The sequence below is a fragment of the Fundulus heteroclitus genome, chromosome 18 (genome assembly GCF_011125445.2).
Source record: "Fundulus heteroclitus isolate FHET01 chromosome 18, MU-UCD_Fhet_4.1, whole genome shotgun sequence".
NCBI lineage: Eukaryota > Metazoa > Chordata > Actinopteri > Cyprinodontiformes > Fundulidae > Fundulus > Fundulus heteroclitus.
This window is the reverse complement of record NC_046378.1, coordinates 8,713,196-8,999,940: the sequence shown is the minus strand read 5'-3', so window position 1 is coordinate 8,999,940 and position 286,745 is coordinate 8,713,196. Positions and strand designations below refer to the sequence as shown.

The following is a 286,745-nucleotide window of genomic DNA, read 5'->3' as shown; positions in this document are numbered from 1 at the left end:
AGAATTTCAGGTAAACTCAGCCTTATAAGCACTGCCTTTGCATATGGGCTCAACAAATTTAACTGTGCCAATCAACACTGGTTGTTCACATGCAAAGTGGGACCATCAGGCTACCAGCCGATCGTTACTGCTCTGATGGCCGCTTATTGTTCCCCAAGGGCTGAGTCATGCTCGCAATAAGAGCATTATAAGAGGGGAACAATATAACATGCAGGCTTCTGTCCTTGTTTAATGACGGGCGGTTTCTCTTCACAAAAAATGGCTTCCTTTCAGAATCAGAATCAGAAATACTTTAATAATCCCAGAGGGAAATTGCTGTTTCAGTACAACCGCCATAACATAACAAACAAACATCACAAACATTTCAGGGGGGGGGGACGAATGACAAAGTCGAAAGACACACCGTTTTCCATCCAAGAATATAGGGTCTATCCCACAAAATGAGTCAAATCAGGACCGGACGGGTCCCCCTTTGGTTGCGTACCCGTCGAAAAAAATGTATCAGTAGCATTGAGAGACCAGCTTACCAGATCCATGTTTTACAGAGTTCGGTTGATATGAAGAGAGTGCTCAGAAAGACAAGACATAGCAATAGAAGCAGGAGAGGGAGGGGGGGGGGGGGGAAAGCTGGAGAAGAGAGAAAAACACGACCAACCTCGAAGAGAGACAGAACAAAAACAACGTAACATTGCAAACATACCATATGAGGTTAGGATTAAAAGATATAATCCTTGACTGCTACTGTGAACCCTTAAAATTTTGTTTGGCTACTTTTCTTCTTCAGCAGCTGAATAAAGTCCCTACACAGTACATTTGTCTGAGTACAATTTAGGCAAATTGAAGACAATTTACTCAGGAACAGATAACATTTGGTCCCTCTCAAAAACTATTTCTTAAATTTGAGTAAATTATACTCAGACAAATTTCCTGTCTACTGAGTTCAAATAACAGATGATGTGTTGGTCTTTTGAAATATTTGTTAATTAGAAATGACTTGGCCCACAATTTTAATCATGTGCACTAGAAATGTTCTGAAAAAAATTGTTTTTTTGCATTTATTGTGGCATGTGAAGAGTGTCGGGAACAAATTCACAGGCACCCACACATTTCCAGACACTTCCAAAGCAAAACAGACAAGCTGTGACCTATAATTTTTCAACTTGTATTTTGGATCCACAAATGATCTGCTCAGAGCAGTGCTTTTTATGCAAGAAAAAAAAGTGGCTTTTACTTCACGTAGAATAACATGCTAATGCTGAAATAACAGACCCTGGAGAAGTTTAGTGGCTCGTGAACATGTCTACTTTAATATGTTATCCTGATCCTGACTAAGTTGCTGTTCATATGTAATAATTTTGTTAATCTATCGAGTCAGACAGATGCTGGGAGAACTGGTCAATTTATAACTTTGAGCAGATTCTAACATTTTGCATGTGTTTGAAAGGGTAGAGCCTATTCTCTAATAATGAGGAAAGGGATTCAGTGGTCACAACACAACTCTGTGCACGACAAAGATTATGTTATGTTTTGAGAGAAAGAAAAACAAGAATTTAAGCTAAGGTATAAGAAATAGATGGTGCACTCTGAAACACATTTAATTTTGTTGAAGTGGATTCAGAGAATGAAAAAATTTTGACAGCCTGATATACGTATTTAAAAAGTTTGTAATAGCTCCAAAGAATTGTGATGTCTTCACTTTTCTCTCGGCTTGCCGGCACGTGCGTCCAAGTTTGCAACTGTGTTCATCTGAGCCATGACTTACAACTGGTTTATAGCATTTTGTCCTAAAAGAAGCAATAACATCTTAGATATCCATACAAACAGTTGAAATCCTCCATTAGCTGCTCAACATTTGCAAGCTGTTGGAACTTCAGTGAGGTGAGCTTAGAGTGTGTGAATCAGGTGACAGGAGCACACAGAGGCAAGTGACCCATGGCAGATAATCAGTGATTGTAAAGCTCCTTAACATCCTCTTGTAAATCAGCAGTTAAAACCTAGGTGTGTGCATTTTCATGGGTTAAAGCACTGGTTAACTGATTCAGGTAAAAAAAAAAGTTGATCAAATTTAAAAAATTTCTCATTAGGTCTAATATACACATGGATGGTAGAATTTTCAACAATCAACATCCGATCACAGCCTGAAATAATTGCTGACAATACGTCCATGAAGAAAGTCCTTATTAAATCTGTGCAGCCGGTGAAGCAGCTGGGATTCAAATTTTATCGCCACAAGCTGAACCTCAAAGCTGGTAAAACAGCCGACACTAAAAACAGATCGGAACACAACAGCAAATTCTCCACCTTTACCCGCAGCTCGACAACAGTGCTGAAGAATCCACAATCAGGAAAGAGGGATGTGCCAGCTTGCAGCCACATCTCCATCAGAAACATAAAATCCAACTCCAGCAATAAGGTTATTCAAAATAAACAGCAAACCCGCTTGAATCAGAGTTGACCGGCTTTTCACTCAGTTTTTATTTCAAAATAAACATTTTGTTTGTTTGGAATCTAGCATTAACACGAGTCGAGTGGACAATCGCCCTATCCACGGCTGCGGACGAGCAGACTCAGCAGAAAAAGATTGATTAGCTTCACACAGTGTTTGAGCTGCTGAGGCAGACGGAAATGACGGGCTGCCACCGGCAGTTGAGCCTGGTCCACCGCTGCTCCAGAAACAAGGCAAGTTTATTTGTTTAGTACAGTTCAGTAACAAGACAATTCAAAGGGCTGTGCATGAAAAGACAATAAGAAAAGAAAACATACAGAGGAAAGTGCATTGCAGTGGAATAATAGCAGCAAGTCAAGATAAATTGGACTACTAACTTGGTATAATGAAGTTTCAGTGAACTATTACAATTTGAATTGAACAATAACATTCAAAGACAACTCTAAACAAATAGATTTTTAACTCTGATTTCAATTAACTTAGAGTTTCAGCATATTTATAGTCTTCTGGGAGTTTGTTCCAGATAAGTGGAGCATACCAACTAAATGCTGCTTCTCCGTGTTTGGTTCTGGTTCTAGGTATGCAGAGTAGGCTGGAGCCAGAAGACCTGAGTGGTCTGGAGGGTTTATACGTTGATAACAAGTCTGTTATGTATTTATGTGCTAAGCCATTTAGGGATTTATAGACTAACAGAAGGATTTTAAAGTATATTCTCTGAGATACAGGGAGCCAGTGTAAGGACTTTAGAACTGGGGTGATGTGCTCTACTTTCTTAGTCTTAGTGAGGACGCGGGCGGCAGCGTTCTGGATCAGCTGCAGCTGTCTGACCCACTTTTTAGGCAGGCCTGTGAAAACACCGCTGCAGTAATCAATTTGACTGAAAATAAACACACAAATTAGTTTTTTTAAGATCCTACGGGGACATTAGTCCTTTAATCCTGGAAATGTTCTTCAGGTGATAGAAGGTCGACCTTGTAATTGTGTTTAGATGCTTTTGGAGGTTCAGGTCTGAGTCCATCACCACACCCAAATTTTGGGCCTGACCAGTGGTTACTAATTGAAGCAGCTCGAACTGCGTGCTAACTCTTGATCGATCCTCCACTGGTACAAAAATTGTTACTTCAGTTTTGTTTTTATTGAACTTAAGGAAAAGTTCGGCACATCCATGTTTAGATTTTTTGTATCCATTTACCCAGTGCTTGAATGGGTTCATAGTCTCCTTGTGACATCATGATGTAGAGCTGTATCGTTATGACAACGTATGTTGTTGTATTTTTATGATCTGAGCTAGAGGTATAATGGAGATATTAAATAGGAGGGGCCCCAGGATGGACCCTTGGGGTACCCCGCATGTGATTTTTGTGGTCTCTTAGGTTACCTATTGACAGCAGGATTTAAAACAGTCCAGTGCTGTACCAGAACGGCCGACCCAGTCCGGCTGCAGGGGGTATTGTTCTCTTCTTTCTTTCTTTTTTTTTTTTTTTTGGTTTACTGTTCAGTCATGACACTAGTGTGGATTACTTACGCTTCACTGTTACCACTCTCTCTAGGCTGCCTCCACCTCCACTGGCAGCTTTGTTTTCTTTTTTTTTTTTTTGCACACCCAGATGTAATGTTAGCATACTCAGTCAATGGAGTATGAAAGGTGTAGAAAGAGCAAGGGTAACGCAGCGGAGAAAGCTAGAATTAAAGAGGAAAGCTCTGAAAACGGCTGCTGCAAAATGTGCAAAAACCGGCAACTTTATCAATAAAATGAGCTTGTCCAAGGTGTACCCCATCTCTCGCCCATTGACAGCTGGACATAGGTACCAGCACCCATGGATGGATGGATGGATGGATGGATGGATGGATGGATGGATGGATGGATGGAGCTTGCGGTTTGAAACCCATAATGTAATGTTATATATCATTTAAATATTAGTATGATGTAACGCCACATAATTGGGGAATTTTTGTCTCGTAGCCCATCACAGTCAGAAGATAAAGCACCAAGTACCAGCCATGAGCCCACAAGTCCTGAGTGGGCAGGTAGGATTAATAATTAAGTCCATCCATCCATCCATCCATCCATCCATTTTCTTCCACTTATCTGGGGTTGGGTCGCGGGGGTAGCAGCTTCAGTGTGGACAAGATGTAACACAGTCAGTGTATGAGACATCATAAAGTGTGGTCTAAGATGATAGCGCTATCCCAGAGGAGACGTCTGGTTCCAGAGAGACAAAACAGGTAGTAGCGAACCAAACAGATATTATAGCAGTGTATAAAGTTGAGAAATTGCAGTAGTGATCTACAGGGTGTCTCCAAGCAACAGCAGGTGGCACACGAGAAAATTGACAAATATGAATATGTCAAATAGGAAAAAGAAATTGTTGTGGAAGGTCAAGAGCACAGTGGTGCCAGCGGTTATCAGAGCTCTCAGTGCTGGAAAATGGCCTTGGTAGATTCTAGAAACAACCCCTGACAGCTCTAAGTAGAAGAGGATAGTCCTAAGATCCCAGGGCCACTTGTAGAAGACCCAAGCTCAAACCGGAAATGATATAGTAGATCACCTGAGTGTGAAGTTTTTTTTAACTAAATATATATTCTACAATTAAAATTCTACAATGAGATGAAGCTGTTGGAATACTAGTGATTGTTTTATGGTGTCGGTAACAGGTGTATGATAACCGTCACAAATGAAATTACATTCGTCTTTTTTAAATCAAATCAGTGAGTGATCACATCCTCTACATATTTAGACAGACACTTTGTGCACGCAGTAAAAAGTGGTTTCTGACCAAAAAACAGGCTCAATCTCTTGACCTGACCCCGCTTAAAAACAGATAGGGGCGTCTACAAGAGCTGTCAGCTATCTACATCTCCAAAAATCTGCAGAGATACCCAGGAGAGATGAGCAAACACATACGTCAGTGTCAACAAGAGAGTTTGCCGGCGACAAAAGGATTTCGCAAATGTCCTGCTTCCAAACTCATTACAGTGACAAATAAGCCTATCAACACATTACACTCAATGTCCCTGAACTAATTTTATCACGGACAAGCCCAGGGACCGGCTGATGATGAGATTACGTGTATGGCAGCATCTCCTGCACCTGCAAGGATGCTCTGTTTGTCACCACGCTGTTTAGTTATCAAGAATTGCAGTTTGTTTTGACTTAATCACCTAAAGTGTCGCGCTGCCTGCTTGTCTGATCAGATTTTAATGGTCTCTGTGAGGACAGCCGCTGAGTGTGGCTGCAGCACTATCCAGTAAATCAAAACGGCAAGTTGCAGTGTCGGATTTGGAAATATGAACACGTTTGTTTCTTTGTTTTACTTCGTGATAAACATGTTGAACAGTTAGAGAACAAATTCTATTCAGAGTACAACACCTGCAAACTGTGCTCTGACAGACATTTTTTTTTTTCATCTGAACCTCCTGTCAAAGGTTGAATTTCCCGTAGCTGTGGTCATGCAACACTATCGCATCTGTGCATTTGCAGATTCATCTTTAGTTTTTGTCTCTACACTTTATGAACTATTGCACATAGCTTAAGAAATTGTGCCGTACGATGTAGAGGGAAGAGTCGGGCTTTTTTCCTTCACTGTCAGTTTCACAAAGATGGGCTCATTTGTCAAAAAGACGGTGATCTGTGGGCTCGGCCCTTACGCCGTTTGTCTTGTATCGATCGCTCCTTTGTCACGCCTGCCATTCTTGAAGGTGAAAGCCATTCTCCTTTCTTTGATGTTTAACAAATTCACTTTTTAGGAGCAACACGAGGGCACAACAATGGCGTTTTATGGTTACTAATCACAGTTTGGTTGACATGTAATTATCTCGCTCCAACTCACGTTCAAAAGAAGTTTGATTAACAATTAAGCTCAACATTTTCAAAAATATGTCTTTTGCCACGGCGGTGGAGCAGGCGTGTTCATTCCTCGTCTGTGGGTTTTCACCAAGTGCTTATGGTATGGGTTGGGCTAATTAGGCACCGTGGATTTTCACTTGGTGTGAATGTGTGCTTGTTTCTTTCTTCGCTCGACCATCACATCAATGTCGTTAAATTGTCACCTCATCACAAGATGCAACAGCCCCCCCCCCCCCCCCCCCCCCCCCCCAATCTGTGTGTAACAAAGGTAGTTTCTGTAAAATTGCATCTTATTTTAGGAAGTTGTTGGTGTGATTTTTTACATTTCAGCTGTAATCCAGTTATGTAAATCTATGTAAATTGTTGACTGTTAACCAGGCAGTACAGCAAAAAAAAACTATTTACATAGCTGAACAGCCTACTCCAGCAGAGGCACTTTGATCTGCAGTGTACTAACACTTGTGAAAAAATAAGCTCTGAGAAAAAAATAAGACAGTTTCAAGTAACAGAAAAGAAAACACGTACCACTAACGAACATCGTGGAAACACTCAACACAAGTGCCACAAAGCTGAAAGTTGGTCTTTTTCTATCTTTTTTGTTGTTTACTATATCATTTATGCAGGTTCTCTACCTATTGAGACATTTTGTTGAAATGTATTAAAGCATTCAGGTTGTTATTATAATAATGATTACATATTCCACACTCGACACAAGGCAATATATGTAATATCAAGATTGGATGAGACAAGATTTAGCAGTATTTTGAGGAAAAAGAAAATAACTTTTGTTTAATAAGTAAAATAATGTCTTAAGGAATCTCAAACTGTATACAATCCCTTAAGCCTCCTTACTTAGTATAGAATAGTGCAATAGTAGTAAATATGTCTGTTTTAAAGGACATCTGTACAGAGTAGAATTATCCAGAGTAAAAATGAGGTCTAAGTAATTAAAGTTTAAGCTACAGAGCTATAGCTATAGTCAAATATAGCTCAGGCTTTTAAAAAAAAACAATGTCCTGTAGCCCCAATAGTAAGCTCCAAAGTACTTAGAAACCATATCGCTGTTAACAGCCAACATTAAGCCAGTCGCTGCACTCTCATGTTTACGAATCATTCATAACTCCTGTGTTGTGCCTTTTTTTCCTGAGTTCCCATTCCAAAACTCAGCCACAAAAAAACAATTTACTGCTTATTTAACATTGTTGTCAGCCAGCCAAAATAAAGGTCTTTATACTCCACACTGTCAAGGAAACAGAGTAACAACACAGGAGCTACTTCCTTCTTTACTTTAACCTGAGTGTGTCAAATATAGATACAAGGTGTCAAGCTTAAAGTACTCTCAATATCCTTGGTCCGTCATACAAGCTTGCACTTACATCACCAGGTGAAGTCACACGCTGACAAAAGCTGGAAACTGAGAGTAATATTTCTGAGTTTCAGCCTCGCTCTCTATCACACACTACAAGATACCATAACTCTCCTAATACTCTGTGACAGTGAAAAACCTGAAGCTCAAAGGCATCAATACAGAATGGAGTACCTCTTTGTTAAATTTTGGTGGGCTTTCTCTGCAACTTTTAGCTGTAATGTGAATGTTCTCTCTGTTTGCGGCTGTCTTGAGTGAGTTAATTGTAGATCTGTAATGTTCATGTTCATGCGAGCATATTTAAGTTCTTTATGTTTTAAAACTCCTGGCTTGTGGCCGTGTGATTTTACCTTTATCTGAGTTCTGTGTTTGAGCTTTGTGTCTTTGGTCTTGTACTTAGAGTTATTTTTGTGTTTTCTATATTTAGCTCTCTTTACTTTGGTGATCATTTTTCTTCTTGTTATTCCAAGTTTCTGCGATGTCATTAGTCTTACCCCTCATTCACACATAATTCATCTGTGTGTACTCCGTTACGTCACAAATAAAGGGCATTCTAGTCTATAGGGTATTTCCAGCCGGCTCTGTGACGCTACACAACGACAGAGAACGCTCCTCTATTGTGCATCAGAAATGCAGAATCAGTCTACTTGTGGCAGATGATTGAGCGAAGCGCGTCAATTTCTAAAAAAACAGATGATCCAGACAGGAAGTCAGACTCAGGAAGTGTAAAGCGGATCCGGTATTATTTCAAAATAAAGGGAGGGGTACAGGGCTGTCAGGCTCCCTAAATTATTAGTCAGTGTGTAGCCAGCCTAAGTCTCTGTTCCTTAGCCTTACTCCCAAATCAGCTGCCATTCATTCTGGTGATTATTCTCTCCTTCCATGCCACAGTCACATCTCCACAGTATTTAAGCTCCCAGGTTTCTTTCCCTCACTGATAGGTTGTGCAGTTGCTGCCACTCCGGCTGCTGTGTGTTCTCCTAGTGTGTTGTAAGTTTTCCCATTATTTATTTTGTTCGTTCCGCGATCTATATAACATCTTTTGATGCGCCATTGCAATTCAGGTCCTCAGCAGCTGTCTTACATCACATTGACGGGTCGTTCAGGTCACTGTATGTTTGTATTTCCGGTACCCTTCCATAAGCTTCCTAAGGTACATCTGAAAGGACAGGATGTTGAGTTACTGAACCCTTTAAATCCTATATTAACATCTCTAACGATCAATGGTATCAGTGTTCAATTCAGAACAAGTGTTCAGTGCCACTGGAAACATATGTGCTTTTTATTTGCACTGGCTTCACCTGTTATAGTGATACTTGTCCCCCTATAGGTATTTCATACAGTCTTTCATTTTTTTACTTCCACTGCCTCTCAGTACCTTCAACTGCAACATAGGACATCAAGGCCCTGCAGATGATAGTGAGGGGAGCTAAAAGACAAACACCGGAACGTCCCTACCCTCTGTCCTGGATTGGCTTTAAAGGCGCTGCAGGATGAGGGCACTGTGAATTGTCCGAGACCCCTGATTCCCTCTCAGATAACTTTTTGAACAGCTGCCGTCCGGGAAACGGTACCACGACATAAACGGCAGAAGCTTCTGCATCACATGCTTAGTGCTGGTGCATGTGTTGGCTCTCCCACGTAAAATCCACAGACGCACCAAGGCAAAGGCCATTAAAGGTTTATCAGAGGTTTGCAATGGCTTGGCGTTAGCTATTCCCAATCAGATGGCCGTGCTTTATTTCTTTCTTTTTTTTTTTTAGTTACATTATCAGCACCTACATAAATGTTTTAATAGTCACTTGGCTTTCTTCCAGCATGATGGGAGGCAAATGTGGTCTTTAAAGGCAGCTGATAGAAAGCTAAAGAGGCAGGCTTTCCCACCGGTGTTAGCATCAAGATGGCATCACCATGGTGACCCTGCATCACCGCAGACTCCAGATAAGCCCCGGTCAGTAAGAATAAGGTGAGGACACGACCCCCATTAAACTCTTGCAACACATACATACGGGGAAGCGCTGTTCCTGTGTGCCTGTGGTGGTGCAGCCTCTCCCCTCGCTCAGCTCCCGCTGAAGAGGGCTCGGTTTGCACATGGCAGCACCAGCAGCTAAATCCCTCCAAATGTGCTGACATGACCCACACAGAAGGGTTTAATAGATGTTAAATGTAAAAAGGCCAACAGGCAAGGACCCAGACAACTGTAAAGGCCGACAAGCAGACCTCGCATCACATCAGATCTGAAAGGCAAATGGAAATCCCTCGCATTTGATTAATCCTGCCATTACTGGAGAGATCAAAAATGTGGCGGTCAAACATAAGAAATAAGACACATTTATGGTACAGTTATATGATAATTAATAATTTTGTCAAAAAGAAATGTGTTCCCACAGCTCTCTGTAACAAAGTAGGGGCCCAGTTTCTATAATTAAAAATGTATGTTTCTAATGTAGGGTAAAAATTTAAGCGATTCGATATTTCTCAAAATGTGGAAAAAAAAAATGTAGATTAATTCTGTTTTAATCTGGAGTTGAAAGAGATGGCTTTCAAATTAGATCTGCGTGTCAAAGTAACACTCCGCACACATTTGTCTTTCCAGGCTTTTAACGGCCAGTCTGTTTCACAGTGTGTTGTGCATTGGTATCGGTTGCCTGATATGAATTAGATGTATGATGCGGATGTCATGACCTGGTTTTGTGAGAGGGTTTGTGTGACTGTGGTTTCTGCACACTTGATCCTGCATGTGGGCCAGCCGGCCGCTGCAGGCTTCACACCTGATGGCAATTGACTTAATTACGGCTGGGGATTGAAGGAGCTGCAGGGCGACTACTCCTCGCCTGGTGCTCAGCCTTGGGTGGTAGAGTCAAGCCATGTGTCAGCCGACTTGCTATCCCTGACTCTTTGTGGAAATATTCATGGACAATTTCTTTGGCTCCGCTTATCTCTTGTGCTCTCTCTGTTTTTCAGGTTAAATCCACTCAGCTCCATCTCCAGTCACCACCTGCTGGCACGCTCTCCATCCCTCTGCTCTGACGAACCCACCTCTGGATTTCAAGTCGACTCCCTCTGAAACTCCCCCATCAACATTTTAAACTTCCTCCGCCAACGCTTTCCACTTACGCCTAACCAGTAAGCCCGCCTGCTTCCGATTCATCTATGTAAACTTTCCCCTCGTCATTATTCCCTCACCGGATCTAACTGCGCCTCTCCTCTTTGTGTCATTGATCCAGAAAGTCCTCTCAGTCTGGAGGACTCTTCTTGTAAATATTGTCAAAAATCCTTGGATTCCATACCCTGCATCCTGAGGTTGATTATGCATGTGGATCAGGAAGAAAATGTCAAAATCTGAGTAGGGGTTCTGCTTTAAAGCTAGAGCCTGTGATTATTTTATTTATTTATTTTTTTTCCCCGGAAGTCCCTTTTTGAGTAACTGTGCAAGACCGTCTTACCCGCTCTTTCGCTCCTCAGGGGGAACACGTGGAAAAAAAAAAAAAACTCCCTAATCCACTCTGCTCTTATTTCTTTCTACTGAGGCCTTCCTCTTCTTCTCACTAAAGTGTACATGGTTTGCTTCTTGCAACTCTTGTCAATGTTTAAAAGTATACGTTGAGAGCAGCGGAGCTACAATGAACAGCTAATACCAAAGCTAAGCTAACCGGGTACATGAACACTAGAAGTGGAAACTAACTAGCTGTTAAAGGCAGCAACTACTTTTTCAATATCAGATGAGTATGTTCCACAGAGGAAATTATATTAATAGACCAGTTTGATTTTTAGAGGAAAGATTAGATCTAAGATGACCCAAGGCTTTTCGCTGTACCAGTACAGGACACACCAAATTGATGTAATTTATACAGCACTTTTCTACTCATACTAATAACTCAAATACTATACTAAACCCACGTTCACCCAATTGCATACATATTTGTGCATCAATACAAAGATAAGTGGTTAACTTGGGGTTGAGTGCCTTGCCCAGGGGCGCATCTGTATGTGACAGGGGAAAGCTGGAGTCAAACCCACAACCTTCCAGTTATAAGCTAACTACCCACCCATTGAGCTGCAGTCAGCCCACTAAACCATCAGGATGAGTGATTAAAATTATACAAAGATGAAACCAAATCATTTATGCATATGTAACCCACCTAAAACTAATAGGTCTAGTCAGAAAATGTGTTTTATAGTGTAAGCATCCTGTTCCATCAATGTGGGATTACCTTTTCCACTGACTTTTTTTACATCTGTTCTGCTTATAGATATAATTTATTGATTAACCTGATTAATAATTACACCAAGGGCTCTTGGTCTACGTCAGTGTGAAAGTTGTACATCACTGTTCCACTTTTAGAGTACTCATCCATTCTTCCGTCGTCCAAGATTGTCCATATCACCAAATTTGAGAAAACAATAAAGGTAACATTAGAGAATGGAGTGAAAACTTGTCAGCTATCTTGAGCCTTTTTTTTTCTCCAGAGTATCTTTTAAAAACTGGTGAGACACGGCACTTTAGTTGAGGCAGAATGACATTCAATCACTGCACAGATGGCCTTTCCTGTCATTGAAAATAAAGATTTTTAGGCTCCCTTTATTGCCTTGCCTGCAATATAAGATGGATTTTTTCCTTTTCTTCATAGTGCACATTTGATGTCTGGGACACTCTCAAAGCAGGGACAGATTCCCAAAAGTGGGACATTTTCTGTTGTTGCTTTTTACATCCATTTTAGTTTTTACCACACCAGCAGCTGTTGGTGGAGGTGTCCTGTGTTTCATCTAAAAATCCAACCCAACAGTGAACTGCCACATAACTGCAACTTTGAAGTCCTGGGGAGGCGGCCGACTACCTGAGGGCTCTGCCTGGAGGGTGCTGAACATCAGAGAATCTGGCAGGTTTTCACAGCAAAGACGGGGATGCAATTAGAAATTTGTCTTGTACAAAAGTCACATCAAATTTTCAGGACTGTTCAAATCTGACGGAGGATAAAATGCATCAAATACAGCTTTTAATCACGTACGAATGCTGTTTTACATATGAACTTAAGGTTTTATGGATATAAAATCTATTTTAGACAACCTAAACTGTTTGTTTGAGCATTGAAGGGTAAAAAAAAACATTTGGATTAACTTTCCAATGAGAACATTTGTGTGCAGGATTCTGCATCAAACACAATGCAGTACAAAAGTACTTTTAATGTCCAAAGCAGAGTAAAGAGTTTGAAAAGCCAAATGGGGAGCAATGGCAGCTTCAGTTGCAGATAAAAGAGCTTGGTGAAGGTGTACATGCATCACAGATTTACTTGGTTTAGGATCATCCTTCAAGGGAACATTATTCTATGTTGCACTATTATTAAAGGAAATATAAATACTGGACTTCCTCCAGCCTCGGGGATATAGTGTACCTTGGTTGTGATAAAAGGCTTCTGTACCCTCAAGATAATTGTGTGTCAAATGTTTCTTGAAATAGATCCAAAAAAGTTTTTGCAATGCACTGTTGTACCCTGACTGGTCAAACACACACTTTAGTATTCTCTCCATTAGCAATGCATTTCTGTAGATGACAAGCCTCCAGCAACTATTTAATCATAACAGCAACAACCTGAACACTGGATTGTAAGCTTATGATGACTAAAGGAAATTGGAAGGGGTATATTTATGAAAATTATTCTGTGAAAAGCTGGAATGGTATTATAACAAATACATTTCAAAAATGCATCAAACTCTGCAAATTGCATGTTTAACAAATCCATACATTTTATTATTTATTTGAAATGTGACAGTGCATATTAATTAACATGGGTTCATAAAATCCACATGTAAATATGCCAGAGATGCTAATTTGTATCTGTAGTCCCAGGGCAGGTTGACGTTTACAAAATGGAAGGCCACACAGAAGAGAAAAGGAAAAAAATAAAATAACAGTATGTGTGTGTATATATATATATATATATATATATATATATATATATATATATATATATATATATATATATATAATCTGTATATCAGCAGACAAAAAAAGACAATTTGTGCAGACAGTAACACAGACAGTTCACATATGAAATATTATTTAAAAAATATCCAGGAGCCAAAGTTTCACTGATCTACAGGAGGCTTTAAGTGTCGTAATGTTCTGGTTAAATACTGTTCTAAGTATGAACACTGAAAAACTAATTTGACCAACAGTAGTTGTTTTTTAACAGCACAGTCCTCTCTGCCACATGCTGCTGCAGTTTTTGAAGAAACTTAACTTGGTTCATTGAATTGTCACAGCTATTTATCCGCATTTCCAACTTTGCCAGCATCACTTGATGCCGGCTGATCAGTCACTCCTTCTACAGTGAAGACTCCGGAAGTCACACGCCACACAAGTGTCCGAGTGTTAGGATCAAAGCTGACACTTCTCGAGCGACAGCAGAAAGACTCACACACTCACACAATCCTTTCAGGCTTCGCAAGCCATCTCTCCATTTTACCAAGCAGTGAAATACTAACTCAGATCCGACAACGTTTGGGCGGCGAAAACATGACACGGCAAGCAGAAGTTGTACTTGAAAGTTACAGGCTTGCAGTTGGTCAAAATAACAAGATTTGTCTTCTGAATGGTGCTTTTAAACAGCCTTGAACTAAATATTCTGTTGGTTATAAAAGCTTTGAAATGATACATCCTTAATTTATAGCAACACAGCTACACTAGACTGTTATTTAAATTATAGCTATACAATAGTAATTTGTATCCATCCAAACTGTTGCTATTTTGTTTTAGTTGTTAGAACTGAGGGATGATTTGTAGTAATTAGATAAAGCAACCCTTTTTTTATCAATATTTCTAGAGCTTTTTGACTGTAATGTACTGTAATATCCATACTGGAATAGTTTAGAATTTCATTTTACTTGTACCTAATTCTTCAGCATCTGTTCAATATTAACTTAGCACACTTACTTTGGCATTCACTTGCACTATCTTGGTGTGTTTAAAGGAGCAGCGTAAGTTCCAGGATTTACTGGGGCACCTCCCGCTCCCCTGGCAATAAGTTGATATGACACCAGTGTTGTGCATGTGGATGGGAGAAGAGGACAAGCATCTGCTGCTGCGACGGCCCAGGTCTTGTTTAGAGGCGTAAATTCTTCTGGGGAAAGAAAGCTATAAATACCGAATTTAGCCCGTCTTCTATTGCTAAAGTCTTTGCCGTGAACGAGAACGCACAGCGCGTCACACCCATGCGCTCACCCAGAGGATTCGGCCCGAATCCCTCTCTCTCGTGAACTGACGAATCCAGCCTCTGGAGGTAAATGTGGTAAATAGAGGATAACTCATTTTACACGTCAGGCAAGAGCGTGTATGGCAAAGAAAAGGAATAATAAAACTTACTCTATGCACCTTTAAGCTTGCATCTATCTCATCACATTTTGCCTGCAAGAAAAGAGCCTAAATACCTCAGCTTGGTGTATATTTGTGCACATTTCTTATCATATTACAGACTAAGGTGCACACACTATGCAAATGTTTGACCACTGTAACGACAAAAACTCAAAAAATAAACACATCAACCCTTCAGTGATGCTCTGTATTTCGTGAGGCAATTAGTCTGTCTGAATTGATGAGTGATTCATAAAACATGGTTTAAATTGGAGACTTGCCCCGAGACATTAGACCGAGGACGTGAGTGGTGTTGTTTAATGCCAGGTGGGTATAAGTACAAGGCTGGATATCCATTCTACCTAATAGATGTCATGAATATTCACTTCAGCGTTTTGGGCTCGCATTATTCCACAGTTGTGAAATCAGGTATGCTAATTATAAGCGGAGGATGGAAAAGTCCTCAAGGCTTCTTATTGATACTTATCCTCAGTTTATATGATGCTGTAATTCACAGTATGTAGCACAATTAAGAGTTATTAGGTTAAAGGGCCACTGCATCTGGCACTCCACACTCGGTTTCACACTCATTAGCCGCTCATTAGAAGAGCGCTGATGGTTCATCATCTGAGCATGTGGAAATATTATGAAAATACGGCACAAATGAGGCATCTAAGCTGAACTCCTGCATCCAAGTTTCACTTGTTATCAAGTTACGTGTTGAAAGAAAGGCCTAACTGTAACAGTAGGTTGACACGAGTTCTGACTCTGTAGCAGGCTGATCTCAGCCTGAATGTGTTCAGCTGAATCAGGAATAAATAAGGGAGACACTGATGTGTGAAATGCATACGAATGGGATTAAATAAATTCAAATTTTCATCACTGCGTCTGGACATAACACCTCATGCTGTTCAAGTTTTACAATGAATCCAAGAGCACCAGGATTCAAGCTGAACCTAAGTGGCAAAAACAATGACTTTAGATTTGAAATAGACTCATGTTCTAAAGAATTAAGACTTGACTCAAACTTGTGGTCAGGGACTCTAGTTTTTACCATCCGAATCTCATGTAATTCGAACTGAAAGTTAATCATTATCTAACCTACATACCACAGACTTGGAGTTGCTTCTCGAAGATTCCACTTGGAGTTACTGCTCAAAGAATTGGGACTTGACTTCAACTTGTCAAGTTTTGAGATTTGAGGAGTTTTTGACTGCATCTTGCAAAATGGCTGTTAAAATGTTAGACAACAGTTGACATTTAAGTTGTTGATTTATTGCGTAAGAAGTAATGAAATAATAAACAGCACGCATGTAGCAGGAACAATGACAAAGACATGCAAGGCATTCCAAATAAACCGCACATCTTTACTAGATGTTTCCCCCACTATTGTTGACAGGATGTATTTTGAAAATAGAGGGTCGGAACGCAAAGTTAAAACCCCTAACCTTGGACTGCTGGAGTTCTCCCTGGAGCGCACCACTAGATTTCATGTTCGACTGAAAGTGTATCTGAGTGAGTCAGCGTAGTTGGCCTGCTGCGTTCACCGCATCTCTCTATTACCATAATGATGACTCAGTCCTGTTCTCCACCACTGTCTATGCGTTTCGTTTTCACGCTCTCTTCTCTCCTCTGCTGCCTCTCCTTCCACTGTCCCGTCCTTCATCACTTTGTCCTGCCATCTTCTATTCTTGGACTGCTCTGTCATCGCGGGCAACCTATCCTGTCCCCACATTTATTCACTTTCTCAGTCTGCCGACACAGCTTTGCACCGCTAGCTGTAATATTTTTTTTTCTCTCTCTCTCTCTCTCTTTACAGTCATATCAGGGAATTCTAATAGCAATGTTGTGCAGAGGAAGCACAACGTCATCTGTCCTTATTAGGTGGCAAAGGCTTGTTAAACTGAGTTGATGGATGCTGACCAAGTGTGAAACCAAGCTGTTCTATGTTCAGCCAGCTTTTTGTCTCCTCACCCCTCCCAGCCATCTCCGTTTATGTGTAGAAGCCTAAAATAGAATCAGCTGCATCATCCTTTTAGACCTCTAGGTAACATATAACAATAAAGTGTAAGATATATCTCTCTAGCTCCTAGGTAAGACTGTGCCAACCCATCTTTCCATGAAAAATATATCTGCCTGTGTTTGATATTAGATTTCATACAGGCCATTTTTAGATCACAGTGAAATAAACCCTATCAAAAATGCAGATTATAACATTAACACATTTTGATAATTTGATGAAAACATGATTCTGATAGTAAGCATTTTGATATGTGAAAATGAAAATTGTAGCTTATTATGTCCTGCTAATTTCCCTTTATTATCCTGCCACTATTTGTATATTGACCTATTGTATATTGAGACTCTGAGGCCGCCAAAATGAAATGACAATGGATAAACAAATGTAAATAAATGTGCACCTACAGTGAACCGTTCGCATTACCTCTAAAACAATGATCTGCTAATAAATGACACCATGCAATGGGTCTAAATTGTACAATATATGTTTTTGGTGAGTAATTGTAACATCAACCTTTTGAATCGTTATCTATCTGATAAACTTTTACAGACATTATGTAGTGGGTTTTAAATTATTTTCTCTCAACTAAGAAAGTGGTTTCAGATAAGAAATATCGCAAAATATCCAAAAATAATGCAATAAATGTAATAACAGACTTTTACTTACGTTTTGATTTCAAAAAATGACATTACCTTCCTAATAATCAATAAAAATATTAACTGCACTGAAACATTCAAAGCATTCTTAAAATGCTGACCAGGTCCATGCATATTTGTGCTGCAATTTTGCGGATTTAGCTTCGGTGATGAGCTCCTGGTCATTCAGGTTGGAAGGACTCCCTGCCATCATCCTAATCTTTAGGTCGCTCAATAGATGGTGTATCAGGCTTAAATTGGGGCCATTGCAGGGCCACTCCAAAATATCTCTTGCAGTCAGAAGACACATGTTGGCAACATTAAAGATGGTCTTAAACATAAATCTACCAGAGGAATTAATTAATCGGGGCTTAACTGTATCACACTTTATGTTTTTTTTAGCATATTAAAGGAGCAATAAATGATTTTTTCACCACTAGGTGGAGTTTGAGCACTCTCTGTAGACCAAAACAATATGCGCATCAAGCCACGCCTCTCTATACCTCACTTCAGCACTCAGCTCCCATTTCCCTATCTCACCCATAGGCTCATATGCACATATTTGCAAAGAATAAAAACACAGCAAAACAGCATAATCTTTCAGAGGAACATTTCTAGTGAAGAAGTAAGTAACTCATAACTTTAAAATGCTGTTAGCAAGAGAATGTTGAGCCAGTGGCCATGCTCTCAGTCATTTCGTGCCTGGTGGTAGCATTTTATGGGCAGGGAGGGGCTGACCCCTGAGGGCAGCTGTTCATGTGCACGTACGTGCATGCGCTGCCGGCCAAGCTAAGTAAACAAGACTGGAGAACAACACAGAGAGATGGTGTGTGATGTTTCACCATAGTCCATCTAAAAATATACCTTTTAGTTTTTCACAAAACTATTTTTTAGTTCTATCTAAAATCATGAAATTTTGCTTATTGTTACTTTAAGATATGCATCCAGATAAACATCAATTTTTTATGCATCTGATACTAAAGTATATGTGATGCGATTGCAGAACAAGCTAGGGTACAACATATTTTTTGTTTGTTGAAAAACGTTGGGCTAGTAATAATTGCATTTCAGAGACAGAGGCGGACACAGTTATACTAATATGAAAACGGGGAGTTGACTTTTTTTACTACATTATCATTTACAGGCCCTGCGACAGACTGGCAACCTGTCCAGGGTGTACCCTGCCTCTCGCCCAGTGAACGCTGGAGATAGGCACCAGCAACCCCCGCGACCCCATGAGGGATAAAGCGGTTCGGAAAATGGATGGATGGATATCATTTACAGCCAATTAGCGTTCATTTTATTGGGTTTTGATAACTGTAAGTATAATAACTTTTACAACAAGACATCCATCAGCTATTTACATCACTGCCCTGGCTCTCAATACTTCAACATATTTTTATTCAAGTAAAAGTAAAAAGTATCTAACCAAGAAAACACTCAAGAGTAAAAAAAAAAAAAAATCAGTAAGAAGGCTACTCAAGTACTGAATATAAAAATGATGTAATCGGGCAGACAAAAAAATTAAGTTCTGTACAAATTCTGGTATTTTATAGACAATAAATAAATAAATGAAATAATTACAAACTCTTTTTTTTCAACATAAAACCTATGAAACCAATACTAACAGCAGTTAACATATACAGTATCTCCAAAAAGTGCACAGTTATCTGCTTTTACATGTACATTAACTTTGATTACATAATTTTAAAAAAATCTCCTAAATTGCCCATATATATATATATATATATATATATATATATATATATATATATATATATAGCACTTTTCTAGAACAAGTGCTGTACAGAAGAAAATAAAAAATAACATTAATTACTGTCTTCAAACAAAAGAGGACCGAGTTGTAGAGTCTCAAGGCTACTGCTGAGAAGACCCTGTCAACTTTATTTTTAGTCCTGTCAGCGGCAAAACCAGCAGACCTTGGGCATGTGTCCTTAGCAACCTGTGAGGAACACACAGATGTAAAAGGTTTTTTGTTTTTTGCCTGTGCTTGGCCATTCAAAGGCCTCTAAGTGAGAACCAAGATCTTGAATTGTTTTCTAAAGTGCAGTGGGGAGGGCTGGGGGAACTACAGTGATTTGGTCACAAGTCTTGCTGCAGCATTCTGTACAACCTGCAAACAGTTCATTTATCCTTTCTTTAGCTGGGTGAATATTGAGTTGCAGGAGTAGGACCACCAAATGCAGACAGGCAAGCAGAATGGTGGGTAAAGAAAGTTTAAGCAAAAGTCAAGACGAAAAACTTAGAAGGCAGACATGAGGAGGAGAAGACATGAATCATGCCCAAACTAGGCATGACTTGGACAGACATGGCATGAACCAAAATGGCAAACAATCCAGCAAGGAGACAAAGACAAACAGGAGTTTAAGGCCCCAACCAGATGAAGACAAGCATGGCAAAATTAAAAAATTAAGAAAAGGTGTGTCCACATGAGATAATGCAGTCACACTGAAAACGCTCTAGTAGGTGACACTGTGACACTGGCACAGAAAGATACAACGTAAGCTCGACTGACAATTTATGTTAATAAATGTATGTTTATGTTAATAACAGGAAGGCATTACTCAGGACAAAACATGTGTACACACTTCATTCCAATGTATATACATGGAGTATGGGTGCATCATAAATGATGACATATTTTTATACATCACCGAAGTTGATATGTCAAAGAATGTACTAACTAAAAAATTATTTTTAGACATGTCAACAAACATGGCAAGATTAGAAAAAGTGTGACAGCGGCTTAATGCACAGGACCCCGTGTTTTTAGGCCAATGCATATAGTGCAAAAACACATAAATGTGTTGTTTTACTCGAGTTGGCAAAAACAAGAAAAGAATGACTTCTGGCAAGGAAATTTCCTACTTCACAAGAACTTAGGTATAGACCTTCTGGGAAGCCCTCATTGGCGCCTCCTACAGTACTATTTAGATTTACCACTTGTTGGACACAATGCACAAGAAAAAGTTCTACCCAGATGAACTGTCAAGAAGAAGCTGCAAGAACTCCCAAACAAGAGCTGCAAGAATATAATGATGTTGTTTTGTTTATGCAGTCCTGGGAGAGAATAGACATTTCTCCCTTCTTGTGGCGTACGCATTGGCCTTTAGGCACACTGGCCAGGTTTGGTACCTGAGAAACCACTATTGCATCACTCTTGCAAAGTGGCCTCTTTTTCTGCAATGAATCAACCCGAGTTTGAGTATGTGACAGCAGTTACAACACGGTTTTTGCATGCCGATCTTTCATCTCACGCTCCCAAGGAATCGCCATTAAATCAAAAGAAATCCACTCGCAATCCCAAATTCATTTAGCCAGCAACCATCTGTCACTTTGAAAACACACAGCCACATGGTTGGCGCTACGCATGTTGCTTAGCTCATATCCCCCTCCCGCTGTGAGACTCCAAGTTTCATTTGCTCGCAGGTCTGGCCCGCGCTATTCTCTCCTGATCAAAGCTTTCGAGCGTTAGCCTTCATCTGGGCTTCATCCTTTTCAGGGCGGTTCAAGAGATCTGTGTAGATATATATCAGCTGTGTCTCAGAAGAGGTACACTGGGTTATCGACTCAATGGAAAGCTGCTGTTTTGATCTCCTGTCCCCTTCGGTCCCCGCATCAGAGTGCAGCTAAGAAATGTGTTTGTTAATGAGTGTGGTAGAAAAGGCTTGCACTGTACGGCTGCATCCTTACAGTTGAAACCTGATATTTGTGTACACAATAAAGAAGTCTCACATTTCAACAGAATATAAGTTTCCAGGTTAGTTGGTTGTCTACATTTCCTTAGTATTTACTAGAATTGTAGGAACAGTATGGCTGTGGTCAAGTATTTTTGGTACCTTTCCACTACCTCGTTCCTCCATGCAGAGCTTTTGCTACTCAGTCAGATTTTTACTGTAGGCTCTCCTTGTTATTTTTCAGCTCTGCTTACAAGTTATCTTTAGGACTGAGGTCAAGGCTTGGTGATAGGCACTCTAAAACAATGATTGTATTGTTCTTAAGCCCCTTTGTAACTAATTTGGCTTTGTGTTTTTGGATTAATGGCTTCTTCCTTGCTAATTGACCTTGGCTGTGTATTTTCTATATATTCTAAATAGAGGCCCGACATGAACTGCATTTGTTGTACGGTTATGGAAAATGCAGCTTAACTCACATTTCACATTTCTCAGCCTTATTATCTCTTGCTTCCTTCAGTTTTGTTCTCTGCTTGTACCTAACTGCGCGCCCCAGAAGTGATTTCGTGACCTTTTCTTGTCGTTTTCAAGTCATATGAGACGTTAGACAATAATCTCTCTGCTGAGGCGTGCATGACTGTGCCATTGTGGCCTAGTGACTGCATCTTCACTAATGCAGATGCTGGCATATTGTGTTTGTCATTCTCTGTGTCACGGGAGCAGCTGCTTGCGCAATCCTTTAGGCATTGTCTTTCAGTCAACCGAATCTGGTTATCAGTGCAAAAGAGTACAACATTTTAGGCTTCAACACACTCCATTTGAAGCCTCGGTGCTCTGAAGCCTGTGGAGATACAGCCGAAGGGCAAGTTGAATTTCTTTCTTTCATTTAGGGCTCATCGCAGACAAACGTGTTCTTTTGGGGGGGGTTTTTTGGGGAGAATGCTTGTCTTTTTCAGAATAAATACTATGTGTCTCAGTTTTTTTTATTATGTTAGAGCGCCTTCCACTTTTTTTTCAAATAACGTGCACAGACTTTGCAAATATGCTACAAAAAGGGGGAGGTCCACATATGAAAAACCTAGTTGCACTCTTTCTATATGCCACAAAGGTTTAATTACACACAATTAGCACTGTTTAATACATAAGTGGCCCTAAGATATTGGTAAATTACAATTTTTATATACATTTTTGGGGATTAGCTATAAAACTGTGACATTATCTCTCACCTATTACTGTTTTCTCTGAATATTGCATAATGTGAAGATATCAGTTTCAAAACAAAGATGACAGGAGCATATAACTGTTTCTTCAGCTCTTTTCACTTCATCTGCAAGCAAGTCATCGTTTTGACATTTACTTTCAAAGTAATTAAATGAGCCACGCATGTTTCCTCCTGCATGCTTCTGCTTCTTTAAACTTTCAACATCTTAGACAGCGGCATACGCCAGGCTGCCAGAATGTCAAATATAACCTTTGAAGGGAATATACAAATTAGACTGGCTGTCAGAGATTACAGACGACCCCAGTGTGTCATCATGAGTTATTAGTTTGAAGTCTGACTGCGTCACGGGTTTTAATTCAAGATAAAGGGAAACCAAACAAATCGTAGCGGCAAAGCAAATCAGGGTTTATACCGCTAGCCGTATTGGAAACTTTGGATTTTCATCAAACTGTAGTGGCAGCAGAATGCATTAGAGGTGCTAAATATGAAGTAGTGAGATATTATTCTGCAAAAACATCCTCAGATAACCTTTTTTTCTCAGGGCAGCATAAAACTCCACAAAGGCTGGCAGATAAGGGGATCGTTATCTCTGTTACCTCTGATGTTTACATGGGGTAATCCCTGAGGCCATGAGTTAATATTTTGTTTCAGGGTTAGGTTAGGTACAGAAACCTCTAATAATACAGGAAATGTATTTAATTGGATTTATCATTTTTGCCAACAAATAAAAGATTTAAGCATGGTGAACGTTTTCTATAGGGAAGCTCTCTTTTTCCTATTCTCATGAAAACGGATGTTGGTAAAGCTGAAAACAAACTAACAAATTCATGAATTCTGTCTTGTTTTTACTGTTTCACATTTTTAACACAATGAAAAAAAAACAAATCCACTTTCACAAGTATTTCTTTTGCAATTTCTATCCATCTGTCCTGCCAGATAAAAGTCACCTTCCTAAAACTGTAGCTTTACACCTAAAGTTTGAATAAAAAGCTTTTTCCCCCTCAATATTGAGTCAATTCATTTAAAAATAGCCATTTATCACAGGAAAGAAGCACTAAATTTCATCATTATTACCAGATTTCCATAGTGTTGAGATTGTGTCCCACCGATCGATGCTGTTCTGGAGGTTTCAGTTTCTGTTTTGTTTTGTTTTTCCGTCCCTAATAACTCTTTTGTATATGACAGCTTTTTGCTCCTAACGATATATCCGACTCAACCAATAAAGCTACTTTTGAATCAACTCATATCTTTCTCCTCCTGGTGACATTTTCATGTTGAGCAGTTTTGGTGCATTTTGAAAACATGCTAACTTTAGCTTGGCAAGTTGGTTCTCTGTTTGCGTGCAACTCTCTGATACTTTGAGTTAATCATGCACAGAATCAGATGAACTTAAAGGAAATGTTGTCCAGTCTCTGGTTCATCAACGTTCCTGCCACAGTTACAATGTGAAGACAAAAGAGCACTGTGAAGAATCAGAAATGATCACTGACAAACATGTCTGCTTTGGTGGTCTCACTGCCCAATCTTGCCTGCTCACTCAGTTAGTGAGTACAATCAGATCTGGGCTACGGTGGCCCTGAAGTGCAAACCACGTCAACAAATGAGATAAAAGGAAAACCCTAACCCTAAATTAAAAAAAACTATATGGCATATTCAAAACAACAACAACATCTTAAAAACACAACATCTTGGAAACACAACAACATAATAATAACACAATTACATATTTAAAAATCAGGACAACCAATTAAAAACACAACAACATTTAAAGAAATTTCGACAACATTTTCAAACCCACTACAGAATCTTAAAAAAACACAATTAAACTATTAGAAGATGGTAACTTCTTATTGCTGATCATACTCACTAACTGAGTCCGGCCACCAAATCAGCTACAATCACTCTGAAAGAGTTAAAAGTTACTGTGGCTCAGATGGGAGAGACTGTTTGTACAACAACTGCTGTCTGGGTTCTTCACTGGTTGACGCTGTAGCAAAGAGAGCTCACATGAAACCAGAAGAACGTGTGGGAGACTCAAAGAAAAATGAACTTCGGTCTGTTGAGCGAGAAGCTGAGGTTTTTGGTCACTAGATTAAATGGTATGTTCAGTGAACTCCAAACACAGGACACCGAGGAACATGGAGGGGGCAGCACCAGGCTCTAGGGGGGCTTCTAAGCAGCATACCCTGGTCGGTTTGTAAAGCAGTCAGCGTCAGGGGCGGTTCTAGACAGGGGCCAACAGGGGCCTGTGCCCCTGTAGAACTGTTCCTGGCCCCTGTTATGGCCCCTGTACTAAAGACATGATATTAAATTTCTTAGGATGATAAATGCTGACAAAGATACCCTGACTGACTGGTCATTTGGATCAGTTGTATTTTTTACTTTTATGGTTTTACCCAATAATAAAATAACAAAATAATAAAAAAATAAATATAAAAAATAACAATAATAAAAAAAAATTTGCCGTTTCATAATAAGCTCCCGTCGTATTGAGAAAAGACCAGGGGTCTGCAACCTGCAGTTCAAGAGCCACAATTGGCTCTTTGGCTTACTTAATATATTAAACGATGAAATGTTGACCTGTTTAGGATTTTTTTTCCAATCTTTTGTTCTGTGCCCCTGTGAAAAAAACACTGGCCCCACCCTGGCCCCCCTGCTAAATTTGGTCTAGAACCACCACTGGACTCAGCGTGGAGGACGGGGTCATCCTGGAGGATACTCCTGGACGATCGGATTCAGCTTCAGGCTGAATCAGATCGAAGAACAATTGCATTTTCAGTTTGGCTTTGATGTGAAGCAATTAAAAATGCAGCTACAGAAAAAGCAAATCCCTTTTTATGTCATGCAGCAATTTATGTCAGTGACATAAAAAAAACAAAATATAAACGTGTTCCACATTCTATGTGTTTGTAACAGTACATAGGCTCTGGTAGTTTAACAAATACTGTTCCCATTAACATGCTACTCATGGGTATGGCTTGCTTTCAATGTGTCTGATTTACAATAGCTGTTTACTGTCGCATTGTTACATGATGCAGGAATGTCTTACCGGCCAGATTCCTGTTTTCTCTGGGAACGTCAGAAGATGCCAAAGTAAACACAAACAAACTAACTAAAAGTTTTTGATGGTGCTTTTTGTAACCCTCCGTCTGTTTCAGTAGAATCTATGGCCGTCACCGTAGGAATCAGAACGACTAATGAAGCAAGTGTTGAAACAGACGTACCCAAAACGGATAATTCATCACCTTACCTGTCAGGTGACAGGTTCACATCTCCCTGACATGCGATCAACTTAGGAAAATATTAAAGATCCACCAAAATGATAAAACACAAATTTGATCCGTCCATTGTAATTCTCATGTGTGGCCAGATAGGCAAAGAATGGTTTCTCTCTTGACTGTCGGAAAATGATCAAGCAGGGCTTAGTCATCACCCATTCTCATTTACACAGACTGCCACAGTTATCGCCTCATTTGCTCTTTTACTGCCCTCTTCTAAATGTGCCCAAATCTGCAAATTGATTTGGAATCTTTTGGTTTGTCGGCGCTTTTCATTATCGTGCTCGCCGGTTCGCACAGCTATGAGACGCCGGCGCATTATCTAAGCAAGCACTCGTTCTTTCAGTCCCCACCGCCACCGCCACCCCTCGGATAATCTACTTATCAGCCACTGATAGCGCGAGCTGGAATTGGCTCCGCTAATGGAAGCTACTCCAATAATGGTCCTTTCTGAACAATAACACTCAACAGCAGGTTCCTCTGATTGGAATGTGTGCAGTGCATGGATTAGTTTTGTGGATTTAAAAAAAAAAAAAAATACGTTATAGAAAAGGTCCATCGTTTCTTACAGGTTCTTTCACCTTCAGGTTGTGCGGTTTTTCTATCTGTAATTAGTTCTGTGAACTTGTCAAAGGTGATGTAATGGATTACAAAAGTGAGTTTATGTTGTTCCAAATACATCACATCATGTTGCATTTAGGACTTATCTCCCCTTAAAGGATGAAAACTTTTAGCATGAAACTGTACACAATAGTTACTTGATAGTTGGTAATTTAATTTGTTCACATTTATCAAATGTAAATTGTAATATTTGCTATATTTTGAACCTTGTTGCCATTTCAGCATTGGTTCAAAATGTCAAAACTTGGACTTTATTGCCAATGAAGAGCTTTTAGGCAATAATTATTCATGAGTGAGCAAAAACTTAACTTCCTCTGTTTCTTAAGGCAAAACAACAACAACAGAACCCATGCATTGAAGCAGGCAGGCTGGAATCCAACAGATTTAAAATCTTTATTTTCAGATCCCACTGAGAGACCCGTGTGTATTTTTCATAGTCATGTAGCCTGAGATGTGATTGAGCTAGATACAGCATCACTGATTAGTGTAGACGCTGTAATCAGTTTATCATTTTATGTCATTTAAATATCATTTCAATAAAATAAATATAACATTTTGAATTCAGTAAATTCAGACCTGATTATCTCTTCTGATTATCTGACATTTCAGGTCCACATCCTCAGTGGTATTCAAAGGCAGAAATAAATTTATTGAGAAATAAAGTAATGGAAAACTTTGTTTTTTGTTATCGTTTTATCTGTTGACAACAACACAGTGTGATACAAGCTTATTTGCTGTAAATAATTAACTGATATCCACCTTTAGGATCTGCACAGATTTTAATGAAAATATTTTAAATGTCCACTCACGCACAATGCTCAAAGTACAGAGAACATTACCTCTCTACTACTATATCGATCTTATTAATTAATCATCAATTCTTCAGTTAAGTTGAGGAGAGTATTATTTATCTGTTTTTAACATTGTCTGTCTTCATTACACTGACATTAGTACTGACTTTTAGCTGAAAAATATAGATATTAGCCATTAAAAGCTGGTAAATCTACCTCAAACTGTAAATAAATAATCTGAATCCAGATAAATATTTATCCGTTTTAGTTTTGACGTGGAAACAATATGTCTGGATCTGGCCTGTCTGCTGTCTTCGTCCCCAGACTTCTGTTTGTAATTAAGTTTCTCTACTACTCTGCAATCAGGTTAATCTCCTTCAGCTTTTATAAGCACGACTGCTGCAGATTATTGAAGCTCCTAGCAAATAGATGTCCAGTGTTTCATGGAATATTATCATCCCGTCGACCCTGTTCATGTTATTTGGATCTCCCTGTCTTGCCAAGCCCATGATGGACATCTACACTGTTGCCTGTTTTCTGGACCACAAACCTTGCCAAGCCCCATCGGATCTGTCTGCTTCAGATTTTTTTTTTCTTCCCCTACTCCTGACCTTGCGTTGAACTAAGTACATTTTGTGGAACTTGTTTCTTTTTTATTATTTATGAAAGGACGTTTATGGCATTTTGAATGAACCGATTCAACCAAACAGAACTTGTTAATTTATTGCTGGACCATTTTCTACTAAACTTATCCGAATGTTTTGGAATTAAAGAGTAGAGCGTGTGGCTGAATGGCTGATTTTGTTTGATTATATTAAATGCAGCCGGTGTTGGAGAAGGATGGCATTTGCTGTAGTGGTCCATGCCGATGAAGATGCTTATTGTCGTACCTCATAGCCAATTCAGTACTAAACAGTGATTGGACAATGTGCACACGTCAAACTGACGTTGTAGCAAAGTTTATAAGATTCAGGATGGAGTTGTCATAGAAGATTGCTAAAATCGCAGCATATAAGAAGACCATTAATGTGTATGACCCATACCTATTTCTAGGACCCTCACCTAGCCTCAGCCATCCCGCTCTTCATCTTCTGCAGTGAGCAGCCTGTCCTCAACATCACCAGGCTCCAGCTTGCTCCCATAGAGGCTGCCTGCCAGCACCAGGTTTCTGGGTTTCATCAATAAACCTTTTAGAGTGCCCTCAGGGACAGGGACAGGGCCCCTGAGGGCACAGGACTTATTATCTGTTTTGACCGATGGAGGCATGGTGTACAACTAATGTACTCTGCTTTCACTACGCCACATGATGCATTTATGTTGCACTATATAGAGGATAAAAATGCAATTAACATAAACATTGTCAGTAGTAGAGGATTCAACCAGAGCTACAGAAATATAAAAACCACCATGATAGATTTTAATGTGATGAAAAATTATAATAATATGTAAAACCTTTTATTCTTCATTACCAACATTTTTAGAATACACATAATCACTAAGTCTGTAATTAGACTGGGCCATTCCAATCTGATGGTCTGGTATTAATTCTAAGCTTTTGCACAGAGGGCACTAAAATTATTTATTTTACTTGTGCTGCTCAGTGTGAACAGAATGTTTTCTCTGTGCATCAGTGGCACGTAGTGGATACCACCATTACATATTTGTAATTACCACTGGTCATACTTGTACTATTTCAATTATGACTGCTACTGTAGTTTACAGCTACTTGTTTGTCTCTTTAATCAGGGGAAATGGACACTTTCTGTGTCTTGCTTAGAAATAATCTTTCCTATTGTATTATCTGCCCAAGTGTTAATGTTGTCAGGGTTTTTTATTCATCCGTGGATATCCAGGATGCTGACCTGGTGTACCAGCTGCACCTTTTCGTAGCATCTTTGTTGTAGCTCGTTGATTTCAAAAGGTAAATAAAAGGTTCCATTTTATTGGCCACCGTAACACTGGGTTGAAAGTGTTCTTGTTAGTTGAAATGCTGTGTTTGAATTTTTATCCAAATGTACCACATTCACACAGTATGATTTGACTAAAGAAGTCTGTACTTATCTTGCAGTGAAATGTCAGTTTAAGATGTCAAAATAAAATGCCTAAAAGGCTAGACAGACCTAAACCCAAAAGGGATAGTTTGGGATTTTTGAAGTGAAGTTATGTCAAAAACTTTTTAATAGTTAACATCTTACCTGCAGCGGTTAAGTATCTTAACAGACCAGTTATGTGGATTTTTACCATATGATGACGCCAAGAGAGTTAGTTACTACAGATAAGGAAGGGAAACCATTAAACTACTTTGCCTATTATCACAAGATTTTCTTTCAATGGAACAAATAGATATTAATGCAAAAGATAAAGCAGCCGTTATATTTAAGTTGCAATGCAAATCTACTCTTCTCTCCAATCTTCATTTAAAACAAGACCACAAAACCAAAGTTGCCAAGAAAAACAAAACTACATAAATGTGGTTTATTTTGAGCCGCAGATTAAGTTCAGAGATAACGTTATCTGTTTAGCTTTGTGGTCTCAATTCATCTCATCTCAGCAGGAACAGGGTCTGCATGGATGAAGTGATTTTTATTTTTATGTTTTTACTTTGTAAGTAAAGGAGAAAGGCTTTCAGTGTACTGCCTTGCTTTGTTTTTTTAATGGGGCTTATTGTCTGTCTGGTTCAACTGAATGTGAGGTTAACATTACAAAAAAAAAAATGTTTACAAATGGACTCCATGTTCACAGACTTCATTCACCCCCAAACCATTTTAAAGCAAAGTAAGTCAGGGAGTTCTTTCTGTTTTTGGAAAACTGTTAACACCTTTTAGATCTCTGAGCTGAATATGAAGGAAATCACCAACTTGTCAAGAGCCAAGGAGACTGCAATGGGGTCACGAGTCTTTCTGACCCCAAGTCTTAACAAAGGAAGTTTAGATCCAAAGTAAAATTGGAAATACTCTTAATCCCATCAGGTGCATGACCTCTGCCATACCTGCAGCTTTATTGCCTTTAACTCGTCAATGGTTTGAGCTGGAGGTAATTACTCCTGCTGATCCTGGCTCTTTGCTGGCATTCAGGTGCAAGACAGGAACTGGAGGTAAGTTTTCTCTGCAAACTCAGCTCACCTGAAAGGCTCCGACAGGAACATCTGAAGGTGTCATACTTTTTCTTCTGCACTTGTATTCCTTAGGTAAATTTATTTGTGAAATGGGTTTTCTTGATAGTTACTTTGACAAAGCCTTAACTTCTGACACATGAGATGCTGGTGAGACCACTCAGTCTTTTCTGGTGTTTTTTGTTGGTTTGTTAGCTGGTTTGTTTTTTGTTTTGATTCGTTTTTGGGTGTGGGTAAAGAAAAAATGGCAACTATAATATTGCCATAAATATCTTCCTAATGACTCTCATGAAATTGTTTGAGTAAACACTTTCATTTTTACATATTATGTCGAAGGGAACAAGACTGAAAACCAAACCTGCAGATTCTTTATGATTTCCCATTAATTACTCCCTTTAAACAGTTTCTAGTCCAAAAATCAGATGGAAATAAAAACTAGTCATGGAAATCTCACAAAAATGAGTCCTACTCTGACTGAACAGAAAAGTGAAACTATTAAATGTGGTTTGTTGAACATAAGAGCTCTCACTTCAAAGATATTGTTTAAGTTAATGATTCGATTTGTGATAATCAGATTTATTTTTATTATGTTCATATAAATGGGTCAACTCCTAATTATTTAACTTTTCAAATTCCACAAAATAGTCTAACTCGTTCTTCTTCTTTTCATTTTGTAGTGGAGGGCAGTCAACCTAACGGCACATGAGTGTCGTCCAGCATTAGAATGTGGACCAGAACCTTCCCCAGTAGAGGAAGTAAAGACATGGATACGTGTATAACTCCTGTATCTAAATAAAAATGTGTTGAAAATAAAGTAATCATATTTCTCCAATTTTAGCTTCCCTTTATTGGCTTCCTGTTAAATCAAGAATAGAATTCAAAATTCTTCTTCTAACGTATAAAGCCCTTAATAATCAAGCTCCATCATATATCAGAGCTCTGATTACCCCGTATGTTCCTAACAGAGCACTTTGCTCTCAGACTGCAGGTCTGCTGGTGGTTCCTAGAGTCTCTAAAAGTAGAATGGGAGGCAGATCCTTTAGCTATCAGGCTCCTCTCCTGTGGAACCAACTCCCAGTTTTGGTCCGTGAGGCAGACACCCTGTCTACTTTTAAGATGAGACTTAAAAATGTTCTTTTTGACAAAGCTTATAGTTAGAGTGGCTTATGTTATTTATGTTTGCTTTTTGTGTATCTCTGCTCTGTCTTCTCTAACCCCTAGTCGGTCGATACAGATGACCGTTCACACTGAGCCTGGTTCTGCTGGAGGTTTCTTACTGTTAACGGGGAGTTTTCCTCTCCACTGTCACTAAATGCATGCTCAGTATGAGGGATTGCTGCAAAGTCAATGCCATGGTGCATTATGCTGGGTTTCCATAGATGGAAAGCCTCTTTACCCAATTTGAAGAATAAACTGAACTTGACTTTGTTATTTGATAACTAGGATTAATTTGGAATGTATGAAATTGACTTGCTATCTGTCTGCATGATGGGATTGAATACATTTTTTTCTTTTGTGAAGTGTCTCGAGACCAATTTCTTTTGTATACTGACACTATAGAAATTAACTGAATTGAGATGTAAAATCAAAGAAATTAAAACACACTTTCTGTAAAGAGCTGACCATGCTACCGTGAGCTGCACATGCTCCCATGTTTGCTAGTCACCAGCTAATTGTAGGTGGTCTCTGCCACAAATAGCTCTCTACCAACCTATTTCCCTTTTCCCTTTAGGAAAAGGGTGAATCAAATGACTGAAACACCTCATCAGTATGTAAAAGTTGCAGGGTAGTAGCTCTCGAGGAATGTCAACCAATGTTTGACAATGTTCTTTACATATTGCTGTTCTTTGTTGTGTGTAGTATCTATTAGAAGTAAGCCAGTGTGTTGGAAGAACCCCTGTTTTTGGCTTTTTCTACCAATCACCTTTACATAAGTGTTTATTAACTTGTAAATGAGAGTCAAATGTCTTCTTATTCACACCAAATGTCACCCCAGATTGAAGCCATAGCTCGTCTAGAGAAAGGATATATATATATATATATATATATATATATATATATATATATATATATATATATATATATATATATATATATATATATATATATATATATATATATATAAAGGGAGAGAGAGATAAACACCAGGCAACTTTAATAACATACTTATTATAAAAATAGAATCTAAAAAGTGTAGAGATTAAAGTAAACTGTAGGGGTTGGAACATATTTATCTAAGCTCCTGCTGCTATATCTGACAATCGAAGTGAAAAGATTTCTCATAGCCAGGCCTGGGATGTTATCCAAGCATTTAAAAAAAAAAAAAAAAGAAAAAAAAAACAGCGTTTACATCCCTGAGCTCTTAAACACAACATTCGACTATCAAATAACACTCACGTGCCATTTGTCTGTAAAATGAGGAGAGCAAAAATCCCCCTTGTGCTGCTCAGTTGTAACTTATCTTTGAAACCCAATTTTCATAATCCCAATGACTGAAGCTGTCCTCACTGAAAGGCTTACGGATAAACTAAAAGGCGAACACATCACAGCACTCTTCCTCCACCTAAACTCTCATCCGGCTGCATCACATGGAGGCAGAGCAGGTCCCTTTCACTGTTGTCAGAGTGCCACCTGCTGATCTGAGACGTGTTTGGCATCCGTCTCATGTCTCTGCTTTAATAGCTCCCATAAGTCAAAGTGAAAAAGATCGCAAACTGTTACGGGTAAGCAGCAGCTTCAGCTGGTTTTACAGCCATTTATCATTGTAATGCCCTACGTGTGCCGGCTGTTTGCAAGAGTCTGTTTGTCATCCTGAAGGAGGGGAGTTATGATGTCAAAGGTAAAAAAAAAAAAAACAAAGGACAGCTAAATTTGCAGAGTCTGAACTGGCGTAGTCTTTACTGCAAGGTAGACATCTTTGTGAATGAATATCAGATGAGCAGCAGCCATGATTAAAGGGAGTGACGGACACAGGGATGTCAAATCAGTCGTTCTCTCAAAAAGTTAAGCTATGAAAATAATCCAGAGAATAGCGTATGTATGTATTAACAAAGTGAGTACAGAATTTTATTTATGTAGCACTTTTCACAGATTAAATCATAAAGTCCTTTACACTAAAATACAGCACTCAAAACCTAAAACGGGTGATTTTTACATTAAAGGATAAAGACCACCTAAACCGGGATCAACCATAAACAAGTTTTTAAAAGTGCGTTTTTAGTTTGGGCATTTCATCTGTCTGCGGATGAAAGGCTGATGGGGAGACTGTTCCAGAGCTTCTTAGATCTGAGTAAAGTGGTATGGAGAACAGAGGCATAGAAAATGCAGGAGAATTATTCCTGAATCCTGCTGCTGGTAAAATACAGAAAGGAAATGAGAATCAGAACGTAAATCAAGTGAAAAAAGGGTTCCCTTAAAGTTCAACTTTTATTTGCAATTTGTCTCTAATCTCCTATACAGTCCTTTATATAAACTTTATATAAATAAAGATTCTCCTGTTGTTAAACGCAGAGTATAAAACAGCTGAATTTAGAGGTAGTTAAATAATTAATGCTTTTATCTAATCCTAATTCCTAAACTGACTTTTTTTTTCTGAGGCTAGAGGAAGGCTGGTTGCTAGGCAATAAACCATGCGTCAACAGAATCAACAATTCACAATAAACCTTTAGGACATTACTTCATCTCAGTTTTTTTTATTATATTCATTTTGATATAATACAGCATGTCCATCCATCTTAATCTCAATTTGTTCTTGCTGGGTCGCAGATGAGCTGCTGCTTATCTCCCACAGTCATTGGGTGAGAAGCAGGTCAACTATAACAAACATAACTAAGGGACAGTTGGATTACCCAGAGGACACCTATGCATGCACAGGGAGAACATGCAGAAAGACCCAAGGCTGGGATTCGAACCCAGGACCTTTGCACTGCGAGGCAACAGTGCTACCAACTACCATGTAGCCACTAGCCATAATAAAATGTGAGTTTGTGCTATGGGAGATGTAATAAGATCTAATGAAACTATTTTTTTTTCAGCATTCAGAACTATACAGACAGAGCATTCAATGAGAAAAGGCTACTAAAGGGCAGTCTTCAACTCTACTTGAAAGAAAAGCTTTGCTGCCTTGAACTATTTTGCTTTACAGGGGGAAAAAAAATAAGAAAAGCTGATGAGGCAGATCCATTCATTTATTAAACTGACATTCAGTGTGGATTGTTTCTCCAGGGCTTGTAGCAATGTTTGCTTTGCTTCATGATCAAATGGCTTGTCACTGGAACAGAAAAGCTCATCAATAATATTCTAGTATTTGCATCTTTCTTTGCCTCCATTTGCATACTGTCCTTCATGCTAGTTATAGTAGGAGGAGTGCAAATGCTCCTGTTTTTCTGCACAGATTTTTATTTTATTTTTTTTAGTTCAGAGCAGGACCTCACCTCACGCTGACCAGGTATTACATGATGAGCAACTAATAGAGTGAAAAGCAGTGATTATCCCTCTATTACGACATCTGTTGGTGGGTGGGGTTCAGGCAGGAAGTGAACATTGTGTCATCGCAGGGGAAATTTGGGCCAGTGTATGGATTTCAACATAGGCTGACACTGTGATTTCCAGATGCCTTGGTTTAAGCGTCTCTGAAATCCAGTACTTGTTGGGACTCTGGTTTGGAGTAGTTAGTGTCAAAAGAGGTCCAACAAAGGAACAGTGGTGAACCAGCAGCAGGGCCATGTGTAGGCAAGGCTCAGGGTGGTGGGCATAGATTTAATAGAGATGCTGATGGAGCCCACCGTGCCCTGAGTTCACCCTCCGGTTTGAGTTGTATCCTTTTTCATAACTGTGACTTAAGACTTTTGCGTGTCTTTTTACATTGATTCCATCCTCGCAGTATTTTCTAATGAATAAAATCCCAGTTAAGAACCCCATGTTTTACTTACCCAGGTTATCTTTGTCTCAGCAAAATCACTATAAATCTGTAAGAGGGCAACTACACTTTTACCGCACTTAAAACAAATGATGTCATAAATTAAGAAAAATTAGTTATCGTGCTACATCCGTTCATTTTATGTTTTGCCGTTGTGTGATAGTTTTAGCTTTTTAAGAGGTTTTATGCAGTGGCAAGAGGGTTTTATGGCTCTTTGGCAAAATGTAAAGTTGCCAAATGCCTAAAATGTTCAAATACATCTACCGCAGGAGTTTTGGGTTTCTCCAGAGAACTTAAAAATTAAGCTTAGTTGGGGGAAAAAAAAGTATCTTTTGTGATTTAGTCGGATTTAAAATAGCCTGAAGATCTGCAAGTTATTTTGGCATAAATAGGCAAAGGCAGTTTCATGTATAAACTGATTTAGGTGTCAGTGGGTGTGAAAGTGTGAAAGCACGATGCCGCGTGGGCCGCAGATTTGTCGCTCGGCCTCCTCTCATGCAAGTAATGGCTGCTGAGTGACTTAAAGGGAAGCAATTATCTGAGAGACTCATCAAACGACGGAGATGGTTTCTTAAGAGACCTATGAGGGGCTCGGTTGCAAACTTTGGCTTGTGCATGAAACCACCAAAATATTTGTGGAGCTGAATTTTTATTTAGTTTATTGCTAATATGTTTCATCTAAAATCTAACATATTTTCCCATGTTCAGTGTATAAAAATAAGATATATTACCAAAAGTTGTTAATCCACCATCTAAATTAAGTGCAGGTGCTCCAGCTTCCATGGCAGCAGGTGTATAAAATCACACGCCTAGACATGCAGGCTGTTTCTACAACCATTTGTAAAGGACTGGGTCGCTGTCAGGAGCTCAGTGAATTCCATCGTGGTACCAACATAAGATGCCACCTGTGCAATTAGTCGAGTTGTGAGTTTCCCCTGCTACTCAGTATTCCACAGTCAGCGGTGAGTGGTATTTTTAGCATACTGGAAATGATTAGGAGTGGCAACAGCTCAGCCACAAGTGGTAGACCATTAAAGATGTACGTAGAGGTTGCCAACTTCCTCACCTCCGAGCTATCAGCATTCCTGGTGACGCTTCACGCCGCCACCGCAGCCTCCGCACCTCTGGGAGAAGGTACCGGTACCCAGAGTCTTCTCCTCACGGCTCTTAAACAGCTTGATCCCTTTTCCATTTCAATTATTTACATTTCCAGAGACAGAAACAATATTTTTGATTTGTCTGTATGTCCTGCTTATATGGCGGGCTGACAATAAAGATAAAGATTGAACTTTGTGTGACCTTCAGATTAGTTTGAGAAGACTGACCAGATAGCTAAATGGACTTCCAGGAAAACACAGTTGCATCCAGGCCTTACACCACCAATTGGCATGCTAAGCGACAAAAGCAGCAGCTTTAAGATCACCTCCACTGGACTCCGGAGCAGTGCAGATGTTTCCTCTGGAGTGATGAAGCATGGCTCTCTGTCTGGCCATCCAATCAATGCTTCTGTTAGGTAGTGTCTAGGTGAATTTCACTTACCTGACTAGATTGTTTTAATTGTTACATTTAATCCGTCAGTGCTAATCCGAAATTAGAGCAGAAGATTGTGATTTTATCCAACATCACTCTCTAACCTCACAAACGTACCAGAAGAGTTGAAGCTGATAAAGATGTAAAAGGTGATCAGACTTCATGTTAAACACCAAAGGGTAAGAAGGGATGTCACTCAGCTTCAAATGTGTGTGAAGGCAGAGGAATAAATACTTTTGTTAATATATATTATTTTGTTAAGTTATTATCATGCATTTACCAATCCATCCATCCATCCATCCATCCATCCATCCATCCATCATCTTCCAATAAATAAAAAATTGGTCCAGGAGTGTTACTGCAGACCCCCCTCTCTGCTTTGACAGCTTATTCAGCTATATCTTACTCTCTAATAATACTACATTATATACTAGTGTAATATAATATCAACTGAAAATTCAAATTGATTAGCACAATCCATGCTAAATAATACAACCTTAATTTTTTGTCTATGTTGATTTTATGACCCACTGGTTATTCAAATGTTGAACATAGCTGACCCTGACTTGTGCTGACCAGTAAAGTGCATAACTACCGTTATAGCTAACTTAATCCATCAACACAACCCACTGACTTTACACAATAGCATCCGGGATAATTTTATTTTTTCTTATTTTATTCGGTGGAAAAGGTTCAGTTAAGTCGGATTATACCAGAGACAGAGTCATCACATCCATATACTTAGTCACTGTGCAACATGCACGCCCCCTATTGGGCTAAAGTGGGCGCCACTTTTTGAATAGGAGTCAGTGCAACTTCTGGGATTTTAAGCATAATCAAGGCATAAAATTAAAAAAAAAAAGTGTTTTGAGAGCTTCAGGAACGCAGAAAACCATTTAAGTAGGAGGACACAAAGTCAACTTAGCCTGGATGGATTTCCAGGTGATGTCTTATTGCTTTCTTAATGTATTCATTTATTTATTCAAATTACACATCAGAATTAGAATAATGAAAAAATTAATCTATAGCACTGTGAAAACTCTTTTACTGCAGCTATTAAGGATGGCAAAGAAAGCCATTTATTAGGGAAAATCTGTTCAAGAATGCTTACTCTCTGTAAATACCTTTTCATTGTAACTGGCGGATGTTTTTTTTTTTTTTTTTCACTGTTTTACTCTTAATATGCTGCTCGGTTTTTAAGGTGTCCTTTGAATGCACTGAGAGGTGCTTTTTGAGAAGCTGGAGTACCCAGGGAGAACTACTGCAAACAAGTGGAGAACATGGATGGAATCTCCATGTAAAGAGAGCCCAGACCAGGATTGGAAAAGTACCACTTTAGCACCATGCAGCTCTATAACCATAGAAATATTTTATTTTATTTTGCTTAATAATGAAAACTTTAGTGTGTTTTCATTCTGTACTGCAAAATGTTACCTATAATCAATAGATGTCTTTTTCAAAATTTTCATGTCTGTCAATTTTTTTTCCTTTGCCTCTGTCATTTATTTTTCACATTCATGTTTTTTTTTTTTCAGTCGGCACTTTCTTCGGATCGTGTATAAAGCAACATATGTTCAATTTCCTCAACATCATAAGGTGCTTTTAAAAGCATCTGTATTAACATGACAAATATGACAATTAGCAGTCTGCCAGAAGGCTAATGAGATGGTGAAAAGTACATTTTAGGAAACACATACCAAGTGTTCTGTTTTATATTGCATTTATTTTCAGATGGATGCTTTTGTTGATGATTTCTAACTTCAGTTTCTAGCAAATTTCTCAATTGCTAACCGAATCCCGTTTCATCGCTATGAACTCCAAGCAGCAAGTTTTCCAGTTTCAAGACCATATCTGCCTCTTGATTTTCGAGTTTATGTTCTCAAATATATTTTTTTTAAATAACATGTCAGCTGAACTCCATGTGTTCATTTGTCTTTACCCCAGGCCAACGTCTAAGACCCTGTGGTAAATAAACACCTGGCTGCCAAATTGTCGGGTAATTAATGTTACATCTGCTGTCATTTTTCATGCTGGTGCATTAGCCTTTGGATGGCAATTACTTTGGCCTTCGTAAGGATTCACTGCACACGCAGCAGCGGGATAGATTTGAGAAATTACCCAATTATTGTGCTTATACTCTTGTTTATTTGATTATAAACTAACCTTGTAATAATTAATGGAATGGCAGAGTGATATATGAGTAGAGAAGCCCTTCAAGAAAAGTTTGAAGCCCAACTTTAGGAGTTTGTTTTATGCGATGGCTACTTTTCAGTTTTTGCTTCAGCAAAACTATTTAGAAAGCTTTTTTGATAATCAAGCTCACAATAAAATACTATTTAAGTTATACAGCGTTTGTGAAGTTGTAGGATCATTTTTGTTGTTTGTTTGAATTTGTGTAAAAATTCTAAATATTCATTAAAGAAAAAATTTATTCTGACGTAATTTCTTAAAGGAGCCTCCTTTTTGTTCTGCCATCCAGGTAATGATGTTGTTATGATTTCACAAGATGCAATTCTATGACCGTTTTAAATCCGTTTAGTCCACAACTTCATCAATGTGAGGAATATTTGTGCAGGATGATGTATTTTGGGTCAGAATCTCGAGTAATCTTGTACCCGTGCCATTCAAAAGCCAAAGTCAGGCAGGTATTTTTGACAGGAAGGTTAACAGCGTGAATTTAAGAAAAGAAATACAGAGCTGTATTTGTCAATGGAGAGGAAAAACCTGCTATTGCCATGCTTACCTAAATCAATCGAGATGAAGCCACGCAACTTTTACAGGATATTAAGGCTTCAAGAAAAGGTTTGTGGAACTAGATAGGAATCACCAAACAAAAGGACAAAATACACAAAGACCAAGACTGAGTTTTTGCAACTTTAATACAATACTTAGGCTGCATTATATAGGCTAAAGAGGGTGCTGGGCACCAATTCGCTTATGCTTTTGGAGTTTATTTTTTCGTAACCAACTTTTCGGAGTATGAAAATGAGCTGCTTTCCATGGGATGTCTCGTACCAACCATGTGTCAGTTCCGTCCCTCCTGGGAAAAGTTTCATTCATGTTAAATGTGATAGTACACATTTAACGTGTATTATCTAGAAGGAGGTGGTCACCCTGAATGATTTTGATTTGAGTCATAATCTTACCATATTTAATATTGCCCCAGCTGCAATCAGAACCATAACCATTTAAATAACAAATAAACGTAACTACTAGCAGAAGTGAACTGATAAGCAGAGGTCAAAAATATGGATGTTAAAGAGACGTTGACTGGACAGTGTGTGCGTAGAACATAGCAGTAGAAATTAGCAAAGGCGTGAACTGAGAAATTTTTTTTAAATAGCCCATGTAAATCATTACGTAATCAATGAAGCTTTTAAAATGCATAGTTTGTATCACGATCAATGAGCATCATGCTGTAAATTTTAAATGACCAATTAAATGATGATATATTTCTCTGAAAAATAAGTGGTACACAAAGCTATTTTGTTCTTCTAATGGGGACTTGTACTTGATAGCCTTTAACATTTGGTGGTTTACTACACTACACCTTAAAAGAGACTGGAGGTTCCTCCTGCATAATATGTTGTTTTTATAATACTTAAGTTTATGCATCTGTGATGCCAGACACTTTTTAAAAGTAAATTTACTTTATTTTATTTTGCTTTATAATGAAAACTTGAGTGTGTTCTCGTGAATGTGCAGACTACCGCAATTTGTAACTGGATTCAATAGATGTCTTTACAACATTTTCACATCTGTTAATTTTTCCCTTGCCTCCGTCATTAATTTTTCAAACGCAATTTTTTTTTTTTGGGGGGGGGGGGGGTTCCTCAATCAGTGGCTGCTTTCTTCGGATTGTGTATAAAACAACATACGTTCAAATTGCTCAATATCAGGTGCTTTTAATAGCATCTGTATATTAACAAATACAGAAGACTGATGAGAAACTGAACAACAACAACAACAAAAAAGAATCAAACAGAAACCTTTCACCCAATCAAATCGAATTTAAAATCCCCTTGATTTATTTGGTTGCACTGTTAAAGTAAAAAAAAAAAGTTCTTGCTTTTATTTTGAAAGTGACGGTAGACTCTGAGCCACGTGACGCTGAGTTAGTTTGAGCGATCACCTGATAGAAAGTGGTGAAGTTTAAAGACTTGTGGCGTGCCGTGTGCCGCTGAGCATGGGAACCAGGACGTAGAGCTCCTCTCGGCGTCTTGTTAGTCTCCAGTCTCCCGGTCATGGCTCTAATCTCCGTAATTCTCCTGCTTCTGGCTGCGCTGCACCACAGCGGTGAGTATAGCGTCTCCGCTGCAGTTAATCAGGCTCGCATTGGAGCGCACTGGGTTAAAAAAAAAACAAAAAAAAAAAAACACAACCTGCAAACACATGCCCTTCCTTCCCTCTGCGCTGAAGTCTTGTTTCCTGCTAAATGTTTGATTTAAAATGTTGGCTGTCAACAGAACTGTCTGTGTGCGTAGAGGGTATGGGTTGACAAGAGGCCACAGTATGCGTGAATAAACGCATTTATAGATTTTAATGAACTGAAAAAAAGATTGTGAAAATCAGTGTGTTTTATTTAAATGGCCGTCATGCTTATTTACTTCTGGTGTTATAATATTGGGCCATAAGTTGTTCTTAGTCATGAGTTTCAGCCATGAAGAAGTAGTGAAACAATTTAGTTTTTTGTTTTGTTTTTGTTTTTGTCATTGGAAGTATATAGAGATTTTTTTTATCAACAACATGCTTAAAACTATATTTAATCAAGTATCTATGTTTTCCTTTTTAATAATTTAATGTAACATTTTAGCAGTGATTTTATTTGTCACTTTTCTTTGTCCTGGGTTAGATGGGGCCTTGCACTTTGCTTCTTATTATGGAGACCACATGGTGCTGCAGAAGGCCCCACACAGAGCTGTCCTGTGGGGGTACGGCCCTGAGGGGGAGCAGGTCACGGTCTACCTGTTGGGGCCAGTTCTCCAGAAAGTCTCGTCGGCCCCTGTGACTGAAGGTAAACCCGGCACGTGTCTTTTTTTGTCAGCAGGGAGAGTCTTATTTTCAACGTGCGTTGGCGTACTAGCTGAAAACTGAGGTCCGCCGTTGATTACACCAATTACGTCAATTATCATCAGGCATCAGGGAGGGGTTTTCACCGTTCCCCTAATCAGAGTTAAATGAAGTGATAAAACGATTTTGAGAACAACACAGCCAGCAGCCAACTTGAGCTGATGATTATTAATTAGTGGGGACTGACAATGTTTTCGTGCAAATTTCTTCATTGAAGTGGCACTTTTAAAAAAAAAAAATACACCACGGCGCCCCTTCTTCCGGAGATATCAGAACTAATCAAGCTTAATTATTGTAGACACATTTGGGTATGTGATGGCATACTAACACTTTAAATTAATATAATCATCCAGACCGCAAACCCAAAGCCTACGGTTACGGACTATGAAATATCATTTTCTGCTCTGGAGCTGGGTCATCTTTATGTCGTGACTGCAGGCCTTTACAGATCAATAGGTTTGGAGCTTAGGTCCTATTTTGTGGAGATTGGTGTTGATTTATGTGATCTGTCTCTATTCACTACTTCCATCTGTCCTTTTTTATTTCGTCTATAATTTTATATGGAAATAAGAACAAGGCAAAGATCCATCCAAGTGGGAACAAAAATAAAAATCTTACAGGGAAAAGACATTTAATCCACCCTGAAAACTGAACAACCAGCAGAATCAGATGATGGCTACATTCGTTTACTTCCCCCTTCAGAGGAAAACTTGTGTGCTTGTCGGAAAGGCAAACCCTTTGGAGGAGAAGGAAAAAAGGTAAAAAAAAAACTCTGTCCCTCATTTAAAAAATAATAATTAAAAGGATTAGCTGCCAGAAAGCTGAGATTTATTGGTGTTCCGGGTGAAAGATACAGTTACTATTAACCAGATGAATAACTTGCATAAAGTCTGTTAACAACAACAACAACAAAATCTAACCCACCTCAGAGGAAGAGTCTGCACTTGTTTAATCCAAGTTTAATTATTTGCCTACAGTTGGTGCACAAAACATGAAATGCATTTTTTTTTCTCTATAAAAGACTAGATTTGTTGTTGCAGCAGTGTGCTTCTGACACAAAAAAAAATATGACTTCAAAAGGCAAATTAGGATGTTTTTTTTTTTGTTTTTGTTTTTTTTAGTTTATTAAAATTCTGTTTCAATTGGAAGGATTAAAAAATGGCTGAAACTGAGGAGAAATTCCTGAGCAGGTGTGGGTGTACAGCGTATGGTCCAGTATTTCCACACGTTTTCAAGTTTATTACAAGGTGTCTGTTTAGTGTCCATATAGTTAAATAAAGATGAGTTGATTTCATGCATCAAACCTTGGTAGGACATTAAGTGGTTATTGTACTTGGAGATTGATATATTCCTCACCCCCTTTTTTACTTTTTATTTGATGAGGCGGTCAGCAATGGCTTGTATTTAAAAAATTGCGATACTGCTGTACATTCTTGCATTTTATAGATAGATGTAACTATTTTTGATTCTGTCATAAGAAGGGATAACAAAAAACAAGTAGCCACTACCTCTTCCTCGATTGTTTATGGAAGGGGATCTTAACATGACATTCACAGCGTGGGTTGTATTACTGTGTTTTTTGCACTATAAGGTGCACTTACAATTTCTCAAAATGTATGGTCCGCCTTATAATCCGGTGCACTTTATACATGATTACCATTGTGCTTAATGACCGATTTTTATGTGGTACAATGCACTCAAAAACAGCAACGATGCCGCTCTGCTGACTGGAGATTCGGGGAATTGCGGTACACTGTGTCACTACCGGATTGGCCCCTTAACTGGAAGTGCATTGATGTAAGGCAGCCCGCACCTGGAGTACGTGCTAGCAACAATAACCCTACTAAGTTAATTTAGTATAAAAGTGCTGTTTATTTTGGCCTTATGTTAGAAACAGGCCAATGCCGTCCAACTACTCTGTCCTCGAGACAGAGACGGACAGCTCTCCCTCTCAGGAGAAAGCTGTGTAAGTTGATCAGACTTGATTTCTAATGAAAACCGGGGATGTCTCTGATTTTGGGCAGTGTGTGCAAAGAACATAGGAGTAGAAATTAGCAAAGGCGTGCCGTGAATTGAGGAAAAAAAAAATTAAACCCGGTCATGTAAAACATTACGTAATCAATGAAGTATTACCTTTTGGGCTTTTAAAATGCATTATTCGTATTGCATCATACTGTAAATTTTAAATGACCAATTAAATGATATATTTATCTGAAAAATAAGTGGTACACAAAGCTATTTTGTTCTTCTAATGGGAATGAATACTTGATAGCCTTTAACTTTTAGTGGTTTACTACACCTTAAGAGAGAGTGGAGGTTCCTCCTGCATAATGTTGTTTATGCATCTGTGATGCCAAAAATATTTTTTGCAACTTTTTAAAAGTAAATTTTGTTATATAATGAAAACTTGAGTGTGTTCTCATGAATATGCAGACTACCGCGATTTATACTAGAAATCAATAGATGTCTTTACAAAATTCTCACGTCTGTTAATTGTTCCCTTGCCTCTGTCATTTATTTTTCAAATGCATGTTTTTCCCCACTCAGTGGCTGCTTTCTTCGCATTGTGTAAAAAATGACATATGTTCAATTTGCTCAACATCAGTTCCTTTTTAAAAGCATCTGTATATAAACATTAACAACCGAAAAAGAGAGCGTGTGAAACAAAAACCTTTCACTCAATCAAATTGAATTTAAAATCCCCTTGATTTAATTGGCTGCACTATTAAAGTAAAAAAAAAAAAAAAAAAAGTTTTGTAAGTTCTTGCTTTTATTTTGAAAGTGGCAGTGGACTCTGTGCCACGTGACTCTGAGTTAGTTCGAACGATCACCTGATAGAAACTGGGGAAGTTTAAAGACTTGTGGCCTGTGCCGCTGAGCATGGGAACCAGGACGTCTCTGATTTTGTTAAGCACAGAATCTCTGCCTGAGGGTTGGTTTGTTTCGTCTGAAACTGCACCTAACCCTACTCCATCATGATAGACTGAAATAGGGAACCTTTCCGGGGACAGCTTTTGCTAGAGACGGGTCATCAAAACCGGGGACTGTTCCCGGAAATCGGGGACGTCCAGTCACCGATGGAGTGATATTACACACTTGGGAAGAATACGTAATTTGCCTTATAATCCGAAAAATACGGTACATTGCTTTATTTCAGACACACGTGGCTAGGGCTGTGCGATTTTTGTCCAAAATCAAAATTGTGATTTATTTTTACTTTTCTCTGCATTGACTAGAAGAAACACAAATGCTCTGTTGATAAAGATGCTCGTAAACAAGCACTATTTAAAACAAGAAATTTTACTGTTTTTTTTTTTATCAATCAGAATATTCTTATTCAAGAGAATAGCTTGTTGAGTTGGACATCAATCCTTGGTGAACGTAAAGTGCAACCAACAAACAAGTCTATGTATTAAACAGTGTGACCGTTAATAAAATTAGATTAGCTCACTGCTGTAACTCTCTTCCATGTGGAGGCAAACCACTTTAAACATATTACCAACACCTAAAGGATGTCCCTTATCCATTATGTTACATAGCCACAAATTGCAGACCTCTGGGATATGGAAATTGTGTTTTTTTTTAAATTGAGATTATACTTCAAATGCGATTAATTGTCCAGTCCTACACGTGTCCTATAAAATAAAACAAACACAAAAAACAGACAATGGGGATTAACCAAAAAAGGCATTTCATTTAAATATAAATGTTCAGAAGGAATGCTGCCAGTACAATAAATATTTACTTTATTCATAATTAAGAATAACATTTCAATTCAATTGTATTTATATAGCGCCAATTCATGATGCTGGTGAAGATTCTCAGTCATCCAGGTCATGATCATTCCAAAAAAAAGTTAAAAAACGAAGTTTGAAGACATTTCACTTCCCAATTTGAGAAAGCTTTCTGGATGGGAAGCAAAACGTCTTTTAAACTTCGGAAAAAAGTCCAGTTGTTTTTTAACTTTTTTTGGAATGGCCAATTCATGATGTCGTCTCAGGGCACTTTCCAAAGTCAAATTCAATCAAATCCTACAGACTGGTCAAAAAGTTTCCTATCTAAGGAAACCCAGCAGATTGCATCAAGTCTTGACAAGCAGCATTTACTCCTCCTGAAAGAGCGTAGAGCCACAGTGTAGAGTCGTCTGCATTGTTGATGGCTTTGCAGCAATCTCTCATACTGAACAAGCATGAAGCGACAGTGGAGAGGAAAACTCCCCATTAACGGGAAGGAAAACCTCCAGCAGAACCAGGGTCAGAGTGAACGGTCATCTGACTCGACCGACTGGGGGTTAGAGAAGACAGAGCAGAGACACATTTCTCATTAAAGGATGAAAGGTGGGAAAATGCAATTGACCTGTAGCTACCTATCCATCTTGGAAACTTACAGAGCAGATGTTTTGTTCCCACAGAGGACGTTGAAAACGTAGAGACCGTGGTTGAACATGTATTTACTTGAACATTATTGAAACAAAAGGCCCTCTCCAAAACTGTAGGAGGTGTGGCATTAACTGTGTTGTGCTCTCGTCACTCTGCTTGGGTTGTTTCTTCCTATAAATCACACTTTCCAGTTGTTTCGCAGTCCTGGTGCAAAAGAATGTTTTAGAACCAGAGAGACTGCTTTTGATGGCTGAAGAGAAATCACCGCTTTTAACCTTTTCACTGTCGTGAGTCTTTTATGCACAAGGGATCTTTGGAGACCATGAGAGTGCACACCTTGTTTCAACAAGTGGCCAAATATCCATTTGACATATTCTTGTTAAAAAAATATAATTTTTGTCCAAATAATCCATTTTCTGATTGCAGTATGTTAGCAGATATGACTACACAGCAGTTAGACCCGTTGCTCAGCAGTTTTCTTTTGAAAGGAATAAATGCATCATGCTGCACTTGCACTCAACTGAGAGAGAGGAGGGGGGCGTGTCGCGACTCACCTGCACTGCCTTTTTATTCACCATAATGTGTGACAGCATGGCCCATTGGCTCTCAATTAACAAGTCACTTCCCTTTACTGACCTGTGGAAATAAAAGCACAATTCAGAGCATAAATCTTAACACAGTAGAATGTACATACTGCGTTTCCAGATGGCATGTATGTAGAAGTTCATTTTGTTCTGTACTTGTTTTTTTTTATTTTATGAAATGAAAAGGGAGAAACTGAAAGGGAGAAAAAAAATGTATTGAATTTGGTATAATAAAATATGAGGTGCTATTTTAAAGCCATATCACCCAAACCTTGAAGGATGTTTGAATCTTGGTTGTATTTATATCTAGTGGTTGAGAGGAGGCATTAGCCACATGCTCAGACCTTCAGAATCTCACAAAAACACTGGATTTCCATAGTGCTTGCTCCTTCTTATTGACCATCTTCTTCTACAAGCTTTATAAGGCCCAGTAGAACAGTTTACACAACCCGGTACGTTACTGCTGAGTCAGGGAGAACACAGTATATCTCCGTCTCAGAGTCCATGTGTCCGTCTGTAAGCAAGCTTGTCTCCCAACAGAGATTAGAGGCGCATACTTATAACATCACTAAACATTAACCCCTTAACTGGTGCCCCAAACTAACAAAAATGCCTAAAAAGAATATACCCAAAATGGGTGTGATGCTGCTCTTGAACCCTTTGGGGTAGAGGCTAAAGCTTGGTGTTTCTGTAAAGGGAACACTTTACCAGAACACCATACTGGACTTCTTAGTTTAAAAATGTAACCAGTTATTGAATTGACACACAGTAATTTTATTTATTTTTTGCTCTCGTCTGGAAATGTAGGTCTAAAACCAAAAGCTGACTTTTATGCACAAAGATGCACCGAGAGCGCAGTGTTAAGTGTCCTGCCCCATAAGCGATAGGCCTACATCCACGTGACGGTAATTTCACTGCTGACAAGCTCCACGTGTCCCAATGAGCGTCTAAACCAGCGGTGTCCAAACATTTCAGCAATTGGACCAAAATTGTTAAATCAAGGGCCAAAAAATTTATAAAAATAAATAACATAACCAAAGATATTGTGACTTTCTTTTAACCTACCCAACAAAATATCATAATTTTAAGAAAACATATTAAACTGTATTTAGCCAATTTTTTTTAATAAAATAATTCCAATCAGAATTTAAAGTCTACATTTGAGTAAAAATCGCCCTATTTACTATGGAATAAAAGTGAATGTTAAAAAAAAAGAAAAAAAAGTGTGCTTATGTATTAATCCCACAAATGTTTTTTTGTGTTGTACCGAACATTCAATTAAACATTCAATTGTAAGATTTTCACATGTGTCTATAATAAATTTACAGTAATTAAAAATAAAGTTTCCATCTACAAAAAGCCCCCAATGCTGGTCAGCCAAATCTTTCTTGAAATGCAGTCGGAGGGCCCCACAAAACCAGCACAAGGGCCACAAATGGGCCCCGGGGCCACACAATGGACACCCCTGGTCTAAACTGACTGGTCTGAGTAACTTACCTTGTCACGTGTCTTAGCCTGGCGGGGGTGGTGAGAAAAACCCAACTGGCTTATAATACGGTGGGGGAAACCCAGCGTTGCATAGCCTCAAATTCCAAGAATACCAGCAGGGGATCGTTTGACTTTTTTCACAACCTGCATCTAGTGGGGGGAAAAAATAGTACTCCTACCATCATTGCAAATAGTCCAAACTCTAAAAGATTGTCAGATTGTTTGTGTTGACTGTCTGTTTGTTTTTTTTCTTCAACAGGCGTTTGGCAAGTCACCCTTGACCCGGTTGATGCCGGCGGTCCCTACGATGTATATGCTGTCTCTGAGAGCAGCATGTGTCACTTGGGGGATGTGCTGTTTGGAGACATTTGGCTGTGTGGAGGCCAGAGCAACATGTATTTCAAAACATCCCAGGTACAGTGGGCGTGGTGAACACCCGTCGGACTGGAACCGCTGGGCTGAGTGTCTATAATAGCTCCAACGGGGCCCTTTTTCAACCAACCGGTTCCAGTTCTTAACGGATGCACCCAGACAACATCCTGGCTTTACCCACACAATAAACCTGAGCTATCCCAACCAGAAGAGAGAACTGCTTCTAGGAGCTAGGGCCAGGCTTGTTGTTTAACAGCATCCAATCAACGCTTTGTGTGCCATGTTTAAAACTCTAGTTGTCATCTATAATTAGTCAAATTCAAAATCCAAAAGCAGTGAAAACATGACACCAATGGGAGTAAACCATATAGTCAATATTAGCGTCAGGGTAAAGTGTCTTATATCTCCTTGCAGTTAGCTGCTCCTAAGACTGGATTTAATTCTGGTTTTCCAGCTGCTGATGCGGGTGAAAGTAGAGCCGATCTGGATTGTGTTGGTTCACAAGCACCTCTGCTTGTTTCAAACAGCTGTAGTAAAACTTAAGTATGGATATTATAGCATCCATTTGCATGGACACTGGGATGAAATCGTATAATATTATGACTGTGGTCAAATTGTCCCCGTGTACTACACTAAGAGCTGGAACCTCTTTGGTGGAGAAGCCCTAATAGTTATCAAAGTGAAGAACAAGATCTGGCCTACAATGAAACTGTGATGTGCATTCATCCATATTTTCCTGTTGTTTTTTTGTTTTTTTTTGCTCTCCAATAGATTTTCAATGCATCTGAGGAATTGGCCCTTGCCTCTAAATATCCACATGTAAGGCCTTTTATGGCGGCTTTGAAAGCGAGTAAAACTGAGCTGATCGATCTAATCCAAGTGGAAATACCCTGGTCTGTGCCCACCACCAGTAAGTATTTCTGATTAGCTTAATGAGCCTTCATTAAATGGTTTGAATCAGTTCATGTTTTTTTTTTGTTTGTTTTTTTGTTTTTTGGCACTTAGCTGTAAGTGATGTGGTTTCAAACTTAGCTTAGTAAAACATGCATTTTAATATAATCTATATGCATATTGTTAGATCGTAACTACTTTCCTTATGCTGCAGAGTAGTGTGTTTTTCTTTTTTTATTATTTGTAGTTCTTGTCAGAAGTTTATCCAGGACTTGGGCTTCTAAAGAAGCATCTAAATATTTCTTTCTTTGGGGGAATGATTGCACAAAATACAGCTGCTATGTTTTATTAGTTAATAACTGGAAGTACATTTATTGTGGATTTTCTCTGAGCCAAACAAGGTCAGAAATATGCATACACCCCCACTATTAGCTAAACTTTCCTTAGGAACTTCCACATCACAATTTTCGCTGGCTATTTAATCTCTCTTCTTGGAAGCGTACGGCATACATTTTCAGTGGGATTGAGGTCAAAACCATTCCTAGAAGCCTACTTATAAAGCCTGCTCTACCCACTCCAAAACCAGTGTCTGTGTGAATCCTTGTCCTGTTGGAAAAATCATCCATTTGTGTCCAGGTTAGAACATTCGGACCAAAACTGTCTCACACATAAAATGAAAATATATTAGGAAGTTCAGAAACAACCTATTTACCACAGAGGCTCAAGCCTTTTATAAGCATTTATAAGCATCAGTGTGACAGTCAGACGAGGATTGAATTGACTGGCCACAATGTCAAGAAGTATGTTTGGAAGAGTCACGGTGATGTTTCCCAGCCTGAGAACAATGGGCCATGCTCTCTGCCAGTGGTACTGATGCATTGCAAGAAGTGGATGGTGGAATGAAGCAGGGATATCTGTAAATTGTTCAGCTTCGCCTTGGATCAATAGCTAGATGCTGGAAACGTTGATAGTTTGGTGATCCAACAAGACAAGATCTGACAAATACATTAAAAGTGTGTTTTGGATGAATGAATCAGGCTTATTCCTTTTGTGTGATAACACTGGCCTCAACCCTGTTGAACATTGAAGGAAAATGCTTAAGAGTTAACTTAAGTCTGATTAAAAAGTGATCAAACATCTAGCCAGATTACTGCTAGCACCTTGTTGTTGGAGACAAAAAGTGTTTTAGCCAAACATCAGTAGGGGTGTATGTGTACATTTGACCATTGTAGGGAATAAAGGAGGGGAAAATAATCTAATCATGTATCTAATTCTTGTTTTTTATGATTAATGAAGTTTTATGATAATTTCATGCTGGGGAAAAAAAGCAGATTAATTTGTCCCCAAATGAATCTAATATTCATTTCCATGATGGCTGCATTAAAAACGTCCCACCTGAGGTTCTGCTGCTCTTGCAGGTGTCGTGGCAGAGTTCTCCGCGGTGTGCTGGCTCTTCGGCCGTTACATGTACGAGAAGCTGAAGTACCCCATAGGACTGGTGGAGTCGTGTTGGGGAGGCACTCCAGTGGAAGCCTGGTCGTCCCCAAGAGCCCTGAAGCAGTGTGGACTGCTGCACAACGAGGACAAGTAGGGACGCCAAGCAAACCTAACCCAGCTAGTTGGAAAGTCCAGCTCCGTGCCGTTTAATGATCTCTGCTCTCTACTTCTTACGACGCCTCAGCTCTATGTTGAACAAAACTATTCTGTGGAATGCCATGATCCACCCATTCCTCAATATGACCATCTATGGAGCCATCTGGTACCAGGGTGACAAAACCTTTCCACGCAGTACGTGTTCTGAAAATGTGGATACTTGATGTACATCTGTAAGATTTTTCACTTTTTCAGGTGAGGCGAACGCGGAGTTCAACAGAGACAAGTACAACTGTTCATTCCCTGCTATGATTAATGACTGGAGGATGGCATTTCACCAAGGCTCGGGGGGGCAGACCACTCCTGACTTCCCATTTGGATTTGTCCAAGTATGCTGTGCAGGAGGCTCTTTAAATCCCAAAAAACTGACACCTTTTTCTCATACTTGGAGCCAAAAGCAGCAGCGAGGAACCTTTTTATATGTCTGATGAATTATTCATTTGCCTGTGCAGCTGTCCACCAACAGAAACGTGAGCACAGACGACGGCTTCCCAGACATCCGCTGGCACCAAACGGCAGACGTGGGCTACGTCCCAAACAGCAGGATGGAGAACACCTTTATGGCGGTGGCTTTGGATTTACCAGATAAAGCTTCGCCGTACGGCACGTAAGGATCCGGTTTCTGAAGCGGCCGCGCATTTGGAATCTGTTCAAAAGTCTGAGACGTCTCTTCAGTGCACTTGTTTTGGACAGCATTCCCCTGCCGTGGCAGAAACTCATGCAACTGTGATCTTGATGGGTTTAAATAAGCCAAGTGTGGTCATAATAGAATAAAGGTTTGCTAACTATACAGTAAAACAGCATGACTGTGTTCCAAGTGTTGCAAGGATTAGGAGAAACATTAATGGAGAATTTAGTTTTTGACTTTGTTTTGGCTGTCAGGCTCCTTTTGCTCTAGTATTGTAACATTAATGGAGCATATTTTTCCCCTTTCAGAATCCATCCCAGAGACAAACAGGACGTTGCCCTTCGACTAACACTGGGTGCCAGAGCCGTGGCCTATGGAGAAAAGGACGTCTCCTTCCAGGGACCTTTCCCCAAACTAATCCTGCCTCTAAAAACGTCAATCAACATCACCTACGACCAGACCGTCTCTGTGAAGGCATCTAAAAATATGTTTGAGGTGAGGCTAGCGGCGGGGTACAGGTGCATCTCTATGAATTAGAACATCTTTGAAAAGTTATTTTACTAATTTGGTTAAAAAAAAGTTTAACTCTTATCGGATTCTGGAGGACGGGGCGGGCAAACAGTCAGAGTTAAGTTTTGGGGAGTCGTGTCATCTGTTGGCTGTGTTTTAGCTGAGCTTTGTAGAGATGCTGATTTCAGGACTTGGCACCTGCCCAAAATGACCAATACCTGCTTTAAATCACTGCTTGACTGGTCACCAAACATTCCTGTCCTGAACGGTTGGGAATTTATGGAGCGTTGTCATGAAAAAGGCAAGAGACACCAGACCCCCAACAGTGCAGATGGGCTGAAGGCCGCTATCAGAACTGGGCCTCCATTACACCTCAGCTGAACCACAGGCTGGTTGCCTCTGTGCCACCCAGCATTGATGCAGTAATTCATGCAATAAATAGCTGCACCAGTATACAATATGTCACCACACATAATTTAAAACAATACTGTGCTCACTTTAAATGTTAATAGTTAAACTAAGCGAAATGACAAATCCATTTCATGATTTAAGCTTCTTTTTTCTTTTTCTTTCAAGGTCTGTTGCCCAGAGAAGAACGTGTCCTGTGAGTCCAAGTCCATTTGGTTTCCGGCTGCCATCTTGGCTTGGAATCAAACCAGCATCCAGCTGTTTTCTGCCAGTTGTCCTCCATCTAAAGTCGCTGCCCTTAGATACGCATGGGCAGACTGGCCCTGTGAATTTAAAGCATGTCCCGTTTATGACGCCAGTGGGAATCTGCTGGCGCCTCCTTTTATCACCAATCGATACGCAGGCAATCAGAATATTTGGAGAAGCACCTGAACAAGAAGCTGTGAAAAGAAATAAAGGGATCTTGTATTTTTTTTGTTTTTTTTATTCTGTAAACTCTGGTTTACAGAATCTAATTCTATTTTCATGAGTAATGAAAGGACTAGTAAAAGCATGTGTACCTGCAAAGGCGTCTGAATACTGATGTTATGCAGACTCTCCTGATTCATGAAAAATGGAAATCTTAATTACTGTGGTTGCATGGGTTCAGTGTTCTCCAGTGGTTGAATTAAGCATTGTGCATAGATGTGTTTACACTGTAAAATGTGTTGTTTGTAGAAAACCAGTGTTTGATATTTTATCCATTTGGAAGAAAAAAAATTTTCAGGCTCAAATTAAAATTTTTCTTTGAGGAGAATTTTTAAAGTATAAAGAAAGTGTTCATTTATGGCATATTTCTACAGAAGTCAAGGTTGAAATATGGAACTAAGAAAAACCAGGCCAGAATGGATAAACAAGAAAACAAACAGATGGATAGTGGAGAATGAACTGATGGACTAACAGAAGCATAATAAAACTAACTTGGTGAACTGTGATTAAATTTTAAATACTGCATGGAGACATTTTTTTTAAACTTCTTCCCATATTTTAATTTCATTCCAGGCTTTTCCATAACGACTGGGAACCTTGAAGTGTGTTCATCTTCTAAAGTGCTTTTAGACCTGCTGTGAATTGGCATCATATAAATTTGATTTACCTACAGAACTATGATTTTATTTTATTATTGGGCTGTTTTGAAAGTTGAAAAATTAGCAAATGTTCATCTCAAACTGGAATGTAAGAAATGGATTAAAATATATGGAAAAACTTGGATCGGAGGAGAGGTGCAAAGTTACAGTCTTATTTTGATTGAAGTATTTACCATGCCTGGAGAACTATGGAGTAAAAAAACTATTCAGAATATTTAATGGCCCATTGTTTTTTTTTTTTCTCTTTAGTCATAAATCATTTGATCGATGCGTCTGTTTATCCATGCAGCCGTGTTAGTCAATATCAGCAGTTAATTTGTTTGTCTATTTTTAAAATGAACAGAAAACTCTAATTTATACATGGAACATGATGTGTGGAGACCTTGAACTATCATTTAGCTGTAATTCAGTGTAAAACAAAAACGCATATAAAATAACTCAGTCTTAAGAAAAAACGTTTAAATAGTATATATCCACAACACTTACTGTGATCACAGACAGCTATGTAACATTTGTTTCTGTAATACAGGATAATAGACAAGACTGGACCAAATATGAAGCAGATAATTTATACAACCAGATATCAACATTCATACTGATGAGCAAAAACCATTTTTGCACATAACTGCTCAGCTGTGTTTAGAGCATACACACCCTCAGAATTATCATCTGAGGAATGCTAAAAGATGACAAACTAAACATGTTTGCGTTAAAGCTTAAATTTCTGAAATGTTAATCTGAAGTATTGTTTTGAACGAGGTCCAGAGAAGGATCTCAGGAGCCAAAATAAGAAGCGGGGGGCTTCATGGTAGGGGAGGTCTGGTGAGAGGAACCAGGAGATGGAGGCGATTGTCCTGAGGAGAGAAAGAAAAGGATCATGTTAGAGGGTGCAATCCCTAACAGTCAGCTGGCAGATCACCTGAGCAAAGTGACATACAGAAGATCACGCATTTCAATCACCGCTTTTATTCTCATACATAAACCAAAACAAGAAAATAAGCATCCACAAATCTTAGTGCTTATAGAGCAGAATTGTACACCTTTTTTGTTGTTTTTGCTCCTTATAGAAAAAGACGAGTGTAATAATATGAGTAGCTGGTTAATTAGTAAGGCTCTACTACTACTGCTGGTGTCTGTTTTTCTAAAATGGAGATCTTTCACAAACGGCCGATTCTGTCTTTCTTGTCAGAGCTGAAAACTTGTATTAGCTGACAGTAGTTGCGCCGCAACAGGTGGGGGTGGGGCAGCATGGTGGTCCTCCATGCTGCATACAGCTGCATAAGGGAGATCCACTCACTTGGGCCGATTCTTTATGACAAACTTTAACCTGTTTCACTGATTTGAAGGAAGATTTTTTAGCACTTCTGAACCTCTAACTTACCGTATTTTTCAGACTATAAGGCACACTTAAAATCCCTAAATTTTCTCAGAAATTGATGGTGCGCCTTATATATATGATTACTGTTGTGCTTACTGACCGCTTGTATGTGGTACAATGTGCTTAAAAATCTGTTAAATGTGTAAGTACAACTGTGGTAAGCAACAAAGGCGCTCCGCTCAATGGATATTCAGAGCATTACGGTACACTGTGTCACTACCTGATCGGACCCCTGAGCTGTCTACAAGACTGCCTGACTGTAATGTCGAAACTAGAAGAGCATTCATGTAAGGGAGTATGCGCTAGCAACTATAAACCAAGTATGTTAATTTAATATAAAAGTTTATTTTAGCCTTATGTTAGAAACAGGACAGTGTAGTCTAACTACTCTGTCCTCCCTATATAGACGGATAGCTCTCCCTCTCAGGAGAGAGCTGTGTACGCAGAGAGGCACACTGCAAAAAGGGAACTAAAAGTAAACACAATTTTCTTGAAATTTAGTGTATTTTTCCTTGATTTGAGCAGTTAAATAAGACTATTTGCCAATGGAATGAATATTTTTACCCCTAAAATTAGATAATTGGATATCAACTTGAAATAAGACGGAGAGGAATTGTTCTTATTTTAAGTGCAAAAATCTTATTCCATTGGGAAATAGTCTTATTTAGCTGCTCAAATCAAACCATTTCAAGAAAATGTTACTTTTAGTTCCCTTTTTGCAGTGCAGAGTGATATTACACACTTGGGAAGAATATTTACTGCGACTTATAATCTGGTGCGCGTTATGGTCCGAAAAATACGGTATTAAAACGCTGGTGGACTTTAACCGATCTGTGCCTGTACTGGTGCAAAAAGTTGAAGACCTTCCAGGGCTTCTCCAACCTGAAAGCACCGCTGCCCAGTGTTACACATGCTGCCACACCTGTGATGTGCTCCATCTCGATGTTCACGTCTAGGCCTTGGTGTCTCAGGTAGGCCTCGAAGCTGATGGCGGCGTCGTCTTCTGATAGGCCGTGAGGCAGCTGGCCATCGCCGGGGCGACACACCTCGAAACGAATCCACCTGTAGCTAAAGGAAGAAGCAAAACCACACAATAAGAAATCCATTTATTGTATATTAACACAGCTGATGACTTTATAGCAGAAATGTATTTCATTTGGTAATGTACATCCAATACCACCTTCCAGGCTGGATATCAGTGTGAGCAAAACAGTAACCACAAAGGACCACTTGGAGGCAATATTTAGTCGGCCGTACTATTTAATATTCCACGTGTTAATCTGTATGCACATAGGATGGACTTTTACTGCCCTTGATCCTCAAGCCTGATATAGAACGTTGATGGATTTAACAAAGACGGGTGAAGTCATTATCATGATGGAGGAACAAAAATGAAACAATGAAAAATGTCATGGGAATCTCCGACAATTCCCGATTGCATCTTTTTCCAACATCATACAGTCGACACAATTGATGTCTGTTATAAAAGCAACTTTCAAAGACATGTTGAGTCTTTCAGTGGAAAAGACGGTTTGTGATGAATGAGGAAATAAGAGGAATTATTAAAACCAATGTTAAAAACACAGTAGACGAACTTTCAGATTGGAAGTTTTCGTCTGACTGATCTAAATATTTTTAGTATTTATCTTTTTCAAAAAATGTTTACCACTGATTTGGATTTTATCCTAAATGACGTGTGAATGAATGCTTTTTTTGGTTAAATTATTGTTGGATGCTTTTGAACTGTCCAAAATGAACATTTTCAGAATGTTTGTAATATTATACTCTTCTAGTTATTATTATTTTATGTCTTAGGTTTTCTTTGTGTTACATTCAGTTAAAATGAAAAACACAAACACAATACGACTGTAACATAACGAACGAACTGTGTAAAGCAGACTGCAGCACGTACTCGGCGCAAAGTGAACTCACTTGCTACATTTGCGAGCTCCAGGGCAGCTCTGGATGAGATTCTGAATAGTCGGATGCGAGAAGCCGAAGAAGTCCGCCCCGGAGGGAATTACTGGTGCCACGGAGCCGGAGCTAAAAGAGAGCGGGGTGAGGATAGTCAAAGAAAAACTACAAAATACAAATCAGCCTTTTATGATGACTGCATGTTTAGACTGAGACCTCAGTTTTCCAAGCCTTTAACTTTTTATTTTTTTACTAGTTTAAAACATTTCAGAAATAACCAGAAATGTTTGCGGTTGAATGTTTTCACCTGTTAGATGCGATAGCCTTCAGCAGATTGGAGTGGCACGTCAGAGCAGAGGAGGCCACGATGGCGTTCTGGGGATCTTCTTCAGGAACAATTTCAAACTAGGGATTGAATGTGGAATAAAGTTTAACCCACACTGAATAGAAAGCTTACGTATATGTCACTATAGGGAAATTCATTTACCTTGACTGATAAACAACACAAAATAAATACAAAAAAAGCATTTATGTGTGGATCTCAGGCTAAGACATCATATACGTGGTTCAAACATTTGTGATGCACTTACAGGTTTATGTATCAGACATGGACGCGTCCTGAAACCGCTGCAGCTGGGTGTTTGTGTGTTCTCACCTGCGGACCGGTCCCCCCATCCTTGATTTGGCAGGTGTAGAGGCACTGCTGCTCCGGGCTCTTCATGCTGGCGTAGACGCGCGTGCTGCAGAAGCCCACCGGGTAGATGGCACACTCGTCGTGGAACAACATCCTGTCCGTGATGATCTGAAGAGTGCCCAGAGGTTTCAGAGCCAATGAGCACCGGCTGCTCTCAGCTTTGCAGCTCCATTCGTCCAGACTTATCAACTCAATCCCATAACCTCACGGTTGTTATGATCTAAAGAATCAGATGCTAACCTCTCCTAGGCTGTAGACCGTTAAGCCTCCAAGTACGATAGGGAAGACGGGACGGCCCGACGAGTCCAGCGGGATGGGCTGCACCAGTCTCCGGGACCCATCTGCCAGCTTCCTCTTCTTGGACATCTTCTTTGGGACTGAAGACACGTTTTTGTGGCGTTTAGTTGTCCGCCCAGGTCAGAGATGCCCTTAATGCATCTGCCTTCATACTCACACTCTTCCTTTCCGTTCTCCTTTCCCCGTTCTTTCCTTTCCTTCTTGGGTTTCTTAAGCAGACCGTCCTCTCCCATCAACGCCACTGATGTGGGGTTATGTGCCAAAGACGTGCCTGAAGGCCCCGCAGCTGGAGCTGAGGTCAGGGCTGCAGGGGGGACGGGAGGAAGGGCGCTGGAGCTGGGTGTGGGCAGCAGCTCCCCCTCTGACAGAGTCTGGTACTGCAACAAAGTCTTTAATAGGAACCTAGACGGACGGACAACAACGCAATGTGCAGTGAGTCTTCGGAGACGTGCTTGAAAACAGATCGGAATATATCTATATGTATATACTAACTTGCGCTCCTCTTTCGCTCTTAAAAACTTCTCTTCGGTGTGAGCAATTTCATCACAGAGAGCTGCATTTTCCTGAAGAACGAAGAGCGGTACAGTCAGGCTAGGTGCTAAAAATCCTCACATCTTCCACAGTCACAGTAAAAGAAACGTGCAGTTCTAGGGTTTCACTAATCAGCCTATAGTAAAGATCATTTAGTCTGTCCAGGCTCTAAATGCTTCACGTCGAACCTTAATTGCACGCGATGATTATTGATTAAACAAAAACAAACCTACAATTTTAAAGAAAGCTGTGCCCGATAAACTAAGTAAGCCCTTTGATTGTCCCACAGGTGGTCACTTAAATGACCATCAGTACGAGTTTGTTCTCTATTCTAAAGCTTTTAGGCTTGATTTTACATGTTGCCAGTGTAGGAAAAGCACCCGCTATGACCTCAGAGAAGCAACTTTCCCTGTCCAACAATCTAGGAAGAGCTTCCAAGCTCACTTCCAAAACTAACAAAGTCTGTGATGCACAAGAGGAAAGCATTTCTCAAGAGGCAGAGGACCCAGCGAGTTCACCCTAACGGCAAAACAAAAACCCAAAGAACTTCATCTCAGACGCCGTCAGCTCCAGTAGGCAAATGAATGTTAAAGTACACAAGAGCAAAAGTAGACTTGATTGAAGAGGTTGCCAAAGGAAAACCTCTTTATGGGAAACAGCAAAATATAAATAAAACTAAAAACAGAAGAAGACGTCTTAAACAACGTCCTCCAGGCAGCTGAGACCGAAGCGGAGATGTCTGGCCACCATGCACAGCGCCGTGATTAAGGAAAACCAAAAACAGCAAATCAGAGCCGACGCTTTTTTTTTTCTGATTGGGGCTTGCTGTGCAGCCACAGGACCGAGGCCCATCGCAGCGACTGGGTTGAGCGTGAACAAGCACGCAATGAAGCACCCGGTACAGAGCAGAACTGGCCAAAATATCTCCGCCCATGTAAGAGGGTTATAAAATTATCCTATAAAATGATCCTGAAAAAAAACACTGCCTGCGTTTAGACATGGAGTCAGTGCTTAGCATTTACCAAAGCTTTTCCTCCATTTTGACTTTGTGTTTATTTTAGAAATACTGACGGTGTAGAATTTTGTTTTCTGTGCTTCCGTACACTTGAGGTTAGATTTAAATCATTTTAAAATGTGCTGAGGATCAGATCATTTTTATTGCAGCATAAAATGCTCTTTCATTTGTCCCTCAGTGAGGAAGTGCAGCGCTTGGGCACCAAAGCAATACTGCACATGACACACAGCATATATAAGTCAGAACCAATAGAGGGCGTGCTTTCTTTCTATCGTGACTGCATGCATGTAGTCAACACTGCAAAAACGGAACTTAAAATAAGTAAAATGTTCTTAAAATTTGTGTATTTTCCCTTGATTTGAGCAGGTAAATAAGATTATTTGCCAATGAAATAAGAATTTTGCACTTAAAATAGGAACAACTCATCTCCATCACCTTATTTCAAGTGCAGGATGTCTAATTATCTTATTTTGGGGGTCAAAATACTCATTCCATTGGCAAATCATCGTATTTACCTGCTCAAATCAAGGACAAATACACTAACTTTAAGAACATTTTACTTATTTTTAGACCCGTTTTTGCAGTGAATACGTGGCATTGCATTTAGTGCTGAATCCATCATTGTTCTAAATACGGATGCCGCTCTGCGACGCTTCCTTACAAATATCATGGCGCGAGCGGCTTTGCGCAGCCTCAGGTACTTCAATCTGTACTTCTCGTTCTGTTTCTTCCGCTGGCCCCTCTTGAACTTTGGCTTCTGCTCAGAGGAGCTTGGGGGAGACGGGAAAGCAGGCGCCGAGGCGCCGGAGCCGGAGCTGGAGGCTCCACTGTGTGGCGCTGAGCTGAGGAACGCCTGGGCTGTGAGGGCCTGCTGCCGCTCCTCATCAGTCTGCAAGAAGGTAGGGAGAGAGGGGGGGTGGGGGGGGGGGGGGTCAGAAGATGCTTGTGTGTCCCTCAGCTTACTTAAACGTACACAAGCAATGCAGGATCCCACATGAAACGCTACAATGACAAACTCATAACAAAATGTTCACAGACTGTTGAAACGTTAAGGAAACGTGAGACGGATTCCTAAAAAGGCTACAGCGTTTATCAAAGGCAATAAGTGCCACAATTCAATACGTCAATAAGTTGTTAAATGCATATTTATATACCTAATCATTTCTATAAAATTTAAAATACATTACATAAACACATTTCCTGACAATTATTAACATAAAAATAGTGTATTAAATATAGCAGACAATCGTTTTTAAAATTTGCCTTAAAAGCATCTAATATAATTTAAGTATCTATTTATTGTTTTATAGTCCATATCAATGTAATCTGTTATCTTTATGCGGTAGAGCCAGTGGGCGGGGCTAACACGGCTCAACGAACGGTGATTGGTCTGTAATTCTGGTGTTGTTCAGGTGGGGGTTCATCAACAAGGACCTCAGAGAAGTAACTCCTGCATTTCTCCACTGAGGGACAATAAAAGATATTTCTATTCTATTCTACTCTGTTCTATTCTATTCTATTCTATTCTACTCTGTTCTATTCTATATGATTAGCCACAGTGGCAGTTTAGATTATGTAATAATGGATTACAGCACAACTGATGTGAAATAATAAAAGAAATAATTATGTATGGTTTTAACATAATGAAATCAATTAATTAATGACTGACATTTAGTTGCTTCTCAATGAAGCTAATAAACTGACTCTCATCCATTTCCTCGCACAGAACTGGGAAAAAGGGGGGTTCTGTTTACTCGGCTGCATCTACGTGGAAAATACTGGAAATTACCTGAATTTATTTAATTGAGTACTTTTATAAGAGAATTATACTTCATGGCATTTTAACTGTGAAATTGCTGCATAACTTTTGCTGCCTCTTGGCCAGGACTCCCTTGAAAAAGAATTTCCTAATCTCAGTGGGACTTTCCTGGTTATATAAAGGCTAAATAAATAAACTCACACATTTAAATATTAATGATACTTTAAATGTCTAATATATTTTATTTAAATGATTACATATATAAATATATATATATATATCTAACAAATCATTTATTGGATTGTGGCACGCATATGTAACAAAAAAAGATATAGATTTTATTTTTAACAAATAACTGTTTACATAGCAATCACTCATATTGTACTTATAGTATATCTATGGAGAAATGTAAAACTAAGATAAACTTCTAAACATAGATCTGTAAACAAAATGGCCTCAGTGACAAACAGTACATCAGAAAATGTCTTAGTAAACTAAATGTTTTTTTGTTGTTTTTTTACATTTTGTGTAAAAGTAAAAACGTCAGTTTCCCAGAAAACTCACCAGTAACGCAAAGACTCCATTTCTGTTTTCAATCCTCTTGAATCGCCTGCTGCCTTTTTGTGTCTGAAACATAATGCGAGACTGAGGCCGAATGCATCGGGGGCAGGAAAATCTATTTTGCCAAAACCTACTGGGGGTCAGGTTTAGAAAAATGTGCATCCTTATCATATAAATCTGGTTTAAGGATTGTGCATGTCGGCACAGAGCGACTCTCTAGCATTATTACACCTCTGTAATGTTTGTAAAATGATGGAGTAAGGTTAACAAAGCGGAATGGGAAAACATGAGGAAATTAAAAGACAGTCACATAAACACGAGGGAGAGCTTTAATCCTTAAATAACTAAAAAAAAAGTAATAATAAATCCTTACCTCACGGTACATGACAGCTTCCAGGCTCGATTTTGCACTGTTAAGAAAACATCATTGAAAATCTAATTCCCCGATAAGAGTGCGGCAGAGTTTCACATAAATCTTTAAATGTTCTGTCAAACAGTGATTCTAACACATGCAAACGTCACTAATCATTAAAAGAGAAACTTTAGCAGCAATATTCATCAAATGAGAATGATTCCTGTACTTGGATTGAACAAGGCCCCGGTCAATGATTCTTTGCTTGATCTCCTTTATGTGCATGGGACGCCCAGCTTCCTCCAGGACAATCTACACAAGAGAGGGGAAGAGCAAAATTGCTGTCTAGAAAATCCAAATAAACGCCTAAAAGTAGAAGATTTTGACAGAATAAAGTGTAATGAACTTCTGGGTAATACCTGAGCAGCATCAAGCCACGTGAGGTTCGGCTTCTCTGTAATTTCATTGGGTGGTTCGCTGCAAACGGAGCAACAGACATTTGTTTTTTTTACTTTAAACAATCATGAAACACGTGAACTACTGTTCCTTAGGCATGGTGTGGCGTCGCCTCTGCTCCTAATATAAGTTTGAGACGGATCATCACGGTAAGGCTGCTCCTGGCTCCTATTTGAGGACAACAAACTGGGGAAATGGACCAAAGTGAGGAAGGCTGCAGGCCCAGATGGCATCAGCTCCAGAGGTGCTGCGGATGAGCATCATGGGGCACATCTTCAACATCTGTCTGAAGCTGGGCAGAGTAGCACAGCTGTGGGAAACCTCCTATGTGGCACCGGTGCTTAAGGCCGCACACCCCCAAAGACCCCAACAGCTACAGGGTTTGTTTTTCCGCTACCTGGAGGCGCGTAAACATTAAGTTATCCCCCTACCATCTATTTTACCTTTTACCATAATAAAGCCGCCATCCATAACCTAAGTTTCAGTCAGAAACTCAAAATGAACTGAATTTGGTATCATGGTAGCCACTGCCCTTTTGCGGCCAGATTTAGAGGATGACTAATGAGTATTTTCTAAAACCCATCTTATCTAACTTATCAAACAGGCTTTTGCTCAATTTAAAAAAAACAAAAAAAAAAAAAAAAAAAAAAAAAAAACGTTTCCGACACCTATCCAGGAGTCTTGGTCCGTTCTGGCGGCTCGCACTTGAGCTCACAGATGCCTTGATTTGCGAAGATTAAATGAAAATCAAAACCAATGTCCAGCTGACTGGATGTTAACAAAGCTAGGGGTGGGGGAAACATTAGCATAACAAAATGATGAGAGTGATATTACGTTCACAAGTTACTACTACTCAGAGAGACACGATTTTAAAATAATAATAATAATAACGTTAAGTAACGAGTTGAACAAACCTCTCCAGAGTCTCTGCTGCTCCAGACAGGCTCGCTATACTGTCCAGAGCAGGGAAAAGGGAATAGTGGGTCTGCCCATCAGGCTCCATCTCAGATTCAAACGAGTTGAGGGACTCCATTGACCGCAAGGCAAATAATCTGCTGGCGAAAACAGACTGTATAAACCTACGTCTGCTGTGGCATTAATACAGGAATCACAACTAGCTTGCTTTCCAGACAAGCGAATACCTGCAGCAAAGCCCTCTGTGCTCCTTTCTAATGGTCCCCCCCTCACAAGCGGAACCTTTGTGTTGTTTACGTAGAGAGCCCGAGCGCTGAAGCTAACTAGCCAATCAGCTGCGGTGCGTGACGGTGGCGCTCTGTGTCTTTCTCAAGAATTTAATGCTGTAGAAAAATTTGTTTTTTTAAAGACATATTTAAACGATTTTCCATTCAAAACTGTAAAAGGGGTTAATAAAGATCACTAAAAGCTTTTACTATGCCGAGCATTTCAGGCATGAGCACCGTCACAGGATATCCGGGTTTAGCCTTTGCGTTATGTTTTTTTGCCTACAAAACTTTATTTGTCTTCTTTTATCCTTTATTTCCAACCGATTAAGAGAACACGGCACATTTCAAGCTGAAACAAAATCATAAAGCCCCACCAAAACAATAATATTAAAAATAAACCCAATACTATGGATAACATCATAAAACAGCTTGAGTATACCATAACTCAACTTAACATTCAAATCAAATACATTAGTTTTACAGGAATAAATTCAACTTTTTAAAGACACGATTTAAAGAGATTTTTAATGCTTTCCCATGTCCACAATGCTTTTCTAAGTTAAAAAATATGAAGAGTTCTGTTCACCTTTTTCTAGCCATTGCTTTCTTGACCTGATGAACACTCACTCAGCTCTCTGTTAATAAATATTGTCTACCCTTTCTTGTAAGTTAATGAATTCCTTTTGGACTTTGTCCGAAAATCTTTCAGGATAAAGTTGTGAGTATGAAGAAATGCATGTGACAATGTCTAGTTACTCCATTTTCCTTATTTTTTAGCCAGGTCACTACTTCATTTTCTTAAGTACTTTGCTGACTCATACTTAAATAATTCCCAGTTCACAGAAAAAGATTTTTCTGCTCGAGCTTTGTTGGAAAAATAAAACGAGAAATTAGTAGAGAAATCTCCTTTTTGACTGTTTCATATTTTGGTAAGGGATTGTTTAGCCTCCAGTAATGTGGCCTTGGCCTTGGAATTGCATGCTCAGGAGATAAAGATATTAAGATGTAAGCGGCCTGATGATCACTCAGCGAACAAGGAAGACTTCTTAAAATAACATGCTGTTCATTAATGCTTTTAGAAACTAGCCAATAGTCTAGTCTAGATAGTCTAGTTGTCTTTATTACTGCAGGTGAAGGAAAATGAATCTGGCAATTTGACTACTAGTTCAACTCTTTCAATTAACCCTTTAAGGAATGTATTTTTACTTTTACTAGTAGGTGGCTATTAATCAATTAAAGGGTTGATAATGATCATTGAGATCTCCCCCAATAAGAATGCTTGATTTTTGGAATTATGTTAGCCAGCACTTAAGTTTGATTTTCTCCATTTCTAGGTGTCTTTTATCTCATTACAAGCAAAGTCTGCTGTTTTTTTTTTCCAGACCATCTATTTTCAGAGAGTTCTCGTCAATTTTCTAAGAGTTCTCACTCACCATTTTCCCGAGGGTGTCAGAACGGTCGTTTATGAGTTTGGAGAGGGTGGCGATTACAACATTATCCTGCGGCGAGGAATTCCTTTCTGTCTCATAATGAGCTTTTTTTTTGCAGTGGGAGACTTAGAAGGGGTGACTGGTAGCAGGGGGAACTCCATATCCGACCAGGGAACAGTGACTGGAGTGAGAGTGCTAGCACAATCATGGCATGAGGATATCAGAGGGTTGCTAGATGAGGCTTCAACTACGCTCACTTTGGCTTTCTGCATTTTTTTTCCTGTCACGGTTCAACATTTATGTCTCTTATGAATTACCTGTAGCAAAACTGCAGACATGTTATGCAAATTTCAGATGTGCTGCATTCTTTTAGCCGGTTAGAAGTTTATTTTCCTAGAGCTCAGTTGAGTTAAACCTACTCGGCAGCCATCTTGGACTCCGTTCATTCTGTCTTTTCTTATCTTACAGACACTATCAGAAAACAGTATGATGTCAGCCGAGAAAAGGCACATTAAAATAACTAAGGCATAATGTGATTTATTTCCTTCAGAGACCATAACCTAAAAGGTTTCACCAAGAAACCATAGAAGTTTGAGCAGGACCAAGAGAACCATGCGTTATGTAGTGTATGTGAACATTTCCTAATAGAGGCTTTGGATTAAATGTAAAGCCTTAGGCCTGGCCTGATTTTGATGATGTGTTTAATTTTTCAAAGAAAAGTCTCCATGTCCCTGTGTTTCAACACAGAAGAGAGAAGACAATCAGAAAATACATTTATTACACTGGCTCAACTCAACAAAAAGTGCATTTTTCATCTAAATCTTTGAACACTGAAATTGTTTTGGTGCAGGGTTGCATATGTTAAGTTTGCTGTTTTGATTTCAAATGTAGTATTGAAAATGGCAAAGCTATGCCTTCTTTTAATTTATATAAAAAACCTGTGTTCATGAATACTTTCCTTTGGCTTCAAAGTTCAGACAATATCACATTTGAACTTTGCAGCAATTTTCTTATCTGCACATTCAAATATTTTCTATCCATTATGGCAGTCCCTCAAAATTTTAGAGAAGTTATCCAAAGACTGAGTTTTTGATGCTTAAAAAGCACTTTTAACCCAACTTGGGAGTGGCTTTCACAATTGAAGCTCTTTATGTTTCACTGGAAAGCAGATGGTTTTCAGGAAGTTCCCATAGTTACAAAGGTTGCCTTTTTATCAAAATAACTGGAACGAAGATTATACCTCTTTCTATACTAGTTCTTTTTATAGAAGCTTCTGTTTTTGGTAGTAATATTACCATTGTTCCATAATATTTCTTTATGGGGAGAAACATTGCAGATATGACAGTTTCCACCTGACCAAAGGAACCATCAACGGTTACCAGTTTTACTGGTAATCTAGGAACAATGAAGTTACAGTTTAGCAAAAATTTTAACCCCCCTATAATTTTAAATATGTTGTGAGAAAGGAAATTCCACAATGACTCTAGCAGCTCCAAACATTTGATTAATCAAATTGACTTTAATACTGGAATTTAAATAATAATAAAAAAGATAATTAAGATTTATTTACATGGTACATCATTAACGTAAAGCAGGCATGTCCAACTCCAGTCCTTGAGGGCTAGTCTCCTGCAGGTTTTAGATCTGTCCTTTCCCCAATACATCTGATTCAAATTAATGATTTACCTTCTCAGTCTACTGAGGCATACAAGCTAAGCCCTCATTAGGTTCAGGAGAACACTTAAGCCATGCAGGACAACGGCCTTTGCAGACTCACTTTGGACACCACTGAATTAGACACTGGTTCATGGTTGTTGCCATTTCTTGTTTACTTTTCCAATCCTTAAACACTAGTTAAGAGATGATTGTTGATTAGTTCTCAAAAACAAGGCCCACTGCTCCCTAAGGGATAAGTTAAACATAGAAGACAAATTTCGCTGGAATGTACAATTGCAATGACAAATGAAGATTTCTTCTCTTTCTTAATTTTCACTTCATCTCTGTCGGGATCTATTTTTTTTTATCACTCTTTGGTGTGTGCTCCCACCAGCATTCATGGAACACCAACTTAAGATTTCATGATTGAACAGCAATGACGGCAATATGTATTTTTCCGGATCTGCCAGAAGTGGCTAAACCAGCTTTGTAATACCAACTCTTAAGACTGCGACATCCGAGCAATAGAAGATGAACATTTCACAACGTAGATGGTTCAACATCAACCAATGGTTTCAATTGTTTGCTGTGTTACTCAAGCCTCTGCTTGTGCTAACAAGTTTTATTGTTTGTTTGTAATGCAGGAATGTGTTCTCAGAACTTTAATCCATAATTGGGAAACATGGCATTACTGAAAGTGGTAAAGATCACAAGCGCTCCAGACAGAACATATTGGCTTAAATCAAAGATGGTCAAAAAGGAAAATCCTCCATGTTTCTGCTTCCATGTCATTATACGCACACATTAAACCTTTTTTTAAATTTTATTTCACATGTCTTGAGCTTAGCTGATTTGTATTAATCTTTATATTTGATTAATTTTTACAATTACACTTGTACCCTTGTAAGAGTATGGAGGTATGTAGAGCTAAATATAAACAGCAAGAGTAAAATGACGTTAATACAAGACATCACCTAAACAGAAACTGTCTGACAACAAAAAGTAGACTGAAACATCTCAAAAAGCAAGACGTCTTTCGTTGATCTAAAAAAAAAAAAAATCTTCAGCAGATGAGAAACAAGCCTGACATCTATCAGTCTGGAATGGTTATAAAAATGGCTAAGGAATCCACAATAAGAGCTCAAGTGGAGAAAAACAATATAGTGGTGAAACTTCCCAGGAGTGGCTGGCCTACCAAGAGCATATTTCTGAGTTTCTGCATCCATGCGGACTGAATATAACCCAGAAAAAAAAAACATTTCCAACACTACAGGCCTCATTTTCATGTTACAATCAAACGTGGTGGTTTTAGTGTGATGGTCTGCTTTGCTAAACCTTGAGAAAATTCTCCAAAATTGTCGGACTTAGAAGGAGTATGATTTGTCAGTATTTCTGTGGCTCATGGAGCTATGGAGTTTGTTCTGTAACTGACGGGTTGCCAGTTTGAACCCTGGCACCAACTGTCTCAGTCGTTGTTTCCTTGGGCAAGACACTTCCCCCGCATTGCCTGCTGGCAGTGGTCAGAGGGCCTGGTGGAGCCGATATATGGCAGCCCAACTTCTGTCAGTCTGCCCCAGGGCAGCTGTGACTACAAACAGTTCACCGTTGTCAGTGTGTGAGTGTATGACTGAATGTTGTCAAAGGCAATTTAGGGTCCACTGGACTGAATAAAGTGCTGGACAAGCCATTTACCATCATGATTGGCTGAGGAACCACAAAGTAAACATCGTTTACACTCTGAACCAAAGTAGCTCTGGACCGTGCCTCTAGGTTTGAAAGGAGAAAAACTTGACTAAGACATTGTTGATGAAGAGGACAGATTTATAAGGAATGTTACTTCCATCCAGGTTGACAAATTAGAATGATTTAGGTTTATTTTACAGTAAGTATCTTACTTATAGCTCATTTAAGCTCCACAATGTTCATTATGAATACGTGTCCTGTTTTACACAAATGTCAGACATTTATTCAGGTAGTAAGTGGATTTTAATTGGAACTCAATGGCTAAATTAGGATAAAATGTAACCCTAAAACCAACCCATAAAACAAAACATACTAAACATGTCTTTCAAATTGCACAATAAATCCTAAAAGCTGTATATCCTTTGTACAGAAGTTGGCTTAGACAGAAGCTCAGTCATGCAACAGTATACTCTCTGTTTAACAACTACATATTAGGTTTATTTTTTAGCTACATAAAGTGTGGGTTTTCAGTCAAGTCAGCATCCCAGCCAAGAATTTCCTGCAATTATGTTCACCACCCGCTTCTGTCTGAAGTCATACTGGTAGGACTTTGTCCCGCTGAGGAAGATGCTGCCTGCAGAAGCAAAGTGATACAAGAACTCTTGTTTAAAACTTAATGCATCCCGAAACAAAGCAATTATTACGCAGTTGAGCAGTGTCAATTTTTCTAACTTGACCCTAACATGGTGAAATAAAAGAAAATTTCAGCCTCTATTTCAGTGTTTTGTTTGTGTTCTCCTCCTGCCCAAAATAAATTCATGCATTCGCATATGGAGTTTCTCTCAAATTACCATGCCACTTAAACGCAGCGTCGACCCTTCTCGGGATTCCAGGCCAATCTGTTTGGATAAATCTGGGGAAGCCAGGGTCCATCTGACTCTTGTGTTCATCATACCTGTAGTGGAAAAAAAAAGACATCAGAAGATTTTTTACTCCAGATTTCTGGCCACAGTGCAATGGCAAGCAGCAACATAAATATATATATATATATATATATATATATATATATATATATATATATATATATATATATATATATATATATATATACTGTGAAAAAAATTCAGGGCAGCAAGGTACAATGTAACAAGTGGTAGGGATAAACACAAGAAGACTGAATAATGAAGGGGAATCATAAGGTGTCTTAACATAATATTTTAGGGTGTGTGCAGATTTATGCAATCGGAATATTGCATCTTTTTCTTTTGAACAGATTTTTCATATGTTCAGTTGAATTGCACAGGATCCATATAACATTAAATAGGGAGGGACTTAACATATTTTCATTTTTTGCATTCCAAAGACCTGTAATGTGGGTGTTTTATACAACAGTCCACCGTATATTTGTGAGTTTTAGAAATATATTGAGAATTAACACAGAATAAATATCTATCTGCCAAAACACACATTATATGTATATATATAAATATATATATATATATATATATATATATATATATATATATATATATATATATATATATATATATATATATATATATATATAGCTATAATACAACTGAGAAGAGCTGCCTTAAAGAAACTCAATAGTGGCAGACTTCAGACTTTCCTAACTGAATTTTGTAGCTTGCAGTTTGCATGTTGTGCCTCCAAGTGAAGCATGTTTTGAAACCTTCAAAATTTTTTTAGTTACCTGTAATAAAACTGGCCTGTAAAAAATATGGTTTTCCCATGTTCTGCGACATGCACTGCAGCATCCACCTGCCTAACATTGGACGGGAAACCGAACTCTGAGATGTTGCCAGTTGTACTTCTTGTCTTTAATTGTTGCACCACCCAGTACTTATGACCTGAAAAAAATATAAATAAAAACAACACAGCTTTTTGAGACGCAATGAAAACACCAGCATACCACAGGCGATGCCAAAATATGCGAGCCTCTTGCAATAACTGCAACACTTAAGCTGCGAAAGGCTGTAATTTGGGCGTAACACTGCCTTCACCACGGGAAATCCAGCCTTGTCATGATGACACGGCCTGAGGATAGCTTTGCAGGGTGCCCATTATTTTACCAGCGAATAGGTATGCCACGCCTTTGGATGCAATGTCATAAGCAGCATCAACAGGAGAACTGATATCAGGTAAATATGTGCTGATGTGGCCTTCCCTCAGACGATTCCAATAAGTCTGCCTTGTTGTTCTCGTCCACATGAATCTGCATTGGGGGGGAAAAAACAGCTGCATTTAAAATATATTAAGCAAACTTTTCCATAATGTGATTCACAATGTACCTGTTCTTAAAGAAAACAATCTCATTTTGGATCACTGCAGCTGCGTCAAATGAAAACGCGGGGTCACATTTCTCCGGGACTGTAAACCGAGTTTCAGCTACTTTCTTGGGCTTCCCTGAGTAGAAGTGAAAGAAACCATATTCCAGTTTTTATTTGACCATCTGTCATACCTTCATTTGTTTTTGTCTGTTTGTTTCAGAAAAAAAAATACTTCAGAAATGAAATATGTTCCTCACCATACAGCGTTTGGATCCCCAGGACATCGTCTGTAGACAGAGTGTTCTGTTTGCTGCTGCGATGCCTGTAATTGGGGAACATGACAGCGGAGGGGTCTCTGGAGTGAGTCAAACCCAGAGAGTGACCAAGTTCATGAGCGGCAACGGCAAACAGGCTGTAACCTGGAATAAAACAGCAATACAGCTCGGTGTTGGCTCATTCTGGATGGTCTGCTGGTGGTAAAAGCTGCTGTTTGTGGGTTTTAAAACTTCTGTTGCACTGTCACATCTTTGAGAGTCCATAAAACCATTACTGCAATGGCCACTTTACTGTATTCTGGTTCAACTGCTTGTTAACACAAACAGCCGAGACAATCACATTTTTTATACACAGGCATTTTTCGCATTTTTAACTAATCATACAAAACGGAGAAAAAAATAGTTGTATGGACAAAAACACACAACACGCCAAACTTTGAAGCAGAAAGGCTACAGCAGTAGAAGATCACACCAGGTGCTAATCCTGCCAGCTAAGAAAAGAACAAGTCCCGTTTGAGCAGGGTTACCAAAACTGGACGATAACAAACTGGAAAAATGTCCCCTGTTCAAATTACTCTTTGGCACACTTTAGGAACCATGGACTTTGTCCCCAAGCTCAGATCCTCTCATATTGGTTTACTGAACAAGTCTTTATAGTCACCAGGGGCCTCATTTGAAGCTTGCAGACGCACAAAACGGAGACTAAATCTTGCAAAGGTTGTGGTCTTTAAAGAAAAACTAGACGTCAGACACGTGAGGTCCCGCATGCAATCTCTCGCCCCTCCGTACGCTTGCATTGGAGACGGGGGAAACTGGCGACCCAAATGGTGAAGTGGTGAAGTGCGGCATCACTACATCATGATTCCTCTCAGACTTTCAATTTCACTCCATATCAGACTTTAATTATTGCTAGTTTATCATAAACTTTCAAAACCACAGTGTTATTTATGCTTGACACATAACTATACACATAAGAACCTTTCAAATGAATAAAGTGTCTCCAAGCCGATGCTAAATCAAAGTTTTCATAAGGGTTTTCTACCATCGCATTCGTCTCCCTGATGATCTCTGGGGTGATGTGCACCACCGAGTAACACATAGATTGTCACAAGGTGTGAGACAATCACACTGAATTCTGTAAACATTTAAATACCACGGTGACATTCATGTGTAATTCCATTGGTAACCATGAAATATCATAGCTGATACATTGCCATTCAGGACCTAAGGTTGAGTGTGGGTGTGTAGAGGGAAGAACATGAGGTGGACCCTGGTATGCAAATGTTCAGGTGCGTGCAGCTGTGATTTCCAAAGGGAGATTGTTTTGTTTGCAAAATACCACAAACCTTGCCTCCCTGTTGTCCAAGTTTCATCTTCATCAAAGTGCACATCTCCACCCACCCCTTCTCCAGGCGCAAATGCATGAGCCAGCACACCTCCAGGTCCATCAAAGGGAGAGAAGTCTCCATGGGCTACAACAGCGCATAGAAATACTTCTGAATGAATGTCCGATGAATCAGATCACATTTACACTTTAAGCCATGATGTTTTCGGATCTACCTCTGCGTGCAAAGGAGAGGACAATATCGGCTTTTCCATGGTTGACTTTATTGAAGCTCAGAGGAGCTGCATCGCTCCACATCTTCAGGGCTAAACGGAAGGACTTTTCCACATCCTCTCTACTCATGTCTGGAGAATACTTTGCAATCCTGCATACGGCATCAGAGATAACAAGTTGTGCATGTACACCACACAGAAAATGAACAATTTAACAATAATATTACTAGGTGACGTAAAGCAGTCTCACGTGTAAGAGATGGTATGGTTCTTCCATTTGGGTCGATGAGGGTAAAAGCTGTAGTTGTCTACATCAGGAACACCACACCTGGGCTTCTTCATCACATCCAGGGTGTTGGAGTCCAGGATTCCAGTTTCGCTCAGGCCAAAGAAGTTCTGCATTTGTCTGACCTTCTCCTCCATGGGTGACGCAGACCTGACCCTACGTGTTGGACCTCTGTGGTCTCTGCCTCCGAGGCTCAGACTGTAGAACCTCCTTAGATAGCTCTGTTGAAAGGTGCAGTAAAAGTATTTATATCCTGCCAACTTTACCACATTTCTTCATGTGGTAAAAAATTTCATGCAATAGGCATGAAGTAGTGCATAACTGTGAAGTGGAAGAGAAGTAGTGGTGTTAAGAAAAAACTGTGGCATGCATTTGTATTTTCAACCTTTGACTGATAATGTACATTATCAGTCAAAGGTTTTGACTCACCTTTGTTTTTCAATGTTTTTTCCTTATTTTAAGGACTTTCTACATTGCAGATACATAGTGAAGACAACAAAACTATGACAGAAAACTATAGAATTATGTATCAAACACAAAATTGTGAAATAACACAAATCATCTAGTATATTCTAGCTTTTTCCAAAACCCCCGTTTTGATTGCTGCTTTGGTCACTCTTGGTTTTCTCTCAATGAGCTTCATGAGGTTTTCAACTGTGTATTTCCTTTATATTTGCATTATATTTGCATTTTGTGTGAAAATTTTGAATTTTGGGAGAAAAATTATGAACAGATTATACATTAACACAACAGAAAACCACAAAAGTTGTGAAGAACTGCAATTTTATTTAGAAAATTTTTTATTAGGGCTAAATAAAACAGATTTACCACAAAATTGATGATGATATGATAACTTTTACTATTTCAAATTTAAATGTATGGTTAAAACGTATAACTCTTTTGTTTTTGTTTTTCGTTTTTGCAAATTGATGAAGCGAATGTCTTCAAAGGAAAAGACTAAGCAAAAAAAAAAAAAGAATACAAAAACAACACATAACTACTCATATTGTTGTCTATATTGTTATTTAAATATAATTTTAAATATAAGTTGAAACTTAATTTAGACCAGGTGTGTCCAAAGTGCGGCTCTGCTTTTATTTGTTTATTAGAATTGATAGACTACAGCAAGTGTTTTCAAAGAAAGACCGACCCAAATCCTGTTCTTATTGCTGAGAATACGCCAAAATAGAATTTTTTGTTATTTTTGTTTCGTATATATACCTTATTTTATATACTATAAGTTGCTCCGGAATATAAGTCGCACCAGTCAAAAAATACATCATAAAGAGGAAAAAATATATTAGTCTTACCAGTCGCAGGATCGGCCAAACTATGAAAAAAGTGCAACTTATAGTCCGAAAAAATACGGTATATAAATTTTGTGGCCCTTCTGTAATTTTGACTTTACTATTTTGGCCCACATGAAGGAAAGTTTGGACTCCCCTGATTTAAACCCTCTGGTACCTTATATGACTTGAAATTGAATATATGATTTAAGTTGAAATAAAGGTATTTCATTGTTACATCATAGAAATGCATTTTATCAACTGAAATGTGCATACCTGACTTACCAGAATTAATTGTTCATTAAAGTCAGACATAAAAGACAAATATCCACACTTAAAAGAATTGCCAATAAAATATAATATCAGTCTGCAGAACAGGCATTTGCCCACAAACCTTAGCAAACTTAACATCATCGGGCATCAGGTGCTGATCCTCATCAATGGGTCGAGTCCAAGAGATTTGCACCAATGTCAAAGAGCCCAAAACTATTGTCCACGTCCACAACAGCTCCATTTCTTAATGATTGTCTCACCAGGTTGATTTTTCTTATATGGGTGCATTCATGAGTAATCACGTGGTCCAAAGGTGCTCAAACATGATCGCTACAGTGGGACCAACCCGGAGGTATAACCTAAACGCCTACAAATTTCTGGAATTCTGTGTTTTTCATAGTATAGAAATGAATGTAGGAAACATTTCTTCTAAGTCAAGCTTAGACCTGCAGCCATATGGGAAGAAAACCTAAATTGGTTCCTGCTCGTCTCTATGTCAGTCTACAGCACATTGAGACGGTAAAAAAGATTTATGACCCACCCTAAGAGCACGCCAAGAACTGTAGAGAACATCATGCTGACACACATTCAAACAGCAAACGCATTGAGATGCTTCACTCTTTATTTTTTTTAAAAAGACACAAAATGACATTCCACCCTAAAATAAAATTTGTGTTTGCAGGTCGTTTCCCTGCTGCCTGCATTTCAACGAGTTCTCTTTCAACAGCCGAGCCAAGAATTAGCTGTTTCAATTCCGACGACCACTCTGTGGCTGTAGTCGAATTTGTAGACCTGTGGTCCCACAAAGAAGTAGATGAAATCTAAAATGAACACAGAAAACAGACAAAAGCAGACCTTCAGAAGACGGTGTGCAGACAGTGTAATGCTCCACCCTTTCAAATCGTGTCGTCTAGACTCAAGCAAGCCTTGTCCTGATGATGGTTACAACGATGAACGTCTTTTGAACTTAAATATCTACCTTTGCTCGCAGCTAAAATTACTATACACTATATCGCATGGAGGAATTTAAATGTCAGATTATACAGAGAAAATCATGCACTGTATATACAAGTGCTATAAAAGCCGTGCGGCAGATGTTGGATGTGAATTAACATTCCTGTTCTTGCTATAAAAATAAAAATAAAAATCTATCTAAAAAAAACCCCGAGGCTACAGACACTTCTGTATGGGTACATACTGTTTGTGGGATCATATTTCCAAGTGCATGAGTGCATCGGTTAGTATGTACTCACCACCTTTATAGAAAGCTGCATTGATTGTGGCGTTGACTCCGGGAAAGTCCTCACTGATAGTTCTTGGGTAGCCAAAATCCATCACCTTTCGGTTTTCGTTGTAACTGAAAACGTCACAGGACACATTTTAAAGCCACGATCAAATGGGTCTTAGGGTTCGAATTTTGGAAAATGTGCAATTTGTGCACCGGTCGTCAAGTAATCATCACAGACATTGTAGGCAAACAGGTGCTTGTTGATTTAAAATATATCTCTTGGGTTTATACACCGTCAAATTAATGTATTATGTCTCTGTTTCTCCGTGCTAATGGCTGTCTGGGTAAAAGTATTATATCCTGTGGAAAAACCTTTGCTCAACATCTTAAAGCCATGTGCATTAATGTGTGAATATGTTGGCAAAACGTTTAAAAGTTCCTTCAACAGCTGGAGTCATAGTGATCCCTCACCTCCAGTAAATGTCGTGCATAAAGAAGAGGGTACGTCCTGTTTTAACAATGTGCACCGTTGCATCAACGTCTTGGACCCACGCTGGAAACCCAAAGAAAGAAAGTGATCTTGGCTTTCCCCTCACAACGGAGCCTTTTACTGTCCAGAACGTGGATTCTGTCAACAGGAAAAGATTTTGAATACGTTATTTTTGTTTGTTTGCTGCATGAAACTCAAGAAACCAAAATAGTGTTGTTGCTTTTTTTTTTTTTTTTAAAGGATTTCCGTTGTAAGATCAGGGTTGGGACAGAGCTGCTTTTAGCTGGTTTTATTTTTTCCAGAGCAGAGTGGTGGCAGTGCTGTTAGTAATAAAAAATCACTGCTACCAATCTGACCTCACTTCACACCTATTCTCTAACTCGGCCCTGTGAACACCATGGTGCCTCATATAAATCACACTGAGAGAGGAAGAAGGCCTCTCAGACGCAACCTGTCAAAAATTACAGTTCAAAGAATTTATCCAAACAAATTACCAAATTTACCACGTGGGTTCAGCAAAAAAAGAACCAGAATATAAAACAATACTTATCAATGATGCCGAAAATAGGAACTACACGCCGTTTCAAGCTGGACTTATTAATATCAGCCTGGTGTAGTAAAGGACCTTACATTTTTTTATAACTGGAGTCACAAGCAGCACCATTTATAAAATTAACGGAAAACAGTAGTGCTATTGAGCAACATTTAGCACTGGACTAGTGTTATTCAAACAAAGTGCAGGAATCTGAGAGAGGCAGCAATAATTCAGGTTATTCAGGTTTCAGCCCAACATTTAACTAACGTTGAAGCTCTGTGGTTGTGTTCAATTGTCTTTAACTGCGCAGACTATAAGCAGAGCTAACATGTTAAATAATTGTTTTATTTGTTACTTATCTCCATGAGCCAACCTCCTGGTCCTAATAAATAGTTGTTATTTTTTCTGCGGCCCACCGAAGAGTTGGTGCCAATACAGGACCAGCCTTTCACCGCTAGAGTTATTGTGAAAATGTGCTGAGCGTGCACTGTTCAACAGACCTGGTTCCCTTGTATCTCTTGTATTTGAAACACGACAAAAAAGTAACGTTTTTCTGAAATCTCACAGCATTAAAGCGGTTACGTTGGAAGCAACGGTACATAGTCACCATGGATGAGGTAGGCCGTGGACCTGCGAGGTATCCAGAAGGCTGCATCGATGCGAGTTTCTATTGTGGGCATGAAGTTAGTGATGGGGCCTTCCTTTATGTCAGACTGCACATTATGTTTAATCCAGAGGTATCTAGTGGAGTGAATACCACCAAGCGAAACACAGACGGAAATTGTTGGTGAACATAACTTTCAAATAAGATGTGCTGAGGATTTGTTTATGGACATATTAATGTAGATAGCAAGTGTGAACATGCCTGTCTCTGAAAAAAAAAGTAGCATCCCCGACAGTTGTCACAGCATCAAAGGTGAGGTCCTGTGCACATTTTTCCTGCATAAGTCTGGGTAACAGTGGTCTGAGCAGCCAGTTTCTAGGACCCCTGAAAGGACCTAACGCATCAGGAGAAGTTAGTGAGTTATTTAAGGGTATATAATGCATTTGTAAGTTAGATATGCAGCTTACTGTAAAGTGCCTTGATATTGGTTACATCTTCGCTGGACAGCAGGTTTGTGGGACGAATGGCTCTGTAGGTCGGATACATCAGTGATTCTGGATTTCTGGAGTGTTTGAGCCCTAAAGCATGGCCAAATTCATGAGCTGCTACCAACAACAGATTAAAACCTGCAACAGAACAGAAAACATGCCCGGTGAATCTTACTGTCTGCGGTGCTGTTCTGCTCCGCGTCCGTTTGCGTGATTCTGTTCGACACCTGTTCTTCCGGCTGTCCAGCGCTCATCGTCATCAAAGTGCGTGTCGCCTCCAGCACCCGTCCCTGGACCAAAGGCATGAGCCAGCGTGCCTCTGGGGCCGTCAAACGGATAAAAGTCACCATGCGCTTCAGAATTCAGTCCAGGCCAAACATGAAACAGAAACCACAGAGAAACCCGTTTTTCCAAATTACAGGCCTCTGTTTACCTCTGAATGAGTGTATGCATGGAGTCCAGCAGGGTGTCCATGATGACGCTGCCTCTGTTATCTGTAAAATTACTAGTATGGTTTCCCATGTCGATACTCACTATGTCTATATCGTGCTCTGTTGATTTTCTACCATCTACTGTCACCTTTAATTCGAGGCCAATTATGAACCTACCATAGGTTACAAACTCCACCATGATGTCAGCATTGCGGGTTTGTGTCCTGATAAACGTCAGACCACTGGCTCTGGCCCAAACACCGAAAGCTGACTCTATCAGCGAATCTACAGTGCTGCGTCGCAAATCTCTGGTGTATCTGCCGATTCTGTGAGAAACAAACAAAAAAAAAAACACAGGAAGGGTTGTTGCTTATTTATACCCAAGCCAAATCTGAATAAAGCCACTAATAACACTTTTTCCCCCTTTCAGCCCACAGACAAGAGCTGTACTAAACAAGTAGACCTGAGACTTTCGAATGAGATTAACAATTTCAAAATGTTTCAAAATTGCTAATGATGTGTATAATACTCATCATAATGCCCCATCATACTATTGAATATATAGCTTTTGTTTGTATGAGGTAGAAAGATCTGATGTCATGGGAACATAATACTCTTACATCATCTTTCAAAGCATTTAACAAAACAATAACCCAATTATGACATTACACAATCTCACACTCCATCTACATGATTCACTCACCTCTGTATGCTGGGTGCTTGCAAATCAAAGCGAAACCCATGGCTTCACTTGTTGTCCGACTTATGCAGTTAAAGCTGCAGTAGGTAACTTTTGTAAAAATGTATTTCTTACATATTTGTTAAAACTGTCACTATATCTTGACAGTAAAATATGAGACAGAAAAGCTGTAAAAAAATAAAAAAAATAAAATAAAAAGAACAAGCCTCATCAGGCTCCACCCAGTGGTCCTACATGCCATTTGCAGAAACACACCGCTCCCGGTCCTAGACAACCAATCAGGGCCAGGAATGTCTTCGCAGTGTCAGCCATGGTCATGTACGCACTCCGCACACCACATCCCTGCACAGCACGCACCATTGTTAAAGCTCAATATTGCCAGCATGCTGCAGCTGTGCTACTAGTGGAGAAACAATCTATGTTTTGTGAAAACGTTAGAGGGAGGAAGGGACCTGTGCTTGTTCACATTTTCAGACTAAGTCCACAGTTTTCTCAGAACTCCCCTCTGCAGGTTTAGTGTTTATCTGACTACTTTGGGACCTTCATTGAGCACTGAATTTTCCTTCTCAGATGGAGAGCTGATTCTTTATCTTGACAAACCATTTCAACAAAACGCTGAAATCACTGAAAGGTAACATCGGCTGCCACGACTCAGCCGAACACTATGAATTCCACAAAACTGACCCCAGTAAATGTTTTTCAGAACGTGAGCTAGCCTCAAGTCCCAGACTTGATTTGCCAGATATTCCCCTTCATTTCCTGTAATACGTGTTTTTCAATAACAAACCAAACAGGAAGCTCTACATAACCCAGCTAGTTATCAGCTGACATCCCTAAGTTACACTGGTGTTTCTCCATAAATAGCAGAATGGCAGAAATATATAGCATTATCCTCCATTACTTCAAGTTAATTATTTGGTGTACTTATAAACATAAAAATAAAGTAATTAACAGATTGTTATGCATGTACCATATATCATGTTTACACAAATCCTTGTGTATGAAAACAATGAGAAATTCTGGTTCACTAAGGTGTGAACACAGTGTGCCATGCCTACGCTTGTGGGATTACTCAAACGTGAATGAATAGTTGATAAATAAAATATGGAAAACACAGTGTTGCACTGCACTCTTCCTAATTAAAGGTTTATGTTGGGTGTAATTTACTGGGCCTCTGTGAAACAGCTTGGATCAGAACAGAAAGTGTTACATAAGTTCAAGTAAAACCGGTCACGATGGCAGTCCAACAAGCCCACAAGAAATCTCAGAGTCATGAATCCGCAGCTAAAAAGCTGTGTAGCAGCGATGATTTGTGACAACAGCTTATGCCTCTTTCTGCCAAACGTTTTATTGCCCGTCGGCCTCAAAGTATGTCTGTGGATTTGGTTTGGCTGAGCTATTTGGAGCAACCAGACGGATTTATTTTTTGACATGAATGACTTGACATAAGCAGAATCCCCCTGAGCCGAGCTCGGCACCTGTATGTGATGACGTTCTTATTCCAGCGTGTGCTCTGGATGTGGCTGTACTCCTCCACATCTGGAACGCCGCACCGGGGGCTCTGCATCACCTCCAGGGTCTCGGAGTCTAACTCTCCAGTTGAATTGAGCCCAAAAAACATCTGCATTTCTTTCACCTTGGAGATGAGGGCGGGCTCGCTTCTCTTTACGCGCACCAGCAGATCATGTTGCAGGTCGTAGTACTGATGAAGGTAGTCCTGTAAGCAGATTCAACAGACACCATTTATAAAGCAGTGGAGATACAGAAATAAGTCAGTTGGTTTCAGCTCAGTGAAAGCAAAAACGTATAGCTCAGGATACTCCGGGGTTTAAGAAGTTCCATAAAACTTTCAATGATTCCTCTCCTGGCATCACTTGTAATTTGAAAAACATGATGTTTTGCGAGAAATGGCCTAATTTACAGCCAGTACATATTAGATATCAAGGCGCTTTAACTTAATTACAACCATGTCGGCAGAAAATAAACATTATCACACACGCAAAACAACTGCTAAGCCTATACATACATCCACAGCATAAGAGAAGAGACTAGAAGAAGACTAGATTTTTCATAGTCTGCCATTTTGACCTATCCAACTCTTCACAGGTTGGTAAAATAATGCAGAATGATATGATTAATGTCAGCGGGTTGTGTGGCTGACTTTATACTAGAAAAGGAGTTTCTTTACCTAAGGTAACTTTGACTTTTTTCCTGGCATGTAGTCAGTGCAAGCTAAGCTCTAGCTTGGCTTGTACTATGATCTGCCGTCACACTCTGACAAGCTGTAGTTATTTTCATGCAGTTTTATTGAAATTGTGGTTCAACATGATTCTTTTCTGTTTAGCTCCATTCATTTAGCAATTACTTTCATTTTAGAGAGTTGGCAAAAGATGAGAACAAAAACATGATGAATTTTATTAAACTAAATTCAAACAGAACAAAACATTTCATCAATTCCAAAGACAAATTAAAATAATGCAGTGGTATGCGCCTAACCGGGAGTTAGAGCACCACTCTGAGAATGACTCCACACCCGAGTTGATTATTATAGTTGCAGGTTGAGGGATTTGGTAATTATTGTGGCGCTAATTACCATTAGTAAGACACGGTAATAACAATTAGTTCACAAACAGAGGATGTAAAGCACCATGTGTGCTATTGGTTTATTGAGATACAGTAAAGCCCAAAAACTATTCAGACTTTTTTCAATAAACTATGTCGATTTTTAGTTTGTATTATAACAATATAACCCTTCTTACAATTGCCGACCAGCTTTTTTGTCTGTTTCCCTGGATGATTTGTGTCTTTGTTGATGAGCTCCAAGTATTTGAGGTTGGAAGGCCACTTTTTCCTCCCCCTAATTTGTACCTGTGAGTATGGCTCAGTCACTCCAAAACGGTGACATTACTTCTGTTTAGAGGAAAAATGCGGGTAAAATTGAAAGACTGCCTTAAATCTCCAACTGTCTGGGGGCAGAAATAATTCGGAGCATAGCTGTATCATCTGTGTAGTTACTGTATCTGCAACTTTCACAGCGCTTAACATATTTGGTGGTCAAAAATAAGAGCAGAGACCTTTAAAGGGAATTCCTGTTGTATTTCCTACTAGCTCCAACTTCAAATGCAATGCACCATAGAAGGAATTTTCTTAACCAGATTAAACTGTTTTGTACGGTGGCGTAAACAAAAGTGCCATTAAACATGATCACCTTGTGGTCTATATGTATAAACTTGGCATTTTTAGAACAGAAATAGAGTTTTAAAATAAATATATAAATTTTAACCTAAATATTACTTCTTTACCTCCAGGTTAAGGGTTACTCTTTTCCTCCCACTTCACATTGCATCATTATACACCAGTAACTACTTAATAAAATAACTTATTTTGGGGGTTTGAAAACTTAGTCCAGTCTTCTGAATTAACCTGATATATCTTTGAATCAGAGCTCTGGCTAGAAAGAAAAGCCACATGCATTTTGTTTAGTTTAGTTGGTCTGTTTTTTCTAAATCAGCATGTTTTAGAATAAATTAAACTGAGCAAAAGAGAAGCTGTCAATAATATAAAAATAATATTAATAATCTGCTGAACTATGCACAACTGCTGCAACATAGACTCCAGTACCAGAGCAGTTACTCTCCCCCGTCTCCCAATCACACCAAACCTTTTGTAATAACAAACACATTTTAAACACAAGTTCTATCAAGCACAGGGGACAGTTTTGGCACAAATGTCTGCTCTAAAGCCCGCGCTCCGCTCTCACACACCTCTGAAACGCAATCAAGGCAGTGGGGCACTTACTGTGGCCAGCTTCAAGTCAAACTGTGCTTCTGGTGACGGAGTGCTCCTCTCCTCTGGGATAAATGTAGGTGCTGTGACACCTGGATCAGTCGCCAACAGGACCAGGACACAGCAGGAGAGCAGCATGACAATCATTTCACAGAGCCGGCACCGCACGTACAACGGAGCCCCAGGACGGAGATAGAAGTTCTGGTTAATGAGAACGCCTTTTTAAATACTTATCGTGACTCATGTCGCTTGCAAATCCTAGGAAAGCCTCATTTAGTGCCATGGAATTAGGGTGGGGTTTGCAGAGAGCAAGTGCAAGGGACAGCAAAAGAAAAAAAAAAGTCATTTAAATGTTTGTTTGTTTTGTTTTCATGTGGCACACTGGTGATTATGATTTACATGAACGCAACTTTTTCTGCAAATTCTGTGAGTTCTGTGTCTCGGGTAAATTTAGGAAGTCCTCTGCAGAATCCAAGGCAAGGCAAGGGAAATGTATTTATATAGCACAATTCAGTACAAAGACAATGCAAAGTGCTTTACATGATAAAAATATAGCAAAATAAAACAGAATAAAAGCAAGTAGGAATAAAATGTAGATAGAAAAAAAAAGAACAAAAAAGTGGTGATTCAGTTAACTAGAACAGTTGAAGGCAATCTTACAAACAAATGTGTTTTTATTCCAGGTCAAGGAGTCTAAGAGTATCTTTACTGGTGATGAAATTACAAACAGAAAGAACATATAACAAAATGTTATGGGCAAAAAAAAAATTTCATGTTTCAACAAACGGACAAAAAGAGGGTGTCATTTTTTATTTAGAATCTCCTCAGCAAAGCCTGTGTGGAGGAAACTCAGCTACATATTTTACACCGACGACACGGTGACTTTTGCGACACTTCTCAGTCCCACGCATTCTGCAAGCTCTCCCGACGTGCCACTATAAAAAACCTATTCTTGTACCACTTTATGTGCATGTACCAACCTTTCAATGAGAGAGCTTGCGAAAAGGCAGCTGAAATTGCAGGGGCGGATTTAGGGCCTCCTTTGCAGAACAAGATGTCGCCCAGACTGAAGAAGGGTGGTGCCGCGGCGGATTCGCGCTACAATTACAGTTGATTGGTCATTGTGGAGTTTTTATGGGTCTGAGAGCGTTCCTCTGCAAAAAAAAAAAAAAAAAAAGCTGACATTTCGAAGACTTCCTACATGAAGGTTGCCAGGGGTTGATGGCTGGAGCGCAGTTATGAAGTGGTTTTAAGTAGGGCTGTTGGCTGAGAGGCCGGCATGGAGCTGCCGGGTTAAAACAGGGCCGAGACTTTTCAGAACCTGTGGGTAATTACGCCCTCAGAATACAACGATGCCGTCGAACACGGAGTGGATAGCAGCTCGGGGTAAAGTTTTTCTGTTGCTGAAAAAAATATCTCCATAGATCAGTAAACTAGGGAATTCCATTCATACAGTTTTATATTGGACACTTGATGGTAAACGAATGCTGTAAAATCACACTGCTTAAAGTATTTCAATTTGATCTTGAACTCACCGTGTTGTCCTTCCGCACCAAAGCTGACCTTCCACAAAACTGTTTCTTTTAAATGTTTTCATGCATTATCTTTTTATTTTATTTATTTATTTCTTTTAATGGATGTGTTTTAGCTTGTAGCAATGTACAGCCCTTTGTTTCAGCTGTTGGTTGTTTTTAAGCACTTTATAAATAAAGATTGCATGGTATGTCAGCAGCGGATTTATCATTTCAACGATTTATTCTGTAAAAAAAAAAAAAAAGTTTAAACAGTTCAACAACAGAGATGTGATCTACAGTGCGTATGTGTGTGTGTGCTTGAGTGTGTGGAAGCATGTGTGTGAGCGTGCGTGCGTATTTCATCCCCCATTCTTTCTTGTGAAACTGTTTTGTTAAAAAAAATAAAAATCAAAAGAGAAAAAAAACATCAAAGAAAAACTCCATTGATTGACACATCACAGATTAACATACTTCAGACTGGGTGGAGAAACCTCTGTTGGCAAGTATAGCGGTAAGACTGGTAGCTGGTCACACATCTCAGTGGATTTTGGCCTGCTCCATTTTACCGGGACTCTTAATCTGTTATATTTTCTTGGGGCTAATTCATCTCCCCTCACAGATTTTCCATTTGATCGAAATATGGAGTCTAGCACTCATGCTAGGACCCATTTTTGGTGTTCTAGCTAAAGTTCTTGTGTTAAAGTTCCTGGTGGTAAAATCGCCCTGAGCCTAACTCAATGTCTGCACCTCAGTGTTTGACGGAGGTGGATACATGGTGATGTTTAGATTATACTCAGTGCTTGGTTTTGGATTCATCTGACCACAGCTCAGCATTTAAGCAAAGCACAGCCCTGTAAATCTACAGCAGGGCGCTTTATGATTACGATCCATTTTTGCATGTGTTGTCTGATGCTTGTCCCCACCTGCCTGCAGATCTTAACTGGGATCCAGCGATCTGGTTTTGGATTGATCCCCCAACTTTCATATAATCATCCTGACATGAGCAAAACGTTGTACAGCCCTGGCTCCAGATCAGGGATGACTGATGGTCATTTAATTAAGTCTGTAGGAGGTCAGCAGAGTCTGTGATGATCTGAGCGCCAGCTTTGCCCTGTGGAAACTGACAACTTGTGAAAATTGAACAGAAACAGAAAACCACCCATAAACTTTGTTTGCATAAAAAAAGTCTTGAACAAACTTCTGATACAGTGAAAAGAAATGTGTCACATAACAGAGGACTATGATAAACAGGATATTGGCAAAATCTAGCAATTTAATTCATAGATCAGAGTAAGTAATCATAGCACACATCCTCATCTTCCCACCACCGTTATCAGCAATCAGCTAAAAACTATAACTCTGTATTTTCTCTTTGAAACCAATCTCTGGCTTCCCCCAGTGGCCATATAAGGTACTGCAATGCGAAGATTTGTATTACAGCACCACAAAAAGTTGACTAAAATAAAAAAAATCACACAGATTATGTTTGTCAGAAAGCCTTCAAAATGGTCAAAACCTTTATGACTATATTTTTAATGTATAGCTACTCAAATCCCTTTTCAGTATGTAAAAGGATTTGACAATCAAGCTCAGTTGGCTTCCATATTAATGCTGAACACGTGGGCCGAATCACATATGATCTTCACAGTACAAGTTCATAATTAGCATTAGGGTTTGTGTTGATTATATGTACTTAGGATTACCAGCGCATTAAAACTATGGAAAAACTTATTTTTCACATAATGTTCTTCATTTGGTGACGGAGCAGTGATAGGAAGGTGTGTGTGTGTGTCATCTATGGAGCCAGTTCATGCATGAAAAATCCAAAAGGAGTGCTTGAAATCTGAAAATGGCATACTGAATAAATTATGGCTTTTACTGATAAATGCAATTCTGTGTTGTTCTTCTGTTATTAGACTTGTTGGTCTGGGAACGCCACAGAACTCTACAGCACCTAAGTCCAACAGTAACATCCCTGAAAGGGCCGCATACATAGGTGCCTCTGAAAGATGTTCTGCATAATCTGTCATATATAAAGCTGCCGTTGGCATAAAACCAAAATGCAGCACAAAGAGCTTATTCAAAACTGATAAATCATTGACTGTGGCAACAAAAAAAACTTTAGCGCTCAATAATACATTAATTTGGAAATGATAAGACATTTAATCGTGGTCTGATCACCCTCTCCTGACAGAGCGTTCTATGGAGTATTCGCACTACAGTATCTACAGGCTCCTTGAGAAAAGGACACGCCTTTCCTGACAATTTCCTTGTGCAGATCTCAGCTAAAACATTAGTTCAATAAACCCTGCCAATAAGTAGAGTTAGTTCACACAGTATGTTGCAGTGGTAACTTGACTCAGGGTAATAGCTTCCTGGATTTCCACAACTTACTCTGGGTTTCCACTAACCCTGCTCTCTGAAGCAGGGCCCACGTCTTACAGCTGTGTTTTCTGACGTCTCCTCAGAGTTGACCAGATGTTTTTACCCTTCAGAAGATTATCCTACCACTGCACTGATGGAGTCACATTCAGTACAAATTTACAGCCTTTCTCAACATCAGCACGCTAAACAGATTACATCGCAGTCTCGTGGTGGTCGTCCATCCCACCACATAGTTTGGTTTGACCAGAACGAGCTGATTTGTCCTGTGAAAAGGAAAAGTAGGTGTTAAAACCATTAGCGACCATGTGAAGTCATGCTGCCACACCATTTCATGTCCATGTTGGGTCACAGAAAGAATTATTTAAAGCACATGCTTGTTTATTTTAATCTTTTATCCATTTTCCATTTGCAAACCGTTGCCATATTTAGAATGCGGCGTAGGGGAAGGCCCAAAACCTGTGTCAGTAAGATGCAGTTCAGTTGCAACATTAAAGTCCAGCAGTGACTCATTTAACTTTTAGGGATCCAGCTGTTTAGCACATCTGATGCCAATTCAGGAAAGACGCTGACTTGATTTAGTCATAGCTCCTTGAAAGAAAACACATGTATCCCCTGTCTCCGGCCTGTTTCCACTTATGTACTTATCAAAGTGCACATGTGTTTATTCTGTAAACTTCAAAGTTATAATTATGATACGCTGATTATATTAACTTGAATACAATTTACTCCGCCCTCAAGGAATAAATGGACAATATTTTTTGTAACTTGTGGTTCTTTTATAATAAGTCTTAGAACAGATTCACAGTTTGTGTTATTTTTACACATTGTCTTGCAAGTCACATACAGTGCGTTGAAATGTCATTCAATTCCTTGATTTTTTTATTTTGTTATAATACGACACTAGATTTATTTATTTATTATTATTATTATTGGCTTTTAGGTGGCAGAAAAACAAAAATAAATATCTAATATAAGTGAAAGGATAAAAATAGATTTTCTCTGAGTTCAATGGACCTCAGAGCAATGGCTGAAGGAGTGCATTAATGTGTTGTGGGAAAACCGACATCTAGTGGCAGGATGATGTTACTACACAGTTTTTAAAAAATATTTGCTACACGAGGCACAGTTTTAGCCACTTAATACAATTTAAAAGGATATATGTCTTTACTTTATGACATGATGTGCATTTTTTGGCTCTTGAGGGCAGAATAAATTGCCTTAACGGGCCAGATTCGGCCCACGGGCCTTGAGTTTGACATGTGTGGTCTAGCGTCTTAGAATCTAGTCGGTGCATACAACGTGCATGCGTGCTTGTATTTCAGCTCTTTTACTTCTCATGGTTGATCCCCCAGGTGTGGGGTTTCTCACACCTGAATGAGGTGTGGCAAACCCCAAATGGGACTTCTCGTGGCTTTTATTTGAACAATGCCTTTCTTCTTCCCACTCTTTCTTGGTCTTCATGATGCTGTTTGTTCAGTAATGTTCTCTAACAAACCACTGAGGCTTTCATTGCCGTTGCATTTATATTTACTTGCAGATGGATTCTTTTTACTTGCTAGGAGAGTCACTTTTCTACCCCTGTAACTCTCGAATGTTCCTGTTGTGGGACAATAAAGGTATTTTTTATCTTATCTTATCTTATCTTATCTTATCTTATCTTACCAAGTTATGCTCTCACTAAAATACAGGTTTGTTTTAATTTGAGAACTTGTGGAAAATTTCTAGGGCTGTGAATAAAGTTGCTGAATGTGTGTGTGTGTGTGTGTGTGTGTGTGTGTGTGTGTGTGTGTGTGTGTGTGTGTGTGTGTGTGTGTGTGTGTGTGTGTGTGTGTTTGTTCTGGACACTTTTAGATAACAGGAAAAATTCCCCCCCGAGTCTAACTTCCCCTGGCATGAATCAGACACACTCTGTCAACCACCACCTAAACACTGATGTTGCTCCAAAAATATTTGTCTGCACAGGACGTTGCAACATGTGGTCACATTGTCATGAATGCATTACTATTAGAAGGTACGTTTGCGAGACCTTTTGAATTTCTGGAGTTGGTTTTCCATCTCTACAAGTTTAAATGTGATTTATCTTTAAAGATGCACATTTTATCTTACCAAAAGGCATTGTTCTCTGACAGGTTTTTGATGCGGTTATTAATTACTCTAGTTTTTAAGCACTCTGACAACCTTCTCTCAATGAAAATAAAAGAAGAAATGTTGGATCGACATAAAGATACATGTATTTATTCCTATTTTTATCTTTATCTTCTCCAAAGTTTATATTCTTATGCATAAAGTCTGTACACTGTGACTGTGTGCAATCAAAGTCAAATTATTCTTTTGTGAAGAGAATCTTGGCCATTGAAGCTAATTCTACAATCTTAGTATTACTCTTTTTGTGCAGAGGACAGACTGAATGATGGCCTTTTAAAAGAAGACACCATGCTTGTTGTCTTACTTATCCAAAGTAAGACAACAAGAAAATGAGTAAATATCTTACTTTTTTTTTAAGTTCTCCCTGCAAAGTTTTCCTGTCTAACATCCCCTCAAGTACTGGTGTCCTTTCAATGTATACTTCTGCAAGGCACTGTAAACACTAAAAACATCCTTTAAAACACAATATCTGTCTCATAGTGCCATAATTTTATTTATTTTTTTAAGTATTTTTCTTACATTTTTTAACAATAATTTTTTTTTAAATAAAATTACAGTTTACACACATTAACTTACTGAGTATATTAGGGTATTCCAGTACACAAATTGTTAAGTGTTGACATGGTGTACCTGCTGTATATCCATGTTTGACAAGCATTTTAAATCATTAGAGTCGATTTCAGAATTTACCAAACTGGTGAATAAGAGGACACAATGATTCCGATGTGAGCTTTAGTGTTGTGTTTGCAGCCTGAAACAGCTATGATGTTATGGCAGTCCTTTAGGAGTTCACTCGGTGGGTGGATGTTGGACAGTATCTCCTCTGTGCTGCAAAGCCAAGGAGGGCATCTGCCAAAAAATGATCCATAAACGGGTTGCTAAAATCTAAGTGGGGACAAATATTTATTTAGGCAAGCTGAGTTTATTTACATACTGGAAGCATCCATCCTTCTCAAGGTGCTTCACACAACAACGTTTTCAGTCCTGATTTAAAGGAGCCAACAGTTTCCACACACTTTGAATTCCTGGTAGTTTGTTCCAGAGCAGAAACTAAATGTTACCTTATCTTGGATGTGATCCAATCCCTGACTGTTTGTATTTTGTACCCTTTGGGTACCACAAAAAAGTACATATTCCCTGTATTTATCACCGCAAACAGACTTGAACAACTTGTGTGATCGCTCTGTTGCTGTCTGTTAATAATACTAATTTAACTCTGGGCTCCTTAAAACAAGATTTATCACTGAGCTGTTATAAAATTGTAAAACTTCACAAAATACACTCCTGTATTATATGGGAATGTTTTCATGTTCAGGTAAAAAAAAAAAAAAAGGAAAAGAGCCTAGCTCTAATTCATACCCGGAGTAAGTGAGTAAGTGAGTTCTTTGTGCAATTCTGGTAATTCTACGTGAAAACACATGAATCCCCTACTTCAGGAATGATGTTTTTAACTATTTCCAAATAAATCTAATTTGCATAGTCATCATGTGAAAAACAGATTCAACAGGATGCCAAACACTGACGGAGACCAATTAAAGAGAAATATGGGTCTGGAAGATTTCATAGATTTTAATCTAAAAAAAAAAAAACTTCATCATAAGACCCACAGCAGTGTGGAGTTAATCCCCTTTTTTTCAATATAAACAGGAAATTATCACAACTACCGATGAGGCATTTTTACTAAAGAAAACATCTGCTCCCAATTGACCTAAATCGAGGCAATCTGAGAAGTGGGTCATGTTTAACCAAAGCATGTCTGTGTTAGGTTGAACAGTTTACTTAATCCATCGTCACAGTGCATTTCCAGATGCATGCGCATTTTTGTACGACCAAACAAAACGGAAGTGGCAAGGTACTTTTACATGAATCACATGAGGAGGAAAAGCTGACCGAAACACTTTAAATACCCCTCGGAGCTCCGTGGGGCCAGTGGCTTGTTTGGGAAACTCAGAGTCAACCACGATGTTCGCTTGGCTGCTGCTGGCCGTGCTGGCCCCTTACTCCTCTGCTCTGCCGCTGACCGGGAAGACGGACGACCATCTTCTAGCCGAGGTAAGATCCTCATCGAGCTTTTCCCTCTGCGAGCTTGCATCAGTGCCTTCTCGTAACTTGTCGCAACACTTCGTGTGTCTTTCTGACAGAAATACCTTCGTCGCTTCTACGGTCTGCCAACTGGTCTCCGAGGAAGACAGGCGTCCTCCAGTGATTTTCAGAACAAGATCCAGCAAATGCAAAGATTCTTCAAGCTTCAGGTAAGAAACAGTCAGTTTTGGCAATTCTTTTCGTTTCCCGTCGGTTTTATTCCCCAAGAGTTAATTGCCCAAGCAATACTGTGCATGAAAATCTAAAATACAGCAGAAGTTCTAATCCTTTCAATGTCTTTAGAACAAGTGAAGTTTTGATGCAGATTAATGATCCTGGATGTCCTTTTGCACTTTGAGACAAAGTCCCACTTTTTGTTGTTGTTTTTTTTTTGCTTGCGAAGATAACGGGGAACCTTGATGACAACACTCTAGAGGTGATGAAGCAGCCCAGATGTGGAGTACCAGATGTTGGGGAGTACAACCACTTCCCTAGACACCTCAAATGGGAAAACAACAATCTCACATTCAGGTAACCATTAAATCGACTCTTGAGAAGAGAGTTTAAATCAAGAGACCTCGCTGCGTTTCTGTTAACTGCAACGTTTTGAGTAAAGGTTTAGTTAAATCTACCCCCCAAAAATGTTTCAGGATACTGAATTACACCCCAGACCTGAAGAAGACTGACGTAGACCGAGCCATCCGCAGTGCGCTGAACGCTTGGGCAGATGTCACCCCTCTGACCTTCAAGAAGCTGCACGAAGGCATCGCAGACATTATGATCAGCTTTGGATCCAGAGGTGATCAAGCATTGTGCCTGTTCCTTTTTGTCTTTTTCCTCACAACACGGCGTTTATAAAGCAGACATTTTGTCAACAAATAATGCTTTGCTTCTTATTCTGAAGAGCACGGCGACTACAATCCATTCGACGGACCTGACGGACTGCTGGCTCACGCCTACCCTCCGGGCCAGGGCATCGGAGGAGACACTCACTTTGATGAAGATGAGCACTGGACCAAAGACGCATCAGGTGGCAGCTGTTTGGATATTTCACCAGTCGCCAGACCGAATCCGACAACAAAACAATTGTGGTTTTAATGCTACGTCTTTTCCCTGCAGCTTACAACCTGTTTATGGTAGCGGCCCATGAGCTGGGTCACGCCCTCGGCATGGCCCATTCATCAGACGCGGGTGCCCTGATGTACCCGATCTACTCCTTCAGCACTGGCTACCCACTGGCTGAAGATGACATTGAAGGCATCCAAGCTCTCTATGGTGGGGGAAACACAAACTTTTGTTGGGGATGGCGATGCACAATTAGCAACGCTGTCTGTTAATGCTAAGCGTCAATTGCAGGTCCCAACCCCAACCCGAAAAAAAGGAAGCCAAGACCCGACGCACCTAACAAGTGTGACCCCAAGTTGAGTTTTGATGCTGTAACGGAGCTACGAGGGGAAACCATCATCTTTAAAGACAGGTAAAGTAATGGCTGGCATCCTCTCTACAGCTCATTTAGAAACCAAACACGTAGGATGAGCTGGCTCTTTCACAAAACACCTGACGGCAGGGCTTCAGCATCTCTTTGTGTTTATTGGAAGAACATTGGAGGCCCCTCATACACCTCTGAGACACAAAGCAAGGTACTGTAGTCACAGGGAAGCCAGCTTTGCAGCCAGGAAGTACAAGATAGCAAATACAGATTGTCTGTATAATTAGCTGGTTGGCAGAAAAAGCAAGACTGCGACCGGGCTGGGGCCGATCAGCACGTCTCACACGCATCATTTCTTGACATTGAGGCAAACTGGGTGAGATTATCTGAAATACTCCAGATCATTGGGCCTCTGGTAGTAGTTTCTTCTTTAGGCGTGAGACTGGAAAATAAAAAGAAAGTGAGAAGCTTTAACTCTTTGGACACAGTTTTAAAAAAAAATCACATATAAGGTTTTATTGCAACACTTGCAGAGTTTTAGTTCAGGCCTCCTTTGGTTCCACTATGCCCCCCACAGAGTTTTTAAGGCTCATAAGTGTGGGGAGAAATCGCCAACTTCTTTTGATCAACGGTCAGAGGCAGCTTACAGACGGCCTCGTCTTTGCCGATTTCTCACTGAGCCATTATAAAAAAGGCCAATGTGCCTGGACAAAAGTCCCGTTGTTACCTTAACCAGCTTGACTAATCCCCCACCTGTAACATTTTAGCGAATAATTGATCAATTTATCTTCATTACTGCTCCTTTTTTTTGCAGGTTCTACTGGCGTCTCCATCCCCAGATGACAGAGCCCGAGCTGACGCTGATTAAGTTCACATGGCCCTCCCTCCCAAACAAAGTGGACGCAGCTTATGAGTATCCAGAGAAGGACTTAGTCTACATCTTTAGTGGTGGGTTAAATCTAAAGTTATGGTCACCTAACAAACACCACGTCCACCACATGCAACGGCAGAACTCTGTTGTGTGTTTAAACAGGAATCCGTGTGTGGGCCTTGAATGGATATACACTTGTGGATGGCTATCCAAAGTACATACACAAGCTTGGTCTTCCCAAAACTATCAGAGAGGTAGACGCGGCCGTGCACATTAAAGACACGGGGAAGACTCTGCTTTTCACCGATGAAGAATACTGGAGGTGAGGAGGCGTTCGTGTTACACAGAAAGATACGTCAAAAAGGTCTTTAGATGGGCAAACATCAACTTGTGCTCTCTGTGGCTCTTTTTTTCATTCCCTGTATTTCGGTGCATCTGTTTCTTGTAACCCACAGTTATGATGAAGCAACAGGCACCATGGATGCTGGTTTTCCCCGATCTATTGAGGATGACTTTCCAGGAATGCATGATGAGTTTGATGCAGTCACTTTTCAGAATGGTAAAAAAAAATGTTTTTATTATTGTAAAATAGCCCTTTACCTTATAGATTAATCTCTTCCTTCATGTTTTGTGCATATATATATATATTATATATTTTATTATATAAGCAAATTGTCAGATGTGATCAGGTTCATTCTTATGCGACAAGGTCAGCTAATGGTGGTCAGATGATGTTACCATGTCCAAAATCAAATGCCTTAAAGAGAACAGTTATTTATCGTGCCATCAGCTTTTGGAATAATTGCCCACTGAATATATGTGTACTGAATAATAAATTATCTTTTAATTATTACTTGAGAATGCACTATTTAAATTTGTGAGTGGTGAATTAAGATATTTACTGTATGGAAATGAGAAATATGTAATAGATATGAATGTAATAACTTATTTTGGAGGATTTTTTTTGATGATATTTACAATAATGTCTACAATGTTTGATTAAGTGATTTTTGTTTTGTCTTGTGGACCCCAGGAAGACTAGCTCGTCCCACTTTTGGCGACAGCTAATGGGGATCTTTTTAACAATAAACAACATATATATATATATATATATATATAGATAGAGATAGAGACTTATAGATAGAGATATATAGATATGCTTTTTTTTTTTTTACCTGTTGCAGAGTACTACATCCCACTTCTTTAAAACAGCCAGGGTGATTATTTCTACTTTCCCCGCTGTGTCGTTCACTAACATCGTCCTTCTTCGTTGTCCCGCAGGCCGCTTGTACTTCTTCCATGAAGATTTGCAGTATGAGTACAGTTACAACTACAGGAAGGTCATCCGCATCATGAGGACCAACTCCTTTCTCTACTGCTGATGAGGCGGAGGGCAGCCGTCGTTGGGTCAGCAGTTATGTGCCGATGTAGCTGGCTATACGTGAACAGATGATAAACTGTTTAGACCAATAAGGAGGAGACAACACGTGGTCCGGCGCGGACACAGGAAGACGAACGTACGTTAGGCGTGAAGTAAAGAAAAGTAAACGGCTGTCAGTGCTGGACACAGGACCCTGTATGATTCTTTGGAACTTATAATTGACCTATTTATTTTCAACGTGTTGCTTATTTATAATTATTCATTATAATGTCTGTGGGGAAATCATAATTCTCATTTGACTGGATTCCAAAGCTTACATGGATTCACACCAGTTCCAAATAAAATCAGATTTTTCATCCTCATTACTGTGGCTGACTCTGACTTTTCCAATATCTCCTTTATAACAAATGTGGGCGTTTTTGTGTGTAACGCACCCGATGCGCTGCCTCTGTGTTCACACTCTTGCCATGCTTAATAAAACACACTAGAATAATAATAAAAAAAGAAACTTGGGAAAGAGTTTAGGGCCAGTTCTCTTTTAATTGGAACATTAATAATATTACTGGAGGCATTGAGGAACGTATTAGGAACCAATGCTCTGCAGGGTGCTACAGAAGGTGCCTAAACCTTTTCACATTGTGCCACATTACAGCCACAAACTTTTAATGTGTTTTACATTGGTTTTTGTGTGATAGACCAAACCAAAGTAGCACATATCTGTGAAGTGGGATGCAAATTATGCATGACTTTCTTTCTTTTGTTCAAAGAACCTCTGAAGAGCCTGGCATGCACATGTATTATGCCATTTCTGCTTTGTAGAACCATCTTATTCTGCCATTACAGTTCTTACAAGTTGTTTGGGTTATCTTTCTACCACCTTTGCACATGTTAGGACTGTTAGAATGCGCTCACTCTTCTTTAAGAAATAATTCAACATCCGTCAGATTAGATGGAGCAACTACGAACAGCAATTTTCAAACTTTGTCACAGATAATCAATTGGATTTTGGTCTGGACTTTGACTGGGCCATTCCATTCCAGAACTGTGGTTTGATCCAAACAGATCTAGCTGTATGTTTAGAATCGCTGTCTGCTGGAAGATATTAAGTATTTTTTACAGCATCTGACAGGTTTTCTTCAGCTATTTAGCACCATACCATGTTTTCGTCGACTCTGATCAGGTTCCATATCCCTGGAAGGAAAGGCCTCTCGTCAGCATGAGGCCTCCAGCTCCAAGCTTCACATTGGGGATAGCATCCCCAGGGCAATGTGTATAGGCAGATCCTAGCATACATAGATTTTAATATATAGAGTAAAAGGTTTACTCTTTGGTTCGTCTAACCAGAGTGGTTGACTTTCTTCCACTTGTTGGCTAAGTACCTGATCCGCCTGGTGGCGCACTTGAAAAGGGACTTAATGTGGATTCTCTAGTCATTCTTCCACATAGGCCGGGTTTATGGAGAGCAAGAGTTACAGTGGACCATATTCTCCCACCTGAGCTGTGGATCTTTGCATTTTAGGTGCCTTTGCCTGCCGGTCGGTTTAGGTGCGCAGACATGTCGAGGCAGATTTGCAGTTAAGTCATACTCTTTCTTTTCCTGAACTAAACAGTGCTCCATGAGATGTTCAAAGCTTGGGGTATTGTTTTAAAACCTAACGCTGCTTCAAACCTTTCCACAACTTCATGCCTAAATCATCTGCTGCGTTCCTGTGGTCTTCGTGATGGTTTTTGTTCACTGCTGCTCTCTAACAAACCACCGAGGCCCTCACAGAACAGCTAGTTTGATACCGAGAGTCAGGTGCACACAAATGAGCTTTGCTTACTAATTAGGGGACTTTGAAGGCAATTGGTTGCACTAGGTTGGGTTTAAGGGTATTAGAATGGGGGTCTTCATACAAAATTACACTTTTCCCGTGTGGCATTGCACTGAAAAAAAAGGGAACCCAAAGTATATAAAACTTTCTTGAAATTTGTGTATTTTTCCTTGATTTGAGCAGGTAAATAAGACTATTTGCCAATGGAATAGGATTTTTGCACTGAAAATAAGAACAATTCATCTCCATCATCTTATTTCAAGTGCAGGATATCTAATTATCTTATTTTAGGGGTAAAAATACTCATTCCATTGGCAAATGGTCTTATTTAGGTGTTCAAATCAAGGAAAAATATACTGATTTCAAGAAAATTGTACTTACTTTGAGTTCCCTTTTTGCACTGTGTAGAAAGATAGTAGGCTAAAGACCATTTATGATTATGTCCACAGCTGAGCATGTGTGAATCTGTCACGCAAAAGAAAATCTCAAATTAATAAATTCAAGTTTGGGGTTGCAACCTGGCAAACTGTGAGAACCTTCAAGGGGTATGAAGGTTTTTGCAAAGGAACTATAAACAATACCAGCATCTTTACAACAAGGAAGACTATTTTTAACTTTATGAGGTTTTACCATCCAACAGAATCCCTGCAAAAATATAAGGCTTGGTAAATGTTACATATTCTTTCAGACATTTAGTTTGACATCTGATATAGTTGAAAAGCTGAAGAGAGCTCGGTACAAACAAATTAGAAAAGCACTTTGCAGCAGTGGTCTAAACTGTAGATTTTCGATCAATTTTTTTGCATGATGCTGCCGCTAGATGGCGCTCCAATCAACACTTTGGGAGTAGCCTCCTTCCTCTGGAAACAAAGTGCTGACGCCGTCAGAATCCCTAAAGGAAATTTTAGGTGAGCTTAATTGACAGTAATATATAATCATAAAGTGCTGCATCATGCCAAGGATTTCTCACTCTGCCCTCTAAACTGCAAAGCATCTCCAGCCAAACAAAAATTCAATTTAAGCACTTTTCAGTAGAAAAATGCTGAGAAATGTATTTTTTTTCCTTTTTTTTTTTTGCAGTCATTATTTTTGGAAATTCAGTATGTATTACCTTACCTAAGCACTAACTACCTCAATAAATAGCCTCTATGTGGCGTGATCGAGAACACTAAACATAACACGGAGAAGGAAATACGTGAGATGAATGATGGATTGTTGAATTGGTGTCCACTTAGAAAAAGTTGCCCAAAAAGATCTTGTTAAAGTCTAGGAAACCGTGTTTCCTGGACCAAGAAGCCTAATCCACAGGCTCAATCATGTGGATGTAATTAGAGTGCGGTGAAGCAATCACATTATTTCTCCCTTTTTTTCTTTTTTTTTTTCAAGGCTTTGGAGGTTCACGCTGTGTCAGCAATTCACCAGTACTGTTTGTTCATCACTGTGCTGACAGAAACATACACAATGTATCTGAAATGTCGACCTTGGTAGATATGGTGCACTTTTAGTGCTGCACTTTGAGATCTGTGTTTTAAACCACAACGAATAGCCTGCACAACACCTGAGAAATGTTTCCGGCTTGATAAAGATCAACTCCAGATAAATAGGCCGACAGTTCACTTGGCCTATATTAACTGAAATCATAAAATATCTGTTCTTGTTTTTCCAGGTTTATTGGCCTGCTCTAACCACACATGCTCTAACATGTGTGGTTTGTACGAACCGATTAGGTGCTGGCTTGACAATCAAAGAGTTGCCTGGCAGGAAAACCTAAAAAAAATAAATAAACGACATCACTTTCAGCCTTTCGGCTTGATTAGAGTTAAGGTAAACTCACTATCGGTGTCTCTTTAGAGCCCCTGTTGGACTCCTCTCCCTGCTCTGTGCACCAGTCAGAGGACATTACTGTAAGCTGCTCAAGCAGAAAGAAAGGGCAAAAATGAGAAGATTGTAAACTCTGACTTTTAAAGTCTTGCTGTTTTGGAGGCTCTTGTACCACCAGCTCCATGAGTGAAAGTTTTAAATCTTGCTCAAAGTGGAGCCAAGATGACTATGGTTGCAATGATTTGGTTTTTAACCCTCAGATGAGCATCCAAACCCCCCCCCCCCCCCAAAAAAAAGCATTATGTTCCACACACATCTTTAATTTCAGTATCTTTTGTTATCATTTCTTTCACGGTGTTCTACTTTCATTTTATTGGTTGATCTACCCCAGCCGAGTTTTTTTTTTTTTTTATGTTCGGTAAAAAAACAACATTGGGGGGAAAAAAACAAATTGTACCAAGATTGTTCAGAGAAAAATGGAAGTGGGAGAGAATAAAGCGAGAGTCCTTGCGGAGCAGCAAGTCCTGATGGAAACCAGATGGAGGAGAACAACAGGGAGGGCAGCGAGCTCAGGATATAAGCCGTTTCCTCTGGGAACCTCCATTCCCAGACCACCACCAGGAAAAAGGTTACGCAAGACCCCTGCTCTACCTTCACTGAGCTGATTGTTCTCACTGTAAGCACACTGTGCGGCGTGGAGAGACGTGCTTTTCTTTTTGGGAGCTGACAAGTACGTACGCTCCTCACGGCAGCAAAATTGGGAGCACGGGCTGTTTTAACTGTGTTAATGACTGGTGCCTGTGCGGGTACGTTTTGAAGTTTGCAAAGAAAGGAGCAAAAGTGGGTGTTTGCGGTTTGATCTGCTTATTTCCTTCCTTAAAGCTCAGAGTTTATTTACTGGCAGGGTTTTTGTTTTTTTTTCTTCTTCTCACCACTCATGTTTCTGTGCTTGCTTCTTGAACGAGGCAATGCCTCACTGACTGAAACAGTGCAACCTCTGTGCACACGACCTCTTGAAACGGCAAAAGCTGATTCTGCAGGCATTGATTGGTGTACAGTCGTGTACGAAATCCCCGATAAATGTCAGCACAGATACATTTCAGGAGCCTGTGAGAGTGTTGTCTTATCAAAGGCTAAGATAACGTTATCAGCTAGTTCTTTTACGTTAATTACATCAAACTATGCATCACCAGTTAAGTATCAATGCTAAAATAGTAGTTCATAGATATAAGTTAAAGACAAAATAAAATAATAAACAATAATATTTGGATAAGACAGTCATAACAATAATAGCGTTATCGTGGAAACCAGCAGTAATGGAAAGTGATGATGATAGTCGCAGCTAGCTAGACTGCTGCTTCCAGGTCCTTTGGATGCAGGACTTCTAATGGCAGATTTTCTTTAAGCTAATTCAGGTAGAAATCTCTGCTAACTCGTCTGCACATGACCTCAGGACTTTACTGGGCAGCCCATCCGACCCAGCAGCCTTCCTCGGGTTCTCCAGCCTAGATTCAGGCCTCGGCCGCAGTGGATGGCACAGTGCGGGCAGACAATCAGAGAACCCCGATATTCAGCCGGACACGGCGTCGCATTTTAAAAGGTTTATTTGAAATGATGAATCAAGCCATGGTGCAGACAGGCAAAACCTCTGCAGGGTTCAGAAGCTTGAAGCAGGTCTGCAAGGCAGGCTGGATGGCTTACAGGCAGGCAAAATGTGAAGGCCGCGGTAAGGTTAGTGGTTATGAAACAGTCCAGACTGATGTGCAGAAAAAGCGAAAGCCAAAGAGGAGTTTGACAAGAGCAAGGCGAAACGAGGAAATCCAGAAACCTCAAGCTTAAAAGAGGCACGGCAGGCAAGGACCATTCAGCTTCTACTCAGGCAAGGCTTTCAATAAACTGCCAACAGGAGACTGTGGAGGTCCGGTAAATAAAGGCTGAGGAACAGGTTAACCGAGTGAGCCGGTCCCCCCATTCACACAGACTCCGTCATCCGTTTTTCTCTCCGTGGCAAATAGCAGCCATTCTAGTCAATGAATAATTCCCACCGGCTCAGTGGCGCTGCCGCACGATGGACAGCCCTCCTCCGTCAGCCTTTCAGAAATACGCACCAAGTCTATTTGTGACAGATGATGAGGCAAAAGGCGTAAATTTCTAAAAAAAAAAAAAAAAAAAAAAAAAACAGACACTAAATCAGAATCAAGTTTAATCGTCAAGTAGGTTTGCACTTACAAGGAATTTGAGTGCAAACCTACTGGAAGAGCAAAGTGGATCCGGAACATTTAAAAAAACAAAAAAGGGAGGTTGTCTGGATGCATGAACGGATCCTGCATGTTTCCAGCGTGGATTGCTGCAAAGCACATTTAGTAGTCAGCGTTACGCCTGCAGACAGCCGGGCCAGAGCGGGACAGATGGAGGGTACGCAGCAGTCTGGAGGAGGTAAAGATGGCTTACAAAGAAGCTGTTTAGCTCCTCTGCCAGTGAGCAGAACGTTTGCCTCTGATGTTAGTGATGTTGTTGACTCCCTTCCCAATCTGGCGAGGGTTTTTTGTCGGAGAGGTGGTCTTCTAATTTCTTTATGTGTGGATGTTTGGCTGCTTTGATACCCTTTTTTAGGTTAGCTACAGCGATACCGTACGGGGCTCTATCACCTGATCTGTTCACCCAGAGTTTCTGATTTGGGAAAATCCTGACAGGTTTTTGGACAGAGACATTCTCAGCAGAGGAGCGGATGGAGGAGAGAACGGTTTGAAGGGTAGCTGCGAGTAAGACTGCAGTGCAGCAACAGTGTTGCAATTACCTGTTTTCCTGTTCTCGTTGAGCCTTAAGATTAAGCCATTGTAATAGACAGCCTCTCTAAATACACATGAAAAAAGCTTGCTTTAAAAATAAATAAAATATATTTCTTCGTTTTTATGATGAAGAGGAGGAAAAGATCAGCTGGATAAACAAGTCTTTTTGCTGAGCCAAAATAAAATGCAGTCTGAAGAGGCCGCCTTTCCAGACTCCTACAGAAATGTGTGTTGGAAGTGTTAGGGTTAGAAAAAAAAAAACAGCATTCTGCAGCTTATGAGCCAATTTGTTATCAACCTTCATTTGCTACATTAAAATGTTTTGGGATTTGCTGGCACGTCAATTAATCGCAGCTTGTTTGGTATCTAGGTGGATTTTTTTTATGTGTGGTCTGTGGGTAAGATAAGCATGGAGAGAGTTTTGGGAACTGAACTCACGGTTGACTCACTAGTCCTGCGTCGGGAATCAAGTCAAATTTATTGGGCTTCAAATCATCATGGAAACCAATAGGAGGGTCTTTTTAGTGTAATGAAAAATAGGGAATCATGACTGAGCACCACGTTTCTCAGCTTTTATTTTATGGCCTGTTTTTCAAACACCCATAGAGACACACTCAAGGAAAGCTATTTTATTGTTAGTGAAATTAAGGAAAACAAAATTTCAGAAGTTTAAGTAGTTTATAATTTGGACCTTTATTTGAAAATTTATTTGCATATGTATTGTAACTTAATGCAGTGGGACATTTCTCCACACCAATCTTCAAGATGGGAAAGGCAAGAAAACACACGATTTAAGTAACCATGATGTGTGTTGATCTTTATAAGCCGGGGGACCGTTGCTAATCCAATGTCACCAGATTTGACATTTGGAGGAATAATCTAAACACTTAAAATAACAGAAACTGTGATGGACACTGCTGGAAGACTACCCACGTTTAGCTTCTCCCCACAGATAATGAGGAGGATCAACAAAATCTAGGTCCGCAGTTAGAGAACTTCAGCAAATAGTGGCGGGTCACCATGTCTACGCAACAACATAGAGCATTTGTGCCTATCTTAACGAGTGGTGCCAATAATCGCAGAGATCTTAATAAATGTGTACAACCAAAACTATTTTCCTTTCTTTGCTTTTTCCAAAGAAGGTATTGTCGCCCCAGGAGTTTCTGGCAGTATCCGTTTTCACTGACACAATGCTGGATGTCCGTAGTTAGCGATAAAAACGTTTCTGCTTTGCAAAGTAAAGAACAGACAAAAAGAAAACATTGCTGATCGTCCTGCCACCACATCAATTCTGCGCCCAGGCTGCTGTAAAAATGACGAGCAGACTAAAAAGAAAGCTCTGCTAAAGCAACTTTCTCTTCAGTGTTCTGAGAAAAGGCGATCTTTGAAGACAACAGCGGCTCGGAGAAAACAACCGAATCCTTGTGGCCCGCGACAATCTGAGCGGACCCCATTGTTTGTCCGACACACAAAACCTCTGTGCCGCCCTGCAGTTGGCCGACACCCGGCCTGAGCTCCTATACCGTCACTGCAGCAGAGCAGATGAGAGGGCATTCAGAGCATTAAACCAAAACTGGCACTTTTTTTTTTTCCTTCCTTCATTCTGTTTGATTTGGCAGCAAAGCTAAAGTGTCCGTGGCAGTGGGGGCTCAGCGTTGAAGGGAAATGTATTAGCTGCTTGAGTGGCTTGTTTCTCCGGAGGATCTTTTCAGGGAGTCACGTTACATTTGTCTGATATTTGCTCAAGCAGGAACGGAATGCCTGATAAAGACACCCTGGTTCTGCTTGTCTGGACAAATTAGGCACAGTTCAAAGCTTCCCCCCCCAACTTTGAATTACTTACATCTCACTACCAGGGTCGCCACAGCGAGGGAACCCATTACCTTTAAAAAGTTCTGTGCTAGCATTTTCTGCGCTGCAGGAAATGAATGCTTAAACGCAGCACGGCATGCATTTTTATCTAACCCGCCAGAGTCAAAATGTTGTCAGAAAACACATTTTATTGTGATTACAGCTGGCTACCAAGTCTGGCACAATCCTCGAATCTTGTAATGGTTTCTCTTTTGGATTTGGTTTAGGACATTCTGCCACATGAATATGATTTAATTTAAGTTACTGCTTTGTAGATCTGGCTCTATGTTTACGGTCATTTTCTTAATGGAAGGTGAACCTCCACTCCAGTCTCAAATCTTTTCAAGCCTCTAACAGATTTTCGTCCAGGATGCTCCTGATCTAACACCCCCCTGTTTGGGTGTGTCTCTTCACCCCTGTGGAAAAATCAGCCTCCACCTCTCCAGTGTAAGCAGTCTGGCAAACAAAGTCTAATTAAACCCCTCCCCCATACCATTTTTAGCGACGTCGGAGGTAAACAGATGCCAGTGCTTATGTCGGAGTCTATAAGGAACATTTTGCTTTCTCTTCCTGGCCTCACAAGTGTGGTGTACATTTTTAGGATGGCCTCAGGTTTTAGCAAAACATCCTCAGACTTCAGATTAAACCGGCATCTAGTGGCAGCAAACTTTCAGCAAGAGCCTCTTTAAAAATACTGTAAGTGTGCTTAATAATTGCTGAATGTATCGTGTTTGAGTGCATTTAGTAATGATATGACGCCCTCTGAAAATGTCAAGTATGTATTCTGAAAAAAAATAAAATCCTGGAATAGTCAATACAATAAAAAGTGACATTTATTTCCCACAGCAGCCGCTTTTGGCTTTGATTACAGCTCTGCAACATCTTACCTTCATGACCATGAACTTTTTTTTGTGCTGTCGATTTGCAGGTTGAAGATAATTTCAGAGCCACTGGCTAATTTTGCCGGGTTTGAACTTTTCAGTCGACAGGGAGGCTTGTCCTGCGTGATGGGGGTGACATTTGCTGATAGCATCCAATGCCTTCAGTGTTTGTAGATTATTATTCTCCACAGCACAGAGGTGTGCTTGGAGTCTTGGGGTGCTTTGTTGTTGGGAAAATGTAGGACCAATTCAATGAGTTCCTGAAATAACAGCATCAAACTTCAGCAAATACCCAAAAAAACAAAAAAAAAAACATCACAAAATTTTCTCTGAGCTTCACAGTCGGTCTCGCTTACTGGATGACTGATGCATTCATCCATTGCAATGAATATAAAATGAATAATTATGTTAAACAATTCTTTAACTTTTACATGTGTATCACTAGCACTCAACCTCTACCGCAGCATTGCCATACTGTCTTCAAAAGGAGTGAGATAATGTCTGTATTTGCAGACATGAGTCTCTTTTCCACAAACTACATAAAAAGCCAGTGCCTTACAGCAGAGGGTTTTTTTTTTTCCTGTTTTTTTTTTTTTAACTTGCATGGATTGTATTTCAAATGCAGGACTAACTGGGTCATCTGAAACAGGTTAGAGCCACATAACTGCGGATGTGATGCAAAATCCAAGCAACACGCTCTGTTTTAGCTCTTAGAGTAGCCAGTTGTTGAGTTCAATTTTATTTATATAGCACCATTTCCTAACACGTGGCATCGTCAAGGCACTTTACGTCAATTCAATCAGATCATACAGACAGATTGGTCAAAAAGGCTTTTTTTATCTAAGGAAACCCAGTAGGTTGCATTGAGTCTTGACAAGCAGCATTACCTCCTCCTGAAAGAGTGTAGAGTCACAGTGGACAGTTGTCTACATTGTCCACGGCTTTGCAGCAATCTCCTCACATTGAGCATGCATGAAGTGACAGTGGAGAGGAAAACTCTCCTATAACAGGAAGAAAAAACCTCTGGAATAACCAGGCTCGGTATCTGGCCAGTCGCACAGCTGTTTTGAAGATATATCCAGCTCATTTAGGACATAATAAAAGATATCATTAAAACATTGCTCCATTGTGGCCGCCATCTTGACTGTTATGGTTACAGAAAAGCTCTGCTACATTACGGGTAAAGAGTGACACATCATAAACTCCTAGCTCCTGTGTTGTGATTGGTCCGGTAAGTTTTGACCGGAGTTTAAGCCTGCCCATACCGACAAGCTGTGTATTGAACACACATGGCGTCAGTCTGGCTGGCCAGGCTGATGCTTTCCAGTACAGTAATGAAGAGGTCTTCATTACTGGGACTGTTTTTATAAGAGTAACTAGTATTGCACTTTAAGAATACTTTTGCACTGTAAACTTGCCCCTTAATTAGCACTTTATTTAGCACAGCACTTTGAGCATGATTTTGCACAACAATAACCATTTGCACACAGGAAGTTTTAAATATTTATTGATTTACTGGATGTTTTAATAATTAGCATGTAGCCTTTTGTTTCAGGCTCTGCACAGCTGCTCCTCATTAGGAAGTGGGGTGTATGTCTGTGGAAAGAAGAATTGTTATTTGGAGCAAAGGTCTACTGTCCAGAAACTTAAGCGAATGGTGGTGTAGAATCTGTGAGAAGTGTGAGAATAAAAAAAAGCGTTAGGATTTGGTGACTTACCTGTTTTTCTATGTCCTCTCCAGTGTGTTTGGACAAATGCTTCCCCAGGCCTCCAGACACCGTTTATAGGTTCCGGGAGAGACCATGGAAAAGCAGGGGGACTTTTGCACATTTGTTTTAGGGTGTTTTTAGGTGTGGGTTTAAAAGATAAAATATAAAAAAAAAAAATATGTGGGAATGTGTATTTGTATTATGTAAATATTGTATTTTTATAGGTAAAATCAGCAGTAAATTCTCTGGTGCAGAATGGTTTAGCCATTCATCAGCTGAGGGTATTTAAGGCAGTGATTGTGTCTTTGAACCAGGTTGGTTGTTGGTTAGAAGATTGAATGCTGCTACCAACAAATGAATGTGTTACTGCTGAAACTCCAGCCTCGAAAGGCCACTAACCGACAAGTACCTTCATATATTGTATGTTATAAACAAATGATGTGCTACACTCAATCAGGAGGAGTGAATGCTGTAACTCAGTGACCTGATGCAATCTGCTGGGGTTTCGTTCGATAGAAATTGTTAAACCCATTTGAATGATAAATTGACTGCATCGCTTGTTAACTAGAAACAATTTAGAGCACGTGTCAAACTCAAGGCCCGCGGGCCAAATCCGGCCCATCAAGGCAATTTATTTGGCCCCAAGGAGCCAAAAAAAAGCATATCATGTCAGAAAGTAGAGGCATATATCCTTTTAAATTGTAGAAAGTAGCTAAAACCATGCCTCCTGTAGTGAAAGTTGACATTTTTAACTGTGTAGTAACAGCATCCTGTCACTAGATGTCAGTTTTTCCACAACACATTAAAACAACTCAAAAATGTCCAAAAAGAGAAAAAGTGATGCAGAATGATGAGTTGTATGAAGTGTAACTCACCCCGTATATCAACTTTTTTTTTTTTGCAGATAAACTGTTTAAGTGTGCTCATTTTATGTAACTGTGATTTATTTATTTTTTAGAATTTTATGTGAACAGGAATGAAGTTATGAAATCAAAACTGTCATCTATAAAGGTGTAACTAGCCCTCTTAATGAGTTTGACACCAGTATATATGGAGTATATATATATATATATATATACTATATATATATATATATATATATATATATATATATATATATATATATATTTGACTTGGAATCAGTCTGTATGATTGGATTAAATTTAGTTTTGTTGTAAGTGCCTTAAGGTGACTTGTTACAAAATGGCACTAAAATTAACTGAAATGAACTGGCCGGTGGCCGTCTAGGAAGTTGTATGGCAGTTTTCTTGTAATAGTGACCACTCAAAGTGATTCACATCATACCCACATTCACTTAGTTGCTCTTACTAACACACACTCATTCATACAACAATACACAGACCGGTAGGCAACTTGGGGTTAAGTGCCTTGCCCAGGGGCACATTGAAATGTGACAGGAGGAAACCCACAACCTTCTGATTGACAGACAACTACTGTGGATTTTCTGGATTTCTGTCGCCTACACTGACCCATGCAGATGTAAGGTGTAAACAGAGGAAACTGAAGAAATAGAAAAAGGAACTGAGCAAAAACAAGGAAGTGAAGATTTCATGATAAACACGACAAGTGTTGATGTGCATTCAGAGGTGAGGATGTTGCAACTGTGATAAAGTATTTGCATATTGTAGCAGTCAGAAATGTCAGAACAGGCCTCCCCTGCAGCCTGCGTGTTGGGATTCTATTATTTGATGTGTGATGAAGGGTTTTTCAGCATGGGTAGACTTTATATTTGTTTATATTTGCTCAGATTGTTTAAAACCATAAAATTGGCTATATATATATATATATATATATATATATATATATATATATATATATAGATAGATAGATAGATAGATAGATAGATAGATAGATAGATAGATAGATAGATAGATAGATAGATAGATAGAGAGAGAGAGAGAGAGAGAGAGAGAGAGAGATACAATTAAAGTAACTGGCATGTACTAGCTGGTATTATAGAAGGAAAATAATGTTAGATGCACAATGTCACTGTTTGCAAAAAACATCTCAACAAAACATCTTAAACTTTCTGTAGTTGACACCACTAATTCAGCTTCGATGCTACTTTCTGACCAAATCTGCAATGCATCACTGTTTGCGGTAGCTGCCGGGTGACACGCTTAACAGTAAGTGTAATCTATCGCTTGCGGGTCGCGGCGGGAACACCAGTTTGTAAAAGGTTAGACACCTCTGCACCCTGCCTGGTCTTTTTACCTTGGAGAAGTGATCACATATTAAATAACTTCTTTTGAAGGAAATGACTCTCGAAATAGAAACTATACTTTTACAAGGTTTTACTCACAAGCCAGATAAATTGTTAGAGATCAGCGTGGAGGCTGCTCTCTTGACAGTTATCACCACGGCAAAAAAGGAATAAGGAAGATCAAGCCCTGAATGATGGTTGCCTGAGTCTTCATAGAAAATAAGCTCCTCCTCCACGCTCCTCCCATTGTTGTCAGTAGAAAACGTGTCACCACTCGGGTAGTATCTGCCAGACTGTGCAACAGCATGGAGTCCAAAACTGTCCAAGTGTACATGCTACCCGAGATACCCCTTTATCAATCCCTTTGTCCATATCTATGTATGTCGCATCTGTGACGTACACAATGTCTATCAATCATCTGTTCTTTTCACGATAACTGCTCTCAACAGCTCCAACAACCTGTAGCTTTATGTAAAATCTAACAAAACCAAAATCATGGCCTCTTACAGTCGTGGACCAGCTCTGAAAGCAAAAGCTTACAGAAATGTTGCAATACAGATTCAGAAAATCTGATGGCTTTTGGTCATAAACTGGGTTGTTACGGTGGATGACAGGGGCAAATGCGCAGCGAATGGCCGATTGCAGACGGCGAAACATGCTGCAGACACATGAATGATGCAAACTCCAAATCACACAAATACAAAATGCTGTAAAAGAAAAATGCTACAAACACAGAAAATAGAGACAAAATTTAAAAAACAATGCAAGTCCCAGAGACAACAGCAAGTTAAAAATACACAGAATGACTTTATGATGAATTTATGGGAAACTCCAGCTGAGTGAAAGAGGGCGTTACGGTGCACATTTGTGTGCTTTTACCCGGGGCTTAACTTCTCTCTCGCTCCCCCTTTTACAAGCCTCTGACTGAAGACAAGTTGTTGCATAATAGTCTGATTGAGAGGATGCTCTTTGCACAGTTGTCTCCAGAGGTCCTAGAAGGGTCCCCAGAACAGAAATTACTTTCTTATGGTCAATTGCTCTGTTGTTGCTGCCCCAACAGGTGATGGCAGAGAATTTCACAGTCTCCACAACACAACACATGGGAGGGCTCGTTGTGGTTGTCTCAGCCTGGCCTTCAAGACAAATGTTGGTAAGAGGAGCACAGATCAGGGCTTGGTTAAAACGTTATGTTACAGCGTGGAACCTTGGATATGTTATTTGGGTTGTCGTACCGAGAAGGTTTGAGCCCTCAACGGTGTCTGTGCGACCTTTGACCTCCGAAAGGCAGGAGAGAAAGGTGCAAAATGGCCAACTTTGACATCTAATAACTGCCGAAGTGCAAAGTTGATCTGGATGAAGCTTGGCAGGTAAAATCCTTTTGTAAATCCTCTCTAGGACCTTCCTAGGGCGACATCCAGTTTGCAACAACAGAAATGTAAGAGCAGTAAATGATAGTAACAATAGTATTGTTCGATTTAACCATGTAGGCCACTTTTTCAACGGACATTTAAAAGTAAGGTTTGAACCGATAATTATCTCAAGATACTTAAATTCAAGCCGTAATTCCAGCTCTTTAACAATCAGGAAAATATTTGAATGTCTCAGGTTTTGACAATTTTTTTTGTAAACATCTTGCAAACACTAAAATTATTATCCAACAAAATACATGATTTAGATAACATCTGCTAAAGCGGAAAAAGGAATGTGAGGAATTTAGCTGGTGAAAAAAAATCAGATGTGCAGATATGCAGATGACACTGTTGCTGTGCCATCAGACCATGGGCAAAAGATCAGATTGAATGGGGAACAACATGTAACCTGAGCACAAATCAAAATGGGTTGTAAGCAAAGGAATTTCACACATCCACGCAGAGACAGCCCCTATCAGCAGGGTGCCTGCTATGAAGCCAGACTTCACTGCTGGGGGGAGCAGCCAGCCATGCGGGCCTCAAAAAGGCTGAGTAAATGTGCTTTCTGTGAAACTAATTTTGCCGTTGCTCCAATGGAGTGACATAGGGGGGATTTCTCTTCATCGGAGGACCTGACGGCTGTATGAAAGTTAAGTCTACAGTCTCACTTCTGTGCAACAATAAAGTGAAAGAATGCCGAAACAGCCTTAGAACCAAGTCATTGCTGATGTAATTCGAGTGTGTTTTTATGGTTATAACAAACGTTATCTCTACAAGGGTTTTATACACTGATGGGATATTGATGTTTGTGTTATCTGGTCCACTCATTACGACTAAAATAAAGCTGAAGCTTTTTAAAGTTAGCGATGACTGTCCGATAGCATAAAGGCTATTACCTTCCGGTAACTGCCGTCTTCCCGGATGCACGATTACGATTTGTTTCAAATGTAAGGTTTGTTTCGCTTCGCTCCACCATCGTTCAATAGTGCTATGAGTGTTATTGCCGCATTAATATGGAATATTAATGTTGATTTAAAGGTGTTTTGAATAACTTTAGATTAGCCGATTTTAGCGACCGAGCGCTACACCGACCCCTAGCCTCCCGGAGGTATAATTGCATTAATAAAATCAAGCGTAGAAGTTACTGATGTCCACTGAGAAGATCCTTCTTTAAAATGTTATTTCACCAAATAATGTTTTGGATTTGCGTTGTGAATGGGTTGAAACACATACCAAATATTGTACTAAATTAGTTAAGCTAATTTAACTCCATTCCATGTTCTTTAAGTTGAACTTTGGTTCTTTAACATAGATCTGCAGTGAACCAGGATTCACTGAATTATTCTAATGATGATCAACCGCTTTATTTCGTCTTTTGTTTCTTGTGTGTGTTCATAGTTCCTTAGCTTCTTCTTATCTTCATTTAGCTCAGTGGTTTATTTTAGTTTCACTAGCCTAATAGAGAGGATTTGTTGACTGAAATATAGTGTTAATTCAGATAAACAGCATTCTGTAGTGGTGTTCTCTGGATGTTCATTTATTTCAGTTAATAAATTCTTGAACTTGAAGAAAAGTTGTCACTTATTTATTCTATATGTGTGCAGAGTTTGCTGTTAAAAGAACGCCAGTGCTCGGATCATCCCTTTCAACCATTCTCCTGATATCAGCTCTTTGGCTGATTTTCACCGGACAATACCCAACAGACAGACAAACATTAAATAACTTTAAAACAGTGTGTAATTGCACAACACTGTAAAAGGTCAAATGTTGTCTCTGGGTAAAAATAATGTAAATATTGTTTAATACAAACATTGTCGTTTGTATTAGTGGTACTAAAAGGTACAAGTTTAATTTTAGAGAGGCTGCTACAGCCTCTATTTTCTTTGTTGTCTGCTGAGCTGCTAATTTTGGACAGGACATTCCATACATTCGTCAGCTATCTTCTGAGCCCATACACCTTTTCTTCCCAATCTTGGTAGTATATGACTCCACTCAATCTCTCACAGTGATAACTAGTTAACGCAACGTTGATATTCAATTGTCCCAAAACATTATTGACTTCTAATTCAGAAAAGGACTTTACATTATTTTATTATAATGTTGTATGTTCCCTTCTGGTTTGCACTGTGGACTGGCTGTTTGAACTTATACCAGTTGTTGTCCTTTGTCACCTTTTTATGCAATTTTTTTCCTAATTCCCAATTACTTATACCAGACTTTGTTTCCTGAATATATTTATTCACACTGAAAAATTATATCCATGCAATATTTTGTTTAAATGTTTAGTTATTACTGCGATGGACTGGCGACCTGTCCAGGATGTACCCCGCCTCTCGCCCATTGACAGCTGGAGATAGACACCAGCACCCCTCATGACCCAAACAGGGTTAAGCGTGTCGGAAGATGGATGGACGGATGTTTAGTCATTAGTTTTTCAGTTTTATTCTTATTTGTTCCTATAATCAACATGAATCTTTAGTTTATGAGTTTTCTTTGTATAGCCTACTAGCCAAAGCGTTAATAAAAAATATTTTTTTTTAGAGAGAAGTTGTTTTATGTAAAGGGCTTGCAGTTTTTGAAGACGGTGTGCCAATTCACCCTTTCGTGTATTTTTCAAGCTTTGGACTACTGCATCTTTAAAAGATAGATTTGATATGCATGTTATGGGTTAAAGCAAATAGTCCTTATTTTCTTGAATAAAACAAGAGCTTAAACCAGGCATCCTTGGCCTTAGAGCTTGTTGTAGCGCTGACAAATTTAGCTGACTGTCATGATCTTGAAAACTGGTTGGGTGAGATCAACTGGATTGCTAAAGTACTCAGGAGAGGGAAAAGAACTGATCTTTGTCATGGTTGAACAAGATGTTTAAACTATAAACCAGAATATTGGAATCCTTGACCCATGTTATTTACAGAACGTTTTGTCAGGCCAATTTTTCTATTACAATGAACATTTTTTTAAAATTTGTGAGAAGATATCTCCTTTCACCTTTTGTAGTATCTGAATACTTTCAATTCTGCTTGCTGTGAATTATGACTTATCTTTAGCCAATGTCACTGTGGAGAGTTAACCTTTTTCCGATGTCCCCCTATATTGATAGAATTATCTATAGAGGTGATCAAATCATTGTCAAGGTTCTTTCAAGACAGTAATTTGGCCCGGGGCTGGAATAAGGACCGGGTAGGTCGGGGTTTGACGGTGGTCCCCCACCTCCCACCCCATCCTCATTATGGGGTTCACCTCCTGGGTCAGGGGCCTGGATACTCCTCTGGTGTGCCGGTACCTGGACCTGAGAGTATAGGATGTGTGTGATGAGTGTGAGTGTTTGTATTGCATCCCTTTTTTTTTGGGGGGGGGGGGGGGGGGGGGGGGGGGGTTAGAGTGTATGCATGTGGGGGCAACAGGGTGGGAAAGTGTGAATGTGACTGTGTACCTGGTTTTCTGTTTGTCTTTGTGTCAGGTAGGGTTTGGACTACCTCCTCTCCTGTGACATCTCAGGTCTCCACTAGGTGGGGAGCCCATCCCACCTGTCCTGCACCTGCTGGTGCACTGGTGGTCCTCGGTTTCCAGGGCTGGGTGCAGTGGTGTGTGCCGGCTCACTCCTGGCAGCTGCTTTGCAGGACCTGGGCCCCGTGGCTCTGTCCGGGTCCTGCCAGGGGGCGGAGTGCCCATTGTCCTTGGGTCTCTGGGCCCATGGCTAGATCCACTTCGGGGTAGCTGGCTGCTGGCAGAGCCCCCGGGCTCGTCTCCACAGGTCCCAGGTGCTTTAGCACTGTAGCTGTTGGGTGGTTTCCTGGGGCCTCTCTCTCCTCTTCCCTGGGATGGGGGAGGCAGCTATCCCTGTGTTTGTCCCTCTTAGGCACCTTTGCTCTGGGGGCTCTTTCGGGCGCCTGGGGTTCCCCGGAGTCTGTATCCCGACTCTGTGGGAAGGGGGGTCTTTGGCTACTCATAACCGCTTTTGAGCATTTTTCTTATGGATAAACCTGACAAACACAAGCGCACTGTGGCAAACACCTACAGGTGCTTACAGACTCACTTTTATACAAAAAAAAAAAACTATTATTAGCATAGCTGTCACTTTATACATCTTGTATTAAATAATACTGTGTATTTTTCAGTGATGTTATCAGTGTGTTGGTTGTTTGTACCTGTAATACTTTATTGGTTTGTTTTGCTTCTTTTTATGTCTCTCTTTGCAGGTGTAGAAGCAGACTCAGAGGATATTATCTTGTTCTCTGCTTTTCCGATCCTCTATTTTTTTTCACCTTTTCTCCCTTTTAGCATATCATGTCATCTTTTTCTCTTCATTTTTTCTTGTCTACCTTTCCGTTTTTGTGTCCATCGAACATGAAATAGTCGCAGAATAAAATCTAATAAAGCTTTATGCATATATAAATCAAGTGGAGCACTACAGCGAAAACAGTAATGCTCCACTTGTCAAAGTAAAATCTATTGGGCTCTCTTTGGCATTAAGACAGTAATTCTTTATGCTACACTGCCAGACAGGACATGTGAAGACAAATTAAGTCCATTCACACGCTGTCTAAATCAGACAGTGGGTGACGGCAATGCTTTGCTGTTGTCATAATGTTAGCCAAGCATATAAAGTTAAACCTTTGGGACCATATGGTTTCCACCATAAGAGGGTTTTTAAAGGAATACACCTTCCTTGTGTGTAAAGCTGATTGCCATCTTGATCTAGCTGCTCTAGATAAATTAAATAAGCAGTAAAGTGGAAAACGAACAACAACAAAAAACATTAAAAAGTTTGTGTCAGACGGGGCTGAAGCTCAAACAAGAAATGTTGGAATAAAAATGAAGAGAAGTTATCCAATAATAAGTCATTTATCCAAAATTATTTAGAAAAATTTAAACAAAGTTATTTTTACGCTTTTTCCTTTCAGTATTATGAGAAACTCAGCCAGCACTGAATGCAGCTGGGACAGTTTGTGTTGGATTTCTCTTTTCTTGGCTTTAAACATGCCATTGTTTTACAAGACAGACATAAAAAAATAAAAAAAAATCCCACAAACATATGGAAGTGTTTTGTACAGAGGGATCAGTATTCTGAAGGCGTTCTGACAGCCCCACACTTACAAGAGAAATGCAGTCACACTCTGACAAACATACAGCAATGATTCAAGCTTCGTCAACATGTAAAAAAAAAAAAAAAAATAATCATCCCCATTTGTAAACTAAGTTCGAGCTGCAACAAGTACACCTACATTCTGATGCAATAGCTGAACCCCCCCCCCCTTGGATCAGTCTGCCATTTTGGCAGATAATGGGGGTTTAAAAGGAAAAAAGGACAGATTGGGAAGGTTTCCTCAACCTTACAAAGCAAACACTGTACTCATTGCCAAGGACACACAGGATGACTGTTAGCTGCGGTGTCTGACATCCACTTTCCTCCAGTTTTCCCTTCTCTCTCTGCTAGTCTTTTCTTCCCTGTCACCTCTGGCAGGATGCCAAACTCAGTCCAAGAAGATAACCAGCGTAACTTTAGGTCTCAGTCCACTTCACAGTTCTGCTTTGAAGGCAACTTGAATCAACCCTGCTGAGGTCTAAACTTCTTGTCACGTTCCTGAGAAAGCCACACCCTGGTGATTCAAAGCCTCTTCAGACAAATCAGCGTGCTGGAACTCCAGGAAACTGTTAACCTCAGTGCAGACAGTTGCGTATTTTCCAAAATGAGGCTTTCCTTTTAATTTGCGCTTATTTTCTTTGCTGAACCACCTAGTGATTGTCGCCTGGTTTCGCGTCAAACAGGATATGAATCAGACGAGTCGGTGAGGTCACAGTGTAAGGGGTCAATTTATTACACATTTATGTACAGTATAGTTACATTCATACAAATATAGGTCTTTAAACAAAATATGTAATTTTTTCATTAACACAATGAACTGTTTGAAGGCCGACTTAAGTCTCCACAACCTTTCTGGCGGCTGATTGTTTGAGGCTCTAAATACAAAAAAGGCATAGAAAGGTCAGCGTACACGTGTGCACATTTACAGAGCAAAATAAAGTTTATACAGAACATGGAATAAACCGTTAGTGGTCGTTGTTCAGGGAAACTAGACTCCGGTCAACCTGCTCTCACCTCGTTTTACCCGCTGCTGCGTAATGTTGGTGGCAAAAAAAAATTACGATCGATAAGAACAGTGGCAAAAGCCTTCAAAGTGATGAAATGGTCAGAGAAAATGAAGATTCAAATAAAGCAGAAAAAAAAAAAAAAGGTTTGGACATTGAAACGTGGAGTTTAAATTTGTTCTTGGGGAAAAACAACTAACAGGCTCGGTGTAGCTTATCATTAAACAAATGGTGCGCAGAACAGGCAAGAGCTGTTTAAAGATTTACAGCTTTAAAAAAAACAAAAAAAAAAAACGCTAAAATGTGAAATATTCTTGGTGTGTCCTGCAGCTTAAAGTACTTTGGAGGCAATGCCAGAAAAAAGTGCCAGAGTTTAAGATTTCAGAAATTCCGTTTTTGAGTTTTGAGCACGTAGCCTTTTCAATAACGTTTGATTGAATTCTGGTCAAAGTTAAAAACAAAAAACATTCTAAACAATTATAGTAAAAAGCTTAGGGGTAAAAGGCTGTAATCATTTGATTTGATGAATCTGAGGATGCAATGCAGGCATGGGCCGGTTACCGGTCTCAATATTATGGTTTTAAAAGCCTCCTCGTGGTTTAAAGTTACCAGTTTATTAAGATGCCAGAGAAATCGCTAAAGTGACCGGCATTCACATTGGCTGTAGAGTAATACAGTGTTGCCCCTCCCCCATCTGTTGCTGACTTGCTGCTTTTTGTACTTCAAGCAACTAAAAGGGATCCTGTTCTGCACAACCAGCGGGAATATTTATTTGATTAAATAAAGGCAGTAAGGTGTATTTTTGTTTAGATTCTTTACATAAATACTGTCATTCAGTCTGAGAAACCCATCCAGACCCATGCCTAGTGCAGAGTGTAGTCTTGAAAAAGCAGACAAACTTTTCTATTACATTCAATAAATTACATTCATTTAGAGAAAGTTTTTTTTTTTTAACCAAAGTGACTTACACTGCTGCGTTTAGCATCTTAAAAGTTCAGCAGGTAAACTGGGAAGAAAAAAAAAAAAAAAAAAAACTTCTACCTTTTCCTGCAGATTGGATATCTGCCAACAGATACCCTTAAATACTGCGCACTGCTTTAAGACACGACAAGGTGAGGATGCCCATGACCAATTTTCTTTCCAAGTTTGTAAAACAAATTTGCCATAAGTAATGGATAAAAACAGATTTACACAGGAGAAAAAAAAAATGTGTACAACCTTTAAAACATTACTTATTATAGAATAAACCAACCAACGAAAACCAAAATAACTGTTCTCTCTTTGGTCCGTCTGCTAAGCTAAACCAAGGTAAACCAATCACGCTCCAGCTGTAACTTCAACGTAACGGTGCATTCGATTGGTGCTCGACATGTAACCCCCCCCCCCCTCTCTCAGGGTTTCTGTTCTTACTAGAGGGGTTCCTACCCCAAGCTCAGATCCAACATGGCCGCCAGAGACAGAAAATGCAGTGAAAGAAGAAGGCAATGTTTGTTTGCACTCAACGACCAATGACCTATTTCTGTTTGTGAGTGGGTTGCTTTGCTTTTTAAATCCACATAACGGAGAGAAATATGTTTGCATGTCTTCTATTGCTTATCGTAGACGTCGTCCAAAGATTTAAATCTGAGATGAATCGAATGCAGCATAAAGGCCAACGAACTGTTGTGAGAAAAACTGTCCGAACCAGTTCCAAATCCTCCCTTAGCCTTCCCCTCCCTTCACCACAGACATTCATAGTCTAATGAAAACTCTTAGTGGTTAAATGGTAACAATGTACAATCTGACTGGTATATGTACATTATTAAAGAATAAATTCAAGTAGTCCTGAAGATAATCCTGTGAAACTAAACATGTGAATCAACATGTTATGGGGGCAAAAACTGATCTAATCATGGTAGATTTATCCATTTGTTTAAAAGTATAAAAACATTAATACACCGGATAAGTTGGTCTGTGCAGTTAAGAAAGTACAGCATGCAGGATAAAGTGTCCAGAATTGTTTTTTTTTTTGTTAAAAAAAAAAAAAGCTACATTTTAAATGATTAGATACGATCCACTGTATCAGCCAGGATCAGATTTACCTGAGCGAGCCGCTCAGAGTGCTTTGCATACCAAAGCAGACGAGCCTCAGGCGCACGGTCACGGGCCGGCTGAAAGGGAGTGGTTCATACCCTCAGGCCCGGTCTCACAAAACGATGCCCTCCACGTCACAGTGCAGCTCCTCGTCGTGCCGGACCTGCCCCGTCTGCCGATGGTACTGACCCTGCTTCTGCGTCCTCCAGCAGTGGATGCTCTGTCCGAGAGTGATGCTTTTAACGCTGGGGAGGTGGCTCAGCATGTTAGTCGGCAGCGTCGTCACGCCGGAGGCGGACAGGTTGAGCTCCTGCAGGGAGTCTAGGCCGCAGAAGACCGCGGGGCTCAGGCGCTTAAGCTCCGAGTTATTGGAGAGGTCCAGGACTTGCAGGTTCTGGAGATCTTTGAAGCTGTGCGGCTCGATTTCGCGTAGTTCGCCGAGGCCGCTGAGGGACAAATAAACCAAATCCTTCAGCTGAGCAAAGGCTCCCTTCTTGATCTTTGCGATGGGGTTGGCGTCCAGGTTGAGGTACCTGAGCGTCAGCCCCGCCATGCTCGGCACGTTGACCAGCTGGTTTACGGACAAATTGACACTCTGAATGTTTAGAGCTCTTCCGTGCAAGGTGGCGGAGACCGACGCCAGCCTGTTGTGGGACAGGTCCACGCTGACGGGCTCGCCGTTCACTTTGGCCGCGAACACGGCCATGTCGAACTCCTGGAAAGCGTTGTGGCTCAGGTCCACCTCGGCCAGAGGGAGCCCTGAGAAACAGCTGGGAGGCAGACTCTCCAGGGCGTTGTAGCTCAGGTCCAGACTCTCCAGGTAACGCAGCTTGGACAACGCACTGGGGCTAATCTGAGAAGGAGACAAGAGGACACATTTAAATATGGCAGAAAGAGGAGGAAAAAAAAACATCTAGATAAGTTTAGAATTTCCCAGTGTTTTAAATAAATATGTAAATTGCTATCTAGAGTTTAAATTAAAGTTTTTTTTTTAATCGATTAATAATCGCCGTCTCCATGAAAAGAAGGTGAAAAAGACGGATATGGGTCGCGTTTTCCTGGCCTAAGGTCGGTGTGTTTTCTACGCTTCACACAACCGGCACAACTATAGGGGCTAATGAGTCCCAGCAATATTTACAGATAAAATTAGAAACGTTCATAGTTTGTTGAAAAAATGATGATCTTAAACACCATCTTGAATCCAGCGTTAAACACGGCTGTCTGCTCCATTAAAATGAAAAGCCGGCGCAGTGAAAAACAACGGCTTTGCTACGCCGCTTTGAATTACTGCGAGAAGAAGTAAAAAAAAAAAAAAACAGCAGAGAATCAGGCAGACTCCGCATTACAAGCTCAGATTTATTTTAGTATCTGTTCCCTTTCTGGAGCCGAGGCTGCAGCTTGTGCTTCGGTGGTCAAAAAAAAAAAAAAAACATTTGTAAGAAAAAAAAAAAAAAAAAAAGCATACAAAACAAAACGTAAATTTAGAACCGGACTCTGAAGCTGCACTGGAACTTCTTGGGTCTGCTGTGCACACAATTGACTTTGACTTTGACTTTTAATTCAGTTTTTCAATGTAATTTGTTTGGATAGCATCAATCTGATAAAATGCCGAACTGAAGGCCCTTCCTGAGGCAAATGGATCAGAATTATATCCAGTTATATAGGAGACAAATTAGTCCGAATTCAGATCAAATCAGTCCAACTCCTATTACAATCCCATAATATTGTCAGATCCAATCACAGATAGTCTGATGCCATCCTAATTCTAGTACATTAACAACAAAATCATTTAATCATATACTGCCAATCCCTTTTTACAGGAAGAAAAGCTGCCACAGAACCAGGCTCTGGAGGCCGGGATGACAGAAAGCAGACAGAGAACGAAACAAAGAAGCACAGAGGATGATGCTAATTTATTATCCTTTATGCAACTACGTGAAAGACTAAAAAATCTGCATCTAAGTGTCAAGAAGGTTTTAATATTATAGTATTATCTAAAGTTCTATCATTATTTTGGGATGTCCCGATCGAGATTTGTTTGCTAAGGCGTTAGCATGCTGCAGTCGCTACCATCGGTTTTCCTCGACAGCAGCAGATGCAACATTTTGTCCTCGGGGAACTCCTTCAGGGCAGCCTTAATATTCGCCTTCGACACTGCATTAGGCGACGTGTTGACAGAACATCAGAGTAGTTTAACAAACAGCTTTGTCCTTTTCGTTCGGCAGATCTAGCCGACTCCACGCATTCAGTGACAGTCTCCTGAAAGAGGATGCCGGCTCGTTAGCTGAATTCCTAATCTAAGACTAGCACGTTTGCTCTTTGCATTGACCCAACTTCCTGATAATGTTCCCGGGTGCAGCGCGGGTCAACAGTGTGCAGACAAAAGCTGCAGAAAAGGGTCTCCTCCTGCTTTAGAAGAGTGCCTTTTTGCTATAAAAGTCATGAAATGCAATGGCTGCTGTTTGAGCTGCTTTCTGCACAGCTCCCCCCAAAGGACAGCCGTCCGAGCGCAGCACCCGGAGCAGCTCACGTGACACAGACAGGGAGCTGCAACAGCCAATACAGTCTCTCTTCTAAAGTCAGCGTCATTGGGCAACGCTTGGGTCGAGCGACAAAGATGACCGATACGAATCACATAAAAATGTGTGACAATTTTTGAACGAGTACAATAATGTATAGACAATGTATAGAAAAAAAGCATATCGATAAAATATAAATCATTTTGATCGATAATTAGCGAACAAATTCAAAACATTTTAAGTGCAGCCCTGGGCATTGTATGCTGTTGCTTAATGTTCTATGTTTAGATACAAAACACACATTGAATTCAAAATAAACTCTTTATTGAACCAACGTTTTACCAAGACTGCAAATGTTTAAAAAAAAGAAAAGAAGAAGTGCCATGTTGAGATGACATGTTGTGAATTTGCGCAATAAAATTTTATTAAAATGAACGTGTGATCCCTTTGAAGGGGGCGGAGCTTAGTGACAGAGCGTTTCCACGGTCTGCGTCTGTGATTGGTTGGGAGGATGTGACGACGGCTGCATCAATCTACATGGTAGACTAGGATGCAACGGGAAGGAAAACTCTTCTAACTTTTTATTGACCCTTTTTTTTCCTATCGCACCACGTCTATCGATCAATATATACGACTATTGAATTATCATCCAGCCCTATTCCTTATTTCTATAGTCTATAAAAATATTTAGCAAATAAAAACTTTACTGCTAGGTCTTTTGGTTGTCATTCTGGATGCGCTATAACGATCTAACATGCATTGACTTCTAAAACATGGTGGCAACACTAAAACCATTTTCAGGACCATAACTCCAAGGTTCTCGGACAACCAACCTTGGTAATTTTGTTGCTGCTGAGGTCCAAACTAATCAGCGTGGTGTAGCCCGGACCGGCTAACGCGGCGTCGCTGAGCTGGCCCATGTCGTTGGAGGACAGGTCCAGGTGGGCGGTGTCCAGAGGGATGGCGACGGGCATGGAGACGCCGGGGCCCACGCCTCGGCAGTCCACCCTGGTCAGGCTGAAGCTGTCGAAGAGCCCAAAGTTCTCCACCTCGCAGTGACAGCTCGGGTGGCAGTTTCTGACGGCACCGCACCGGACGGCCAGCAGCAGCAGCAGCAGCAGCGGAAGGCCGACCCGCCGGAGAAGCGCCATTATGCCCTGCAGAGGAAGACGGAGAATAGATTACATGCCGCAGCTTTCTTGACAACGTTTATCAGCCGCAGCACAGCTTTGATTAGATCAGAACGGCCTGTCCGAACGCAGCACAGCTGTTCAGTAACTCTGGACTTGTAGGAGCTCTATAAATGCCACTTGCAAGGCTTGGGTAAAGCTTTAAAAAAAGAAAAAAAGAAAGACTCGCAGCTTTTATTTGTGTAACTGGAGGAGCCCCCACTTTTCCTCCTTATTGGCCTCCCAACGGGTGCGACCTAAATTTCTCTGATCAATGACTTTGTAAGTCTGCGCAGCACCAGGAGCACAGAAGCGCACGTCCAGCAGTTTCATGCATTTTTTTCCCCTTAATTCTGAAACCAGATTGAAAACCTTCATGTTCCCCGAGAGGATAAACGGGTTCTTGGTGAAGTAAAACAAAACTTCAGGAAAAAAAAAAAAAGGAGAGGATGTGAAAAAGGAAACAAAAAGCTGCACACACAAAAAAATAATAATTAACTTTACACAGAGAGAAATGTTAAAAAAGGAGGAAAATCACTTTAAAAAAATAAAAATAAAAAGATCATACCCTTCCCCTGCTCTTGCTGTGTCCGTCTGAAAAAAGCGCACTCATGCAGCTCATCTTAAGCAACCTTTACACACACACACACACACACACACACACACACACACACACACACACACACACACACACACACACACACACACACACACACACACATTTACTCGCTGGAAAAGTGAACAGAGGTTGCGCGTTGTGCAACATATAAACATGCACGCTCACTTTGGGGTCAACCGGGCCGTGACACAGCAGACAGCACGTTACAGGACACGCACCGCCGTTTTACTGCATCACAGCTGGGTTGGAGTGGTGGGGGGGAGTAAAAAAAAAGAAATTACAGCTTTTGCCCGAGTCGAGCCGGTTAGCAGACAGCAATTACCACTCCGTCTGCAGCCTGGCTCCGTCTCAGAGACAGAACTGCCGGCTCTTGTCCTGGAAAGCCTTAACGGAGCGTCCCCCGCTTCCAGAGGCGCCCCTCCAACTACCTCAGGATGGGTTGTCTTTAAAGCGGTTCTGTTTGGTATTTTAAAAACTGACAAAGAACGCAGCTCGGGTTACAATTGTTATCAGAGCAATGTGGCAGGGTGAGGTTTGTTTGCCGCCGGCTTATGTAAGGCGCGCGTCGCACCGCTGCGACACAGGCCGGTTCCAGGGCTCAAAGTGCCTTTAATCCCAGACGTTCACCTTTGTGCCGCCTCGCTCCTGACCCGCTATTATTCTCAATGCCGAACATATGCATGCTTGCATATGAGAGAGAGGTGTGTCTGCGTCACGATGGCTGCAGCTTTTTACACAGGAGAGAGGGTTTGGCTTTAGAAGAGTGAAAAAAAAAAAAAAAAACTTTCACTGACTGAACAAGACGTAGCAGGTTGTTTTTAATCCGACAGCGATACATTTATTTGCTTTTAACCACTATAATTTAGCTCAAACCGAGCATTCCTCAGTCCTCCCGGTGCCTTTTTTTTTTGTTTTATTGTTGCTTTTGTATTTTTTTATTTATTTTTTGGCCACATTTAAATGTTTCAGATCAAACAAATTTAACGTCAGCCAAATAAATTCAAAACTGCCAACATACAGCCCTGGGAAAAGGGGAGAGGCATTCAAAACACATTTCATCAAGAAATTTAGGGCCTGTTAAGACTTGTAGAGAGCCTAAAAAGTCTATCAGTCCCTTTTCTGATTGACATGCCTTGCTGAAATGATTGAAGTGTGACAAACAGAAAACTAAAAATCACGTCAGGACGTGAATGCTTTGTCTCTACAAGAACACCGGCCTTGGAGGCTGAACGGACCCTCGGCGCCAGATCTCACGCTACGACAAAGTGGAGGAACAGAGCCAACGGGTGCAGTTAGCCCTGAGCAACAACAGGATGAGACGGCGCCTCTGCAACCCCCCCCACCCCCCCAAACCCTCTGGCCCCCCCGAATGGGAAATTAGCAAAGGAGCGCGAACGCACTCCCAGACACCTTCACGGTCTCACACGTCCCTCTGTGCCTTTATTATGAAAGGGGACGCAGAGAAGCGACATCTGTTGCCTCCTGGAAACTTTCATTTATTCATTTCACCTCAAATCTCCATTGAGTCTTTTGCACCTACATGCAAAGTGTAGAAGCCGTCGGCGTGATAATCCTATAATTAAAGTATATCAGTCAGATCAGATTAAATGTGTCAGGAGTCCCAGCTTTTTGCACCCCCACCCCCTCCACCCCCCTGCAGGCAAAACTCTTATCTGAAGCCTCAAAGATTCCCCATCAGCCGCCTGCTTTCTTCCTCTGATAGCTCGCTGATGGTGAAACGATAAGGGGCCCTGCACCCATGGAGAGCAGGAGACGGAGACGGGCTTCACATCTGTTCCACTCTTTCGTTCCCAGCCGCTTCAACGCCCAGCTTCTCCACCGATCGTCCATCGGCGCTCCGACCCCCACCACGGTGTGAGCGGGGCCACTCCGTCCCAGCTCAATCTCCACCTTGACGGCACGATGAGAGCGTAGTTAGAAGACGGATGCCTCCCTAATCCCTTTAACCCAAATGAGCGCATGAAGCTGAGGGACGACAGTCGGGCGCTGCGGTTCTCCGCCGCTTTGAAATAATTGGGAACGGGAAAAGCCGCGTCGCGAATGATGATCGCTCTCCGAAGCCCATCAGCAAGGGGCCTCGTCTAACTCAACGCCGGTCCTCCTTTGTGGAGAGAAAAATGAGGGATCGTTTTTATTCTGACGCACTGCTGTGGGCTTTTACAACGTTGTGGAACAAACTGTAAAACGTCACACTGGTTGTTCTTCACTTTGCTGAGGAACTTCCCGACAGGAACGACTCCTGAAGGTTCTCCGACGGTTACGCCGTGAAGGTCTGGTCGATCTTCAGGGGACGTTCCCTGGAGGGTTAGCTAGGGGCGAGCTGTAGTTACCCTTCAGAGAACTCTGGGGGATCCTTAGTCAAAGGGTTTCTAATGGTTCCACTGTGGGGATAGTAGAGTTGAAGGAACCAAATGAATGTTCTTCGCTGATTTTGTTTTTAGTGAGCGCTCAGGGAAAAAAATTCCCTAAAGGTTCCAAAACCTGTAACCTTGGTTCTTGGTCGTTTGTCTCTAGGTTCTGACCTTCAGGGATTGTTCCCTGGAGGTTCTGCTGAATTCAAGGACTAGGCGTTATCTGACCAATCAGGAAGCTCTTAATAGGGACCTGGGTGACCGCTTTCACGTCGCCCAGGGGCCGATTCTGCCACTGACCACCGACAAAGATGGCGGATGATCCGGTCAGAGCTGCGCGTTTCATGTCAGTCATCACTGAGGAGTTGGATAAAATGATCTAATGATCACGTAGTAGAACATAAAGCTACGGGGAGATGAAAACGTTGTTATAAACGTAGCTGTGATGACCGATTAGCCGCAGTGCAGCTGGTGAAAAAAACGAAACGCGCCGACTGAGTTATAAGAGCTACCAACTGGTCCAAAACTTCTGTAGCTACTCGTAAGAGTTGGAAAAAAAAAAAAAAAAAAAAAAAACAAGAAAAGTTTATGACATCAGAGCAGAACATAGAGAGAAGGAAAAAGTTAACTGTGAGCCGACTGGAGCACAAACTCTGAACCAGTTCAACCAACACAACTATGAGAAAATAAAAATGCAATGTATTCTTACTCGGACACGGCTTATTGTTAATACTTAAGACGTGAGCGAATATAGGCCAGCCAGCATTGATAATACGCAATATGAGACAAGTTCCAGAGGTTTTTTTTTAAAGCCATTATGAGCTAAATTCAGTTTATTGCAGTGGCTTTTCCATGCTTGTGCAGACTAAAATGTATTGAAGAGAAATGATAAACTGGTTGGATTATTTAAAGAACAGCAGCCTGCTCCAGGTATGTCTGTCTGGGAATAAAGTCTGCTTTATGAGTCCGTTTCCTTTCGTTTGGTGTCAACTCCTTGTAGTTATAAGTCAAATTTATTTTAAGTCGGTGTGGACAACCTAAAAGAAACTGTCATTGCCTCGCTGTTTATTATAAAGACAGAGATCAGGGCGTTTTAAATGTGGAGCACTGCTTTCATATCACTAAAAAAAAAAAAGTTTTTTTTTTTTTTTTCCACGCTGTTCTATGGGGATCCCAGCGATCTTCCCACACCACAACCAAACTCTTTTACTCTGAACTGAAGTATGTTTTTAGGGGATGCTTGTTTTAAGTGTGAGCAGGCCGCCGTGCCTGAACAGCAGAGGCGGGGGTACGCGCACCGCGAGCCCGGGGGGCACCTCTGGAAGATCAGATTTCCTGCAGCCCGTACGTGGCAAACCGCTGGGGGAGCCGAACCATCTCCCAGCCGCCCCCTAACTCCCGCCCCCATCCCAGGCACGTTGCTCCTCTCCGGACTGTTACTGTGAGCCCCGCCCCCCTCCGGAGCTGTCACCGCCGCGGCACGTCCTCCCTGCGCCTAACTCGCAACTCTTCACGCACCCCCACCCAAAAAAACAACAACAACAAAACGACAAAACAAAACAAAAAGTTAGCCTTAGCCGTCTGTCTATCTCCGTCAGCATCATCTCAGCGCGGTCAGGCCAGTCGGAACAACCGGGGGCGGTTCCTGATGCAAACTGGGGGCCAACGTGAAATCTGATCTGGCCACAAGTCCCGCTGCGTTCCTGCCTCTAAAGCCGCGATGCTCACACAGCTGCGGAGGTTCAGCAAACTCTTCCACAAGCTTTTAGCACCCCCCCCCCCAAAAGAAAAGAAAAAAGAAAAGAGCGGCGCTTTATCTTAACTTTTGCCGTCTTGGGCTCTGCCTCGACAACTTACTTCGGTGCCTTTTGATCCCTGACACGGTCCTCGCTCTTCGGCTGCCCTCGCTTAACCGCTCCCATCCTTGTCCCGGCGGCTCGTCTCTCGGCGGGTCCTCCGCGGCTCCAGGGGTCCTCCTCGGGGTGTTCTCCGCCGCGATAAGCTGTCGCGGACTGGAAACGCAGAGACGCACTTCTCTGTTCCCATCCCACGAAGCCCTGCCTGCTCTCGGCTTGCGTTTTGTGTCGCTGTGAAGCCAGCTAGCGTGCTAAACGATAGCACTTCCGGTAATGGATTTTTCAAAATAAAGAGCCTCGGCTCAAATGGAAAAGCGAGTTGACAGGAACACGTTCGACGTAGAGAGCGAGTTCTGGTTTTATTGTTGCATTGTAACATTCTTACATTGTGTTTTGCGATTTTACACAGCTTTGTATAGTAAAACGTCAAAGGTTGGTGAGATATATCACTTTTCGTGCTCCCTCTATGTAGTAATGACTTTACTTGGCCGGCTCGTGACGCTTCCGGTCTTTGTCCAAGGGCTCGCTGAGCGCTGTCGCTGCCTCCAGGCGCCCCCTTGTGGAAACGTCACGGGAACTGACAGAAACGCGCGTTTGCGCAACAAGGCAGCGGTTTGTTTTATTTTGGTCTCTGATGAGAAATGATGTGTGAACGGAAACCGAGACTTTTCCTGTTGCTCCCTTCACTGCACAGCAGTGTTAGTGAAATTCCTCAGCTCTCACCAAAAAAACAAACAAACAGACTTGCAGACGTGTCATGGTTAATATATGTCGCCATCTACAATATGAGATCTCACCTGAAGCGAAGGTTATGCTAATATACCTGTTGATATGAAATGGGTTATGTGGAACAAATAGATGACATATCATTTGATGAAAATTATCAGATTCAAGTCACAGAGAAAATAAAGCTGAACATCTGAAGTGGCAGGCTAGTCCAATATGCTGAAATTCCACTGCAGCAAACCAAAACGGTACTCAGTAGGTTGTATGGACCCCACGTGCTTGTATGCATGAATGGCAACATTGGTAGTTCAACATCCTTATGAACTACCAATGTAAAACGTCACACTGGTTGTTGTTCACTTTGCTGAGGAACGACCCCTGAAGGTTCTCCGACGGTTGCGCGGTGAAGGTCTGCTCGATCTTCCCTAGAGGTTCGCTAGGGGCGAGCTGTAGTTACCCTTCAGAGAACTCAGGGGGATCCTTAGCTAAAGGGTTTCTAATGGTTCCACCGTGGGGATAGTAGAGTTGAAGGAACCAAATGAATGTTCCATGAAGGTCTTCGCTGATTATGTTTTTAGTGAGCGCTCAGGGAAAAAATTCCCTAACAGTTCCAAAATCTGTAACCTTGGTTCTTGGTCATTTGTCTTTACGTTCTGACCTTCAGGGAACGTTCCCTGGAGGTTCTGCTAAATTCAAGGACTAGGCGTTATCTGACCAATCAAGAAGCTGTTAATAGGGACCTGGGTGACCGCTGACGTTGACCACCGACAAAGATGGCGGATGATCCGGTCAGAGCTACGCGTTTCATGTCAGTCATCACTGAGGAGTTGGATAGAATTATTTAATGATCACGTAGTAGAACCTAAAGCTACGAGGAGATGAAAACGTTGTTATAGATTATGAATGGTGTCATGTGGTACCCCCTGTCAGATCCTGACTAGGGCATCACTCAGGTCCTGACTCCTGAACAGTCTGGGGTGCAACCTGGTGGCGTCGAATGGACCTAAACACAATGTCCCAGAGATGTTCAATTAAGTTTAGGTCAGTGGAGTTTAGGTCAGAGCATGGAGGCTGGTCAATGGTATAAATTCCTTCATCCTCCAGAAACCGTCTGCACACTCTTGCCATATGAGGCCGGGCTTCGTCATGCATCAGGAGGAAGCCAGGTGGTCTGACTATGGGTCTAAGGATTTCAGCCCAGTACCTAATGGCAGTCAGGGTGCCATCATTTAGACCTGTACAGGTCTGTGCATTTCTCCATGGATATGCCTCCCCACCCAGACCAACAATGACCCACCACCAAACTGATCATGCTGAACAATGGCACAACGTTCACCACAGCTTCTCCAGACCTCAAGCCTGTTCAAACCAAAAGCAAAACCCTCCAGTGAGCTGCATTTAAAATGCTATTCTATTCAGTTGTATTTCTATTTTAATCACACTTGTATTTACATAGATTTAGAAATGACACAAGCATTAAAAACATATTTATATTACGTAAAGTTAAGGTGAGCTTGAACTCTTGTAGTTCGAAGGTCAGTACAGGTAGCCCTTCCTTTGACATAGTACTGATGAAGTAGCTCTCAGTTTCTTTTGAATAGAGACATTCATGCCAGTGGCCCACAGAAACCGTGCACAAAGGAGTTGGCTGGGCTGATGGGTTAAAGACGTCTAACCGTCCTGTCCAGCTCAGAGTGACTGCCTATCTCCAGAAATCTCCTCTATGCTCTTGAGACTGTGCTGGGAGACACAGCAACTTGTCTGGCAGTGGCCGGTACTGATGCGCCATCCTGGTGGAGTTGGTCTGCCTGTGACTCTCTGTAGGGTCCAGGTATCGTCTGATGCAACCAGTAGTGACACAGATTCTGGTCATAAGCAAAATTACTGAAAAGCAGTCCCAAAAAAAAATGTCTGTAAAATATCTGCTTTTTTCAAATCCAGTGCCAGAGGATGAAAAGCATCCCCAGATCATTATTAACAACTACACGCTTCTCTGTAGGGTTTTTTTTTTTCAGCGATTGCTTCATTCTTCTTCTTCCATACATATCACTGAAGACCTGAAACGTTTCAATGTTGATTCATCCAAGATGTACCTCTTGGCGTTCATCAGGCATGGACCCCATCAGTGTTTGGCATATGACTTTTAGGGAAAACTGATTTCACTTTGGCTGCTGCCCCCACGGCTTGGTGTGTGTGTGTGTGTGTGGGGGGGGGGGGGGGGGGGTCTTCTGCAGTTGACCAATAGTTTTTGACCACCTTTCTCCTCAGGAATCTGGTGGGTACCTCTGCTTCTTCTGTGTTCATGTCCAGCCGATATATCCACTGTTCTTCTTTCGTCAAAGTTTCAAACCATGTCTCAGCTGTAACCCTCAGAACATTTCAGGACTTTGCTTTCTTTTTGTGTCATTGTCCTTTGTTTGTGCAAGGAACTAATATTTTCTCCGATCTTCTCTTGACTTAACCATATTACTAACATGCAATTAATCAGTAGAGTTTTGAGGGTTTTCAGGGCGTTCTGTCTCAATCACACTTGATACATGACACTTCAGCCACATTGCCTGCTGACGGTGGTCAGACGGCCCGATGGCTCCAATGTATGGCAGCCTTGCTTCTGTCAGTCTGCCCCAGGGCAGCTGTAGCTACTAACATAGCTCACCACCATCAGGGTGTGAATGGGTGAATGACTGACTGTAGTGTAAAGCGCTTTGGGCTCGTCAGACTTGATAAAACGCTATACAAGTACAAGCCATTTACCATCTAATGCATCTAATGAAGCGCCTAATCTGTTGTGTCAGCTGTGCCTGGCACCCACCATTTAAAAAGGAGGAATAATCTTAAAACAACAGTAATCATTAGAAGTAAAATTTTGCAGTTTCCTTTATTTTTTTTTATTTATTTTTTTTACATATCCACTCTGCATGTTATGACCTATTTTGTCCTGGCTTGTTATAGTTATCACCAATGCTTACATCCTAAAGCTGTACTGTTAGTTTTGTAAATTCTTGTTTTTCTTTTGTTCTTTTTGCTTTTATTGGAAAATTAATCTCAATAAGATAAATCTTTATTTGTTTGACATTGAGTTTGGATAAAAATTGTTGTAAGGTTCATTTCATTTAACTATAAGATGTTGTAGCATATGCTTGATGTATGGATGGATGGATGCATGGATGCATGTATGTATGTATGTATGTATGTATGTATGTATGTATGTATGTATGTATGTATGGATGGATGTATGGATGGATGGATGGATGGATGGATGGATGGATGGATTGAGTCTCCATGCACACTCAGCCATTTTTATCTTCAGAACAAAATCGCGACACAAACCCATGCTGTCTGCACACTGCCGAGACATGCAAGGTTATTTAACTGCATTCCAGACAGTCAACCCATTTACACGAGCTCACACTATTCTGTCAGACTACCAGCCAGAAATATATCAGGACTTTTTTGTGGCATCAAAAAGCATGTTTCTTGACACCTTTGAAAGGAAAGTTTTTTTAGAGTATTGGTTGGAGTTTTAATTTTGCAAGTATTTGACCCTGTGTGGATTCTAATAACTCAAATTTTTTACCCACAAAAGTGACTTGACTCTTGACCCTTGACACATGTTGCTTTTTAAAATTGATGGGAGTAAACAGCCTTGTAGTTGTTCTTCTTCTGGAGAAGAACAGTGAAAGCCCAAAATAATATGACATCTGGAACTTCTGACCTGCATGTATATAAATATTTGCTTCTTCCAGCACAATGTCCACCACTAACATCATAGTCCGCTAGGTGGCAGTAGAGATGAAGCTATTATCACTGCCGTCTCATTGAATGACAGAGGATTTATACAGCCCTGAGATTTAAAAGCTTACAATAAATGTAGACGTCATAATAGCCATTCCCTGAATTGGAACTCACGTTGCCAAATTGTGCATTTATATCAAATTGTGCATTTATATCAAAATTAGATTAGTTTAGCACTGATGATTCCTCTGTATGCTGAACAATCATGATTATTGTGACATGATTATTTGTTGGCCTAAATTAATTTTTTAATGTTTTTCTTTCTTTTTGTTGATAATTAAATTGATTATTAATGTTAAAATATTCAAGGGTGCCTTATGCGTTCTAAATAATCTGTTTATCTGTAGAGCAGCATGAAAAACACAAAGGCGTCTCAAAACTTCCTGGAGTCTCAATTTAGCATTCACTGATGTAATCTTTTCCACCCAAACCTGGTTTTATTTTCTAAAAAATGTTAAACCATTCATTTTCTCTCAAACACCCTCATTTTTATTTGTTGTTCTTGTAAGACAAAATAACCTGGGATTTTTTTTTTTAGAAGTTAGCCTCATTCTTTAATTACTTTCTAAATGTTTTATTAAATTTTTTTCTATTTGAGATGAATCACTTTTAGACGTCCGTCCGCTCGGAGCCTCTCTCAGGAGCAGCGCCCTGTTGTGTTGTGTTCTCTGCTCACATTGAGCTGTGTCATCATTTCTGTCCTCTATTCCTGGATGCGGGACATGGTTGTCAAGGTGTTACGTTTAAGAGGCTCTTCAGCTTACGAGGGATGTAGGTCAGCGAAGGTGGTTTCACTTTACACCTCAAAGCTTTTATATTTCAAATAATATGGAGCACAATTTAGATTTTCTGCTTAAAATACGACAAGGTATTAGTTGGGATAATCATATGTTTTGATTGTACATGTAAATAGCAGTTCTTTAAACATTTTTATGCCGTTGGGGAAAGATACAGAAAGATAGAAGGGGTGTGTCAGTCTATCCCCTATCTCACTCATACAGACAGCCGTAACCTGATGTTTGTTCAATTCACCTCTCTGGGTCATTCCCATCCTCCTTTTTCCTCATGATCATTACTGCAAAGATCTAATTTCCCGTGTATAGTGCCAGGTTTTTATTCTTTCACCCAGCCTTTATTTTGTCCTTAGTTTTCTTATCTCATGACAAACAACTCCTCATACCTGGCTGACTGACTTTTGAAAACGATTCTAAATGAATGACGCTTGCAAAACACAGCAGCCCTCAGGGGACCGTGGGGATGGCCCCTTTGTTATCTTTAATTACTCCCTCTCCACCAGGAGACAAATTCATTTGATGTGTGGGACCCACTGTACTGTGGGCATACGAGGACAATTAAATCACACTGCTGCCGGCTTGGTGCAGTGTGGCTGAGGTTGGTTTCCATGGCGTGAGACGTGATCCCTCGCCACACTTTACTGTTGTTGTTTTTTTTAAATAATAAATGCGGTGCTTTGCAAAGGTTTTAATACCCATTGACCTTTTTTTTCACATTTTGTCTTGTCACAACCAGAAGGACCAACGTAAAGAGTGTGGCCCAAATGCATACCTATCAAAAGATGTGCTCAATCAGCCACACTGGCAAGGATGGACAAGGCAAACACTGACCAGAGAAAAAAAATCTAAAAGGCCTGCAGAACTGGGTGGATCTTTTGACGGGGCAACTGGCCTGCACTCAAAGCATCTCGCCTTTGTAGAAGGTTGTCAATAAGAAGCACACTTTGAAAAAGAGAGATGTAGGAGACAGAGAAAATATGTGAGAAAAAGGTGCTCAATTTTGGTCAGATGAATAGCAAAATGCACATTCTTTATGCAGCTGATAACCAACACAGCCTACATCTCCCTAAACATACCATCCTCTCAGGGAAACATGGTGACATAGGCGGCATGTTCTGGGAATTTCCCTTCAGGAGGGACTAGAAAACTGGTATGATGGGCAGCAGGATGGAGCTAAATACAGGGCAACCCAGGAAGAACGCCTGTTTGAGATTTGAGACAGAGTGGAGGTTTGTCTTCCAGCACGATAGAAACCCTAAACATGCAGCCACAGCTGCAGTGGTTTTGATCCCAGCACATTCATATGTTAGAAGGGCCCAGTCAAATTCTGGTCCTAAATTCAACTGAGAATCTGTGGCCAGACTTGAAAATTGAAACATATACCCAATCTGGCTGAGCTTGAGCCATTGTACAAATTATAGCCTCTAAATGAACATAGCTGGTAGAGATCAAGACAAAGAGACTAGCAGCTGTTGCAAAAGGTGGTTCTGCAATGCATTGACAGAGCAAGGGTGAATCTAAATACATAATATTTTTTTATTTGTAAAAAAATCTAGAAAACTATTATTTTCTTTCCCCTGCACAATTATGCATCAATTCAGGTTGATCTATGAAATAAAACCCAATAAAAAACATTGGCCTGGTTGTAACATGACAAAATGTGAAAATTAGTACACATGTAAACCTCGAATGCTCAGTGGTTCAACCTTGAATAAATTCATTTCCCTTGCCTCCCAAATTTAGTGTGAAACAATAATTAATTTGAGTCTGTGCTTGAAAGAGAAGGCCTCAACTACAAGAGAACAAGGCTTTTAGAGTAGACTAAGGCCTGCTTTCAATCCTCTTACATTGTGCCTCATTGAAAATGGATTAGTGAGTAACACCTACGTTTGGGTCCCAGGTCACTTTGGGAGGATTTCACTGAATGGGCCTGACCGACATGAGCTTCCCATGAAGATAATATCATAACATTCAACAGCTTTTTAGCTTTTGTTTTCATCTGAATAAGGATCTGAAGCTTGCTGATCGTTTCCCCACTTCTTTCTTTTATCATTATTTTGTCTTTTTTTCTTTTTTTCTTTTTTTTACTATGCATGGATTATCTGACCTGAAAAGATATAAAATGTCTGTCATTTTTTTAAACACGTTGCCTGTGGACTCCACTGTTTGTGGAAACGCACATGAGCCTTCAGAGGAGGAACGTAAGTAGCTCTCCAGGGTGCTGAAGTTGTCTCCAAACGCCCAGACGAGCCTGCTGAGCTCTACCTGTCACTTCCAGCCTGTAATCCCAGCGCAATGAGCGGGCTGCGTCTTCGTGTGAGCGACACCGAGGCGGATAGGTAAGGTTCTGGGATGAAGAAAGACGCTTAGATCCGAGAAGGCACCTGTAAGATTGTCTGGTCAGATCTGGGGGATGTCCAGATGCTCGTAAATACACGGTAGGTCCGCAGGGTGTCACCAAGGATATTAGTTTATTTAGAAAAAAACAAACTTTTTCTGACATCTTTTTATGTTTCCTTTGGCAGGTGTCATGGGTGTGAATAAACTCTAGTCGATAGTGAATAAAATTATTCACTACCTTGGACACCCTGGAAGGACAATGCAACATCTTCCTCCAAATGGTTGGGACCCCAACCATCCATGCATGCCCATAATAAAAAGCAGAACAACTTTACCGGCGCTGCCCTTTTGTAATTTCCTGCTATGGGTTCTGCTGGGGGTTCTCACCTTTCCCTGCTGTGTTCACTGTCTAATATTCAAAGTAGGGGTTTTAGGGCCTTGGAACTGCGACCCCGTTTACTACAGGGCCCTCCCCACCGTGGCAGCAAAGCTCGCTGTGAGCCGGATCAACGGAGACCCCAGTCTGAACCTGGGTCTAACAATGGACTTCATTGTGCTGCAGGAACCCTGCGAAACCTCCAAAGCCCTCACGGCTTACATTTACTATGACAAGTCGGCGGACGCATTTGTTGGCCCCACCAACCCGGGATACTGCATCGCTGCGTCCCTGCTGGCCAAAAACTGGGATAAGGCATTATTCTCCTTCAGCTGCGTCACCTTCGAGCTGGAGCGCATGCTTGGATACCCAACATTTTCACTGACGGTCCCGTTTACCGTGGACGTGCTGTTCACCGTGTTTAAACACTTCAGGTGGGCCAGCTCCGTGGTGGTCTCCTCTAATGAAGACATCTGGATAGACACTGCAGGGAGAGTGGCTGCAGCTCTGAGGAGGAGGGGGCTTCCCGTGGGTCTGGTTACAGCTATGGGTCTGAACGATACGGAGGTGGAGAGCACGCTGAGGAAGATCCAAAACGCGGGCGAGATAAGGGGTGAGTTTGGCGGGATAAATATCTCACTGTTTTGTTTTAAATTAAAAAAAAAGAAGACCTGAAGGGTCTTGCAAAAGTACTATTACACATTTTGCTTCTTTATAGCTGCAGACTTAAATTGATTCTATTTGGGATTTTATATGATAGAGCAACATGGAAACAAAAGTTAGTGGGACCACTGTTACAATTACAGCTGCAAGATGTGTATACGAAAAGACTGAACCCCATTCTGCCTTGCAAATTAGCTCCAGCTCAGTCAGGTCGGCTCAAGTTTACATGTACAAGAGCAAGTCTTGTGACAGATGAAGTGGACTATTGTCTAGACTTTGACTACGCCATTCTAACACATTGATATGTTTTGATCTAAACCATCCTCTCCATCCATCTTGCTATCTACTGTGATCAGGTTCCATGCGTCTGCATGCACCACAGCGTGATGCTTGCAACACCCTGTTTCACTGTGGGGACGGTGTATTCAGGGCATATTTTGCAAGTAGGCTAAAAAAGTTATTTTCTGGTCAATTTGACTTCAGCACTTTCTTCCACATGTTCACTTTGTCCCTTAGTTTTCTAAACTCGGCTGCAAATCGAATCCCTCTCTTTCTTTCAACACACATTTTCTTCTTGCCACTCTGAACTAATGGACAGATTTGTGTAGTCCACAACCAACAGCTTTCCTGTCAATTTTCTCCCACCTGAGCTGTAAGTCTCTGCAGCCCCTCCAGAGTTACTTTGTCTCTTGGCAGCTTCTCAGATTAAAGCTCCCCTCCCCCAGCCTGCTGGTTCAGGTGAACCTTTGAATGTTCGGCATATGGATTGACCTGTGCTTCATGAGAGAACCTGACCTTGTTTTAAGATTTTCTGTTCCTTGATCTTCGTGCTACAATTGTTCTAATGTTCTCTAACAAATGAAGAAATGCTTTGAAGTCAACGTAAAAAAAAAGGTGAAACACTTCAAGCAGCAGATTACTTTTGCAAGGCACTGTATAGGCCTATCTTTGTGATATAAAAAGAGAAGCTCACAGTAGGCCCATGACTGTAGGAAAATACGAAATGTCAAGCAACCTTTCATATTTTTACTTTAATCCCCTAGCGAAAAAGGACAAACCAAACATGTCCTGTGACCCCGCCATCATTACTAATTTATCTCCTATTTAGTATCAAGTTATCATTGTGGCTAATGGGAAATAAAAAAGTAGGAGAATGATAGAAAACAGGTTGTCTCAGCAATAAGTGTTGTGTCATGACTTTGGCACACTTTGGCAGCCTCATCAAGTGGTATCTTATTTTCTGCTCAATTTGCAAACCATTACAAATAACATAATAAAACAGTGGTAGAAATACAAGCATTGTGATGCCATCATTGTATTTTTCAGTGATCATAATGTGCATGCACTCCCTCCTGGTTGGCGGCGAGTATCAGGTCACCTTTCTCACAAAGGCACACAAGATGGGCATGACTGCGGGAAAGTACGTGTTTGTGCCCTACGATACTCTGCACTACAGCGTGCCCTACAGCAACGTCTCGCACCTCCCTCTCCAGAACAGCAGCCTTCTGAGGGAGGCCTACGATGCAGTCCTCACCATCACTGTGGCCTCTGAGCTGCTGTCTTTCAACGAGGCGTTCACTGCAGCCAAGAGGAGCCAGGAGGTGACACTGCCAGTGCAGGCCGAGCAGGTAGGGGAATGTCTGAATGTCCCATCAGTAGATGGGTTCAACCTTCTTTGTTTTTTGTTCTAAGGCCCACAGTAGTTGTTGCATTCAGTAGTTTGTGCCACACTATCATTTCTGCTAGTTTCTTAAAAAGGGTACAGCAAAACACTGTCCAGTTGTTGAAGTATGCAGATGTTTGGCACATTCAAATTGCAGGTTTCTTCTGAGGAACACAACTATCTTTCTGGCGAATGTTTAGATGAGAACTTTAGCGAACAAACAGGCTCGCAAAAGGGAAGTAACACAGCAAACAGATGAAGGAGGAACTTCTTAAGGAGTTAAATGCAGCGTTAGGTTTAAAACTATATCTTATACATTGAACATGAGCATAAAGAGCGATTTAATCCATTACCTGACAAGACATAGTCATCCACCTAAACTGACGGGCCTCACAAGGAGGGGCTTTATCAGTGTAGCAACCAAGAGTCCCATGGTAACTCTGGAGGAGCTGCAAAGATTTACAGCTCAGATGAGAGAATCAGTTGACAGGTGAACTATTAGTTGTGCATTTCACTCAACTGGCCTTCAATGAAGAGTAACAAGAAGAAAAACAATGTTCAAAAAGCAAAAAACAAAAAAATCTGATTTGCACAACAAACATGTAGAACAAAATGCTCTGGTCATTTGACACCAAAATTGTATTGTTTTGTCAACATGCAAAATTCTACAAATGATGGTAAATTAACTCTGCACATCATGCTGAGCACACCACGCCCACCATGAAACATAGCGGTGGCAGCATAATGCTGTGGAGATGGGTTTCCTCTGGATGGACAAGAATGCTGCGCAAAGTTAATGGAAAGTTAGAAGGAGTTAGAAACAGGGCAATCTTGGAAGAAAACCAGTTGCAGGCTGCAAATGACTTGAGACTAGGGTGGAAGTTCACCCTACAGCAGGAGAACGACTGTAAATATAGAGCCAGATCTGCAGTGGAAGGATTTGGCTGAAAGAACTGCCATGTGTCAGAATGACCCAGTCAAAGTCCAGATCTAAATCCATATAAGAATTGGTGCTAAGACTTTTAAAAAAGCCCATTAAATGACAAAATGGGAAATAGCTTAAGTAATGGGATTGCTTTTATATGTCACTGTAATAGAATTTGTTGTTATTCATTTAGAAAGAGAAATGACAACGGTGCAGTAATAGTTGTAGATATGAACTGAAACATCCATATGACAAGAAGTAACATGAACAACACAATAAGGGAAGAGAAAAACAGATAAAGTAGCATTTAATTTAATTTAATTAGTAGGAATTTGGTTTCCAGTCAGTAATCTGTTTACAACATGACCTAAAGAACGTTATTATCTATGCGTTTGCTTGCACCTCTAGTAAAATAGCGACTGTACCCTGCAGGTTAACCCTCTGTTTGGAACCATCTACAACAGCATATACCTACTGGCCAGGTCCATTCACAACGCCAGGAATGCAGGCATGCAATTGTCAGGCTCAAATCTGGCCTACTTCACCAAGAACACAAGCTTCAATGGCTTCAACCAGAAGGTTCAGGTGGACAGAAGCGGGGAAGTTAAGACCAACTATGTCATCTTGGACTCTGACAGCAGGAGCAGTCAGCTTTACCAGGCCTACTTTGTGGACCTAAAAGCTGGAGAGCTTCGTTTTGCAGGAAGGTCAATCCATTTCCCAGGAGGATCCCCTCCAACGTCCGACTCCCGCTGCTGGTTTGACGACAATGTCATCTGCACAGGAGGTACAACATGGCTTGTTAAGTTACACAGTCGACAATTAACAGCAATGTTTTGGGTTATTTAGCCTGTACTGAGAGGGAAAAATGGGGGTTGTTTTTTTAAAGTCATATTTTCACTATGTCATTCATTCATTCACTTATAAATGTCACAGTTCCAAACTAAATGTTTAGGTCCAAGATGAATATCTAGTTTACAAACTAAGTCAGAATCAGAATCAAGTTTAATCGCCAAGTAGGTTTGCACATACAAGGAATTTGACTTGGTGTTGATGGTGCAGACAAAAATAAGAATAAAATAAAATTGAATAAAATGGATATATATACAGAAGTAATATACATTCAGTAAACTGTGCGTTAATGTAACGCAGAAGCTAAATATTACATTTGCAAAACAAAATTTGTTTTAGATCCAAAGTAAAAATTTTGTTTACAAACAAAATATTTGGTACTAAACTACATTTAGCCCCGAGCTGAATATTTAGTTAACAAGCTAAATAATTAGTTAATTAAACTTAATTCTATAAACCTATTTTGTAAGTTAAACTAAATTAAATGGCTAATTTACAGACATTTTGTTTGTGAACTAAATATTTTGTTTACAAACAAAATATTTAATTTTGCTATTTTTTTTTTAGTTCCAACCTAAATATTTAGGTCTGAGCTTGTGAAAAGAGATCCCCAGTAAGGGCTAGATTTATCGTTACTCTGACAATTCGCTTAACCCTAAAAAACCTCACACTTGCATTGGGGAGGTAAAGGAGGTCGGGTCAACTCTCAATAAGCTCCCCGACTGGCACCGTCTAATAAAAACATGTTTATGGAAGTCTCCACATTCCACTGGGTTCACAAGGCCATGGCTGTGTTTTTCTGAGCTGTGAAAATCTTTGTTATGGTTTCATCCTATATTGTTATGGTTTTATGTCCTGAAGCAGCAGTTTGCTATATTAGTCTGAGTGCTTTGTCTAGCAGACAAAACAGAAGCGAGCAGCTGCTGTACGGATCCATTGTAATTGCTCTGTTCTCAAATAAAGTGCTGGAACTTGATCAGATAACCATTTCCTTTTATTTAATCAATAATTCAGTAATGAGTTATTAATTCTGACAATAATTTACAAACTGAATATTTGGTATTTAGTTTGTAAACTGAATATTTAGGTCTAAACTAAATACTCTTTTTCCAAACTAAACATATCATTTCTAAACTGAATATATCATTTGCAAACTAAACATGTAGAGCTTAGAGCTAAACATTTATTTTGGAAATGTGACATGAGTGGCATGGTGAAAACATGACTTTCAAGATTCACCGCCATTTCTTTTCTCTCTCTAATGACAGGCAAAATAATCCAAAATACTGCTGTTAATTTTTGACTGTGTAACAAACGGCACTCCAGAGTAAAAGGCCCTTTTCATTTGGTGTTTGGTATCCACGCTAGAATCACTTGTCCACCTCCAAACACCTCCAACTCTGTCAAGTGATGTGTTCTCGTTTTTTAGGTGTGGAGGTGTCTTACATAATGATAGTGTTGGCTGTGATCCTCAGCTTGGTTGTAGGAGGGCTCTTCATAACTCTTTACGTCAGGTACGGTCTGCCAAGGTGGTTGCTTACTGATGTCTAATTCTAGAAACAATTACCATTACTGGCTGGCCTCTTTTTTTTCACCTTTTCTGTAACCGCTTGGCAGGAGGAGACTTCAACAAATCCAGCTGATCAAAGGTCCCAATCGGATCCTGCTGACTTTAGAAGATCTCACTTTCATCAATCCTCAGCTCAGCAAAAAGGCAAGCTGCAACCAGTCATTACCATAAGCTTAATCTCAACCCTGTCTCACTAAAAGCCCTATTCACATCAAATTTACACAGTTTTGCTAGTTTGTCTGAAATGTTATTCAATAGATTAAATAATAAAGGGGGACCTCTTTTACATTTGTATGGATCAATTTTATCAATTCAATTCAATTTTATTTATATAGTGCCAATTCTTGACACGTCATCTCAGGGCACTTTATAAAGTCAAATTCAATCAAATCATCCAGACCGATTGGTCAAAAAGTTTACTATCTAAGGAAACCCAGCAGATTGCATTGAATCTTGACAAGCGGCATTCACTCCTGCTAAAAGAGCGTAGAGCCGCAGTGGACAGTCGTCTGCATTGTCCATGGCTTTGCAGCATCAACAATACAATTTCAGTTTTATTCAGAAAACTGAAAGAAAAACCCAGGCACTGATGACAGAAAAACATTTAAAAAAATTATAATTGCATGCTAAGATGTAACATCGTCATTCTTTGAGGGAATATGGCCAACTGTCTCTTCAGTATCTATGAGATATCCTCAAGCTGTAAATCATCCAGAATGGGCCTCTATTTGACTGAAATATTCACAGTTGTCGCAGGAATATGCTCAAGTATTAAACCCTGATATGTCCATGTTGATGTACCACTGGATCCTTGGTACATAAAATATAATGTCAGTTTTTCTGCAAATTAAAATTCGGAAACCCTTTCAGAGGAGCTTGTATATAGGGCTATTTGTTCCTATTATGGTTTTGGGGTATATTTTTTAATGCAGTGATGCATAATGCTTAGTAGAATGGAATAGAAATATATTGTTGTCCCTCAATGGGGAATTGCAGGTTTGCAAGTGGCAAAGTGACAGGCAAGTTAATTAGATGCAGCATGCAGACTGACACAAAGGTCAAATATAATAATAAATAGTAAGAAATAAAAAAAAAAATGTTCAGTAAAGGAAAACTTACAAGATTAGGAAAAACACCACACAGTTATCAAAAATAGCATGCTGAGCTTCCAAAACAAATCTGAGTGCGATCATTTTAAAAAGTAACAATAGTAATAGTAAAACCTGTTGAGTTACCTCACTAAAGCATATATATATATATATATATATATATATATATATATATATATATATATATATATATATATATATATATATATATATATATATATATTTATATTCATCGTTTCTAAACTGATTGCTCTCTAGGTAAGGATTGTACAGACTAATGGTTGCTGGGATCAGTCTTTCTGTGAAAGATCCTTACGTAGGAAATCCTGACAGCCTCACCTGTCACCAGTTATACCACTAATTGTAAAGCCTCCCAAAAAAACAGCCTTGTTTGTTCTTTAAACTTTTCTTTCTTTCCCCTGTGTCTCCCACTTTTCCTGGCATCGCTTATTACATGCTGACATATTTTCTGTCTCAAATAGATTAAATGCTGAATCTTACCCATCGGTTTGTTGCACTTTCAACAATGTTGTCTGCAGAGGGCCTTAATGTTCTATTATTTATATCTTTTACACAGAAAATTACTCTGGAGGACCTGAGTGAGTCCAGGAGCGCTCTGGATGACAAGTCAGCAGACCCTTCCCATTCTGTTAACAGCATGCAGACGGCAACTCACGAGAACTCGAGCGTCGCTGTGTATGAGGTGGGTTACCATTGGACCATACGCTACGCCCTGAGCAATGATGTTAGAAAGGTTTTAACTGGTTAAGTGGCTACACTAATCCAATATCAGAACAATGTATTAAATAAAAACAACCACAAGATATTCAAAAGGCAGTTATGTGAACTTTTACCAGAGCATTTCTGTTTTTGAGTTGTATCTGATGTTCATAATTGTATAATTAATCTACGTTCCGTTGTTGGGAAGCTAGCAATCATGGGTTGAACATGCTGAAGGTGATAAAAGCGATCTTGAGATTTCATTCATGACTCTAAAATCAAAGGAGATGTTTTCTGAGATGTACATTTCTTTTTTATTATTTTTTTCTTTTATTTTTTTGTGACTCACAGTTTAACATCCTTAAAAGAAAACATCTGCTCCATCTTGCAGGGGGACTGGGTCTGGCTCAAGAAGTTTGAGGAGGGCCATTTCAAGGAGATGAAACAAAGCACAACCAAGATTTTCACAAAGGTAAGGCAGCATATCAACGCACTTTGCAGATGAATCAATCGTTCACGTTGCTAATGCCATTTATTACCGTCAGAACTCGTTTTCCAGTGTGGACTGATGATAAACACGGCAGCAATCGTGAAAGAATTCATGACAGCTTCAGATAATAATCGAAGGTAGTATATTTCACGTTATCTTCTTGCTTCTGCAGATGAAGGACCTGAGAAATGAGAACGTAAATCCCTTCCTGGGCTTCTTTTTGGACTGCTTCATGTTTGCCGTGGTGACGGAGCACTGCTCACGGGGGAGTCTGCAGGACCTGCTCAGGAACGAAGACGTTAAATTAGACTGGATGTTTAAGTCCTCGCTTTTACTTGATCTTATCAAGGTAAACGCTACTATTGTACCCTTTATGCCTTAAAACCCTGAATCTTCCCTGGCTGCTTCATGTGACCTATATCATTTTAGGAGCTTTGCAAAAAGAAAATAATCAAGACAACTTTTTTATCTCCGTTTCGTGTGCTGCTTGCTTCCAAATAAACAACAGTGTTGAACGTGTTGTGTTTCCAGGGTATGAAATATCTTCACCACAGGGACTTCCCCCACGGCAGACTTAAATCTAGAAACTGCGTGGTGGACGGGCGCTTTGTTCTCAAGATTACAGACTATGGCTACAATGAGCTGCTGGAGTCTCAGAAAGCGCCCTTTGAGGAACCGCCGGCTGAAGGTAGACCTACCTCTGCTTTGGCAACCGCAAAGAGGTGGAAAGAGTGTCAAAATAATCAACTTGATTTATTATTCTGTACTAAGTGAAATGTTACTATGGCGGATTTGGGATCCAATCCCTTTACATTCATTAAATTTTAAAAGTAAAAACTACCTACAGTAGTTACTTTTTACAGTTGTGAGAGAGCACAGCAGGATATTCATCTCAAACTAGGCTTCTGAAACTAGAATAAATCAAAAGACTAAATATACAGCTGAACATTCAGAACATTTGGAAGGTACTTGGTGAACATTATGACAATGGTGTTCTCGGCAACTTGTTGATGTTAAAAGGAATATCTCAGGTGTTTTAATATAAATCTGAATAAATTAGTAATGCTCTGTCAGCAGCTGAATAGGTAAAGTTTTTTTAATGGCACCTTTCACTGATTGAAAGAAACATCATCAGGGGCTTCACAAAGGAATGAAATCAGTCACTGCTGCTATTGACAGGGGAAAAATGTCCTAATTGGGGCTCAGCTGGATCTGTTTCTGTTCCCCCAACAAGCTTTTCTTCTATAAAGTAAAGTGACGTAAAGTAAAGTGATGTAAAGTGAAGTAAAGTGCTTTATTTTTCATTATACATAAAAGGTACACACAACGAAATTACATAGAGGGATGGACGGTTTCAGCACTTTTTAATATGTTTGATCGACTGATGAGATTAAAAAGTCACTACCTCCAATGAACTAACGCATTAACATTTGTGTAGCTACTAATTTAACAAGACCCTTCATCAAGCAATTGTTTATTTTTCATTCATATTTAAAGAGACTGAATTTGATTATTCGAATTTTTCATCATCGTTCTCTAAACGCTAACTTTATACTGAGCACCAGTCAGAGAGCAGACAACCAGCTGATCAGTGGCCACCCTTATGATCCAAACTTACTTATTCCATTTAGTAATTAAATCTAACATTATTACTGTTCATCTTGAATAAATCAGTGGTAAGAATATATTGGATGTTTCACAACAGACCAGGATCCTGTCCACTTATCACTGGGACTGACATGTTTTCAAATGTGAAGTTTGGAAATAATCCGTCGTTGGTCACTTCAGTATTAACTGTAGTCATTATTATATATTTGAATCACTTCACTTACTGATATTTATTTAAATGTTGAGAGCGCTGTAGGATTTAGAACAATGACACATTTCTAAATATTTATTGCATGTTGGATAATGTAGTAGGCTATGCTAATATTTAATCTATGCGCTATACAAATTAGAACAGTAGGGCATGACAATGGTGATGCATGGAGAAGGAGTGTAATACAAAACTGTATTCTTCCACCCACTTTGAATGTGTGAAACTGTTTTCTTTTTTTTTCATGGTGAATTCTTGAAACTAATTAATAAACATGCTAGGATAGAAGGGTGAACTAATTATTGGTTTTTCACTGCCATTGAAAACCCCTTCAAAGAAAGAGATCATAACCGGGCCAAGACACACACACACACACACACACACATACACACAAATAGAGGCTGATTGGATGGTTTTCTTGTATGGCTGCTGACATAATTTCTAAGTAACTACCTTCCTAGTTTGGAAGTTTGGAAAACGGCATTTGTCCGTCAGCAGCTCAAAGGAGGCAAACCCTTAGTTTGTGAATAATTACAGGCTGGTCTCAATATTATGTATTCTGGCCAAAGTATTTGGAAAATTGGTCTTTGATCAACTGAGGGATTTTTTAGAATCAAACATGCTATTGTTTAGATATGAGCTAATATGCTAATGGTAGCGCAGTAGCTGAATTTAGCTCCTGATGGCTTACACAGCTGATGCCTGCTAACATGCTAAGGCTTGCATGTACAGCCCTACTTTACGTTTATTCTATGAGACGCCTGTAAACACTTTTTCCGCTGTTTCTTTTCAATTTCTGCTGTTATTGCCCATTTTTACCAACTCGGAGAAGGTTGATGTTGTAAGGAGATGAAGGAGTAGGCTACTCCTTGTATCTTCTTACAATTGAACATCCAGATTCACCTGTTTTTACTTCCATCTATACACAAGTTGGGTACGGATTACTAAACATGTCACCATGCTCATATCAACACATTGCATTAGAAAGTCTCCCACTTCTCCTTTCCTTCTCAAGCTCACATGCTCAGACTCCACTAAACTTCACGCTCTAGCTGCTACTCTTCAGTGTCTTTCTGTTGAATTTCGAACAGAAGTTTCAACCATTTATGCACTTTATGCTAACCTGCTTCTGTTTATCTATACAACAGATTGGTGTACAAAACATCTATGCAGTAAATTCACATCTTTTTGGTTAAAAAAAGTTCTTATTGTTCTTGGTAGTCCATTTTTTTATGACATCCACAAATAACTGTGAAATGACACAAGTGCTTCTTTGTCTTTCTTTTTCTCTCTCAGAGCTTTTCTGGACAGCACCCGAGTTTCTAAGGGACCATGCAAATTTTCGCAAAGGGACTTATAAAGGAGATGTTTATAGCTTTTCTATAATCCTTCAAGAGGTGGTCGTGAGAGGGCCACCGTACTGCATGCTGGATTTATCCCCTGAAGGTGTGTATTCCCACAGGGGACTCTCCCACTGCTGTATTACTGAATTACAGACTTTATTGCTTATAACAGTTTTGCACAACAGTTTCAATATGTTGTTATTGTGCCGTGCATCTGAACCGAATGCAAAAGTTTACCTGTGCAAGATTTTTAAAAGTTGATTAAAACTTAGACATGTCTTCGTGCATAGCAGTTTTTTTTTATTCTCACATGACATCCCCATAGCCCTTATTAACAAGATCTTTATTTTTTCTTCAACAAAGTATTTGGCTGGATATATACAAAACCCTCAGATTTAAGAGGAACGGTTTTTAAACCTTTGACTCATTTTATGAGCTGCATGTTAGATATAATATAACAGATATAATTGAAGCTGGTCATTTTGCATTATACCATTAGTCATTTCCCTAATTAAACCATCTTTGGCAATGGTAGCGAAGCACATTTCTTTTTTATTATGGTCATAATTTCACACTGATAAATTCACAAATGTCTACATTTTCATTGAGAAACATTTATCCAGTGGGGGAAAAAAACTAATCAAAAAGTTTTTTCTTCCTTCACTAAATCCCCTGTGCAAATGTAACCTTAATAATTCCCTATAAAACGCATGTATCTGAAGTATTTTAGTTGTATACCTTGCTTTTTTTAGTGCGTGAACTTTAATTTAGCAATCTCTCGCTTCCTGTTGCATAAGAGAAGATGCATTGCCCCATTTCTGTTAACATTTTAAAATGTGAACACGAGAAACACAAGAGAGAATATCATTTAGAGTGGGTGTGTATGTATTTATATCTGTAATGAAAACTGCTGTGAGAAAATAGCTGCTCGACTAAATCCCGCAGCTACTGACAGACCAATAGCAAACCTTTTATAAATGACCAAAACTGTGATAACTCACCTTTTAAAAGAGGATACCACAGATTTGTTTGTAGTACAATTCAACTTTTTATTATTCTCAGTTTAAAAATAAAAACACTGCAGAATTTTGCTCAAAATGTCCATGCATGAAGAAGCAACTCTTAGATTTTGTTGAAATTTACTGTTTTCAAGTTGAATGACTGGTGTATCGTTGTTTTCTGACTGGTTCTCACCTCCCTCGTTTTACTTCCAAAATATTTTCTGGTAGGAAACTGGCTTTGTTCAAAGTACAACAACAAATGTGTCCTTTCTCCTTGGTTTCGTCCCCCAGAAATCCTCCGTAAAGTAAAGAAGCCTCCGCCAATGTGCCGTCCTACCGTCGCACCGGATCAGGCGCCGCTTGAATGTATCCAGCTGATGAAGCAGTGCTGGAGCGAACAGCCTGACCGCAGACCAAATTTTGATGAGATCTTTGACAGGGTAACCTTTTGACATTATTACCCATTATTACACGCCCGTTACAATCAAACAAACTCATCGCACTCATGAAACGCGTGTCGCTTTATCTGCCCGACAGTTCAAGATCATTAACAAAGGTAAGAAGACCAATATCATTGACTCCATGCTGAGGATGCTGGAGCAGTACAGCTCTAACCTGGAGGATCTTATCAGAGAGAGAACAGAGGAGCTGGAGGTGGAAAAGCAAAGAACGGAGAAGCTGCTCTCTGAGATGCTCCCACCGTGAGTGAACGATTGGACACGCGCATACAGCGTTAGGGGCTTCCTACTTCTCTTTAATTGTGCCGCTGTGTCCTCTGTCCAGTTCTGTTGCGGAGGCTCTTAAGACTGGCGCCACGGTGCAGCCAGAGTACTTTGATCAGGTGACGATCTACTTCAGCGACATTGTGGGTTTCACCACCATCTCCTCGCTGAGTGATCCCATTGAAGTGGTGGATCTTCTGAATGACCTCTACACGCTCTTTGACGCAGTGCTCAGCAACCACGACGTCTACAAGGTCAGAGAATACGAACGTCGCTAGAAGCACCTTTTGTGTCGGAGTTGTGTCCTTTGACGGCGTCCGTCTAAAGTTTGCCCGGACAGACGCTGGGTTCCTGAGTACTAAACAGATGTGTGGGTTTGACAGGTGGAGACCATTGGGGATGCTTACATGGTCGCGTCGGGCCTGCCCAAGAGGAACGGCAACAAGCACGCCGCAGAGATTGCCAACATGTCTCTGAACATCCTCAGCTCAGTGGGCTCGTTCCACATGCGGCACATGCCAGACGTGCCCGTCAGGATACGGATAGGAATCCACTCAGGTGGGCTAGTGGGAAGAAACACTGATTATGTTCCTTTATACACTGCAGGAATACAGAACATTTAGAACGTGCTGATTTGATATGTTACGTTCATCCAAAAAAGATCAGGTATTTAAAACAATTAGGATACCAATATGTTTTTATGGTTAACATTTCTACTCTTTTGCGTTCTCTTTGCTCGTTCTCAGGTTTTCGACCACTGCGGGGTTCTAGAGTACAGCGCTGTCAGACATTTATTTAAAGTCGTCATAGGCATTCGTTTCCTGTTAATCCGACACTTCTGAAGATTGATTTAAAGGTTTTGTTTTCATTTTTGCAACAATTATCCAACAAACTAGCGAATATTAAAAACAAATGAAGAAGTTTGAATATATTGTTGATTTTCTCTTATCCACACAGGGTCAACATTATAAATACAGACCATATTAACCATACAGCAGAGTACATTTAGATTACTTGATTTCCTGGAATAGTCAGCTTCTAACCATTTATCAGAAACATCTTCTAGTGCTGAGGTCTGAGCATTTATGAAGACCTCACCAGAAGCTTGATAACAACATTCTTCCAAAAACAGTGGAATCAAACTTATTCTCTTCTAGACAAAGTCTGCAGAGGTTGCAACAAGCTACAAGAGTCAGCATTTCTGTCGGTAAACTAAACTACCCTCTGTTTAGTTTGTTTATTTACTTAATCAGGGGCAATGCACAGACAACCCCAACCCACTAAAGGTGCACTGCACCAGATTCTCACTTCTTGGCTAATTTCTATCAGCAGCCCTCTCCGTGGCAGATAAAAAAAAGAAAGGAAAAATCGACATAAACAGAACGTTACTGTAGAAAAAAATGGTTGCTGTAAACACAATACCATCCAAAATCCAATATTACAAAACACACATACATTGTTAATCATAAAATACATAAACATTCATCCGTGTAAAAATACATACATGTTGGGTGTCTAACCGGGGCACTAACCTGGATAGTTAACTGGTTAACACTTACTTGCCAGGCTCCTCGGCTTACTTTGCAAAGAGCCGAATGCCAAAAACAACGTCCAGTAAAATACGCATATTTATTTCATTGCCCTTATTATATGGTACTTACTGCAATTTTTTGGTCTCTGTTGCTTTAGCTGACAACGGTTTTAAATGTTAATGGACAAACTAAGACCAAATTATGATGTTTGGCAGCAAAAATAAAAATTACTCGAAGACGGATTTAAAAAATGTTGGAGCTGAAAAAGATGGGGTCAATTTATGGTCTTGATGCGTAAATCTGTAGGAAATCCTTTTGCCATCCTTATATACAGGACCTACAGGGGTGTGACGAATGTTTGCCCCCTTACAAATTTCCTTTGTTTTTTGCTTTTTTTTTGTTACTCTTCAATGTAATGAAAAACAAACTGTCCCCCTTGCTAAATCATTTATTACTTATAACTAACGGCAAAAGCTGAGTTCAGTTTCACCAACCAAACCCACCCCTGATTACTGCCAGACCTGAAAAAAAAAACAAGAAGTCCCTTACATAGAATCTATCTGATAGCAAGAACCCACACAAGAGTGGGCAACACACCAAAATACAGTCCAAGAGTCTAGCTACTGACGGCTCATGCAGGAGCTCCCAAAAGAACCCCAAACTACATCTCAAACACAGAAGGTCTCGTTTGCCTCGGTTAATATCGGTGTTCATCATTAAACATGAAGAAAGAGATAGAGTTCCAATGAAAGAACCGCTGAATAAATAAAATCCAAAGGCCTCACATTTGCCAAAAGACATCTAGATGATCCCAAAAACTTTGGGGTGAAAATATTGTGGACCGACTTGATAAAAGTGGAATGTTTTTAGAAAGTGTGTGCCTTTAGGTTTGGTCAAAAACACAGTATTTAAAAAAAAAAAGAACATCATAGCTACAGTCGACCTGTACTGGTAGTAGAGGAACAGTCTGGGTATGCATTGCTTGCTTCAGGAGCTGACCAACCTGCTGTCATTGATGTAGCAATGAATTGTTTTTTTTTCTTCTAGACAAAACCTAAAGAACAACGTCCATTCATCAGTTTGGAGCCTTAAGCTCCAGCACACCGAGGCTGTGGAGCTGGACAATGAGCAGAAGCTCACTAGCAAGTCCACCTCTGACTGACTAAAATTCGTTTTTTGAGTTTGCCCAGTCAGAGTCCAGACTTAAATAGAATGAAATGTTCTAGAATGACCTTAACCAGGAAGTTCACGCAGGAAACCCCTCCGATGTGTCTGAACCAAAAGAATGTTGTCCACTTTTTATTTGTTGCTCCAGGGCCCTGTGTCGCTGGGGTTGTCGGGCTGACCATGCCTCGGTACTGCCTTTTTGGAGACACCGTCAACACTGCCTCTCGTATGGAATCCACTGGGCTGCGTCAGTATCCCTCACACGTTTACTCCACATTCCACTGCTCTTTGTCATTTTTTTTTTCTCCCCATTGCTTTAAATGTCCTCCTCCCCTCTCAGCTTATAGAATCCATGTAAATTGTAGCACTGTGAAGATCCTTCGTTCTCTAAATGATGGATATAAAATAGACGTCAGAGGCAAAACAGAGCTGAAGGTAACGCACCTGGAAGATGACGACGAAGGATTAGTGCCACGGGTTTTACGCCGGATCCGGATCGGAGTAACCGTTTGCTCCTTGCTTGCAGGGTAAAGGTATAGAGGAGACGTACTGGCTTGTGGGGAAGTCCAACTTTTCGAAACCTTTGCCAAAACCGCCAGAGATAAAACCAGGGTAAGAGTTCAGATCTAAGAATACTCTTTGAACATTTGCACTGACTAATCAAAATGTTCAAATGTGAGCAACAACCCCATTGTATGGATGCAAACTTGTCCACTTTGTCACATTACAAACCTCAAATTGGCAAGCATTTTATTCAGATGTTCATGGAGTGCTGGACCGACACAACGCAGGGCCTGGTTGCAAAGTACGAGCAAAATTATGCCTTGTTTAAAAAATATATATATTGCAAATAAGAATCTGAAATGTGTGGTGTATATTTCTTTTCAATGCACCAAAAAATGGCTGCTTCGTAGAACTAGTTTTGCTGGAATTACTGTTTTATTTTTTGCAGTATCTCTCTATCAGCTTCACACACAGGGAGTCAAATATCTGCCCGTTCCACGTAACATAGTTCAAGCTCAGTTAGATTGTTTGAGAAACATCAGTTCTCATGTCTTGCCAAAGACTCTCAATTGGATTAAGATGCATACTGTGAGACGGCCATCCTAACACAATAATGTTCTTTTTTTCTGCATGATTCCATTGTCCATGTAGCTTTATCTTTAGGGCCATTTTATTGATTGAAGATGACTCTTCATCCCGTTTTCAAGCATTTTGGCCGCCTTCAGCAGGTTTTCTTGCCCTGTACCAAAGAGACTCATCTCCACAGCATGATGCTGCCACCCCTCTGTTGAGGTTGATGTGCAGTGTCAGTTTTCCACAGTACACAGTGTATGTATCTGAACAGAGCTTATTCATCCATGTTGCTGTGTCCCTTATGTGGCTTATGGCAAACTAAATTCTTATAGCTTCATTCAGCTGTGGCCTCTTTTCCACAAAGGCCCGATTTTGAGGAGTTAACGATTGACAGAGTACTTTTTCATGTCAATGGATTCTCCCACCTGAGCTGTGGATCTCTGCAGCTCCTCCAGACATTTGGTTTCTTCTCTAGTACATGTTCCCCATGCCGATGGAGGGCTAGATCTCTTCTTTTCGCTCTACATTACAATTTATCACAGAGCATTCCAGCCAAAGTGCGCAGAAAGAGGACGTTTACGGTTGTAATGTGACAAACTGTATTAGTACACCTGCAAGGCACTGTATTTTCATAAATGTCTGCTTGTCACTGGTAAACCTTGGACGTGTAAAACTGCCGTTGTCGACCGTTGCTCCAGGGAAGACAATCATGGGCTCAGACCTGAGGACGTAGCTGCCTACAGGAGAAAGAAAGCCGAGAAAAAGGCTTGACCCTCTCATTTCAAACACAGGAGGTATAGATCTGCATGCTGCATGCTGTTGTGCTGTGGGTGTTCGACCGTGGCTTCAGCGTCGGTTTGATGTGACCCCACTGCACCCTCTGAGTCTCCACACCCGCAGCTTCCTCTAATGGATTTCTGAATCCCACTGACTGATAGGCTCATTAATCTCTTGATCTTTTCATCTTCCTCCTCATCTTCTTAAGTGGATTGGAGAAAGCCCTGCTTGTTTACTGTATTCATTCTTTTTTTTTGTGTTGGCTGACAGAGTTCCCCTTTATTTTTTTACCTTATTGTGTTTGTTAGAGTACTTGATGTTTGTTTTGGGGTTTTTTGTTCCACTATTGTGCTCCCTTCAATCAGCCGGATTGTACACAACTGGCTTTAACTCCACGTTTTCTGCTTAACTAGGGACAACTGGCAAGAGATGGTGACAGAGGAGATCAAGACCCATTTCCGCAAGGCCAACAGGCAGGTGGACAAAAAAATCTGAATCACTTGAGAGGAAGAGGAGCGGATAAATACATTTTTAAAAAAAGGACCTGCAGAGGAGCACAGGTAGGAGGCATCCAGATGAAGACAGAGAAGATGAGCTGGGAGGGGCGAGCACAGGACTGAGAGCGCGCCCAGCCTCTCACCGTGGCTTAATGCAGACTTGTTTAAGAGGATTGTTCATGGACTGGCTAATCTTCCTGCAGCCAGCGCAGCAGAACATGACGGTGCTAATGTAATGAGAGTGGTCACATCACCTGGCTGCCTACCAGCTGCCAACATGTACTTGGTCCTTAATGAAGGATGAACTCGTTCATTCCTCTCTGCAATCGCTGGCCACTGCGTGGTCCACTACTCAGGGCAACCGGAGGTTCACCCATCCCGAGACTGGACGTCCCCGAACGCCTACTTCAGAGTAAAACGTTACTATGAAAGCTGTTTTTAGTCGAGCTACAGAGCTGAGCCTGTTACGTCCCGTGTGGAAAATAAGCATTTGATACGCCGCTGATTTTGCACGTTCTCCCACTTACAAAGAATGGAGAGGTCTGTAATTTTACAGCATAGACACACTTAGAAACAGAATCTAAAGATATATCCAGAAATTCACATTTTGGGATATTTAAGTAATTGTTTAGCTTTGTTTGTTTGTTTTGTTTTGTTTTGTTTTGTTTTTGCATGAAATAAGATTTGGATGCAATAGAAAAATAGAACTTAAAGTGTCAGTAGGTTGCTTTTTTTTTAAATATATATTTGTTTACATATTTGATAAAACCACTCACCATGTCCTGACAGTAAGATATCAGACAGTCTGTGAAAAAAATAAAGCTCCTCCGGCTCCTCCAAGTGGTCCTGCTGCCATTTGCAGAAATACACCACTCCCGGTCAGAAACAGCCAATCAGAGACAGGAGGAATGTCTGGCTCTGATTGGCTGTTAGCATAGTCAATCAATTGCGTCTACACATTGCTCACACCCCTACCCTACACAGACATTCTAGGTCAAGATAGCAGAAACAACACAATGTTACAGGAAAACTGCCAATTTCTCGAATGGCACCTGCTCAGAAAAGAAATACAAGAAAACAGAAGAAACAAAAGCGAACTGAAAAGAAAGAATTAGAGCGTTCACTGCAGGCTCCACTGTGGGGGAGGAGCTGTGGAGGGAGGGCTGCAGCACAGCAGAGAGCAAGAGGGAGGGACCTGTAAGATGTACTTGTTCAAATGCTCAGGCTAAGTCTGCAGTTTTCTCAGAACTCCCTACTGCAGCTTTAATATTTGGCACTGAAAAACTTTGTTTACAATTACAGATGAACAGGTTTAAAGACACACCAGCAGGGATTGTCGCCCAGTCTTCAATATATATCTTATCCAGATAATTTAGGTTACAGGATTTTCACAGGGAAACAGAGTTTTAGCTCACTCCAATCATTTTCTATTGGGTTTTGGGCTGGAGACTAATAAGGGCAGCAACAGTTGTTGCCTTCTCTCCAAGCCGCTGGCCTGTTGTCCCGTAGCACCATCCCAACCTTGTGCAGGTCTACAATTCTGACCCTGCTGTCCTTAAACAGCTCTTTGGTCTTAGCTGTGGTGGAGAGATTAAAGTCTGATTGGGTGATTGGACAGGCATCTTTTATAAAGGCAATGTGTTTAAACAGGGGCAATTGTGTGAGAGCCAGAATTCTTGCGGGTTGGTAGGTGATCATGTACTTGTTTCATGAGATAAAAGGCAATTGAATTATTTAAATATCACACTGTGTGAATTTCTGGGTATATTTAGAGTCTGTCTCTCACAGTTTAAGTGTACCTAAGCTGAATATAACACTTCTCCATGCTTTTAAATTGGCAAAACTTGCAAAATCTGCGATGCATCAAATAATAATTTTCCCCACTATAGCTGTTTATATTAACAATGTGTTTTAATTTGCCTACCAGAGCTGGAAGGCAACAGCTGCTATTGTGTAAAACTAAGTTTTTGAAGAAAAAACAAATCTCCTTGCCAGGTTGGTTTTTCTGTCAGCAAACCAACACTGAGTTTGTCCCCTTCCAACAAGCTTTCCACGGTAACAACACTTCCTATAGCTTACAGTAAAGCAACTAAAGCAAAGAGGCCAACTTTTGGAAGGTACCACAGGAAATATAAAAAGTATATATATTTTTTTGGTGTTTATTTTAAAATCTTGAGGTCCTTCAATAAGACAAAAGTTCAGCAAAGCTCGTCAATGATTGTGAGAGAAAGCTGGTAATTTAAGGCTTGGTGTCAGCACTTTAACTTTCCAGAAAGTTGTTATTTTTAACGTCAAACTAATTGTTTTAGTGTTACCAGAGTCTGTGATGGCAAGGAAGTCAATTCTAGTTTTCTTTTCTTGAACTCTCTGTAGATATTATTAACGAGTTTGTTGTCATCAGATAAATCTCCCCATAATGTTGATGAAAATTTGCTTTGTGCATTTAAATGTGTTGTTTTGTTTTTTTTGTCTATTTATTTTTTACACATTGTTAAAGCGAAGCAGTTATGCCAACTGGTGAGTTGCTCTTCCTCAGAATAGCGGCCCGAGCAAGAGCCGCTGCACCACTGAAGCAAGGCCAGAGGCACCGTCCTCACACTATTCGGGGCGCAGATGGGAAAATCCACAGAAGCTGACAGCCTTGAAAACCCTTTTCATGTTATAGTTGACGTGAACGGGTTGTTTCATGATGAAATGACTCCCCCTGTTGTTCACTTGGTATGGGACACACTCCAAAATCAATGTACGCCTCTCTCATCAGCTGTAATTATATGGGTTAAGAAAATCTAAACCTATCTAAAATATTTTGAGACAATGTTTCTGATTTAAAACTTTCACAGGTTTCTCCTTAATGTACAGAACACATTAAAATACAGTTGGACTTATTGTATAATGTCTGCTTCAAACATTGGTTGGATTGTATCGCTGTCTTTCTTTAAATGAGTCTTTTTTTTTTTTTTTTGTTCTAGTTCTTCGCATATGAATATCAGGTAAAAGGAACAAAAAATAAATAAGAAAGATAGTAAAAAAAAAACTAAAGCTAGTGATGAAAAAACAATTCAATAGAATAAATATATGTGTTTGCCTAAGTCCTAATCTTGCAACAGATTTCATCATTTTAAAATATTCAATAACAACTTCAACTTTTTACTAACATACGAAGTTTATTAAACTCCATCGATCCTTGTAGGCTTTGCTTCATGTGCTTTGTTTAAAATGATAACAGCAAATTATTTGAGAAACGTGTATAGTGTGGATTTATTTGAATGATGTATGTCTCGTATGTCGTAACTGCAATGCAAACTACAATCTATATGTAAATAATTACCATATAAATAAATGACTTGTTTGTATCCCTTTGTCCACAAGGAGGTGCTGTTGTATTTATAGTTGTAGGTTTGTCAAAGTTTCTTACTTTTTGCAAGGCTCAAGCAATATTCCTTTTAAGGGAGATATATATATATACATATAGATAGATAGATAGATAGATAGATAGATAGATAGATAGATAGATAGATAGATAGATAGATAGATAGATAGATAGATAGATAGATAGATAGATAGATAGATAGATAGATAGATAGATAGATAGATAGATAGATAGATAGATAGATAGATAGATAGATAGATAGATATAGAGTCTTACTGATTTTTTTAGGTGATTCCTTTATTTAAAAAAGTAAATTTTGGATCTGTTAACTGGGTTGCTTGTTTGTTTTTATGCTTTTTAGACTTAATGCATTGTCACCATTCTATTTATTTAGTTTGAACACCTTGCCCAATCACCATGAGAGCCCTTCACTCCAGTTTTTTTATTTGCAGTGCAGCGTGGGACTCCTCTGTCAGGGACTTTCCGAAAGTGATCCCACCGAGCATATTTTCCAAGGTAGGCGTGGATAGAAAGATTCTCTGCATCTCAGACAGATTAGCATTGCACAGAGAGAGAGAGGGGGAGAGAGAGAGAGAGACAGACAGACAGACAGAGAGAGAGAGAGACAGACAGACAGAGAGAGAGACAGAGAGAGACATCATTGTTAAATCCCTGCATTCCAGACCCTGGAGGAGTGTTTGACCTCCAGTCGACTGGATAGATCGTTCTCTCACATTGTTGGCATGTGCACATACACCGTGAACACTCCAGCACTCCAAAAAAAAAAAAAAAACAGACATAGAAAATCAGAACAGAGGCAGGCAAACTCTTTTCTTTTGTTTTATTGAATAAAAAAAAACACAACACATTATTAGATAATCACACTAACAACTTGTTCGTGGAAATACCCCCAACAAACACAATGACACAGCATGACTGGAAAAACGAGAGTGAGTACAGCACCACGTATCTGCCACCTGCCGGTGCAAACCGGTGGCGACACAAAGGAATGAATTAAAGCTGCAAAACAAAAAGCTTGTGCAAAGATCTTCTTCTTTAAACATTAAAGATAATGCAAGAAAACGCACAGGGAGTGTGGCAGTACCATCAGTGGCAAAACAGGTCGAGAAGTTTCAGAGTAAAAATCGTCATACTTAATATAAGTACATTGCCTGCTGTGCCAGATGATACTGATTTATCAAAAATCTTTAACAAGGCACTTGTGTGTTTTTTTGCCTCTGGAGGCTCAAAGTGTGTCTAACCAGTATGCTTAGCTATCCAGTCCACAGATTGTCTTTTAGAGTGTGCTCTTGAGGTAACAGTCTCACCAATAAAAACACATCCGCACACTCACGCACACAGTTTCCTGTCGGAATTTCACAAAATTTTTCACAAATATTAAATACCCAGCACGAGTCACACCTTTATCATTATAGCTCGTCACGCATCTTATCACCCTTGGGTCTGACCACTCTGCCGATGTACAGGATGGAGTTGGTCTTGTTGTCCTTCACCAGGAAGATGAAGGGGTGGTCAACGTAGAAGAGCTTGGGGTTTCTCAGCTTCTCTGTGCCGAAGATGCTCGTGTCGTAGGGGTTTCCGTCCACGTCCAGCTCCAGGGCGGACGCGTGGAAGACGTTGGAGAGGTAGAGGTCCTTCTTCCCTGAGATGTTCGACAGGTCGGCTTTGGATTTGTCCACAGCTTCAGTCAGGCCCAGCTCGGCTAAATATTTCTGGGAAGAAAAGAAGACAGCTGCTTTGGAGTCTGTTGGTCACTGATCAGAAAGCGGTCTAACCTTATTCACCGACTGAAACATTTACCTGCAGGTTGTGGCTGACTTCCAGTGAGATCTTGGGGAGCGAGATCGCCACGGCTCTGTTCTCCATTTTGCCGAGCCAAGTGTCTACCTGCTTCTTCGTCAGCAGTTTCTCCAGGCGTTCCAGGGGCTCCAGGTGATAGGGCATGATGAAGATCATGGAGGCCTGCTTCTTGCCCAGAGGCATGTTCAGGATGTAGAGATTGTTCTCTTTGTCCTCATAGAAGTCGTAGAGACCTGGAAGGAGCGGAGACATCAGATATCGTGCCAGGTGCGAGGACAAGGCTGCGAAGACATAACAAGATCGCGAACAGAGATTGCAATGCTCACCTGTGCGGTGCATCATGGCAACGCCAACGGTGAAAGAGCGGGTAACCAGGAAGCCGCGGTTGTCCACCATCTTTTCGTGGAATCTCTCGTCCCAGTGAGCTGCGGGTCCAAAAAACCTTCAGTTACACGTCTGCACGGGCGTCGCATGGGCGCCGTCGCCCCGCTCTAACACGTATCTGCACTTACGCTTAAAAAACATGGCGTTGACAATCATGGCTCCGTCTGGGTTCTGCACGTCCTTGGTGATCTCGGGCAGCTTGCCGTCTGTCGACTTGGCCGCCCACTCGTTGATGGAGTTCACTGCGCTCCGCTTGTCCCTGAAGTTAATTTTGGAGTGGTCGTAGTTGTAGTGCTTCTTGCTGGTCTTCACGAAGTCGTCGGCGAAGGAGACAGAGCTGGGGCCGTAGAGGCGGTTGTTAATCTTCCAGGTGGAGTTTCGGGTCTTGAAGTTGCTCACCTGGGAAAACGCAACATGTAAACTGTTAATACCAAAGTCTTGGGGGCTCTGGTTTCTAGCAGGGTCTTGTTGTGGCCAGGATAAGTAAGGCAGCTGCAGATATGTGCACGGTTTACCTCGGAGAGGAGCTCTGACAGGCCCGCATGCAGGTGCTCGTCCTTGAGTTTGTCAGCACTGAGGACGGTTTTCACTTGGGATGCAGTGGAGGCCTTGCCACCGAGAGCCACCAGCCCCAGAGAGGAGGCCACGACAACTGGAGAAACCACGATGTTCTCTGTATTTTTGTCCTGAGCCATCTTGTGGTACAGGCTGGATAAAGGTAGGAGAGAAACCCCCGATTAATGGCTGTTTCTGACAAAATGGCGCACAGGTTTTAAAATGCTAGGAATCAATCAAATCTGACGTTTTTTTCCAAATCAATCAACTAACCTGAAGGCCAAGTTGGCGCTGTTGTCAGCCAGCGTGTTTGCATGGCTGCTCAGCTTCTTGTCTTCTGCAGAGGCCACGAAGGCCAGCAGACAAAGGGCAACGACTCTGGTCATCCACATCCTGTTTGGCTTCGAGCGCAGCTGCAGCAAACTGCAAAAAAAACAACAAGAAAAAAACAACAGAAGAAACAGAGAGTGAGTTAACATCACCAAACATCAGTTAAAAATATCACGAATATCACATGGTTGCATTTTTTTCTCTCTTTTTTTGGACTCTTGAAAACATTAAATACAAATTGAACTTGACATTAGACTCTTGATTTGGTTTAGAAAGTGTCTCTGCTTTTAAAAGAAAAAAAAACAGTTTGAGTAGTTCCATATTATAAAACAAAGCTGATCAGGAGCTACTGTGGCTACTAAAACAATCGTAAATTGGCTGTACCACACTGTTTAATCATGTAGGCGTTTTGTGGCTTGCAGAAACGCACAGATGTTGGAACCAGCAACTTCAAGGTCTAATTTTGTGTTGAAATTGCAAGAATATCACCTAGACTGTTGGAAAATGGAAAAATGAGCAGGAAGCAAGTCAATTCCAGTGGAAAGCCTGTACTTTCTGAGTGGGGGTGGGGCTGTGAAGGCAGGGCTGGTTCAGGCCAGAGAAGCTTTGGAAAGCCTCCAGACAGTGGCAGCCATGATCGGTGCCACGTCAGCAGCACTGTGAGGCTCAGGCTGCTGAAATCTGATGCCTCGCACTTTTCTAGAACTGTAATTAATGCAAACTGCTGGCAACTCTACTCTGTCTCTTTAACGGTCATAAATTGCTTTTTCGGTCAGCTCAGTCTGTGACGCTTTTACACCGAAGCAGGGTGTGTGCCCTGCAAGCTCTGCCTTCCTCATTCCATCACTCAAAAGATACGTCTCCTGAGGCTGTGAATAACCAGCTGCTCTGGCATCCTGCTTCCTTTTACAGAGGTTTTCTGCATCTCTATGCTTTCACATTTATGGCACAACATGAGTGAACTTCGCTTTTGGATACCTTGAGATGTTTTCGTGACTGCCATTTTCATTCTGAAAGACAAAAGGTGGATGAAGTAATCTCCACAGAGCAGGCAGTGGGATTATTATTCTTTTTTTTTTCTTTTTTTTGGGGTTCTCAGACAGACAGACAGATGCGGCGTCATCATCCACGCTTCATTTTTTACTCCATATAACTTGTGTGTGACCTGACTTTTCAGCAGAAATATACATTTTCTAAACTCCCTTTGATTAAAGTTCAACAGAAAGCTGCATCAGTTGCTTTCCTGTGCATAATCTGGCTGGACGTGAAAAATTTGCATCATCATTTTGGAACAGGTTGCATGAAAAAGAGAAACAAAGCTCAAAAGAGAGCAAACAGCTGAAAAGAGGGAGCGGGTCAGGGCTGTAACTTTAAACCGTGAAGACAAAGGAGTCCATTCACCGTCCACGTTCCTTCCCTGCAAACAAAGAGGGTTACGTTTTCTGATCCTCACCTGGCACAGATTCGCAGGATGTCTCCTCTCTGGTGCGTCCGGTGGGTAGTATAACGGTTCTACGCTCCCCGGCTCTATATATCCTAAGAGAGAATTTTCTGGAAGATGGGAATGGGATATTCAAATAAGGATGTCCCTCTTTGCTCAGGAAGTTAGGAATGGGACGTCCCCCCCCCTCCTCTGTAATCACAGGGTGGACCCAGAGAGCAGAAAAGATTGAAGTTAACTCCCCCCGAACTGGTCTGGGATCAGCTTTAGAAAGCTTTCCCAAATATACCTGCAGACAAGAAGTGAGAGAACAATCTGATTTGTGTTCAGCAATGGCTGCTGGAGTCCGTCGGTCCAAAGGCAGAGAGCTGACTCAATCTTCTACCCTGGTTTCATCACTGTAAAAAGAGAAAGATTGGACCATTTGCTCCTTTTAAAACGAGCTTAGTTTAAACATGAATTCATGTGTGACACACATTCCAGTGAACCGAGGATCTCCTCTCAACAGTGCCTCTTTGTAGGCATCAACAGGACGTCTCTGAATAGGGTCATTGTTTCCGAAGGTTTGCAGAACAGAAGATGAACATTTATTGCCGTTTTACCACTTATTTGTCCCTGAATTCAAATAGAAATATCTAGAACTTCAGAAGTTTCTTTCAGTTGCATTTACGCCCCGGGGAGAGGCTGCAGAGACCTCTAGTCCTGCCCCCACCCCCACAGTGCCACGTCTCTCCATCCCAGCTGCCGGCTGCAGGATGGGGGTGCACATGCAGTTTAAGGCTGACGTGTCTTAAACCCCTTTTTTTTTCATTTTGTTGAGTGAGTTTTTCCATGCAAAATCTGTTTTTATCACCTGACTTTGCATTTCAGCTCATTATCTTTAATGCCTACACAAAATCAAGCCTAGGATCTAGTCACAGTGTTGCTTTTTCAATCTCTCCTCTTTGCAAATTAAAAAAAGGATTTAAACCCTTAATTTATTGCACAGGGCATGTGCCATAAAATAATGATCAAAACCTTTAGAATACGTGGGATTTCACCAGCCTGATAATCGTCTGGATCTTCTTTTTACAGTTTTTGCACATGGTCTTGACAGGACAGCTGATATGAGTGCTTTTCTTCTCTCCCGTACTGACGTGTCAGGGGGAGGCTTCCAGAACATTCTACAAAAGTTAAGGGAAAAAAAATTCCCCCCAGACACAAAAAGTAGCCAGCACTGACTTTTTTCCCACAGAATGTGGATGCCTTACAGTCTAACAGCCATTCGAATGAGGAGGCTTTTCAACAAAAAAAAAAAAACAACTGCTCCCCCCAAAACTACCCCTCACCCTTATAATAAACAGACACAACACCCCCACGTCTTCTGGGAATGTGCCTTTAAAAGGCCACAGTTTACGTCAAGATTCCTCAGTCTTTGCAAAGTAAAGGTAACACCTGGGTCAACAAGGTCTGGGCCAACCTAGAGGTACTGCTATCATCGATGCTGTCGACTGCCTTGTGAGAAACACAGGCACAGATGATAAGAAAAGGAAATATGCATGCAAGGAACCTTTAACTTCTTATATTTATAATAAAGGAATGACGGAGTCATACAGTAGAGCCCTGGAATCAGACGTCAAATTCTTCAAGCTATTCTAAAGGGGTCTAGTCACACTGACTTTACCCTAGTAGCTGACTCTGGTTTCATTCTAAGCTTTTCTGATTAAATTATTGCACCCTGTTCTATTTTTTTCCCCTTCCTTTTGTTTGTCTGTTTTTGAAGCGCTTTTGTGTACATTTATCATAATAAGACCACTGACCAGAAGTACGATTTTGTGCTTGCACACGACGATTAAACAAAGAGGAGCAACGGAGTCAAGCGAGTCAGCAACGGCGCAACAATGTTTATGTCTGTTGATCGCGCCTGGTGCAAAGTTCTTTTCAGGCCCAAAAAGGACGAGCAACCACTATCAGGATGAACGCTCTGTGTATTTCGTTTTATTTGAAGATGAATACGTGTTTCTTGTTGCAGTGTGTGTTCGTTTTATGGTTATAATATGTGACAAGGCCCCTTTAAGTTCACAAAAAAATAAATAAATTTGCTCTAGGTAGAATTTCCCAGAAGAAATGTTTTGGAGATTGTTTTGTGGTTGTGATAGGGCTCATTTCCTGGGGTCATAGCTGCTCCCCTTGCTGCTCTCTGAAGGAATGCCTCTGGTGCTCGTGTATACGTGTCTATAGGAGGGTAACGCCACTTCCAGAGCTGCTGTGGTCCGTAAACAACCTCCCGCAAATATAAAATCTCTTCCACGCTCTGAGAATTAAGAATACCATTCTCATACTAAGTAACATTTATCCAAGCCAAAAGTCACATCTCCATTTTTCGGAGGAAAAACCGTGATGACGGTAGGAGAAGTCAGGCACATGTCCTGCACGTTTTTCCGTGAGCAGGGAGGAGCTGCTTCTTGCATAACTCCAAGAAGGAAAGGCAGTTTGAGGAGAGGAGCTCACGCAATATGTGGACGTCATTGCTCTATCCTCAAGGATCAGGAGCATTCTTCCTGTACACTGTTCCTGGTATGGGACTGAAAGAACGCAAACTTTTTTGTTTTTTTGTAAAAAATAAATGCATTTGTAAATGTTCACCTGGCAACGTGAGGTAAGCTGCAACAGGTTCTGATTGGGACCTCCTCAGAACTTGTTCATTGTGTTTAAACTTCCTGTGGAGGACAGAAGGACGGGGGGGAGGTTGAAAACAATCCAGAATGAGTTTTACAGGAGTTACAGAGAGGCTTTGCAGACACTTTCCTTCCTGCTCCACTTTTCCATATGCGTTAGTGGACGCTTCCTCTGTATGAGCAATGCACAGCACACTTAAAAAAATAAAAAAAAACTCAACCCAGAGCACTCTCAGACAAATGAGGGATGTTGTATCAATCATTAAAATATTCAGAATGTTTGAAATCATTTCTGAGTTTTTCTTTTAGCGTATCTGCTTAGACCATTAAGTTAATATGAAGCATCCCATCTAGGAAGAGGAGAACCACACCATGATGCAAGAGCGGAGAGGCATTTCAGTCCAGCAGTGTGATGTAACCGCTGAAGTCACATGTCTGAACGAACTTCATAAACAAAAAAGCTTTAATGTGACCATATGCTGCTTATATCTGAGACGACGCTGGTAAGAGGACACATTTTAAAAAACATTTACCATCTGTCCTAAACGCTGTCACTTTAACTATTAAATTTAACTGTTCTTTGTTTGTTATAATTGTCCTCTTTAAGTCTGCAGTTCTGTGAATTGATGAAAGTATTGCAATACAGTTGTTATTTGGTCCAGATTCTCAATAGAGTTTACAGAAACATACAAATGACATAAAACATGTGCTTGTATATGGAGAGTTCATTTGCAAAAACAGATAACTCTGTTTCTATAAATTTTCAAAAAAAACATACTTTTTATTAATCTTGTTAAGGTGATACCAGTCAAACTAACCTACCTGGTGAATTTGATCAAGTCAGAGTGACATAACAAAATAATGGCATCTCAAAAAGATACCTTTATTAAAAGGACCCTCCACCAGTGAACATGTGATGCTAGAACATGTTTTCATGTTACAACTTGAGTTGTTCTTATGTATTACTACTAATATCTTTCCTACTATCAGCAGTTTACTGTCCAGTGTGGGAAAATAATTGGAGTTTACCTACAAGAGCACATCTTCTAAGAAAGGTGGTGGCATGGCTGCTCAGCAGTGTTCAAAGTTTAATCACTCTTTCTACAACGCTACCGTTTAAGAAATAAACGGCTTCAGCAACCTCAACATTGGTTGGCATCCCAGGCAAAGATGTGTAAAATAAATTCCTTTTCTACTGCAGAAGTATAATTTCCCACTGCAGTGTTGCTCCAATTCCCAACAGTGTTGACAAGTCAAACTTGCATCTTCCTCCAGCTTTTTTTTCTCTCTGTTAAAGTCCTAGTTGTTTGAAACTTTTCAAATATTGCTCTGAAAGTAAATATTGGCAAGGTTTTTGGGGGGATTGCTGTTATTTTGCAGCCAATTCCTGATTTATGAAGTTCAGCACACACTCCTTACTTTCATGAAATGTTCTCCTGCTTTTCCCGTTTTGAAGAACCCAATGATGCGAGATAATCTACTGTATCTTAGAAACTTTGCTCTGTGTAGTTTTTCTGCTGTGGCAGAGACTAATGTGATACTCAGCAGCACAGCGCCACATAAAGCTGCTAGTTCTGTGTGGTGCAGTAAGAAGAGCTGATAAAATATATGGAGCAAAACACACTTTGTCTGGAAGAAATCCTAAAAAACGTCAACCACTGTGAAAAAAGTGAATGAATACCGCCTGGAGTGATATTTTTATTCAGAGGTTTTGGACAGTTTCTGACGCTTAGCAGGATTTCAAAACATGGATAAATTGTTGTTTGCTTTTTGTCACTTTGTGTCTAAGTTCTTCCTCACAGTGGGCTAAAGCCACTGAAAACTGTAGCGTAGCACAACTCCGCCCCCTGGTGGGGAAGATTTGAAAGTACCCTTACCACGGCTTTCATAGTCAAGCAAGCAAAGTCACATAGTGGGAGACATCGACAAAATCTATTTGCATGTACTTACAAATTGTGAAAAAGATAATAAGGTATGTATTAGCTTTCAATTTGCGCAACTGAACAAGATGACTTATTTAAACATTTTTTTCTAAATAGTTATTCGACAGACATTGGCATGTGTTAAAAACTAGTAACCACTAGGTGGCGCAAAAGAACAGTTGGATGAATCCCATTCCTTTCCGCCTATGTTTTTGACATCCTTGTGGGAAAAAAAGATATAGATGCCTTACAGTGACTATAGAGTACAATATAATTCTAATATAATTAAGTTAAACATTAAAAAAAACTAAACATTTTTAAAATAAAATTAAGTCAAACCTGTTTAGTCACACAATATATTTTTGGACATAAGAACTTAGAACAGCCATTTATAATTAATAAATGGTTGGGCATGTCCACCACATACACATGAGCCCAAAATTCTACATATAGAGCATCTTCAACATGATTCTTATCCATTGCACATCATGAGAGTCTGAATACAGTACACCAAATGGTCCATCCTGTCCTGCAGCGTCCTAATTACCCTGATTAATTCGGGGCCGCTCAACAAGACGGCCCCAAACAAGAGAAACACAGCAGTGGTCTGTAGTCAGGTCCCGGCAAGTCATGACCATGTTCTAAAACATTAATTTTGGACCTCCAGCTTTGCAGTGTAACAGCTCACAGCTCCAGAAAGTGCTTCAATGCCATTTCTAAATATCTTTACGTCCCAGAAGGCCCAGTATCTAAATTATCATTTGAATAACGAGACATTGCGCATTGTGAGAACATGGTAGAACATCTAATCGGACACCTGCACTGGTAAGACCGTTGCTGCAGCAGGGGGAAAAGAATCCCATCTTGCTGGTGGAACTGCGTCAAAGCAGACAGTCCGATGGGCACCGCATTCTGCTGGATTTCATGCATGCAGAGTCACTGTGCAGCAATCATGCCGAACATGCATGAAGTGACAGTAGGAAGGAAAACTCCCCTTCAACAGGAAGGGACCTCCAGCCAAACTAGGCTCGGCGCGAATGGCCATCTACCGTGACCGGCTGGGGGTTTGAGAAGACAGAATACGCACAGAAGGAGTAAAGAAGCAGCGATCCAGGAGTACTTTCTGTTTGAGAGTAAAGCGAAAACCTGGAGCTCCTTCGGTGGCTTCATCTAGGAGAGAAACACAGCCAAGCAGACAAACTCAGAGTCAGTTTTCAAATCAAAGGATTTAAAGCCAAAACGTGACATTCTTTCTCCTTTTTTTCCCATTTTTCCATGGTGAATTTCTGGATTTCCATCTTCTGCCTTCTGTCTGGTAGCAGCAGGCACAAACGCTTTGCCCGGTGCCGCTGTGTTATGCAACCTAGCCTGCTGGCAGACCCCCGCCAGCCATGCCAGCCCTTCCTGCCTGTGGATGCTGTTTGGCATTTTAAAATGGGTGGAGTTCAAAACAAAGCTAAGCAGCTGGAGCCGCCGAGTAATGCCAGCCTGTGGGGAAAGAAGCAGGGTGGCCCAGGTCAGCCACATCAAATAGGGATATGTCAGAGGAAGTCCTCCTGAGCGGAACATTTCCCCTGCTCCCCCGCATGTAGATGCACCTGTAGCGACAATGTCAAGTGTGTGTGTGTGTGTGTGTGTATTCATCTGGCTCATCCTTATGGACTGATTAAGAGTTGCTTGATGGTTTTGACACCGCTGTAATGACAATAGCAAGAACTGAAGGCTTCAAAAAAAGTGTAAAGAAATCAAACATATTAACTTCCACTATCTATTCCTCTTTGAATCATCAGCAGAAAGATGTAGCTTGATGTAGCAGATTCTTACATTTCGTGACCTGTAATTGTGCTTAATGTTTCCGCTTTGATCCATGGAAGAAGTTGCTTGCTCGAGCATCAAGTCCTCTTGTTCTTGACGAAAGGAAAATTGGATATTTGACAAAGTTCGCCTTTGTGAAATATTTCACCATTGTCATTGTCTTAGTTAATCAATACAATCCTTACATGTGTTCCCAGGCACAGTAAATGCGATGATATGTTCATGAGAAACTATGAAATCAACCCATTACTAACACGACAATGAGTGGAAGAGCTTGAAGAGTATTGTCATCTAGAAATGGCACACATCAATGTTAGTCAGTCCGACACTAGGCGGTGAGTAGTTCTAAAGAGGAGGGAAAGGATCGTTTTCCACATTTTCTAACAACGACAATCTGAAAAGTGTGGCCTGCTTGTGATTCAAAAACCCCTGGCAACGTTGCATAAATGTATCTTTCTTCAGTAATAAAACTCCTGTTCCATTTAAGCATGTCTCCATCAGCTTTAAACACCCAGTGACTAAAATGTGTGTCCGTTCTTTTTTGCGAAAGAGCATAAGCGCAGTCAGAATGGATGATGTTCATTAATGTGGATCGGGTCTGAACTTTGACTGGTCCTTAACACATGAATCTGCTTTGAACTAAGTCTTTGCTACCGTGGTTCTGACTGTATGTATAATGATCACTGCCCTGCTACGAGGTGTTCAGAGTATCAGCTTGTAAATGCATGCAACATTTCACTGGAAGGACAAAAAGCTACGTTTGATCTCATCTGACAAGTGAACCTTTTGACACAAACCTTCAATGCCCCCTTCATTTATTCAAACAGCTAATGTGACTTCAGCTAATTTGTCATGGCTTTCTTCTCGTCACTCTTCCATGCAGGGTGGATTTTTGGAGTGTGAGACTAATATTTATCCTGTCAACAGATTCTCCCTGCTGAACTTTGGATCACCGCGGTATCGGGTGTTGTTTTATGACCTAGCTCTGCTGTTTGTTATCTAACGTTCTTTAACAAACATCTGATGCCTTCACGAAACAGCTAGACACATACTAAGTTCATTATTATTTTTAGTGTGCATTGGGGACTTGGAAGCAACTGGTGGGGTTTGTTTTTATTTTGGGCCATCAAAGTAAAGGCACTGAATAAAAAAATAAATACTTCTCAGATTATTCTGGAAAAATCCAACTAAAACCATGCATTTCTTCTTTGCAATTATGCAACAATATGTGTTAAAACATAAACTTCCCACATAGAAACATTGAAGTTTTAAAATGGAAAGAGTTCAAATGTGAAGAACTCTGGGAGTATGCACACCTGTGCAAGGTGCGGTGAGTGTTTTGTGATGGTGGCACTGAGGGCTGGCCCAAGGCTAGATGGAAAAGAGCAGAATACAGTGACAACTGTTTCAGCACTTTTACAAAGTAAACTTGCCAATTGCTATAAATCTCTAGATTAAAAAAATTCAAAATATTCTAGTTATCTATGCAGCAACCATCATATAAAACCTTAACAGTCTTCTCACTGTCAACAAATAAATATATACAATTCAGTGCTTCGGTCTGTGTTGAAGTTCAATCATGGGGGGGGGGGGGGTTTAGGAGCCCTTAGCACACTTGTGTCTTGTTGGCACCTTTAATTCAATGGTCTTAACAGTGTGTGGAAGGCAAATATGCAAACATTCATTTGTGGCATCAATAGAGTGAATTAATCTACTATTAAAAGAAAATCAAGGCATGCAAGCAGCCAACCCCCTCCAACAGACGCTTATCTTTCTAGAGTTTTCACAGCTCTTATTGTTTAATTTGAGATAAAAGTGAAAGGTTGTCTGTGTGATTCCTTCTTTCAAACTGTTAAAGTAGATTGTATCTGCAAATAAGCACTTTCACCCACCAGACGCTCAAAACAATCCTAACCCTTTTCCCCCTGGTACCATAAAAGATTGTCTTTTTATTGCCTTGCTGACTGAGAAACTGTGAAGTCGATGCAATGCTGAAAAAGAGGAGAAGGGGAGCCTATAACAAAGATGAAACTCAAAATTCAACCTTTTGCTTTAAGCATAGCTAACACTGACTGTACAGCAATGCAGATCCACAAACCCACACAGGGAACACATGACATTGTCGGTAACAGCACAACATGGTTTCTAAGTTGTGTTTACGGTATAAAACTTGACCTAACAGGATAAAGAGGAGGTGACACATGTCCCAGATATGACTGACTGCGGGCGTTGCACAATACCTCTGATTCTGACTGCAGGTGGTGTCTCGGCTACAAAAAATCAATCCATCGCTTTTTCCTCAATGAGCCATCTAGTGTGTGGCGGGAGTCTGAATGAGGGAAAACTCTGATTATTCAAAAAGCATCTGCAACTTTCATTGTTTTCTTTGTTTAAATGACTTTACGCAGAGTATTCGTTGTTGATGGAGTACTAAGAGAGCCCCTTAGTTCACGCAAATCTCCACTAAGTGGGAATGTCTTTCTATAGCACAGAATTTTAATCTGTATTTGATGTTTTGCTTGGAGCAGAAACAACGACAAAAAGATCTTATTTTCAGTTTCCTCATGAAGCTGATTATGAAGAACGTGAACACATTTAATTGAAAACACACACACACACACAATAATTACAAGAGGGAATTTTTTATATATATATATATATATATATATATATATATATATATATATATATATATATATATATATATATTTATGTTACAACATGTAACTCCAGTTTTACAATGTGTCTCCCAGCAGTTTATGAGGAAACAGTGCAGGAGACAGGCAGATTCTGACTTTTGCTGAAAAAAGACCGGAGGCTTTTTCCTCATCCTTGAATGCGTATTGAACCTGATCTACTTTCATCAGAAAGTGACCCTTTTGATTTTCTTCCTTGTAGCCCATATATTACCGCCGCAGCTTTTCTGCACAGTTCAGTTTCAAAAGAGCACCAGCTCAGTCAGTTTCAGTTTCTTCCAAGTGTCAAAAGGTTCCGGGTTCAAACCTGGCTAGAGAGGCAAGCTGTTGGCTGAAAAGGGTTTTCAAAGTTACTTCATCCCTGTCGCACAGCATTTTGCTCAAGCAGCGTTCTCAAGGGGCAACCCCAGCCACAGTATTTCCACTCGTTGCCTTTGGGCAGAGAAATATTCCAGGCATTCTGCACCTTTCCTCTGTATTTCTAGCTGTCAGCTTTTCTCTAGGACGTAATGGTCATTGTAGTAATTGATTATCCTCGGACTTAGCTTGGCGGAAATGTGTTCATTCATGACCCATATGTACTTTAGAAGACAAAATGTTTGATGGATGCTAAATTTTGTACACAATATGAAAACCCTCAACAGTCAATAATTAATTTTACCGTAGCTAATTATCTGTTGAAAAATCTTCTTGTGTGTTCTTTTCAAGGTGTTGTTTGGAAGAAATAATAATTTGTCTTCTGAAACAAAAAAATGAAGGTGGCCAGATATGAGAGCGCTTTAAAAAAATGGTGATCAAATCAAAGTCAATAACAGTAGGAACATTTTCTTTTTCTGACTTTAAAACAGCAAACATTTTTACTTCTACGGAAATAGAGACAACCAGTAAAACTGTCACTTCGACAAATTTAGACCTTTCCAGAACTTTTAAGAACTCTTTTGCCTTATTCACATTTTCTCACCTTATCAGGATAAACATCAATGTACTTCACTTGCATTACACGTGATAGACAAACACAAAGTAGTGCATAATAATGGAGGAAAATTATATAGAGTTTGTTTTTTTACAAATAAAAATCGGAAAAGTTTCAGATATATGTTCACAACCTTAAACTCTGATGTCCCTAAAAAAAATGAGTATAAATCCAGCGGCTCTGTGAAGGCCTCAGAGGTTTCTAAGACAACATTAGTGAACAAACATGAAGACCAAATAACATAGCAGACAGGAAAAGTTTAAGCAGTGTTCAGTTAGAAATCCATTTCAAGCTTTGAATGTCTTACAAAGTCCAGCTCAGTCTTTTGAAAATTGAAAGAGTACAGCATAACACTCCAGTATCAGATTTTTAAAGAATAATGGCGAAAAGAAAGCTGTTTATAAAAGAGATGCACAAGAATCTCCATAAAACGTTTGCCACGGAGCTTACAACAGACACAGGAAACATCTGGAAAAAAAGAGCTCGGGTCAGATGGTGCCAAAATTGAACCTGGCCTACCTTCAAAATGTTATGTGACAGAAAACTATCCCCGGACAACACCTTATAAAAACATTCTCCATTGGGAAATATTGCAATGGTGGCATGCTGGGAGATGTTTTACATCCTCTGAGACAGGAACATAGATCAGTGAGAGGACATATAGAGCAAAATACAGCCCAATCCTGCAAGAAACCATGTTAGAGATTGTAAAAGACTTGAGACTGCGGTGGGCCATGACTTTTTAGTAGGGAAAGACTAAACATACAGCCAGAGCAACAGTGGAATGGTTTAGGGCGAAGCGTAATCCTGTGTTATGATGGCCAAGTAAAGTTCAGACAAAAACAAGGGGGAAAAAAAAGAAAAAGAAATCGGTAACAAGCCTAGAAAATTGGTGTTCACAGATGCTCATTATAATCTATCTATCTATCTATCTATCTATCTATCTATCTATCTATCTATCTATCTATCTATCTATCTATCTATCTATCTATCTATCTATCTATCTATCTATCTATCTATCTATCTATCTATCTATCTATCTATCTATATCTATATCTATATATATATATATATATAAACTGTTTTGCAAAGAATCATGGGTAATAATAATTTTATTCTATAGATGTGCAAAGTTGGTTGAGTTATAGCCCCAAGTTCTTGCAACTTGCAGTTATGGTGACACAGGGTTCTACAAGGTATACATACATGCATGCATATGTAGGCTACGTACATATAAAAAATACAGCATTTGAAAAAGTTCAAAGGGAATGCATATTTTTGTGAAGCACTATTTTAAACATAATCAAGATGACACGTGGTGATGGAAAAAACGACTTACAATTAAATAATAACAATTAGAGAGAATTACTGTTGTCATTCTCTCTAACTGTTAAACATCCAATGTAGATAAAACGTTTAATTTTATCTGTTACAAGAAAAGGAAATAGATTTTTTTTTTATTCAGAAATCGCTGTAATTAAATTAAAGAGGTGGAACATTTGGTTGATGTTTCGTAAGATGATGTTAAATTCCGCCCCGGAAAGATGAGCAAGGTTTGCTTTGAAGAAAACAGTGATAAATGCCTTTTGACGGAGACCTGTGTGTTGCGTTCAAAACCATCAGATTTTTGACCTCGTGTCAACTTTCACCGGTAATTTTTCCCTTCATCTACTTAATAATTGCGCGGCGAAAAAAAGAACAGAGCATATTTTTAAGCGAGGCTAAAGTTACACGATTTGTAATCTCACACAACACATTGAGTTGTGTGGCGCGTGGCTGATCCCCGCGTATCTCCACGCGCCGTGAAGGCGCAGGGCTGGAATAAACTCATCCCGGTGTCGCGCGGCGCCTCCCTCGCTGTTACACCAGGGCTGCAGATAAAAGAGGCCGACTCACTCTCCTCCCACCATTTAGTACAGTGAGCCACTCAGCCGGAGGACAGGACGTATCGCTGCTCAAAACCAAGGGTGTATGTATGTGTGTGAGGGAGAGAAACGCTGAAAACTGGACGTCTTTTCGCTTGATTTAAACCGTCCAGCGAGCTCGCGGTGTTCTCCTTCGGTTGTGGTTGTAAAAAAAAAAACTTCGGCTCAGTCAGCGTTTAAACCCGGCGTCTCTCTTCCCCGCCTGTATCTCGGACACACAAACTGCGCCCCCGGCCGTTTGGGGCGTGTGGCTCGTGGGAGAGCTCAACTTTTTACCGAGCGGACAGAAAACAAATGAAAGTGCCCTCAGACAGACAGGTGAGTGTGGGCTAACTAAAACTCTCTCTTTCGCGTGTGTTGCTTTCCCCTTGTCTTCTTTTTTCTTCTTCCTAACATCACATCAACGCGCGACGTGTAGCGCTCGGAAATGCCTCATAACCATGGCAACGCAAGCTAACATTCCTGTAAGTTTGCAGCCAGAGTAGGTGAGAAAAGGGCTGACCAGGAGGTTTCAACCTTCACCACCGCAGGCATATTTACGCTGCTAAGCCCAGCCGCCTCTGCTCAGCGGGGGACACCCACGATGGTGCTGTGGCCCCTGGAAGAAGTGCTTCCCCTTTAAATTCATCCACGGACGCAGCAACCATACTTTGTTGTGAGGTAGATGCCGCCGCTGCCTTTGACGTGTTTACCGTGCACCCCCCCCCCACTGCTTCTGTGGATTTAAATCCATTGGGTTTGTGCGATATTACACAACAGGAAGTTGTTGCAAGCGAAGAAAGGAGGGGGGGGGGTCCACTTCAGCCCAGGTGTGGCCGAAGTGGACCCTCGCCTTGGCCATGCTAGACCAAGGTTTTGATAACTTACACTTTCAAAACTGGGAAGATTTTCTGTTCCTCTACAGTGGTTTAATGTATATTTTTGTTTAATAAGCTCACAGATAAAGCGTTTTGAGTTTGCTCTGACCCTCTGTTACCTGTTCCTGCACCTTGCCTGTCAGCTGGCTGAAAGAGAAGGGGAGGAAATGGCTTCATTTTAACTTTTTTTTACCACCCCTTACACATAAAAACAGGTAAAGTCATGATGTAGAAACTAAAGGAGCGCCAGTCGTCCCACTTCATTAAGGATTACGCTGTTTTAACACCACAGTCGCCAGGCTACCAGCTCCTTACCTCTGCAGAGCAGCGCTAGGATATGATCCTCTGCACAGCAAGGCCTTAAAATCTAATATTATGTATATTTAGGGTTCTATATTTCTTCTCCAGTTTATGTATCAGATATATATATATATATATATATATATATATATATATATATATATATATATATATATATATATATATATATATATATATATATATATATCTATATATATATATATATATATATATATATATATATATATATATATTTATTTTAGGGCTGGGCAACGATTAAAATATTTAATCGCGATTAATCGCATTGTATTTACAAACTCCAAGAATGAATTCAAAAGTAGTGTAAAGAGCACTTTTATTTTAATGTTCTGCTGCCATATGAACAAAAGTGTTGTAACATTTGTAGCACTTATTTTATACTGGATATTTTCAACCCATCTATTGAATTTAGTGCACTACTTGATCTTTTCTTCATAAGAGAACAGCAAGCACTGCAGCAAAAATATGGCCTTTTTTGACCTGCTGTATATTAGCCAGTCCCTAAGCTTGATGTATCATGAAACTGTTGACCTTTTGGGTTTTGTGGTTTTTATTTTATTATTACAATTAAATAATAATAATGTTATGTTCAGTGTTTTTTCGCTAATCCACCTCTTATATATTTCAATCCTTATGTAATTTTGTCTATGTTGTGTGCACCTGCCTGTTGCTTTAATCCTATAAATTTCCCCGTCGTGGGATAAAAAAAGGATTAGCTAATGTTATCTTATTTTAAATAACACTTTTTAATATATGTACTGGGTTCTTTCAAGGTCTTAATTACATGTTATGTGTGGGCTCCAGTAACATCCATCCATCCATCCATCCATCCACTGATCTACCTGGATGTTCCCTGGAGGACTGAAACGCCTCAGTCAGAGACATCAGTCTGTCGGTCTGTCGGGGCAATGAGAGAAGTTTCGTCTCCTCTCTCCGTTTCTGTGGCTCGACGTTTTCATGTTTTTTCACGTGCTTAGATAAATTTGTTGTGTTTCCACTGAAATGAACCGGCTTTTTACAAAACATACAGCTTGATTTCATTTACGGTATTAAAATAAAGCCAAACGGTGCTACTTCCTCTGTTCATGTTTTTCCGCTGCTGCGGTCTCTCTCAGCTGTTTGTGTATTAAGTTTGTGTGAGAGCTGAGTGGGCGGGCCAGGCTGAGCCTGCGTGCTGATTGGCTGACGCCGCTGAGCCATGTATGAGAGGGGAGGGGGAGCGGGAGAGTGCTGCCTGACTGACACTGACTGAAAGCATGTGAGCAACATGCGTTAATGCGCGATAAAATAAATATCGCCGTTAATAGTCTAATGAATTAACGCATATCTTTTGCTGTTTCATGCATTTTATTCTGATACCTGTCCTTTTTTTATTTATTTTTTCTTATTATTGTATAGCTCTTTGGTTGGCCGCTTGTTGCTGTTTTCAAGGCGCTTTATAAATGGAGGTGGTGTGGCATGTGCCGTAAATCAATTAAAGAGTTGTGAAAATGTTTGAGCACTGGTAGGAGTAATTTCTGGCTCTCTGTTTTTTTTTTTTTGAACGACTGCAGTTTGGACCTTTTTGATGTATTCCCGTTTCTAATTGTCCGTTTTAAGAACAGTGGTACCGTGGAGTTGGGGTTATACCAGCGGGATCCCTCGACAGCGCCGTGACCGCTTCCCCACCCATCAGTGGGGTGACACCCCCGCCACCTTTTCCCTACCTTTTTGGAGGGTGAGCTGCTGTGGAAAGTAACCAGTATTGTTTAATTTTCCCCAGAACAGGACTTTTCTCCAGACTAGTGACATTTATGGTGGAGGTAAATATTTCGCTGAGGATTTTTGTTCTTCCAGTGGCAGCAGAGCCGCTCAGGAAACGGTCCAGGGTGTGAAATACATGTCAATGGCTCGGAAAGCGCAGTTGGAAACAAAAGTGTGGGGGGGGACTTTTTATTTTTAGGAATCTTCCTTGATTTTCCCAGTTTTTTCTTTATTTTTCACTGGATACATGTTTGATTTGAAGGGTCTGAATTAGAAGGAATTCAGAGAACAGCTGAGGTTACCTTCATTTATGCACAGATTTCATACGGAGCGGCTTCTTTTTGCTGAGTTTATAAAGAGATTTGCTGCTGCTTGGACATGAAGGTTCGTTCAGAGAGCAGAGTCAGCCAAACGCTCGGAGCCCAAAACCGATGTTTGGATCCCGCCATTAATCTCTCCCCCCCCCCCCCCCCCCCCCCCCCTCCATTAGTGGGACTACAGCCGCCTGCTTGGTCGTTCCTGAACAGACGCAGGATCCCGTTTTGACGGCTTAACATCCCAGAGGAAACGCATCTGGTTGATCTGTCAAACAAGTGCAAAGTTCTCCAGAGGCACAATGAGTCAGGGAGGTTATTATTGGCTTCTCTGAAGCTGTCGGCTCAACTTAGGCTCTCTCTGTCAATCAGTGGTTTTCGGGCACGTTTCTTTCTTCTTGTGCTGCTCGTGAGATAAAAGTAGGCAGGAAATATCTCGATGAAGCAAAAACACCCATATTCTACGTGCTCCAGCAGCTAGAACGGAGCGGTGTTGTTCTTCAAGGCCGTAACAGAGAGAGAGGGGGTTAATGTCAGCTGTACAGGTTTGAACTGGTGCGAAGGAGTGGCGCGCTGTGATTCTGGGATTGATGTTTGCTGGGTTGCTCGGTTTTTATTGCTGTTATGGAAAGACGGTTGACTGAGACAGCCTGACGGGTTTCTGACGGTGGATAACTGGACCTGCCGGGCGTAAATAAAGCCTCGAGGAAGCAAGGTTTGCTATCATTGGCCAAGTAAAGTTCAGACAAAAACAGTAGGATTTTCATCATCAATGTATGAAAATGCAGCTCGGAGGTTTCTGCACAGGCGATGTCAGCAATACGACATGCAGGCAACAGAACTTTATGAAACCGCTGGTCTGTACTTGTCAGAGTTTTGTGGCTGGTCTGATTCTGTAACGCTTTGATCAACCAAATCCAATTTATCTTAAGTAACTTTAACAGCAGTCAAAGGGAGACGTCGGCTCAGGTTTGAATAGGGAGTAGCTGTAAAGCTGGGCTTTATTTGTAAAAAATAAATAAATAAAATAAACCCACAATGAATACAGAGCTGGCATTTAATATTGAATTTTGTTTAGTATCAATCTTTACACTTGCCTTAATTCTGATATTTTTAACGGCTGCCGATTATTTCTAATCCAGCGTGTCCCATGACAGGCAGAGGTGAAAAGCTCAGAGGGATAAAGCCTTCTTGTTATCTGCTGAAGTTGCGCTTCCTGTTTAAAGCAGCAGCCTGAATGCATTTTAAACAACTCGCCCAGGCAGAATGTGGCAAACCTTAAGTCTCCCTCCCTCTCTAGCCACTTCCACACTGAAAGGTATTGCTGTTAACACGTAAACCCTCCAGTTCAGAACTAGAGACCCTCTGGTTTCTCAGAGCTCTGTAGAAGGAGACCCAACTTTTGGTTTGTGTGTGGAGCTCTCAGCTGGCCTCATGGGAGATTTATTCAGGGCGTTGCACTCTTTCTTTCAGACATAAGCTGTCAAAGGTTACAGTGAGTTACCTTTAACTTTTATGCTTTGAAATCCAAAATTTTCTTCACACTTTGCTTGCCATATTTTTATTTTCACAGGATTAAAATGGGTACAAGTTTTAAGATTTTTAAATTCATTCATTCAATCCTCGGTAGATTGCAAGGATCCCTACCAAGACTGGAAGCTTTTAATTCAACAAAGGTGTTGGTCATTTTGCCCCATTTGTACATTGATCATTTCTGGTTTTTGTACTTGACTTTGTGGTCCTGAAAAGGAGCAATTTGCTGTTGCACCCCCTGTGTGTCAAACCTGCTCCGGGGACATTTCTTCTGTCGGTGATTCCCCTGGAACTTGAGGGCCAGAGGGGGGTGAGTACATAACGTATATGGGTGAGAGCAGCAACAAAACTCTGACCCTTCAGATGGAACGGCAGAGATTGGTTAGTTTTTACAGGCCTGCAGCTCCCACAGAGAACCATTTTTAACCTTTTTGTGAATCCATAATTTAACTACTTTCAGGATGAAAGGACACTTTTACTCAGTTTAACAGTGTTTCTGAACAGGATTACCAACTATAGCTTAAGGTAACTTGATCAAATTTTCTCATAATCTGTTGACCGGAAATGTGGTTTGTATCAAGGTGCAAACAGGCAGGGCGTTGGCTAAGAGTTAAATGGGCTTGGGGTCATTAAATGCATCTTTACTCCTTATTGACCTGATCCCACAACAGCTGTAGGATCCAAGTTAAATGTTTTGCCACTCGGCGGACGGGCCAAAGCCGCGGCACCTCAAACGGTGATACAGGTACATAACTAGGTTCTGTTTGCTGACTCATTAGGTCTCATTTCACCACTTTTTTTTTTTTTTTTTTTACAGTTGCCTAACAATCAGGGCAGCCTTTAATTTCATCTATGATGACCAGTTGTAGTTGTTTGAGCTCTGGACCATCACAGCATCCACTTGTGTCTTCATATTATCTCCAGAGGCAGATCCTGTTGCAAACTTTACTGCTGATGACTTGTCAAATGATGTTTTGTAAGAGTTGTTCAGCGACTGGATAGTACTGTTGTGTCTCCACCTTTGCCTGATTGCACTGGTTAACATTCCTCAGCTAAATGGTGGTAATTTTACTCGCCGAACACTGGAGGCTTTGCTTTGGCATCTTTGTTAGTTCGCTACTGGAGCTCATTTCAAAGGAATGCATTCAATAAAGCTAGAATTTTGGGGGGGGCAGTTAGTTTGTAAATGATGGAGTTACCTTCTGAAAGAAACCTTGTGAATTTTGTTGTGATTATATCATGGAATTGTCATGGTTTTCAGATGACGAGCCCACATGCAGATACGAACGGGAGGCAAAACACAGTTTTAAGTTCTTTTATTAAAGGAAAAATAAGCAGGTTTATGGACGGACTACTGGTACTCGGCTGGGTCAGAACGTCAAGGCTGGGGAGACTGTAAGAGAGAGAGCACGTGAGTTCTTCATAATGAAAGCCAGAAAACCCGACTAAGAGTTGCGCTGCTTACCATTAGGCAGGGCGGACCTAACCGGGAAGAAGTAGCGTCAGGAGAACTCTATGTGACTACTCTGATGGAGATAGGTGGCTAGTGGCTGAGGGCGGCAGATGTAGCTGGTGAGGAATCCGAGATGACCTCATCGGCAGCGGTTGACAGATGGATTGACCAGAGTGAGCACAGAACCAACAGAACCCGGGAAAGGGGATCTCAGCCCTCGCTGGGTAATTTCCAGGAAGTATGAGGGGAGCGCCAGAGCAAAATCTGAGCCGACAGGTCTGCTGGTCTGTTTCTTCGGACGAGACGTCAAGACAGGTGAGTGCATCCAAGCACCAAAATCTGGAGCACAGAGAGGTACAAAAATTACTCAAAAAGATGAGCAACAAAAAAACTCACAAGCTGGTTTCCGAGAGTTGGGACAGAGGCCACGTCGTACCACGACTGGTTAAGGCTCCGGCGTCTTCCATCTGCCAGTGCTCTGCTTAAGAAGCCAGAGGAAGCCGCCTGCAACGAGCTGCAGGTGTGGACCACGCCTCCTCAGCCAACTAGGCACACCTGCGGAGTAGAGTTAGCAGCCAACACAGAGAATCCTGACACTACCCCCCCCTCAACGGCCGCCTCCTGGCGGCCCAGACGAAGATGTGCTGGGTTGAGTAGACCAAAAGTCTCGGATCAATTCCTCATTGGCGATGGTGGCTGCAGATACCCATGAGCGATCCTCCGAGCTGCGACCCACCCAATCCACGAGGTATTGGTAACCCCTTCCACGTCGACGGGCATCTACAATCCTGGAGACGCGAGAACTCTGACTGTCCTGGGAGGGTGGAGGGGGTCCGGAAGGAGGGTAAGAATCATTGTCCAAAACAGGCTTAATCTGGGATACGTGAAAAGTGGGATGAACACGAGAGTGAGGAGGAAGACGTAAGCGGACAGTGGTGGGGTTGATGACTGTTTCTATTTCATAGGGACCTGTAAACCGGGGAGCAAGTTTCTTGGCGGATGGATTAGTCAAAACATCTCTGGATGATAACCAAACCCTCTGACCGGGGCGATAATGGGGAGCTGGTCTGCGGCGCTGGTCGGCAAACCTCTTGCTCCGCTCTGCGGTGCGAGTGAGGGCTGTAACTGTCTCTTTCCATACTTTCTGGCAGCGAGCGATATAATCGTTAACGGAGGTGAAGGGAATCCTGAGTTCGTCTGAGGGTAGGAGTGGTGGTTGATATCCTAATGCAACTTCAAAAGGTGAACGTCCCGTGGCTGAGGTGATATGAGAGTTCAGGGCATACTCAACCCAAGGCAAAAACTTGTTCCAGTCGGAAGGAGTAGATGACGTGAGGCAACGGAGGGTGGTTTCTAATTGTTGATTCATTCGTTCAGTCTGACCGTTGGTTTGAGGATGGTATCCGGAGGTGAGCGTGTAACGGGCACCCAGAGCAGAGCAAAAGTGCCGCCAGACCTGAGAAACAAACTGGGGACCCCGGTCAGAGAGAATGTCAACAGGAATTCCATGGAGCTTGAAAACATGTTTAATGAGGAGTTGGGCAGTCTGGAGAGCGTTAGGTAGCTTACGGATGGGTATGAGATGACAGGACTTAGAAAAACGGTCAACCACAGTTAAGATAGTTGACATGCCTTGGGAAATAGGGAGTCCAGTAACGAAATCGACAGCTATGTGGGACCATGGACGTTTGGGAATCGGAAGCGGATTCAATAACCCAGAGGGTGGCTGGTTAGACGACTTATTTTGGGCGCAGACAGGACAGGCTAAAACGTAGTCTCTGACATCCTTGGTCCACGATGGCCACCAGAATCGCCGAGACACCTGAGACTGGGTTCGATAAATGCCCGGATGGGCGGAAAACTTGGCATCGTGAACCCACCGTAAAACCTCAGGACGAACAGATCGGGGAACATACTTTAATCCCGGTGGCCCCGTACCAGGATCCGGATCTAATAACTGGGCCTGATTAATCCTGTCCTCTAGGTCCCAATGCAAAGCTCCAACTGTGCATGATGGAGGAAGAATTAAATCCGGTTGTTTCTCTTGTTCCACTTGAGCAAACTGACGAGACAGCGCATCGGGTTTAATGTTTCGGGAGCCTGGTCTGTAGGTTATGGTGAGGTTGAATCGAGAGAAGAATAATGACCAACGGGCTTGCCTAGAGTTGAGTCTGCGGGCTGTTTGCAGATAGGAGAGGTTTTTGTGATCTGTCCAAATTATGATGGGCTGCTCGGATCCCTCTAGCCAGTGCCGCCACTCCTCCAAGGCTAACTTAATAGCTAATAATTCCCGATCGCCTACATCATAATTCTGTTCAGCAGGGGACAAACGACGGGAGAAGAATGCACAAGGGTGAAGTTTATTATCTGTCTCAGACTGTTGGGAGAGGACCGCTCCTACACCGGTGTTGGAAGCATCTATTTCAAGTGTGAATTGTCTGGAAGGATCAGGGTGAACTAGTATAGGAGCCTGGGAAAAACGGGATTTAAGGTTCTTAAACGCCTCATCGGCTTCAGGACTCCAGAAAAAAGGAACCTTGGTGGAGGTAAGAGCATGTAACGGGGAAGCTACTTGACTATAGTTCCTGATAAATCGCCTATAGAAATTAGCGAACCCTAGGAACCGTTGAAGCTGTTTACGTGACTCAGGAACTGGCCACTCTGTTACCGCTCTAATCTTTTCTGGGTCTGATCTTACTTGCCCCCCCTCCAAAATAAGACCGAGAAAAGAAACTGAAGTCTGGTGAAAATCGCATTTTTCGGCTTTTACAAACAGGCGATTCTCTAGCAACCGCTGGAGAACAAGCCTAACATGTTGTTTGTGTTGATCTAGGTCACGAGAGTAAATCAGGATATCGTCTAAATAGACGAACACAAAAACATTCAAGAAATCCCGCAGGACATCGTTCACTAATGCCTGAAACACTGCTGGGGCATTACACAAGCCAAAAGGCATTACTAGGTACTCAAAATGACCTAACGGAGTCTTAAAAGCTGTCTTCCACTCATCCCCCTGCCTCACCCGAACCAAATGATAAGCGTTGCGCAAATCGAGCTTAGTGAAAACCTTGGCATTCTGGACTGGCTCGAGGGCTGATGATAATAGAGGAAGTGGGTATTTATTCTTGACCGTTATCTGGTTAAGCCCTCGATAATCAATACAGGGTCGAAGGGTTCCGTCCTTCTTTCCCACAAAAAAGAAACCAGCCCCTAATGGGGAAGAAGAAGGACGAATTAACCCCGTAGCCAAAGACTCACCAATGTACTTCTCCAACGATTGACGTTCTGACCTGGAGATGTTATAGAGTCGACTCGCCGGTAAAGGGGCCCCAGGTAACAGGTCAATCGCACAATCGTATGGGCGATGTGGGGGCAGAGAACAAGCCTGAGTCTTACTAAAGACCTGCTGCAAGTCGTGGTAATCCTCAGGAACGCGAGACAGGTCAATAACGTCTCCGGAATTAGTCAGGGAAGAGGAGACCACTACGGGTCGAGCAGACTGCAAGCAACGGGAATGACAAGAAGGTGACCATGACTCTAATCGGGACTCAGCCCAATTGAACTGCGGATTATGGACCCTTAACCAAGCTATACCCAAAACCACAGGTGAACGCTTAACCGGGAAGACAAAAAAAGAAAGTTGTTCTCGATGGTTGCCGGAAACTATCACCTCCAAAGGTCGTGTGCGATGAGTAATAAGGGTCAAAATCTGCCCATCCAATGATGAGACCTGGAGAGGTTCGGGTAAATGATCCACAGGTACACGAAGCTGGTCCACAACCGCTTGATCAATAAGATTAAAATCAGAACCTGAATCTACTAGAGCCGAAACATCAAAACTCTCCTGGTCGAATATTAAAGTAAGTGGTAGACAACAACGAGAACCAGATGAAACTTTAACAGTCTCCCGGGGAATAGATCCCAACTTGTCCACCGATCCCCCCGTTAAGAGCGGCGGACTCGATCTTTTGGCCGAACAGGACAATCTCTGAGGAAATGACCATCACCTCCACAATAAAGACATAAGTTATCTGAGAATCGCTGCTGACGTTCCTTCTTGGAAAGACCCACCTGCCCCAACTGCATGGGTTCGGGAGGAGGTGTAAAGGAACGGGGTTCCCTCCTGGTAGGAAATGAAGCTGTGGAGGTGGATGGTTGCAAGGCAAGGTTGGACTTAACCCGATTTCGGCTGCGTAACCGAGAGTCCAAGCGAATAGCTAGCGCGACAAACTCCTCAAAATCCTCTGGTTCCTCAACCCGAGCTAATTCGTCCTTTAATGACTCGTCTAGAGCCTGAAAGAACGCTGCCTTTAACGGTCTCGGCTGCCAACCTGCAACCGCAGCAAATGTACGAAACTCCACAGAAAAATCTGAAACTCGACGACCGCGCTGTTTCAAGGTGAGGAGATGTCGAGACTGTTGTGCCGAATCCAACTCAGGTGCAAAAATTGTCTTAAACTCAGTAATGAAATCCTGAAAAGTTGTCCCAAATGACTGACAATCAGGGAATCTAGCCTCAGCCCACCTAAGAGCCCTACCCGTTAACAGGCGTAAAACGTAAGATATCCTTACCTCATCAGAGGCGAAAGTCTGGGGTGAACGGTTGAACACCAGGTTGCACTGGAAAAGAAAACCTCCGCAACTTCCGTCGTCACCGGAGAATTTCTCCGGACAAGGTGACGCGCCCTCAAGTGGTGGAGACCAAGCCTGATTCTCCATGCTCGGAGCGTCAGAAGGCGGGGTTGCGAGACCTTGAGTGACAAGTGACGTCTTCGCGGAAGTAACTGTGTCCACTAGTAGGCTAACCTGCGCGGCTAACCTCTGAAGTTGTTCCTGAGTGGAATTCACAGCAAAACCTAACGTCTGCATCTGTTCTTGATGTGCGGCTAACTGCCGCCCGAACGTATCCGCTGGACTTTGGTGGCCGGAGCCTTCTTCTGTCATGGTTTTCAGATGACGAGCCCACATGCAGATACGAACGGGAGGCAAAACACAGTTTTAAGTTCTTTTATTAAAGGAAAAATAAGCAGGTTTATGGACGGACTACTGGTACTCGGCTGGGTCAGAACGTCAAGGCTGGGGAGACTGTAAGAGAGAGAGCACGTGAGTTCTTCATAATGAAAGCCAGAAAACCCGACTAAGAGTTGCGCTGCTTACCATTAGGCAGGGCGGACCTAACCGGGAAGAAGTAGCGTCAGGAGAACTCTATGTGACTACTCTGATGGAGATAGGTGGCTAGTGGCTGAGGGCGGCAGATGTAGCTGGTGAGGAATCCGAGATGACCTCATCGGCAGCGGTTGACAGATGGATTGACCAGAGTGAGCACAGAACCAACAGAACCCGGGAAAGGGGATCTCAGCCCTCGCTGGGTAATTTCCAGGAAGTATGAGGGGAGCGCCAGAGCAAAATCTGAGCCGACAGGTCTGCTGGTCTGTTTCTTCGGACGAGACGTCAAGACAGGTGAGTGCATCCAAGCACCAAAATCTGGAGCACAGAGAGGTACAAAAATTACTCAAAAAGATGAGCAACAAAAAAACTCACAAGCTGGTTTCCGAGAGTTGGGACAGAGGCCACGTCGTACCACGACTGGTTAAGGCTCCGGCGTCTTCCATCTGCCAGTGCTCTGCTTAAGAAGCCAGAGGAAGCCGCCTGCAACGAGCTGCAGGTGTGGACCACGCCTCCTCAGCCAACTAGGCACACCTGCGGAGTAGAGTTAGCAGCCAACACAGAGAATCCTGACAGGAATTAGTTGGTTTCCTTCGGTTTCCCCACACTCTCAGGGTCATAATGAAGCCATCCAGGCATGAATCTGTCTTAAAAAGGGCCAAATTTTAGTTTGTCTTTACTGCTTGCTCAGAAGGCAGCGTTGTTGATGATGGCAGCACCCACTTGTCTGTCCTTGCTTTCCAAGTCCAGCCTGCAGTCACAGTGGAGGACAGAGACGAGTGTGATGTCAACACACAGATGGTGGTGCAGGGCCCTCATGCAGACCTACAGATGGCACCTGCTTTTTTTTTTTTTTCCTTCAAAATATACTTGTCCAAACAATTTTTTTTTCAATTCTTCTGGCATAACAGAAAAGAAAAACAGAGGGGTCTAAAGTGAAATGATCAAGTGGTCCGTTTGCCAACGTTGTGACCTAAACATTGTCTCTCCTCATCTTTGCCCGTCGTGGTTGTTTTTGGTTTTTAACATGGATTTAATGGGGGGAGGGAGTAAAATCCAAATACTGGCAGCTTATATTGCAACCATGTAAGAATCATCCTGCTGTTGATTAGGTTGTTATTGGTGATCTGTGGCTGAATCCCTTTATTTCTGAGGTTAAGGTGGCACCTTAAAGTAACAATATCATGCAGTAATGTGAGCATTCGCTACTAAGTCTCGTCTGGCATTTCTCTGAGCAAAAATGTGCCACTTAGACACTCTGCAAAGTCAGCTGGCCGGCTTAAACGTTTTATGTGCACATGCTAGACAATGGAACATGCCTCTCCAATATGGTGGCTTGTGGTCATGGGGGGGAAAGGCAGCAGTGGCAAAAGCAAAGAAAGCTGGGCCCCATTTGTGTTATGCTGTCAGAAGTGCTGACCTGTCCTAGACGTTAGTTATCAGCTGGCCTCTGGTTTAGCTGCTAAAGGTTTTGGGTTAATTGCAGAAAATGAACACAGGTATGCATAAAGGAATGGCACTGAAGAGAAATCAACAGAAGGCCACCTGCTTCCTCGTAGCTGCAGTTTCCTTAGAGATGCACATCACCAGTGTCACGCTCCGCTATGAAAGCAATGGCACTAGGGAAGAGTCATTGCTGATTTTAAGGATCTAAAATATGCTTTTTTTTTTTTTTTTTTTTTTTTCTCATTTCACTTTTGTTTTTTGAGTTTATGAGAAATCAGGTAAGGATTAAGAACCATGTGCGTCAGTGCACAGCGGGATAGTATTGTAATCCCTCCTGTTTCAATTCAAAGCTACTTTTTCTATCAAGGGGCGATCGGCACATTTTTCTTCTGTGGTCCCCATTAGTGATGTGTCATACGGGATAAAAAAATCGTCTCTGACTGATGTTCTGGGTTTTATGTAATTTAATTGTTTTTAAAGCAAATATTTCTAAAATGTTATGTTGGAGGAGTTTGATAAACATGGCAAAAATAATTGTCATAAGTTTGTGCAGGCATCTGTTGTGGGCATTCTTTGCGGTCTTTATGAGGCTTTTATTTTGTTTATCGTATCGACTAGAATTAAGAAATATATTGTGATATACGTTTTGGCCATATCGTCCATCCCCAGGTTTAGTTAATCTAAAGTTATTTGTCTTGTCTCTTGACTAACGATTAATTATAAAGCAACCATTTTCCTTAAAACCTGAGCCTTCTCTTGTATCAAGAGGGGATTTCCATAACATGAAGGGCTACATTTTTTACAATATGTTGAATTTAAACTTAGACATATCTATAAAATATAGCAAAACAGGATACTATTAGGTTAACGAATAGAAAGAAACGTAGCTGCGAATCAGCTCAAAGAACCGGCGCACCTGTATCCATGGCCGACCGTGTGTGTAACCAGAAGGTTTGCACATGTGCGTCTATAGCCGAGCATGAGTTGTCCCTCACGATGTCTCAGCCTCTCGTTGACCTGATCCAGCCAGTTGCTGAATATCAGAGAGCACTTTAAAGACTGTCTGTATCAAATGCACATGCCTCTTATCTCATGGCATTGGTGCCCAGTATAAAACAGAAATGTAGGTCAAACTGCAAAAAAAATTGTGTTTTGTTTAAATGCAGATGAGTCAACAAATGCAAATGTGAACGGAGTTATTAATGTACTGGTGCGATTCTATGCTGAGGACCTGGGTAAAGTGTTGACTCAGCATCTGGCCTCCAGAAAGGTCAATATTGCAGGTGCAGTAACAGTCACAAGTAGTAAAAATAATATAAGCCTACACAGAACAAATCATAGTCTTTCATTTGTATGATAAAATGATCAACTCTGTCAAACTAGCAAACGGCAAGAAAACCATTCGATTCGAATATGTTAAAGGCAAAATTAGTTTTAAATCACGTCTCTGTTTTCAGTATGTCAGTAGTGTGGTTTGTCTGTGTTCACTTTTTATTGTGATATAACACTTTATCTATAACCACCTTAAGATCAGCCTATGGATAAACATGGTACTAAATGAAATAAAAGACAAACAGCATAGCAAATAATTCTAACTTGCATTCACTTGGGTAGATATGAAAGTAAGAAATTTCCTAAGGGACAAGGTTGTGGTTGGCCTTGTATGATCATAGAATGGATTTATACTGAATGTGACAGGGAGCCAGTGGAGTTAATGTTCAGGTGTGAAGTAGATGATGTCATGATGCCAGCTGCTGTCTTTTCTACTAGCTGCAGTCAATGGAGGGTTTTCTGGGGGACAGAGAGGGAGGGGAGTTGAAATTGTAAAGTCAAGAGGTGAGTGGACTGTGGACCACTTTGGCAAAAGTGTGAAGGTGATGCTGCAGAGATGAAAGTTAACCAGGTGATGTTCTGGGTGTGGAAAGTTAAGGAGAGGATGGAGAGGGCTGTCCAGGATGACACTAAGACTCTGAAGCTGAAAGGTGGGGGTGATACAGGAATTGTCAATGGATATTGTAAAACTGCCAGATTTAGTTAAAGTCTGCACAATAAGCAGGCGCGGTACGTGATGTGGCATGACGTCCACGGCCCGGGAATATATGGGCTGACTAGAAATAATCAGTCAATTTGATTCTTTTTGCTTCAACCCCTGGTATGGTGTCATCATTATAGATATGTTGATTCTTCTCATTATTGTGCCTCTTGGTGAGCATGTGGGTGAAACAACTTCTCTCTACTCCTGCTGCAGTGAAACAAAAAAACACTGGCATGCAGCAGGGGAGAGCAGCAAGTCTTAAAGCTTAGCTGCTCTTATCAGCAAAGCCTGACCAAACAGTCTGAAGGAACATCAAATCCAGAACAAAGTGGTACCGGTACCACCTGGAAAGCTCTTCATATAAGGTAATGACGTGAGAGTGCAGGTTTGTCCTCCATCTGGCTTGTAGCTTTAAGAAAAGGAAGGAAAAATGACAGCCTATAACCTCTTGAGACCTTTCTAAAGCGGTAGAGCCAGAAATGCTGGATTTTTAGGCAGGAAACATCCTGATATGATGTGGGGTTTACGCAAAGAACCCAGCGTCGCATAATAGACGAGTGACAGCAGCAGCCCAGGCTGTACCTATGCAGCTGGTGGAACATCAGCTTCAACCTCCACGTGTTGCCTTAGGTTTTTTTTTTTTTTTTTTTTTTTTTTCATACATCGTGGGGCAGCAAGATGCCATCCCAGCTGGTAGATGTTGTATTTAGCTGGTGTACAGCTATGGTGTTTTTAAAAGACTGCAGCAGCACCGTGCCTCGCCTGTTGGCCCAGTCCGTCCGCCCTGTGGTCGTTTCAGCGCTCTGCTCCACGCTCAACAACTGAAAGACAATCACGTTGCTCAGAGATGTGTTCCTAAAGTTCACAACTTACATTTTTACAAACTTTGTGTGATATTGCTTAGTTCTTTCTTTCTTATTTGAATCCTTCCTGTTTTAAATCCAGAGTGCAGCCAAATGAGTGCCTTTATTTGAGACAGGTTTCCCCCTCTTTGCGTTATTAACCGTTGCAGTGTGCCCACATTTTCTCACCTCTGGCCTTTTTAACTTTGCCTACTCTTCAAAGGTCACTGACATCCGTTGAGCAGATGCTCCTGGGTGTTAGTAAAGCGGATTAAAGGCCAGAGGAGACCGAGCTTTAAATCTTGATGCGCTCATATTCAGTCCTAGTGAACTAATGGATCTTTCCCAACAGAATCTGAATCAATGATCACTCTTAAGCAGAAGCTGTAGCATAAATTAGGGGTGTTGGCTAAACCTAGCCATCATTAGCTGCCACAGCATCGGTATGGCAGAGAAGAGGTTCATATTGTCGACTAATTGCAAGAAGTCCCAAGGTTCATGTCCTGTGAAGTTACCGTGGGCGATGATTTGTGAAGGTTGCACGTTTGACATCCGCAGTTGCACCAGCAACCTTTCCGAGTGACGTACTTGTCTGCTAATCTCAAGTTGGGGCATCAGAAATAAATAAACTTTCTGTCTTTCCACTACACACAAAACAAAATGTCCTGAAGGCTACTGTGTAGTGTTTTTTCTTTTTCTTTTTTTATAGCAGCTGAAAGTAGAAGGGCAATATTTCCACACATAACATGACCCATTTACTCGCCCATTGTTTTCCCTGAACTAAAAAAAACGTGTTTATGGATTTTTTTTTTTTTTCTCCTCCCTCTTGTTTTCATTGTTCTGGTCTAATAATGGAAATGAATTGCACTAATGCCACTTCCTCTTTCGGCTGTCTGTGTTGATTGAGCTGTGGCTAAATTAATTTTTTTCTACGATTAACGCTGACCCATATATTTTCAGATCGATTAGGAATCGGTTTGAAGAGCAAAGTGTCCGATTGTTTAGCGTTCCCCCAGATCTACAAAAAGGGCTTATTTCTTCCATTTGCTGATTTTAGTGTGGATTAAAAAATCAGCTCCACACAATAATTGTTCTGTATTTAGCTGAATATAAGCTACAATAGTATTAATATCCTGTGATGGCTCTTTTGTAAATGCTGACATGGCGGAATCGGCTTTCTGGTGACATTTTTAGAAACCTGGTAAACATTTATACGTTAAAACAGTAGAATTGATTGGAGGATGCACTTTTCTTTTTACTGTATAATTTCCCCTAATGGCGTGATGGCAGTCCTTTTTTTAGTTTTTTTTTTTTTTATACAATCTTGGGTTTAATGGAGTTTTAGCCTGTTAGCTACAAACAAAAGGATAAATGATCTGAAAAATGTTTGCACATAAAAATCTACAGTGTGATGTACACTGCATATTTATTACTTTGAGGCCACGCCCCAAATCTGGCCTCAACAGAAGAGGAAGAAAGCTGTACTCACCCCGACGTTAAGGCAAAACTCTGCCCTCAGACACGTTTTGAAGAATGCCACCAAAGTGGGGGGATGTTGGGATGAGCGGGGCCTGGGGGGCTGTGGTCATGATCAGGGGAAAGTGACATGGAGTGGAAAGGCCGATGGTGGTTTTGCCATGGATCGATCTTCTGAAGTGGAGGATTTGTGGAGCCCAGTTCGATCCACTGGCTCCAGGCGCTGACTCAGCGATGCCTGAAGCCGGCCGAGGCAGTGGAGGGCAGAATGGGTGCATTTTCTGAGTTATGTTATACGCATCATTGCTGACATGGGCTAACGGTCAAAGCTGTAACAGAAGCTAAACACTACGGATGAATACTGGTGATTCCATCTGCTGAGTCTGGGGCAGGCGTCTGACTGAGATTCCTTTGTACCTGAATGCAGGGCTATGGTGACGAAAGTATGTACAGTTTGAACCAATAGGAAAATTCAACTGTGAAAGCCACCATTCAACCCTTAGAGGGCAGCACTGAGAGGGGTTTCAGTCAGATATTTCAGAACTAAACAAGTTCACATGAAAATGTAAAAAGAAATGAAAAAATGCACAGTAACATTAATGTGGCACTGTTGAAGTGTGTTTAAACCAAATGCAAGCAAGGCGAATAGAGTGAGTGATTTACAAGTTGTGCTGTTTAAAGGCATTTGGGAGTGAACTAATAGTTTGTGATGCCAACGAGGTGAATGGCTCAAATTGGGTGGAAATAAACTGCAAACAACGTGGTGGACACGCGAATAGAGTGACACGAACAACACAGTGCACTCAAGACTAGAGCGAAGCAAGATTTTGCTGGAGTTCAACAATCTGAACTTCTCTCAATGACCATCATCCAGACGCACCTAGAGCAGACGGTGGTAACCGGGCGTGTCTCTGGTGGACCCAGGGACGTCGACTCTGTGTTCTGGCTTTCCCACTTAACATCAACACCATGACTCGCTCAGTAAAATCCATTTCCGCCATGGTGAGTTGAACAGACAGGAGGAACCAGCGAGTAGACAGATGCTCCTCCTATTTGATGGGTTAGTGCATCATTGTGAAGCGAGTTGGGAGAAATGCTGCAGCGTTGTCCACACGTTGTCAGTGTAAATTGTTTGTGACGGAGCCAAAATGTCAAATGGCCAACGGCAGGCGATCGACGCGGAAAAATTCAGTGTGAACTTACCTCAAGTCTCAGTTTATAGTTTATCTGCAAATAAAGGGTTTGATTTTTGGGGTGAGTTACACTTTAAAGAACAGAAAGTCCTGTTTAAGGTTTGCCACAAGCCATAGAGGACACAAAACATTTCTAAATGGCTCTGGTCAGATGGGACAGAATTCTGAATTTTTGCCCAAAATGAAGAACACACCGTGTTCAGTAAAGCTAACGCAGGCCATCACCACCTCCCTACCCTAAGACCTACAGCCAGAGCTACAATGAAATGGCTTGGATCAAGGGATATTCATGTTAGAGTGGCCCAGTCAAAGTCCAGGCCTAAATCCAATAGAAATCTTTGACAAGACTTTCTTTTTTCCATAGACATTCTCAATCCCGCCTGACTGAACCTGACCTGTTATGGTAGAGAGAGATTCAGCAGACATTTCAGTCTCTAGACGTGTGAAGCTGGTAGCTGCAATCTTCTAGAATTTTACTTGTTAAGAAAAAGACAAACTATGTAAAAACAAGAAGAGCTCAAGTTCATCCTGAACGACGCATGAATTGTCTCGTTTTTACTGCTTAAGTACCAGTGATTGTCAGACACGGGTAGTTGTCATGTTTCTTTTGTTTGTGCTTGTTTTGTGCTCTGTTAACCTGATCCTTTGAGATGTTGTTTTGTTTTTTTTGGCACGGAGTCATGTAAGAGAGAAGCTGAACTGTTAAATGTTGGCTTTGGCCTCGAAAATCTACATTGCAAATCGCATTGAAATTGTTAGTGACATCAGTTTTTCCCTTTTTACACCTGCTGGTGAAGGGCCCTTTGCATACGCCCTCAAACTGACACACACACACACACACACACACACACACACACACACACACACACACACACACACACACACACACACACACACACACAGAGGTTTTATGTTGTCAATAGACCAGTTAGAACGTGACTCCAAGATTTTTAGTTTCCCAGGGAACTCATCCAGTCTTTGTCTAATAGCTAGAATAAATACACGAATGAAGAAGATTTGCTTGTGCAAACCTGTGTTTATCTTAGCAGCGTTCCCATACCAGGTATTCAGCTATGAGTATCTCATAAAAAATGTCAACAAACCTGGACGACATGCTTCATTAATGTCCGCTTCTCACAATGTTTTGTAAGACAAATAGTCTTACCTGTCAAAAATCAAGTCACAATAGACCAAAGGAGTCTGTTTTTAAAATGATGATACCCGGTTTATAAAAGCTCGCACTTAAAAGATTTTAAAAAAATAAATAAAAACAAACGTTAAGCGTTGCATGTAATGCTGATGGCTCCAGTTCAGTTTGCCCCATCGCCAGATAAGACCCTCGTTTTCCCATTTCATACCCCCACGCTGCACTCAGGCCTTGCCTTTTTGGTTCTACCATGCTTTTATTTCTGCAGGTAAACAAACCAAATGCACATTTGTTGGTTGAGAAAGATTACATAAAGTCCTTAGTTGATGCCGCTGCCCGGAACATGTATAGTTTTCTTGAATTTCATGTTTTAAGATTAAATTATTTTTATTTTTGCTGCGGTGCGACCTTCATAAATGTACTGCTGTCGACCAAATTCGCCCATTAATGTATCAGCCTATTATTGGTAAGCTTGGGCAGGTATGATATTCTCCTAGGATGATGACCTTGAATATAAATAACATGACTTTACAGTGTTGACACTGAAATGTAAAACAAAAATATTTATCACAATCTAATTGCCTTTTTTTGATTTAAAGCAAAAAAACAAACTATTGTTAAAATAATTTATTTTTGTGACACAAAAAGGAGTAAAATAAATCGCTGAGTCGGATTTGGTATAATAAAACTGGAGATGATATTTTTCAGCCATATTGCCCAGCCCTACTTAACAGACACTCTTTTAGGTTCCCCGCAGCCGATCTTATCTTTCTTGTAAGGGCAAGAGTCTGGCACAGAAACAGGTGGAGGAGGGTTAGCCCCGTGCTGCTCCACCTCTCACAGCTACAATACACTGATTTCCCTCTGATACATTCTCTAGCATCTCTTTTATGAAACTAAACTGTCAGAGCGACATAATTAAGACCATAAGCAGCCTTAAGCTCTAGCTTTTTTAGAACCTTTATCAGAAACCAGCCCATTCCCAATGCGGAGCAACAATGTACACCTTCAGTTGCTTTGTCCTGTTTTACTGCCACGTTTTTGGCAGTTTCATGTTCTTATCTCTCCTTATCGTGGGTCGGCCTTTGGTCGGACAGTCCTCCGCTGCTCGTGGGTCAGAAGAATAGGTTTTCTAATCTGGAAGTGCTGAAACATTTCCTCCTCCACAGACTGCTTTTCTCTCGCTCTGCCTGCGATTGACGGAAATGAGGCAGCAGAAAAAAAAGATGACAAAAGCTGTTTCCAGGGGCTTTCATGCGGCCTCTTTCCTCCTGTTTTTTTCTGCCAAACTTCAAACGCCTCCTGACTGAGGTGATAGGCGGGTTGCCTCCCTGGCCGTGGAAGGCTTTAATCAGTTGTTGACTGCTCCGGTTTAATCTTTCTCAGGCACGACAAAAGGAGGTAGCTGGCATGAAGGGGCAAGACAAAACAAGAGCGGGATATTCGTGTTAACCCCCCGGTAACTTTTTGGGAAACTGAAGCCGGTCTAATAAGTGGCTGAGCATGAGAACAGGCGTGTTCTCTGACGGATAGACTGAGGGGGGTAATCCAAGTTTTTAGCTTTTCTGTCTCGGTTCTCGTGTTCAGTCCCACACCATCCACACTGCTGGTGAGGGTCACATTTCTCCACCTACTGTGGTCAGAGGTGCAAAAAAAAAAAGACTAAATCTGAAGGCGTAGAAGCTAAACCTAGCATGAACGGGTCAGGCTCAATTTTATGTAACACATCCACTGGGTTCTACTTTTTGCTGATTAGCTTCTGGTAAGACATCATGCTGATAAGGGGGATTAATTTACAGTAATTGCATTTGGCTCTTTGAGCATTTTGCTGGTGGGATGGAGCTGATTTTAATGAAGTCCAAATTTTTTTGACCCTTCGACTTCCAGTTGACAAATCGGTAGCCTCAGTGCGGCTCCGCTTAATTAGGGTTATACCTCGCATCAACTGGGTTTGCTTGATGTCCAAGAACGCAGAAGCATAGGTGGCATTTGTGACTTTTACAGAAGTCAGACCAACATGGAGGCAAACTTTTTAATTAAGTTGTAACAGCCGCGTAGAGTCATAAGTGTGGCTACCATACGTGCGCTTTGTAGGCAGGAATCTAACAATACGGGTTGTTCTAGTGCCAACAATGCAGTGAGGTTCTCCCTCCTTGTGTTTTTTTCCACAGAATAAAGGCGTCATTAATCTCTAACCATGGTGCCTTTCACAGCTGTACGATACACACGCAGCCTCAAACCCCCGAATATAGATCACTTTGCCTTTCTCATAGCATATCAGGCAATCCGCTTAAATCAAAGGGGGCGTGGCTTACCACTTGCGGCCTTTACCTTTGGGTGATTAGCTCGTTGTTGAGCTCTGTGTCAAACGTCATGCACGTCGTTGAAATGTCTTCAGGGTGTTTAACACAAGCCAAGTTGTTGTGTGTCAACCTCAGCGTGATCTCCTCATCAGATTCTGCTAAGGAAAATATTTGTCAGACTACACGGAGGATGAGGCAATGTTTGTCATTCTGTGCTCATCCGCAGGCTGAACGGTGGCCGGTGCCGTCTTTGCTTGGTGCTACCACCCACTCTTACGGGTCATTTTCAACCCCCATGCTGTGCCAGTTGGTCCCTCGGTGTAATAAACCCGTGTAGATCACAGTTGATCAGATGGAGGTAGTTTTTTTTTTCTAATGAGTGTAGATTTATCCAGTTCAAGTTGACTCTTAAGTGTTTTACGTCTTGAACGTGACCAAATGCAATCCAGAATCTGTTGAACTCTGAAACTGACCTCTAGTTCATTGTTGATCGGCATCGGCATTCGGATTGCCCTATTATACCCCCACCGCTAACGGTTAGCCAGTGGCTAAGTGCTTTCCTAAGGTTTGTGTCATTCACTTTGATTTCTTTTCTCTATCACTCAACATGGCGCCACACAAGATTTTAAGTGTTAGAGATTTTCTTGGTTCCAAAAAGCACTGCAGAAGCCTCCATTAGTAGAGTCTGTCAAGAATGACTTCTTTTACTTCAAAATAAGAGTCCCTTAACACAGATACAAGGTGTCGGCTTTAAAGCACTCGCCTTCATACCCGGGACTCCCTGTATGTTTAACTTACTTCAGCAGACGGAGTCGCACAAAGTGACTGGCTAATGTTTTATGAGGCAGACCTCCCTGTCAGTCCAGTCTCCAGGGTGGCTGCAGCGTAAGGGTTTAGCCCTTCAGACAAAATGAAAAGTAAGTTCTCTCCAAACCTGTAGGTCACGCAGGGATTTAGGGAGCAGTTGACTTGCTTTTTCTTGGGGTTCTCCTGGCAGAGCACTTCTTTCTCGTACCAATCTTGTTCATTGCATTCTACGAATTTAGAAGCCCTCATTGGTGCATGGTAATGTTAAAATGTTATAAAGCTAGAACACAGCTCCTCACTGCATATCGCGCCTTGTGTTGCTACATTAGGGGGGGGGGGGGTTCTGTAGATTTGAACCCCACGGACCGTGGCTCGACTGCCGTTAGGACCTTTGTGCTCCTGACGCGGTGAGTCAGACTCATTACAGGCCCTTGGTCAGGCCCACCTTCTCAGAACGGTTTTGGTAATAACAGGAAGCACGGACACTGGTGCGCAGGGTAATTAGCATCTGTTCAGACAGCCTGATTATAGCAGACGCAGTGTGTGCGCGCGCACACGTGCCCCGTTGCACTGCAAAATCACATCACTAAGCTGCATGTACAATACCCATCACACAATAAAGGCCTCAAGCAAAGGGGAATGGAAGTTTTTAAACGCCTCGGGGAAAACGACGCCGGCTCCATCACGTCTATGAAAGGTGCGCTAGAGTTGGGCGCTGCTGTAATGGTCATTATGGCCTGCTGTGGAGCGTCTGAGCAGGATGAGCAGCAGCTCGGGGAGACGGCTGACTGGGAACTGGGATAAGTCGTAAACAACATATTCCTGGTGCTTCCTACCATGTTCACTAAACGGCATGGTGCACACGCTGAAGTTATTTAAGCGTACTGGTCCACTGATGCTGTTCTAACACTCTGAGGGTTTCATACAGCTGGTGTCTCCCCTCAATACCGAGGAGAGCCGCAAATAAAGGTCAAATAAAGGGTTTAATGGAGTTTCACTCTTTAGTTGTCATTTATGAGTAGCTCTGTGACCACAGCACAGAGAGCAGGAGGCCTGCTTGCTTCACCACACAACCAAATTAATTCAGCTTTTTACCATTAGTTAGACAAAGCTGCGATCCTTCTTGTTTACATTTCAAACTAATAAATAGCACGGTTATGTTTTTTTAGGACCTTTTTCATGGTTGGGACATAAAGGGACTAAATGGAGCAGACGCGGTACCTTTTGGCTCAGACATGCGCTGCCTGGCTGAGCTATCGCTGCGCTTTGCCACGTAATTGCGGCATTCACTGGATGATTGCTCCCCTGAACCTTTTCAGTTCCATTTTTTTTCTTCTGTTCTCGAGCACATTGATGGAAGCTCGTTGCCGTCTCGGTTGTCATTGGAAACCGGGGCCTCTGGAGCGAGGTCTTAATTCGACGGTGGCCTTCGTGTCCGAAACATGGCGCTTCTCAGACCGGCTCGTGTTTTCTATCAGACTGCCGGGCCAGCGCTGCTGTGGAGGCGGTTTGTTGCGCGGCGCTGGTCGTCCCTGGGCCCCCGCCGCTTTATCACAGCTGTTCTCTCTCTTGTTTCCTTACAGGAGCGTTGGGAGCCAGTGGGATGTTAGCTGTGGCTGAGACAGCAGGAGCGACTGAAGGAGCATGGTGAAACACCAACCCCTCCAAGTCTATGAGCGTCAGCTGTGTTTGTCATGCATCACCGGGATCTATGGGTGCAGGTGGAAGCGCTACCAGAGGTCACATGACGACACCACCAAGGTGAGAGGAATCTTAAGGCCCGCTTTGTTTCTTTTGTTCCAACTATATGACCTTTCTGTTGAAAGAACAAGCATTGGTACAAGACTTGTACAAATGTTTCTTCTCTCCTTTATATTTAGCATTTTCTTATAGACGTTTATAGCAAAGACAGAGTTCCTTTTAGGGGATAAGACCAAGCCTTTTGTCTATTCTTGAACTACCTTCGTGTTATCCTCCCTCCTTTTTTTTAATGTAATTTAAGAGGAACTACGTGGCTTGGCTGTAGTCATCTCCATCGTTACATTAACGTTGCACGTGAAGTCGAACTAGATTGTCGTGACGCAACTCTTGCATAGAACGGCACACGATGCATCCAGAAGTTTACACACAGTCCTGCCCTAATGTTTGGTTTAGACGATTTAACACGGGGTGTAAAATTCTACAAGCAGTGCTTTGGAAAAGTAGTCTTATATTTCAACTTTAATAATGACAAGGTAGTGCATCATTGTCAAGTACTGGCAAAAGGAAAAAGCTTTCAAATTGTTTTTATAAATGTAATAATCTACGCAAAATAGCTCAAACTCAGCCAGGTGGGATGGAGTGTGTCTCTTGGCAGCTATTTTCTAATCTTGTCCCAGATTCTAAGTTGGTTTTAGATCCAGACTTTGTCTGGGCCCTTCAACCCATTGATAGGCTTTCATCCAAACTACTCCATGGTAGTTATTTTATTGAAAAAATACATCATGAAACGTGTCATCTTGAGGCACTTTACAAAGTCAAAATCAATCATATTATACAGATTGGTCAAAAATGTCCTATATAAGGAAACCAGTTGATTGCATCAAAGTCCCGACAAGCAGCATTCACTCCTGGGGAACCGTAGAGCCACAGGGAGAGTCGTCTGCATTGTCCATGGCTTTGTAGCAATCCCTCATACTAAGCAAGCATGAAGCGACAGTGGAAAGAAAAACTCCCCTTTAACGGGAAGGAAAACCTCCAGTTGTTTGCTGTACGTTTGCTGTCATTCTTTGCTGGAAGGTAAATGTGTGCCTATTTCATCCTGGAGCAGGTTTTCTTCCTGGATTACACCGTATTTAGCTCCATCCTTCTGTCAGTCAGCTCCGACCAGCTTTCCTATCCCTGCTGAAGACTAGCATCCCCGCAGCATGATGCATCCAACACCGTGCTTCACAATAGAAATGTAGTGTTCAGGCTAATATGAAGCATAGGTGTTCTGCCACTCTTTGGTCTTATTTCACTAGATTACTTTCCTCCCCTTTTGCTGCATCAGCTTAGCTACATGACTTGTGTTAAAGTGCAACCAGGCCTTTTCCATTAAAGGGTTTTTCTTTTTCCAGTCTCCCATGAAGGCCGGGCTAAAAATGCTTCAGTTTATCTCACCTGAGCTCTGCATTTCTTAGTAGGTTCATATTGGTTTGCATCTCCCATATCACTCAAAGCCAAACGTACGGTCTTCACATACTCTTATTCAACATCGTTTAAATAATATTAGAATATTAAAATGAACAGAAATTATTAGTGTCTATAGTGTAGATTTAACTTAACTGTAGATTTAAGAGACGCGAAACGATCCGCCTCTTGTGTGGACTGTGACTTTACTGCTTCATATATTCTGGCTTTTGTTTTTTATTTTTGTTTGTTTGCCTGTGGTATAGCAGTGTTGTCTGTGCGTGACGCCCATTGGTTACATTATTTCCACAATGACGAATGTCAGGAGAATGGTGGAAAAGAGGTGAAGCTGTATCTGCTTTCCAGTGATTATACCTGAGGAGAATTAGGAGATGTGTACACCCTCAGTCGTGTTTGCATCGGCTCACACCTGGTTGGACATGAATGAGACCTGATTATCTCCATGTTTCAGGAGGGTTTTTCCACAATAGTTACACAGCTGGCCTGAAAGGGAAAGCTGCAGAGGGAAACATTTGTTTGCAATTTATTACCGCTCCTATTGAATGACATGTTTACTGTGCTTTATTTGCTCCATGGGTTCTAAAGTGACAATTCCCAGGAAAATAATCTTTAAAATCTTGTCTACAAAGATCCAAAGCCACATTAGTGTTGGCAATAGAAAGGAAGATAGAAATGGATGACTTTTATTAATAAATAGAAGATGATGTACTTAAGAGGGCACGAATGTATATCCATAATATTTTTTTTTCTTAATAAAATAAGGCAGCTTTAGCAGACTAGTTTTTTTTTTTTTTTTTTTCATGTGTTTTAATTACAACTTGCCTAGCTCATTCAGGCCAATAGCAGGCCGAGCAGGAGGCTGCACATCTTTCACCATCTCTAAAAGTAGGTCAAACAAGGTTGATTGATTTTTATTTTTCCCTAAACCCTTCACAAAATGAGGCTTTAACGTTGCTAAAAGTTGCTAATTACATTTTCACAAATACCAATGGTTTTAGAGCTGGCTAAACACATCAGATGACATTTTAAAGCTACTTAAGCCAAAGTAGACTTTGTAAAAAAAAATGGAAGCCCTCTATGTTCTTGCTTAAGCCTGTCATGTCTGTTATCATGTGAAACTAGAGTCTTACCTTTCTAATTTGCACATCTTTGTAGCACCTTCCCTGACCAAGTAAGATCCATGTGTAAAAGCATAACTACAGTGCTGTGCGCTAACATGATAGCCAGTTCCACTGGAAGAGTATTATTTTTTGTCTTACGATTACACAGGTACAGTAGGTTTGCATTTAGACGTTACACGTGTAGAGCTGTACTTGATTGATATCACTTCAGGCGAAAATTGCTCCTACACTTCTCTGGGATTTAAAACGTGTCATAAAGCAAAAGTTATCCTATACAGATGATATGTTCCTTTTCAAATATTAGGATATCAAACAGCAGTTTTTGCTTAGGAAATCTGCCTGACTCCTCGGTCAGCAACGTCGCTCCTACAGGTTGCGTCCAGCATCTCCTCCTGTTTTTTGCTACTTGCTGGTGGATGGCAGGTGGTGGTCTCCATCACTTCCATCGCTGCCTGGTGTTTGGACTTGCATATCTGTCTAAGCATGAAGGCATAGAGTTTGTAGCAGAACCATATTATATTCCACATACACGTTGCCAGCCCGCTGGTATGACCGGCTTCATTCTGAGACGCTGTTTTGGTCGTTGGCATGTAGGAGACGGCTGCGTTTTTATCGTGTGTAGAAAGTCCACACTGTCTTCCAAAGAGTGAAAACCAGCAGGAGAAGACGGTGATGAATTACTGTCACGTAGGTTAGCTTTATTGTGCCGAGCTGCCGGTTCAGCCATCCATCCTCTGCCTCCAAGCATTCCAGCCGTCCTAAGGCCACCCGCTCAGCAGTTGACCTTGCAGCCTCTCCTCCATTAAAAACTCCTTCTCTTATCCTCCATCTTCAAAGCTTGTCCTTATGTTCATTCTAAAAAGGCAGCATTGTGCGACATGATGCAAAAGCTAGCTTTCTTTTCTTATAGCAAAAGGGGCTTTTCTCTGCGTTTCAAATCTGCCTCTGCTCCTCTCTGAATCCATTCCACCAACACATGCTTCATTCTTGCCTTTCTGAAATCAGTTGTAGCCTCTCACTGTGTTCGCATGCGTTGAATGAGTCCGTTTCTGTAAGTCGGGTTGGCTCAGGGCTTCCAATCTGGCAGCTGGAGGCCAGAGGGCCAGTTCACATTCTGCACAGAGATCATGTTATCCTTCAGAATGCCCAACGTTATAAATTAAACATAATGTGTAACGACACAGATGGCTCCTCTGAGTTTAATAAGCGAATCGTTTAAAGGGGGAAATGGAGACGTCTGACGTACAGCATCTGATTTGAACAAGAGTTGACCGTCCTCATCACATTTAAAGTTTTGGCCGCTCGGCTGTCGTGTTTTCCGACATTAGCCACTAGACGGGCGAAGCACTACGACATGTGCTGGATTTGTCCGTTTGCCCTGCCTTCTTCTTCTGCTGTTTAGGAAGGACACACAGGTTGTGTTGCTGCAATAAAGTCAGAGCGCGCAGAGGTGTGCTTGCTCTCCAGTGCACTCAGACACTGGGGCTGGATTATTTATTTATACCCACATAATATTCTGTAGAACAACAGGAACCTAAGGACATGAGCAATAGTCACAGTAGCTGGTAAACACGTCTACCATCGAAGTGCTTGACCTCCAGTAAATCGGGCACAGGTGACACGGGCCGGCTCAAACCCCAGCTATAACAGCCTTTCATAAAACAAACGTAGCTCGACACAAATGTATACGTTTTTCCTGCTTCCTGTTTGCCTGAAACTAGACACCACGTAGATCTGTTTCCCATCCCGGGTGGTCATCTTTCAGGCCCGCTGAAAAGTGCCGCGTAAGCGTTCTCCGTCCACGGGGCTCCTCCTCTGCTTTGACCGGGTGCGCTCCTGGTCCCATGGGCAGCGGGGCACAAACAGGCAGCACATGCCAAGTCTGTTTGCTTTTACTAGATGCAATAAGACGTTTTTTTTTCTTTGTCTCGTTTACCTGCCCTGCAGTAAACTAATGGGGTTTCATTTAAAAATCAATAGAAGTGCACAAAAGGGAGCTTGGCCTTGTTTTATTGCTCTCAGTAAATTTAAGAAACGGAGATATAAACTGATCCCTGCTGCTTCAAGAAAAAAGGAGGGCTTGGATGTAATTAAAAGCTATAAATTGTGGAAATAATGTCTTACGTGCTTATTTAAGTGGCTAGCCCAGCAGGGAAGTGTCTTCTGGGACTGGATCTTGGCTGGAGCTGAGGTGATGTCATAAAGGGCCGACTCTTTAAACATCCCAGTAAGCAAACTGAATCAAGGAGAGGTATCGTGTGCCTGTAACTGTACCTGCCCGGATCCCGGAGGCGTGAGAATCTCATGTTGAAGTCGGTGCTGGACTCATTCATAATCTATAAGAGGATCATACAATGTTTGTTTTTGTTTTTTTTTGTTGTAGCTCTGTTCAGTGTAGTGAGACATTCAGGCTGACCAAGTGTCAGCGGGGCTGCGTCTTTCTGTGTCCGAGCTGCTTTGTAGGAAGACGGCTCACGTCATGCAGTGCAAGCCGATCTGGCCTCTCAGTAATAATTGAGAGAATTTCCATTTAGCCTGTCTTCAGCAGCCAGCCACACACCGGCTTCAGGAACAGCAGCCGGCTTTCTCAGCGGACAACGATCTTCTGGTCTCCAGCCACCCTGTGACGGGATGTCACTCTGAACAACTTTAGTTCAGTTGGCTCTGGGTAGCTGAGGCTTTACAATCATGTTGGCATAATTAGTAAGAGGAATTCAAACACTTGTTTTTGGAGTGGGCAGCGGTCTCTGGCTTTTCTTATTTTATTTTTTTTATTTTTTTTGTCTTTTTTTTTTTGTCACTTGGACGTTAGTTTGATCCTCTATTTAACAGCATTGTCTTAAAGCCTTATTTAACTTTTTAAATCACTGGCAATAATTTATATAAAAAAAAATTGTGAAAGTTGGTTAATTCTGTAGTTTTGAAGTTTTCTCTGATCATCTCACTTTTTTCCTTTTTAATATATATATCAGTTATTTGGCTTACAAACATAAGTGGTCTATGAAGGAAGAAAAGTTTCTATAGTTTTATGTAGAACCTCAACACTTGTGTGGTTTTCATCCCCTGCAATATAGATTTTGATGGAGTTCATTTAACTAATAATTGGGAGGGTTTTTCAAATAAAATCTACTTTAGTTTATGCATGGGTCATTGGTGAAAGCCAGATATCTTATTGTTTAACAGTTATTGGGGGAGGGAGGCATTAAAAAAAAGTTTGTGTTAAACATATTTAATACCATAATAACTATAGACTCTACTACTCTATGTAACTGGTGTAATCAGAGCAGTGTTTGTTTCTTTTAACTCTGACCAAAGAGACTTTGGAAGACTTTTTAAATGGACTTTACCGATGCTTCTGTTGTGATTGCACTAAATACCACAAGATATTGTCATAAAAGCTAAAGCTCATATCCCATCCATGGGGACGGGAAATTACTTCCTCATGTTATGATACCTTTGAGGAGAAATGCCAGAGGTGCATGGCTTCACAACCAACTAAAAGTGATCCAATTTATTTTCTTTAAAGCAGACAAACATTATTCCTACTCCAGCTAAAAGGACAGCTGATAATGGAATGTTTACTATTTATTTACGCTTTAATTTATTTTAATTTTTTTAGAGTAAGCACGTGTTTTTATAGTTCTGGTCTTGTCAGCTGTAGTTTTAAAACTGTGTCATATTATTTTAAGCCACATGAGTTTCACTGCTTTAGTTCCTACGCGACTGTTGTGGGTTTTTGGGGCTTGGACATATTTAGGAAGAGCAGAATTGGCCTTTCCTCTAAGAAAAGTTAGTGAAGAAAAATAGAGCAGCCATTTTCAGCCAGCTGACAGACAGTAGGCAGCAGCAGGTGAGACAAGGTCACTCCAGCACTCTGTTGTAGAAGCGTTTCAAGCTGTAAGACGACGTGGCAAAATGTTCTAGCAGTTCTGAAACTGAAATAAAAACTACTAGCTGCACTATAATCCCAGAAACCTAACAATACCTTTTTGTAGCAGATTAAGAAAACTCTACTTTTACCACCTTTCTCGGCGTCCGCTGCGATGTAGCGTGCCTCAGCTGTAATGCCGCTCAGGCTCGCGTTGGGCCGCGCCCGCCTTGGTAGCTGTAACTTTATCTGGACAGTCAGCGAGGGCCTGAATATTCTCCGTATCACGTGTTGAGCAGTAATTAAACGACAGGACGTCCGCGCACCTTCGGAGCACGTGGCATTTCCTGTGATTGCAGAAACTACATCTTGAGTTCAGTTTAAAAGCCATGCTGCTTTAGCTGCATGGGTTCTCACAGAGCTCTGCAAACATAAGAGCTCTGCACAGCAAAGGGCTTATTTTACTGCTGCCGCTGCCAGATTTCCTAGTTTTAATTGAAGGTAGAATTGGCGAGTTTGTCAGCCTTGTTGACTCTGGCATGTTGTTGCCTAGAATGTGGCCTAAATTGCTGATACCACATAAATAATTCAGTAAAGTTTTCTTACACATGACATTTTGGGATGAGTTTTTTAAATGTAAAAAATGTAGAGGGGGGGGGGAAATGAGAGGATTTTCAGGATGATGAGTGTTTGAAGCGGGCAGCATGATGTCCATCGCTCTACAGCCAGTCGTGCAGGACAACGTTGGAAATGCCAGGGACTTATCAGGGTACGGCCAGGAATGTGTCGAGTGACTGCCGTGCTAAGTCCTGTGGAGATGGAGACAAAGAGAGGCATGTGAGGTTCTGCCTTACAGAGACGATCTGTCTTTGTTGCTCTTAGGCAGCGGATTGAAATCCAAGGGCACCCTGCAGCGTTGGTATGTTGAGATGACACCCAGGTCGAGCTGCCATACTTTGCTCTGCTTCCTGTACGGCGGCAGGACGTAAACTGAGACGATCAGAACGGGTGGCCAACGTTCTAACTTCGTTTCAGCGCGAGAACACCGAATGTCTTTTGTTGTAGAAAGTCCTGATGTTTGGGCTCAGTGTGAGCTTCACATTACCGTCCCACTGAGAAGGTGCTGAGCCTCCAACGCTCTCGCCACTGTGACTTAATGCTGTTGCCTGGATTCAGAGGCATTCATGTAGAGAGGCGAACCTCCAGAATCAGCTGGTAAATATGTCGCCCCGCCTGGGAGAATAAGAGCAATGTATTAAAGCAGATATTACAATATACTGTAAGTTTCATCTAAAAGTGGCGCGTACCTCTCTGTGGGCTAATGCGGAGCTTTCTTAATGAATCGGACTGTGTTTACGCAGCAAATGACCACAAGCTCTCTAACAGATGTTTCCTGAGCTTGGATCAGATTATCGATGCATTAGATAAGTGCAGGTTTTGTTTTTTTTGTTTTTTTTCTCCTCGCTTTGGCAAAGTCTTTGTGCTTGGTCTTCCTATCTGACCCCGCACACTTTCTCAGATCTTCTCTGGCTACAAGCTCCTCCTAAAACCGAGAAAACGTGCGTTCTTTGAGATGACGCGTCAACTGATTCCTGAACCATAAGAGCGTTGCTGCAGATGGATGGCTCCCGTCCAATAAGCTGCTTTATTAAATGCAGCCTTGCCTGCTTCAGATACAATCCGCTGCACTGGACCGACACCCTAAAGACAAATAGAAATGTTCAGACGGAAAGTTAAAGAAAATGAATCTCATCTAGCACTTTATTAAAATCTTGTTTTTTGTCCTGTGTTGTTCCAGTGCATGCCCACTCGAAAGCATCACTTTAATTTTTAGACACTTGAATAAAAAAAGGCCAATGTTGTCACATTCAGAGCTTAATAAAATAACTTTATTACAGGAGAAATTTCCCCAGGTGAAGCAGGTGTTTGCTTGCAATGCTATATTACTTCGACATGCTTCATCATTTCTTCCTTTGCAGGAAGTCTACCTATATGTTGTCAGTGTGAAGCACTAGTGCAGTTTAGTTTTTAGAAGGTCACCCCCCTAAGTAAAGTGCGCTGAACATAACACGGTCTCATATTGGACCGCGATGAAGTTAGTTTTAGGCTATTTTTTTTTATAAATACTTTGGCTGTACGAAAATAGATTCTTGTACATTTGAGTTGTAAAAGCAACATAGTTTAGAGTGAATGACCTAAAAAGTTGTAAAATATAGCGTAGCATGTATTTCTGTCATTTTCCAAGTCCTGCTGTTTGCTAATAGATTTTCCTGTTGTCAGTGTCATGTACGCAGTCTTGTGCTGGAAGAAAGAGCCAGTCATGCAGAAAGTTGATGTGAAATCACCAGGGCAGATCAAATCGTGTCAGCCTGCCCGAGCTTTTCTGTAGAGTGTGGGACAGAAGAGGAACAGGGAATATTACGCGGAACAAAATCTGCTTCTAGTCATGCAGAGGTTAATTAAGACTGGAACAAAATAACAGAATAATCTCATTATTTTAGATCTTTAGGCCCAGAGGGCTGACACCAAGGGTTTGCTTTGCTTTGGTTATGAAACACGATTATTGGCAAACTGATAAATATTGTTTAAAAAAACTGTAAAAATTCCTTTCTTTTATTACAGCAGCATAAATCTCGCTCTGAACATTCAGAAAACTAAATGTTTGCATGTGTTCTTGTGCTTGCAGCTGAATAAGGAAACTTTTTGCTCATTTTACTAGTAAAGTGAGGACTTTTTTTTTTTTTTTTTGGGTCTTAACTTTTTTTCTGGGCTAGTGCTTAGGCTGAGCTGTCAATTAGTTTTAGGTGTAACTTAGGTTTAGGAAATAGAAATGTGTGAACATTTCTGGAAATCAGTGGAAGTGAAGGCAAGGTCCTCACTTTGTATTTAAGACAAGGGTGTGTTTGTTTGTGTTGATTAGAGACTTGATGAACTTCTAAACTAATAACCCATGACTCCGCTTGCCTAGAATATAAATATGATTGGACTTGGAGGCCAGATTCTGTTAACTAATCCTCAAAATGAGAAAGACGGGAGAACATGGCATTCAAGTTAACAACATGTGTGTTGATCTTAATTTGTGCTGAAATGGCTTTGAGAAATCGGCTAGTCACCAGACCTTGCCCATATGTACGGACAGGACAACAGTTAGAAAGTATGAAACACTCATCAAAATGGATGAGAACCCACGTTTATCTTTTCACAGCTCGCAGTGAGCAGGAAGATGGGAGGGGAGGTCAGAAATCTCAGCAGCAAACACCTCTAGTGCTTCATAACGATTATTTACTTTAAAGCTTTTAGTGGTGGTGGCATCAATAATTTTTGCTTTTTTATTTTAGATTCCCTTTTTTATACGTCCTCTTAGATCTGTTCAAGGTTATTGGCTCCAAATATCCAAAATATGAATTTTGGTCTTGGTAGCAAATATGTACTTGTGACTGTCAGTCGTGACCGGAGCGCGGCGCACAGATTTCCCTGGTGTCCTCTATCTTTATCCAGAGGAAAGCGTGCGGTGGGGGTGAAAGGGAGAACAATGTCCTCTGTCGGGCACAAGGTCGCCTGTCCCAGGTGTTCCAGTAGCACTAAGGACCATGGGAACTGGTGCCGACGCCGCCTCATCAGGGAGGTTGTCAGTTTTGTGACGGCAGACCTTGGGAGCATCTTTGTAACAAAGACTGATCTGCTTCTAATTACAAGAGGGTCTTTATATTGAATAATGTGGCTACATTGATTTTCTTTTCTTCTTCTTTTGGTAAATAACTGCAAAAAAGATTTATCTAGAGGGGATTTTTCTTCAAAATTATGTTTTTAAAGATGGGACCGGGCAGCTTTATGATTATAAAAGGTATGGAAACAGGATATAGCATTAAACTTACTTAATTTGTGTGATATTGTACTATATATCTTCAGTCTTGATCACTAAATAAAAAACTTTTTTTGCAAATAAGCCTTTCCCGTTCTGTTTCCACCCGTTTTTTTTTTTTTTTTTTTTTTTTTTTTTTTTTTCTTCCAAAAGTCAGTGTCATGCTAAATAAACCGCAGACATTCTCTCATCACCGTATCTGAAAGCTGAGTGAGAGGAAGGTGTTTGTAACTTTTATTAAATGATGGAATGAGAATAATTCATAGGGAGATATGAGATGAAACAGAATTGAACACATCTTTGATGTTTCAGAATGTTTCACTTTAGACTTTTCATGATGATTTTGAAATGCAATACATGAAAAATGTTAACTTATTAAACTAATCTCTAAACACACACACACACACACACACACACACACACACACACACACACACACACACACACACACACACACACACACACACACACACACACACCTTGTTTTAAATGCTGAGGACCATGTCCTGACTTCCATTCATTTTCGACTTTACCGTGATCCTAACCATTACCAGCAAAACCATAACCTAAACTTAACCATGTTTCCATCCAATTCTCATGTAAACTGTGAGCAAACCTTAAAGTTTCAAAAAATAAAATGCAAACCAGCTTCTGGTTTTTAGTGAGTTAACCAGGTGGTGAAAGTGTAATGTGGTCATACGTTGACGGTATGCTGTAATAAAAAGGAAGTAGAGGTTGCAAACTAGCACGGACCACAGATCAGTAATGGAGCAAGGTTTTAATGAATGTGTTGCAATCTTTTATTTTTCTATGGATGAGACTAAGAAATGCTCGAGTCTCTTTGTCGTCCCACACGTACCTGTTGTTGCTTCATACATTATGGGACATTCAGGAAGATGCTAGCAGCAGAAACAGCTGATCAGTCATGTGAGGTAAATGTTCGCTAGGTCAGAAATTATCAGACAATGTGTTTCAATCTCCTCTTCAGTGCATTTACTCTTTTTGGAAAGTCAAAATACACCTTTTTGTGAAGTTTAGTTAATTGGAATTTTGATTTGAATTTTGTTATTTTCATCAAAATGAGCATCAAAAAAATGTTGATCAAAACACAGCTGAGGACCAGAAAAAGTTCCCCGCTTTACATCAAGGTCCTCGCTTTACTAGTATAATTGGCATAAACTGTTCTTACTCAACTACAAGTACACATACACATTTGGCTTTGAGAGTAGGACCAAAACAAAAAGCAGGCCAGACGGGTTGTGTTACCTGGGTGTTACTTCAGCTGTCTGAGGTGTGACCCATCTGCTCCTTGGCACTCAGTAGAGCCACTTCCATGCCCATATGTTTAGTTTGCTGAAGCCAGAGACTTTTCATCTTGACTCTGCAACCAGGCCCGTCCCCATAAACATGCAATCTAATAAGATTAGAGATGAATTTGGCAGATTTCCCATTGCATTCTGAGTGCTCAGGGACATGACAGGCTGTTTTTCATTATTATAAACATGCATTTCATATAAATAGACAGGCCTGCATGCACGTATCCTCTCTGGTTTAACCCCCACGTGAGGTTCTTTTCATTTCTATCTGAAGATGGGCCACATTTAAAGTTTTCATGGTACAAAGCGCAGAAGTAACAAGGACCGCAATTAGTCAGGGCAGCATGTGAAGTCGTTTAAAGGTCTTCCTTGGTAATGAGCAAAGCGTAGAAGGGAATACTCTCTGCAGAGGTCGGTGATCAGACTGACTTCATGTTCTAATCAGAGGAAAGTTAAAATACTTAGTCTTGCAAATACCTCTGAAAGATTTCCTTTGTCCAGCTCATTTGGTTATATTTACTGACTGGGGCAAGGTTTTATCGTCAGCCGAAGAAGCACCAATCAGATGTTTGTTGTTGCAAATCTCCAATCGTAGGATTTTGTGTGGCTCTGGCCTTCAAATTTCTTTTAGGAATTGCATATAAATTAATGACCTTTTGTCCACTTTTTTGTAAAAATAAAAATGCTACCCGTCTCAACAGTGTTTATGAGTTATTGATAAAATGAATAGATTTTTACAAAAACGTCAGACACTACAGAGCTGTTCCTCTGTTTATCACTGGGTACCCATAAATACTTTGACATCCTCTGCATTAATGGACAGATGTGTCTATGCAGATAAAACCCAACTAAGAATTTGTTATTTACTACTTTATAGAATAGATTATAGCTCACTATCTTTACTTTTTTCATACCTTAAAACGTAATTTTCATGTCATAAGTATTTTATATTTTCTGCTAAAGCCTGAAAAATAACCTGTTCAACTACACAGTTATGGGGGGAAAAACACTGATTATTCTTTAATTTACTGAGGCACAGGAGTCTTTAAATAGTTAACAATGTTTAATTTTTATTTGAAAACAAAGACAATTTGAATAAAGTGACATTAACATTGGTCCTATGTGAGAGGTTAGCATGGCTGTGATTACTAACGTAAACATTAGTCTTTGTGTTTATTCCCTATAGGATAACTCAGGATTTTGCTTTTACGACAGATTTCCAATAAATCTACTATAACTCCTGACCTGGCCTGCACAAAAGCAACAAATATATCAACTTTGCTGTCTTGTTTGCTAATGTCTTATCCCCTATTATAAGGTAGAAGCCTGGATAAACAGCCCACATGCCTTCATAAAAATAAACTTTCCTTTCTAAAAGCTTCTTACATCAATTTTCAAAAATCGATATCTTGATATAATCACTACTAAAAAATAGTTATTTACACTGATTTGTGTCGTATTCAATATAAAGTGATCCATTCACATTTGGCCAAACTGTCGCATTCTTCTGACCCCAGCGCCGCAGTAACAGAGACGTTCAGCCTCCCTGTTAGAGGCTCCTCTCATCAATGATCTGCTGCTGGAAGTTCAAAATCTGCTAACATGTCGAGTATGGCCAGCAAAACATGTGACCCTCTTTATCGACAAGACAAACACAAACGTTGCATCAATCTTTCCTTATAAGGCATACAAGAACAAATGCTACAACCTAAGCTGTCGCTACAAGCTAACACTATGACACTGATGTTTAAGAGCAACGTAAAAAGGTCAGTGAAGCTCTTGTAGCTACAGCAGCGAAGGCTTAAACCTGCTGGACGACATAAGCTAACGCTCTGATTTAATTAGCTTCACAGACGGCCCGATGATGTGGTGCTGTCAATCTGAGCTCCTGTTTCTAGATGGGCTTCCGCTCTTTTCTGTGGTACGAATCGACGCAGGGAAATTATGATCAGCTGACGGCTCAGTCGACTAATAAACAGTGAGGCAAGGAAACGAACCAGCGCATTTGAAGCTAATGTGGCTAATAATAATACAGGTTATGGTGGAGCCAGAAAAACTAGGAACCTACCCTGCTGCTCCTGTTGATCACTAAAGAAAATATTATGCAGAAATATTACAGGGCGGCTGCTAAATGTATTTACATGGACCAGATGTTTGTTTACGCTGCAACATGTTTTATATGCTCCAGATCCAGGTTTACTTTGTAACACAATTATTTTAGTTATGAATTATCCAATATTTGGGGCACCGGGCCAGAAAATCGAGAACCATATACCGAGGCATTGTTCCTCGACGTGGTTGTCACAGGTTTGAGTCCCAGAGACCTTTGCTGCATAATTCCCCTTCTCTTTTCACCCATTTCCTGTCTGGCAACTGACAAAATAAGCCCACTAGATCCACATACACAAAGAATCCTTTTGTTGTCCCTCAGTTGTAACATTTAATTGACAGGCAAATGGAATGCACACCAAAGATAAACAATTAAAATAAAATAACAACATACTTGCATAACTTAATCAAACGTACATACTTCCATTACGTTTTCACCATTTCGCCTCTTTGGGCTCAAGTGTGAAATCAGCAAGATTCCACGTTTAGTGGAATGGTAGCTGTTACTGTCTAGCACATAAATGTTATTTGTACTAGAGCTGGACGATATAGGAAAAAAAAACATATCGACAAAATGGAAATCGTATTGATCGATATCGATAATTATCAACATATTCAAAACATACATTTTAAGTGCACCCTTGGCCATTTTATGCTGCTCTCTGAACTTTTTGAAGGGGGCGGAGTTTGGGAGTGGAGCAATCCTGGATCTGCGCTTGTGATTGGTTAGGAGGATATATTGACTGGAGTATTAATCTACATAATAGGCTAGAATGCAAAAGGAAAACTGTTATTCTATTGAACTTTTTATTGACCCTTTTTTTTTTTTTATATATATATCATCGATATACATCTATCGATCCATATATACATTCTAATTGAATTATCGTCCAGCCCTAATTTGTACAACAGTCGTTTGTTACAAGATGCAGTGTGGAGGAAGTGGAGCACTGATTGTTCTTATTTTCTGTTTGTGAAAACCTAGTGGGAGCTGCTGTGGTCCGTCATCCTCCTCTTCACCTTCTCTCTGCTGCTCATCTGGTCCTACTTCTGGTGGGAGGCAGACAACGACTACAACGAATTCAACTGGTGGGTACGCTCCGTCGACCGGGGTTCTGCTTCTCCGCTGTTCATTGGGTCAAACGTGAAGCCACAAGCCTGCTGGCATATTGTTTTGACTGGGCGCGTTCTAGCCGGACTTGTTGACTTCCTAAATCAGGAGTTTAATCTCCCGCCATCCTTAATCTGAGCAGACCCCCCAGCGCGGCCCTCCCTAGATTACAACCTTACATAAGAGAGACGGCTCATCCAACATTTCCTGTGCTTTACGTCACTCAACCCCACTTTCACGTCAACAAACAAACAAACAAACTGACTGGGGGACGTGCACACTAGTTTCTGCTTGTACCACAACATAACCCTACATATTAAAAGCAGCTTTAGACTGTTTTTTAGTTGTGTTTTGACTGTTTCAATGTATGAATTTGTAACTTCAAAGATTTACAAAAAGATTTAACACTAAATATTTGGACCAGTAAATTCATTAAACCCCAGACAGGACGTTAAGAATATGTACTGATTCACCCCGAGTGGTGTGCACAATTTTTGTGTGTTTCTGACTGCACATATTTTCATATTATTAGCGATTTAACATGCTGTGGTGAACAATGGTTACTGCTTGTTCATGTTTTCTCATCCCCCATCCTTCCACACTCAGGGACATATGCAAGGTCACTTTCTCCTGCTAATAATGTCCTTCCCCTCCATTGCATTCATCTCTGTATCGTCATGCCATCATTGCAGTGCCGGAGTGATTTTACTCCAATTTTTACCTTTTTTTTTGCCTTGTTCTTTCCCCCCGTTTCTTGTTTTTGAGATATCCTAATCGATGCCATGTGCAGTTTCATCAGCAGTAACTAGTTTGTTTACAGATGCTTATCTCCATTCTTTTTTTTTTTTTTCTCCCCTCGGCAAAGTAATTTTATTTTCTTCCTGCAGATAATCAGAGCAATGACCTCTCTGCTTTCATATTGTATGTTGTGATGTGATTTGGCTGCAGGGAGGCTCACAGCCCATCTTCAGATGCTTTCGCAAGAGTTCTTGTTCCTCTGAAATCACTGATAAGGTTTTACATGAGATTAATACTTCAGGCTTTGGCTGACGGGGCAGAACACACCCCTCTGCCTTTCTGTTCTGCAGCTGTGTGTGTATTTATACACTCTGTTTGTGTGTGTGTGTGTGTGTGTGTGTGTGTGTGTGTGTGTGTGTGTGTGTGTGTGTGTGTGACACACAGAAAGTGATGGATGGATTGAAAATTGTCCATAAATCATGGTAGTGTGTTCTACTGCGCTACCTTGTTATTCCCTTACTAAAACGTTAAAAATAGTTGTCCATTGGCACTGAAATTAATAACTATTACTAAGCCATGGTCTCCTGAGGCCTATAATTGGCTTATCAAAGTTTTTTTTTTTTTTTTTATGTAACACCAGTACCCCCACTAAAATGAGTCACTGTGGGGCTTTGCTCTTTCTTTTAGTGCAATTTAAAAACAGAAACAATTCTGTGGTGGAAATCACTCCCATGGTCCCGGCTTTATAGGGAAGAAAATGAGAGCCTAGGCTTATTTAAAGATGCGCTGCGTGGTAGCAAAGGCTCGAGTAGAAAAGCGACCGGTAACCAGTTTGAGGACTGATATAATCAGAGATCCTGCTCTCCTGGCTGAGGGAGAGAGCCATCGTCCTGTTCGTCATCAGTTTACAGTTAAATATCAGCATCTGTGGTGCATTACTGTGCATGCCGTGGATAATATATCTGAACATGTCAATAATGCAAAGTTACATCCGACATATTTGTAGAAATTACGGATGCACGATATATCGGCATTAACGTCGGTCTCGGCCAATGTTCGTCATATTTAACATATGTTATCGGGCCGATAAGTAAAACCGGGCCAATATTAACAACCGATGTTTATTTCCATCTAGTTGCCCTCTGGCCTGTGATTCAGGAGGAGGGGATGGTCTGTGTTTTATTTTTTTTTTGGCCATGTCACAGTGATGGTAATGCATAACTGTCGGGATTGTGGGGTCTTGTAATGAAACAGAGATGCAATGTCAGCAGTGTGGTCAAATCTTATGGCGACAAAAGACGTACGAAAAGCTGCGTGGAAGTCTGGACTGTAACCCACATTCAAAAATTCACTTGGCATAGTTTTCATTCAGTGAAAAATGTAATCATTCCAGAAACTTAAACGTGTATGTGTGAATTTAAATATACACACACATCGATAAATATCGATTATCAGACATAACAGCAATATAAATATCGGCCCAATTTACATGTTGGTGCATCCCTTGTAGAAATGAGTAATTAGAGCTATAGAGAATATTCTTGTTTCTCCAGGAATTATCGGGTGTGGAAAAGGAGAACATGGGTAAAGAAAAGTAGTTGGGTTTTAGAAGTCCAGTTGTTGTTTCAGTTTCTGAAGCAGTAGATATGAGGTAGTTAGACGAGGATCATCCATCCATGCTCAGTATGCCAGTTATAGGTTTGGTGATGCTTAAGGTACAGCAGATGTTTCAATTTCAATGCCAGTTATTTCCATAAAAACATGTTGCTGAGATGGAAATGATGGATTTAACGTATTTTTCCAGCATTTGCTTAGAGTACTCACAATCTGGGTCTGTGTTGGCATTGAACTTGAAGCAAAATGAGAATAACACCGTTTTAAGGAGTTGTTTTAAGCACATCATCACATCATCACACCATTTAAACACAAATTAAATTACATGTTTCCTGATTTTGTTCAGCCGTAAACTCCCTCAGTCACACCAGATGGATGAATGGACATCAATCATAACATTACATTTTAATTCCCGTGTTGCACATTATACCAGGTCATCACGTTTATAGGGTTTGTTTTCAAACAGGACAAGTTGTAACGGCTGCTTTTGAACTTGAATACAGGCAGATCCTGTACCTGTATTACTTTTCCTGCTTCCATGAAGCGTGTAAATCATGATTCTAAGAAACATACCAACACCTCTCTTGTGTTTCTGCAGGTTCCTGTACAACCGCTCTGGGGAGTGGACCGATGGAACGGTTCCCATCCTGGCCACCACTGCTGCTGGCTTCACCTACATTGCATTTTTAATGGTCAGTATGTGCTGAACTCGGCCCAAGGCCTAGTTAATAAGACCACTGCAGAATCCAGATTGTAAACCGTGCTCCGTGTGGGCGTGTGTGTCTTGTTTTTGCACTTTTCAGGTTTTAGCACTTTGCCATGTTGCACTCGGGCAACAGCTGAATTTGCACTGGCTTCACAAGGTAACGTGGAATATGTGCCACTCAGCGACTGTAAGCTTGTACGTTTAAAGCTGTGAGGCGTATGGAGGCGGATGATTTTTGCATATGTTTACTCTGAGTTGTAACTTGCGTAGGTTTGAGTTTTTTTTATCATTATGTTTTTGCAAATGTTTTCATTTATTGCGGGTCACCTCATCTCATCCTGAACTCAAAATCTGAGGACTGAAAGCTCAGTGAACAGCAGGCTGTTAACAAATTAAATAACGTTAGCAGATGCTATGCAGGCCATAAAATGCATCCAACTAATTTGGGTTGTTCTGTAATGATACTTTTGCTTTTAGCTTTGTTTATTTTTCCTTTCTCTTGTCTTCAAAGATTGGAGTAACTGCTGCTTTACTCACCACCGTTATCGGGATAATATCAGTCACTCAAACATGGGAACAAGAGTGGGATGTGATCCCCATCTCCTTTCAGGTCAGACACAAATCAAAACCCCTACAGATTATGTCCTTTTATGCAATATTATAATTAGTAGTGACATGTAATATTTAGTCTGTAATATAATTTATGACATGTGATCCACACGTGTCTATTGGTAATGTTTCGTAGATTAATCAAAATCAGAGGAAATGAGACGGGCTTATTAGTACATCCATATCAGATTGTGTTCGACCAGAAGAGTTAGAAGTGGATGCAAATAGTCCTCTAACTGTGGTCTTTAAAATTGTCTGTACAAATGATAGTCATTATCTGGAGCCAAGACACTGGTGGCACAGTTTACTGCCAAAACCTGTTATTTCACGCCTCTCGGTCTCCTTCAGCTGTGTCTGTTGTTCTTCTCCTGCGTTCGACCCACTTCTCTTACGGTACTTGTTTTGCCTCCATTTGTCTGCATCCTGTTTTCCATCCAGGCTACGGGTCCCTTCCTGCACGTTGGGGCCCTCGCCGCAGCCACTGCTCTGTCTTGGATTGTCGCTGGACAGGTTGCCCGGGCAGAAAAGACAAGTACGTTTTACCCCTGCTGCACATGATTCATGTTGGAGCACCCTCCACGTGTAGTAAAACTCGTAGTAATGACTTAAGAATGAGTTGTCTATTGCTGTAGATTAATCTTAAATCTGGAAAATCCAACTTCTAATCGAGGTGCCTTTGTGCCGTGGCCATATTTAATTAATCATTTTCCTGGCCTCCATTCTGCATGTACTTTCATGTTCTCTCCATAGGTTGTCTCTGGGTACTGCAGCTTCATCTCCCTGTCCAAAAACATGCATATTAAAGTGTATACCCACAGTTTCTCCTGGTGATGTCACAAAAGCTGTTGGACCGATAGCAATACTGAGTCGAAATTCAATGCAAGACACCCGTTGAACTTTAGGAAGGCGCCACTTGGATGATTTTTAGACACAGAAGCAGGATTTCAACAAATGTGGAGTAATTTGTCAAAAATAATGACCAGGATATGTAGACAGCACTATAAGACAAGCATGCTAAGAGTTTATTAGCAAACCAAAGTTGATTTGGGGTGAGTTACCCTTTAAGTTCCCTGGTTCCTTCAAACTGTCCTTAGTGTTTGGCTCATCGTGTTTCCTGTGTGTCCCCATATTCTGTGGTGATAGAATAAGCAGGACTACGGATGAGTACATTTTATACTTTAATTTTAAGCTGATTAAACCTTTTGTTGTTGTAATCGCTATGAGAAAATGTCTACTTGTCTAAAAACCTGCTCGCATCTGCAGACCGAGGAATAGTTAGAAAGTTTACAGCTGTTGGAACGGCGGTAAACAAGTCCTGGATGAGGACCAGCGTTTTATGTGGCCCAGGCATTGAGGAGAACCGTAGAGGCTGAAAGCTCAGTGCTGGACATCGGCTGTAAGATCATGCCCCCGAAGAGGCTTGATAGATTCATTTATTTGAAGCCTATTTTTACCAGAGGTGACAATAATTGTGGAGAGGTGCTGTGTTTTACTGTTAGGAACAGATATGACCGTCTGCTGCACTGCTCACACATACACGCACTAATGCTGGTCAATGATTAATTCTGAGTAAACGGAGTCCAGGGCCTTCATCTGTGCTATGTGAGATAACAAACATTCCTCCGCTCTCTTCTGCTGTTCTCCCCAGAGACGCAGGTCGTTTTGTCCTTGAATCTAGGACCCATTTTGAAGACGTGCAGCTCTGACAGTATATTCCTAGACGTACTGACACTGGCGACTCCAGCATGAGTTGTAGTGTAGTCTATGGAGCAAGTTTAAAATGATCACCAAATAGGTGAGAGGCCTATCCCTGGTGGATGGAAATTGTAGGCCGGTCTGTACTAAAGTCCTTCTTTTTGCTGTTGGCTGTCATCTACTTTAGGAGGATTAGCTTTAGCGGAATCACATTCCAGGCCCTAATGTGCTGCTGATAAATTTCCTGTCCAGCAGATACAAAGTTCAGAAGTGAAGCCTTTTCCTGTAATAAGCTTAACAGCTGGTGAAATCTTACTTTCAGTGAATAACAGCTGCTCTACACGTGTCTTCATAGCCGACCCAACAGTGTGCCTCAGTCTGAGAGCTTCAAAGACCAGTGAAAGCGATGTTATGTCATCTATTTTTTTTCCTGTTTTGGGGTTATTGGATGTTGCAGAGAGAACGTGGTCATGTGATCGCCACTTGGCACTGCTATAATTCAGAGCAGTGTTTGAAAATCAAAGATGTGAGGCTGGATGAAGGCCGTCCACGAGTCTCCTGTGTGTAACAGGAGTTGGCGCTCGACTCTGCCCCGGAGCTGACCTTGAAACAAATACGTTCTCCTGTGCGTCGGTGTAGGTTGGTGTGGCTGCCCACGTTCTCAGCAGTAATCGCTCGCTCACTCAGAGCTGGATCCTAGGTGCCGTCTTCTTAGCTGCTGCGTGTTGCTGCAGCATCATGGTTAATATTCCCAGAAATTACAGCAGCCTCTTCCTACGGTAGCAAATCTTGTCTCAGAACACAGCAGAACTACAGATTCTTCTGCCAACTTTGTTTTCTGTGCAGACTGATACAATTATTTGCAAAACCAAAGTAAGGCTTTATGGTGGATTTTGGCATCTACAGCCAGCGCAAGGCTACAGTATCTTCCAAAATAATCTCTAGCCCTCATTGCAACCATTCACACTTCCAGGCAATTTATGCAAATTTCATGTGGCGAACGGATACAAAGTTGTGCGAAGCTGGGAAGTGGAAGGATGATCATAGATTAGGTGGAGAGCATCTGAAAACATCAGTTTTTACATCTTCTGATTCTTGCATGGATTTAGGCCCGGGCTTTGACTGGGCCATTCTAACACATGGATAAGCATTGATTATTAACTACGCTATGGTTTAGTGTCAGTCTGCAGGAACATGAAGCTCTGTCCTGATCGTCTTTTGCAGCCTCTAGCAGGTTTTCTTCCAGGACTCCCCTGGATTTGTCTGCATCCATCTTCCCAACTAATCTGAATAGCTTCTCTGACCTGAGAAGATGCTCAGAGTTGCCACCTATTCGCTAAAGGTCACATTTCTGGAGTGCTGAACTGTCAACACATTCTCTCACCTGAGCTGCAGACCTGTGCAGGTCTACTGACTGTTGCTCTTGTGGCTTGGCGTCCAAAGGATTAAACGATGTTTTGTAAGTTTTTCAAAGCTTAGGACATTGTTTTTACCTAAATCTGCTTTGAATGCACAATCCACAGCTTTCTCCCTGATCTCTGAGGCCTTCACAGAACACCTGGATTTATACTCTATACAGAGCTGGGGTCTGTTGTTTTAGGCAACACAAATTAGGACCACACTTTTAAAACCTTATTTGGAGAGAAAAAAAAACATGTTGGAAACTATGTATCATTTTCCTTTCCACAGTTATGCACCACTTTGTGCTGGTCTATCACATAAATCCTAATACAATACGTTTAAAAGCTCAGAGCATGAATACCAGCAAAGCACTGTAGCTGTTTCACACTGAGCCAACAGGCTGTTTACTGGGTCATTATTATACCTTTTACAGATGTGACAGCCGGGAATATCTGTTTCCTTGTCTAACTCGTGTGATAAAGGCAAATATTCCTAAAAACATCCCCACTGTGATCCTAGCGTTGGATGCCGTCTGAAGCTGCTGTTGTTCTGCTCTGTCTGCCAGTCTTTCAGGTGGTGGTGGTGCTGCTGTATCTCAGTGTGTTACTGGGACTCTATGTTCTGCCACTTTATCTCACCTCGCCCTGCATCATGGACCCCAGCACCCTTAAACCGCGGCCCGAGGTTTTCGGCCACCAGGGAGCCCCCATGGTGAGGCAACTCAATTCAGGTGTACAGGTCGGGGCAAAGTAACGCAAACCTTTTAGTTTTTTTGCATTTCTTCCATTAGTATAATGGTTTTGTTTTATTATTATTATTACTTTTAGTTCAATAGTACCACCCTCTTGATGAATTTAAACAGCTGACAGTTGTAAAAGAAGTAGTTGGCAGTCTCGTTTCTGCCTAAATTATTGAATAAGTTCTCTATACTGGATTGTTCTGTATAATTGTAAAGAAATGCCTCAAGTGATTGTAGATTTCCTAAGAACACGTTTTGAAGTGTTTTCAAAGCAGAAGGCCCTTAGTGGAATATTATTCCTTAAGTAAGATTCATGTACAAGGAAGCCCAATTTCCCTGTCATACGCAATGCCTGATGGATTAATTTATTGCTGCTGAAGGATTTATGTCCTGGCGGGCCAATGACAGTTATGCAACACGTGGAAAGAAGGAAAAAAAACACGTTACTTAAAGCAGTTACTCCCATCAGGACGCACCCAGCTTTCTGTGGTATTTCTGCAGAAAGATCGATCCCCTCAGTGGGATCTAAAATTAGGAGTACCCCTGCAAGCCTAGGAGATAAAAAAAAAAAAGAGAGAGATGGAAACAAACTGCTCACATCACAGGACTCGGTTTCCCAGAATGACTCATTATTGATCACGGAGGCATTCCTAGCCCATGCTTGGCAGCCGGTAGCGGACCACTCCCAGGGTCTCAAAGGGACGGGCTGTTCTAGTAAGTGATGTTTTAGTATCGATCACAACATTGACCCGAGTTAAAGAGCAATCCACAGCACACATTCCCACATGTTCGCTGGAAGAAATCGGAGTTTTCCTTTTTCACATGCCTGCAAATAACATGGGAATAACAAGGTTTTTTTTCTATATTTAGCTGTATTTCGTTGACTGAAAGCGGACGTTGTTCCAGGCCTACTTGTAATCACTTTGTCTTTTTGCTGACTCTGTATCCAGCTTGCTCCAGAGAACACTCTGTGGTCCTTCCAGCGAGCTCTGCATATGAACGTCAGCGGGCTGGAGGCTGACGTAGCCATAAGGTACACATGCATCAGGGTCAATACACAGCAGCACAATGGAGACAAACAAAGAGCTCTCTGCTTGGATTCTGCTTCTCCCTGTTTGGTGTCGTCAGTAATAAAAAAAAAAACTCTGAAGACCAATCATAGGAGGAGTCCAAAACATAGCAATGGTACTATTATTATATATATTTTTTTAAATGCATCGCGCCAACAGCCCTCTGACCAACGTCAGCAGGCAATTGGGGTGAAATGTCTTTTAAATTTTGACAACATTTTAAGCACCTCATTGATACGGTAATCAGCAACCTTTGAATCCTCTTCCTGCAGAACACCACAGAGGGTTGTCATTAACACTATGATGTGATCACTGACCTTTAATGGCCACCATTCAGGGCCAATCAAGATAAAATCGTCAGATTCTCGTCATCAGCCAACTCCTCAATCATCTCTGTTCAGTAGACGGTTGCATAACATCCCCCAACATAATAGGAGTTGCCTGGCTCAGCTCAGACATTTGGAAGAGCAGGCAGAACTGGGTGGATAGTCGCACGATGAGCAGTGAAGAGTGGCTGCACATGTCCTAGTCATGCATGTCCAAAGGAGGAGGAGGAGGAGGTGAAGTGTAGTGGCTGAGAGGGTTGCTTGCTTGTTCAGAGTGTAGCGTTGAGCAGTCGGTGCGTTTTTATTGCATCGCATATTTAAGGTTTCTGTTGCTTTCTTGCAATGCAGTTCAGTTTCATTATTGGTAACGATCTGCAGACGGCCGTTTGTGTCGATGCACTTTTTCGTGCTCACTGTGCAGTCAGTCCTGTGAGAGGTTAATAAGTGTTACCGGCGTAACCTGCTGACAGCGGGATCATTATTCTGGATGACAACCAGAGGGACAGGCTTGTCCCTTACATGACATCAGAGGGTACAGGCCTGCACCACAATGCACGTGTGTATAAAAGAAACAAGCCGATATCTAGCAAGGATATTATGTGGTCGGTATTGTCAGTGAGCATTTTAGCTTCATATTTGGACTTTCTATCCTCATCTGACCCTGTTCACGCTCACACAATATTTGAAATTCAAATACTAGAATCATTTTTGTGCCAAGAATGTGGACAGGAAATGATATGGAGCAGAATGGTCCCATTTCTAGTATTTAGTGTGCCAGCCTAAATGTCTACAATGGTCTGTCAGTCTGAGTTATGTTGGAGTTTCCACTTGTTTTATTCGTCATTTCCATCTCTTTTTACTAACATTCACTATCTTAACATGTACACAGGAACTGGTTTTATTTTTGTTGATCCTCTTAACATTTGCGTGTTAACTATCCCCAAACTTTGAAAAATTGTATATTTTATATAGTCAGTATGAACATTATTTGTTGGGTGACTGAAAGAAAAAAAAAAACAACTTCAGTGTTAAACAGGCACACTCTGTTGTCCTCCTCTGATCACCAGTGTGGATGGCGTACCTTTCCTAATGCATGACCTCACCCTGCGGAGAACCACAGATGTAGGAAAGGTTTTTCCTGACAGAGAGAAGGACAAAGCTTCACAGTTCAACTGGACAGATCTGCAGCAGCTCAACGCGGGACAGTGGTTCCTCAAGGTACTTCCTCGTTGCCGATGTGCACTAAACGTGAACTTTTTCTAAAGCAGTCGTAGTGTTATGCGTTTGTTGTCTGGTAAAATCCATTAATCGATGGTCATTAGTACAATGTGTCCCCGCTCGCTGATCAATTGTGTTCCCCTCAGGGTTTGTGGAAATTCAAGCGTTCAGTTAAGCGTGAATGTAAGACATGAAATTATTCTCCCTGCACTTTGCTTTGTTGCATTTTTTAGTCTTTAAATTTAATAACATGTAAACTGACGTGACGTTTAAACCTAGGGGAGAATTTATGACAGGTTTTTATTTTTTGGTGCAATGAGGTTGCACACTGCAGGTAAAGCAAGCTGTCTATTTATTTATTTATTTATTTTTTAACCTCCTCCCTTGCTGCTCCTCATTCAGGTTATATTAGCTGTGTACATATTGGTGATTTAATAAAAGAACCCAAACGTTGTTGTACTGCGTTTGGCCTTCCTGGTATCCTGGTATATTCTTACTGTCTGAACAAAGCACAGTTAAAATATTATGAAACTTTCCTTTTAAATAGCTTTTCTTCCCTTGTCGTGTTCAGCCTGATTTCAGACAGAATGCTGCTCTGGCTGCCAGAGTTATGCCGGACATATTTGTTTTGACCAAGGCAGGTTTATACCTATAAATCCTCCCTTGACTGTCAACACTTGAAGATTTATTTTATTGCCGTTGGGTTATTATGTACAAACTGATGCCAAACATGAAGGGGGAGAGGGTTAGAAGAATAGCAGGACCGACTAAAAGAATGAGGGAAAGGACAGAGACACAAAGTCAATAGGCAAAAATTACAAAACCCGACAACTAGCTGCTAGGAAAAAAAAATCCTCTTAAGGCCACCATGGGGGAGACCGGGTTAAGACAACCATAAACACCTTTAAAAGGAAACTAACAGGAAAAAAACACAGAGAGCAGCAAGAATAGGGAACGAACTGTTGATACAACTGGAGAGAACGACAGGGCAACACAACTCCTGTATTGAGACCTTAAGTGTGTGAGGACATGTAAAATATGTGGTGTGGGTCTCACATGAAGCGTGCTCAGTGAGGGCCACCGCCACTGGTGGGCTCAGTCGCCATAATATGAAAATGGATAATTGCTGAGCTAACATTTTGTTCTTTGCATTATCCTTCGAGCCAAGTTTAGAAAATGTTTAGAAATGTTATTTCATTGGGTTTCGATAATTGTAAGTACGATGACGTTCACAACCAGATATTCATCTGCGATTTCCGTCACTTCCAGGCTCTAACACACATCCACACAGACAACAGCAGTAAGAGTCACGGCTCCACTAGATGCTGTCATCTTCTTGTCTTTATGGATCCCATTGCTTGAAAAGCAGAGCGCGGTCTCTGCATTTCTTTCTGTAAACGATGCACTGCTGTGAGACTCTACTCCCTTTAACTAATATTGCAACAAGCCTTCTGGGTTTGTCATCAGCACCGCATGAGGTGGAAGGAGACTGGACTCTGAGCTGGGCTCAGCAGGACTCTGCTTTCTTCCACCACTTTCCATGTCATGTGTGTGTGTGTGCGTACCTTTTTATCTGAAGACGTGTGACACAGAGTGAAAGCTAGCGTTATTATTAATCTTCAGTTTAACGTCCGCGAAGCTAGTATTTTTGTGTGTGGAATAAGAGTTTATGATGCTAACTTTTCGCTTAGCTGTGCCCGTCACTGGCCAGCGCCGTTCCCCACCCCTCCTGGGTTGAGGAGCAAGTGACCTCCTTTAAATTTAACCGGCGCTCCCTCTGGCTTTATTTTAATCACCTTAATGATGGTGAAAACAGCTCAAGATGAGTCTTCACTCAGCAGCAGCATCTAAACTGAGCAGGATATGACCCTGCTGTACTTATATCTGATCTTGTATCTTCACTTCTGTTGTTTTTATCTCATCTGTTTTGTTTCCTCATTAGAGTCAGATACAGTTAAGTTGGCGTTTCCTCTGTGGCCATGAGCTTTGAAGTCTGCTGATGGCCAGACCCAGTCCTGATGTTTTTGTGCTTCTGAACATTGACAGCTGGTGCAAAAAGCTGGTACATGTAAACAAGAGCACATAACTCTGGTTTTAGCCTCCCTTCAATGGCTTCCCAGACACTTTTAGATCCATTTTATAATTGTTCTGTTTTTAGTGGTCAGGCGCCTTCTTATTTGTCTGAGCTACTTCACCCTCGCACGCAGTCGCATGCTCTTGGATTGGCTGACCAACGTTTTGGACTGTCCCAAAGTCTCTATAAATCCAGAGGAGACTGAGCCTCTGCAGTTTGGGTTGCTAAACGCAGAATGAGCTGCCGCTGGAGGTCAGGCGGACTCCATCGCTTCCTGTTTTTTAGACCGAATTGAAAATCTGCTTTTTCTCCTTGGCTTTTAACCCAGAGTGAGTCTGTGTCCCAACTCTGGAAGTTTGTTTCTATCTTATTTTTCAAGATTTCTTTGAAGCACTTAGTGCCATGTTTTTTTGTTTTTTTTTGTATTCAAAGTAATTCAGAGAAAAGATTGATTGATTGATCAAAAAAAGGTTTTTGTTTTTTGAGTCTTCTATTCGTTGGTCGCTGTCCAGGTTGGATCAAGCTGAAAATCGTCTGCTTTCTAGCCCGATTCTCCTTCCATCCCTAATTAAACTGTTTCATGTTATTTTTTTTTCCCCAGTTTGTGGTTTGGCCTCACAGCAGCGCAGAACACTTGATGATTTAAATCAAAGCACGGCTAGGGAGCGACATTAAGACATGAATGGATGCAGCTTTAAGCTCTTTCCCCGCCTCGTTGTTTCAGGACGACCCCTTCTGGACTGTGAACACCATGACGCTGCGGGAGAGGAACCTGACCGCCAAGCAGAGCGTGTGCAGCCTGGAGCAGCTGCTGAGTCTGGCCTCCTATCACAACAGCACGGTGGTTTTCAGGCTGCGAAGGCCGCCTCCGGAGCACCCCTGCTACGCCACGTGGATCAACGATACGCTGCAAGCTGTGCAGAAGTCCGGAGTTCCTCAGAGCCTGGTAGGAGGGAAACATCTGGGCACGCTCCTTCACTACTACAGCTGTATCTCCAAAGCAGTGAAACTTTAGATGCTACCTGTTATAAATCTAGGCCTCCATTGTTCTTCGTGTCCCTGCCTTTCTCCCATTGGTCCGTTTTTTCTACTCGTCGCAGGTGATGTGGACTCCGGATGATGAGCGAGCCCAGGTGACGCGGTCGGCACCTGGTTTCATCCAGACCTCTCTGGAGAAGCACAGCCCGGAACATCTGCACAGGTTGGGCATCAGCAGGCTGCTGCTCAGATACAACCAGGCCAGCGCCCGGGAAATCGCGTAGGTGAACGCGCAGAGCCCAGATAGTCGCTGGCACGAGCCGGCTGCGTGTGGGCGTAGCTTCTAAAAAATGCCTGTCGCTGCCTGCAGAGAGTACTCCAGAAACAACATCAGCCTTACCGTCTACACCGTCAACGAGCCGTGGCTGTACTCGGTGCTGTGGTGCAGCGGGGTCTCCGCCGTCTCCTCAGAGGCCCCACATATCCTCAAAAAGGTGCCTTATCCCGTCTGGCTCATGGTAAGGCTTTGCCGTTTGTGAAACAGCTGTTTAACTACCATAAATGTAGAGGCGATGATGGGACTTTAATATACTGCTTTTTTTGCCCCCTTTTTAAAGATTGATCCTGTTTTTGCCTTTGTGTCACAAAGGTTTTTCAGAATCAGTTTTAAGGGATTTAGCAGGGAGCTGGTCTGGTCGTCCCCCATCCTGTCTGGTTTTAGCGTCCGTTTAATCTGTGACAAAACGTGAAACTAGAAGTAGGAGTTGTTTCTCATGTCCCTGATGTTTCAAAGCTGCGTCTCATAATGTGTTGATTTACTGCCTGGACTTCCTGGAACTCCCACATGGTTTCTCTCCATGGAAACATTTTGGATGTTTTTTTTTAGCTTGGGTTAGCAGGCTGCTTACAAAGGTTAGGTTAGAGCGGAGGCCAAACTCTAACAAATCTTTTGGCGCTCCATGTTAAAAATGTTTAAAAATACCTTCATGGTCTTTTTTTTCTTATTGTAGTAGCATAATGTAACACAGAAACTTTGGAGAAATCTAACTTTTTATTCAGATACGTTTAGTGGGAGGTAAAAGAAATATATCTCAATCAATACAAACCAGGGGTTGTTTTTATGATGTAAAACTTTTGATTAATGTGCATTTAATTTTTCCCAGATAACACTGTTACATAATTTCTCTTTAGATGCTTCTTACAGCTTGGGGAAAAACATACATGGAGAATAAAATGAATCTTATATAAAGTTGGTTGATGTTTTTCAGGTTCTGTCAGATCAGGTCCCCAAAGCACATTTTAATCTTTACTCACTATTTGATAGCAGCACATATGTTGAAGATTCTCAGACATTCAGGTCATGATCAGTCCAAATAAAGGTTAAAAAAAAAATAAACTGGACTTCTATTCTGAATAGAAGTCCAGTTTTATTTTTTAACCTTTTTTTGGATCAAGCGGCGCATAGGTTTTTTTCTTCTTTTTTTTTCTTTTTTTTTTTTTTCTTCAACATCTTGATAAAGCAAATCTACCACCCGTCTTTCAGCTAAAAATCACCCGTTTGTTTATTTTCTGCTCTCTGCATGGCATACTTTTATGTTTCACAGTCATTTAAAGCCCCAGAGAGGACGGCTTTGTCACCAGTCCCCCTGTGGTGCTCAAGTGCTGGCTTTCTGGCTCAATCGTCTACCGAAACTTTCCTCCAAGAGCGTCTGCGACACGCTTTCCTCCGGCTCCCTGAAAGCATAATGTTTGACCAGTCTCTCCATCTGTTCCAACATATGGACCCTTAGCATGAAACCTGGTGGAGATGACCCGCGGCTTCCTGCTGTGGCGCTCGGGGAGAGTTCAGTCTGGCCTGCAATCCGCGGGGGCTCTCTGCTAGCTCGAACAGTCTGGGAATAAAGATGTTTTTATGTTTATGAAGTTTAAAGCAACTCATAAACTTCCTCTTTCCTTGTTTGCAAAAGTCTTAATACCCCTTGAACTTTTTTTTTTTCACTTTTTCCCACAGTACAGCTACACATTTCAATGTATTCGGGCTCTTCTGCTGTACGAGGCGCCTATGAAGATGTAGTTTAATAATTAAATCCCTGTGAAGTTTGTAGCTGTAACATGACTCCCTGTGAAGAAGATCCAGGCGGGCTTTAGATGTTCATGCAGATTTCAGATTTGATGTTGCTTTGTACAGAGGATCTGTTTTGGAGGTATTGCGCCCTCTGGTGGTGGATCCTACAAAACTCAGCTAAATCATAACTGCCTGTTTGTCCTTCCAGAGTCCAAATGAATACTGCCTGATGTGGGTGTCTGCAGACCTCCTTTCCTTTGCTGTTGTCATAGGAATATTCATTCTGCAGAAGTAAGTACAGACACTTTGTCGTTGTCAAACTGCAAAAGGTAAGTTTGTTTTCCCATTATGATGAGGGCTCATGTTTTGTCCTGCTAATAGGAAATTTATTCCACATTTGGAGTTTAATCTGATAAAATGTGTGGCGTAGAGCTCTCTGCTTAGATTGCATGTGCTTTTTGATGGCCGCTGTCCTCAGTGGCGTTCCACGTACTGATTGGAGAAAGTTGATGAGTTAACGTCGGGTGTGTTGGGTTCATCAGCCGTTCTTCTTTCCTGTTCTCAAGCTTTAGATCGACCCTCAGCTCTCGTCCGATGCTTGTTTCTCACATGGACAAGTGTTTGTTTTTACTGATAACTCTTGTCATCCCCGTGGATGGAGATCCCGCCCCCCTTCCTCTGTCCTTGTAACCATCCGGTACAAGTGTGTTTTCTGCTAAGCTTCTGCCGGCATCTAAACTGACCTCTCTTTTCTCCCGCCTTCTTTTGTCCTTGTTTTGTCTTTTCTGCCTTTCCTTGTGCTCTCTCTGTTTCTCTCCTCTACCTGCTGTGCATGCTCTCCTCCTCCTCCTCCTCCTACTACTCTGCTGCATACTGGCATCTTCTCTCAGCTATCACGTGATCAGGTAACTGGGTCGCCTCCCCTGACCCACAAATCTTCTCCACTCTTTCCCCGGTTTCTGTTCTTCTACACCCACATTTATCTTCGTTTCGTGCGTTTTTCACCTTTTGGCCCCTTTGTTTTTCTGCATTGCATCGTCCCCTGTTCATGTAAAATCCATCTTACTCAGTTTCTCGCCATCTCCACTTCCACCATCTTTCTGTATTTATTGTCATCTTTAAACAGCTCTGTTACATCTTTCTACTGAATTGTTGCTTGTTTTCTCAACCACTTATTCCTCAAGGGAATGGAAAATCAATGTCCCCAAACCTCTAAATGCTATTAGAACCATTAACTCTTTGCAATTATTGGTCTCACTCACTAACCCTGAAGACTAAATAAAGACGAATATATTGTCGATCTTCATGTTTCGGAGAATTCCCCCATGATTGGCTCTTATTTTTAAATGCGGGTTAAACTAAATCATTCTCAGTTCTTTATCTAACCGCCTCCGTTCATTAGTCAGACCTCATTCTGATTAATACTCTTTAAGTTAATTAAATTTGCTAGAAATGGCTGCTTTCATTAAAGCAAAGGCCTTGTTTCCCCGCGTGGGCTGGTAATCCTTAATAAAAGAGGCAGAACTACAAACTGCAGCTGCACACAAGGCCAGTTCATTAAAATGGTCAGAGCTGCTGAATAATGTAGAGTATTCTCTGTAGATGCGGGGCTGTGTTAATTGCTTTGCTTGCATAATGCCCTTTCCTTGATTGTTGTTCAATCAAGCACAAGTTCTGTAAATTAGGAAGCATTGTGGGAAAGTCTTTGAGTCCTGATAAAATCTCTTTGAAGAGCTTGAACCCTGGTGTCCGACAAAAAGAAGGATTTGCTGCAGAGCGTCTCTGTTAGCAGCAACATAAGTAGCTATTAATCAGCTAGCCTTATAGGAACGGGGGGGACACTTGGTGCGACGCACTGTTAATAAAGTCTATTCCTTGGATACCTTGTCAACAACTGCGCACGTAGTCTTATTAAATGAATTAGAGCCTCTTAGAAATGCATATTCTAAAAGTACCTTTAGAAAAAACAACCCTTAAGCAGGTATTTTCATCATCATTCCTGCATAAAAAGTGTTTTCTTTTATTGCTCCGATGCAATATTCTAATCCTAAATGCTGTATTTCATTAGCTTGAGGTGGAAAAAATTAGAATTAATAGAAATAAAGGCTTTTAAACAGACTGTGTATCCATATAAAGTTTGTCTTTGTCACGTGAGTCACTGACATAACTGATCTTTTCAATAATTAAATTTATTGGATATGACTGAATATTTACTCAGAGCGGATAAAAGGACTTGTGGGAGTTGTGACCAGTGTGTGTGTGACCTGGCAGGTACCGGATGAGCGGCATGCGCAGCTACAACCCTGAGCAGATCATGCTGAGCGCGGCGGTCCGGACGTCCAGTCGAGACGTCAACGTCATGAAGGAGAAGCTCATCTTCTCTGGTGAGATTCTCTGCAGTTGGCTTTGAAACGAGACAAACTCTTTTTGGTGAATTGCTGCTTTTGGTTTGGTGGACTGATTCCTTTGGTCGTTCCTAAATAATCTGAACACTTAACCCCAGCAGTAGCAGCCCCCGGCGTCCTGCATGTGCGTGTTTGTGACGGTTGTCGCTGCTCTCCTTCCTTCTCTTCCATGTCGAAGTTCAACCTCATTAAGGCCCCCCCCCCCCCTCCCCGTCCAGCATCCCTTGTGTGACGTATCGCCTCCTGGCCGTCCTACCTCATCCACTCTCTTCGCCAGCAGCGACTATCTCCTTTCCTCCAAACGTTTTCCCTGTTGCTCATTAAACCTCCCTCCGCCCGTTTTTCTCCCTCTTCATCCGTCCTTCCAACTCTTCGCACTCATCCTCCCCACAAACCTCCTACTGGGACGTAGAGTAGGAGATCTTATAGAGCAGTTTGTCTAGACACCCTCTAGTCCCGGGGAAGAGAAGTAAGTAAATGTAAGTAAAGGTTAGAAGGTCGCAGGTGTTACCGCATGCTGACTTTTTGTTATCCTCTGTCGCCCCCTAGAGGTGAGGAACGGTGGCAGCGCCGAGGAGCTGTATGAAGAGCACGGCTTTGACTCGTACAGCGGCCAGAGCATCAGGCAGTGATCTTCCAGCTCAGGCGGTGTGAGTCTGCTGGAAGGACACTGAAACATGTCAACGAGCGAAAAGTCATGGCCCCCCCAACCCCGACCTGCTGAGGAGCCGTCTGAACGCCTCGTTGCTCCGCGGACCCTCTGTAAATAGCGTCTCCGTCTCTCCTCTTGGACAGCAGGTTTATCACACAACGCCGCCGGCGCTTGTTTTAAACGGATCTGCTCTGACGACTCCTCCGCCGACGTCTAAATGTTCAGGGACTCCCCGTCAGTCCCCTCACTTCAGGCTGAATTTCCAAAGCGGGTTTCTTCTTATTTTCGGCTCTGTAAATGTTAGCGCAGCATGGCGACGCCCCTGCCTCTGCTGTAGTTCCTGATAGTGATATTTATATTTAAAGAGATGAAACCTAAGACTGTTTACAGACGTCTTGCCTTCTCCTCCAGATGGATTATTCACACGGTGCATGTCAAAGTGTTTTGATACTCCCCGCCTGCCGTACTTCTCATCCCTGGATCCCAATGCAAGAACCCTGTGGACGTTGTGTGAGCTGTGCTCGCAGTAAAAAACCAGGAGAACTGCTGACGATGGTTTATAGGAATAAGATTGGCCTTTTCTTGGTTGACTGTTGTGCTTATTGATTGGTTTCCTTTTTGTAACGTGTTCAGTGTACTGTATGGATTCTGACTGGGTCTGTTTATTTTTTTACCTTGCGTGCAGTGTTATGATGATGATGATGAATGTGTAAATCGTATAAGAGTAACTTATCAGCAATGTGACACTTTGATTATCTCAAGACGAGTAGGCAGGCCTGTGACCTGCTGTCATTCTGTGGTATTTTCATGTGGGGAAACCTAATGCATGTAACTGTTGGTGTGAAGCCGGGGAATAAAGTGAAGCTGGTTGAAGGGGTGCAACGCAGACTGAATGCCGTTAGTCTGCATTTTATTACGGTTGGCGTGCCTGAGAATTAAAGATTACATCTTCAAACACAAGACGGCTTCGTTCTTGTTTACAGTTCATTTCTGCTTATAAGACAAGAGCAGTTTCTTTGTTTCTCCCCTGTATGTACATCTATGTTTCGGGTTTATTGGTGTTCACATAGATACGCTCCGGTGATGATTTTAGCTCAATCTAATCATATGGTGTGAGTAAAGAGGTTTGCGTCCACTTATCAGATGCCTGATGATGTTCTAGGATTCATTTATGCACCTACATTTCACTACGTGTGCATGACCACGTTAACCCTCATCTAGTTTTACATAGTCACCAACAAGTGTCTGGTGTAAACCTGGCTGGATGTGTGTAGCAGAGTTCCTTTGAGTCCTCTAAGGCCTCCACCTTTTCAACAGGGTTGATTTTTAGGGGCCGTTCCATTCTTCCTGCTGCTTTGATGTGTAGTTGAAGAAGCTGGAGGCAGTCCTCTTCCATCATTAATGCATCATGAGCAGCCCCTCAGCATGGCACTGCCTCCACCATTGATGGTTGGTGTTCTGAGGTCATAAGACGCTGGGTCAGTCCATGTAGACCCTCCCTGACTGGGACACTGGTGGTCCTGCTGTATGGCAGGCTTTATAAGCGTCCGCCCACCAGATAGATTGGGTCCCACTGCAAGCCTGAACCCGGTCTGGTGTTCCAACAGGATCCTGATTCACGTCTATGCTGCTTTAAGAATGGACAAAACTTTACTCACAGCTGAGCCCCGACCAGAACCCTTTCATAAAGCGTATGGACCACGGCAGGAAGCTGACCACCTCATCTTACCTCGTCCAATTTTACCTAGAGAGGCCCAACGGTATTTTACCAAAAATTGGATGCTTGTGTTTGATCCACAGGCTTGTGTCAGCCTGTGGATCATTTTGATTCTGTGGATTAAAGATCCACAATAAACTCAAACTTTCCAATTCTTTGCCAGTATCTAAATGTCCACTTTTAACATGTCAAGTCTCGAGCGCTACTGTGAATTTATTGGAAGGTATTTCTACAGTTCGACACAAGGGAGGAAACGAGGAAGTAAGGCCAGAAGGAGGAAGGAGCGGTTTGTAGAAATCCTTAAAAGCCCAAAATTCTGTTTATACTGATTGTACATAAACTGAGTTGATCTGTAACGGAGCGACAAAGGACTCTGAGGATTTATGGAAAGTTGCTCATTAGATGTTCACCTTTCGTTTGACCACACGGCTGTTTTTTTTTTTTTAAACAGACTGGGGTGGTGGGGTGTGTGCGCGTTATGACATGGTTGTTTTCAAGAGAAGACAGAATAGATGGGGAATGAATTTTAATGTATGAAACAGCAGTTTCACTCTGATCCTAAAAATGTCGCGTACAAAAATAGATCCAAGCTCTTCCATATAAGGACATATGTGATCTCTCCAGTTTGAATACAGAAGCATATTTTACATTAACTTCAGGTTCTACATCTGTTAAACTCAATTTGGCAAAGCAAAAATAATGGAGGGAATGTTGGGTGGTTCACGACTTCCTGACCGTCAGGAAAGCAAACAACAGACGATGAAGGTTAGCTAATAAATGAAAGCCATGTGCAGATCAAACCATTTCACACAGATGTCTGTAAAACCTGCGTGAAACAGTAACACGTTTAACAAGATCGTACAAACAAGGCACTGATAAGCAACACTTTGGTCCCCCTGTAGGTGTCAGAACTGAGCGTTTAACTACGCTGCTTGTTATTGCACAAAAGAAGAAGACGGCCCACAGGTATGAGTCCTTAAAGTGCATCACTGAGTGTGTCTGTTCCACATATTGGCACAAAAAAAAAACCCATGGCACTAAATCAGAACAGAGTAATCGGGGGTGACCCTTCATTTGTTACCTGAAAACTCCGGACCTCCCTGAACACCTGAGTCATTCCACGCTGACGGGAAGCGAGGCGGTTCAGATTAGCAGCTTAGTGAGAGGGCGGCGGAGGGAGAGCGCAGCTCCGTTCAACACAGAGAAATGCAGCTGGAATAAATAAATAAATAGGTGAAAATGTCCTGACTAGTCTCCTAAACGGTAAACTCCTCCCTGAATGTCCTAAACACGCACGCTGCGGGGTCTGAGCGCGTCTCAACGCGCTTGCTTTGCTACCGGCACACTTCCCATCGAGGGAGGAAGCAGACAGTTCAGTGAGTCGGACCCGCACACATTACCCAGAAGCCCCTGGGGCATTCCTCCGGTGAACACGGAGCGTCACGGTGGGCGGTCACGGGAGGCGGCGGCGGCGTCCCGGCTGTGGATTAGCTGAAGTTGGTCTTGCGCAGGTGTCGGTTGGGGATTTCTATGGCGCTGACCTGCAGCGGCCAGGAGCCGCCCATGATGCCGGCCTGGATGGCCACGCCCGTGACCACGGCCAGGTCCGGGTCCACGGACGTGTTGGGCTCCTTCCCAAAGAAGTCGCTGATGAGCGCTCTGATGCGCGGGATCCTGGTGGAGCCTCCCACCAGAACTATCTCGTCCACGTCCTCCTTCCCCAGGTGGCCCTCGGCCAGCACGGTCTCCACCGGGACCAGGATCTTCTGGAAGAGGTCCTCGTTGAGCTCCTCGAACAGCTGCCGGGTGACGGCGGCCTGGAAGACCACCGGAGGGGGGGCGGGGCCCCCAGGGGACTCGGAGCCCTGGTGTGGGCGAAGGTGCAGGGGCACAGCGATCAGGGCGCTGGGGTGGAGGGTGAGGTTGAGCTTGGCGGCTTCTACGGCCTGTCGGAGGCGGTGGATGTCCTCCTTGAGGGCGGGGGCGACGCCAAACTGCTGCCGGACGCGCTCCGTGGTGTAAAGGAACAAGCGCTGGCTGAAGTCTTGACCTCCCAGCTTGTTATTTCCTAGAGATCACAACATATTATAGAAGATTAGACTTCATGTTAATGTTCATTTTACAAGGGAAACGTTGGGCCATAAGCATTTGGTCTCTTACTGATTTCTTATCATTTTGGTTTCTGTCACATATTTCAGATCATTAAAAAAAAAAAGATAATATTGAATAAAGATATACAGAGCAAGAAAAAAAAAAAGCATTTTTAAATGATTATTTCACTTATTAAAAGATAACCAAACAAACATGAACAGACATGGAAAAGTCATTGGTCTCTAAACTAAATAAATGTCATTGAGTTTCTGGTGAGAACCACTAATGAATTACATCATTCTGGAGGAATCTGGGGTCCGTTCTTTGTACGTTGCTTAAAACATCCGAGATCAAATGAGACATCCAAGATGATTTCATCCGGCTAATCATGATCCGGCTAATTGGGTTCGTCAAACACACCTGTTGTTTACGATTAGTATGGCTGGATTGAGTTATCTGAGATAACTGCGCGTTCATGTGTTTGTTTAAAAGGGGAAATGTATCGATAGTAGAAACAATGATCAGCAACGCTGCTATTGGCTGTTCAGCATGGCCAAAGAACGCCCACAGTTTTTCTCCCAAGCAGAACAAGAGCTTTTAATGGAAGGTTATGCCGAATTTGAGTCATTAATTAAAACACCTCAAAGTCTGTTAAAGCCAGGAGAGAGGGCTGGCAAAAAGCAGCAGACAAATTAATACGTAAATACTGTCATGGTAGATGTTTTTATCACTTTAGAAATTTAGCATTTTAATAATCTCATATTTACTTTGTTCTTTTATATCAGAGCCTCCACGGGACCCACTAGAACATGGGGACAAGTAAAAGTGAAATACAAGAAAATTCTACAAAATGGTAGCCTTTAATTATTACACTTTATTTTAAAAAGGCACTTGTTATGTCAAGAGATCCAAATTTCAGTGTCATTCCTTAGAGACGGAAAGTAAAGGACACGTGCAAACTGGGAATTTTAACCAAAAAAAATAATCTTTTTCCATAAAAAATTAAAATTTTCTTTTTCCAAGTCATCCACAGTTTACACGGTAAAACTGCATTGCTCCGCGTCTAGATAATCCATCCATAGTTTTTTCTAATACAATATACGGCTCGACAGGAAGCAAGCCTTTCAAAGTAAACTAAACTTCACAATAAAATGGCCCGAACAACTCTTCTTACTGAATATGATAAAAATAAAAAGCAAACCATCATACGAATAACTTAAATATTTTCTATTTATGGCTCTAACACCACTTTTTCCTCTATAAAAGCCACTGTTAAATGATGCGCTGGTGTTTACAACAGCCACCAAGAGAAATCTCTCTACAATTACACTGTCGCGCTGCGCTAAAGGATCCTGTCTATTGCGCAATACGTGATTAATTAAAAAAACTCTGCAAATTATTCTTGCACCTTCCGCAACAGGTTGCTGTCGTAAAAATGGACATGGCTACGACAGACATTCCCTATCTCCTCCGCTTATACAGCCCTGATCTAATCTTGTTAAGCTGGCGCACATGTTGCTATGACAGCAAGTCCAGGATGAGTTTCGAAGAACCAAATGATCCAAGATCATGCCAAATCGTCAACAATCAAATCCAGCTAACTGAGTTAGCGACGTACGAAGAACGGACCCCTGACCTGCAGGTTTGTGATGCGATGTTGCTTTTTTTTACGATTAAGTCGTAGGAGTGGCGTTGGTGTGGCTCAGGTGTGCTTTGTGCGTCGCCTCCAGATATAATCCTGCAGACGCCCCAAATTCAAGTAAGGTGGTTAACAACAAAGTTTACTTTGACGGGGGAAAAAAAACCAAGGAAGTGAACGCAAGCCTTTATTCATTTCAATAACTGATTTCCTATTAATCTTCGAGGTGTTAATAAGCACAGAGTCGCTGACGCCTCCCCAGTATGCAGGGTTTATAAATGTGCAGCAACAGACAGCGCGGAGCCAATTCAGATCGCATAAAACAGATTTTTCTTCTATTATTTTAAAGGAAGTTTATCTGCTATCATTTTCTTCTGCCTGCATTCTCTCCACACAGCGCCCTGCCATCAGGGCTGCACAGTGCTGTGGAACTTTGCAGCGGCCTTTGGGACAATAACGACAGACTAACAATGAGCGGCGTCCTTCGCAGTCTCTGTGAATATCACCGTGTGTGTTGTTTAAACAAAACCCGGCACTGCATCGCTGAAGCAGAACCGTTAACTGGACGGGGGGATATTTGCTGCTTTTTACCTCGTCGCTCATGGAAATAAACCGCTCTGCGTGTGTTTAAGCGCATGCTGTTGGATTTCAAAACACGCAAACATTTGGTTTGTGTCTCTTTCTGTCAGAAGGCATTTGCCAGGGGGCTAAATACTCAGAGCAATGCGTAGCTTTTGTTCACATGACAGAGACGGAGCATGGCACCGTGTGAAGCCAGTTACCTGCCATGGCCCTGGTGAGGAACATGCCTCCCTGCTTGTTGAGCAGAGACACGTCCAGGGTGCCTCCCCCCAGGTCCACCACCAGCACGTTGAACACGTCCACTTTGTGCAGGCCGTAGGCCATGGCCGCCGCCGTGGGCTCGTTGATCACACGCAGGATCTCCAAACCTGCGGAGCCACGGGGGAGAGCGTTAGTGAGGCGACCTGAGGTCACGACCTGAGGTCACGATACGCCCGCAGGTTGCGTAACCAGACTCTTCACACTTCACTCCACCCAGCAGATATTAAGAAAAGCAGAACAACAGCAACCTGCGAGGTTGGCGGCTCGGACCGTGTAGTTCCTCTGCCTCTCGTCGAACTCCGCGGGCACCGAGATGACGGCCTTGTGGACGGGCGCGCCCAGCTGCCGCTCCGCCATCTCCTTCAGCCTCAGCAGCAGCCTGGAGCCGACGAACTCTGGGCTCACCGTGAAGGTGTGGTTGGTGGAGATCACGAACTCGGCGCTTCCGTTGTTGTTCGTCACCTGGAGGACAGAGTAGAGAAGCTGTTAGAGGGGACGGAACGAGAGGGAAGCAGAAGTGACGGTGTCTGAACCATGACGAGTGAGTCACACGGGACAAACAACCACACTCGCATCTAAGAGCAATTTAGAGGGACCAATTAGGACATGCAAACTCCCTGTAGAAAGGCTGAAGGCTGGGATTTGAACCCAGGACCTACTTGCTGCAAGGCACCAATGCAAAAAAAAAAAAAAAAAAAGATTATTAAAATACCGCAATGCCAACTGCACCACCATGCAGCCCCCTGTTTAGAAATCTTTAAAGATAAAAATCACACATCACGATGCTGCCACCACCATTTTTTTTCCCCTAATAAGGGATGGTGCGTTCAGGAGCATGTGAAGCGTCAGTTCTGTCACACACAGCGTTTAAAAATCCTAAAATGTGTGTTTGCCTTGTGAGAAGCAGCATTCCTGACCCCCACTGTGGATCCAGCTACATTTACTCTAGGCTTAAGTCGAAATTTAAACAGAAAATATGATAAAGGCGTGCCTGCGTGCATTCATCCCTCCTGCATCCCCCACCACCCCACCGCCTTGCGCTTTAAGGAGCCCCAGCATGACGCACCTGAAACGGGTACCTGGCGCTCTCCTGCTCCAGGACGCCCGGCTCAAACATCTTGCCGATGAATCTCTTGGAATCGTACACGGTGTTCTGGGGGTTGCTGTCCGCCACATCCATGGCTTCGTAGCCAGCTAGCACCGCCGTGTTGGTGAAGGAGACGGCGCTGGGGATGCTCTTCCGCCCCTCCTCGTCTTCGATCACCTCCACCTTCCCGCTGCCCGGCCGGAAGACTCCCACCGAGCAGAAGGTGGTGCCCAGGTCCAGGCCGATCACTTTGGGTTTCGGGGGAGGCAAGTACTGCTGGCCCAGGTACCCGGCCAGAAACAGGGCTAGGATCACCGAACCTGCGCCACCGAAAAGCAAAATCAACCACAGGCGGACCAAGAGGCCCTCCGGCGCGTTTTAGCTTCTTAACTCCGTTCGTCGTTCAACTTACCGATCATAGACATCTCTCCGGACATCGTTCCAGACAGCTGGCCCCAGAAACGTCGCTAAAATGGAAACGCCGGCTTTCACAACTGAACGCAGTGAACTAAAATACACGTCAACGTTTCCTCGCTCGCTGTGGATTCTGGGTAACGTAGTCAACAGCTTTCGAAGCGAAGCGCAGCTCTTCGAGGCTCCGGACTACGAGTTCCATCAGTGCTAGTGAGAAGCGAAAGAGCGTGACGTCTTCCGCGTTCTCGTCCAATCGTCTCTAGACATGGAGGTGACGTTTACAAAACCTCGGAAATGTGATTTGCAACTAAACAACAGTGGAAATTCCGAGCGTTTGATGCATAAAGTAAACAGTCTGTGTAATGTGTTTTTTTACAAGGGGAAGAAGAACAAAAAAAAAAAGAGAAAAAAATCATATTCTGGATATATTGCAAATGCATTTCTAGGAATACCACACATTGTTTAAACGTAGAGTATTATTTTTGGAATAATTTATATATCACTTTTTTTAATGTCTTTTTCGTATCCGTTTGGGCAACATCAACAACAGCTTTCCTTGTTTTTGTCTTCTAAATCCTTTTCATTGTGACAACAGCACCCCCTGCTGTTTGGTCTGTACATGCAGCTACTACTACTACTACTACTACTACTACTACTACTAATAATAATAATAATAATAATAATAATAATAATAATAATAATAATAATAATAATAATAATAATACAGAACCTAATTCATGGTTAGACGGGAAGCCCCAAAAAGGATTGCAGCTCCATTTTAATGATACACTCCAAAAACTGTGCTCATCCCTAAATGTGACACGTGTGGAGAATGGCTAACCCAGGCACTCTCCAATACACATGGTTTAAGGCTGGGAATAACAATATGTGTTCAAGACCTGATTCCTGTCTTGTTTCTATCGACCTTTGCAAAAAATGTCCCAGACTGTAAAATTTCAGCTGCTCCATTAACTGACCACAGTGAAATAAGTTTGGCATTATTAGTCCATAATAACACTGAAACCGACTCAAAGGTCTGGAAATGAAACAATATTCTATTGCAAGTCCCAGAATTTCAACAACAGGTAGAGATTGTGATTTATGAAATAAAAAAGTCGGCTATGTCTGAGTTGAATAAATGGGAATGGTTAAAGTTTCAGATAAAACAGTTAGCAATTACCACTGGGAAAAAACTCAGAAAAAACAAACTGACCCGCTTAAACTCATTATTAGAAGAAGGAAGTGATCTTGATAACGATGAACTCCAAGCTCTACAGGTTCAATTAGGTGATATTTACCGGATTAGGCAAACAGAGCCTACATTCGATCTCAGGTAAACTGGATCGACAACAATTAACAATTAAGACTGGGTTAATAACACTTAATAACACCCAACAAAGATCTGTTATCCCTAAATAACTGGAGGCCAATAGACTTTATCATGTAATGATTATAAGCTGTGGGCTTCGTGTTATGCTAACCGTCTAAAAACAGTTCTCCCAAAATTAATAGCTGAATATCAATCTGCTTTTATAAAAGGGGGCTATATATTTCAAACCATGTCAGGCTTAACCTGGATATGCTGGACTACAAGAACTTTATTGATTCATAGAGTCGGATCTTATTTCTCGACATCTTTAAAGCGTTCGATACATTAGAGCATAATTTTCTATTTAGATCTCTCTATGAATTAGGATTTGGTGTAACATTCTGCAACACAATTAAAATGCTTTACAACAACATCTGTAGTTACGTTATACTATCCACAGGGTTATCAAAAAGGATTAAAATGAACAGAGGAATTGGACAAGGATTCCTAATATCACCCAAATTGTTTGTTCTATGTACTCAAATTATAGCTTACTCAGTCATTAACCATCCAGAACTTAAAGGTATTAACATATTTAATTATGAATACAAAATTAACCAGTTTGCTGACGACAGTCATCTTTATCCAAAATAAAAACATTACCAAAAAAGCCCTTCAACTAATTTCAACGTTCTCACTTGCTTCTGGTTTGTCATGAAATGTGAAAAACTGTGAACTCCTACCTCTTTAAACCTGTCAGGAGATCACGGTTGAAAACATTCCTGTTAAATCTCAAGCTACTTATCTGGGTATCACAATACATGCTGATGGAACCACAGCGAACCAATCTAACACTGAAGTTAAAATAAATCACATGGAAAAATCCCTTAATCACTGGTCAACCAGAGAACTTTCTGTATTTGTCTGAATTCTGTTGGTTTAAGCCGAAAGCCTTTCAAAATGTATTTACCCTTTTTACCAAAATTTCTATCCACAATCAGCATATTGAGAATAAACTTGATAAATCAGTTTTAATCCCAACCGGATTCAACGTAGTTCCACATACCAGAGTGTCTGTTTGAGAGTGTTGGTGGTCTAAACTTTTGGCTAAAATGTGATTTCCTGATTTCAAAACTCCTCTTATAATGATCAGATTTCCATAAGCAGATGCTCACAACTTTACTGCACACAACTCCACCTTGTGGAGCAACAGGGTTATTACAATAAATAGAAAAACTCTTGAAAGTAGAATGGGTGAATAAAGGTGTTTTTTTTTCATCTTTGATCTACTGGATGAGAATGTAGATTTATTAGAGTTTAGGAATTTTGTTGACAAGTTTCACTTCAAATGTTCATATAGATAATTTAAAGCTGTATGTAAAGCAATTCCACCTTCCTTATTTCAGCTAATCCAAAACATTTTGGTCTACCTAAAAGTGACTGCTAAACTACCCGAATTATAAATTGGAGATATAGAATTGAAGAAAAAAACATTGCAATAATAAAGTTATCAGAAACACTTTACTACCCTGCTGCGTAAACTTTGAAGAAGTGATTTAAGTCTGAAGTGGAATTGTGTCTTTTGTGGGGAGGATTGCGAAACAGTACATCATTTTTTTTGCCCTTTTTCTTTCAAGTTTTGGGAGGAAGTTATCGCCTGGTTTAATTTAGGTCATGTCCTCATTTTGGATTTCTTACAAACTTTGCTGTATGTTCAAGCTTTCCTCAAAGATACCCCAATTTAGTGAATATTATTTAAATTTTAGGCAGATATCATAAACCAGGGGCCACCAGCCTTTCTGAAACCGAGAGCTACTTCATTGGTGTTGTGTCATACGAAGGGCTGCCACTACTGACCTCTGAACTAGAAGAGTTAAAGTTCACCTCAATTTTATGTAAAATAAATACGTGTTTCATGCATTGTTATAGCTCTTGTCATGTTTAAATCTATATAAATGCAAGTGTGATTAAACAAGAAGAGTAATGGAATAAAGTAAAGTTTTGATGGTGGATTGTGGGTTTTTTTTTTTTAACAGGAAACTAAATGTGGCCCTCGAGGGCTACTTGGTGCCTGCAGGCACCGTGTTGGTGACCCCTGTCATAGACATTGTAAAAAATGGAAAAACTGTTTGCCCTCTGCAGCTGGGATCAAAAGTGAACGGAGGAGTTATTTTCATTGTCTGGAACTATTGTCAGAAAGAAACGCTTCAATATCTAACCTGCTCGTTCTTGCAGAGGACTGTCCTGTGCTCTAAAATGTCATCGGCACGAAAGCCTTGCGTTGTGATGTCACTGTAACCCCCCTTGTTGTTAGTGCTGTCTCTACTTTGTTAGAAACTTTATTCATATGATGTTTTTATTACATTTTTTTTCTATTTAATTTCATTGATTTATTTTGATACATTTATGACATGACAAAAAACAAGATGAACATTTTTAATACTTCAAAGGTGGGCCCCATCAAAAAACTTTTGAGAACCGCTGGCTTTGATGTTAGTTGGATAGCAACCAGTCCCATGATTTTAGGTATTTAATGCCAAAACCTCTTCTGCTCAGACATCTTTTTTGTAAATGATGTAAAAGTCAAGCTGATAAAACCAATTCTTGTTCCGAGTTACTAACTGGAAAACTTTTGTCATTTTCTATAGGAATGCAGCAATGTTGTAGACACAGTGTATATTCACCTTATGTAGGAGAAAAATTTGTATTTTTCCTTCTGTACACTCCACCTCCTCCTTTTCCTACTCCCACTCCTCTTAAAACTGCTACTACTTCTACTAATAATGATAATGATGTTGTCATACTGTTATTTTCTTATTATTCCCATCATCTCATCACCACCAAATCTAATAATAACAATAATAATAATAATAATAATATTTTATATATCTTAGCTAGTATTTTGTGTTTCAATGTCAGGAAGTACATTTGCAGGTGAAATGAATCATTACAGAAAACATGTTTGACTATTTTTTATTGATCTATTTACAAAAGGTTTTGAAAACATAAATACAGATACCATCAGTAGCATACGGATTATACTCTTTTACAAATACACAAACACACTCTCTCATACAAACTCATGCTCAGAAACAGATACACTTGTTAATATGTACATTATATAATAGAGACCATCATCCAGACACCGTCACCAAAACCATTATACTCAGAGTGGAAAGACAATCTGAACACTGAGGGCTAGGCTGGGGCTGGTTGTGGTTAGATATATAAAAGTGATGCAGCTGTTATAAATAAAGGCTTCGAAAAATTGCAAAAAAAAAAAAAAAAAAAAAAAACAACAACATAGGATCATTTGGAAATAATAAATGTAATAAATATAACTGTCTTTAAATCAATAAACTGTAATTTCTTTGACAACATTTTACTTTTACAAAGAGACACAAGGATGAGAAGACATTTAGAATGATGGCCATGTAATCCTTCTTCGTTCGTCTTTTTAAAGAGTTCCTGCATTTTACAAGCTCCTGCTTGGAACAGAGGGTGTAAACATGACATGCTGAAAGGATTTCTGGGCTCTCTTCACCGGAATCACTGGGAAGCGCGACTTTAAATTGCAAACGTCTCCGTGTCCTTTTGATATGACGGGGGGCCTCACGCGTCCTCTGGGTCTGCGACCGGCTCTGCTTCCTCCTTGGTGTCCGAACACTCGGATGGGATGAAGCAGCCCGAGTCTCTGGGACAGTCGCTGTCTTCCTCCTGCTGGCCGTGGGAAGATTTGTGCTCGTCTGCGTTGCTCGTATCGTCACCTGCAACCGCAAGCGAAAACAAATTCGATAAAAAATAAATAAATCTATTAGCGATAAAGGCTCCTGCCCACACAGGGGAAGATAACATCTGCGGCAAATTCGTGGAAACTGATCGTTCATCTCTAAGATTGCATTTGATCTATTTCTGCGACTCGTTTTGTGCCATCAGCAGAACGTGCCTGAGAGTGCGTTGGTAGCTTTTTTCCGACGGGGTAAAGGATCCAAATTCAAACAGGGGCCACACTGCAAAAACGGAACTAGAAATAAGTAAAATGTTCTTAAAATGTGTGCATTTGTCCTTGATTTGAGCAGGTAAATAAGATGATTTGCCAATGGAATAAGAATTTTGCACTTAAAATAGGAACAACTCATCTCAATCACCTTATTTCAAGTGCAGGATGTCTAATTATCTTATTTTAAGGGGTCAAAATACTCATTCCATTGGCAGATAATCTTATTTACCTGCTCAAATCAAGGACAAATGCACAAATTTTAAGAACATTTTAGTTATTTTTAGATCAGTTTTTGCAGTGCAATCCTCGGCTCTGTAGTCGGTCAGAATCTCCTAATCCCCCGCCGCCACCACGCTAACCTCTGCGCAGCTTCATTAAATTAGTGCCTTTCTCATCCACGTCAACAAGCTTGGCAGCGTGGGTTGCCATCTGTTGGGTCTAACGCCGTCACCCAAACAAACAAACAGACTGACAGCCAGCCCATCAGTGGCTTCCCAGTCTGTCCCAGTCCCATTTGTTTCATTCTGGGTAACAATCAATGAAACTTTATCAGGATGCCACGACCCTCGCCGCCGAATGTTATAGATCTCTGGTTCGCAGGCGAGGGCAGGTTCTGCTCTCATAATCAGCCTTCCTGTTTAGAGACGTGAGATTACATGAACACCTTCTGTCCTGTTAAGCACTTTCTATCTGAATGGCAGGAAACCGCTGGTGAGCCGTGCGCACGGTGGCACGCAGGCAGAGGCACGGTCTGAGCTAGAGATGATTAGAAAAAGAAAAAGCTGTTGTTTCAGTTCTTTTTTTTTCACTGAAACTATATTGTTTCTGACAAGGTGTTGGGCATTTTTGACGCACTGCAAAGGCTGATTTAATGCATAAACGCTAAAACTCACCAGGTTGCATCAGGAGTCTGCAGGAAACTCAGTTGTCAAACACACTAAACACATTTGTTTCGTTCGGCTTTACGCTTCAATCGATTTTAATTTGCCCGTGTTTATAAATCAGGAGCTGAAGGAAAGAATTGCAGCTTTGCTAAGCAATGAATGCGCAGTCGCTTTAATTTTCACTCAAGCCTTCTACTGGCTGCATGTTTCACTTTCAAATGACGGCGATCGCCAAAACCAAAACACTGAACCGAAAACATCTTAAAAATTGCCGGTGACATCATCCTGTCTGACGCTTGTGCTCCAGAACTGGGAGGTTACCAACAATCCTCTTTGAGTTTTACGGTCAAATCGTCCAAAGAAAAAAACAAAAAAAAAGTCTCTGCAGGGGTTGAAACAGAGAAACCTGCTGCTGATCTCTGATCTGTATCTGAGTGTGCTTGCTTAAGATGGGTGGGTCACAGAGGATGATTGCTGGGGAGGCTCCTGACCTTCTACGTAGCGGCACTCGGCCGCGGCCAGCAGCTTGCGCCTGTGCTCGGGGTCTTTGACGTTCAGCTCTATCAGGTGCTTCTCCTGGAGGTGCAGCAGGTCCTCCACCGTCTGGTAGCCGTTCAGCAACAGGGCCGAGGCGTACTCCTGAAGCCAAACAATGCATCAAGGTGGTTTACAATCTTAAATAAGCAAATGTATGCTTAAGTTACACATAGTTGATATTTCCCTCTTTGGATCTTCAGAGTAAATCCGGATAAGTTGGGGCCGCAGGCTAAAAGCTAGCGGCTTTGTTCCCAGAGGGGCAAATAAAGCGGGCTTCTAACATCGTAAAGCATCTCAAAACGTCTCAGCAGGTTATGAAATCACTATTTTATGAACTTTTAGAGCTTCATCATGTTTGTAGAGAAGTCTTTAGATTTATAAGCCAAAACATGGGAAAGGAACTGTTAGCCTACAGGTAGCTAGCTTTTAAACGAAAGTAGACGTCCAACTCTCTAAAATCAGCTCCAATCTCAGAATCGTCTCTGTATTTTATGGACATTTCAATTGCCGTCACATTTGCAACCGGCAGCTTGTTGCACAGGACTATGACGGCTCATGCAGGAAATTGAGGTCGGAGGCTGTGCAACACCAATGACCTTTCTGTGTGAAACACACACAGAGAAAGCAACATGTCAAGTATTTCTGATTTGTACCAGAAAAGCAGCTCAGAGTAAAAATGAATTAACTTTCCCTTAAAGGATCCTAATATTTCTGCTTTAAATTCTGTTATCAGTACACGTTCCATACAGGTAGAGCATTGTGAGAAAGCATTGTTTTTTTGTATAAATAACTACGTATAATAAATAAGACGTCAGATCAGAGTTGTTCTAAGGCAGTTTAAGTCTGCTAAAGCTAGCTAAAAGCTAGGATGGCGTATAAAATAGTGTTTGCTTAAGCAGAAATTATGTTTTTTAAGACTGGAGTTGTTTTCATATGGAAGAAGTCTGCTTTGGTTTCAGCACCTCTCAGGCTTCAGTCTCAGGAACACAGAGAATATAGATTTCCGTTGAAGCAGACCCTCACTTCAAAAATCCCAAACAATCCCTTTAATGTGTCTGTAACCATCCAGGAATTATGAGAGCAGGTTGTGACTGAGAACAAGCCTCCCTGCATCGCGTCCTCACCTCCAGGTTGAGCCGCTCCAGCAGCTCCAGCAGCGTTTTGGGCCGGGGCCTCTTGCACAGCTTCTGCTGTCTGATCCTTGGCGTCTCCTCCTCTGCTTCCTTCTCCTTCTCCTCCGCCAACACGTCCACGTAGATGAACTTGAAGTTGCCCACTTTGTTGTTGAGCATGCCGGTCCAGATGCCCATGGGAGGCTTGCTGATGATGTGGATGATGTCGCCGACCTGTAACGATGCAGACGGAGGTGGAGTTATTTTCTGTCCACGTCCCCGCCGCCCCCCCCCCCCCCCCCGCCAGGACAGTTTTTGCCGGACGTTACCTTCAGCTTCAGCGAGTCTGTGTCATACGGACTGGGGACGAAGTCTGTGTGGACCTTGGCCCGGCCGCAGAACTGACCCTGGTAGGACCCGTCCTCCTCCAGCTTCAGGCTGTCCCTCTGGCCGGAACCGTTGGACTCACTGGTGACGCCACCTGGACCAGGAAAGGCGTCATAAACACACAGCTCTGGTTCCTACGCTTGACTGTGCACGGAGCAGGCGAAGACACTCACTGGAGGAGCTCTGGGCGCTGTAAAGACTCTCCAAGGAGTTGCTGGTCTTTGCGGAGGCTTTCTCAGCTGGCGGAGTGCTCTCCGCCTCCGCCTCCGCCTCCGGTTCTTTGTCCGTGTCTTCCCCCTGGATCGCCACAAACAAAACCGGAAATGAGCCGAGAGGCCAGATAGGCTGAAAACACATGCATCACATGCATGCGTCAGGTGAAGATGGAGGCGGCGAAACGTTCGAAGCTTATCTCCTAATCTGTGTGACAGGAAGATGCTTCTTTTTCCTTTAGTTCTGTGCAGGTCAGAGCAAAAAAAGCGGCATTTTTTTTTTTTAAGTCAGCGTATGGTGTGAGGATGTGGGTTTGTGTGAGATGAGCGTGATAAAGAAACAGCTCAGGGCTGCAGCGAGTGAGGTTGAGGCAGGTACGAAGGTTTTTTTTTTTTTTTTTTTTGGTTAGCTGTGTCAGCTGAACTAACTATGAGATGCATGCAAAAGCAAAGGATTTTGTCCGGTTGGTGCAGAAAGCATCTTAGAAGTGACTCACTGTCTCCTCTGAAAGAGACTTGGCGTGCTTCTTGCCCATTTTTCTCCTCATGGTCAGCGAGATCTCCTTCATCTTTTTGCCGAAGCCAGCGGACCTGCCGGGGTCTGGACTGTCCCCCTCTTCCCTGACCTGAGGAGGTCAACGGTGGACAGACAAGAAGTCGGAACTGTGTTTCCGGTTACATGAACATACATTCGTGTTTCCTAATTGAAAGCCATTTTGGCTGCAGACGAGGAGAGTTGTGCGAATCTCTGCATTCTGTTGTATCCACTGGACAAATGTTTGGTGTTAAATTACGCACAACGGTATTCATTTTTATGATAAAACAGGAAAGCACAAGAAAATAACACTTGTCCACTAACCGTAGGCGTCCCATTTTCCTCTATTTTGGCGTGTGATGAGTGATGCCTGAGGCCCTCGAACCTGCCGAAGCTGGTGGAACGCTGAAACAGACAAAAAAAAAAAAAAAGTCCTCTTACTTTACTTGCAATAGTTTCTGGGTCATTTAACAAAAGGCCGAGGAATCTGGGTGACTTTTGGACAACAAACATATAAAATAATGTGAGTAAAGATACCAAACTGTCACCTTTTTCACCCCATTTATATTTATCTACAGGTTTCCATGAAGTAGCTCCGGCAGATTTAAACAAAAAAACACGACCACACTGCAAAAACTGATAAAAATAAGTAAAATGTTCTTAAAGTTAGTGTATTTATCCTTGATTTGAGCAGGTAAATAAGATGATCTGCCAATGGAATGAGTATTTTGACCCCTAAAATAAGATAATTAGACATCCTGCACTTGAAATAAGATGATGGAGATGAATTGTTCCTATTTTAAGTGCAAAAATCTCATTCCATTGGCAAATCATCTTATTTACCTGCTAAAATCAAGGACAAATACACTAATTTTAAAAACATTTTACTTATTTCTAGTTCTGTATTTGCAGTGCACATCCACGCAGAACAGGCACTTTTCTCTGGCACTCCCTATTTTTCATAAAACTAAAAGTCGTCGTAATCTCTCCCAAACCTACCCCCCCACCCCCCCCCCTCTGCCGCACACATCCTCCCCCAGCAGAGCAGCAAAAATAATTATATAAATGATTAATCCTTGGAAATCCTGGTTAAATATGAGCTCTGTGCTCCTAGACAGCCGTCCGGGAGATTGAGTTAATGTAGCAGAAACTGATTAGATTTGTGCAGCTCTGCCAGCGATTACATGAACAGGACAAATTGTTTTTACTATGGACCCACTCTGACGTCCAGTATATGGATGATTGCATTTATTTTATTTTTGCCTAATTTACACTGTAAAACAGGACAAATTGAATGTTAATATCATTTCAGTTCATTAGGACAAGAACAATATGTTACTGAGTTAATTTCAAATGGTTTTATTATTATTTTTAAAATAAAAACCTATTCGTCTCTTGCCTGAGCTAAATTTTCGGTTACATTTAGCGTTTTGACCTACCTTCGGCTTGTTGCTCCTTGCTTTGTCTGACACATTAGATGCTGTTCTTTGTAACATTTTCCCCTACCGTTTGACTTGCGGTTCTGGCCAGTCCCTGCTCTTTTCGTGCCTTTGCCTCCCTGATCTGACAGTGATGTGTTAACTGACTCTCAGATTGACTGTCTGATGAGCTGACTGGCCCACTTCCTCACAAAACACAGGATGTGAGGCAATTGGCTGTTTCTTTCGCTGCAGTATCGCTTCGAAAAGGGAAAAACACAAACGCTTGAGTGTGCATTTTGTGGCCTTCTCAAAAAAAAAACAAAAAAAAAAACATAACTGCGAACCACTTCCAGGAACAGCTCAGTCCGGGGTTTCTGATCGAAATGTTTGTCTTCTTTGATATCACCTCGGACAAGCTAACGAGAATGAGCTTACGTCACGTCAGCCACCAGGGTTGTGTTGCTGAGGTTAATCAGGCCAGTAATTTCACTGAGTAGAAGTCAGTCACGTAACCGCTGTTGGGTTATGTAGATTATAAGGTGATTATTTCCTCAGAGCCAATACGTCTCTGGCAGTCTCGATGAAATGCCAGATATTGTGTTGAAAATGTATTCTTCCTAAAGAATTCCCTTGTCATCGTCAGCTATGGGGAAGTGGGTGATGGTAAATGATGCTGGGGTAACAAATCATTTCTTCATGTGGGGTGAGGACTTTAGAGGAAGTGCTGATGGATGACAGAGGAACAGCTCAAAGTGGCAACTTTGTCATGTCGAAACACCTTCCGGTTGCTCTGGGCTATCAGTTTGATCGCGAGTTTCATATCCTGGCTTGGAAAAAGATGACAGACACCATCCTGGCTTTAGCTGCTATAGGTTCAAAAGAAAAGAAAAATACCCAGACCGACAGGCCTTCCTGGAGAAGGTGAGTCGGTGTCAGTAATCGCTCTGATGCCGTCACCGTGTGCGGATTTGTTGCAGCGTTTGACTTGCAGCTGGTTTCATTTGGTCACTTTCACAAAAGGGAATTCAACAGAGCAAGCCGCTGCCTAATCCTGCTGCCCTTCAGTCAACCATGAACTCCTGGCTATTCAGATTAAGGTTTCTAATCCGTGACTTCAAATGCTCTTGGGTTGCTGACCCAATATAATGTATTTGGGAAAATGACTTGCTCTTTATATTTGTATATCTTCCACAGACTTTCAGATCATGCATTAGTTTTTGATCATACACAAAACATGTTCTGATAGTTTCTAGCTCTCCATGCATCTGCGTGGAACCTGCATGAAATGCCTACATTTCTCCACTTTAAGCCTGGAATAGTTTTCAGCATATTTGTCTAATTTCAAAATCTGCCAATAAAAAACATTAGAGCCAAAAGGGCATCCAAGCAAAACCTTTTTTTTCTGTCATTTCCCAATAAGCATGTAGGCCATCATCATAACAGATTCCTGCTTTTAACCTCAACATCACCTGTTTAGGCTTAATGTTGTCTTAGCCTTCCCGGTCATTAAGAACCAGTGTCCCTTCAGCTCCATAGGCAGCTCTAAATCTCTATATAGGATCATGTTTTTCCTCTTTGATTGTATTCTCCCCTAATATGTTAAGCTTTGACTACTGCTTTGTGCGACACATGGTGAATCCTGCACATGCTCGCTGGCCGTCATGCTCTGAGAAATGCCAGCGATGCCCTCCTGGCCTCCGTCTGGACTATGGTATGGTATTGGCAGCAAGTAATCACTAGACAAAGGAAAAATCCCCAGTTAATGCCCAATTCAAACTGGATTATAAGTTCAGCTAACAATAGCTATATGGCAACGTCATTGTATTGCTCTGGTATTCATCAAAAGGTTTCACATGTTGTGGCAATACAATTAAAAACCTTAAAGGAGCAATAGGTAATAATAACACCTAGTGTTTGTTTCAAATCGGTAGTACACACAAGATTGAACCCCCAACCAACGCCTCCCAAATGAGGACGTTACGCAGCTAAATTCAACTTGATGAGTGAAGACAACCCAGCCAAAGTAAGTTGTTGTGAAAATACTTTTGTGATATAATACCAAATGTTGCGCTGTTTTGGCAACCCTGGGAACTCTCATATGATTGGCTCATGAACGTGCTACAAACTACACCAAAGTAGTATTGCACCGTACGTCTAAGTTTTAACGGACAAAGACGTGACTAGGACATTGTTGATGGAGAGGACCGATGGTTTATAGGGAATACTACTTCCATCTGGGGTGACAAATGAGAATGATTTGGGTTAATTTTAGAGTAAATGTCTGACTTATTACTCCTTTAACACATTTTAACTGGAAGTTCAGGTGACACCTAATTGTGAAGTGGAAAGAAAATCCCAAGTTTTTTGAAGCCTCTACATGTCTTCTGTGCCAAAGCGTTGTCCCACAGCATGACACTGCCACCAACTTCTGTCATGACTGGGATGGTGCATTCAAGATGATGTGCAGAGTTAGTTGTCTGCCACACTGTGTTTTGTATGTAGGCAAAAAAGAAGCTAAATTTTGGTTTAATCAGACCAGTGTAACTTTTTTTCCCAAATGTTTCATGTCTTCCATGGTTTGTGATCAACTGCAAGTATTTCCTTCCTGTTGTCCCTCTAAAGAAAGACATTTTTATTTGGCATTGCAATTGTCATTCCAAAGATACTGGAAGTCTTAGGCATTCAACCCAATCCTTAGGGAGCAGCTTCACAGCGCACGGGGAGCAACCTTGGGCTAAGGGTCTTGCTCAGGGACCCATAGTGGCAGTCTGCGGGGTTCGAACCCGGTACTTGAAGCTGTAACCACCAAGGCCAGCCTTGTGAATTTTAAGACTAGTAGTTGGGTCGACAGAGTCTCCCCTTTGAGTTGTGAATCTCTGCAGCTCTTCCAGACACCATCAGCCTCTTGGCTTCTTTTCACACCCATGCTCTCCTTGCCTTTCTGTCATGGAGAGAGAAGACAGCCATGTCTTGGTGGTTGTGAGGTTGGACCAAAGGCTTTCAGAGTTTGGATGATACTGGTATATTGATTGATGATCTAACCTCGCTTTGAATCTGCTGCGTTCTCCAACAAACCTCTGAGGCTTTCACAGAACAGCTGGATTTACACTGAGGTGAATCTACACACAGATGCTCCAAATTTACCAATGATTTCAGCCGTTGAAATTGGATTTTAAGGGGTATCAGAGTAAAAGGGGCAAAAAGAGAAGCATGCAACACCTTTGAGTTTTCTACGAGAAAAAGGAAACTTACAGCTTATGTATCATGTTTCTTGCCTGTAACGGTTGTTACAGGAATAAGGTTTTGTTCCTTGTTCACAAACAACTCCGTAATGCACGGATGTGTTTGGTTGCAACGTAAAAAACAACAAAAAAACATCAAAGACTTTGAGGTGTTTGCATGTTTGCAAGCCATTGGAGTTTATCATAACTTTTTTGACTTAAGCGTGGAAGATCATGTGGTTTAGCAGCACTTCACACCCCCCTCAACCATTAGGATGCACCTGACTGGTTCTAATGGAAACAGCCCCAAACATAAAGCTTCAAGTATACAGAGCTATCATCCTTGGGAGAGCCAATAAAAAGCCCGCCATACCCCCCAAGTAGCATCTACCTCAGGATCATCAGGTCAGAACTGGATTACATTAAGGCACGGAGTAGGAGGGCACTGTGGCAACCCATTCTAGATGGTTAAGGCAAAATGTGTGCACATAGATGAATAGTTTAAGATTGTTTTTATAATTTCTGCACTTTGCACGAAGTTAAAGGAAGAGTATTACTCATAGCTCACATTTGGCTCTGACAGATCCACCTCTGTGAGAGATCGCGGCACCTTGGGGAGAAGCTGGCAGCTCCGTTTTAGGCTTCCATTCTGGTCTATCGCCAGCTGGTGACTCTCATCCCACTCCTTCCCAGGCAACATGGCAAATTCAAGGGGGAGCATGCGATACTCTGTGAGGGGCCGGCGGCAGGTGTGCTCTATGGCTCCCCAGGCAGGGCTGCTGTCCCCTGGGTTGCTCCAGTGCGGTTGGTGGGTGGGTGTCGCTCCTCCGGGTAGATTAACCATATTGGTGCAGCGGCTTGAGGTTGTGCTGTCCTGAGCGGGGAGGGTGGAGGATTTGCCGAGGTACAGCCTCCTGTCCGGCCTAGACGTGTATGGCACGTCCAGATATTGTGGTCCAGAGGGTGGGTTCATTGTTTGTGGTGGAGAACAGGCTGAAACAGAAGGAGGAGAGCCAAAAAGATTTGAAAAAAAGTACCTGAAAGAACCAGGAACATGGCAGACAGTTCAGGGATAAAGTGGTGACGTTTTTAACCAGGGTAAGATTATAAATATTCCAGGCTTTTTCTGCCATCTCACAGAGCAATCTTCAACCCATCATCTGAAAATAGAAAGAGGACGGGACACCTGCAAACCGAGCAAGACGGCCGTCCACCTGACAGGACATTACGGCTAAGGTGGCAAAGAGACCCATTGTTTACACAGAGGCATAGGAAGTAGCATTCAGGTTGGGTCAGCCATTCAGGGGACGCAGCAAGATTGTGAAAGATTGCGGTCTAGTCATGTGACACAAAAAAAACTAACACTACGCAACACCAAAAGCACAACATCCCGAAGGTGAAACACAGTGGTGGCAGTGTTATGCTGCGGAGTGCCTTTCTTCTGCTGGGACAGGGAAGGTGATCCACATTGATTGGAAGACGGACGGAGCAAAGTCCAGAGCAATTCTGGAAGAAAGGTCCTTCCAGCCGAAGAGTAACCCTGAACGTACAGCCAGAGCTACAATGCAATGGCTTAGGTCAAAGCATATTTATATGCAACATGGCCCAGTTAAAGCGCAGACCTAAATCTAATCTTTATCTATGGCAAGACTTTGATGTTCACACATCCTCTCTATCCAACCTAAGTTTGAGCTGTTTTTCCAAGAATTAACAAAAAATGTTTTGTCCCGAGATTAGCAGAGCAGGTAGATGGTTCTGCCAAGAAGACTCACGGCAGCTGAATGCAAACGCAGGGCAAAATGTTCTATTTATTGTGCAGAAAAAAAAAGAAAGACAATTCAAAAAGGGAAGTGTCCTTGTTCTTTTACCACTTGGTTTATGTCTGTTGCAATATAGAAAGGTTCAATGGGAATGACGAATTTGACAATGCACTTATAGTGTATGTATCAGAAAAGTAAAGCTAACCATGTCTGGAAATGGGCTGGAGGAGAGACCCAGAAGGACAGCTTTATACCCCGAAGACACATCAAAAAGAGAAAAAGAGGAACTGTGGCAATGGTCACTTGGATGAGTCAGTTTTTTTTGTGCTTTAGTTGGACGACTCTTTCTCCACAGAAAATGTGGCAACATGTCATGAACTCAATTGACCTGCTTGCATTTAAAACGTCGTGTTTTAAATGTTAGCAAAGAAAGTGCGTCATAATGATGGCAGAAATTTCAGTCAATGGAGGAAAGAGGGCTAGGTCCTTTTTTTTCTTTTGTTTGACACTCTCTCACCTCTGTTGTGATGCTTTTTGGACCCATCTTTCCCGCTCCTTCCCCCTGCTTTCTTTCCATTCTTCTGGTTCTTTCTGACAGCAGGTTTGGACTCTGTCATCGACCCGTTGTTATGGACACTCTGAAATGACAAATCGTTCAATTATTGCCTCCTTGCTTACGGGGTAATGTCCATGTTCTCTTACTCTTAACTATGCAGCAATTTCTAAGCCAGTGCTTGTGCTCTGCTGCTATTGTTTACAGCAATTTAGGATCACTACCACTGCAGCCAGACAGCCTCTTAGTGAGGCAGTGAAAACAGCCTCTTACCCAGTCCTGGCAGGCTCTGCTTTGTTTGCTTCTCACTATGATGGGCATTAATCACACTGGCACTGCCTGACCTGGTATGAGGCCCTTAAACCTTTCACTACACCCACACATTACACCGCCATGACTCCAGGTCATTAAAATGAGAGGAGTACCTCCATTAGTTCCGTCTGTATTGAACTAAAACCTGATCAGCACATGCTTTAGAAAACCGGGTCAACATGACACAAGCAGACGAAACGTCCTGTTAATGCAAATTGAATAGTGTCTTATCTGCTCACTTTCTCATTTGAGTTTGAGACGTCAAAAAGCTCAGAAAAAAAAACAAATGCCCTTATATTAATATGGCTGTGATATACTCAAAACACTTCTGTTTGGCTGGATGTTGATATCTTTTTTTCCTCCCCCTCTTACCTGATTTGGTTGTTGTTTCTCTCTTTTCTTTGTGCCAGTGTGATGTCCTCCTTTACCTCCCTTTTTATCCGTCCGGTGCTTCGGCTTTCGCGTTTCTACAAGGACAGGACGAAATGTTTCAAGTTCATATCGCGGGTTAGAAAGATATGAACGACAAATCCGCTGACTAAAAAAAGAAAAAAAGACATGACAAAACGTGCAGGAAAACACAATCACTGGAACTCAACTATGATGCTGTAATGACCTTTCTTTGCCAGTCGGTAGGGATAGAGAAAATTAATTTCCCTTATTTGAAACAGATTTTAAAGGTATAGTTGACAATTTTTTTTGGTTTTGGGTTTCAGGGGGATCTAATTATCTATTGGTTGTGCCACATGCCAATTATTGTGACACACTCTTGCAACGGCAATGTGCGTACTAGTTCCTTGTTCGTTTCCGCTTGCTGGCTGCTCAGGCCCACTTCTACTGTTTATGTATAGGGCTAGCTTCGATGTTAGCCGCTTATTGTAGCTCCGCTGCGCTTACTGTATATTTTAAAAATGGCTGAGAGTCGCAAAAAGAAAACTGTCTTACTTGTTTATAAGAAGCAGAGGAAGGCCTCAGAAGAAAGTAGACCAGAGTGTATTTGTGAGATTCTTTCACATGATCCTCCTGAGAAGTGGAAGATCGAGTAGGACGGTCTTGCACATGGGTGTAGTTATTCAAAAAGGGACTTGGCCGTTTCTTACTTACATTTCTGGATAAATTGTCCACTCTACTTTTAATGATTTGAAACTGAATTCTAGTTCTGGATTGCCTAAATGTCGTGTTGCTAACCATTAGCCGCAATGAAAGCCAATCATATTAGTTTAAGCTCCAGTTTTTGCACTCAAACACTAAAATCTCACAAACAGAGTTTGTACTCTGTCTGCTGCTGATCAAATGGGGAATAACTAATCAGAAGTGAGAAAATATATGTATTTATGCCGCCATGTGTGTTGTTGTTTCTAGTGTTTAATAAAAAGCAAAAGTTGCCATGCTTAAGCCTCTGTATCGTCATTTTTTAAGAGCTCTGGCTATCTGAGGTTTTAAAAAATATTAGTTCTTAAAATCATACTTTTCTGTCACCAAAGTTAGAACTGGCATCTGGATGGGAGGTGCAAACACAGCAGAAATTTTCAGTTTTGCAACATATCTGTGTCAGCATAGGCAGGTTGTAAACATTTCTTCAATTCTCCTTTTATACCCAATCATTACACCATAGCCAGTGGTCAAATAGCCTGGGGTTTTTAAAAATTTCCTGTCTGTGTTATAAAGTTTCCTGCTTTCAACCTTCTAGAAATTGTTTGTTTTCCACAATGAAATATATTATATTTCTGTATTTCTTCTTCTAATTATTAAAAGCAGTTCAATAAAGACAGAAAATCCTTGTGTCTGACGAAGCATCTCAGATTTAAGTTTTGGTGCATTACAGAAAACGTTTCTGAAATTAGACTTTGCTGTGTGTCTGTTTACTTGTCATTAGTTGCATATAAATAAACATGAAATATGACCATAACAGTTAATTAAAATAAAAAAAATTGTATTTAATTTTTTTTTACAAATATTACAGCATCTCACTTTCAGTCCGAAAGAATGCTGGGATACATTATTTTGGCTTTGAGCTTAACCTATATTTTATTTTTACCTTCGTTGTGATTGTTGGTGATGTGGATTAAATCCTCTCGGCTCCTGGCGCGCTGCCAAGCTACGCTATTACCGGCGGGGTTATCTGCGGTGGAGAGCGGCAAAGGCAAAGGATTTCATGTGAAAAGCGAGGCCACATCAACTACAACCGGACAAGCAGCCAAGGTTACAACATTGCATGTACAGTTTCAAATCAAAAAACTAAAAACAAAAACATAAATAATTAAAAAAAGCAACACTGATATGTATAAATTGTTTTACGCTTAGTCACACCCTTGGTAAAATAAACAAATATTTAATTGCAGTAGCATCATCCCAAACATATTTCTTTTTATTTTACTCTTCAATTTGAGTACATTAAATCAGTCTGCAAAAAATCCAATAAATATTCGCTTTTTTATTAAATCACCATTATCACGCTTATAAGGAACCCTGCTTTCAAAAATTTGCACATCCCCTGTTACTGATACAACAGAATTTAATCTTCTCCTGTAACTCAGAGCTTGCAGAGGCCCAAAGCGTCACAGATTCCCCATATTTAACAGTGGGCATGAGGTGATTTTTAGATTTTCGTCCTGTCTTTCTCGCCCAGACCCACCTGGGGTAGTTGTTTCTAAAAAAACTAAATCTTAGCTGCGTTTTATCAAAGCACACACTTCCGAAAGCATTTAGCTAATTTGGCACACATCGGCCTTTAATTGTAGTATGTAATTAGCAAGCCTTTAACTCCTGGTTATCGTGTACATAATATCTAATGGTTTTATGTTGTTTCATGAACCCCTGAATACGTGATTATAAGCACGTTTTGGGTAGAAATTTACTTAAAGGGATCCACGATTAGTTGAACACGTTGACCTAAATATGTTGCCAATTTCCAAAATAACTTAGAAATAGCTGTTTGTGATATGTAGTTAAAAATTGTATATCCTTTGTTATATTTTTCACCCATGGAAGTTGCTATTTTTTTTAACCTGTGCAACCCATGCTGGGTTGATGACGCGGTTAGGTCCGTCTGCACTGGAACCTACAGAGTTAACGCAGGAAGGCTAACATTACCCGAGTTATGTTTCACAATGATTTTAGACAATGCCACACTGTGTCACTGTTGGATGTAATTTCAAAACAAAAAACAACGGGAAAAAGCTGTTGGAAGAACAGAACTTCCGAAGGACCCACGTTTGTGCTCTCAACACGTCTCTCTTTGGCCTTGTACACACGTGGCCGGGTTTTTATAAAACTGAATATCTCCCTCACATCGTGCACACAGGATTGTTTTTAGAAAGGTTTTCATCCACACAAACCCGTGTAAATTCACCAGTGACCATTGCTTTAAACATGCCAGACACATAGGGGGCCATGTACTGCAAAGCTAAAACCTGTCAGCCAGTCAGAGCCCTTCAAAATAAAAGCAATGTTGAACAGCATTGTGCCTGTGTAAAACAGCTGACCCACCATCGCCTTTTCTCCTTTGCACCTCAACAAATTGGAGCTGCTGGGCTTGTAAAACCAAATAAACAAAAAGCATTTGAACCAATTCCAATGTTTATAATGTTCCATGGATCCTTTTACTTTGAGGTCTCCATACCAAGGCGAAGACAGGAAATGCTGTGCAGTGTCAAGGTAGCATCAGTTGGAAGTAAATGCTGTTGATTAGTGAATGTGCCCAATTTGATTAGACACGTTAATAGTCAGTCACAACGGCAACATAGAAATCAGCACCTCTTTGACAGCAGTCATTTGGCCGCGTCTGTAACAATGGCCGTACGTATGTGACGTTAGCGCTGTGATGTGCCAGACCCTAAAACTCTGTCTTGTCATTTACACACGGCACACGCTGTCTAAAAAAATATAGTTTTTATAAATCTCCATAATGACCGGAGTTTTCAGTCATTCGTTTTTGGGAATGGTAACGCCATTTACGTGTGGATGAAAGGCCTAACCACATAAAAATGTATCCCTTTTCCCAGATACCCAGCCACGTGTTGACTAGGCCTTCACAAGTCCACCTATTAGCTAAAACCAACTGCCTTGCTGACTATGTTTATCCAAAATGCACCAAAACCCCACTGCCTAGCGAGAGAAAGCTGCTGGGAAAAACATCAGAAACAGGCAACACTGAAAATCCTTTTAAATAATGAAGGCACTGCCTCTTCCGCTGGTATTGAATGGTAAATCACAGACCCTACACCAGACAAAAGACCAGACCCTAAAACAAGTGTTAACGGACCGAAGACCGGACCGATCAGATCCAAAGCAAATGTTATTGGACCTGACACTACTTGCCGGATCACACAGTCCTACGAGTGGTACGTGTCATTCATCGTTTCTTTACTTTATTATTATTATTATTATTGTTATTACAACTACTACTTTGTCATCAATTTCAATGTACTCCAGTTCAAACAGGAAAGGTTTAACGTTACTCATTGCTGTTTTGGCTGGACGGAGCGAGCGCTAAAGGACCTAGCATACGTCATTTACCCAGAATACATTGCAGCGTAAACAACATGGCGACATTCGTGCGACAATATTTGATTTAAATTTATAAAAACTAAACAGCTTACAGTATTTTTACTGAATTGTTTTTATATCTAAGATAGAGATTTTTTAAATAAAGTCTATTGTTACAACTAATCGTGGATCCCTTTAACATAAGCAGGTTAACACAGATCTGTCTTACATGTTCTCTTTTCTTTCCCATCTTGAAAAGTAGCTAGGAAAAATAGGCCTCCGCTTTCCATCATATTTATACCACAATGAAATGGGAAGTCATAGATCACAAATGAAGGGCTCCTAGATAATGTGACCAAGTTAAGGCGCTAGAGTGTACATTTCCAACATGCTTCAGTCTCATGGATTTTGCTGAAATTGGGTACTTTTAATGTGGGATTCTACTCTGGCCATTACAAGTATATACTCAAATTAAAGGTTGGCTTTTCAACAATCAATTAAGTCAAAATGAGTCCTTAAACCATTAGTACTCACCCAGTGTTTCATTGTCTGACAGAGACTTTGATATATGTGTTCTGAAAGGAAAGGACAAGAAAGTTTATGCACTTCCACTTTACGTTACATTTGCTGACTCAAGTAAATATAAGAACAAGGGGCTCAAAATGTCATATTCATGCTCAGAGCATGCTGATGTCGTTTCAGCAGAGAATTGTCTCTTCCAAACCGAAGCCAAAGAAGTAAAGGTGGTGAGGCAACTGGGACCTTGAATCCGCTTAGTTCCACTGGCCCAAAGCCCCATAATCTACCTCCTGCTGGCCCACAATCTGCAGGGACTTTCTTTTTTTTTTTTTTTTTTTTTTTTAAAAAGAAAAGCACAAAAAAGCAAAGGCTTCCTGTAAAGCTAAAAAATCAAATTGATATTAAGCTTCCCGTCCCAATTGTGCCGTCAATCCCTCGTGTTAAAGTGGGGCAGAGTTTGAGATGGAAAGAATCAAGTGAAGGCACGAGACACGGGGAGCCCTGTTAAGGATCCGATCTGTGTTTGCTACATGGAGGATTTACAGAATTAAATCCTCAGTGAAAATAAACAGGGAGCGTCTCAAGTGCTATGACTCCTCAATGAGAAGGCCCTTTCACTTGCAGGGCGGGCCTTTTAGGGCTACAGTAGGTGTGCATTGAACAGACGCCCAGGGACTAAAGCTTAAAGTCATGGCAGAATTGAACTTTTTTTATCTCAATTTCATTCTCTGTGTATAATAGAATGTTTACATTATGAATGAAATTCAAGAAAAAGAAAGTATAACAGTATAATGGTCTGCTGATGAGCTTACGTTCTTTTCTTTTTATTGGAGTTGGCCCCATGGATCTGCGGCATGTCCTGTGGGGGAAATGAAGCGTGTCAGCGTGTTTAAAAGTCACTTTTAAACAAACAACCTTGTAAAGTTTGCGTGAATTTGTTCAATAAATTGTATTCCATACATTCTTAGGCCGTGAGGTTCAATTTCAGGACATGAGCAGTACTTGATTTCCAAGCTTAATTTATACACTGAAAAAGATCTGACCCCCAGTGGCAGCTGTCAGGCAGACGTTCATCATTTCATAATCAGCTTTATTTTCTTCTAACATTCTGCCTGTTGGGACTTTACAAATACCAGCAATTCCCAAATATGGCTTCAACCCCGCCCACGGGCCCCGTTGCAGACACGTTTGAGGTGTTCGTGAAGCGCTGCCCCGCTCACCATGGATATGGACCTTCCAGAGCCTCTCCACCTTGTGTTGTCGTCCAGCAGGACCGCTGGGCTGCAGGAGCGGCTGCAGGAGCGGCTGGACGAGCGGCTGGGGATGGGCGGGGGCGGACCGTCAGTGGAGCTCTGCACCGCCTCGTACAGGCTGTCCATAGAGCCCTCCTGATGACAGGTGGACATGAAACAGAAACACAGGAAGTTTGATCTGTGAATGGGTTTCATTGTTTACGACGGACAAAGGTGTAATCAACCTTCTAGACTCTGGAATCGGGTACATTTGTGGATTTATTGTAAGTAGGGTTGTAATGGAGGACTTGCAGACGATAACTGCAGCAGAAAGGAATGAGATACTTTGCTGCACACGGAGGAATGAGACGCAAAGACGTCACAATGCGGGGTGGGGGGGGGGTAGCTCTGGGCCTGAACGTTTAGATGTTTCCCTGCATGAATCAGATGAATCAGCTGTTAACGAGCTTCTGCAGAACTCGCTGACCGCTCCAGGTCATTGCACCTCCCCATTTCATCACAGCCGCTCTCTCCACTCAAACAAACCTTTTTGGACCCATCACTTCATTTCTCTTAAACTTTTATCTACACCGGTGGTCTCGTTTACTAAGCAGGACCAGGTAGCACATGTTTAAAGCTGCTGGGTATGGGATGTGTGGGTAAATGCTAATAAAAAAGCTCTCAAACCAATCTTTTTTTGTTTTCTGAAGACCCTCTATAACTGTTTCCATTGAATGTGGTTCTGATCCTTGTTTGGACCAATTCACTCCTTTTAAAGATGAGAGATTATGACCTCTGATCAAACAAAGTCATTCTGAGTGACCTACTGATACACGTTTATTGGGGTCTAGATACTATATTTCCTTCAACTAGACTTAAGTAGATTATGGAAACTTATCGGTCGTCTAAGAAAGTAACATGAATGTTACAAAGCATCCAGCGCCTTTGCCTTTTAAAATAGAATACAATCCATTTACTCTCCACTGCTGCAGCAGCAGAGTGATTCCACTGAACAATAACTTGTTTGAAGTTGGGTCCGTTTTATTTTTAGGTCTGCGTTTGATTCCTGTGAGGTTCCGACTCTATGCTGCGATAGTTTAATAGCCAAAAAGAGTCTAAGCATTTTTTTCAAGTGTACTTTTTATCGTCATCACAATAAATATCCAGCGATGAAACTCTTAAGCCCATGATATCCATTCCTACTGTGTACATAAGGCTTCTAGAGCCTGATTTGTTATGCCAATGATGACAGATTAGTCTGAGAACTAACATGACCGCACATGTCCTCCCACACCACTAATAAGTTTAAATGATCCATAAATATAGGGCATGACACTTAAATCTACTTTATAGCTTCATGCATTAGAATGATGACCTTGAGGATTTGATACATGTGGAGCCGATCCAAAGTTGTTTTAAAATGTGCTTGTCAATAATAAACGTTGGAAAGGATTGGGAGTCCTCCAAGCAGATGGATTAAAATTTGTCGGGCCGTGTTCGGATTCCTTCTAGGAACAAATGTCCCGTCTTCAGCTTGTCTGGTCTGTGCAGGGATTTTGCCCTTGAGATGTCGACAGTTTTCAAAACGGTTCCTTCGAACTTTTTCGATCTGACGAACTTTGTTTCAGTTTCGCTTCTACAAGCATTGCACTTCAGCAACAAAAGAAGAGATTAATCAGTGCAAGTGTTTTTATTTTATCTGCACCATGACAGCTGGGACCACCCCTGAGGTTGGACGATGAATGAAAAAGCCTTGACTAGCCAAAGTTTTCTCGGTGTTTTCTGCCCTTGAGAGCCATGCATAAAGACCTCACCTTGATACACAAACACAGGTTTGAATGCACGTGCAAACATGGAATATTTCTTTCGCAGAGAACAATGAAGCAGCATGTTGGGAGAGAGCCAAAAGGAACAAATGAGCTTAAAGTGGTATTTAGAACATCTCAAACAACCGAGCTGAGGACCCAGCAGAAAGAGAAACTGACTTCAGACTTGTTTAGTTACTTCAGCACAATCACATGACAACCTGCAAATGAAAAACCAGGACAGGGTTGTTGTCTCTAGAGTTGCTGCTGGATGCGTTTCCCATGCCTGGCTCTGGTGAAAGTTTCCCCATAGCCTGCGTTGCCCCCATAGGAAGTTTGACCGAAGAGTCTGACTTATCTGCAGCACAGCCTTTGCATTTCACACATCCCTCAGCGGCGTATTCGTACAGAAAGTCAAGAAAGAAAGGAAAGAAAGAGCCTTACCAGTGAAAAGCAGAAAAGGTTCATGTTGGCTGTGAGGTGTCCTGTGCTCTTCAGCCAGTCAGATGGAGGAGAAACAGCCTGCTGACAGACAGCCGGAGGCTGAGAGACACAACGGCTCAGAGTGAGCCCAGCCCGGGCCGCCTGCTGTCTTCACAGATTAATACCACGGAGAAATCCCTGCTCTAATCCAATAGATGGACCACCATTACTCCATCAGCTGCAGGCAGAACACACTGATGACAACATGCCCCCCCCCCTCCACCCCGCCACCACAGCTGATGCAGGGGCAGCAGATTGAGTCTTTGTTTTGAATCGTTTGCCTCTCATTCACTTTTATTTTTTCTCCGTTTATATCGTAGGAGGTAGTGGCGGGCATTTCCTGTTTATATCCATCATTTATATTGCCGTTTAGCGCTGCCACCTTTGTAATGTGCATGCACGCTAAATGTATTAAACCACTCAGTCAGTCTTTATTCATTCAAAACAGTCATTAAAAAAAGTATAAGTAGATTCAACTAAAACCTGGCTCCAAAACAGACTCATCAATAAACGTACTTTCTATGTCAGGCTCTGATGTCTAGACATCACCTTTCATCATTAACAAGGTGCGTAGATAGACATTGCTTCTTTACGGACATAAACCTGGAAATGTCCAAGGTTTAAAAATGAACAGTTTTACGACACCAGTGAAAGTTTCTCTCTTTGCATTTCCTTGAGTTTAAAGTTTTGTGCATGAGGTGCCCGAGAAAGTGCTGTTGTCACCTGATCTTCTTTTCACAACTTGAATAACACAACACCATTCACGTTTTCCCCCATCTGCAGCTGCGCACTGCTGGCCAGTTGGCTGAAAAAGGCCAGAACTCCAAGAAAGAGAATATTGGCAGGCTATAGGAAGAAACCCTCACCCTTCTAGTTGAGGCAGCTAACCAGCTGTTTTTATGTCATGTGATGTTCTATGCTTGTTACAGTTTATGTATAAACTGTGAAACTATGATATTCTTAACCTGAACTCTCATCCCATGAGAATCTTCATTCCCGTCCATGCAGGTGTGCAATATTGAAAAGTGACATATGAGTCTAAATATTTAGTAATAACCAGTACCTTTGAATTGTCACCAAAGCCCGGGTCACACATACTTGTTTTATCAATGTTTTTGACGTGACTGGAAAATAAAACGAAAATTAACATAAAAAAACTAACAACGTATATATGCAAGCTCAGCGTTATGTTGAAAATAGGGTAGTAAATTAAGTTACTTCTGTAATAAGCAGGTTAAAGTTCTGTACCGTCAGGACATCCGTGGACTTTCCTTTCTTTCCACATCTTCTTCAAAACTCTTCTTCAGTTCTGTTTTTTTTCATTGGGTTTGTAATGTGAGTGTTTTAAGAGTGACAGGGTCTTGCTAAGTCTCAGACCAGCCCACCAGAAGGCGGACCACGCCTGGAGGTGTCATCTGCAACCTGTCGGTCTCCATATTGGATCTGGAAGATGTGGAGATGACATGATTCAAGCTGTGAACAGCTGTGGTACCACCTGGGGAGAGATGGCAGGGCTTTAGCCTCAAAATCTGGGTACGAGTAACTTGTGACAACGCAGGTGGGCGGGCAACACCTAACCCAGGATATAAGTGACTCCTCCTGGAGTTGAGATCCTGGAACCGAAGGAATCTTTCAGATCTACAAAACGAAAAAGGCTATTTTACAGCAAAGAGAAAAGAGCAGGTTGCCTTTGATTCCAGTACTTCAGGATGTCAACGTGACAGATGTGAAGTGATTTCAAAGTGCGGTCTCAAAAATTAAAAAGGCCTCCAACCTGGCAGGCTCATCAAATGAATGATTGAAATGTTCAATGGCTGTATTTAGCCTGGATTATTGGAAGAGTGTTACATAAACAGAGCCGGGTTACACAATCAAGGCTCTTACCTGCATATTAAATTACCACATTTTAACTCCTAAATCCCTCGCAGAGAGCTTATTGCACTCTGCTGCTTTTGTGTTTCCTGATATATTTAGTTTGAGATGTTAAACCTGTGCCCTGTGATGGACCGGTGACCCTTCCAGCCGTGAATCCCACACCTCGCCCATTGACTGCTGGAGATGGGATGGAAACGTGTGAATATTGCCATGGAGGTTTCTCAATCAGTGAAATACACCAAGACCTCTGGAACAGTGAAATAAAGCCCAGATTACTTAGACACATCTCTGCAGACAGCCCTCACACAGCCCACAACCTTCTCTAATTTCCTAAGAATTATTTTAATGATGATGCAGCACAGTGGCACAGTGGGTAGCACTGTTGCCTTGCAGCAAGAAGGTCCTGGGTTCGAGTACACCCCTGGGTCTTTCTGCATGGAGTTTGCATGTTCTCCCTGTGCATGTGTGGGTTCTCTCCGGGTACTCCGGCTTCCTCCCACAGACCAAAAACATGACTGTTAGGTTATTTGGCTTCTCCAAATTGTCCTTAGGTGTGAGTGTGTGCTTGAATGGTTGTTTGTCTCTCTGTGTTGCCCTGCGACAGACTGGCGACCTGTCCAGGGTGTACCCCGCCTCTCGCCCAGTGAACGCTGGAGATAGGCACCAGCACCCCCTGCGACCCCATGAGGGATAAAGCGGTTCGGAAAATGGATGGATATTTTAATGATATGCTTTTCTTTGTTGGAAAAATCCTCACATTTCTGTGAGCTCACCGTAGACAAAATCTAGTTGATTTGTTTAGGCCAGGGGTGTCAAACATACGGCCCGCGGGCCGGATCCGGCCCGCCGAACAATTTAGTCCGGCCCGCTGGCTAAATGCATTATCATTATTAAAATGATAATCAGTGTCCTGTCTGGCAATGTGGCATTAAGAATTGTTGTCTTAATGCCAAAAAGAGCTCATCAGATTTGACTTTCACATGTGGAGCAGTACGGCTTTTTGCCATAGTGCTCCGCTTGATTTATGAATGTGAACAGTTTTATTATGATTCATGTGGGGAATATCTCAAATGATATGGACACTACAATGGGAAAGTAGGAGAGGAAAGGAAGAACAAGAAGAAGAAAAAAAGGTGAAAGAAAGAGGAGATAAAAGGAAGAGAATGATAAAACAATTATTGAAAAAAACATGTACTTCGTTTAATTGAAAATCTGCAGTTCCTATATCGTCCACGAGGGGCGCTGTGTTTTAATTAGCAGATTAAGCTTCAGGTGTGGAAAAATTTAAATCATTTCTTAATTTTTATCTGTTTGATGTATTTTGTCTTGCAGGACAGTGTTTTTAAGTTCCAAAAAATGTGAATAAATGTTTTTCAACATTGTACAATCACTGTCAGTCAATCAGTTCTTATGCATAATGCACAAGTAAATGTTTAACAGAGTAAAAGTATTGTTGAAATTGCCCATACTTTTCTTAAAAACGCTGAGGTTATTCATAATATATTGTGTAAAAGTGAAATTAATTTAACATAAAAATCTACAACAAGTCCACTTTTATTAGTTCTATTTAATCTTGCAATGAGTTTACTCGTGTGGCCCTCTTGAGATCAGATTAAGCTGTATGCGGCCCCTAAACCAAAATGAGTTTGACACCCCTGGTTTAGGCTAAAAGCTACATGGCTTTAACAGGAACTGTGTTCTTGGGTCAGAAGGGAATGAGATTGAGCCTTTTTTTGGCAACAAACAGCTGAGGTGGGTTTTATGTGTAAAATAAATTGCTTATAAAAATCCCATCATGCCTACAGTTAGGTACGGTGGAGGACCTGTGATGCTGTGGGCACGTTTGTCCACAGAAACCTTGTTAGAGTCAGGTGACTTATGATCGAAAGTGGGTTACCACTGGGTCCTCCAGTGCAACACAATCCAACTTTATTTATAACGCACTTTATAAACAACGCCGTTGACCAAAGAGCTGCACACTGATAAAAACTAATAAAACGCAGAAATGCCCTTGCTGTCTCTAACGAGGAGAAATGCACTGAAACTTTGATCCACTAATAAAACTTCAGAAGAATAAAACAAACTAATGAGAATAATCAAAATAATAAAATAATAACCAGTATCTCAAACTGTAAAAGTAAAAGTTCACCACAAACACAAAAACATTTACTCAAAGTAAAGGCTGACTTTTTTTTTTTTTTTTTTACTTTTTTTTTGAAGGGTTTCACATCCACCGCAGCACATCTTTATCAAGCATGCCACAAAAAAATAAAAAATACGTAAAGGGACGTCAGAAAGACAAGTTTGTTTTTAACTGCATATGAAGTTTTAACCTTTTATCGCCGTTTCAAACCCTGAGCTTTCTGTGGGTGTATTTGCTCTGTACGCTCAGTTTCAATCGACTGAACGATTGTCGCCGTCAGATGAAGGGAGAGATTTTCAAAGAGGCACGAAAGCAAAACACGTCCAGTAAAAAAAAATGCTCTTGAGCTCCTGAGTAAATATACCTGTGTTTCCAGTCAGCCCGGCGGAGAGCTTAAAAAACTATGTGCACTAATAATAAAAGAATGCGCTCGTGAAAAAAAAAAATTCATCCATGGCAACCATGCGCTAATGTTTTTATCATGTGTCACGATCTTTAAAAAAAACAAAGCACCCAGAGCACATGCACATGTTAGCGCCTTCTCACCCGCAGCTCTTTCCTGTGTGGGCAGTAATACCTTTCCCCAACTCTAAATTGTGGCTCAGTGCAGCTTCTGTCTTCCTCAAAAAAACTAAAAACACAATACCTCCCCTGCACGATGGAAAGAGATGCAAACAATGTGAATCACAGCGTAGTTGTTTCATCAAACGGAGATGGTGATGGGTGCAGCCATTGGATCTGCTGGTTTTTTATTATTTTGCAGGAGAAGGCTGCAGTATGTGGACTTTAGCTGGCACCGTAAGCAGTGTGAGGGTGCTACTCTATTAATCCACCACCTCTGGAGAAAACATCTGGAGCAACTAATAAACATGACCCAGATTTTCACACAGATCTGGCATAGTGTCGCTATCATACGACTTGAGTCTCTTTAATCATTTAGTTTGGTTTCTGCATTCGGCTTTCAAGGGTGACTATTCGTTTAAAAGTGATGCGCTTTCATTAGAAGGAGAGAGTTTAAATAATCACTTTGAAAAAAAAAACAAAAACTTTTTTCTCAGCGAGGCGACAGTGTGTGTGCCGTAGACACGCGTTTCAGCGGCACATGTGCACACTGCTGTGCGGTTTTGATTTACAGGAAACAGATTTTCACAGAACAGGGCGTGAAAGCGCCGTGAAGACAAAGAAACAGTGCGGGGCACGCTGCCAGGCAAGAGGTCAGCAGCGCCGGCTGGTGATTTCTGGGAGGTTTGGCCTCTCCCTGAGTAAAGCTTAAAGTAAAATGACTGACACCGTCGCTGAAGAACCAGAGCCGCTCATCAAACCTCTGCACAACAGCGCCGCTAAGAGCCCTCAGTGAACCTTCGCCCTCTTTTTCTAATGCTGAATGAAGAAAACACGACGGGTTTGAAGTTCACCGCGACTTCAGATTAGAGGCAGACAGTGACCCATTTAGCAGCTAAAGCATTAAGTGACATCATGACAGGATTAACGCTTTTTAACGCCCGGCGTGTTGCTCAGTTTAAGAAGGCTGGGGAAACATGAATGAGGCCAAACAGCTCTTGGCGGTCATTAGTGCATTTTTATTTCAAAGCGGGAACAAGGAGGGAGGAAAAAATCACAGATATATTCTGATATGTAACCAAATCATTGTGTATGGTAGTAGTATTTATCTCATTCCTTTCATCTATTCTTTGATCATTAGGTTTCGTAGGGATAGGGGAGCAAAGGCAGGCGCTGAGAGGATCTTCGGCTCTAGCAGAGGTCCTCCTGGCAGCAGACCGTGAAGAAGTCCTCGGCGCAGAACTCCTCGCAGCTACGAGACAGCTCGTTACCTGTGAGCAGAGGGGAAAACCTTCGGTTAGCAAAACTTCTCCTCCGGCTTGTGCGAGGCCTTTCTCACAGAGGCCTGCTGTTTGAGCGTAAAAGCCCAGTTAGACAGCTTCAAGCAGAAAACTGTAAAAGTGTGGAAAGCCTGAGTTCCTTTAAATCAAGATTAAAAACACATTTGTTTAGGATTGCCTTCGACTGTTCTAGTTAAACTGTTTTACTCAAACATCAATAGTTCAACTTTGTAGTCCAACTGTTTTTAATGCTTGCTTTTAGTTTCTATTCTCCCATGTTTCTACATTTTATTTCCACTATTCAGTTTTTTCCCCTATATTTTAATCCTGTAAGGCACTTTGCATCGTCTCTGTACTGAAATATGCTGTGCAAATAAATTTGCTTTGCCTTCAAGCAGCAGGGCACGTTCTGCCTACCTTTCCTGTAGGTTCTGCAGTACTGGTTTGAGCTCTCGCAGACGGTCTCTGTCTTACAGATGGTGTCATTCTCATCTTGGCAGGTGAAGCATTTCAGCGACAGCACTAGAGAGGAAAAGGTCAAGTTTAAAACGCAGACAAAAGCACAGAAACACGTCACGTTTAATGACTCAAAAACAAAATCAAACGCAGCCTTCCTATGAGTATTGAATCTGAGTATTAATTCATGAACTCTATTTCAAGAGAAAGGCTTTAAAGAAGGCAGGAAAAGTGTCCTCTCCTTACCTTGTGTGCTGCACAGCAGCAGGACCACCATGGAGAGCAGCAGGACCTTCATGTTGTCGGATGCAATGTGGCAAAACCTCCGGCAGCGAGGCTTTTATACCTTACCGCCTCAGGCCAAACCTGAACTGAGGAATGCACTTCCTGGTAGGAAATATTCCAGTAAATGACCTGTCCTTCATTCAACGCCCGCAGGTGGATTCAACTGTGTTTAACCCTTTCCTGTCAAAAATCCCTGATGTTGACCAAATGATCTTTGAGTTTCTCGGACTACCCGCCGGCTCATCTCCGAACTAGCCCACCAGTCATGTTAATGGTCCTGAATTTAAGAGAACCAATGGGGTCTCTGCCCGAATGGTTTAAAGTTTCAGTTTTTAGACATTGGGTCTGTGCCAGACCTGCACCTCTAACTCAGACTGACGCAACAACATAAACTTTTCCAGGTTTAGTTGTCTCTGCCTACTGTGTTCAGGGTTGCTTTCCTTAAAGCTCACAAACTACAAATATGATGAGATTGATGTAAAAGTCACTTTCTTGCACTTCACCTTGTGGCACCACAGCCACATTAGCAGCTCTGCAAAGTTCTGTGAAGTTCTGCAAATATAATTTGTGCTACGATGTGAACATGAGCGTGTGAATATGGCGAGCTTTTCAGTGATTTCTGTGCAACCTGAACGGATCAGGCTGCATTTCTGTGATTGATGGCTGTGAGATGTAGGCACTTTCACTTGTATTGCTGGTACTGATAGCCGTACATGCATGGGAGATTTATTGCCAATTTGTTTAATGTAATTCTAGGTATTGTAGCTAATTCTTGTGTTTGTTTGTTTTTTTGTTTAGATTTTTTGCCATTTTCAATGTTTTTGTAACCTGCGATCACAAATTTTCATTTTATTTCTTTCACATTAACACAGCTGGCTACAGATCCATCCACTCTCAGAAGTAACTTTTACATCCAAGTATATTTACACAGAAATGTGACAATCTGACATCGGAAGGCATCCAGCCAAATGTGCAGGCACCAGATAAGATGCCTAACCTGCTGAAATGCCAGAGATATCTTTAACTTTCCCATATATATATATATATATATATATATATATATATACATACAGTAAATCGATAAACTACCCTACTACCATCTTAAAACCATTGTCAAAATAAAGGGTTTCGGATCAAACCGGACACAGACAATGCTGTAAAAAATAACTACTTTTGTTTGGGCTGAAATTTATTTTCAGTTGTGAAAACCTGAAAACTGGGGGTGACATATAGGGACACTAATTTAAGTCAGTTCAGAAAACCAAGGTAGCTGTAGTGCTTAACATTACTGAGCGAGCTGTCAGTACTTATACCTTTGAGTTGTGGGTTATTTCAGATGGTGAACGTTCTGTTAGCTTTCGTACATTTGTTATGAAATGTGGGAAAACCAACTTTTGGAGCTGGCTTTTGAGTTAGAGGCTGAGTGCTCTTTTAAAATATTCAATCTTAACAATGAAAACTGCTGCGAAAAACATGCGGCCAAACCAAATGTCGTCGTTCCTGCTTTACAATAAAATAAAGCTTCTTACTTATTTCTTACTTAAGCTTAAGGTTACTACAACTCGAACTTAAGTTACCAGAGGTAGGGTTTGTAACTGTCGGATGGTTGCCTAGTGGTTAGAGAGGTTGCCGGTTCGAAACTCCGACTGTTATTGTCCGTGGTTTATAATTCAGATGACAGATTTCTCCACTGATGGACAATAAGGGCTAAATAAACATTATAACTTATTTAATGTAAGAAATTGGAGATTATTAGTTTGCACATTACATTTCCTGAGTCACTGCTACTTTCATATAAACAATTAGGAATCCAAGTTACCAAAACGTGAAATTCAAAGTTTGGCAAACTCAAAATGTTGAAGTCCTAAACCCAAAGTATTCCTGAAGTTTGTTGCCTTTAAATTATGAGTTCTGTCAACTTCTCTCTTTTTTTGCAGTGAAACTGATGCCTGCTTTTATTTTCAGTAGTTTTTATTGTTTTAATGGTGTCTTTGCTAGTCTCTGTAAACAGTCAACAAGACAGCATCAAAATGCCTCATTTGGAGTCCTGCCCAACACCAGGAAACTCCGAGGGGAGAGAAGCTAACCCTTAAAACTACTCAGGTTACTGAAAAAGGCTTCTTTGTTAGTAAAACAACAACAGATTGCTGCGTTTCTGTCTTTTGTTCTGCTTTCATAAAAAGGTCTCTGATTCCTGCTGGAAACTGAATTCAGTTCTGTTAAATTCAGTCTATTTATAAAGCATCAAGTCAGAACAACTATAGCCTCAAGCCACTTCACAGGAAAAGGTCAATTCGATCAAATAATACAGACGGATTCTGAGTCGATTACATATATTCCAAATTATCCAGAAATGCAGTCGTGTTCAGTTTATTACTCAAAACGGTGTAAAGGTTTTCTAAGTCAGCCTATCCAGTCACTGACTTGCAGCGTTCACTCCTTCTGGATGAGCATGCAGTGGAAAATCAGCTGTGCAGGCTGCTAAAAGCCACTGTTCACATGTGGAAACGGGGAGTCTGCTGAGTAAGCTGCCTCTCCAGGTGGTGTGGTGTATGTCCCAGGTGGAGTCTGGTGTAGTAATGGTGGTGGATGGTACCCTCTCCACCCATTTAAGCAGTACAGCAGTAGATTTGGACCATTTGGACTCTAGATGCAGGCGGTGGAGAGACATTGTGGATGAAAGAGCCACGCTCATGTCTTTAGCAAGCCTTTCCTGTTATGAACCAATAGATGTTGCGCTCTTCTTTACCATGCACCATTTCCTCTTCATCTGGAGGAGAATATTCAACATGGAGATCCTCTGGGCAAAAAAGACATACAATTCTTTCAACATGATATTCTTGTATGCACGTGGAACAATAAAACTCACTGGTTCCCTTTTTTTTTGTGACCAACAAAGTAATTATCCTCTCTAGACGTCTAGGAAGGATATTTGACTTAGAGTTCAAATTAAATCAACAAAAGAAACTTTTATTATACCTGTTATATTGTCCTGTGCATATTTAAAGTCTTTATTCCAAATAAAACTTCATTATTGTAAAAAATAAAATAAAAGTAGCACCGTTACAGTATTTGGAGTTCTGCTGTTTTCCCACCAGTCTGACAGAACAGCATGTGGTCCTACTCATAACTGAACATGTGGACCACTTCTGGTTTTGTCTGGTGCAAGCAATGATCTTCTGTCAACAATAGTTGGCCTAGGCGACCCACTGCTCACCTCGCACATAATATCGTGCATATACATCAGGAGGCAGCCAAATTTAAAAAAGAGCTGATTTATGAAGAAGAAAGAGAAACAGAACAGATGAAAACATCAACGATCTGTCAAGGAACAAGGAACTGGAGACTCCCTACATGGCGAATCACCTGATGTGAAGCAGGGGCGATGTTTAGCAAACAGAAAGCAGGTGTGATGGGCAGAGGAGAAACAACAGAAACAATTAAAGCAGCAATTAAGCAGAGAATTTCACAGAAACGCCTATCAGGACAGCCGAGCAACAAATAAAGTGGCCTAATTAGAACATCCAGACTAATGTATCACAAACTGAATAAACAGGTTTCATATCAGCCACATTGAAAAAACAAAAGCTGATCAACAAGCTGTCACACAAAAATGTATCCTAAGCATACAGGAAAGCTGAACCAGTTTGATTTTGCTTCGCTGAGCCTGTTGTCAGGACCAAGGAGTGCCAACGTCTTGCTGCGGAATCTGCTTATATCCAGTCTTGCTGCTGTTTCTATGAATGTGAACTCAGTGGCGGGAAACTGGCATTAAAAGCCAAAGCAAAGTCCTGCAACAGCATCTTGTTTGTTCCGTTCGTGTTTCATGAAGATGCCACACAGCGAAGCTTCTCCATGATAGTCACATTTAAAGAGGCGAAACGAACATATCCTGAAAGTAACACGTGTGCAGTTGTTGTGAATAATATCCATTGTTTTAGATTAGGTTAATAATAAAACAAACTAAACATAAAAAGATGTTATAACATTTGTTTTAACAAAACATTATTATAGGCGTCCCCCAAGGCTCAGTTTTCACCAGATGTTATTTAAGTTTATGTATAAATTATTTGCCGTATTTGTGTCCTGGTGTGGATTTCTAGATGTACAGTTTTATCCAGTAGGAACCTTAAGTATTGACATTTAGGGTCTATTGATGCATGGTTTGAGAAGACATAACTTATAAAAAAAACAGTTTTTGTCTAACTCTAATAATAACCGGGACAAACTATCAAACTAGATTTACATGTCAACAAGCGTTGTGTTATGCTGTATTCTCATTTATAATTTGACTAGCGTGTAGACATAAGAAACTATCTTTTGCAACTTTTGCAGAGTTGCTAAAGAAAGCGTGCATGCTTTCGTATGGATCAGAAACTGTCTACAGTTTCATGCTGCAAGTATTATTCTGCACCTGCAGGTTTCTTTTTCCCCGTACTGTGTGATTACCCCATGGCTACAAACAACACCTATAACCATCAAGCCACTTACGCTGATAAATAATCTGGTGATGGAGGTCATCCTTTGTATACGCCGCTGTATGAGAAACGGAAAAACAATGAAGATCTTATTACGTTCTCAAACCACAAACTTGTTACAGGCGCCTACATGATCGGGCTCCCCTGAGATTATAGGTTCCAGGTGAAACCACTGGTTCAGTGATTTGCCGAGTAGGCTGTAGGATTTGCAATCAGCCTTAACATAAACTTTCTGGAGCAATCATGTGTTGTTCCTCACATGTAAAGCAAAAAAAAAGTGAGCTCTCAATCATTTTAGAAGTAAAACTCAAACAGTTTCTCAGGAACACCCACTTATCTAATTATAAATTATCTCTATTTTCCTTACTTTATTTGTAGTTTAATACAAAAGACATTCACTCTTTTTTTGCGTTTTAAGCTTTAAATGTTCTTCATGTTTTCATCTAACCAAAAGCAAAGCACTTGTCCCTCTACAAACAGCCCAGTAAAAAGAATAGACCGATACTTCTTCACGTTTTAGAAGAAAATCCTTGCAGATGATAAAGAGCTGATTCAAAGGAAATATTATCCCAGGTTTTGTGTGGTTGTATTGTTTTCAGAAAAATGAAAGGGTTCCCGGGTTGCTCCCCGGGCGCCGCACATGGCAGACCACTGCTCCCCGAGGGTGATGGGTTAAAAGCAGGAAACAAATATCGTTGTAATGTATGTTTTCAATGACAATAAAGATGATATTACTATTACTATTACTATTACTATTCTAAAGCTGTTTCAAGCTACAACTACACTTATTGATGCTGTTCCCCTGTCAGGCTAAGGATCAATTTAACTCCAAGTATAGAAAATATATTAAAGGGAAACCCCAAGGTAGACCACAAAAGATGGCAAAGCATCTTGATCTGGACACAAAGAAGACAAAACTGAAAGCAAAGTGTGTTTAAAATAGAAAACGAGGAGCAATAGAAAGAAAACAAAGCAAGTCAGCAGAAACTGGTTTCACAGCTTCGGTTTCTCAGCAGCAGTGAGCTCTTAAAGTAATACATCTGATTTAAATCTGTAAAAAATCCAAATCTAAGGCATTCACAAATGTTTGAAGGAAGATTTATATCTCTAGATTAATAACCAGAATTTGGTGATAGGCAGAAAGATAAACATATTCGTTGTTCTTTTTAAAGTCATGTGACAAGCAGCCAGAGCGGAGACTGCCTGGTATCGACGGCAACTCACCAGCTGCCCTACACTTCTGTGCAGATGCAGCCATTTTGTTTTTACTTCACAAACTCTCTTTTAGAGGCAAAGCTCCACATATTACAATATCTTGTATGCCTTTCACTTAGTCCATTCGAATAGGGAAACTCTTAAAACGACATAACAAACTGAGTGTTGTCTTTCAAGATTTTATTTCTACTGATTTTGATGATTATGGTGTACAACTAATAAAAACCAAAAATTAGAGTCTAACAAATCCAAACGTGACCATGTCATGGCTACAAGGAGGGTAAGTCACAAAAGGTCTTTGTATCCGAAAACTGTGCAGGCGTGCTGCATCTGAGCACGCTATTGGAAAGTTGAGTGGAAGGAAAATGAGTGCTATTGAAAACTGCTGAGCCGATAGGATTGTGAAGCAAAGCCCATTGAAAAGTTAGGGGCAGATTAAAAAAGGCAGGAACTGCAGCTGGCACCGTCAGTTCACAGACGTATTTAGGTGATGGACATACCCTGCGTCATGTCTTGAACTAAAGAAATTGTCAGAAGTGTCTAGGGAGGTGAGGGTTTTACTTGGCACCTGCCCACACGGCCAAATGTGCCAATCCCAGCTTTGAAGTACGTTATCTCTCTGCATTCCTGTCCACCAAACATGGCTGACCTGAGCCTGGTGGAGGATCTATGGAGAATTCCCCGAAGGAAAATGAGAGACACCATAGTCAGCACTTTGAATCGTCTTGTTACTGAAAGGTGCGATATAAATAAACTTGCCTGGCCTTCCCTTATAGTGAAAAAGGCAGACAAGTGAAGTTAAAGAAGCACCTCAGTGGAGCCACAGACTTCATGTCACACTGCATTAATGAGGTAATTCAGGCAAAACTAGACCACACTAAGTTTTGATTTCATTTGCTGTAGAGTATATGGACAGATTTTCTGTATTTTACATACTACTTATTGTTTCACATTTTCTTAGAAACTGAATTTATGGATTTGCTCCCTTTAAGACACAATCTTCAAAATTAAAAGAATTAAATGTGGGAATTAGATCCCTTCATGATGAATCTATAAAATACAAGTTCCTTTTTTTATTGAAGCATTCTTGTTGCTGGCTTTCTATCTTAAAACACGTGTGAGTTGGTCAAAAATGTCTCAGACCAAGTGTACTACAAGTCTTAAGCATGTGATTTACTTATTTATGAAATGTCAGATTTAGTTACAAAAACTTGGCAAAATAACATGAATTTCAAAAAATCTGTTTAGAAATATAAATGTTAATGATTTCCTTAAAGGGTTATGTTTTTGCATAATTAATGCAAAGTGAGCTAAACACCATCGGGCCATCCTGGTAAGTTATTGCGCTCCATCGTTGGAAAGTAGATTTTTTTTTTTTTTTAGTTCAGGATGAAAATGCATTTTTGTCAAGAGGGCAAAAAGAGGTCAATAGGTCAATTGCTTTCTCACTGCAGATGCATCAACTCAGAGCTCACCAGCAAAAAGCTCACATCCTCGAACTGAGCGAATATTTAATCCGGTCCAAAATATATGTTCAAATTAAAAGATGTCCACAAAGACGAGGTTCTGTCCTCCGAAAGTCAGCCGTCAACCAGGCAAATCTGAAACCTGACTGAAGAACACTGTAGCTTTATACGTAGCGAGCTCAAATATGTTGTATTACATTATAGTTGTTTTTCTCCTGTGATGTACTGTTGACCTGTCCATCCCCCTTCTGCGAGCCTCAACAGGATTAAGATGGTATAGAAAAGGCATGGACGGATTATGGTATACTTTAATGGACAAGTCCGGTCTGCTGATAAGAATCCAATCTGTTAGAAAAGCTAAAGAGGGCGCCACAAGGTCATGACATGGATTTTTTTTGTTCAATATTCTATTTTTCTCATGAATGCATTTTGTTTTCTCTTCATGAGAAGAGGCTGTGTGTCATATCCTCTATCATATAGCTGGTGGTTATAGTCGGAAATGACTCCCTTAAATCTCATGACTCCATTATTTAAAGCACCTATTTGTTGATCAGTCTGCACCATATGCACCCAGCTCAGTCAACGGCTTCGATACATTCATGAATTGATTTTCTATATGTGTGTCTCACATAGTCTGATGGGTCATTTTCACTCTGGGTGTGTATCTTGAAACCTAAACTAAAATGAAAGCTCAATTGCATGAGAACAATGAATTAATTGATAAGAAACATTTAGGTCACAAGTAACCAGTTAAACAAGGAGCAGGCCGTGTGCGAAAAAGAAACAGTATTAATATAATAAGAGGCAGTAATTGGATCAGTAAACATAAAAGGTAATTGCTGCCCTGGATACTTCAGATGCTTTCCTGCTGAATCCGCCTCTTACCAAGTAAAGCATGACCTCATCTTAAAGTTCTTTTGAAGTTTTCCAATGACCCGTTAAATTAATTTGGGCGTGCCGGAGCATGAAACATCTGATCCCTGCATGAGCGCGTGCCTTGAGGAGCGGCAATGGGAAACGCAACAGTTTAAAATAATTACTGAGAGAGGCAACATCAGAATCAGAATCGAGTTTAATTGTCAAGTAGGTTTGCACTTACAAGGAATTTGACTTGGTTTTGATGGTGCAGACAAAAAATAAGAATCCACTAAAATAAGAAGTAAAAGGATATATACACGGAAGCTGTATACACTCAGCACACTGTGCGTCAGTGTAACGCAGAAGCTTGTAAGTCCTGAACAGGGGAGAGAGACAGTGTCCAGTTTGACGGACGGCTCTGGGCCTGGCTCATAAGGCTGGTAGCAGATGGGAAGAAACTGTAATGTTTTTTTGTTGCCTGGATGTGAATCTGATAATTCATATTGTGCATTTTATAATAAACTTAATATTTTCCTATCAAAGGTAGGAAACAGAGATTTCTCTTCCAGGGTCCAGTCAGCTATGCCCCCAACCACGCCACCCAAACATTAACATAATCTCACTCTTAATTTTTGGTAAAAATTGAGAGGTCTGGTGAAGATTAATATTTTGGCCAGTAAAAAAATATGCCAGGCCGGGTAATTTTTACATCTACCAGCCAACTTGGCCGGTGAATCAGGAAGTTAATTTCGGACACTGACTATAGCTGAAAAACTTAGACTTAGACTTAGACAAACCTCATTGTCATTTCGTAAGCACTCTGTGCAAACAAAACTAAATTTCATTGCATACAGCTTACGACAATGTAATGACGTTGCAATTGAAATAAAATAACATTACAATATAGAGTGCAGAGGTGATAAGAACAAACAGTGCAGGAGAAAAGCTTCTTTGTTTTTTAAAGTGTGCAGAAGATTGTACGACCATGTTTGTAGTGTAAAGATAATAGTGCAAAAAGGCATTAATTTGAAAAGTTCAATGTTGGCAGTGCAAAACAATAATGGTACAAAAATGCAGTAAACGTTCAGTTGTGTACTTTTAAAGTACCCTTTAATCCTTTAATGATTTAATACTTTAATACTTTATCAATAGAAATCGGTTAGGACAAAATACATTATTGGCTACATTTACTTACCTCCCTATGCTCAATGAATCACTGAATGTTGCATTTTGATTTTATTTCCTTAGATCATAATTCAAGTAGCTGTGAGCTTCCCCGTAGCGACTCAGCACCATTTATCGTTTTTACTCAAAATTCACACCCTGCTGGTTTTTGTACGCTGCCGTTACAGAACCTCCTTTAGGTTGAAATATTCCAGCCACATTACTAAACGATGGATCAGCATCATTGGAGAATGTTCAAACAATAACCACAGCTACAGGAAAACTTCAAATTAAAGGGGAAAACGTTGAAAACTGAAGTAATGAGAACTGGAACTGTAGCTACTTATGTGTTTAAGTTGAATTCCCACCAAACAGCTTCTCAGCATCTTCACAAGCAAACGTTGGTTACTGTTCTAGGTCCATCTCTTTTTATTTTATTTTATTTATTTATTTTTTGGGTTAAGTTTTTTTCCCACTGCTTTTCATTTTTGATTTTAATACTTAGACACCTTCTCTACCTGTAGAGAAGTTTATAGAAAAGCCACCACCCTTCCTGATAACTCGTCAAAAACCTCAAGCCTTTTATAGACCCATCTCTACTCCTTGGCTTTGCAATAAAGTAGTGCTTGATCAATTCTACGTTATTTTTATTTATTTGTGTTGGTTTTCTTTCTTTTTAACAGCTATCAATTATTCTGTTCTCGATTTGCAGTATTTTGTTGGAGCTTGCTTGTTTGAAGTGCTACAGAATAAAGTTGACATTGAAAACTGTGAGGAAATCATTTAAACACAACCTGTTTGGCAACATGAAGTAGGCAAAAAAAATATCTATATAAAAAAACAACAACACATCAAGCCCTGGTCTAAGGAAAATCACCTATAGATGAGAAACTAATTCACTGGCATCAGCTGTTATGGAAAGGGTTACAAAACCGTTTGTAAGGCTTTGATGTTTCCAGCAAACTGCAGTGAGAGGTATTATGAACACATGGAGAAAACATGGAGCAGGTGTGGAGTGGCCGGCCCATCAAGATTATTACTAGACCCCATCAACGATTGGTCCAGGAGGTCACCAAGGAACTCAGGACCACATCTGGAGCACTGCAGACCTCGCATGCTGCAGTTCAGCTCCGTGTTGATGTTTCAGCAATAAAAAAAGAGACTGGACTGGCCGTTCATGTTTAAAAACCTGCTAGGGTGTCCTGGTTACACTATTATTTAAAGAAGAGTGGGTCAATGTCCCTCTACAGTGATGAAAAAACGAAATAAATAAAACGGATTGCCGGTTTTTGAAAATGCCTGATACCTTTTCACATGGGGTCAGGTACATTTGGATTGCCTTTTTTTTTTTGCTTAATAAATAAAATACTACTTCAAACTGCATTCTATAATTGTTCAGATTACTTTTGTTCAACACTGAAATCTCCTTGATGATCAGAAACACTTCAGACAGAAACATTTAAACACAGAACAAGTCTGTAAGGAGGACAATGCTTTGTCCTACCTGCAAAGAACCAACAACAAACATTGTTTGTTATAATGATTTTCGTTCAGTTGTTTCAGTAAATCAATAGTACTTAATTACAAACCTTTGTTAATGTTTGTGAGCCGTCTCAACTGCAAACTTGTTTCCTCACTGATGAATTAATCTGCCATTACTTTTTGCTGCGTGCTTTTACCTGACTGTATTTGTTTTACAGTCGAAGTGGTAAAATATTACCTGTAGGGCAGGAAAACAGGCTGTTGTGTCCCGTTTACATTCCTTTGCCTTTATTTAGTGAAATAAAGCTTTTCACAGTTGCCCCGGCTTTTGGAAATAGACTACGTTGACAATTCACTTTCACTTTTGGTTAAAAATTTTTTCCATTATGCCCTCATTTGGCCTTTTTCAAGGCTCTAATACCTCTGTTTCACTGATCTTGACACATTACAACAAACTTGTAGACATTTTAAAGCATTAGTTCTTGATCGAAGACAGATAATTCATCTGGAATCCCTGAACAGACGAGCTAGTTTATGCTCCGGCTTTGTGTCGCAGTAGGAATTGAGCTGTGGACTCCTGTTGGTTTTGTGACGGACATTATTTTGGGGCCTCCTGCTGGACTGCTTTAGACATTACAGAGATGAACTTGTTCTAGATACGCAAACTGGAAAAGGGATTTTAGGCTTTAACTTTTATTAGATGTTTTCTGAGAATGTTACGTTTTCTACCATTGTTAGTGGTTGCCATGGATGCTGCAATTTCATTGTCATGACCTGTACTCTCCTTTATAATAAAAAACTAAATTTAAGGAAAGGATCTGCAGTTATGTGCATTTTGATGACATGTCTAGCAAAAAAAAATATGCATAGTAATTTCATAATGCAATGTAGACAATCTTTTACTTATTCTACCTGCATTTCACAGACTTGTCCAAGGATTGTTCTCCAACCAGGTTTAAACAAGTGTGATTATGCTTCTTCTTCTGCAGTGGTTACTGGGACAGTGCACTGAGGTCCCTGTGGTTGAGTGCATTACTTATTTGTTTCCTGAGAAAAAAAAGCACCTGACTCTTGGACAACTCTTGTGATTCTTTCTTTGAATAAATTTTACCTGGTCCTTGTTGGTTCATGGTACAAAGACGTTATTTCCCCATCCAGATTATGGCTCCAATGAGGCTTACAGGAAAATTCAGCTGTGAGCGCTGCCAATAGTTTTTTTTTTGCAAGAGTAAGACTTTTTTGTGAAGGTCACGTTTGCTTTCATCAGTCGTACCACTCTGTTTAAACTTGAGAAGCTTTTTTATAGGTCGTCAATTAGTATTAAACCAACTGATATTGAACTGCACACTGCAGCAGGAATGTTTTCTAACTATGGACGGATTAAAGCCAGTTTCTTGGCTTTCTATGGGTTTTGCAGATCTTTTCCTTAACGTGTTCAATTATTATTCGGTATCATTTAAATTCTTTACCTACAACTTAATTTTAAAAAACTAATTTACTTTGATATCTCTGTATTTACTTGGATTGCTAACATCAGAATCAGAATCAGAATCAGACATGCTTTAATAATCCCAGAGGGAAATTACTTTTCTTACATGCTCCAGATATACACACATTTTTATTTATATATTTACAACAATCCACACAAAGTAATATAAATATATACATATATAAGTCAGTATATATATATACATGTATATATACATATGTATAACTATAAATCCAAGTAAAATCTGGCTTGAACTGTGTCTCAGTGGTCCCCAGTAGAAATATTTAAACTGGACATATGTGATGTGAAAATCTCAGGATAGTCTAATAAATGCTTGTGTAGTGCTGTGACTCCCATTCCTTGGGTGCCGTAGTTATACCACAGGGTGGCAGTGTGTCCCATTTAAACTCCCCCATCCCAGTCAAAACAAAACAAAACAAAACAAAAAAAAACGTGGGTTTTGCTTATAAGCATTTACATACATGGATTGAAACGAAATAAAATCAAATATGTGCCTAAAGAATAAAAATTACATTAAAATGTAAGGTTTTCAAGACTGCTGTGCTGCAGACTAAATATCACTATGTCACAGAGTGATGGTCAGTGAAGCATCTGTGTCAACACATATGTTGACACAGATGCTAATTATAGATAAAAACTTTTACAATTCAAGAAAGGAAATGTATAAGAAATTTGTATTATTTGTAAAATGAAAACAAGTTGTATTTGCAAAACACTGAAAATCTGGACTAATCAGACAAGAAAAGCCTATAAGACAAGATAGCTATTGTCATTTAATATTTCAGTCAATTTGAATTAAATTTGAAATTTTGTAAAAAAAAAAATGCATTTCTACTATATTATTTTCAAATCTGGCTTCAGAGTATCTATACTCTAAACAATCATGACAAGTAGTAAATGTCAGCACTTTTTTTTTTCTTCTGAAGAATATTTAAATCGAGCTCCAAGTAAGAGGGCCAGAAATACAGAGACTTTAAGTAAACAAGTAAGGTCTGTGATGGGATCTTTTCTTCGGTTATTTCTGACTTGTTATGATTTTTTTTTTTTTTTTTTTTTTTTCGGCCCCCTGGGGGGCCAGGCCCCCGCGAAAAAAAGACTATACGACTGCTTGTGCCCGACCCCCGGCCCCGGCCCCAGACCAGACGCCCCCCGGACCGGGCCCCCCCAAGAGGGCGGGCCAACACGACCCGCACGAGCCACCCGGCCAGAGCCCCCCCTCCCCCTAAATACCTAATAAACCCCCTCCCTCCCCCCACCTTACCCTTGCCATCCCTGCCCCTAGCCCCCTGGGGGGAGCAGAGGCATCAGCCCCAGACCTGGCAGGCCGCTGACTGCACACCGCAGCCCCCCGCCAAGACCCCGGACACAGTGGCCCGCACCTCCTCCAGGCCCCAGACTCCTTGCCGCCATCGGAGAACGGGGGTGTGCAGAAGACCCCGACCCTCCCTACGCCTGCTCAAATGTTGTGTTGTTGCATGTTGTTCTCAAGTGCGTTTAAAAACTGGGAGCGCCGAAGGGGATGCACGGCACAGCCCACCCCCCTTCCGGAAGGTAGCTGTTGCCAGCGCACCCCCTCCTGACTTGTTATGATTAACATACTCTGATATCAGCATTTATTAGGCAAGGCAAATTTATTTGTACAGCACATTTCAGTACAGAGACGATGCAAAGTGCTTTACATGATTAAAATATAGGAAAATAAAACAGAGTAAAAGCAAGTAGGAATAAAATGTAGAAACAAAATAGAACATGGGAGATTAGAAACTAAAAGCAAACATTAAATACAGTTGGACTACTAAGTTGAACTAATGATGTTTCTGTAAAACAGTTTAACTAGAACAGTCGAAGGCAATCCTATTAATGTCTTGCCAGTTCACTCTGACCAAATACCGGTTCAGTTCACATAATTGAAATCAAACCCACATTCATAGTGCGGCATGCTAATTTCTGAGCAATTTGAACTAGTTTCATGAATCATTTTATTAAATAATATCTAGATCATTACAATTAGCCTATGCAATTGTAATTATCCTCAACCTGGACTCTCAGTCCGACGCTGGAGTTTTCCGCACGGTGAAACGAGGAGGATGAGTGATGGAGTGCTAAGCAAAAGTGAGCTTCCAGCTAATTAGATGCAGATGGGCAGTAGTTGCTAAGGAAATGTATATTCAATAATCAAGATATTGTAATTTTATGTAGAAATGGTGCATGAAAGAGAGAAAAATACATTACATATATTTTAGTGTATGTTAGTGTATTGATAATGTTGCTATTGCAACCTGAGCTTTCCCAGCTTGGTTGCTTCTGTTCACCTCTCTGCTGTTCTATTTGCTCACCAAAAAAAAAAGTGTTTGAATTTGTTCAAACTCATTAAAAACTGCAGCCATTCTCATAATTTAATATGTGTGTCGTCGGAAAGAAGTACACAGTCTGCCACAATCTTCATCCACCTAAAAATGTTTACTTTGTTATGTGAGCTGTAATTATCTTTGCAACGATCAAAGAACAGAGGTGACTGAAGCATTGAGCTCTGACCTCTTTCACCTCTCTGTCTCTGTTGTAGCAACACCACATCTCACTCACTGCCTGAATCAGACGTCTGTGCAGCAAAACCCAAAACTATTCTATCAGTTTATAGATAGTTAGGCCACAACGCTGCACTTCATATTTATATTTGAGCAAGGAGGAAGACATTAAAGTCAAGTTTAAAATGAGCAGAGAGGCAGAAAAAGGTGTTATATTTGTCTTTTAGTTTTAACCATACAAAACAGCAGCCTGTTTAAAGGCACGCAGCATTGCTTACATACATTATAAAAGCCACACACATGAAATAAGCTACTTTTTCCAGTTCATTTAAAATTTACAAAACATGAATTTACTGTGCAGACACGGCACTGCTGAGTTACGTCTGCCTCGGCATGGCTGCTCCCCTCCTTCTGTGTGCTGTGATCTGCTTGACAAAATGTGCAAAATGTACCTTTCCTGTCTGTGACTGCGATAACTCAAGATTAACTAAACCAACTGAGATCTTACTTTGCTTGTGTTTGATTTGTACCTAGAAACTTCGCAGATAAAGTTTATTGTTTTTCTTTGTGGAGTCTCCCATTTTTTCTGTTTTCCTATTTTTTGCATATTTGCATATTATGCGAGCCATTTATAAGCCTTACTGAGAAATCCACAGCTTGGCACATAATATCTTTGTCATTTCACTCTAATTATTGGACAAGCATTGATAATGTGGCATACTCCGGTAAAAGAAAGATGAAATATTCAATTTAACAGTGAAGGAAAAAAAAGTCCACCAGCTTATTTACAGAACAATATAAAATAATATGCAACATGCATCATAGTACAGCAGCATTCAGCTTGTGGTAGTAGGCTGGGCAGCATCGTCTCCCACTCAAGAGCAACAGTCTTTTTACCATGACTGTAAGTGTTGAGGCTTTTTAAAGGTAAAACAATGTCTTTGTAGATTATCTCTGGCCATTTCTGCATTAAATCCCTCAAGTAACTGATGACCAATAGATGTAGTACTAAAAATACTATTTGTGGTCGTATCAGCTGCTAAATGCTTCCAAATTCCAACCTTTTTTTTTTTTTATTGTTTTGCCATATTTTCAAAGAACCACTGACAACATTAAAAGCAAAATAGAATGTAAGAAAAAAGTGGGCAAAGCAACATATATGATCAATAATCTAATTTCAAGTCCTAACAGAGGACTGTAGGGTTTGGAACTGATATAGTCTAGTAATATGTTCACCAGTATTCACATCTCAGCTGTGAATTTGTTGATGATATTTATGCTTTTTTTTTTTTTTTTTTTTCAAAAGCCACAGCCTAAAAGGGTCCTGCACACAAAGGAATACAAAACAAGAGATACACCAGTCATGCAACGCATCAAGAGTTTCAGTTCAACTTTTTTATTGTTCCTACCATGTAAAAGGAAATTGGTTGTTCAAGTTTCACTGTGGAATCCACAACAGTAAATCAAGATTTGATTGGAAGGAGGAAATGAGGACAAACCTATGTACCCTGTGTTTTTTTTCAGACTGCCAAAATAAAAGTTAGACTAAAAGGAGACCGGGCAAAAAAAAGTTTACAGTAAGAAAAAACAGATGTATCTGGTGCCAAGGAGTCCGACAGCAGGCTCACTGAAATGGAGAGAAGATTATCAGAGTAGCTCAGGTGGGACATTATTTATGCTTCTGAATACATGGAGTTAAACTCAGATAAAACAGTGGTGGCAGACACGGTGGTATAGGAGGTAAGCAGTGGTTTGAGCTCTGAGGTCTTGGGGACAGTAACCGAAAGGTAGGCCCAGACCATCTGAATGTATGGGGTGGCGGCTGAGTGGTTAGAGCACTGTGCTTGCACTCAGAGAAGGATGCAAGTACCCGGTTCGATCCCCAGTGCTGGCACGCTGGTTCCCTGAGCAAGACCCTTAACCCCAGATTGCTCCCCGGGCGCCGCACATGACAGCCCACTGCTCCCCAAGGGTGATGGGTTAAAAGCAGAGAACAAATTTCATTGTAATGTATGTTTCAATGACAATAAGGATGATATTACTATTACTATGTATGAAGATAAACCCTGAGGGGAGTCATGCACACAAGAAATAATCACATTGAGAACATTCTCAGATAAATATGCCTAAAGTACCGCAGAAGGCTATTGTTTAGTAAGCAACATTTTACCACTAGGTGGGCTGTTGAGAACTGTCTGCAGTGTAAAACAAGATGTATGACAAGTGACATCTCTCTCTACTTCCACTCCAGCTGCAACCCCCCCGCCCTCCGTTTCTCAAAAGTTTTATATATATATATATATATATATATATATATATATATATATATATATATATATATATATATATGGGTCTTATACAGTTTGAATCTATTTTAGCTGAAACTTCGATATGATGCATCAGACAGTGAAACTAGATACAAGAATCTTAGTAAATTGGTACAAAATGAAACTTTTCTAATTCTTTTCCATATGGATATTATTAAATAATATTATCAAACAATGTTATTAAACCCTAAAGGCTACAGTTTAATTCTCCCCTTCTCAATCAACAAATGGATTCTTCTGGAACCTTTTAAAGGTGCTCTGGTCCCTGGGGAATCTTTAGTTATCTGCGCAGTAAACACTATAATTCACTTTAAAACAGCGATTCGTCACAACTTTTTTAAAGGATTAGCTAAAGCATTACTGGTCCCTCTGTTCAAAGGAGAGGCTTTCATCAGTGCCAGCTGAGAGTAAGCTGTCAACACACTAATAATAAAATACTTCAGTTTGTTTCTCATAGAGTACTCATTTAATTTAATGTGAAATTCAATATCCTTAATTTGTTTCAATGTAAGTAATATCTATTACAATTGCAAACTAAAACCTTAATTTCCCAATGTTTTAACAGTCTACCAAGACGGTGGTACTTAGAAATCTTAGGATTTTCTATGGTGGTCCTTGTAATAAAATGTTTAAGAACTACTGTACTAAAGTACCTAAAACCAAAAATATCTGTTTGACTAGTCTGTGCAAAATTTTTCTGTGGAAACGTGCCCACTCAAAACCACCAATGGGCGCGAGGTGTGTGCACACACCCTGCCCTTATAATGCAACATAGGAAACTTCTGCTGTTTTTTTTTTAGATCAATAACCACAACTCTGCAAAGGTGTGACCACTGAAGCAAGCAGCAGAAAGAAGAGATGCTCTCTGTCACTTTTACACAAAACGCTTCAGTGTTTGAACATAAACTAAAATTTTACAAGCGAGATTGAGATGCAACTATATCTGTACAACACTTTTTTTATACATTCTTGGGTTTTATTTCAGTAAGACAGTTTTTTCAGCTGGGACAAGACACAAGAAACTGGAGTTATCTGGATTAGTGGTTTAACATGATTTTCTGCAGAAGCTGGTTTTGTCGATAAAAATCAGTATTCAGTTCAATAAATGTTTTTAAACTGTTTTTGGCC

At 41.1% G+C, this 286,745-nt stretch overlaps 12 protein-coding genes across 23 annotated transcripts; 4 read left to right on the top strand and 8 right to left on the bottom strand.

The window, feature by feature from the left end:
• Nucleotides 1–40,950: 40,950 nt before the first annotated feature.
• On the top strand, nucleotides 40,951–54,156 carry siae (sialic acid acetylesterase). 2 transcript variants are annotated; one of them, XM_012854925.3, is made up of 10 exons: nucleotides 40,954–41,128; nucleotides 41,685–41,846; nucleotides 48,613–48,767; nucleotides 49,497–49,635; nucleotides 51,035–51,203; nucleotides 51,298–51,383; nucleotides 51,465–51,598; nucleotides 51,722–51,876; nucleotides 52,206–52,392; nucleotides 52,984–53,303. In XM_012854925.3, the coding sequence occupies exons 1-10, from the start codon at nucleotides 41,077–41,079 to the stop codon at nucleotides 53,245–53,247; spliced, it is 1,503 nt and encodes a 500-aa protein (XP_012710379.2). In that variant the 5' UTR covers nucleotides 40,954–41,076; the 3' UTR covers nucleotides 53,248–53,303. The 2 variants fall into 2 exon arrangements, with proteins under 2 accessions (XP_021167655.2, XP_012710379.2); XM_021311980.2 differs by lacking the exon at nucleotides 52,206–52,392 and having other exon boundaries at nucleotides 40,951–41,128; nucleotides 52,984–54,156.
• A 234-nt stretch (nucleotides 54,157–54,390) lies between these two features.
• Nucleotides 54,391–64,153, bottom strand: tbrg1 (transforming growth factor beta regulator 1). 4 transcript variants are annotated; one of them, XM_036149717.1, is made up of 15 exons: nucleotides 64,042–64,153; nucleotides 63,814–63,951; nucleotides 62,863–62,920; nucleotides 62,673–62,755; nucleotides 62,465–62,501; nucleotides 62,095–62,157; nucleotides 60,433–60,660; nucleotides 58,718–58,788; nucleotides 58,383–58,627; nucleotides 58,169–58,305; nucleotides 57,890–58,036; nucleotides 57,542–57,639; nucleotides 57,253–57,363; nucleotides 56,243–56,388; nucleotides 54,391–54,796 (listed from the first exon to the last, which is right to left on the bottom strand). In XM_036149717.1, exons 2-15 carry the CDS (start codon nucleotides 63,930–63,932, stop codon nucleotides 54,717–54,719), a joined length of 1,623 nt encoding a protein of 540 aa, XP_036005610.1. In that variant the 5' UTR covers nucleotides 63,933–63,951; nucleotides 64,042–64,153; the 3' UTR covers nucleotides 54,391–54,716. The 4 variants fall into 4 exon arrangements, with proteins under 4 accessions (XP_036005610.1, XP_036005609.1, XP_036005608.1 ...); XM_036149716.1 differs by having other exon boundaries at nucleotides 63,814–63,954; nucleotides 64,042–64,097; XM_036149715.1 differs by having other exon boundaries at nucleotides 63,814–64,087.
• A 4,871-nt stretch (nucleotides 64,154–69,024) lies between these two features.
• Nucleotides 69,025–75,140, bottom strand: mmp20a (matrix metallopeptidase 20a (enamelysin)). Its single transcript, XM_012854923.3, has 10 exons — nucleotides 74,942–75,140; nucleotides 73,226–73,482; nucleotides 72,979–73,127; nucleotides 72,765–72,890; nucleotides 71,401–71,562; nucleotides 71,165–71,279; nucleotides 70,946–71,088; nucleotides 70,567–70,723; nucleotides 69,704–69,807; nucleotides 69,025–69,486 (listed from the first exon to the last, which is right to left on the bottom strand). Exons 1-10 carry the CDS (start codon nucleotides 75,059–75,061, stop codon nucleotides 69,389–69,391), a joined length of 1,431 nt encoding a protein of 476 aa, XP_012710377.2. The 5' UTR covers nucleotides 75,062–75,140; the 3' UTR covers nucleotides 69,025–69,388.
• A 371-nt stretch (nucleotides 75,141–75,511) lies between these two features.
• mmp20b (matrix metallopeptidase 20b (enamelysin)) lies at nucleotides 75,512–83,237 on the bottom strand. Its single transcript, XM_036149714.1, has 10 exons — nucleotides 83,095–83,237; nucleotides 80,775–81,013; nucleotides 78,774–78,922; nucleotides 78,393–78,518; nucleotides 78,145–78,303; nucleotides 77,939–78,071; nucleotides 77,681–77,814; nucleotides 76,520–76,676; nucleotides 76,074–76,177; nucleotides 75,512–75,641 (listed from the first exon to the last, which is right to left on the bottom strand). The coding sequence occupies exons 1-10, from the start codon at nucleotides 83,227–83,229 to the stop codon at nucleotides 75,541–75,543; spliced, it is 1,437 nt and encodes a 478-aa protein (XP_036005607.1). The 5' UTR covers nucleotides 83,230–83,237; the 3' UTR covers nucleotides 75,512–75,540.
• A 7,810-nt stretch (nucleotides 83,238–91,047) lies between these two features.
• mmp13b (matrix metallopeptidase 13b) lies at nucleotides 91,048–95,251 on the top strand. Its single transcript, XM_012854922.3, has 11 exons — nucleotides 91,048–91,178; nucleotides 91,268–91,378; nucleotides 91,612–91,739; nucleotides 91,859–92,007; nucleotides 92,113–92,238; nucleotides 92,328–92,483; nucleotides 92,565–92,685; nucleotides 93,452–93,585; nucleotides 93,671–93,830; nucleotides 93,964–94,067; nucleotides 94,790–95,251. Exons 1-11 carry the CDS (start codon nucleotides 91,089–91,091, stop codon nucleotides 94,888–94,890), a joined length of 1,380 nt encoding a protein of 459 aa, XP_012710376.1. The 5' UTR covers nucleotides 91,048–91,088; the 3' UTR covers nucleotides 94,891–95,251.
• A 19,931-nt stretch (nucleotides 95,252–115,182) lies between these two features.
• Nucleotides 115,183–126,332, bottom strand: tsku (tsukushi small leucine rich proteoglycan homolog (Xenopus laevis)). 3 transcript variants are annotated; one of them, XM_036149843.1, is made up of 4 exons: nucleotides 121,931–122,261; nucleotides 121,807–121,874; nucleotides 120,903–121,226; nucleotides 115,183–118,403 (listed from the first exon to the last, which is right to left on the bottom strand). In XM_036149843.1, the coding sequence occupies exons 2-4, from the start codon at nucleotides 121,858–121,860 to the stop codon at nucleotides 117,663–117,665; spliced, it is 1,119 nt and encodes a 372-aa protein (XP_036005736.1). In that variant the 5' UTR covers nucleotides 121,861–121,874; nucleotides 121,931–122,261; the 3' UTR covers nucleotides 115,183–117,662. The 3 variants fall into 3 exon arrangements, with proteins under 3 accessions (XP_036005736.1, XP_036005737.1, XP_012738319.2); XM_036149844.1 differs by having other exon boundaries at nucleotides 121,807–121,903; nucleotides 121,960–122,261; XM_012882865.3 differs by lacking the exons at nucleotides 121,807–121,874; nucleotides 121,931–122,261 and adding an exon at nucleotides 126,087–126,332.
• A 6,947-nt stretch (nucleotides 126,333–133,279) lies between these two features.
• gucy2f (guanylate cyclase 2F, retinal) lies at nucleotides 133,280–152,072 on the top strand. Of its 2 annotated transcripts, XM_036149945.1 has the most exons (20): nucleotides 133,280–133,601; nucleotides 133,679–133,838; nucleotides 133,926–134,729; nucleotides 136,106–136,407; nucleotides 137,800–138,154; nucleotides 139,649–139,733; nucleotides 139,837–139,933; nucleotides 141,476–141,601; nucleotides 142,010–142,090; nucleotides 142,281–142,457; nucleotides 142,640–142,796; nucleotides 145,221–145,370; nucleotides 146,560–146,708; nucleotides 146,806–146,969; nucleotides 147,052–147,244; nucleotides 147,374–147,548; nucleotides 149,838–149,936; nucleotides 150,030–150,124; nucleotides 150,216–150,301; nucleotides 151,957–152,072. In XM_036149945.1, the coding sequence occupies exons 3-20, from the start codon at nucleotides 134,000–134,002 to the stop codon at nucleotides 152,036–152,038; spliced, it is 3,303 nt and encodes a 1,100-aa protein (XP_036005838.1). In that variant the 5' UTR covers nucleotides 133,280–133,601; nucleotides 133,679–133,838; nucleotides 133,926–133,999; the 3' UTR covers nucleotides 152,039–152,072. The 2 variants fall into 2 exon arrangements, with proteins under 2 accessions (XP_036005838.1, XP_036005839.1); XM_036149946.1 differs by having other exon boundaries at nucleotides 133,280–133,838; nucleotides 151,465–152,015.
• Nucleotides 152,073–156,637: 4,565 nt separating this feature from the next.
• On the bottom strand, nucleotides 156,638–160,060 carry serpinh1b (serpin peptidase inhibitor, clade H (heat shock protein 47), member 1b). 3 transcript variants are annotated; one of them, XM_012882861.3, is made up of 8 exons: nucleotides 159,954–160,032; nucleotides 159,479–159,510; nucleotides 158,444–158,593; nucleotides 158,131–158,323; nucleotides 157,744–158,014; nucleotides 157,558–157,656; nucleotides 157,232–157,464; nucleotides 156,638–157,143 (listed from the first exon to the last, which is right to left on the bottom strand). In XM_012882861.3, exons 3-8 carry the CDS (start codon nucleotides 158,560–158,562, stop codon nucleotides 156,841–156,843), a joined length of 1,218 nt encoding a protein of 405 aa, XP_012738315.2. In that variant the 5' UTR covers nucleotides 158,563–158,593; nucleotides 159,479–159,510; nucleotides 159,954–160,032; the 3' UTR covers nucleotides 156,638–156,840. The 3 variants fall into 3 exon arrangements, with proteins under 3 accessions (XP_012738315.2, XP_012738316.2, XP_036005647.1); XM_012882862.3 differs by lacking the exon at nucleotides 159,479–159,510 and having other exon boundaries at nucleotides 159,954–160,060; XM_036149754.1 differs by having other exon boundaries at nucleotides 158,444–160,043.
• An 11,791-nt stretch (nucleotides 160,061–171,851) lies between these two features.
• On the top strand, nucleotides 171,852–230,391 carry gdpd5b (glycerophosphodiester phosphodiesterase domain containing 5b). Of its 3 annotated transcripts, XR_004933214.1 has the most exons (18): nucleotides 171,852–172,247; nucleotides 196,167–196,344; nucleotides 211,016–211,119; nucleotides 214,092–214,185; nucleotides 214,297–214,356; nucleotides 214,711–214,809; nucleotides 215,247–215,340; nucleotides 218,470–218,615; nucleotides 219,594–219,676; nucleotides 221,107–221,257; nucleotides 224,056–224,277; nucleotides 224,432–224,589; nucleotides 224,680–224,827; nucleotides 226,583–226,665; nucleotides 227,265–227,279; nucleotides 228,646–228,758; nucleotides 228,958–229,248; nucleotides 229,329–230,391. XR_004933214.1 is itself a non-coding variant. In XM_036149673.1 (17 exons), the coding sequence occupies exons 2-17, from the start codon at nucleotides 196,228–196,230 to the stop codon at nucleotides 229,409–229,411; spliced, it is 1,770 nt and encodes a 589-aa protein (XP_036005566.1). In that variant the 5' UTR covers nucleotides 171,853–172,247; nucleotides 196,167–196,227; the 3' UTR covers nucleotides 229,412–230,391. The 3 variants fall into 3 exon arrangements, 2 of the variants coding, with proteins under 2 accessions (XP_036005566.1, XP_012738298.2); XM_036149673.1 differs by lacking the exon at nucleotides 228,958–229,248 and having other exon boundaries at nucleotides 171,853–172,247; XM_012882844.3 differs by lacking the exons at nucleotides 227,265–227,279; nucleotides 228,958–229,248 and having other exon boundaries at nucleotides 171,853–172,247; nucleotides 229,329–229,441.
• A 1,266-nt stretch (nucleotides 230,392–231,657) lies between these two features.
• Nucleotides 231,658–237,401, bottom strand: hspa13 (heat shock protein 70 family, member 13). Its single transcript, XM_012882858.3, has 5 exons — nucleotides 237,221–237,401; nucleotides 236,788–237,128; nucleotides 235,970–236,183; nucleotides 235,661–235,828; nucleotides 231,658–233,216 (listed from the first exon to the last, which is right to left on the bottom strand). Exons 1-5 carry the CDS (start codon nucleotides 237,243–237,245, stop codon nucleotides 232,636–232,638), a joined length of 1,329 nt encoding a protein of 442 aa, XP_012738312.2. The 5' UTR covers nucleotides 237,246–237,401; the 3' UTR covers nucleotides 231,658–232,635.
• Nucleotides 237,402–241,488: 4,087 nt separating this feature from the next.
• On the bottom strand, nucleotides 241,489–262,145 carry samsn1a (SAM domain, SH3 domain and nuclear localisation signals 1a). The gene is made up of 15 exons (XM_012882857.3): nucleotides 261,954–262,145; nucleotides 259,693–259,860; nucleotides 259,285–259,331; nucleotides 258,488–258,528; nucleotides 255,504–255,587; nucleotides 253,838–253,932; nucleotides 253,118–253,238; nucleotides 251,409–251,833; nucleotides 246,523–246,603; nucleotides 246,161–246,289; nucleotides 245,625–245,748; nucleotides 245,394–245,545; nucleotides 245,077–245,298; nucleotides 243,907–244,054; nucleotides 241,489–242,298 (listed from the first exon to the last, which is right to left on the bottom strand). The coding sequence occupies exons 1-15, from the start codon at nucleotides 261,975–261,977 to the stop codon at nucleotides 242,144–242,146; spliced, it is 2,016 nt and encodes a 671-aa protein (XP_012738311.3). The 5' UTR covers nucleotides 261,978–262,145; the 3' UTR covers nucleotides 241,489–242,143.
• A 5,424-nt stretch (nucleotides 262,146–267,569) lies between these two features.
• On the bottom strand, nucleotides 267,570–268,684 carry ly6d (lymphocyte antigen 6 family member D). Its single transcript, XM_036149835.1, has 3 exons — nucleotides 268,554–268,684; nucleotides 268,269–268,373; nucleotides 267,570–267,842 (listed from the first exon to the last, which is right to left on the bottom strand). Exons 1-3 carry the CDS (start codon nucleotides 268,603–268,605, stop codon nucleotides 267,763–267,765), a joined length of 237 nt encoding a protein of 78 aa, XP_036005728.1. The 5' UTR covers nucleotides 268,606–268,684; the 3' UTR covers nucleotides 267,570–267,762.
• Between the last annotated feature and the right edge of the window lie 18,061 nt (nucleotides 268,685–286,745).

Bases quoted from the DNA above. Each gene is read 5' to 3' on its own strand.
- mmp13b (XM_012854922.3), top strand. From the start codon at position 91,089: ATGTTCGCTTGGCTGCTGCTGGCCGTGCTGGCCCCTTACTCCTCTGCT. The intron at 92,239-92,327 runs GTGGCAGCTGTT...TTTTCCCTGCAG, and splicing joins CTGGACCAAAGACGCATCAG to CTTACAACCTGTTTATGGTA. The intron at 94,068-94,789 runs GTAAAAAAAAAT...GTTGTCCCGCAG, and splicing joins TGCAGTCACTTTTCAGAATG to GCCGCTTGTACTTCTTCCAT.
- ly6d (XM_036149835.1), bottom strand. From the start codon at position 268,605: ATGAAGGTCCTGCTGCTCTCCATGGTGGTCCTGCTGCTGTGCAGCACA. The intron at 268,374-268,553 runs GTAAGGAGAGGA...TTTCCTCTCTAG, and splicing joins GCTGCTGTGCAGCACACAAG to TGCTGTCGCTGAAATGCTTC. The intron at 267,843-268,268 runs GTAGGCAGAACG...CTCTGCTCACAG, and splicing joins CTGCAGAACCTACAGGAAAG to GTAACGAGCTGTCTCGTAGC.
- gdpd5b (XM_036149673.1), top strand. From the start codon at position 196,228: ATGGTGAAACACCAACCCCTCCAAGTCTATGAGCGTCAGCTGTGTTTG. The intron at 224,590-224,679 runs GTAGGTGAACGC...CGCTGCCTGCAG, and splicing joins GCCAGCGCCCGGGAAATCGC to AGAGTACTCCAGAAACAACA. The intron at 228,759-229,328 runs GTGAGATTCTCT...GTCGCCCCCTAG, and splicing joins GGAGAAGCTCATCTTCTCTG to AGGTGAGGAACGGTGGCAGC.
- samsn1a (XM_012882857.3), bottom strand. From the start codon at position 261,977: ATGAACCTTTTCTGCTTTTCACTG. The intron at 259,332-259,692 runs GTGAGCGGGGCA...TTTCCCCCACAG, and splicing joins CTGGAAGGTCCATATCCATG to GACATGCCGCAGATCCATGG. The intron at 258,529-259,284 runs GTAAGCTCATCA...CTTTCCTTTCAG, and splicing joins TCCAATAAAAAGAAAAGAAC to AACACATATATCAAAGTCTC.
- siae (XM_012854925.3), top strand. From the start codon at position 41,077: ATGGCTCTAATCTCCGTAATTCTCCTGCTTCTGGCTGCGCTGCACCAC. The intron at 51,599-51,721 runs GTATGCTGTGCA...TTGCCTGTGCAG, and splicing joins TCCCATTTGGATTTGTCCAA to CTGTCCACCAACAGAAACGT. The intron at 52,393-52,983 runs GTGAGGCTAGCG...TTTTCTTTCAAG, and splicing joins CATCTAAAAATATGTTTGAG to GTCTGTTGCCCAGAGAAGAA.
- mmp20b (XM_036149714.1), bottom strand. From the start codon at position 83,229: ATGATTGTCATGCTGCTCTCCTGCTGTGTCCTGGTCCTGTTGGCGACT. The intron at 76,677-77,680 runs GTGACTATGTAC...TCCTGTTGACAG, and splicing joins CACGGCCTACCTCATCCATG to AATCCACGTTCTGGACAGTA. The intron at 76,178-76,519 runs GTGAGGGATCAC...TGACGTTTTCAG, and splicing joins ATGCACGACATTTACTGGAG to TTACAACGAAAACCGAAAGG.
- serpinh1b (XM_036149754.1), bottom strand. From the start codon at position 158,649: ATGTTAACTCACTCTCTGTTTCTTCTGTTGTTTTTTTCTTGTTGTTTT. The intron at 157,465-157,557 runs GTGAGCATTGCA...CGCTCCTTCCAG, and splicing joins TGCCATGATGCACCGCACAG to GTCTCTACGACTTCTATGAG. The intron at 157,144-157,231 runs GTAAATGTTTCA...TTTTCTTCCCAG, and splicing joins AAGTCAGCCACAACCTGCAG to AAATATTTAGCCGAGCTGGG.
- mmp20a (XM_012854923.3), bottom strand. From the start codon at position 75,061: ATGGAGCTGTTGTGGACGTGGACAATAGTTTTGGGCTCTTTGACATTG. The intron at 72,891-72,978 runs GTAGATCCGAAA...GCGCTGTTGTAG, and splicing joins CCTCTCCTTTGCACGCAGAG to CCCATGGAGACTTCTCTCCC. The intron at 69,487-69,703 runs GTAATTTGAGAG...TTGCTTCTGCAG, and splicing joins CGCTGCGTTTAAGTGGCATG to GCAGCATCTTCCTCAGCGGG.
- tsku (XM_036149843.1), bottom strand. From the start codon at position 121,860: ATGAGCTGCATGAGTGCGCTTTTTTCAGACGGACACAGCAAGAGCAGG. The intron at 121,227-121,806 runs GTATGATCTTTT...CTTCCTCTGCAG, and splicing joins ACAGCAAGAGCAGGGGAAGG to GGCATAATGGCGCTTCTCCG. The intron at 118,404-120,902 runs GTTGGTTGTCCG...TCTCCTTCTCAG, and splicing joins GCAGCAACAAAATTACCAAG to ATTAGCCCCAGTGCGTTGTC.
- gucy2f (XM_036149945.1), top strand. From the start codon at position 134,000: ATGCAACATCTTCCTCCAAATGGTTGGGACCCCAACCATCCATGCATG. The intron at 136,408-137,799 runs GTAGGGGAATGT...TGTACCCTGCAG, and splicing joins TGCCAGTGCAGGCCGAGCAG to GTTAACCCTCTGTTTGGAAC. The intron at 146,970-147,051 runs GTGAGTGAACGA...TCCTCTGTCCAG, and splicing joins CTCTCTGAGATGCTCCCACC to TTCTGTTGCGGAGGCTCTTA.
- hspa13 (XM_012882858.3), bottom strand. From the start codon at position 237,245: ATGTCCGGAGAGATGTCTATGATCG. The intron at 235,829-235,969 runs GTTGCTGTTGTT...GTGGCTCCGCAG, and splicing joins CCGAGCCGCCAACCTCGCAG to GTTTGGAGATCCTGCGTGTG. The intron at 233,217-235,660 runs GTAACTGGCTTC...TGTGATCTCTAG, and splicing joins CCTCACCAGGGCCATGGCAG to GAAATAACAAGCTGGGAGGT.
- tbrg1 (XM_036149717.1), bottom strand. From the start codon at position 63,932: ATGGAGTCCCTCAACTCGTTTGAATCTGAGATGGAGCCTGATGGGCAG. The intron at 62,756-62,862 runs GTATTACCCAGA...TCTCTTGTGTAG, and splicing joins CGTGGCTTGATGCTGCTCAG to ATTGTCCTGGAGGAAGCTGG. The intron at 62,158-62,464 runs GTAAGGATTTAT...ATTATGTTTCAG, and splicing joins AAGCTGTCATGTACCGTGAG to ACACAAAAAGGCAGCAGGCG.